The sequence below is a fragment of the Monodelphis domestica genome, chromosome 6 (assembly GCF_027887165.1).
Source record: "Monodelphis domestica isolate mMonDom1 chromosome 6, mMonDom1.pri, whole genome shotgun sequence".
Lineage (NCBI taxonomy): Eukaryota > Metazoa > Chordata > Mammalia > Didelphimorphia > Didelphidae > Monodelphis > Monodelphis domestica.
The window spans coordinates 95,794,743-96,023,747 of record NC_077232.1 but is presented as its reverse complement, the minus strand read 5'-3'; the positions used below and the strand labels follow the sequence as shown (position 1 = coordinate 96,023,747).

Below are 229,005 nucleotides of genomic sequence, written 5' to 3'. Positions count from 1 at the left end.
CTCGCCCTCCAGCCCCTCGGGAAAGTGCATAAGTGTGCCCTCTTTCGGACCTAGAGGCTGAAATGTTTAGGGTCTTGAGAAGTCCGTGACCTAACTACGCCAATAGGCCGTAGGAAAAATGATTACTCCCCATTGTTGTTCCCTACCTCAGGACTCCAAAATTCAGCTCCAAGACCTAGTAAACTTGGCCAAGGGTTACCGTTGGGACGTCTCTGATGGCCTGAGGAAATAGGTTAGTAGGATCAAAAGATTTAGAGCTGAAAGGGACCTTAGAGGGCATCTAGTCCAACCCTCTCTTTTTACCAAGGTAACAGAAGACACAGTAAGAGCCTGCATTTCTATAGCGCTTTGTGGTTTACAAAGGTACTTTCCTCCCAACAACCCTGTGTGGGTGGTCAGTCCCCACAGAGAACTACTTGCATAGCAGCTCCATTTGTTCTGCCTCGTGGAAAGGGGTAAGAAAGAGCCTACTGAAACTGATCTTCTCAGGTCGGGGAAATATTATCATCTCTATTTTCCAGATTGTTGAAGATGATTTATCAGGGATCATATAGCTAGTTAACACCAGATCTGGAGCTAGAGCCCGGGTCTTCCTCAATCCAAGGACGGGATTTTTGTATATCGTGTTCGAATCATTCCTGGTTTTTGTTTTGTTTTGGTGGGGGAAGAAAGGGAGTTATTTATGAGAGTAAACTTGTCTCCTTTAAATATTTATGGGGTGGGGACAGAGATGAACTCAAAGGCCGCCTAACTCCTTGCCCTCCCTATGAAGGTCATTATCAATAGGCCTTTTCTTGCTCCCTTACCGGGGTAGATCAACTTCAGCTCTCTAGCAGACTTTCTTTGCACCAGGACTGACCACCCAGAGGTACTAGGTTTCCCATCCCCCCCCCCTCCCCTCAAGTCCTTCCTATTTTGGAGAGAGAAAGAACCAAGAAAGGGCCAGTCAGAGCAGTGTCTCTGCCGACCACCCTGCACTTGGGAGAGTTAGGTTTTAAAGATTGAAATAATTGAGACGCTTGCGCTCTTCCTTAGATTGAAAGCACGTTTTAAGGAGGGAGGGGGGAACAGGAACTTTTCTCCACTGTTGTTGGCCAGGAAGTGAAGGGTGGTAGATTTGCTATAAATCCAGTTCTAGTAAAGCAGTTCATTTTAATAAGCTTATTAACATTTTTGAATAGCTCTCCTTGTATTTTTCAATGGCCCCTATTTCACAGGGCCAAGTATTATACATATGTATATAATTTATAAATGCATGTGTATATATACTACATATACACATATACGTGTGTGCCCACTGTGTATGCTATATCTGTGGATCTACAGTTGGGATCGGGCAGTCGCCACAGATGTCTATTGTCTCTGCTAAATGACATGCTGTAAACAAAAAGTCTAATGTAGGCAGCAGCTCTTAGCTCCTACCTAAAGCTGAAGGAGGCTTCTGTGCTTACATTTGACTTCAGAGCAAGTAGTTGTTCCAAAGTCTGGATATGGACATTTCTCTCCCTGAAAACTTCAGAGGTCCCTCAGAAGCAAGGTGCCTATTGACCTCATAACATCCATCAAAGCAGTATCAAGCTCTAACAGGAATAGCTAGAAATTACATAAAGCTTTAATGGTTGCACAGCATTTTTACATTTATTATCTCATTTGATGCTCACAACTTTATGGAGTAAATAATATTATTCTGACTTTACAAATGAGGAAACTGAGGCTAAGAGAGGCTAAGTGACTTTCCCTGGGTCCTACAGCTGGTCAGTATATTAAGAATGATGGGACTTAGAATGATAGGACTCTTGTCACCTTTGGGAGCAGGGGTCAATTAGAATCAATTTTGCAAAATAAAATAGCATGGTCCTTTGGTTCTGAGCAATTCCAAGGTAGATAGGAAATTGGTTGGAGGAAGTCTCTGACAACAAGGGATACCTCTCTCTGGGGTGTTTCTGGAGTAAGTGTTTCAGTTCAGTTGGAGAAGAGAAGAAAGAAGAAGAAAGAAGAAAGAAAGAAAAAAATATATGAAAAGGGGGAGAGTTCCTCCATTGGCATAACTTATAGGGAGCTGCATTTAAGGAGGATAGGGGAGGAAAGGTCATTCACTCTATACCTATACACCCCTGACAAAGTGATGCCCTGCCTGGGGCTTCTGGGGGTGGGGGGAGCATTGCCTGTTTAGGTGGGACTGACAAGGGCAGTTTCAAACTTCTCAGCCAAACCAGGGTTTTCATTTTTCCCTTTAGTGGGTGGATTTTCTTATTATCCTTTGGCAGTTATGGTTTTTTCCCTCCCTCCACAGATTTATGTCTTATAAAAAGCTGGCCACTATAAGGTGAGGAATAAACACAGGTCTGAGGGCCAGACTTGCCACTTCAAAAGGTTGGGTTTTACTCCCTGGCACCCAGGCCCACCCAACTTTCATTGAATTGTTCAGTCTTCCATTTTAGTAGAAAAGAAAGTAACAATTATGTGTATATGAGAGAATATTATGTTATAGATTAGCAAATAGAAACCTATGTGGTAACATTATTGAATATTAATAGAATACAATTAAATGTAATAAAGTATACAGTAAACACTGCAGAAATACCTTATATAATATGACATATTGCACATTTATGTGTCACTGGAAAGTAGCAATATAAGTGCTATTATCCCCATTTAATAGTTTATTACTATTTTTATATCTGGGGAGTATTAGAGTACTCTGAGCAAATGAAGTGAAGGACAATAGAAAAGCAGCTACATTTTAGACTTCTATAAGGAAAATGCCTCTAATTTTGAAGGTGAAAGAAATGGAGGAAAAGAAAAAGGAAGGAAAAAAGATGAAAAGAGAAAAGATTAGATCAAAAAGTCGGGGAGGTGATTGAAGGAGGTTTTAGGAAAGCCAAATGGGACCTAAATGTTTTGGGGACCTGGAAACCCAGAGAGCAGAGATTCTGCCCAGACACTGCAGAGCAGTGCTTGATTCCAATTCTGGCCAACCACCCCCAGACACATCTGGGACAGAGATGTGGGGGAGTCCATTAATTTAAATTAGTTGGTGGTTAACAATTCAAGGGGTACTTGGAAAGGAGAGAAAGGCAGCAGTTAAAAGGGAAAGTTGGACTGGATTGCTGTGATTTTCATTTAAAGGAAGATTGGCTTGGGAGATTTCTACTTTATGGTTAATGGGATCTTTTTGCAAAAGCCAAGATTTGACTGGCAGATGAGCTCTTTAGCACACTTGAGGCAGGGAACTAAGAGCTGGTAGACTTCATGGTTTCTCAGAAAGTCCTGTGATTGTGGACACTTCTTCAACGTTGGCAGTAGGCCTTCATTCCCTCAGATAACTGATAAAGATGTGCAGTTTTTAGTTCAGAGTCAACAACCCCCTAAGAGTAAATAAGGTGTCTCCGGAGTTAAACTGATCAGAGAACTTTAATCTTTTTAATATCCATGGAGGAGGCTAAATGGAGTGGTGTGAGGGTAGGCATTGGTTGGGAATCATAGGCCCCAGTACTAAGAAATGGACCTCCTGTAAATGGAAGCAAAGTAAATAAAATCCAAGTTTCCTTCAAAAGAAATATACACATAAGTACACATATAAAATATGTATTTGGATAGATTATTAATATTTTTTTAAGATTTGCCTCAACTATCCTCTAAATAGTAGTCTTCCTATTGGATTTGAAATAGTATCAGTTTGCAAAAATAAAGATAACTAAAAATTACAGATATCCAGCTTTTCAAGAAAAATTTATTAGTTTAAACCAGTCATACATAACTGTATATCCTCTCTCTATCTGTGTGTGTGTGTGTCTGTGTGTGTGTCTCTCTTTCAAACACACACACATACTTCTTGTCATTAAGTTTCAAAAGTAATTATTGACTTTTTGCCATGTGCCCAGCCAGGAATTACTTGTGGTGAAATAGCACCAAATGAATATGGTAATTTTAAAAAATGAAGTTTGTAATCTTATTGAGAAAACAATTGAGTTGAATCAATTAGAGAATTTTAAAAATAAAAATATAAACCTTAGTCTAAATAAGAGGTGAGAGCTAAGAGAGTAATGAGAAGGGAGACGACATCAAGAGAGGATAGGATAGCCTGGAGTAGTTGGGAACCAAGCTCAAAGAATTCAAGAGTAAAAACAGTCCAATAACGTCTTTCTTCTTTCTCTGCCTCTGCCATATAGACCCAGAATATTGTTTGAACCTGATTACTAGGCACAAAAAGCTATAGTAGACCCATTCACTCTTTCCTCTCCTTGTCCTCATTAAGGCCACGCCAAGAATAAGGAAGTGCCAAGAAGAGAGATATGGAATTATCATTAGTACATCTTGAAAGACTTTCCTCCAACAGTTCCCTTTTCCTACTTCTTTTTTCTTAAGTTCAGAAAGGTGTAAGGGTATGCTGTAGAGACATGGAAGGAAGCCCACTAGGAGAAATGAAAAGAAAGGAGTACCTAAAGATCGAGGAGAGATTGAAGCACAGCTGCCCAAAGAGAAAAGTTGAGGCTGAAGCTAGGGCTGGGGTTAGGAGATGGAGAGATGGAGATGAAGGACTCGGGCTTGGGTGGTGGAAGGGGTGTGTACACCTAGAAGAAAAGAGGCCTAAAGACCTTAGTTCTATCTGGAGGCTTGCTGAATTAATTGCAATCGTCTTTTCTTGATTTAAGGAGTCTTTTTACATTTGCAGCTTATTCTGGAGATTTTACCCACTAGTTAAGGAACTGGGGGGGGGGGCTTCTGCAGGGCAAATAAAGGTCATTGCCCCCAAGTTCTCTCTCCAGTGGCTCTAAGAGTCGCAATGATCTGCCCTGATCTTAATAATTTCACTTAGTGAAATGACGGTGTGCCCGTTATTTTTTCCCTGAATTGCTCTGGCAAGAATGAGGGGATAAGAATAGCGGGAAGGGGAACTAAAGAGTTACGTGTAGAGTCTGATTTTTTTCTTCCCTGAAATGTACAGGCGAAAGAGGAAGGAGACAGAACTAGTAAGTTGTATTTTAATTCCAAAACACAAAACTTTAGAGCCGAAAGGGGCTTTAGAATAACGGACATAAAAGCAACAGTTTATATTCTGAATTCGAAAGTTGGAAGGAACCTTAAATCAGAATGTCAGAACTGGGAGTGGGGGAGGATCTCAGCGACGAAGATGAGATTCCGAGAGGCCTTGGGCCTTAGTCTTTAGTCTCAACCCGTCACAGGAGCACAAAACCATAGAGTTGCAAGGGACCCTCCAAGTGACTGGCAATGAACCCTTCGGTCATGATCCCTGAGTCTGTTCTTTCCAAAATCAGGTGAAAAGTTCTTTTGGGTCTCCCTGCCCTTGGGAGGAAGTTGGGGGCCCGGAGAGGGAATCTAAGAATCTCCTGGGAAAGAAGTCGAGTCTTCTCAATTCCACCGAAATTTGCTGAAATTCAGGAGACGCCCTTTTCCTCCCCCACCCATCTCCGCCAAAACGGATTGGCTAAAGCCTCAGAGCTCCGGCCACAGAATGTTCCCCCTCCCCCAGTCTCCAGACTGGGCCCAGGCTTTGTCCTCTTCCCACCCCACCCCTCCCATTCCTCCAGCTGAGAAGTTTAGGAGCAGGGGGAGGGCATTGGGCGGCCCAGGGGACTGCCAGCTGAAGCTGCGGTGGCAGCAGTTATCCAAAGGTGCCAGGTCTCTGGGCTGGGACTGGGGACAGTGAAAAGAAGGAGCAGAGATCTCCAAACACTCAGGAGAGTCTGGCCTTCAGCCTGGAACCCTAGAGTCGCACCTTTAGAGCAACGTTTTTACCATAGAATAAGGGGGCTGGTGGAGACGATCTCGCAAATGCCTACAAAATGATAAGATCCCATGCTTGTCTCAAAATCCGAGGTCTAGAGGTTGTGGCTGTTTGGGGGGTTGGGGGGTGTAGGTGGAGTAGAGGGGAAGAAAGGACCCGAAGGCTGGACAACGGAGCATCTCAACGAGGACCGGAGAAGGAGGGAGCCTCAGGGAGGAAGCCAAAGGAGGAGGAGGAGGAGGAGGAAGGGTGTGTGTGTCTGGGCAGAGGGGAGGTTATTAATGCTCTCTACAGTTTCCTATTAAGAAAATACTGCGATTTTCCACCCCCTCTCGTCTCCCCAAGGCCCCGGTCTCGGTCTCCTGAATGCGAGGCCTGTATATTTGTAGTTTGATTTCGGACGTCAAGGGCAATTTCTTGATACAACTTAATGGACTCCGCTTGACATTCATAATGGTTCCTAATCATTAACATTATTTTTGCTAGCGCGGAGACATGTTCCAGTTGTTGTGATAGATCACATTTCACCTATAATGACGGAAAATTACCATTTCTAATTCTCCGGTTTTTGACACCTAAATCCACAGACCATATGTGGCGGCCCGAAGAGCGTCGGGCTTGCTAGGCTGCTAAGGCGGGAGGGCGGCGCTCCCGGGTCCAGGCCCAGGCCGCCGCCGCCCGCTGGGCCTCCCCGCCTGCCTGCACCTTAGCTCCCCTTGCTCCCCAGCGGGGCCGCAGTCCTAGCTCAGCGCCAGCCAAGTAGGAGCCCCGGCCGGCCAACTGCTTCCTCCTCTGGCTTCGGGGAAAGGTCTCCTACATAGATCTTCTCCCTTTCCTTCCAGGCTCGAATCCCAGGGGACTTGGGGGCGACATGGGGAGGGGAGACTCAAGAAAAAAAACCCTCTATCATTAACACTCAGAGTCTGGAAGTGGGCGTGACCTTAACGATCCTTTAGCTGGTGCTGTGTCCTTTTCTAGTGCATTTATTGGGGGCTGGGGGTGGGATTCTCATGGCGTACCTCTTTCTAGGGGACACGGACTGTCCTTCGTTGATTTTCTGTAGCTCCAGGGCTTGGCGCAGTGACTGCCACACTGAAGGTGCCTAACAAGCTGTTCTTAACTTATCTCTTCCCTCCCCATTTACTTCCACAATCGCTAGGCTGTAAACTCCCAAAGAGCTTAGACTATTCCTTATCTAAACCTCTTTCCTAGGTGCTTTGCACGCAGTAGGTGTTAAGTCCAAGAGGAATGAACGATTCCTTCAAAGCTCACGGAGCAGGTGCCGCCTCCTACCCAGGGATTTCCTGAGTGCACTGCTCCCCACCCTCACCCCCTTCCCTAGTACACACGAATTATTTAGCATTCTCTTCCTCTATGTTAATGTATGTTAATGTATGAAGTTGTGTTTACTTAGCCATTTATATGTGGGATTCCCTCCCCGCGCCCCACCCCCTTAGTAAAAATGTAAGTTTCCTGAGGACAGATACGGTTTTGCCTTTGCACTTTGTAGTAAGAAAATGTTTGTTGAATTGAATAGAATGGAATTATTTCTCAGGTGAGGAAACTAAATAAAACTTCCACAGGTTAAGTGACTTGCCCAAGGTCACATAGTTAATGAATGGCAAAGCAGGAACTTGAAATGACCCCGGACACTCAATTCCCTCTCATATTCCCAAGATCTTTTGTGGCCTTCGATATACATCATGACCCGGACCCCGCAACCCTTAGAAAACAGCTTGGAATTCAGGTGACCTGGCTGTAATTATCTATAAAATTGGAGATATCATCTCTCAGCTTCACAGTTTCCTTTTCTCCAAAATGTTGGGCAGTGAGGTAGGGAACGCGAGAGTTAGTTCCAGTTCTAATGTGTCACAGTTCTCTGATGGAATTTTCCTCCTTTCTAGATTCAGTGAAAGTCTCTCCTTCACTCTCTCTATTAATCTTACATTTAACTCCTTTTTTCCCCACTTTTCTTTATAGCCCCCCACGGGTCCTGCACTCTATTTCTTGTTCCCGTGCCTTTGCCCTAGCAGCCCGCCCCCCAAACCCAGAATGTACTCCCTCCTCGCCTTTCCCTCTCAGAATCTCGTCTTCCTTCAAAACTCAGATCAAGTACCTACTTCTTTTGGAAACCTTCCACTGTCCCTCCCCACCTGCCTAGCTGCTCGGGTATCTCCTTCCTTGGATTAATTGTGTATATATTCAGTATAATTTCACGCCTCCATTGTTTTCTCCCATTAGAATAGAAGCTTATTGAGGGGAGGGACTTTCACTCTTATCTTTGTATCAAGAGTTTAGCACAGTGCTTTGATACTTAAGTACTTATTCAATGCAGGTTGAATGATTGATTACTTGGAATAATAGAAAGGATAAATAAAAGAAATGGAATCAAATGACTTGGTTTCCAGTCGTGGCTTCAGCAACAATTAGCTGTTCCCTTAGAAGAGTAATTTTATTTGTCTGAGGTTCCTCATATGATCATAGAGATGATCAACCTAGCCTATAGGATTGGGAAGAAGGCGCTTTCAAGAGCTATAGATAGGGGAGGTGTGGTCCTTTGTGGGATGTCTTTCAGGAAGAAAGAGGGTCTGGAAGGGACAGTGAAGGATGTCACTGATGGGAGGCCAGAGTGCTCTGCTAACTGGTAAAGGAACCAGAGGGGAACCAGTGGGTTGTAGAAACCCAGATGGAGGACTTGTGGACACAGAGACAACAATTTCACAAGATAAAAAGGCCAGGATCTGCAACAGTGGAGGGCTAGACTTACTCGATTATTTGGGCTTCTGTCTGAAAGAAGTAGCCTAGCCCAAAGCGATTGTCATTTTCCCAGATCAGCATTCTGTCTGGACACCGAAGAAGGCATCGGGAACAGCAGAGGCCAAAGTCTTTCCCTTGGGGATGTCAGTCTAGCCCACCTACCTTTAAAAGATTCCTCTTGGAGCATAGCGCTAGAGCAAAGGTGGCAAATCCCTTCCGGGACCTTTGCTTTGATGGGATTTAGCTCTTTTCCCCCCAGGTACTTTGCAAGCATTTGCTTCCTAGGGCTTCAGTAAGCATAACAGGAGATAGAAAAGATCCTGGTTATGACACTATCATGTAAACACAATTCTCCCAATTGAGAGTTCTATAACATGGGTTGCTGTTAGGCTTAAAGACTTGTGGCTTTTGGTCTCCTTTGAAGTATATGTGTAGAAAGATAAAAGTTTGTAGTCTTAACTCTGGAGGGACTTCCATGTGCTGTTAATGCATTAAGATTTGACCACAAAGATAAAGAAGAAAATGTGTTTTGCATGACTTTATATGTGTATGGGTATTGCATTTCTTGCCTTTTCTCAATGAGTGAGGGAGGGATAGAGGGAGAAAGAGAACTAAATAAGCTAAACTAGAACTAAAATGAAATTTTTAAATATTTAAAATCAAATTTTATTAATTTAATTAAAATTTGGCAAAAAGATGTAGCTACAAAGAATGGATTTTCCTCATTCTTGCCTAGATGGTTTCAGATAAGAATGTCAAAATGTAGAATGCAATCAGGAGGCATTATTATCTTCTCACTTTGTGCCAGGAACTGTGCTAGGTTCTCAAGATGCAAACACTTAAGATCTCTGCTCTCAAGAAGCCCACATATATAAATTTATACAAAATAAATATAAGGAGGTGGAGTGGAAGAACTAACAGCTAGGGGGCAGGGAAGGCTTCATGTAGAATATAAATGAACAGGGAAATATGTATTATATGTAATATATGCACAGACTATATCATATTACCTGTCTTCTTGGGGAGAGGGAGGGATGGGAGAAAACATGGATGGCAAAATGGCAGAAAATACATAATAAAAATTATGTAGATATGTAATCTAGAAAAAAGTAAAAAGAAAAGCAATCAGCAAAATGGATTCATGCCTAGAAAAAATGTGAAAATATCTGTAATATATTTCCTACCTGGAAAACTCCAAACTACTCAATTAGTGGAGGAAAATGTGAATTCACACTCTTCTTTGGGACAAAACTTATTATTTATAATTTTGTAACATTCATTTCCTTTTGTTTGTGTTGTTTGTTCTTTCTGTTTAATTTGTTGTATTCATTGTGTATATTTCCTGGTTCTGCTTATTCCACTTTATTAAACCTTCATCTTATGTCCTAGTATCAATTCTAAAACAGAATAGTAGCAAGGGCTAGGTAATTGGGATTAAGTGATTTGCTCAGGGTCACAAAGTTAGGAAGTGTCTTAGATCACATTTGAACCCAGTTCCTCTGAGCTCCAGTCTTGGCTCTCCATTCACTGTACTTACTTCACTTTCCATCAGTTCATAAATGTTTTTTCCATGCTTTTCTGCATTCATCATATTTGTTGATCCTTACAGCACGGTAATATTTCATTACATTCACGTACCACAATTTGTTTTGCCATGCCTCAATAGATGGATATCTACTTTGTTTCTGCTTCTTTGTTACTACAAAGGTGTTGCTAAAAGAATACTTGTTTATATAGAGAGACTTCCTTTTTATTAGTAACTTCCCAGGAGGTAATATGCCTAGTAGTGGAGTATCTGGGTCAAAAATATGAATATTTTATCACTTTTTGCATAATTCTAAATTACTTTTCAAAATGTTTAAAATAATCTACAGATCTACCAACAATACATTCATGAAGGGAACAGCTAGCTGGCTCAGTGGATTGAGAGTCAGGCCTAGAGATGGGGAAGTCCTAGGTTCATATCTGGCCTCAGACACTTCCTAGCTGTGTTACCGTAGGCAAGTCACTTATTCCCCATTGTCTAGTCCTTACTGTTCTTCTGTCTTGGAACCAATACACAGTTTTGATTCTAAAATGGAAGGTAAGGGTTTTTAAAAAACCCAATACATTCATGTGCCTATTTTTCCCCACAATCCCTCCAAGATTGATTGTTCCCAAAATAAAGCTGTTTAGGACCCATCTCTCCTATTATTAGTGATTTGGAGTGGCTCTCAGTCTTGAAGGAAATTAGGAATTCTCTTAGGTGGAGGTAAGGAGGGAGTGCATTCCAGGCATAGGGAAGAGCCAGTACAAAGATATAGAGATAGGAGATAGAACGTTTTGTGTGAATAGAACAGTTTGGGTCCTAGAATATTAAAGAGGAGTTATGCATAATAAGTTGGGAAAGTTTGGGGTTTGATTCTGAAGGACTTTAAATGCTGGTGAACTCAGTTTTTGATTTGAAGAGTAATAGGCAGCCTTTGGAGTTTACTGCATAGTGGGTAACTGGTTAGACTTTTGCTTTAGAGAAATTACTTGGGCAGTTGTGTAAAGAATGAATTGGATGGGAAGAGATGAATCAGGAAAACCAAGAGACAATTATTACAATAGTCCCACCCAGAGATGCTGAGGGCCTGAACTAGGGTGATAACTCTATGAGATGAATGAAGGGATAGATGGAAAAGATGTAAAGGAAGCAAGAAACTGGCAAGATTTGTTAGTTTGAGAGAGTGAGGAATGCAGACTAATGTTTGGGTTTTCAAATACAGGAGGCTACAATGATGGTGTTACCACTTCATAAATATCAATTAAACTCCAAGTATTACCTTGTACTTTGCTTTTTTTTTAAGTCTCTGTCCTTAAGGAATTTATGCTCCAATGTTGGGATGAGATAGAAGAGAGTAGGGGAAAGAAGGGATAAAACACAGATATTTACGACACGTTAAACCCAGTGGAATTACATGTCAGATATGGGAAGGGGGTGGGAGGAGGGGAGGGAAAGAACATGAATCTTGTAACCATGGAAAATATTCTAAATGATCTAATTAAAATAAAAAAGACATCGATATGTATAGACTACATATAGAAGATATATATATATATATATATATATATACATATATGTATAAAGGTAATGGAGAAAGTCAAAGTGCTAGAAGAAATTTCATTTAGAGGAATCAAGAAAAGCTTAATTGGGAGCCATGGAATTGCAGCTGGACTTAAAAAAAAAAGAAAAATATTTTCAAAAAACAGATTCCACACATACCCTCCCCCCCCTTAGGTTTAACAAGAGTCTTCAACAAAATCTATGGCTACTGTTACTGTACCTTTAAGAAGCAAATGGTCTATTTATTTTGGAAATGGAATTTTAACCATCACTTTGGAGACTCTTCAGTGAGGTGTTTTTTTTTTTTCATTTGAATTAGTTTATTTAGTCAATTTAGAACATTATTCCTTGGTTACAATAATCACATTATTTCCCTACCTCCCCTCCACCCACTCTTCCCCCAAGCCAACATGCAATTTCATTGGGTATTACTTGTGTCCTTGATCAGAACCTATTTCCATGTTGTTGATGTTTGTACTAGGATGTTCATTTAGAGTCGACATCTCCAGTCATATCCCTTAGATCCATGTATTCAAGCAGTTTTTTTTTCCTGTATTTCTACTCCCACAGTGTTTCCTCTGAATGCAGATAGTGTTCTTTCTTGTAGATTCCTCCCAGATGTTCAGGATCACTGCATTGCCACTAATGGAGAAGTCCATTACCTTCAATTGTACCACAGTGTATCAGTCTCTGTGTACAATGTTTTCCTGGTTCTGCTCCTCTCGCTCTGCATCACTTCCTGGAGGTTGTTCCAGTCTCCATGGAATTCCTCCACTTTATTATTCCTTTTAGCACAATAGTATTCCATCACCAACAGATACCACAATTTGTTCAGCCATTCCCCAATTGAAGGGCATCCCCTCATTTTCCAATTTTTTGCCACCACAAAAAGCGTGGCTATAAATATTTTTGTACAAGTCTTTTCCTTATTATCTCTTTGGGGTACAAACCCAGCAGTGCTATGGCTGGATCAAAGGGCAGACATTCTTTTGTCGCCCTTTGGGCATAGTTCCAAATTGCTCCCCAGAATGGTTGGATCAATTCACAACTCACAATTCACAACCACCAGCAATGAATTAAGGTCCCTACTTTGCCACATCCCCTCCAGCATTCATTACTTTCCTTTGCTGTCATGTTAGCCAATCTGCTAGGTGTGAGGTGATACCTCAGAGTTGTTTTGATTTGCATCTCTCTGATTATAAGAGATTTAGAACACTTTTTCATGTGCTTATTAATAGTTTTGATTTCTTTAACTGAAAATTGCCTATTCATGTCCTTTGCCCATTTTTCAATTGGAGAATGGCTTGATTTTTTTGTACAACTGGTTTAGCTCTTTATAAATTTGAGTAATTAGGCCTTTGTCAGAGGTTCTTGTAATCAAGATTGTTTCCCAATTTGTTGCTTCCCTTCTAATTTTGGGTGCATTAGTTTTGTTTGTACAAAAACTTTTTAATTTGAAGTAATCAAAATTATTGACTTTACATTTTGTGATTTTTTTCCTAGCTCTTGCTTGGTTTTAAAGTCTTTCCTTTCCCAAAGATCTAACAAGTATAGTATTCTGTGTTCACCTAATTTGCTTATAGTTTCCGTCTTTATATTCAGGTCATTCACCCATTCTGAGTTTATCTTGGTGCAGGGTGTGAGATGTTGATCCAAACCTAATCTCTTTCATACTGTCTTCCAATTTTCCCAGCAGTTTTTATCAAAAAGTGGGTTTTGGTCCCCAAAACTGGGATCTTTGGGCTTATCATAGACTGCCTTGCTGAGGTCACTTACCCCAAGTCTATTCCACTGATCCTCCTTTCTGTCTCTTAGCCAGTACCAAATTGTTTTGATGACCACTGCTTTATAATAGAGTTTGAGATCTGGGACTGCAAGTCTTCCTTCCTTTGCATTTTTTTTCATGATTTCCCTTTCAGTGATGTCTTGAAAGAAACCAAAGTGACTGATTATCTGTCATGTTTGGAGAGAAGCTGGAGAAGAAAAAAAGGTAGAGAGGCCTTCTTTTTTTAATGCAACTGTTTTCATCCCCACCTTGAGAAGAGGATGAGAAGTCTTGAGGGGAAAATTTGCATGGTATCATTGGTTAACAGATTGATAGGACTGTGCTTTGAGGATTAAGAAGTCTTTTGCAATTACAGCAATGGTTTGAAGTCATTTCAAAGTCAAGATTTTTCTTAAAATGTTAACTATTATAAGTAACCATTCATATCTGTTTCATTGTTTATTACATTGTTAATAAATTGTATTGCTAACAACTTTAATATTTAATCCCAGGAATTTTGACATATCAAGACATATCAACAGTTCTTTTTGGGAAAAGGAGGATTCTCCAATTTAACAATTAAATAATAATTAATAAAATTGGGATAGAGCTCTGTCTGAGCAACTGAATAATAAAGATGTTTCAATTTGATTTGTTAATTTAAAACATACCCAGACAGACATATCCCTAGATCATTCCAGAACTAAGAAAGATGAAAATAAATACAGTATGAGGTGAAGTAGCAGGTTGAGGAATGGCATACTCATGGCCCTGCTGACCTGAGTAACCATGTTAGAGGAGAGCGGGTATCCTTCTGACTTGACACAGGCATGGGAGAGCATGAGCATGAATTAGACAAATATTTATTAAGCCTCTACTGTGTGCTGAGTACTATGCTGCAATAGGGGATACACAACTGATTAAGACAGGGACTCTATCTTCAAGTACTTAATAGAAAATAAGAGCCAAAAAGAGGTAAAAACTGAGGTGAGCATATTCTGCTGTTTGGTTGTTAAGAAAAGTATTTTTTAGCAAATTAATTTAAAAATCAGGTTATAAGGCTATGAGTCAACCTATAAATCAAGGAGTGCCCATGTTATTCTTCTTACTCTCAGTGTGACTTTTTGGGGGATTCTGACTAGCAAACTAGTAATGACCTTCAAAATGACTGTCTTCTTTGGACCTCAGTTCCACAACTTCTAAAACAGGGGACTAAATTATATAATCAAAGATGGTCTGTTGAAGTGGAAAGAATACTAGATTTGAAAGAAAATATGGGTTTGAAAGAAAATATGGCTTCTTACCACTTGTTTGACTATGAGCAGACCATTTTTCCTATTTGAGACTGAGAATCTGTATCTATAAGATGAAAAGATGGAACTAATAGCCACTGTCTAGAGCTTTAAGAGCTTTTTATAAAACTATCTCATATGATCTTCAAAAGAACCCGGGAGGCATATATAGTACTATTGTTCCTATTTCTGAGGCAGATAGAAGCCTTCTAGTGTTATTGACTTGCCCACGTTCACAGAGTAAAGTGTCTGATGATCAATTTGAACTCAGTGATCTGACCTTGAAGTCTAATTCTCTATCCATTTTACCACCTAGCTACCTTTAGAGTAGATTATTCTAAAATCTCTTCCAATTCTAGGGAAGGACACAGGCAACCTCTGGACCTCAGACTCCCTTGACCTTTCAAAACCCACAGAATTGAAGCCTAGTCCACTCCAACTCCATCTCCATCTCCAAAATCCCTTTGCCTCGGGAATGAAAGACTAGAAACAACAGTGGAAGTAACAGCAAGACCAGGTACTCAAGATTTGGTGTCAACCTCAGTGGAGAGAGCAGGCTGCTGGCATGGATTCTCTCTCTCTAGGCAGTGTTACATCATTGTTTGCCTCTTCTCTTGGATGCAGACAGCCAGGAAAGTCAAAGAGAGAGGCTTGATATGGAAAAGCTAGTGAACACCCAAGTCTTGTGCACAAGTGAATCAAAGGTCTTTTTCTTTACCACAAAGTAAACAAATAGAAAACAGTTTTAAGATAACTGCACACACATCATTACATGCTTCCAGAAGCAAGCTCACCAAGCCTCTTCACATTGTTTGGCAGCAGGTAGAACTCACAATTCATGCTTTGAAGATAGCACTCCCATGGTCCAGTCCCCAACTAGTGAATCCACTGATGTATTTCAGTGGATTTATGGTCTCACTGATGTCTGTATTCCTTCTACTGATGCACCATGCATCTTTAAACCAAAATAGTAAAAAGTGGTATCATCTGATCACAAATCTTTTGAATAGCACAAATCTCAAAGGAATCAAAGTTGAGTTTCAGAGTGATTCAGATAACAGCATAGTCAGAAGGAGGCAAAAATGGGCTGCAGCATATTCTCAATAATGTACACACAAAAAGCAGACTTTCAAGATATTAAGAAAATATACAACTGGAAATAGGCCAGTCATGAAGCAAGAGGGAAAGATGATAGATAACTTGCTAGAATTTTCCATAAGCACCTATGAAACATAAAACAGTCTACAGGAAGACCTACGGCATACAAGATCTTTCCTTTGTGAAGTATCTATAATAAAACACAGAAAAAGAATTGCACAGCATGAGAAGGAACAAATGGTTGCCTTTACTTTGTTGAGAAATTGTGTATTATCTTAACCAATGCATGAGACACTTGCTTGGAGGAGAATCTATGAGACTCCATTTCTATTAAGTCAATAAAATTTTTATGTAAGAAAAAAAAATATTGTGCAGGATACTACAAAGGAAGGCTCCCTATACATTAGGAGTACAAGAGTATAATTGAAGATACATCATGATGTATGGTACAGGGTAATCAGCCCTACCTCCATTCCCAAATACTCTGACTAGAACACACAGTACTGAGTTATGTGTAGAGCTGAGCTGGGTTCATCTGGATCCCTCTCAGTCCACATGGGCTTTGATTCAGGACAGAAGGATTGAGCATTTTGGAGTGACCCAAAAATCACTTGACCCCTGTATTAAGAGGAGGAAGAGAAAGAGGAGGAAGAGGAGGAGTTGTGCTGAAGCATTGATGACTGACCCAAGGCTACCCAGCTCAGCTCAACCTCTGTGCCAATGGGATGTACTCTGGCTAGAGCAGATTTGGGGGAACCTGATTACATGCATGCACATGTAGAAACTAAGGATAGACTAAAGATTAGTGTCAGGAACTTAGAAGGAGGAATTAGGATATTCACTAAGAATAGTTCTGCATAAAGTTTTGTTATGAATAACAATTCCCCACCTTCAGCAGGCAACTAACCCTTGATTAGAGCAGAAAATACGTAGATATACTAATTGAACTTCTGTTCTTGATTTGAAATTGAACTCAATGGTGAGCATTAAAACATACTTAATAGGGGGAAGCTGGGTGGCTCAGTGAATTGAAAGCCAGGTCTAGAGATGGGAGGTCCTAGGTTCAAATCTGGCCTCAGACACTTCCCAGCTGTGTGACCCTGGGCAAGTCACTTGACCCCCATTGCCTAGCCCTTACCACTCTTCTGCCTTGGAGCCAATACACTGTATTGACTCCAAGATGGAAGGTAAGGGTTTAAAAAATATATATATATACACATACATACATATATATATATGCACATATATATATATGTACTTAATGATGCCAATGGCAGTAGAAAATCTCCTATCCCAACTCCTTCCCATAAATTACTAGTATTGATAATAGATATCTTATTTAATTTTTTCATAAATTTTCCTGATGAAGACATTAATCATCCTTGTGGACATTAATTGATGCATTTTGTTTTTACATCCTATTCCCCCCACATCTCAATCTGGACTTAAAGAGCTTTTCCTTTTACACATATATTGATATGATATTGATTGATATTAATATGATAGGAAATTCCTTCTTCCTTGACCCCTAGATATTTGTTTTGTGATATGTGATCACATGTGTTAGGGTAACTAGGTGGTGCAATGGAAAGAGTGCCAGGCCTGGAGTCAGGAAGATTCCTCTTTGTAAATTAAAAATCTAACCTTAGATTCTTTCTTGCTGTATAACCCTGGGTAAGTCACTTAACCCCATTTGCATCAGTTCCTCATCTGTAAAATGATCTAGAAAAGAAAATCGCAAACCAATCCAGTATCTTTGCCAAGAAAACCCCAAATGGAATCACTAAGAGTCAGATATGACTGAACAACATCACATGTATTATATCATTATTACAGCCTATTATAGTCAAATCTCATAACAAATGTGATCTTGGACACCATGACTAATAAGACAATGGCTTTGCCCATTGTGAGTTTAAGCAGCATTTGGGAAGATATAACACAAACAGAAAGACACACATGAGGAATAATGGGGAGACACACAGATTTCACACCTTCTAGGATACACAAGTGTCCAAAGCTCTGCCAGAAGTCAAGGTCACATGTAATCAAACATGTTATGAATAAAGTCCAAAGAAGCATCCAAGAACAAATTATGACTCATGCATGACATATGAGTCATATGTCATGAGTCATAATTAAAATGCCCTGTTTCCAAAGGCATTTTAATTTGTTTCTAACTTAGATGCTATAGTTTGTTAGTAACTTAGATTTGGAAAACACAATGGAACCAGATCATAATTTGTATATATGTATTTATATATATATATATATTTTTCATATATATGTATTGCTGTGCATGAAGTTAGAGAGCTGGCCTCAGAATCAAGAAGTCAAGGGTTTAAATCTCTGACACATATCAGCTGTGAGAGCTGGGGCAAGTCACTTAACATCTCAGTACCCCAGGCAACTCCCTTTTTCTTGTCTTATTGCCATAACTAGCATTTCTAGAGCTAACTAGGCATTGTGGATATAGCACTAGACCTGAAGTCAGAGAGATCCAAGTTCAAAACTGACCTCAGACACTTATTTGCTGTGTGTCCCTGGGAAAGACACGTAGCCTCTGCCTTGGTTTGCCTCAGTTTCTTCATCTGAAAGATGAGGATAATAATAACTGCCTCATGGGGTTATTGTGGGGACCAAATAATATAATAGCTATAGAACACTTAAATAGTAAGCACGATATAAATGTTGGTTATAATAATAATAGTAACTATTATTACTATTTTAGTACCATATTAAATAGTAACCATGATAATAGGCATCCTTCAGGAAACTCTTTAAAACTTTAGTTGTAGAGAAGGAGCCGAGCTGTATTGGCAAGAGTTAGTTCATCAGGGATTCCTTACATCAGTGATATCACAGGTTGGGAGGGATGGATAGATAGAGATATATAGATGAAGATACATAGATATAAGTAGATACAGATACACACACACATATATATACATGCAAACATAAATATAGGGCAGCTACTTGGCACAGTGGATGGAGCACTAGGCTTGCTTGGAATCAGGAAGACTCATCATCATGAGTTCTTTTTTGGCTTCAGACATTTGCTACCTATGTGACCCTGGGCAAATCACTTAATTTTATATGCCTCAATTTCCCTATCTGTAAAAAGAATTGGAGAAAGAAATGGAAAACCATTACATGTCTTCATCCAAAACCATACATGTAAACATATATTTACACGTAACTATATAACGTACGATACACATGTATACATACTATGTAGAATTCATATGTGGCAACATATATGGTAATTATATTCATATGTAATAATTTCATATAGGTGTATATATTCACATAAATATAGCCATAAATGACTAGAAAGCATCAGCTTTAAATTAAGGATCTGAACTGGTAGTTTCCAAAACCCACACTGAAGAAATCCTAGATCTAAACTAAAAATATGTTCTCGGACACATATAGACATGGATATGTCTCTGTATGTCTATCTTTGTATCTACATATACAACCACACCAATATATATGCTTTAGCAATCCAAAGGTAGATGATTGGATCAATGAAATCTTTTCCAATCAGAGGACACAGCTTTTGTATACCCTTATAGATGGTCTTTAGGAGTAGTTTATGGTGAAAAAGTGATCACTCAGTGTAGTCTTCTGGTGATGAGGATATCTATAGTTTGTCAGTCTGTCCTCAGATAACAGTCTGTCTCTGGATGTGTATGCGTATCTCTCTCTGTGTGTATATACACATATTATATATATAAATAATTCACACAAACCATATGTTATATATAACAAATTTAGTGACTATTTAAAAACTACAATAATATGCCAAGAGTCTAGCTGTATAGGTAAGATCTTTTTTGAATTTTAAATGAATGATTCATATCATTTCAGCAAGCCTGGGGTCAATTTCCCCTCCTTCAGAATCAAATATTTTCTTCCCCGCCTCAGGTAGAAGATAAAAGGGGAAAACTCTTGAAATGAGGATCCCCACATTCAAGTTCTAGTCCTTGTTGTATTACAAACTGTGTGTCACTTAACTTCTATGAGATTCAGTTTTCTATAAAATAAAGGAATTGAACCCTACAATCATAATGGTCTCTTTCAGCCCTTAAATTCTCTGATTCTGTGAATTTGAACAGGGGAATTTACTTTTCTGAATCTCCATTTCCCTATCTTTAAAAATCAACAAGGTTCATTCTAGCTGTAATATTCTGTGACTGAAGGAAGTATAGAAATTATCCAGTCCAATCCTCTCATTTTGTAGATGAAGAGGTTGAGGCCTGGTAAAAGCAGTTCAACTCACTTATATAGCTCTTCTAATCAGCCTCAGTTTGGGAAAGGAAATTAAAATTGAAGAAGAAAATCTGGTAAATGAAAATGAGAAAGAGGGAGGTATAAAGGAAATAATGCTGATGGTTGAAATAAAGGAATCCTTTCTTCTCTTCAGGACAAAGGTGGAATCTCAGGCTACCACTGTGATCAAAACAAAAAATGCATATTTTACAAATATACATATAAATAAATACATATGTGTATCTAAAATTTGAGGCAGCATTATATAATAAAGTGCTTGGCTTGGAGTCATGAAGACTTCAGTTCAAACCTTGCCTTTGGCACTTATTGGTTCTATAGCCTTTGTAAATCACATAAACTCTCTGTCTCAAGTAACACTCATCTACCAAATCGTGACTACATTGGTGAAGGGATATATATGTGCATATATATGTATATGTATATATACATATATACACACACATGAGTAATAAAATGTTAGAAGTTTAGACCATCTAGGTCAATTATCCTCTTCTACAGATGAGGAAATGGAAATTGGAGCCCAAAGAAATTAAATGACTTGTCCCAGGCAACAGGAATTTCTAGTAAATGGTAAAACATAGATGTTAATTCTGCTTTTGTTTGTTTGTTTGTTTGTTTTTTGGTGGGGGTAGGGGGGTAGGGAAGAGGCTAAAGAAAACACTGCTCAAGGATAGGATAGAAATGAAAAAATGAGATGTGTTTTATTTTGGCCTTAAATTAAAGCTCCAACCAGTACAGAATTCATGCCTCAGTGTTGCTAGGAAAAACAGGAGAGGGTGAATCACTGCTCCAATGTAGTGGAAGCTCCTGAATACAGAGCTTCAGTTCAGAAGGCTAAAGTCATTCCACTCTCCTGCAGTCCCTGTATCTTGGGAGTCAGGGAAATGTTAAAAATGCTGATAAACTGAACAGATAGTTTATTTTTCCTGCTGTTTCCCTCTGCTTTTAGACTCTTTTCCTTACCATGATGTAAATTCTTTACTTTAGAGGTGCTAAGGGTGCCCTTAAGGTTGAATAAACTAAAAGTATAGAGCCTGATGGAAATCACCAATATTCCCATTCATTAAAGATCAGAGGAGGGCCCCTACCTCAGGAACTAATATTTCAGCCACTTTGATTGTCTGATTTGTCTGGAGATGGCAGGAAGAGCTGGGTTTAGAGAAAAGAAGAAAGGTAATGAATGAATCATAGTAAAAGGTTATGTAAAAGATATGAATATATATCACTTTACATTCACTGCCATTTAATCTTTGCATCAACTCCATAAAATGGGGAAACAGAGGGTCAGAGAGACTAAGGGAATTTTCCAAGGTTATACAGCAGGCAAGAAGTAAAAGAGGCAGGTCTAAAATCCATCACTCCAGTTTGGTTTGCTTCCATTGTACCACAGCTGCCTAATCAGGCACATATAAAAGCTATTTGGCAGCTCCTTCCCCGCCTTTCAATTACTACAGCAAAACTAATTCCTCCCCCAATTTCTAGAGGAATAATTGAATAATTCTTGGGATTTTGAGTCTTTAAAAGCTTTTTTGTGGAAGTTTCTTTTCTTTTAGTTCACTGAAATCCTGGAACTCCCTCCTCTAATGATCTCTGACTAGTCAGTCACTCATATAAAGGGAAGAATAATAGCAGATAAGAAGTCAGAGTACCTAGGATAGGATCTTGGCTTTGACACTAGTGGCTGTGTCTGTGACCAATCATCTGACATTTCCCTCAATGGAGGATGAATATGTTAACACATACACAAAACCTACCTCAACAAAACTAAATGCAAAATGGTTTATAAAACTTAAACTACTAGGTAACATCAGAATTTATTATGAGAAGTCCACTTTAAGCATTATAGAAATGTGTGTGATTATTAAGTGGTGGTAACTGACTTCATTACCCACATCAAATGGCTAGTGTGAGGCTTTAAATGAGATAATGGGTATAAAGTGCTTTGGAAACTGTAAAGAATGATATAAATATGAACTATAATTATTATTCCTACTTTTTGCCTCTCTATTTGCCTCACTACTTTATGGGCAACTGACCTCCTTTGGCTCAGTCTCCCACATTTACCATCTTGAGGTTATCTTTAAATTTTCTCCCTCCTTTATGTTTCAGATCTAATCAGTTACCAAAATCCCTTGAATTCTACAAGCATCTCTCACATCTGTTTCCACTTCTCTCTTCCCTCTGCCACCTCTCCAATATGAGCCCTTATTACTCACCACCTGCACTACTGCAATAATCTTCTAACAAGTTATAGGATCACAGAATTAGAGCTAGAAATGACCCTGGGGGCCATCCTGTCCAACTCCTCCATTTAAAATATGAGTAAACTGAGGCCTCAAGTGGTTAAAGTGGTTGCCTAGGGTCACACAGATAATAATTTGGGATGGGATTGGAAACCTGGTTCTGAGTCCAGTGTTCTATGCATTCCATTGCAGCAGTCCCCATTCTCTCTCTCTCTCTCTCTCTCTCTCTCTCTCTCTCTCTCTCTCTCTCTCTCTCTCTCTCTCTCTCTCTCTCTCTCTCTCTCTCTCTCTCTCTCTCTCTCTCTCTCTCTCTCTCTCTCTCTCTCTCTCTCTCTCTCTCTCTCTCTCTCTCTCTCTCTCTCTCTCTCTCTCTCTCTCTCTCTCTCTCTCTCTCTCTCTCTCTCTCTCTCTCAAATTAAAGCTTCATATTGCTGCCAGAATAACCTTTAACCTGCATAAATCTGATCCTCTCTTTCTCCTTTGCTTAGATGTCCTGTGGCTCCCTATTGTCTGTGGAGTAAAATTTAAATTCCTCTTCTTGAAGTTCAAGTCTTTCTGCAACCTGGTAGCACTCTATCTTTTCTACCTTACTTAGTTCAAATTACTCATCTCCACAGATTCAATATTCTAGTCAAATGGAATAATTGTCTCTCTCTGACTACTCCCCCTGGTCTCACATCTGTGTTGTATTTGCTCACCTTCTTCCTTGTGATGGGATTACTCACCCTCCCTATAGTCTTCTCCTGTTGAATCCCTTATTGTTGTTTAGTACTGTCTGCCTCTCTGTGACCCCATTTGTGGCTTTAAATGGAAAAGATACTGGGGTGCCATTTCCTTCTCCAGTTTATTTGACAGATGAGTAAACTGAGACAAAAAAGATTAAGTGATTTTCCCAAGGTCACACAGCTAGTAAATGTCTGAAGCCAACTTTGACTCATGAAGATGAGTCTTTCTGACTCCAGACCTGGCACTCTATGCTTGCCACTGTGCCACCTAGATGCCCATTGAATTCCTACTCATCCTTTCAACCCAACCTTTCTATCCTCTCCTCCAGGAGACCTTCCCTAATCTTTCACGTAACCTAGGATCATAAGAACATAGAATTGTAACTCTAGAGTTGGAAGGAACATGGGGACCATTTAATGAAACTTCTTCAATTGGCAAATGAGGAAACTGAAGCCCAGGGAGTTTAGGTAGATTGCCCAAGGTCACCAAAGATGATAAACTAAAGAGGCAGGATTTGAACCCAACTCTTCTCACTTCAGAGTCAAAGCTCTTTAATCATTAATACTATTTAATAATCACACATACTTCTATACTGCTTAAAGTGGTCTCCTCATAATGAGGGCTGGTATTATAAAGTATTAAGTTTTTAAAAGACCCTTCACATATATTTTTGGAGGTAGTTTTTCTATATGGATATTAGCATACCCATCCTCCAGAGAAGGAAGTTGAGGCTCAGAGATGTTAGCTGATTGTCACAGACCCACAGCCAGTGAGTGTCAGAACCAGGATTGTATCCCAAGCATTTTGACGTTCACAATAAGCCAGTGATCTCTATTGCCATTTCACTTGTGTTTTATCTGTCTTTGTAGCTCCCTGGGCCTATCACAGGGCACTGAACACTGTGGGTGTTTTTAATCAGAGGCAGCTGGAGGTACAGTGGACAGGGCCTGGATTCAGGAAGATCTGTGTTCAAATTTAGCTCCAGCACTTACTAGCTATGTGACACTGGTCAAGGTAATCTCTGTTAACCTCAGTTTCCTCATTTATATAATGGGGATAGTAATAGCACCTATCTTCCAGGGTTTCGAGGATCACATGAGATATTATTTATAAAGTGTTTAGCACAGTGCATGGCATGTAGTAGAGACTACACAAATACTTGTTCCCTTTTCCTTCCCCTAATAAACATTTGCTGAATAGAACTGAACTGCCCCTGAGGAAACTGAGCTTGTAAAATGTAAAGTTCTTGTAAACTGAGAGGGTTGAGATGAATGACTTCTAAGGTCTCTTCTAACTCTGGCATTCTAGGATTCTATGAGTACATGAGGCCAGGAAGTTGTGCTTGAATGTGGGATAGTATATCTGGCCATTGAGAAGAGAAGAGACAGTATGAGTCTTTTTCTCTTCCTATGACAGCAACCTCCACAGAACTCATCTGATTCTTTCCAGCTGAGCTCTTCATGTGATAACTATCTCCTGACTCCTCCAGTCCCAGTACCATTCTTCTGATGCAACTCTCTAATTTTGTAAATGAAGAAACTGAGGCCCAGGAAAGTTGGATGACACCCAATCGATCTGTTTGACTGAAACATCAAACCTATGGAGGAAAGTAAAGTGAACTAAGTAGAGCTGGAAAGATAGAATGATGCCAGATTGTAGAAAGACTTGAGTGCACAAAAGGGGAATTTAAATTTTACTGGATAGACAGTAGGGAGCCACAAAATATCTTCCAGGAAAAGAGCAACAAACTGTCCAGATCTATGCAGATTAAAAGTTATCCTGGGGGGGTAGGAGACTAAGTGGGTAGAGAGGAGATAGGAAGTCTTGGGTTTATATATGACCTCAAACACCTCCTAGCTGTGTGACCCTGGGCAAGTCACTTAACCCCAATTGTCTACCACTTTTCTACCTTGGACCTGATACTTAGTATTGATTCTAAAGCAAAAGATTAGAGTTAAAAAAAAAAAAAGAAAGTTATTCTGCTATCAGTGAGAAGCTTCAGTTATAGGGAGAGTGAATGAAGACTGAAAGTTAGGATGCGTAACACTGAACTTGAAACCCAGAAGTCCTAGCAAAGGCAGGATTTAAAAACAGGTCATTTGGGTTCAGATCCCATGCTCTTTTCACTAATGCATGTTAAAAAATAGTTTGTATGCTTGATCACATGGGTCAATGGGGATATGATTGGGGATTAGACTCTAATCGATCACCCTAATGCAAATATTAATAATATGGAAATAGGTCTTGATCAATGACACAAGTAAAACCCAGGGGAATTGCTCATTGACTGGGGGAGGAGGGGAGGGAAAGAACATGAATCATGAAATCATGGGAAAATATTCTAAATTAATTTATTAAATAAAAATGTTCAAATGAAAAGAAAAAATTAGTTTGGAGTACCACCCTGGAATATACCAGGGCCCTTCTGGAAAATTTGTTCAAGGTTTTCCAGGTCTGGGCTATTAGTTTGTGACCCCAGGCAATGAAAGGTGTTCCCTACAGAAATGGATTCTTAAGACATTATCAAGATAACTCAGGCCAAAAGGGAAAGAAGTAGACACATCCTGGGGCTGTACTTTCTGGATTTTATTGACTAAATTAAACCTTTGGAGTTGGGGAGGGGAGGAGTCTGCAGAAGGATGTCAATTATTTAGGTAATTACTTTAGTTCTTAACCTTGCTTGTCTAAACCTGTCCAAGGTACAAGAAAATGAAAATTCAGAACCCAGGTAAGGGTCTGATCATGTCCCTGTCTTGACCAAGAACTCCCCAGTGGCTTCTTATCATATCTAGGATAAAAAACAAACTACTCAACATGCTTTTAAGGGCCTTCACAATCAGACTCTAGCCTATATTTCCAGTCTTATTTAAGGCTATCCCCTTTCTCCATTCAACATCCAGCTGTACCAAAACTTGTAAAGCAGATTATGTATATTGTTATTGTAATTATATACGTATTCCCCCCACATCTCAGTGGATAGAATCTGGAGACAAGTTCAAATCTGGCCTCAAACACTTGTTATATGAACCTGGGCAAGTCACTTAACCTTGTTTGCCTCAGTTTCCTCATCTGTAAAATGGGGGTAATAATAGCATCTACCTCCCAGAATGGCTGTGAGAATCAAATGAGTACCTATAACATAGCGGTATGTAAATGTTAGCTGCTATCATCACCAACATCATCAGCATCATTATATTCATCAAGAAGTTCCTTGACAGAAAAACTATGACGGTTTTCTTTCTTTTTTTGTTTGTTCCACAGCACACTCACTCTGTTCTCCTCCGCCCCCAACCCCAGTACTTTAGCGCAGGGCCATGCACACAACAGGCACTCTCTAAATATTCCTTAACTTGTATTGGTCCCATCAGGATACTGTAAGGCCAGATTTTAAAATTAACAGCATCTGGACAATTATGGAGAGCACCCTGGGCGTCTGGGTGTCTTGCCAAGAGTAAGAGAGTCGGTGTCTCTCCTTTCCCGGGTTCGATTTCGAGGCAGGGGGAAGATCCACCCTGGTTAAAAAATAAAAATAAACCATGCAGCAATCTGCGGCCAAGTATTGCCAAGGCAATTGACGCTCAACTCAGCAGGCCCAAGAGCAAAAGGGAAAGGGGATAGGGGGGTAAGGGTCAGGGAAGGGGAGGAAGGCGTAACGGGGCGGGGGAGGGACGGGCGGAGAAGAGGGGAGGAAGGGAAACGGAGGAGGAGTCCTCCCTGAGGTCTAAGAAGCTTGACATCGGTGGGCTACTTGTAGAGACAGAAAAACGCATTAGTCCGGAAAGGCCCAAGCTGGGCCTGAGCAGAGGCAGCCCAAGTTCGGCTGGCTGGCTGAGGTGGGTCTGGTGGCAATGTCTGTGGTTCCCGCTAAGGCATTTTGAAAGAAGCCAACCGGCATCGCGTGCGACCTTCCAAAGCGGAGGGAGCTCACGCTACTACCTTCCCTCTCCCCCCTTTCCCCCCCACCCGGGCTAGCTTCTTCCAAACAGTCCGAGACTCGCCCCCAGGGCACAAGACAGATTCTGCGAAGTTAGCCAGATAGTGTCCCCGAGGGCTTCTTTCCCAGGAACCACCATTCCTCCCCACCCGGACTAGGGAAGGAGCAAGGTGTTACGGGGTCGGTTTATTTGTTTGTTTTGGTGGCTAAGCAGTGCGGGCCCCTTTGAAGCTTTTTGTTCTCATAAGATTTCGGGCGCTGTAACCCCAACACCAGCGCCTGAAACATAGTAGGCGCTTAATAAATGTTTACTGCCTTGAGCACTGGATTGGAGTTCAGAAGAAGCCGCGGGCGTGACTTCGGTATCTGTTAAAGAAAGTTGGGATAGGGTTGAGGCTGGAGATGGGATATCTCTTCCAGCTCTAAAACCTACCACCTCATCTTAAAGCAATCGACTTTTTCATCTCGTAGGTGAGGCCCAGAAGGAGAAAATTTCTCCGAGATTATACAAATGAGTACGGGTAAGGTGGGGTGGGATTTTGTCTGGTACTCGGGTTTCTAGACTGCCCATTTGCCCTTTCCCTTTGACCCTTCACCCAAGGACCCTCCTCCCATCCCTGCTGCAGCATCTGCTCCCGTTGGGTTTTTCTTTTCTTTTTCTGCTGTTGCTAACACCTCTCTGACTTGTTAAAAAAACAAAACAAAACAAAAAAGTGTTCTCAATTCGAGAGGGAAAGCAGAGCGACCTTGAGCTCTGCTACTTGTCAGATCGCTGGTGTTGTAGAAATTATGTTTGTACAAAGTGCTTTCCTCAATGACGCACTGAGATAGGGGGTAAAAATTATTTGCACATCCATTTTATAGACGAGGAAACTAAGGCTTAGGGAGGTTGTGACTAGCTCCATGAAACACGGCTTGGATCTGAATCTAGGTCTCTTGGTTCTAAGATTCCACCTTCACCCCAGATGATAATATTTGGCCTTAAAGGCCATTCAATTCAATTAACATATGCAAGTGAGTCGAATGCTGGGGATAAAAAGGGCAAGAAGAAATGATCCCTGTCCTCAAACAGCTTATATTCCATTGGAGGGATATAACATGTAAGGAAAGACGAAGTAATTTGGGAAGGAAATGAACCAAAACCTGAGAGACCCAGAAAAGTATAGGTGATAGCTTTACAAATGGGGAGATAGTGGCCGAGAGAAGGGCTGTGACTTTGCTCTAGAAGCAGAAGGAGGTGGACTCTAGACTTTATTTCTCGGTCCGAAATTTCCTGGTTTAAAAACCCTGGGCCGAAGTCGTTTCCGATTTAGCCCTGACAGCTAAATTCTAGCCAGGATCGGGAGCCTCCCGGGAGCTGGGGCTATGGAACAGGACTGGGCTACTAACCTCTAGGCAAAGAGTGAGCCACACCCCAAGCCCAAAGCCCTGAAGCAGCTCTCGAGCTAGTAGGTCGCAGTTCTTCAAAGTCGTGTAAAAGCCCTGGGGGCAGTGGCGTGTCAACGTTCCCCGAAGCAGGCAACCACGAGGCACCCGATAGTCAGACCTATGCATAACCAGGAATTGTTGCGGAATCACATGATTTCATTCCTCTCTGGAATGCTTTTGGAGCTCTGGGCCTGGGATTCCCTTTCCTTGTTCCATCCCTTTGCCTCCCTGCTCCCTTCTCCCCACTTTCATACAGTCTTTTAGTGAGTCTTAAATCGTGGGATTCTTAACCTGTTTTGTTGTCCTGGACTTCTTTGGCTGTCTAGTGAAACCTAAGGACCCTTTCTCAGAATGACATTAAATGCATAAAATAAAAGATTAAGATAACAAAGGAAACCAATGATGTTGAAATATACTGACCAAGATTATTTCTATATAAATAGTTTTACAGACCCCAGGTTAAGAATCTCGGCTTTACAGGGCCAGTAAGATTCTGGGGTTCTGTTCTTCCAACCATCAATCTTCCTTCCTTTGGGATTAGACATCTTGGGGCACCAGGCATAAATCCCCCGCCTGGAGGGAAAAGTGGCAAGGGGGTTGTACTTTTCAGGCTGCTTCTCCGTGGGTCAAAATAAGGTAGGATGCAGAGACCTTAGATCATAGCTCAGCCACCTCCCCCCCACCCCACCCCCCTACCCCGGGGGCAGCAGTAGCAGCAGCAGCGATGGAACAAGGCAAGCCCAAGTCATGGGGACACAGAGGCAGAGAATAGGAAAACTTCTGCAGGAGAGCTTTGGACAACTAAGAAGCCAGCTTGAGAGGACAAGCCCGGGAAGAGAGCTGGAGTGCCACACCTGTGGCGAGACTTCGGAGTTGGGTTGGGCAGAGCACGACAGAAGAGCACTAGGATCCTGGAATCTTGGAATCCTGGTAACTTCGGGGTTGTACAAGAAATTGTACTTCCTTAAATTAAAACAGAAAGAAAGAAAGAGAGAAAAAGAAAGAAAGAAAGATAGATAGAAAGAGGAGATGAGCATGTAAGAGGTCCACAGATAATCATTGTGTACTGGTTTCAGGTACATTTGCATTAGTATTTTATTGCCAACCAGAAAGAAAATCTTGTCTTCCCAAGGCTGAAAGCAGGAATTGTGTACCAAGGGCGCCCCTAGGAATGGTTATGGGGTATATAACAGTGTAAGTCACTTCAGCTTGGACTAGGATGTCCCCAAAGAGGGTGCCCCGGATTGCCCCAGTGTGGTTATGGCCCAGTATCCTTCCATCTTCCCACTTTTTTTTTAAAGCTTAAAGATGCTTATGAAAAATTGAGGGGAAAATATCTGTAGTTGCCTTTTAGTTCTAGAAAAAACAAATAAACTAACCAAACCCCAAACCTCAGATTTTTATGCTGGTAATAATGAAAACTTTAAAATTCAAGACTTTCCTCTCTTTCCACCCCTTCTCCCCACCTTCCCTTTTAAACTTATAACTCAAAAATGCCTGAATTTGAAAACTCCAATCTGGTATCTGGCTGGTTCTCAATGCTGACTGTTTGATGGATATCTTAAAAATATAAAATACCTGGCAAATTACTGAATTGGATTTGAAATCTTTTATTTTTTCTGCCACCAACATAAAGCATAACCAAGTTGTACTGAGTTTGGTGCTCTTTGACAGTTTCAAGTCCACAGAATTACATTCATCTCTAATTAGAATATTAGATAGGAACCTGAGGATTTTCCTTATTCATATTTTTCCTCACTGTTTTAGAATTGAAATTCTATATAAAAATAAAGGCTCTATTCATATAAAACAGTTTGCAAATTGTTAAACTAACTGAAATACAGAGACTGAAACAATTAAGGAACTCATATAGCAATGTTAATTAGCCCACACTGCACATGCAGATATGTTCTACATGGCATTTTTCATTACTACATGAGCTGTTAAATGTATAAAGTAGGTACATTTGTGGGCACATTAACACACCATGAGAACTTTAACTTTTTCATTTCCTGGCTTTTATGGGCCTGGTTGGGCTGTATTTGTATGCCTTACACAGCCATTGAACTCCCACTGACTTCTTTGGGAGTCCTGCATCTGTTAGGGGTATGCAGAAACTAAAGGATTCAGCATACCTTGTCCAAATTGAAATTTTCCTCATGGACAAACCTGATGTTCTCTCCTACAGTGTCCCTGGCACACAAGAGTGCAGCTAGACACTTGCATTCCACAGTGAATGGCCCTCTAGTTTCTTTTCAACAACCAACGGATATTTTTTTTTCCTGGAACCAGATGGTGATCCCATCAGTCATATCTGGGATATTATATTACTATATTTGCCTAGGTTACTTTAGCTACTTTACAGTACCAATATAAAAACTGAATTGAGGCTGTCTCAATGGATTGCTTAGACTCATAGAATTTCAGGACTGGGAGAGACCTGCTCTCTTTGTCAATTCCAATACAAATATAATTGTAAAAATAATTCCCCAACATACCAAGAGCCACTTATGGCGAGTCCATTAATTTCTATAGTCATTTTTCTCAATAAAATTAAAAATAATAGAATAGACTAATGAAGTGTCTAGAAACATGTCACCTTATGGAAAAGAATAAAAAAACTTAGAAAAAGAACTGAAGAAATCTTAGTTTTTGGTGGTGCCTAGTGTTAAAACATAAACAGATTACCTTGCATTAGTTTGTAAAAGGAACTGCTCTGATATACAGAATGCTTATAATAAGAATACATAATTTTAATTTTATATAATTTTAATAAAATATCAGAATTAAATGTAACAATTCAATATTTTCATCTCTCCAAAATTATATACCATCTATTCTTTTTTAAAATAAATTTTATTTTTTATCTAAAATTAATAAATATGAAAGTAGAATATAAAAGGATTCTATGACAAATTATGGATTCTTTTACATACAGCTAACATTTAAAAAAGTAATAAATTCAAAATGTTACTTTCAACACTGTCCTGTTTGTATGCTTTTCTTTCTAAACTCCCTTCTGTTCCCTTTGCTGCAATTAAAAAAAATGTTTCAATGACCCTCTTTTAAAAAAAAAGTCATATTATTCCAAACTTCCCTCACCTTCTTCAAATTTCTCCTTGAATTTTGGGTGAGGGGTAGAGAGGGAGAAAATTTTTAATCAATAAACATGGCCAATTAAAACAAATTCATACACAGGCTGAAGAAGTATGTCTTGTTTTGTACCTCAAGCTCATCTCTCTGAGGAAGTGCTGAACATGCAATTGTCATTGGTCCTCTGGTGTGATAGTTGTGGCACTGATCTGAATTCCTAAGTCTTTCCAAGTTTTTTGTCCTTACAATATTATTACTTTATACATGGTTCTCTTGATGTCCCTCTGAATCAGTTCATAAAAGTTTTCTCAGATTTCTCTTTTGTAATTTTGCATTCCAGACCCTCTTTTTCAAAATTACCACTAACTGGTATCTAGAGTGATTACAGAACTCCAAACTTGGTCTCTTACTGATTCTTTATAATAATTGGTTTGTGTCTAGCTTTAAGATAAAAAAAAGTAAATTATTCAAATGGATTTGTGAATACCATTAGCTAGTAAAGATTAATACCAATGGATCTGGCAAATGAATTTTTGTATAAAGGGATCCAATGTACTACTGCCATATATAGGAAAACATTAACCTCTCTGGAATATAATGCATCATCTTTTATTTTTGAAGCACTATAGTATGTGCATATATACATATGTGTGATTATATAAGAAACACACATATATATTTATTAGTAGAGGCAAAGAAATGGTCAGGATTTGATTTTATAATTTGAATTAGGAGTATATACAGTCTCTATATACTTTCCCCTCTGTAGATGATTAGAGAAATCAAGTTGGAAGTCAGTTTTAGGATGAATCTTGAAATCCGTATAGAAATGAAACCTATTTTATAACCAAATCACGTAGAGACACATGATTGTTGACAAAAGCAAAATATCTGGACGAGGAGTGGAATGTTTAATTTCAATTTAATTCTACAAGCATTTATCTTAAATGATTACTATGTGCCAAGCCCTGTGCTAGATGCTATGGATATAAAAACAAAATTTGTGCCTCTAGGGAACATACATTCTTCTGGGGAGGAGAGTTCAGTGCTTCACTGTGTGGTTTCCTTTAGCTGCATATCTCCAAATGTACAGATTTGATGGGTAGTGGGTTGGGAGGAATTGGGAAAGACACTGAGTCAATCAGATTTATGATCAGTTACATAAAAGTGATACAGAATAAAAGCATATCCCAATGAGGAATCTTCTCCCTAATTAGAGTAAACTCAATAAAGAAAGCTTCAGTGTTCAGGAATTTATAACTGGTAAATCCATTTCTATTTTTTACCACAGATTTGCTACACACACACACACCAAATATATATATGTTTCAAAATCTTAGATCACTTGGGAAAATATATACAAATACAATGAAGATTTCTTAATCAGCTGAGTGTTTTGATGTGAGATAGAAGCTACAATATACCAACTTATTCCTGAATCAAACAAACATCTCTGAAAACGGGATTTTGATAGGTAGGACTGCTAAGGCCAGTCCAGCAACTGATTTACTCAGTCAGATAGGCCCTTTGACTGGGCTAGTGGCTTGCCTGAACTGAGCCGTTGTACTAGAAGGAAGGCATGGAGAAAAGCAGCTGGTCTTTGTGAAATTAGTCCTACATTGGCCTCATTTGCTGGCTTGAAAATGCTTTACTTCACAATTTCATTTTGAAAGTGATATTCTTTGGGGGCCAAACCAGTGGTAAAGCTTAGAAAAGTATTTGCAAATTATAAAGTCCTAAAATTGAAGCTTTTTGAAAATTTAATTTTTCATTACTTTTAGGAAGATAATGCCTCATTTAGAGGGCCTCCTGTTCTACATATCTGTTTTACACACTTGATCATTCTGATAGTCAGAGTGACATCTGGAGCCTCTTAAAGACTTTAAAAAAAATTTTTATGTTAAAAAAAAAGTGTGACTCCAACAAGCGAATTCCCTGGCTTGTGTACTGAAGATATTCAGAGTTTTGAGACTAAGAGGAACTGTGAATTAATCCCTAAGAAAAATTCCTTCCATTTCCAAGTCTGCCAATGCGGGATTTTCAGAAAGGATAGCTGACCAGGGAAGTTAAATTACCTTTTACCAAGCAGATGGTGAGAGGAGGGGGAAAAAAAAAAGCTCTTGAAAGCAGACCTATAAAATGGAAGAACTTATTCTTTTAGTGGGAAATATTTTTCTGACTATATAGTTAATTTTTGTAAACCAGCCAATTTTAAAAAATGAATTTATCTTCAATGGAAGTTTCAGTTTATAGGTTTTTTGAGTCCTTGTTATGAGGTGATATCAAGCCCAGCAGTGTACCTTGCTAAGTTTCAGGTTTTGTATCTATAAAATGGGGCTAATAATAATAATCTCACAAATCTGGGCCATTAAGAAAATGCTTTGAGAAACAAAGTGAGTTATTGAAACATGAGCTATTGTTCTTATTGATTGTTTATAAATTGACTGTTTATAAATGGGAGTAACTTTGACTATTTAAATGGAAACTGGTGTTTGAATTGAATCCCCTAGAAAAAGTATTTTAAAATATTTTATGGATTTAAAAAATATTTCTGTTACTTCCCAATAGCTGCCTCCCTCATAAAATCCTCCTCCTTTCTATCAAAGAAAATAGTTAAGCAAAGCAAAATATTAACAACACATGCAGCTTCCTGGATCCCTAGTCATTTGTCTGTAGACTACCACCTCTTTACTGAGAGGCTTAATCTCCACATTTAATCTTCTAGAATTCAGGAAAAATATCCTGGAATGGATACATTGGATTTCAAGTTAGGGATCTTATATTTTTTGGTGATTGTTAATATTGTATATGAATCAATTTACTATCCTTCGAATATGGGAGCAATGCTACTGACCACCTTCAGTGGAAAATAAACTAGGATATTTCAAGGGCTAACAAGCATTAGTTTTAAGCACTTGGCCTGAATATAGCTGTGTATGCCTCCCTAACTTGCAGCTCCCACACTTGTAACAGGCAGGAGGGAATAGGGTGAGGTTGGGACATTCAATTACACTCATATCAGTATTACTTTTGATCTTGGAGATAATTTATCTTCAATTCAACAACTCAAACTGATGAAAATGTATAAAATCAGTACAATGAGCCCTCAGACCTGAATATATTCTTTTTAAAAAATATCTTTACCTTCTGTTTTAGAATCATTTCTAAATATTTGCTTCAAGTCAGAAGAACCACAAGGGTTGGGCAGTTGAGGTTGTGACTTGCCCAGGATCACATCTCGAGGAAGTGTCTGATGTCAGGACCTAAATGTATTCTTAAAATCAAATTTTATATCACTATTAATTGCTATGGTTAGCAATAGAAAAGGAGAAAAAATATCTGGGTGGCTCAGTGGATTGAGAGCCAGGCCTAGAGATGGGAGATCCTAAGTCAAATCTGACCTCAGATGCTTCCCAGCTGTGTGACCCTGGGCAAGTCACTTAACCCCCATTGCCCAGCCCTTACCACTCTTCTGCCTTAGAACCTATTACAATGTTGTTTCTAAGATAGAAGGCAAGGGTTTAAAAAAAAGGGGGGGGGGAAACATGGGTAAAGGAAAGGTATAGCAATGAATTTGAATGTCTTATTTTTAAAAATTATTCATTTTAATTATGAATTAATTATCTTTTATGTATTTGAAAGGAAGGTCCATACCTCAAACCCAAAGAATTCTCAAATCTTGCCCAGGCCCCCAAATGGTCCTTAAAAGGTCTCCTCTTCATCTCATGATTTCCTCAACTCCCTTTAAGCTCTAGTTAGCATCCAACCTTCTAAAAGAACCATGTCCTGATCCTCCTTAGTGCTAGTGTATTCCCTCTATTGATTATCTCCAATTTATCTTGTATATGGCTTATTTAGACTTGATGTTTTTGTGTTTCTCTTCCATTAGACTGGGAGTTCCTTGTCTTTCTTTGTATCCTGATGCTTAGCATAGTACCTAGTGCACAGTAAACACTAAATAAATGTACCATTTTGTGTCTTTCATCCCCTCAAAGTAATCTCTAAAATGAGATATTTCTTTAGTGACTATTCCAGTGAGCAAAACTTAAAAATGTGTCCCAAAATGGCTGAAATTGGGTGACAACATAAAATAAATGGAAAGATCACTGAGCTAGAAGCCTACTGTACTATTTAATAGGTATGTGACCTTAGGGAAGTCCCTTCTCTTCTCTGGGCTTAGGAGATGAACTAGTGGGACCAGTGTCCTTCTTGGAACTAGAGATTCATGATAAGATTATGAATAGGTTGTTTTGTTTAGAAAATCAACCACTTCACTCTAGCTGTTTCCATATATAAAATGCATATATTTTTTCTCACCCTCTGAAATTTTATGGCTAATGTCTGTTAAAGGAATTTAATTAACCCACCTTGGCCATAATTAGTATAAAGAATTAATGTAGTGACCAGTATCAGGATCTATGACCAGTATCATAGGCCAGGGCATACACACAATTTTATTTTTCAGGAATAATAGCTAAGAAAGGACTTCACCTACTTGTGTTTTCATTTAGTTCAGTAGCAATATGTAGTTTTACCAGACATATTCATGCCTCACTTTTCATCTTAAAAAACAAAATCTTGGTGTTCTTAAAATTCTTAACATAGGCTGACAATTAAGCATGAGGAGTGAACGATGAGCCAAAAATTGTTGGAAAGGCAGACAAGCCTATTCATTGTCCAATATTAGGGTGTCTTTAATTGACTTAAAATTCCCTGGGGACCTTCAATGAAATAGAAATATTTCTTTTAGAAAAGAACTCAAAATATCAATACAATCATATCAATCAATACAAAATATCAATATAGGTATCAATACAAACTAGTGTGTTTTCTTATGGTCTTCTCTCTCTCTTTCTCTTTCTCTCTCTATGTCACTCTCTCTTTTTCTCTTTTCTCATTTTTTAAGGGGAAAGAATTCAAAGCAAAAGGAAATCTACAGGTGTAGATTTTTGTAGATCTTTGCTAGATTATAGAAATCTTTGGCTCTTCAAAAATTATTTTCTAGTTCCTGAAAAAAAGATGGCATCAGTTCCTCATCCAAGGATGATGGGGAACTCAATTTATATTTGCAAATACAATATTTGCAATGGGGGACCATAAAAATGTTATGATTTGGGGTGTCATTTCTGTTTATTAAATAGTGATAATACCAAACATTTTACAAAAACTCGAGAATTAGTGAGATGTTTAAAATGTGTACAAAGCTAGTAACTTTGTGATATGAAATTTGAAAATTTTAATTAAAAAAATTCAAAGAGACTGATGTAGATGACCAAATAGATTGTACCAGAAGGACTTAATTTTCAGTGAGTACATAATACCCCAAAAGTCTAAATTCATTTTCCATTGGGTTCCTTTAAAAAATCTTATTTGTGTATTAGTTACATCTGTGTTTTTTCAAAAAGTAATTATAAGTTGGCATTCATTTGATGTTTTGGAACATTAAAATAATATCAGTATTAGAATCAAAATTAAGTGATGAAAAATTCCTGAGGCTAATTCGAGAACTCATTATGTTGAATGGGAACAACTCTAAGAACAACAAACAATTTGGGAGGGAAGTGGAGCATTTTCAAGGATGTGTGAATAAATTATATGGAACAGAGTTTCTATTGGTCCTTTTACTTCCACAGAGAATGAGGAAGTGCTTATAATTTATGACTATTAAGGAAGCTTCATGAATAGTCTTTCTTATATTTCCCCCCTGGAAGCCATTAGATAATCTGTTTTTATTATTCAGAGCCAAACATTTGGTTTAATACTATTTCTTAGAACAGACCACAAAATCATAGGGATATTAGCCATCTCATAATTTTTAGGAGTGTCTTAAACCCATGTACATTATTCCCATCCTGAGAGTTTTCTAAAGTTACAATCTTTAATCCTTGTTCTCCCCAATTCTGCCCCACCAAATGTTACCCAAGATACGTGTAAAACAGGCATTAAAGGGGTTTCCTTACCCCATGTTTCTTCATTAGCCATCTACCTTACCACCCACCAGTGTTGTGGATTTAAGAGAGTCGACATAATTGAGTAAGTAAATTAACAAAAACCTAGTCAGCTGCTGCAGAACCCAAGCAATAGATGAGACATTGGCCCTAATGTTCTCAGGTTTGCACATTAAACAAGCAAAGAGGGAGTTCTTAATTGTGCCTTGTTTTATGGGAACACGATAAATTCCTTTTGTTGACCTTCCTGCAAACTCAATGGATTTTTTTGTGCCCACGTTGAATTAATAGATATCAAAAGTCTTAGACTGAAGGATTACTCTGAGTATTTAAGGACCATTGTAAGTAGGTAGTAATGAACCCCCCAACCCCAACCCAACCTGCTGTTCAGTGTTCTAAAGTGCCCGTTATCCAACATTTCAAACTGACAGCTTGTAAATGTAAATTTTATTAAATGTACAGCAATAAAAATTTGTAGGTTTCTGTCACTTTGAATTTTAGAGGCTCAAAATGAGGCCTCTGGCCTTTTAAATCACAGCAGGTACAAGTACAGCTCGAAAGTAGTCAGCATTTAAAAATGGAAGATTTGAAAGATTTCACTATGCATATTCAGTTACATCATGATACCCACCATATTTCCCATTGCTTTGGAGCTTATGTTGCAAAATGTTTCTTTTAAAACCAGAGAAGAGGAAAAAAGGTAAAATAGAGAGTAACAGTATCCTATTGCAAATTACAGTATTCTTCCTGACTACCACAGAGCAACTTCTTTTCCCTGTTATTGTTAAATGATTAAATGTTAATTTAATGATTAGATAATTAAATGATTAAAAAATAAAATAATTAAATGATTAAAAATAAAGTAAATTATCAACAATAAAATAATTAAATGATTAAAAAATAAAATTATTAAAAATTAAATATTAAATGACTGCCATAGATCCAGAACTGAAACTAGGGTCTAGCCTAGAAAGAGGTCTCTGACCAGGGGTATCCGTGAATGCTGGATGCCCATTGGTTTCCTTCTTATTTAGGTCCAGAGAGTTCTGGCTGGTTATCTCCACTGCTCTCATGTTCTCTCACCTAGAGTCCAGTGATCCTCTCCTAGGGAGATTGCACTTGCATTTATTTCATCCTCTATATCTCTCTGGCCAAGGTGGGAGCTTTGGCTTGCTTTCTATCACTCACCTGAGCTTGACTGTTTTCTATTGCTAAGTGAAGGAAGCCCTGGTTTCAGTTTTGAACAGTTCACATTTACATGGCATGGTCGAGAGGAAATAACACAGGTTTTATAGTCAGGAGGGACCTGGATTTTGAATCCTACCTCTAATACTTTATAGGTGTAGGATGATGGTTAAGTCGTTTAGCTTGTCAGTTTCCCCATCTGGGAAGAAGGGATAATAATACATGCTACTTACTCCACAGGGTAAGGAAAACCTAAAATGTTATAGAAATGTGAGTTATCATTACATTATTATTATTTTTTTTAATCATCCTTGCTTTGAGTAGGGTCCTACTCGAAGACTGCTATCTAAGGACTAGCCTAGCTAAGTACACAGGGCTGGTCATTCATTAGGTCATGAAATCTTCAGCGTTGGCACCTCCTAAAATAAGGAGAATCTGATCTATCCCTATTTTAGTTAGGGGAAACTGAGTCCCAGAAAAAAGAAGTGACCTATCTAAGATCATAGCTAGTAAGCCCCAGTTCAGGTGCATGTCTCGACTCCAAATGTAGTATATCTATGTCAGACTGCCTCACTAAGTTGAAGTTACTAAAAAAAAATCCAACAAGTATTAATGGGCAATATTGTGAAAAGAAAGCACAGCACTACATGTTAACATTTATGGGGATTTTCCCAAACACATCCATAGAGTCAGAGTAGTACCTACAAAGCTGGGCCCAGGTCATCGATCCAAAAGTCCATTGATTTTGTCTCTCCTGCTGAATTTAAATAAAATCATAACATGGCTTAGCTTCTGCTATTAAATAGCCAAAAGATTTCATTTCAGTATTTCTTATTCTATGGAGAAGATGCATTAGTGGATAGTTGAAGATTGTTGGGATTTAGAAATGACAATCGAATGCATGATTTGCTGTTTAATATTACTTTAGTTTGCTGAATACTGTTGCTATAAATGAGTGTTTCTGATGAGACTTATGAGTAAGCATCTGGCCACCTGCAGTTGTTAAATATCCCCCTGGCACTTTTCTAAGAGTTGGAGTATTACCCCAGTGTTTTGGCGACATTCCAGTTTGGGTTAATTACATTCTCTGCCTTGCTAAGTTTCCTCTGCAGTTTTAATTGGATATGATCCCTTTCTTCACTTTGAGGCAGGTTTTTTTTTTCCACCTCTCCTCCAGCAAGTGAAGGGATGAATATCTCCCTTTTCTGTGCCAGATTACTGGACGCTTTTGCAACAGTGCCGTGCATTGTCCAAATCTCGGTGGGTCCTCCGAAGCCCTGTGCATGCTCCAATTCTAAGTGTTTTAGGGTTTTTTAAAGGGTGAGTTAGACAATATTACTCAGTGTAAGCATAGCACCTTTCATCAAAAGGCCTCAAAAAATTAAAATGCTTCAAAACACCTTTCTTTCTTTCTTTCTTTCTTTCTTTCTTTCTTTCTTTCTTTCTTTCTTTCTTTCTTTCTTTCTTTCTTTCTTTCTTTCTTTCTTTCTTTCTTTCTTTCTTTCTTTCTTTCTTTCTTTCTTTCTTTCTTTCTTTCTTTCTTTCTTTTTTTCTTTCTTTCTTTCTTTTTTTCTTTCTTTCTTTCCTTCCTTCCTTCCTTCCTTCCTTCCTTCCTTCCTTCCTTCCTTCCTTCCTTCCTTCCTTCCTTCCTTCCTTCCTTCCTTCCTTCCTTCCTTCCTTCCAAAGAAGACACTAAAAGGAGAAGATATAAAAAATGAGACTAAATCAGAGGTGGGTTGGAGTCAATTCAAAGTGCCTCAGGAGAGTCAATTGTTAAATTTTCAGTGCGAGCACTTAATACCTCAGAAATCCTCAAATACTACAAATCAAGGCTTGATTTATCATAATTTTATTGATTGTTTGGACTTAAGAAACTGATGGAGAAAATGTTAATAATAATGCAGATTAACCTTAAAAGTATGACTAGCTGTACATTTCCCTCCCCTCCCTCAAGCTAGCCAACTATTTAACATTTACCAGCATTCTACTGGTACTTTCATAAGATTTAAGCTGTAAAATGATCAAGTTTAATCTGTTCATTTTATAAACAATAAAAGTAGTTACTAGAGAAATAAAGGCCATATAAATGTATTAAGTTAAATAATTGATCTAGGATTTGAACTCAAGTCCTTTGACTTCTAAATCCAATATTTGTCCCCTTCATACATCATGTTTCAGAGCTCAATAAAGTTATTGTTTTAAGTTGTGGAAATGTTGGCCTCATCATAATTTTTATGTTTATGGGGGAACACATTTTCCTTGGGAAGTACATACCTCATTTTGGTACAATGATAATGATATTAGCTTAGCCTGGATTTTGGTTGGATGGATATGTTTGCTGGATGCCTAGTACTGAGTGTGTATCACTATGAGAAAAATAGACCTTGGGAAGATTTGAAAAGGGTCCTTGAAGAGAGAAAAAGAAAAACAACTTCATGTTGAACCAGGGTGTCATCTGACCATTGCTGCTGTGCAGGTGGAAAATTTATCACACCTGAGCTACATTCCCAGCATCCTTTTAAATTACATCCTCATTTTACATAAGGATGCTTGGGATATAAATTTGGCTGAGACCCACGCTGTGGGGCTCTTTTTTCTGGAGCTTGTGCTTTTTGGTAAAGTGCTGCCGGTGTGAGTATTTGTCTCTCTTTGCTCTGTTCACTTGACTGAAAGAACCTTTTTTTCCTTTTCTCTCTCTCTTTTAATTTATTATTGAAATTCCTATATATTTTTCAATACTAGGAATATTTATTTTTGCTCCTACAAAATTTTAGACAACCACGAAGGGATTAAGAATGAGAGGAACCAGATTTCTTCTCCTGCTGTGGTTTTCACTCTCTTCTCTCCACTTTTACTTCTCCCTTCTGAAAACCCTTCAACGCCTTCCCAGGATCATTGCCTACACCTGCCTACCAGGAGAGCCAGGTAGCTGGGTCTCTCCCTTACAGATGCTGTTCCTGCTAACTCCTTCTGCCGTGTCAATTTTTATTGATTGAACTTGAATATACAATTGGTGGTCGTCAGGGATTTAATTTCTAAATCCCAAAATGAATTACTAAAGTAAAATGTAATTTTATGGTATTTTCTTTACAATAGAGGGAAGATATTAAGGAATGAGAGAGAGAGAGAGACAACTCCAGCTTCCTCTGAGCCAGGCAGAAATCTAAGGCCCTAATCAGGGAAAAAAGTCTCAAGATAATGGGCCTTTCTCAGAGTTTTACACCTCCAAGAAAGACAGGGTTACTAAGTCAGCCTTTCATTCACCAATGGTGACTGTCTAAAAGGAAAGCAGGCTGAGGTCTCCTGCAGGAGCTCCTCCAGGGGTTCAGTTCCACAGCCAAGTATCTTCACTCCAAGTCTGAGTGTCTTGTCTTCCAGTCTCTTCTCCGAGTGAGAGTTATTCTATCTAATTTGAATAAAATCGAATATATCTCCTTCTGGCCTCTGGTCCTCTTTTTAAAGATCTTTTTCTCTTGTGTCACCTCCCCTAAATTTCATGTCTACCAATCACAGCAGACACTCCTCTCCAGGACTGCCCACTCTTTAGTTCACACCTTCTTTAGTTAGATTATACCTTTTTTGGTTACTTAACACCTTTTTTTTTTTTGGTTAGTTCACCTTTTGTAGTTAGTTAAAACCTTTTTGTAGTTAAAATGGGTAGATATACTTCAAATACTGTGTTACCACCTTTTTGTAGATTAAAATCTAAAAATAGACTGGATTACAATTCAATCCTCCCAATAAAGGAAGAGCTAAGTATCTTCATTGTTACAATCAGGGGAGAGCTAAATACAATCTTCACAGCTGTCACTGCTGCTTGCTGTTCCTGATACTGGTAAGCTTTAAATTCCCTGCCCCCAAAACCCCAGTCCATTGGAGGGGTATTCATTTTCCCTTTTCAGGGGGGTACTGGTCCTCTCTCCTAGCTAAATCCTAGTCCAAAAAATACCCCACCCAGCTTCCTATACTCTCTCTTAAAAAAAAAACAAAGAAACAACCCCCCCCCAAAATACCCTGAAACTCTTCCCACTCCAGTTAAAAGGAGTCCTCACCCTTAAAACCAGTCCATTATCCCTGATTTAAACCTCCTCACCCCTGCCACTAGAGGCTAATATTGAGCACTGTTTTTGTTTTGCTTTGTTTTTTCCCCCTTTTCTGCTGACCTGTAGTGCTATCTTTCTGCCCCCTAAAGGCAGAACCAGTTAAAAAAATATATATATATATCAACTAAAATAAACAACCAAACAAACAAATAAAAAAAACATCCAATAGAGCCACACTACATCATTGTAGAGAATAAAAACAAAACAACATGATCGCTTCTCTACAAGAAAGCTATTTGGTGTTTGTCAAATTGGAAACCATTAATATTCCCTAATAACTCAGTTTCCTAATTCTGATAGGAGTTCTTTTTTTCCTACTTATTAATATTCAGATGAAAAAGACTGAACATCGAAAATTGCAAGCAAAAATACAAACAGTAGAAATTCAATTGGAAAATTTTAAGCACTCTTCCACATGATCCAGTAGAAAAGGAAGATCCCATTCAAATGTCTAATTCAAATTTTTACAAGCCTGCTCCCAAATTTCAGAGAGGAAAATCCCATTTCTCTTGAAATACAGACAGACTCTTCTCATATGTCTTGGATGGAAAACATCCTCTCTCATTTTGAGCAACTCTTGGCTAAAACTCCCTCTCCTGCTCCTTCTTCTGATGCCCCTTCCTGCCCTTTCCCTTTTCCCACCCCACTACCAATCCCATCCCCAAAAAACCCTCATCCTCCTACCATACAGTTTCCTACTTGTACTACCTCAGCATCCACACAGACACCTCCTAGAAAACCACAAGTATGGACTGATTCCTATGAATATCTTTTCCCCTTAAAGGAAGTGCCCACATTAGCACCAAATGGGTATGTCTTAACATTAAGACTACATAGACTTTTCATACCGCAGAATATTAAAGAATTTAAATGACATGATCCCAGTTATGAAGATGAACCTATCCTTGTCACAAAAATATGGACAATACATTCTTTCATTCTGATCCTTCTTATAAGGATGTTGAACAATTACTCCATGCCTTTTTGACAGAATGTGAGAGGGATAAGATCATCTCTCGTGTTAATAAGGCCCGATGGCTCAATACACCACACTGACCACCTGTAGATCCTCAATAGGACTATAATGATCATGATGAACATATGCAACTACAATGTGCTAGGGATGCCATTTTAAAAGCAATAAGGGATTGTTCAGAAAAACCAGATGGTTGAACTAAATTTGAATACTTGAAATAATCCAATGATGAGACACCCTCCCAATTTATGGATATTGAACGGGGAGGTAGGTACCTAGACCTTGATATTTCTACAGAAAGTGGTATTAGACATATAAAAAGGCATTGTGTAAACAACTGTCCCATAGTACTCCAAGATTATTTTAAAATAAATTGCCCAAAGTGGCTTGAAATGGACATTGATGAGTTAAGGAGAACTGTTGCTTATGTCTTCAAAGGCAATAAAGAAAAAGAATCAAAAATGAATAATCTACTAGAAAAGATCCAGAAACAATTAAGATCTTTAACTGAAAGAATTGATAAATAAGAAAAATGGCATGATATTCAACTAAAGCCACTTGCCCCTCTCCAAGAACCTAATTATCGATCCCTTATCTGCCACTTCTGTGGAAAGAAGGGCCACATAATGATGAATTATAGAAATTTTTTCAAGTAATCAGAAATAATCAATGGAATAATATAGAAATTATAATTGAAATTGTAATTTTAGCACTGATAGCTTTTCTAGAAATTTAAAGAAATAACAGCTATCTCAAATCAAATGACACCACAACAATATCTCTTAAGTGGAGCTTGTCCACAAACTGCTCAGGGTGCTAATGCCCCTCCATGTGGGGCAAAGGTAGTACCCCTTAAACTCTATTGCTTTTGTTGTTTTCTTGCTATTAACCCTTTTCAGTTTTGTCTCCCCTTAAACACAGCAAAGAAGAAGAACCTGTCTACCCCCTTACATTTTTTGTGCCACCTTGTATTTGACCCCCTTATCTTTATTTGTGCCTTTATGGAAGTCTATAATAACTTGAATTTGAAAAAAATTTGTGAATTTTGACTATTTGGTATTTTCTTTGAACCTATATTACCTCACAGAAAAAACTGTATTAGTGACTTGTATTAGTGACCCGTTCTGACTTGATTTGCATTTTGTACTTTTTTCTGTGAAAATTTTGTATCTTTTTCAATGTATTATTGGTTTTATACCTCATTTGCACTCATACTATGGACCATGGCTAAGGTAAGAAAAAATGCATCTAAATTCTTGGATAAGAACCTTTATATTCTAACCCTCCTTAAGTGACACTGATTGTAAGATCATGTGTATACATATACACAATACACACACACACACACACACACACACACACACACATATATATGTTTGATTGTCACTGATTATAGGAGATGTATATTTTTTAATTTTTAGCACATTTTTTATAATCGCATGTGCAATTTAATTTTCCTAAGCACGTCATCTTCATAAATTAAAAAATTTTAGATTATTGAATTAGTGTAGATTTTCTAAGTCCATTAGTTCTAACTGTAACTGCCTGCAGAAAAAGCCTTAGACTACTGAAACTACCATTAGTGTTTAAACATTATGCGTCTTAGTACATATGTCTGATTTGAAGAAATGGTCAATGGACCATAGCTATGCCTCTGTGAAGCTTTCCTTCTTCCATACTGTGAACAACCAATGAAGGTATTCATCTATCTGGGTTTTCCATCTTAAGAAATGATTTTTGCAAACATATTTGCAGATTACTGCTGTGATGCCAAACTATTTGGACTCCAAGTTTCCTGGGTTTGATAACTGTGGTATACTGATAGTACAGTTTTAGGGAGGGCTCTTAAGGGATGGATTTCTAAACGTCTTTTTTACACTTCTTATCTTAGTGTTGAGGTAATAAGAAGGCAGGGAAATAGAAGCTAAAATGACTTACAGTCTACATTTCCTCATTTTCTCATTATTCACTGTGGCATTCTATTATATCTTTTGTGCCACCATATAACTATCCTTATTTTTTCCCCATGCTCTACAAAATAATCCTCTGGTAGTTTTAGTAGTATGAAGCTGAATAAATTAATTTGGATAATAATGTAATTTTTATTATCCAAATTAATTTATCTTATTATGCATATATTGCATATTATGCATATATTATGCATTATCTTATTCAGAAGCAATTAATATTTTCCCAATTATTTAGGTCTTTTTCTGTAAATTTTTTTTCTAATTTTGTTCATATGGTGCTGGGTGTGTCCTGATAGACTCCAAAATGTTGAATGTATTCTGTAGTTTGTTTGTTCTTAAACTCTTACCATTTCCCATAGTATCCATTCTAAGACAGAATAGCAGCAAGGTCTAGGTAATTGTGGTTAAGTGACTTGCCCAGGGTCACACCGCTAAGAAGTGTCCACAATCAGATCTGAACTAGGGTCCTCCTGACTCCAAGTCTAACATTCTATCCACTGTTCTATTTCTTCCTGCTGGGTTTTGTTGATAATATTAAAAAATGCTGCTGTTTTATATGGACTTAGTCTTTATCCTGAAACTTTACTGACAATGCTTCAATTAATTTTTAGTGAACTCTTTAAGTTTTTTAGACCATCATATAATAGAAAAGAGAAATAATTGTTTTTCCTCTTTGACTATGTTTATTCCCTCAATTTCTTTTTCTTGTACTATTTTTGTAGCTCACATTTCAGCCACTCCATCAGTTGACAAGTATTTATTAAACACTTACTCTAAGTCAAGTACTGTGGGAAGCACAAGGATGAAAAGAAAGGCAAAAAAGAAGACCTGACTGTCAAGGAGCTCACAGTTTGTCAAATGTAGTAAAGACAATGAACATCCTTACTTTAACCCTGATTTTATTGGAAAAGTCTCAACTTTTCTCCATTACATATGTTTGTTCTTAGTTTTATATTAAATTTGTCCTAAAAACGATTTTTTGCAGCCCCTATATATTATGGTATTTTATCTCCTTGGCCTTGTCTTTGAAAAAATTTTGGTTAATTCTGTGATTTTTGATCCTCCACTTCTTTATCTTTAGTTATCTGATCTCCAATTAATTTAATTTTTTCAAAAGCCTTTTATTATATATGACTTTTGTTGTATTGTGGTCAGTAAAGGGTATGTTTAGTATTTATGCTTTTCTGCAATTGCTTGTGAGGATTTTATCCCCTAACATAATATATATGGTTAAGTTTTATAAAAGTACAAAGCCCAGCTGAGAAATATATAAGCTCCATTCTGTTCTTATTCAGTAATTGCCAGAGATCTATCATCTCTAAAGTGCTATTCAGGTTCTTAAAGTCTTTCTTATTCATATTCTGGTTAGATTTGTCTATGTACATCAAAGTCCCCACCATTATGGTTTTTCGGTCTATTTTTTCTTGCAATTCTATTAGTTTTTAATATTTAGATGCTGGTTGGCTTGTATATTACACATATATACACATCTGTTTCTCTGTTTTCATTACTTATTGTACCTTTAACCAAAATATAGTCCATATTTATCCTTTTATACTATCTGTTTTTCTTTTATTTGTCTTTCTTATCTGAAATCAGGATTGCTAAACTATGTAGTTTCCATGTTTGTTTTTTTAGATAGAATCTTTTCCCCCCTTTCTATAGCCTCATCTGAAATCATAATTGCTAACCCTGATTTTTTTAGCTTAGCTGAAGTAAAATCAATTCTATTCCAGCTCCTCATTTAAACTCTGGGAATTTTTATTTCAAATATATTTCTTGTAAGTAACAATATTTCCTTCTAGTTTATCCTCTTGTATTTTTTTTCTTTCTTCCTGCCCTCTTTCTCCTACTTTTCTCTCTAGTACGTTCTTCTTTTCTCCCTCTCATTTCCACCTTTTCTTAAGACTGATGAAATGGAACTAAGCTACTTCAGATCCTCTGCATGCTTTATTTAACTTTATATTAGCACCCTTGATGATGTGAGGACACTTGATTCTTTCTCCCCTAGTTTATCACCACATAAATGATCAATGTATTTACATTTATTTGTTTCTTTTGACTACTTCAATTGCATTTCAAAATATTTACTCTTGAATGGTATGGGTAGGCTCTTCTTGGTCCTGAGTATGTGGCTAAGACCAATTTTGACTCAATGTTGCTCTTTTGCCTTGGAACACTAAAATGGAAGGTAAGGGTTGTTGGTTTTTTTAATTTTCAATTTTATAATCAAAATGAATTTTTTACATTGACAACAGAAACACACTAATGTTTTGTGTGGAAAAATATTTTAAAATATGTTTTTGTCTTTTTACATTCTGTATACATATGTACAAGGTTTATGGCATTGTAACCAGAGTTAAATTGAAGGAACAAAGGAAAGGGGAGAATAAAAGGCCATTGCTTTTGTTTTACTTTTTCCGAAGTCCAATCTGGTCACTTTTGTCCTATTTTTCTATTATTAAAAAGTCACCTCTAACTGTTTTTCACATTTAAAACATTTTATGATTGCACAAGAAGCCAGTGAAGGCATATGGCATGATGGTCAAATTCCTAGCTGTTTAGAAGCCCTTTAAACCTAAAGAGGGGAAAAAAAAACAAAAACAAAAACAAAAACAAACAATTTCAGCATAGGAAGCAAACATAATCAACAGTACCTTCTCTCTCCTTAAAAGAGCATGTGAAAGGCTCTTTAGATAATCTAGACTGTCCAGATACTGTCTTTTCACTGATGCCTTCAGCTGGGTTTAGTTTGTGTTTTCCGTATCAACAGCCCTGGCAGAATCAAAGCCTTTTTTGTTTCAATATCTTTAATGCTTAATTTTGACTATGTAATTTTTTTTTTTATTTTAAAGTGCAATTTATTGGGTATTCAGTGAGACTGAATACCGGCTCTGGGATGGTCTGACTAGGAGCTGGTCTAGCCTCATTGCCTGCTATGGCTGTGACTCCAGGGTTACCCTAAATGGGGAGCTTCCCTGATCCTATATCCTATCCTGGGTAAGCTGTGCTTACTTAAAAGTGTTGCCTTCTACTTTCCCTGTCTTGTCTCTGCTCAGAGACTTTGGGCAACCTTTCTGTTTAGTGCTTGATAGAATAGAGGAGTTTATAGACCATTCTCTTTAGTTTTCCCTTTCATTGTTCTTTCTAGTTTATTTTTAGAATGTGGACTCCTCTAGGTCCTACTATACCATTATCTGCCTCAGTATCATAATAGATTAGTACATTCAGGGTCACCTGCAATTGTTGAACTACATCTATCTATAAAGTTCTTAACAGTTGCATGTTTCATCTTCCTTAATAGGAACGTAGAAAGTTTTACTTTATTATTTTCTGTCCTGTTTACCTTTTTATGCTTTTCTTGAGTCTTGTGTTTGAATATTATACTTTCTTTTTAGCTCTGGGATTTTTGTGAGGAGTGCTTGCAAGTTTTATATTTCATTAAATATTAATTTTTCCTTTGAAGGATTACACTCAGTTTTGTTGAGTAGATAATTCTTATTGTAATCCCAACCCCTTTGCCTTCCAGAATATCATATTCTAAACCCTCCACTCTTTTAAGGTGAAAGCCACCAAATCTTTTGTAATTTTGTTCATAGATCTACAATATTTGAATTGTTTCTTTCTGACTTATTGTAGAATTTTCTCTTTGATCTGAGAACTCTGTAACTTGGCTTTAATATTCTTGGGAGTTTTAATTTCAGGACCTCTTTCAGGAAACCATCTGGGCATTCTTTCAATTTCCATTTTACTCTCTGTATCTAAGATATCAGGGCAGTTTTCACTGATCATTTCTTGAAATATTATATCTAAATTCTTTTATTTTTTATCATGATATTCAGATAGTTCAATAATTCTTAAACTGTTTCTCTTTGATCTAATTTCTAGGTTAGTTGTTCTTCCTATGAGACAGTTCATATTTTCTTCTATTTTTTCATTCTTTTGACTTTATGTTAATGTTTCTTAATGTTTCATGGAATCATTAGCTTCCACATGCTCAATTCTAATTTTTCAGTCATTATTTTCTTCAGTGAGATTTTATCTTTTTTTTTTTAACCATTAGGCCAGTTCTGCATTTAAGATGTTATTTTCCTTGGTACTTTTGTGCCTTTTTTTAAAAACAAGTTTTAAATTCTCTTTTCATAATTTTCTTGCATACTTCTCATTTTTTTTCCAAAAATTTCCTCTACTACTCTTTTATCTTTCTTTAATGCTTCTAGGAAGTCTTATTGAGTTTGTGCCCAACTAGCATTTTTCTTTGAGGCTTTTAAAAAAGCTGTTTTCAGTTTTCTTCTGAGTTTCTGTCTTGATCTTCCCTGCCACAATCATAGTTTTTTTGTGATCAAATTCTTTTTTTGGTTGTTTGCTCATTTTCCAATCTATTTCTTTACTGAACTTTATATTAAAGTCGATTTCTGCTCCCTTGGTGGTGAGGAGTGGAAAGGCACTCAAGCTTCTGGCTTTTTTTCTGTTGCTATTTCCAGAAGTATTTCTGTTTTTTTTTAATGTTTCCAAATTGGTGTGATCCTGGGAAAGGTGTGGTCACTGCCTTCTTATTTTGAGTTCTGATCTTTATCCAGGAAGTACTCTTCTCATTTTCTGCGTGTATGTGCAGCTGCATGTACCAGCACTCCTCTTTGCTTTGGTACTGTGACAAGGGTCCCTACTTCCTTGTCACTGACCCCCAATATTCTTCTATTCCCTGAAACTGAGACCCAGAACTCTGTATAGGCAATACGGTCACCAATCAATGCCAGCTATATCCAGCTCCAGCACAGGGTCACCTGTAATCCGTTTTTGACCAGTTATTCAATCCCTCTACTGCCTCTGAGCAAAAAGCTCTAGAACCTGTTACTACTTATCTAGGCTCTGGACAGACATTCACAAGGCCTCCACACCAGTGTCACAAACTTTTCATGATTATTCCTTAATTTTTCTTAGGGTGGAAAAATATCTCACCTCAACTTTTTGTTGGCTCAGTTGTTCCAAAATTTGATTTGATGTGTTATTTTATTTTAAAATTTCTTTATCTAGAATATTTTTCCATGGTTACATGATCCATGATTTTTCCTGCCCCTCTTCCTTGCCCTCTCCCTAAGCTGACAAGCAATTCCACTGGATTATACATGTATCATTGTTCAAAACCTATTTCCATGTTATTCATATGTGTAGTAGAGAGATCTTTTAATGCCCAAACCCTAATCATATCCCCATCAAACCATGTGATCAATCATATGTTTCTCTTCTATGTTTCTGCTCACACAGTTCTCTCTCTGGTTGTGGATAGTATTCTTTCTCTTAAGTTCCTCTGGATTGTCCTGGGTCATTGCATTGCTACTAGTAAAGAAACCTATTCCATTTGATTATCCCACAATGTATCAGTCTCTGTGTATAAGGTTCTCCTGGTTCTGCTCCTTTCACTTTGCATCAATTCCTGGAGGTCATTCCAGTTCCCATGGAATTCCTCCAGTTCATTATTCCTTTGAGCACAATAGTATTCCATCACCATCAGATACTACAATTTGTTCAGCCATTCCCCAATCGAAGGACATCCCCTCATTTCCCAGTTTTTTTGCTACCACAAAGAGCCCAACTATATATTTGTAGAAGTATTTTTCCTTATTATCTCTCTGGGGAACAAACCCAGCAGTGGTATGGCTGGATCAGAGGGAAGACATTCTTTTAAAGCCCTTTGTGCATAGTTCCAAATTGCCTTCCAGAATGGTTGGACCAATTCACAACTCCACCAGTAGTATATTAGTGTCCCAATTTTGCCAACCCCCTCCAACACTTATCACTTTTCTTTGCTGCCATATTGACCAGTCTGCTAGATGTAAGATGGCACCCCAGAGTTGTTTTTATTTGCATTTTTCTAATCAGGAAGGATTTAGAACACTTTTTCATGTGCTTATTGAGAATGTTGATTTCTTCATTTGAAAACTGCCTTTTCATATCCCTTGACCATCTGTCAACTGGAGAATAGCTTGATTTTTTTTGTAAAATTGACTTGGTTCCTTATATATTTGGGAAATTAAACCTTTGTCAGAGAGTTTTGTTATAAAATATTTTTTTCTCAGATTGTTGTTTTCCTTCTAATTTTGGTTGCATTGGTTCTATTTGTACAAACCCTTTTTAATTTGATATGATCAAAATGACTAATTTTACATTTTGCAATGTTCTCTATCTCTTGTTTGGTTGGTCTTAAATTTTTTCCTTTCCCACAGATCTGACAGGTATACTATTCTATGTTCACCTAATTTATTTATGATTTCACTCTTTATATTTAAATCATTTGCCCATTTTGAATTTATCTTGGTATAGGGTATGAGATGTTGATCTAAACCTGATTTTCCCCCATACTGTTTTCCAATTTTCCCAGCAGTTTTTGTCAAATAGTGGGTTCTTGTCCCCAAAGCTGGGATCTTTGGATTTATCAAACACTAGCTTGCTGAGGTAATTTACCCCAAGTTTATTCCACCGATCCACCCTTCTGTCTCTTAGCCAGTACCATATTGTTTTGATGACCACGGCTTTATCATACAATTTAAGATCTGGTACTGCTAGGATTCCATCCTTCACATTTTTTCAAAAAACTATTTCTCTTGATATTCTTGATCTTTTGTTTTTCCACATGAACTTTATGATTTTTTTCTAATCCTATTTTAGAATTTCTAATTCTAAAAAAGTTTTTTGGTAGTTTGATAGATATAGTACTGAATAAGTAAATTAATTTGGGCAGGATTGTAATTTTTGTTATATTAGCTCATCCTACCTATAAGCAATTCATGTTTTTTCCAATTATTTAGATTTAGTTTTAATTGTGTGAAAAGTCTTTTGTAGTTGTCTTAATATAATTTCTGTGTTTGTCTTGGCAGATAGATTCCTAAATATTTTATATTGTTTAGAGTGATTTTAAATGGGGTTTCTCTTTCTAACTCCTGCTGCTGAGTTTTGTTGGAAATATTTAGAAATGCTAATGGTTTCTGTGGATTTATTATGTACCTTGACACTTTGCTAAAGTTGTTAACTATTTCCACAAGATGTTTAGTTGATTTTCTAGGATTCTTTAAGTGATTGTTTAGTTTGCTCATTGCCTACTTAAATCTCCAGTTTCTTGTTCTTCTCTAATTGCTATTGCTAGCATTTCTAGAACAATATTAAATAATAGAAGTGATAATGGGCACCCTTGCTTCACTCCTGATCTTATTGGGAAGTCTTCTAACTTATCCCCATCGCAGATGATACTTGCTGTTGGTTTTAAATATATAGTATTTATTATTTTAAGAAAAGGACCATCTATTCCTATACATATATATGTGTGTGTTTTCAATAGGAATGAGTGTTGTATTTTGTCAAAGGCTTTTTCTGCATCCGTTGAGATAATTATGTGATTTCTGTTTGTTTGGTTGTTGATATGGTCAATTATGTGGAAGGTTTGCCTAATATTAAACCATCCTTGCATTGATGTGTTATTTTAAAGTTGTTTGAAGGGGAATATTGGGAAAGTTCAACTGAGTGGTTGCACTTAATCTGCCATCTTGGCTCTGTACCATAAACTAAGCCTCTTGCCCCAAATTCATTATCTACTCACTTACTTAGTTTCCATGAAGATTCAGCTTAGGAGTCACTTTCCAAGTGAAGCCTTTTCTGATCCTCTTAGTTGTTAATGTTGTCTCTCTCCTTCATGAACTTGAATTTGCCAGCTTGTTTAACGAGCTAAAGGACTGAGATTTCTGATTCCTGTTGACTCCATATGCCTCTGTGCTGTGGGGGCTAGGTGCTTTGAGATGACAGGGTTGTCTTCTCATTGACCACCATAACCCTGAATATTTTAAAAGAAGTGACTTCACTCAAGCGGCCAACAAAGAATGGCTGCTAAAGCACGTATCTTGACTAGGAATAGTCTGACCCTGGGTTGGGGCTGCTGCCTCTTTTGCAAATATTCTTTCCTGATTATAGGTGAACAAGTAGCCAACCCCAGATGGATATGCTTAGGCTTAGAGATTTTGTGAGTTCAAGAGGTCTGTTGGATTTGACTGGTAGACTGTAGAGAATTCCCCAGAAACTACTTCATTGCTCTTTGAGGCATTTAAGACAAAACCTTGGATTGGCTTCCCAGAATTTGTGCCAAATTGTGGAGGGTCTTAAATTCCATATTAAAAAATTGGCTTTTCATTCTATAGGCAAAAGGACTACTACTCTTTTATTCTACAAGCCATTCAAAATTTTTCATCCAGGGAATGACGTGGCCGGCCCTGTTTTTTTAGGAAGATAACTTTGGCAGTTCTTTTTTGGCCAGTGCTGCCATCTACCAGTGTTTTTCCAAAATGTCTAACAAAAAGTCAGAGAAAAGGGATATACCATATGTTCTCTATACCCTGTTCTCTTCTCTTCTCTTCTCTTCTCTTCTCTTCTCTTCTCTTCTCTTCTCTTCTCTTCTCTTCTCTTTTCTTCTCTTCTCTTCTCTTCTCTTCTCTTCTCTTCTCTTCTCTTCTCTCCTCTCTTCCTTTCTAAATCCCATACCTTTTGTCTTGGAATCAATCAGTATTGGTTCCAAGGAAGAAGAATGGTAAGGGCTAGGCAACTGGGACTAATTGATTTGCCCAGGGTCTCACATCTAGGAAGTGTCTGAAGTCAGATTTGAACCCTGGACCTCCTGTATTCAAGCCTGGCTGTACACTTTTTCCCCAACTATTGGGTTCTAGTTATCAAAGGTATGGATACCATTCAGTAAGGAATTCTTAATGAACTCTTATCATGGATGAAGTGCCCATTTCTCAGGATAGTGATTTGGTGACCTGAGCTCAATGAAAAAAAAATAAAAAGAAAGGAGGCAGAAAGGGATTTGAGGTACAATCTCAGGCTTAACCAGGAAATATGTATTCTTGCTGCTATGTGGCTGTGACTGAAATCCCTCTCACATCACTGGATGTAAGTATAAGGGAAAATGTTTGTTTGTTTTTTACCTGTGTCCAAACAAGAGGGCACCTAGAAAGTGTCTAAAACCATTTCTCGTTACTCCTTATAATCCACAGAATAGGTAGCTTTTCCCGGCTCAGCCACCAAATATCTTTGATGTGGCTCTCATTGCAGACACTCAACAACTCAGCATTTTCTCTTGGTTTGACTGGTCAGAGTGCACATGTATCATTTTTTCTTTAAGATGCTTTCATTTGAAGAAATAAAAATGAATTAAATAGATTATTTAAAAAATGTGTTTAAAGATGAGAAAGCAGAGGACCCAAGAGGTTAAGTTCATTGTCCAAAGCCATACAATGAATCAGTGATAAAGGTGGGAAATGGTTAAGGACTCAATAGTGGCTATAAAATTGATCTGTTTCTCTGGAATGATGTGTTTTTCTTCCCTATCAATTTACAAAGATTCTGATGTTGGTTTAATCTCCAGTAGAGGACACTCTCCATACATTCAGATGAGCACGTCTTTCCCTAAGTAACCAGAACATTGACATTTTGGTGATATCTTTAGAGGAAAGAGGCAGGAACTTCTCATTTTTGTATGCCGTGAGGTAGAACACAGAGGCAGACCTTTCTCCCTCAAGTACTTTAGCTGTGACCTGAACTACTGGAGTTCAGCCTCAGCATAATTGCAGCACAGCATGGAGTCCCTTCTGGAAACCAGCTGCTTGATCATGGATTCATTTATCAAGAGGGTTATGACTCCAAACATTTTTCTAGACTGGGGTGGCCATTTACAGAAAAAAAAAAGAGAGGAGTCTGGGGAACTAATTAGGAAGGAGTGGCTCCCCTCAGAGTCTTGACCTTAACCCTACTGGGAAAGTAGGTGATTTACTTGCAAGGAAGGAGTCAAATACTTGGCAAAGATGCTTTTGTGGCATAAATTATAGCAAATACAGTAAAAAAAAAACTGATATAGACAAACAAAACCACGAAATACCTCAATGCTTTTACGACAGAAATGCAAAAATTCTTGCTATGATATAGGCTATTTTACCTCTTTAGGATTAGAGAAATAAAATCTAAGTTAGATAGCTAATTTAGGTGATTGTTTTGAAAGAGTATTCCAGGGAATGGCTAAACAAATGATGGCACACAAATGTAAAGGAATATTACAGGGGTGTAAGAAATGATGACTGTGTTACAGGTAGAGAAGCATGGAAAAAGTCACATGAACTGATGCTGAATGAAATAAGTAGGGCTAAGAAAACAACATGCACAATGACAATATAAATGAAAAGAAAATTGAAAAAATGAATAAGAAATTATAAAGAACAAGCATGTCTTGAAAGAACACATATGGAAAGATGCTCACACACCCTACACCTTGGCAAAGGTGGGAGATCTGCAAACATTGAACATGACACATATTTGTAGATTTTTTTTGATGATTTGATCATTTGTACTGATTTTTTCATTTTTAATATTTAAAAATAATATTTGTCAAATGGGATGGATCTGTGGAAGGAGGAGGGGGAGAGATACTGGGAAAAATTATGGTGCTATAAAAAGGAAAGACACTAATGAAAATTATTTAAAAATAAAATTAAAAGTATTCCATTTAATAATCCAGCATTTCTATAGTTTCTTAAGGTTTGTTAAATATTTTAAAAATAAATTTTAATTTCATCATCATCAAAACCTAATGGGGTAAGTATTATTATTATTATCTCCATTTTACAGATAAGGAAACTGAGACAGGTTCTGTTAATTGCCCAAGGTTACACACCTAGTAAGTGTCAGAGGTAGATTTGAACTCAGGCTTTCTTGACTGCAGGTCCAGTGCTCTATCTATTGTACTAACTAGTGACATTTATTTATTTGTTTTCTAAAATTTATTTACTTATTTTCAATCTCAAACATTGTTTCTTGGTTACAAAAATCATTTTCTATTCCTCCTTCCCCTCCCTCCACCCCTCCCATAGCCGAAGTGCAGTTTCACTGGGTATCACATGTATCCTTGATCAGAACCCCTTTCCACGTTGCTGGTATTTGCACTAGGATATTCATTTAGAGTCTATATCTCCAATCATGTCCCCATCGACCCATGTGATCAAGCAGTTGTTTTTCTCCTGCTTCTACTCCCACAGTTTTTCCTCTGGATGTGGATATAACTAGTGACATTTAAAAAGAAACATTAATGAATTTTTTAATAGAAAAGCTATTCTCCTGGTAAAAAATGGAAGCAAATTAGAAGCATATTTGTTTGTCAGCATGAAAATGCTGAGGTGTTTATTGCCATGACACAATATTTCAATTAATAGAAAAAAAACTTCCTTCAAGTCCATCTATTTTTTCATTAAATGTATTCTTAGGGGAAAATTTACTAGGAAGGTCATGAACTTATTCACTAATTTAGGATGGTCATTTTTCAAAATTATGGAGTGGACATAAAAAAATGGTATGATGTCAAAAGAACAGAGTATATGAAACCTCTCTTGGTGGAGGAGGAAGAGGAGAAGGGAAGGAGGAAGAGAGAGACAGAGACAACTAAAGAGAGAGAGGAAGACAGAGAGAGACAGAGAAACTGAGAGACAGAGATAGAGAAACACACAGAAATTTCAAAACAGATTAATGGTTAAGTCTAGGACAACTATATTTTCCAGAGGTTTCTATCCTCTCTGTCCCCATGCCATTGTCCAAGTTTTTAAAAAGCCCGTATCTTTTGTCTTAGTGTTAATTCCAAGACAGAAAAGCAGTAAAGGCTAGACAATCAAGGTTAAGTGACTTGCCTAGGGTCACAAAGATAGGAAGTGTCTGAGGTCAGATTTGAACCCCCCATCCTCCCAACTGCAGGTTCTATCCCCTGTAGCCACCCCTTTGTTCTATTACTTATAGGAAATATTTCAGGTTAGCAGTGCCCTTCCCTTGTGACCCATCACTGGGCTCCACAATTCTCAGTTCCTGTTGTTCCAATGTTTTCAGTTTTATTTATTCACTAGGTTTCTACCTCCCATGATCCTTCAGTCCTTCAGGCTGGGAAAAATCTACGTTTTCCATCCGCCTTTTACTGATTGGTAGCTACACAAAGGTTTATCTTATTCTACCATATCTTATCTCATTTTGGCCCTCATCGATGTATGGTGTATTTCTATTGATTTCTAACCAATTTCCTGTTACATCGAGCACAGATGCTTTCCCAGATTCGCTTCTGTCCTCATATTCCTAATGATAACCCCCCCTTTTTTTCCAGAAAATATGGGTAAAACAGGAGAAATGTTATCATTAATCTTATAATTCTAGAATCATAGACAAAGTTGGAAAGGACCTTAGAAATCACCTAGTTCAAACTCTTCATTTTACAGATAGAAATGGATGCCAGGAGAAGTGAAATAATTTGACCAAAGGCACACAGGTAGGAAGTGGCAGAGCTGGAATTTGAACCCAGGTCCAGCACTCTTTACATTATATATACTTCTGCTCTAGGTTAGCACTTGGTTTCAATGAGGAACCCTAGATTTTCCTTGAATTGATTTCATGGCTGTCTATATAATAGCAGGCTTTTAACTTGGGGTCTGTGGAAGGGTTTAAAAAATTGTGGTGACTGCATTTCAATACACTTGATTCACTTTGTAATCCTATGTATTTTATTTTATTAATATTAAAACATTGTTCTGAAAAGAGGGATCCATGACAAAAAAAAAAAGGATTAGTAACTCCATTTCTACAGGCTGAAGTAGAATCAGAGAGTAACTGGAATTATAATGATGAGTTGGGAGACTGTGGTGGTATGGGAGATGATGAGAACTTGGATGAAGTCTATGATGGCAGATATGGAGAAGAAAAGAATTCCAAGAGTATTTTAGAGGAAATGTTGACAGGACTTTTTGATGGTGCATTGGATGTGAGTAAAGGAGCAGGGGGGAAGTTTCTGGCTTGATTAGCTTGTGTAATGGAAGCAGGGAAGATGGGAATGGGAGATGGTTTGGTAAGGGAAGATGAATTTATCTTTTTTTAAAATTCAGTTTTATTTTCAGTTCTAAATCCATTTCCTCCTATTCTCCCATTCCTTGCCATTGAGAAAGCAAGAAAAACAAAACTTATTGCAACTATGTATTGTTAAACAAATAAATTTCCACATTAACCATGTTCCACCCCCAACCGTCCTCCAATAATGCAATTTGTGATGAGTCCACTACTTCTCATCTGGAGGTTTAGCATGTTTCCTCCTGGGTTCTCCAGAACTGTGGTTTGTTATTGTGCTGATCAGAGATCCCAAGCAGTTCAAAACTGTCTTTACAATATTGCTTTTATTGAATCAATTGCTCACTTATACTTCTATTCCATTTTTCTTTGGTTCATAGAAGCCTTTCCAGATTTCTTTGAAACTATTCCCTTCATCATTTCTTATAGCAAAATAATGCTCTATAACATTCAAATACCATAATGTGTCCAGTTTTTCTACAATTTTTAGGCATCCCCTCAGTTTCTATTTCATTGCCACCATGAAAAGAGTTGCTATAAATATTTTTGTATCTATGGGTCTTAACTCTCTTTTAAAAAATCTTTTGGGGGCATAGACCTAGTAGTAGTATTGATGGGTCAAAGGGTATGTACTGTTTAATCATTTTTTCATCATAGTTCCAAATTGCTCCCCAGAATGGCTGGCCCAGTTCACAATTCCACTAATAATGCATTAATGTATTTGTTTTCCCACAACCTCTATAGCATTTCTCATTTTACTTTTTTTCTCTTTCAACTTTGCCAATATGATGAATATGAACTGGTCCTCTGAGTTGTTTTAATTTAAATTTCTCTAATTATTAATGATCTAGAACTTTTTTTTTCCAAATCATTATTGGTAATTTGTATTTCTTCTCATGAAAATTGCTTAGCCAGATCCTTTGACCATTTATCAATTGAGGGACAAATCTTAATGAATTAATCTTTAGACATATTGAGTACACAATAAGTTCAAATGACATTGAGATGTCAATGGAGTATGTCCAGGAAATGTTTGAAGATGTAGGAGTGGAGTTTGTGATGGAGATTTCAGAATCAGCTGAGCAGAAGTGACAGCTGGTTTTGTTTCACTACATATTAAGGGGGGATAATAGAGGGGACTTTTGTAAAGGGGGACAGTGAACTAAATGATCTCTGAAATCACTTGCAATTTTAAGATTCTGTGAATCTAATTGTAAGCTCTTTGAGGAAAGAGACTTCCCTTATCTTTGTATTGTCACCATTAAGTGGATTGCCCTGAATAGAGTAGATGCTTAATAAATACATTGTTTCAGAAGTTACCAGAAAGGCACACTTTGAGAGATTTATCACCTTCTTTTTAGTCTAACAAAAAATTCTAGTAAAACAGCAATACGATGCAACCCAAGGCAGAGCAATAACCAGGAGATATTTTCCCATGGCCACAACAGGAAGTGGATTGCTTCCCTGCACCTCTTCATTCTCCTCTGGTTTATGACATGAGGTACATCTGTATCCCTTCTCTGTTCTTGAGGCCTTGATTCTTGTCATACTTGGAAAGGTGTCATCATCATGGTAACTTTTCTCTAGGGACCACTTCCCCTCACTGCTCTATCTTAATTCTTATGCCTTTGCAAAAACTTGTTGAATAGTGAGGGGAGAGGGATGTGGAAGACAACTCTTCCCAGAAAAAGAGATAAGTAAGAGAATGTTGCAAATGTTTCCCTTTAGTCAGAGATTTTTCTATGTAGCCTCTTAGAACATAGTGATTTTTTTTTTTGCCTCTTCGAGGACCACCACCACCACCAACTAGGCAAATAGTGGTTAAGTGACGTGCCTAGGATCACTTAGCTGGTATCTGAGATTACATTTGAACTCAAGTCTTTCTGGCTCCAGACTCCAGCTTTATCCACTGAATCACATAGCTGCCTGATCATCTATTTAGAAAACTTTTTTAGGGTTAGTTATTTCCAAATATCCTCTTTGGTTTAGAATAGAAATGAATTTGTCAGAACAAAGCTATGGAGGAAAAATGATTGCTTTTTATCCACAAATCCTGAATTCTTGTCTTTATCATGAATATATTAGTAGCAAAGCTTGATTGCTTTGGTGCTGCAGGTTAGTGAAAAGCTTCAGTTCCCTTACATCATTGACTATTTTATAAACACACAAAGAAAAGCTTTTTTTTCTAAGTTGAAGAAATCAATAAAACCTCTAACAGAGTTTATGGAAAATAATGACTTTTCTCAATTATTAGTCTTTCCTGTCAGAACTGTATAGGATGAATAAATTATGATCATGCTCTAGGTGGAATTCCCAAAAGATGGTGGCTCTCCCAGCCCCTCAGTTTCCTGCTCCTCAAGTTGTTCTCCATAATTGCCAGCAAATGAATCCCATATTAGTTTGGGCCTGTGCATTGTTACATCTGGTGTGAAGGGGATAAGATGGTCAGGTTGGGTGCTTTTCATTGTGTCCCCCATATCTTCAATAAGCACAATTCACTGGGAATAAAAAGAAAGAGAAATAAGGAAGGGAAAGGAAGAAAAAAAGAGAAGGGAAGGAAGAAATAAAGAAGGAAAGAACATTCTCCATAATGTAAATGTAGGTCCAGTTAAATTGAATATTGATGATACTTCTACTACTGACACTTCTACCACTCTGGTGCAAGCTGTCATCTCATCATTTGTGCTTGAACTTTTGCAATAGTCTTCTGGTTGGCTTCTCTGCCTCAGATCCCTTCTCAGTCTATCTTCTGCTCAGTTGTCAAAGTGATCTTCCTAAAATTCCAGTCTGACCATATCCTCCCTCCATTCAATAAACTCCAGTGGCTTTTTATTTCCTCTAGGATCAAATGTAAAATCCTGTATCCTGCTTTTTAAAAGCCTTTCATCACTTATTCCCTTCCTACAATTCCAGTTTCCTTTACTCTCTTCCATATATTCTGAGCTTCAGTGACACTGGCCTCCTTTCTGTTCCTTACACAAGACACTTTTTCCAAGCTCTGGCTGTTCACCATGCCAGGAATTCTCTTTCTGTTCATCTCTATCTCCTGGATTGCCTGGCTTCTTCCAGTTCCCAGCCTAACTCCCACTTTCTGCAGGAACCCTTTCTTGATGCCCTTTAAGGCTGATTCCTTAGCCCTGAGATTACCCTCAAATTATTTTGTATATATCTTGTTTGTACCTAGTCATTTGTATATGTGTCCTTCATTAGATCGTGAGTTCTTTGAGGGCAGGTACTGTTTTTGCCTTTGTATCCCCAGATCTTAACATAGTGGGCACTTAATAACTTTAATAACTGGTTTCACTTGTCTAGAGATGTGCTGGAGCCAGCTTGGACTGACTCAAGGGGCAGATTGTTAAATTTTAGGGTTGGCTGTTTATACCTTGGAAATAAGCAAATACTACAAATGATGGCTTGATTTGCTGTTTTGTTGACTAGCTTTAGGAAAGTGATAGAAAACATGTTACCAGGGCAGATTAAATTTAAAAGTGTGTTGGTTGGTAGATTTTTTTTTTAGTCATTTGTTAAACATTTAGTGGCACACTTCTGCTTGTGACTCTCACATGGATGTTGATATTGGTGGAGTAGATGGGCAGAGGACTGAATTCTACAGGCCCAGAGGAGTGTACCTCTCATTTAGAAGCACTAGATCTAATCAGCTTTCATGATCCTTAAACTTGCTTTTCTTCTGAGATCTTCCAATAAACCTGCTAGTGCGTGTGTGTGTTTGTGTGTATACATATATATATGTATGTACATATATATATGAATCATGCTTTAGGTTTTTTTAACCTTTTAGTTGTGTGGAGGCAAAATTTACCATATAATTATCCATTTAGAGAGCATTTGCTGATAAATGTTGAGAAATGAATGAGGGAGTTCCTCTCCCACCCATACAGTTAGCCTTATAAACCTAGGAAAAACTAGGAATTTTTGTCACTTATTTAACTACATTCAGAACAGGCCATACAAACTGCACCTTCAATTCAGGAGGGTGGGGGGAGATCTCAACAAACCCAGTCTGCTCCTTGCCAATTTGAACTATTTTTTCAAAAGCATAATTTTTAATACTATCTTTTGTTTTTATATCATTTTCATTTTCTAGGATATTTTCCCCTACTCATTTGCTTGGTGAGCCATTCCTCTTCAAGAACACAAAGAACAAAAGGAGAAAAAAAAGTTTCTTAAAACTAATCATCATGTCAATTTAGTCCATCAGCATATTCAGTGTTCTACACACCTACCTCCTCAAGACAGAGAAGAGATTGGATTGATTGAGATGCACTTCTCTCTTTTGTCTGTCTGTTTCTCTCAATGGGGTCAAGCTTGGTCATCATACTTGCACAGTGCAGTTGTCTTTTTTCCCCTTTTTATATTGTTGTAGACATGTATATCTTTTTTCTGGTTCCATTTACTTAACTAATTCTTTATAATGAGGTGCTAAGTTATGATGCTTCATTGTTCCATCAATATCTTTTCCATTTCTCACCCAAAGCAGATCTCTGGTTAACTAGTCTTTGTTCTAATAGGAAGTTTACAATGTGTGTTAAGTAAACAAATTATATAGAAATAATATAACAGCAGTTCAAGAGGGAGGAAGGGCTAAGAACTGGATTGGGAAAGGTCTTATGTAGGTGACTCATGAGCTAGCTAGGAACTGATTTCAAAGTAATGGAATGTATTCTAGACATGAGGGAACACTTGTGCAAAGACCAAGAAGCATGAGTCAAAGGTGTTATCTCTCATCTGCAATAATTTCCTAATTAATTGTGCTACTTTTAGCCTCTCATTTCTTCTTGTACATAGTTGCAAAAGTAGTTTTTTATTAGGCATTTTCATCCCATCCCTTTTCTGTTCAAGAACTTACAGGGAATCTCTGTTGTTCATTGGGTCAAATCTAGACTCAAGGTCCTAAATTAAGGTTCATCATATTTAAGTCATCAATCCTCATTTCTTGTAACCTGTGGGCTAGGACTAAAGTCCTGGGTTTCACCTTGGGAATTCTTCATATAAATCAGAATGACTAATTTCAGAGCCTAGAGAGGTGGTCAGTGTCTCCTGTTCACTTGCTAACAATTAGCAGTACTTCCCATGTGGATGGCTATGTAGTATCTTCATAGCCTCAGACCCAGGTGGATATTCTCTCTAGATGTGAAATTTATTCTTGGTAGTTTCTCATAATTATCCAAACAACAGCATATATTCAGTAACTTTTGGATTTGCCAATTTTCTCAGTGTAGTCAAAATGCTTAGTGAAGATACTAATAATTATCCTGAAAATTATATTGGAAGAAGCTATTATTATTTTATTTGGGGTAAGGGCTCTGAGGATATCAGAGCAATAAAGCTTCTCATAAGGGGCTAAACTTTAATTTTAATGAACTACCTAATATATTATAAATGGCTATGATCTACTTCAAAGAAAACTAATATGCAAGCAAAAAGGGCTATAATACACAACACTTCATACGTATTTCTTCTATTCGGAAGGGAATGTGAGTTACACTGGTAGTTTCAGTACATATTGAGTAAAAAACAGATTTAAATTCAGGGCAGGGCTTTAGTCTCATTTGACCTTATTTCTCTAGGGAGGAATTCATACATTAGTGGTACCTTGAATCAGAAGGTAGACTGTAGCTGTCACAGGTTCCTGATCAATATAATAAGAGGTTCTGAATTAGCTAAATTATTCAGGCAGTAAGAAAAGCAGAGCTGGAATTCATATGATTTTATTGCAATTAGGGCACTTTTTCCTCTTTACCACATTAATGCAGTCCATTCCATTTTTGGCAACTCTGAATATTAAATGACTAATAAGGACTTAGCACCAACAAAGACACTTTAACTTCTGATACTACACAAGAAAAATACATCAGAGAACTACCGAGTATTTTGTTTGTGGTTCAGTTGTTTTCAGTTGTATCTAACTTTTCAAGCCCACCTTGGGGTATTCTTTGCAAAGATATTGGAATAGTTTGGTATTTCCTTCCCTAGCTCATTTTTATAGTTGAGGAAACTGAGACAAACAGGGTTAAGTGACTTGTCCAGGGCCACCCAGCTACTTCTTGTCCAAGGCCAGATTTGAACTGAGAGAGATAAATGTTTCTGACTCCAGGTCCAGTACTTTGTCCACTGCACCACCTATCTGACCAAACAAGCATTTTAGAGAATGTTGTAAACTGGTTCCAGCCTCCCCTCCTTCTTGTGGTCTTGGGTTCAGCCAAACTGGCTTATCAGATCTTTCCCCACACATGACATTCCATCCTTCCTTTTTTGTCTTTGCATAGATAATTCTCCCTTTTCTGTGGTGCACACCCTCCTCAACTCCTGCTAGAATACCTGATTTGCTCTAGAGCTCAACTCAGACCTTGCCTTCCACTCTTCTTGATGCTCATGGGAGCTATTGCTGCCTTCAACCAGGTTACTGTGTACTCTGAATTCAGTCATGTGTACATGTTGTTTCCATGGAAGGGAGTAAGTTTTTTTGTTTGTCTTTATCAGTGTCTGGCATATAGTAGGCACTTAATGTTTGCTAACTGACTAAAACAAAGTACCATGCAAAGCCCAAGGTGAGATCAGATTTGTAGCTAAATGTGTCCTTAATAGAGAATCTAGTTCAGTGCTCTTCAAAGCGTGGTCCAGGGACTCTTGGGGGTCCTTGACACCCTTTTATAGACCTGAGGTAAAAACTATTTTTTACAATAATATGTTTTAATGTTTAATATGGTAAATATAAACAGATATAGTTTTCATAAACAAAAGCTTTATGGGGAGGATTTCTTAGTAACTTTTAAGAGTTGAAGGAGGCCTCAAGATAAAAAAGTTAGAGAACCACTAATAGTCTAATCATTTTACAGATTAATAATAATTACAACAGACTATTTATATAGTTTTTTAAAACTTATGAGATGCTTTTTTCATAACAATTCCATGGAGTAGAGGTATTGCAAAAGTTATCTTCTTTTTACAGTTGTAGAAATTGTCTGCTGGAAAGGGGAAATGATTTGCCAGGTCATCACTTTTGAAGCTTAAGATGAGAGCCTTAAAGGAACAGTTTGTTTTTCTCATCTGTTAGATGGAGATGATAATACCTGCCTTACCTGATTTATCAGTCTATTCCTGACTCCTGTAATGGAAAGAACACAGAATTTAGATTCTTGAACTCTGAGTTTTAGCTACTTAAATACATACATACATACATACATACATACATATATATATATATATATATAAACTTTGGGCAAGTCATTTCCTCTTTTGAGAACATCAATAATTCAGTTCTGTATAATGAGAAGGGTAGATTTTCGAAGATTCCTAATCTATAAGGCTGTGATGGTTGAATCCAACCATGTGTCCACCAAACACCATCATATTGCTTTTTATTTGGCTTCAATAAGATATGCAATATTCATAAAATCCGTGCTTTCATGTTAACCTAGTTTCATATGTGCCTAATAGGAAAAAAGATGTTAAGTACCTTAAAACCTTTCATAAGCATGTTTTTGGGAAAAGAGTTTCTACACTTTGTTTCTTGGAAATCTAAATCTAGAACTAAGCTGGAATTGAATCCAAGGTTGAAACTTTTCTTCTTTCAAGTAAAAGTAGCAAAGTAGCACCTGCCATCTTATGAAAGGCTTAAATATATGTAAACATTTCCTGCAAAATGACTTCTCAGCATGCTCTTTTTTTTTAAAAACAATTGTATCTAAACATTTCTGTGATTCACAAAATGCGAAAAAAAAGGCATTAATGAATTGCTTTCTGTCTTTACATATTTTCTCAAAAGCCTGATCTTTGTTTTGCCTTAGCATAATTTAAAGCTATTATGTTGGGGAAGGGAGGGCATTTTCTGAGCTTAAAAAGAGAAGTCTTTAAAAAGGTTGAGATCCAATGGATCATATATATATATATATATATATATATATATATATATATATATATATATGTAATAAACCAAACCTTCAGTTTTACTGATAAGCGAACTCCCAGGTAAGGAAAGGAAACTCCCATTATCAGTACAAGTCGGTATTTGCTCACAAATTAGAGTTACCTGGAGCAGGGAAAAGTTAGGACTCCTCAAATTGTAGGTTTCAGAGGCAAACCTTAAACCTAGATCTTCCTTATTCTAGGAAAGACCAATTTCTCCTTTGGTATTGTATCAACAATTTCTCTTTTGACACTCACCATCTTGAGAAATAGGTACTTTAAGCATCATTATACCTATCTTACAGATGGGGATATTAGGTTCAGAGTTGAGAAGGGCTATTAAATCCACTTTCTCATCTTACAAATGGAAAACTGAGGACCAGGCAGGTTCACTGACTTGCCCAAAGCAACATAGGCATCAGAAACAGAATATGAAAACTGATCATTTGACTCGGTAGCAGGGATGCTTTTATCTGATGTCCCAAGAAATTCTCCCGAAGGTCCTCTCTCTTCACTTAAGGAGCGGTCACTTTCCTTCTCGTTCCTCTCCCGCCCCCTTTGGCCCCATCGCCTTCATCTTCTTTAAAGATCATTCTTCACCGCCAGTTCGCTACCTAGCAACCTTAGGGTTTGGTCCCGCCCTCCTTGCCCCTCCCCGTCTCGTCCCGTCCCGTCCCGTTTGGTCCCGTCCCGCCCCACGGGTAAGCAGCGGGCCAGAGACACGCTCCTCCTCTTCGTGTGCCCTTTCACCTCCAGGTTCCTTAGTTACCAGAGCGCGGCATCGGCGTCCTCGTCGTCATCGCCAACCGGCCAAACCATTAGGGTTTGAGACTCCCCAGGGGTGGAAGGGGGATTACGGAAAACTGCACAGCCAGACGCCCCCTCATCTCCTTCCCTTCCACTTCAGGGCTCCTTTTGCCCGGACTTTTTCTCTACAGGACAGGACTACTCTTCTTCGCGCTTCCTTCTCGCCAGCATTGTCACCATCTCCTCCTACGTTCAAACCTTTTTCCCCCTTCAAGGCCTGCGAATGGTTCTTCCCCTCCTGACAGCGGCTCGAGCCGCTAGGGGAGGGGGAGAGGGGGCGGGTGCCGGGGCTTGAGGGGGGGGGCTCAACATGGCGCCCGGCGAGTGATTCGCCCCGGATCCCGCCGGTAGTTGCTGAGCCCCGGGGGGGGCCTCCGCCCCAGAGCCCCCCGCCCCCCGGCAGTCCCCAGCCCGCTCCCCAGCCGGGGGCAAATCTGCTCCCCGGGTCACCATGTCGGATTCGGAAGAAGAATGTCAGGACCGGCAACTCAAAATCGTCCTGCTGGGCGACGGCACCTCTGGAAAGGTCAGTCCTCCCGGCCCAGCCCTCCCGACGCTCCCTCCTTCCCTCTCTCCACGCTGGCCCGACCCAGCTCGCGCTGGGGCCGCCAGTCCTGCTTCCCTATTTCCCAGCTGATGCTCGGCCCCTCCTTAGCCTCTCGGCTGGGCCGCGGGAGCTTGGGGGGTGGAGTGGGTTCGAATCCAGATTCTAGCCCCGGGGCAGAGAAAACTCCTCGGGTCACGGGCTCTCCCACGCGACCTGATCGGCTTAGGCTGGTTGGGCTCAGGGGATCCTCGGGCACAGAAGCCCAGAGCTGAAGATCGCAAACATTGGGAAGACGGTCGTGAAGATCCTCTCGGGGTCCGAACCCTTAATTAAAAAAAAAATTCTTTCATCTTCCGATTGTGGAATGAGCGAAGAAGTTCTCCCTACTACGCGCACACTACCCCCGACTTTCAGACACCTTGGTATTTCCTGTTTTCTTTGGGCCCCTTCTATTTTCATCTCCTTCCTCCTGATCCTTCTTCCCATCCAACCATATCACTTACCCTCTTCATCTCCCTCCTCATTCCCTTCTTCCTTGTCTCTCTTCTCCCCATTCTCATTTTCCCTGTCCTCCCATCCTTATCTCTCCATTCTTGTCTTGCTCCTCCCCTCCCTAATCTCTCTCCTCCTCTTCCTCTTCCCCGTTTACTTTCCTCAATCCCCTCCCCCTTTCTCCTGTTTTCATTTTTCTTATAACGCTCTTTTATGTTTATGCCTGTGGACTAGCAAATCGACACACCGGCTGTAATACCTAGGGTCCACGGCAGGAAGAGACTTTGGAAATAATCTTGTACAACAGACTTGTTTTACAGTTGTGGAAATCGAGGCCCTGAGAGGTCACTTTGGGTAGATAGGAGCTGGTATTCCAACTGACTCCAGCTCCATTGCTCCTTTCCCGATTCTACAGTGCTTCCTTTGAGAGTGTTAGTCCTTTATAATGTTACCAAGCATTCTAAGTCCTTAATACTTCTAAATCCTTTTTGCAAATGTTTTGTGACTTCTTATCTCAGCTATTTATCTTCCCCCCTTATTCTCTGATGATTAATCATAATGACTATCCACCTCCAAGTAAAACCTATATTAATTGTGGGGTTTGAATATTGATTGCTTCTTTGAGAGGAAGTCTTGTATCTATGTGCCTTGAGGTTTCATTTTCACCTCCCCCCACCTCATTCATATAAAACCTTATAAAATCTCCTAATTCCTAGATTACTTTACCAACTCCCTAGGTCATTGGTTTTTAGAATTGAAGTATGGAGATTAATACAACCCTGCTTATGAGAAAGAGTTGTTGGGAAGATGATTTGGAAGACTCTTCTACACTCTTGGTATACCACTGTACCCATTTCTAAGTAAACAGAATTATTCCCTTATTGTTCTCAATTAAATTTTACCTGTGCTATGATCTTGAAATTTCATCATCATTTCTGATTTTCTCCTTCAGTTATCAATTATTTTAATTTCAAAATATTATTTGAAGTTCTGGTTTCTAAGAGATCTGCTTCTAATAATGATAATATTGATTTCTGCATCTCCAACTTAGAATTCTTATTTTCTAGAACTTTACATCTCCCTTTATAGACTATTAGGTTCAACTCATTTTACAGGTAAGGAAGTACAAGTTAAGAAGTGAAGTGACTTTTTTCCTTGTAAATTCAATTCCCTCAATTGCTTTCTTATCCCTGTCTTTCTGGTCATATTCTAAACTCCTTGAGGTAAGAACTCTTTTAGTTTAATTTTTGAGGTTGAAGTGCTCAGCAGAGTACCCTGAACACAGTAGGTACTCAATAAATATTTGATTAGAATTTGTGTCATATTTCATCAAGTGTTTTTTCTCCAAGTCCAATCCAATTCCATGTAATTTATGTAACCCAGTTATACCATAATGTATTTCTTCCATTGGCTTTTTCTTACCTGATATCTTTTTTGGAAACAGACAGAATACAAATAATTGGGAAAAGGTGGTTATTCTTTATCAGCCCCGTCTTCTTATTTTCACCTTTTCTTTTTTGAACACCTTGATTTTTCTGCTTATGTTAGCTACAGTTAAGCATCCTTGTACTGGCAGAAGAGCTATAATTGTAGCTGTTAATTTAAAATTTAAGAGAAATTTAGAAATACATTTAGGAGATAGTGCTAACACTATTGGAAATGTAAACTAGACTTGGATTTAGGAGTATAGTATTGACAGTTATGTACCATCCTATTCTGAGGCTAAACTTATATTTTAACATTTCTTAAAATTAAATTGCCTTGTTTTTAAGTGGCCCCCAGATAAACACAGTATATCCTCTTTTGATTATTATTAGATTTGCCCCACATCTAAAAATGTAAAGTATCTAGTTATCAATTCAAATTTGTTTGAAAAAGATATTTATACCATGTCTACTGTTAGGAAGTTATGGGCTATGAATGGTGGCATGCAGTTGTAGAGGGATAGACATATTCATAGAGATCAATATTGGGAAATTGCCTCCCACTGATACTACCGACTTGTTTTTTAAAGCAAAATAATATTTTGTCTATATTAGTATTTTATGTCCTCCAAAAAGCTTAAGCTTTTGTTGGTTTATGCTTGATCTCAATATAACATATTGGCTATAGTTAACTGCAAAGGTTTGAAGGTAGATTTTAGAGATCAGTAGTCAATCTCTGTGCATAAAGGGAAAAAAAACTTAATAGGGAGTAAAAGCTTTATTTTGCATTTTTCAATATTTTATATTTTTTGACCTGACAGGGGTGCTGTGAGTCTTAATAAATAGCTATCGTGAAGGACTTTGAATGAAAATGATATACTGTAAATAAAATTCTTCTGATACAAAATCAATGATTTTAAAAATTTTTTCAAAAAATTTCAAAAAAATTTTTCTCAGTTTATGTATTGGACTTTGTGAAATTATATGTGTATATATTTATAATGCATTATATGTATTTTAGAAATAATGATTATTTTTTATGGAGTTATTTTACTACTTTTTTTTTGCTGTAAATTAGATAGTTTAATGATATAGTTGTAGGATAGATGAAAACAAGAGATGTATATGTAAGGGATATTTAGCTTAATTCTTTTATTATATACTAACTTCAATTTAAATGTGGTTTTATGATTCAAGGAAGCAAAATATATATTTTGTAGTGAATCCTCTGATACTGAAGGCAGTGATTCTTTTAAAAATCATTGCTTAAATGTTTATAAAACTAGTGATTTCAAGTTTGAGAATATTTTATGCTCAAAGTATTGTAATCTGTCAAGTGGAATTTAAGGTGCTCTTGTTTAAATGTAACTCTGAGTACTGAACTAAACTGGCTAAGTTTTCTTTACCAATGTTGTACTTATGTTGTAATTATCTATAATAAGTTCTATCTTGGATGTTTTAGTTTTCTCTAATCTAAGAGCTGGTGTTTAATTTTAATTTACTTTAAAAGTGTAAAGTGGACTATTTTTTTACTACTCTGGGGAAATGCCTTGTACAGGAACTTATTGAAACATTTCTTCGTTCCCCTTACTTAAATGATGAATTAATTAAATTTTTTTGAGTTGTTCTGATATTAGAAGATTGATTATTAATTCTTCCTGGGTTTATTTTAGAAACATATCTACTAATAGAGATGCCCCAAATTCTTTCAGGCCCTACATTATGTTTTTACTAAGTAAGTATAGTTGTATATATTTTTCTTGTCACACAATTCTGATAGAGGCATTTAGTACAGTGCCCAGAACATAATAAGTGCTATATAAATGTTAGCTAGTATTTTTAATTTGTAGCCTGGGAATGTTATAATCATTGGAATGGAAACCAGGTAAAAAAAGTATTTCATGTTAGATGCTTTATTTTACACTAAATAAATACATTTTCTGAGTGAAATAGTTTTTTAAAGACTTTTTAAAAATAAAATTCAACCTACTTTTGTAGAGCCAATAGTTTTAAGTATATTCAAGCTATTTTAAATTCTGTTCATGTCTTTAATATGTAGATCAAATAAAATGTTTTTTCTTTAAAAACAAAGAAATAAAATATTTAGATTTTTGGAGAATTTCCATAGAAAGATTTTTCTCCTCATTACTTAATATACTTTCTTACTTATAGCCAACCACATCAGTTAAATTCCTGGTGCCTTTAGAAATGGTACTGAGAATCCTTATGGCACTTGCTTTTTTTAGCTGGTACTTAGGTTAAATGAGATTTATATCTCTAATCATATTCTTGTTTCCTCCCTTAATTAAATGTCTAGAATCCTATTTTCCTGCAAAAAGAAATTGGTTATTATCAGGGGACTTTTAGAGATTTAAGAGGCTCAATAGTGTTGTTCCCACTAATGCTGGCAAGTGAAATATACCAGGTGAGAGTTTAAGCTTGCCCTTACCCTCTCTCTGATTAGAGATACTTAAAATTTCTCCTTGACTTAATAGAGGCATAATTATCAAGATTTGAACTGGACCTAGGTCTGGGGTTTGAAAAACATAGAAACTCATTTTGATTTTGTGCATTTACTTTTATTTCTTTGTAGACCTCCTTAGCTACGCGGTTTGCTCAGGAAGCGTTTGGCAAACAGTACAAACAAACTGTAGGACTGGACTTCTTTTTGAAAAGGATAACATTGCCAGGTAAGGGAATATATAGTCTCAATATTGAGAGTGATAGAGATGATAGCATTTGCACAGAAAGGCATAAATCAGAAATGTGTAAGATGAATGATTGGACTACTTCTGCATAAACATTTAAATATAACTAGATTAGTTAGCTTAGGGAAGCATGCTTTCATGAACATTTCTTAGTTTGAAGACAAGTGTGTTGAGCATGATGTTTATGAGGAATTTTTCTTTTCTGTTTCTCTAATATCACGATCATTTTGTATATGTTGCAGGATGAGAGTTTGTCATTTTCAGAAGGTCATAGAACCCCTATATTATTTTTGATAAATACTTAAAGAGTTAAGGAATACAAATTTGCTTGCAGACATTGGGAAAGATGATTTCTTTAAAAATATTTTTTATTTTAGGTAGTCCGTACTTGTATTTTTGGTTGGGGGATGCTGAAGGGGAAGTATAATGTAGCTATGGAACCACTGTGTCCTAATATGTGAATGCTGTTTTATGCAAGGCAGCATGAAATTGCTGGCATTTAATAGACCACTAAAATTTAGGGTCCCTAGGCACTCATAAAAATACAGTTTGAGCATTCAAGATGTTTCAGTTCACGATGCAAAGAAACTATTTAGATGCCAGTTAAGCACACCATGTGGAAAATGCAAAGAAATAATAACAGAGTGGTTTCTGCTTTAATTTTGTTTCTGAACAATTGGATATTTAAAATGAACTATTTGTTTAGTTGTGATGGTTTAGTTGTGCATTTGAAAGTATTCCATTAAAACATTTTATTTTGCTGAGGAAAATGAATCCCATCTCCCTTTGATATATTCATGCTATGGGAAGATTTAAGTAAAGCTTTTGCAAATTTAAGAGCATATTTGCTTCATAGGTGATAGAGTTGATATAGTATATATATATATATATAACAAAGAACTGGTCAATCATCAGTATTCTGTAAATTTTGTTACTGTTAAATCTGCAGTAAAATTTACTACTTGTGAGCAATTTTCCGAGAAAAATAGACTGTCATAGGGGTACAACATGAAAAAGAGAACTCTATTCTTTCAACTTTGGTCTTACTCTGTTATTGTTCTGTAAGAGGTTTAACAAGAATTGTTTGAATATTTTGTTCATATTTAAAAACAGATCTCAAAATGACAATTTTATTTTGTTTTTATTGTTCTCACCCTCATGGAACATAAGTATTATATGTGTAATACTTAACAGTAGTCACTAGTGGAATGCATATACAAATCACACAGTATGCCTGCTGTGAAATGGTATTTTTACAAAAGTGTTTTTTTTTTCTATTTCAGCCGTTGTATTAAGAGCTTCTATATGTAGAGTAAATTTAGCTATTAAACATTCCTGTTGGGATAGAGAATTTCTTAAAGACTATCTTTCTTTGTCATTTTATTACTAATTTCTTGAACTTTAAAAAAAATTTGAGCTGAAAAGAAGTTATCAACTACCTCTAATAAAATGGACTTTTACAGTTTTGTTGGTTTTTCTATTTTCTATATATGTAGACATATATAATTGAAATATGTCATAAATTCTACAGCAAACTAATATTAGAAGCATTTTTTGATAGAAGCAATTTTTTTGTTTCCTTTGATTACTCTGTAAAATAACCTTTGACTACCTATTTGTAGACATAATAGCATGTATTTTGTGTCTTAGTGTATTATCAGAAAGTACTTAAGAGCTAACTTTAGGAAGTGTGCACTCTTAGTGAACATGCATTTTAATTTTCCTGATTAAGGTTTTGTTTTGATGGGCTAAATTCCAAAGGGGGGAAAAATCTTGTGTTGTTTTTTTCAAAGTCAATAAGTTTCATACTATTTAATGGGTATAGATTGTGGTACAGATTTCAGTAGGAAAACGTTTTCAATCTATTTTAGTTTGTGCAATTAAAATGAAAATGAAAATAATAAGAAATTTATAGAAATGATTAAAATTACAGTCATTGTATATTTTTCTAGTTTATTTACCCTAGCAGCATTCAAGTAAAATATTATGGGATGAATGTTTTTATTGTTTTACTAAAAATGTTACATGAGATATAATTGAAAATCATACTATAGGTATAATAATTATGACAAATGCTTTTGACTCTCCACTGTCCAGCAGCCACAGTTCCTCTTCACATAATTTTTTTCAAGTCAGTTACTTTCCAAGTACTGATCTATTTCAGTTTATTTCATGATCCGTTGTGTTGTATAGTCTGGATGCAGCCACTGTGCAGATCTGACTGCTTAAAATAGTGTATCTGTTAGTCGAGTTTCAGCTGATAGAACTGCTTAAGAGCCATAGTCAAAATACTTTCAGGAAGGTTGTGGGTACAGTCCAGTAAACAGGGTTCTACTGTGAAAAAGATTTTTAAGTCTTCAGTACAAGAAGTGGGCAGACTTGTGTTTTCAGTTCCATCTTGATTTCTCAGCACTTTAAGGTTAACCAAGGCACCTTTGACACTGTCACTATTTTATCCTTTTAGGGGTTTTAATTTAAAAGGAAAGAAACCTACCTTTGTTTTGTCATTCATTTTCCCCTTCCCCCAACCCTATACAGATAATTCTTACAGAAAAGAAAGAATGGGATATTTTTATTTTCACTTAAATCTAATTGTTGAAAATTTCACTAAAATTCTTTATTGATTGGCAGTTTCAGATTAAGTGATTAGATTAAATGATTGGCAATTTCAGATTAGGAATTCAAGAACCAAACCACTGAGCTTTAACTGTGTTATTGAATTATTTTAATATTCATTTTGAACTTTGTAGTTTGAAAAATAATCAATCAATAGAGGAATTTGTATGTATGCTACTCAGTGAAAATTAATATTCACCCGAACTTCATTGCTTACATTTGATTTTGACCTCAGAGAAATCAACCCCTTCCTGTTTTTTTAAGTTCTTTTTTGAAATCAGCAAATGATTTAAGAATGTAGAATGATCTGTGAAGTTACATATTCATCTTTTACAGGGAATCAGTTGATTATGAGCTGACTTATCAATAGCTATTCACATTGAATTAATGTAAGATGCCACTTAAATGTTTACAAAAACTCAAGCTTTATTTGAAAAAGCTTTATTTTTTTCTCCACTGTATATGGTATTGGTATGATTTTGATTAGAGAATGGAAATATATACATGAAGATGGTAATCCTAAAGTCACTGATCAATTTGTTCAAAATATTATATGTATGTAATTCCAGTTCTGGTGATTCAGAAAATGCCCTAACATTTTTGGGTGTGGGAAAAAGAATAGGAATTTCTTTCCGTGGGAAAGATGTGACATTGAATATTTGTTAGAGTTCATGTTAAAGTTAAATAAAAGCATCATTAAAATTACTTTTTGATAAAATACTACTTTTCCCTATAAGACTACAAATTATTCTCAACTATTTAATAGCATATCATTGAGAATATTTTATCTAGAGGGCTTCTCAGAAAACTGAGGTTGATTAACACTAGAGATGATTAGTGCTGTTTGATCACTACATTCACATTATCTGTATAGGAGAAAATACTGTTTAAACTTCAAGAAATGAAGACATTTTTGGATTTTTTTAAGGGATCGTTTTGTAGATGGGGCAGTCAGATATTGCCTCAGAGATTCTCAGATTTAGGCAGAATCTTAATAGTATTTGGTTACTATCCTGTGTGTTTGAATGTGTATTGAATATATCTGTATGTGGCAGTGATGAAGGGTGATAAACTTCAGTAGCTCTCATTAATGCTAATGGAAGTTCCTCAAGTAAATCCTCTGCACATTGGCCAGAGAACAGATTTACTATTTCTAAATAATGGAAAGATTGTAATAAAAACCCACAGCACTCATAGTTAAGGCTAAAACTTTGCTTGGGACGCAAATATTTTTCTTCTTTCTGCATTTGTATGAGTTGTCTGAAATTTCCATTGTAAATTTCAATATCATAATTTATATGTTGTTTTACATGAATTCATTTTCTTTATCATCAGATTTATATATAAAAATATAATTTGCATATTCAAATACATTTTTATTCTTGGTTGTCTTGATTTTCATATGGGTCTAAAAGATATATTTGTTGTTGAGACTCATTTTGAGTTTATGATTTGGAATATACCTGATTTTTTGTAGATACTTTGCTCAGTTTTATTAAGCAATACAATTTGGTGACTAGGTAATTCTTAAATGTGTTAGAGAAAAATTGTGATGCCATAAAACTATATATGTACAGCTTTATATACTCAAATTTCCCATCAATTCCTATTGCATTTAAAAATTGCTTTTCAGAACATAAATGTGTTTTTATGGTTGTCCTTAATATAGTGGGACATGTGTATAGTGCAGATGTGACTACTTATATAAGCCTTGTACAGGCTCCATTCCAATTATGTTTCTGAATATGTGATTTGATGATTGGTTTATAAGAAACTTATTGTAATGAGTTTTGTCATAGCAAAGATACTTGAGTGATATTGTCAAATATACTGTTGATCAGATATTCTCAAAATATGTGGACTTTTGACTCAAACTTAAAATTTAAAACTTTATGATTTTTGTATTAGCAAAAATATCATATATCCCATTACTAGTCTTGGAAACTTTTACCCAATAGTTTTTGCAAATATTAATATTAAGTTACCACAGAATTCAGAAAACAGAATATGGTTATCATGTGTATTCTTTTAGAAGTAAGATTTTCTGACAGTTTCTTTTGGTATAATTGATGTATATTACTGGTTTCTTAATGTTACTGAAGATTGAGGAAATAACAATTGTAAAATTGCTATTTTTGTTTTTCTACTTAAGTATATTTTTCATATCATAGAAAATATGCCTTATTGTATTGTTATATTTTTTAGACATTTGCCTTTTTTGTTATTCTTTTTTCCAAATGTCGTAGGCAATTATATTTGATTTTGCCACATTTATGAATTTACTTTTTTCAATAGACATGAAGTTTTGTGTGATATGAAGAATTTCTTAAAGAATTAAAATTTTCTTGATCTTCCCTTCCATTATTTTAAAAGGATTCAGCTTCATTGGATTGGGGCAAAGGTGTAAGCACACAAATCCCTACTATGCTCTGTTATGACAACTTTACTCCAGAGCTCCAGATACCTGACCATATGGGCCTATAGACTGAAGGAAATTTGGTTTAGTGTTTACTGAATATATTTATTATTCTGTTGAAATTTTGTCAATCCAAATGTACATGGCATTTTATTTTTGCTCAATTTTATATTTATTTTTGTTTCAGGAAACCTTAATGCTACTCTACAAGTTTGGGATATAGGAGGGCAAACAATAGGCGGCAAGATGTTGGATAAATATATCTATGGAGCACAGGTACAATAAATAGTGAAACTTAATAACTCAATATATGATAGTGAAACTTTTGGTCTTTAAAAAATTAAGTGATTCTCAAGACCGTTATTTTGGTCATAGAAGAAGATTTTTGTTAAGATGTTTCATTTATATTTTCATTATGTGCAATAAAATCTTTTTATTGTATATGATTAAATAATATTGAAAGTAATCTGTTGGTGTTACATATAGTTAGTATATGTATCTGTCTTTAACAGATTTCATATGCATTTATTTTAAGGCTTTTTTATAAATAGTTGAGGAATAATCATAAATGTTTTTAGGTATTCATGAGTTGTAATGACTATAATCTTCAAGTTCTTCCACTCTCCCTTGCACCCTCCCCTCTCCCCCATAAATACCATGGCTTCCTGTTGTCTTCTCCAGGATCAAATACACAGGCCTCAGTTTGCCATTCAAAGCCCTTAATAACTTAGCCCCTTCTTACCTTTCTTATCTTCTAACTTATTTCCTGACCTGTATTCTTTGATCCAGTGACACTGGCTGGCCGTCCTCCATGCTTAGAATGCCCTCCCTCCTCCATTCTGACTCTTCTCTAGATTCTTTAAAACCCCATCTTCTACAGGAAGCCTTCTCCAACTCCTCTTTATTTCACACCCTTCCTTCTTAGTTATTTCCCATTTATTTTGTATATAGTTTGCTTTATTTTTATTTATTCTATTTACATATTAAATATGTATATATTTGTATATTATTAACATTAGACTGTAAACTCCTTGAAGACAGGGACTATGTTTAGCTTCTTTTTGTATCCCCAATGCTAAGCACTGTACTTGGCAAAAGACAGGCACTTAATAAATGTTTATTGTTTGATTGATTAGAAGAAATTTAGTAAAAGAGGAGAATTAAGAGGGATGCTATGGATTAAATTTAGAAAGTGAATAGAGTTGTGAGAGAAAACAAAAGGAAGCCTCCTCTGAGTCAGTAAGCATTTATCTAGTGCCCGTTCCAGGTTAGGGATGTCATAACACTGAGGCAAAAACTATTTTTTTGTCTTGTCTGACTTGATACAGATAAGATAAAAAAGTATAATAGTGAAGTTCTAGATTATTTAATTGTAATACTTTTATTTTTTGCTTTGAATCTCAAATTTGTGTTTCACTATATGTACTTTGAAAAGTGTTGTCTCATGTACATTTGGGCAAATTGCTGCCAATTTAAATTTTTAGAAATGTGGTCCAGTTCATTTTTGGTTAGCTTTAATCCTTAGGAAGTTTTTTCTGACACCAAACCAATACTTGCTGTTTTGCAACTTATCCTCATTGTTTCTAGTTCTACCTTTTTAGACCAAACAGAGCAAAAATAAGTGTACCACCTATTATTTTATAGTAGTTTCGAACATAGAATAAATAGTCGTTAGCAAAAAATGGTCTTTTTAAAAAATTATTAAGACTACCTTTAGTTATTTGAACATGCTTTTTCCTTTCCCTTTGTTTATTGAGTTTTCTTGAATTTCAATTAGTCATATCTTTTTCAATTCACATAATGTGAAATGAGTTGACAGTTACTTGGGATCTAGCCTTTAATTGCCAGTAATCTCCAATTAATTCTTTATTGAATTTTGCCCTCTACAGAGGGACAATCCTAGTTGGGACTATGAAGAGCATATATGTAATAAACATTCCGTTATCTGAAGTTGGAAGCAATTCTGGATTTCCACATATCAATAAAATTCACAAGTAAATCCAGCATATTGATCTTCACACTTTGAGTACTCATGAAATTCTTAGACATGAGATGAATGTAATTTGCCTTTAAAGCTGTGCTTTAATTTTAAAAATTATTTCTACTCTTGTTATACAGAAGTTATAGAGTATTTATGCATTAGTTATGTTAGTAACTTTTTAAAAGCATCTTTTATTCTATTATCTATTTGGAATTTCACAAACAATCTTTTTCCTATTTTTCTTGAGTAGTTGAGTATTATAGAATATTGGATACTGGTTCCTATATGAAGGAGTTACCTTTCTGAAAAATTTTTTAGCTAAGCTGGATCACACATATCTCACATTGCTATATGGATACCACATCATTATCACCATTACCGAATTTCAGAATTTGAAAGGAATCTTATCAGTCCTATCATTAAGTGCATACTCCCCCAAAAGAACCCCTGCTGTCATATACCCAAGATAATAGAAATACAGTGCTTTGCAAACCTTAAAGAGCTATAGGAATGTTAGTTATTATCATCATTATAATTATTATCTAACAAGTATTATATTTGTATTCCTAGTGCGCCTAGCGCATAGTAGATGCCTAATGAAGCTTGTTGATTGATTGGGTCATTTTATCTGAAAAACTACAATGAGAGGGAATCCTCTAATTTTGAGACAGCCCATTTCATTGTTGGTTAGAATTTTATTAGAAGTTTTTCCTGATTCTTAACCAATACTTGCTGTTTTACAACTGGCACTCATTGTTTCTAGTTCTATCTTCTCAGGCCAAACAGAACAAAAATAATCCCTTGTCCACATAAAAGCTTCTTAGAAGAGAGCTACCATTTCCCTTCTGGGTCTCAGCTTTTGCAGGCTGAACATCTTTCCTGCCTCCAGATAGTGCATGGACTTCCTCTGCTTTGATTGTTCTCTAGCTTTTCAATTTTCTTCCTGAATTGTGACACTGAATGTAGAACTCCAAATATAATATAACAAAGTCTTAGTACAATGGAATTCTCACACCTTACTTTTATGGAAGCTGTGCCTCTTAAGGCAGCTGAAGATCAATTGCATTAACTTTTTTGGTTGCCATCTCCCATTGTTGAAGACTCATTGACCCTAGAGTACCCTAAGACCCTCAGCTCTTTTTCAGTAAATTGCTCTCCAATGTAAAGATTAAAATTAACATCCGAATACTCCAAGTAATTTTTAATATTATTTATTAAAGTCAACTTAGAGCAAAGAGAAATTAAAAAAAACAGAGAAATCTAGCCAGCCAGCAACTCCCTTCCTCCATGCAGGTCCAGCTACAAAGCAGGCTTCAACTATAAGACTGTGCATTTATCCCTATTATTTTTCATTTTATTAGATTTACCTCATTGTTTTTGCCTGTTGGATCTTTTGGGAACCTGATTCTGCCATCCATTATGTTAGCTATCTGCTCAGCTTTGTGCCATCAGCAAATTTGATGCACATGCCATCTATGCCTGCTTTGTCTAGATAATTACACAACACAGGGCCATTACATTTCTACTCCTACCTTTTTACTCTCCTTGGTAATTCCTAGGATACTCAAGTGGAGACTTGCTCAGGTCAAGCAGAGCCATTAATGATGACTCTTTGAATTCAGCCATTCAACTGGGTAAGATTGCTTCTTTACCCACATTTCTTTGTCTTTTCCACAAGAATAACATGGAATTCTTTATCAAACATTTTGCTAAAACCCAGGTTATTGTTAGCTAGCCCCTCAGTGTTTCCTTGATATACTAATTTAGTAACTGTCAAAAATAACAACAAAAAACAAAAATGTTAGGCTTATATGACCTCTTTCTGCTGAAGCCATCATAGCCCTTCATTTTCTAAATATCCACTTTGGTTTTAATAATATATTCTAGAATTTTGAAGGAATTTAAGTCTAGGCACATGTTTATAAGTCTGATGTATGTTCATTCTTTCCTTCCTTTATTCCTTCCTTTTCTAGCTCTGTAGTTATTTCTTTCATTCTGTATTCATTCTATATTTCATTCTATAGCTTTCAGATATCACTAGCATTGATTCATCAATCATTGTCCAGTTAGTTTTTCTTTTAACATTTTAGTTTATTATTTATTTTTAACATTTTTTCTTTTTAATTTTGAGTTTCAAATACTCTCCTTACCTCCTACCCTCTCTTTTCCCCACCCACTGAAAAGACAAGCAATATGATATTAGTAATAGATGTGAAATCATGCAAAACATAGTCCTGTATTAGCTGTATTTTTTTAAAAACAAGAAAATTAAAGAAAGTGAGAAAATTATACTTCAATTTGTACTCACAGTTCATTCATCTCAGGAGGAGGATAGAATTTTTTCATAATGAATCCTTTGGAACTGACTTAGATCATCATTTTGACTAGAGAAGCCAAGTTTACAGTTGATTTTCATTACAATATTACTGTTTCTGTGCAGAATGATAATTTCTTAAAATATGATATTTAGGCTCTTTCTTTGGTCATGGCTTTTACATAGTCCAGTAATCTTAAAATTATTTCTCCTCAATCTGTTTTCTAGGTCTTTTTTTTTCCACTGAGATATTTCACATTTTCTTCAAAATTTTTCATTCTTCTGACTTACAAAAATTGTTTCTTTATACATTATGGAGGCATTAGCTTTCACTTAGATTCTAATTTTCAAGGAATTGTTTTCTTCAGTAAATTTTTGTACCTTTTTTCCATTTGGATTCTTTTAAAGGAGTTTTCAAGTTTTTTTTTTTTTTGTGCCTCTTTTACCAGGGCCTTTGCTCCCTTGTGACAAACCTCCAGCTCCCTCTCTTCCCTGGGACTATGGCCTAGAACTGTGTAATCTCTTCTTTGTTAGTTGTCTGACTCCTAACCCATTTCTGGGCTGAGAGTTCCTGAAGTTGTTGTTGCTGTAGTCACAGCTGCTATTACCAGCACAGCTTGTGTGGGTTCTGGACAGGCCTCCAACCTAGAGTCATAGACATTTAAAAGTTTTCTTAGGCCAGAAAAATGCCTCATTCCAATCTTTTGTTGGCTGTGCTGCTCCAAAGTTTGATTAGAGGTGTTATTTTAAATTTTTTGGAAGGAAATATTGGGAGAGTTCAGCTGCATTAGGGTTATCTTCTTCTAGTTCTTTCAGAAACCTAGGATGAAGTTCATCTTGACTCCATTTAGGGAAGGTAGATTCTTTTTTTACCCCCTTACCTTGGGTAGTAACTTCCTTTGGCCTTTGCCCTTTAGAATGAATGAATTATTATTATTAAAGGATGTAAAGAAGTCCATTGGCTGCTATAATCCCCCTCCCCACCAACTCTTATCCTTTTGACTTAGAATTGATAGTAAATATTAGTTCCGAGACAAAAGAGCTTTAAGGGCTAGGTAATTGGTGTTAAATGACTTGCCCAAGGTCACACAGGTAGGTAGTTTCTGAGACCAGATTTGAACCTACGACCTCCTGTTTCCAGGCCTGACTCTCTACTCACTGAGCCACTTAACTGCTCTGCTGCTCTACTTTTGGCAGAGAGATTTTGATCTGAGTAACTTAAGTTCCTCATCACTATTATAACATACTTTTGTGCTTATAATCAGCTCCTCATCCAATACATTTTTCCATCCAAATGTTCTGTTTTATATTCTGCTGACAAAATGTTTTTAATTTCTTCCATTTCATTGATTTTCATTCAAAAGCTCTCCATAAACATGCTTCCCCTTTTTTATTCTTTGATTTCCCCACTTGAAATATATTTTCCTTGCAAGCGTTGTTACACCTTTTACTTTATTTCTCATGAGTCAGTATATACTTTCCAGAGCCATTTTTCAGGTCCTCCTGGGTCTTATCTCACCAAAACCATAGTCCATGTACATTTTCTTCCTTATCTTCCCTTTATTGAGTCCTTAAAGTTGGTGCATTAACATATAGATATTCAAGACAATGGTCTTTTAATGGTTTTTAAGGTTTTTACTAGTAGCTCCTTTCTCCTATGAACTAATATATGTCTCAAGTTGCTACTTTCTTTCCCTGTTATAGCTATTATTTGTATTATCTAACTGGGTGGATGCATGTTGTTTCTTTTTCTCCCATCCTTTTAAATTTAAAGCTTTTGTTTAATTTACAGAGCATCCAGCAAATAGATTCTTATTGATCTTGGTTAGGCATACTTTATTTATGGTTGGGACCCTCCCTTCCTGTATTTTAAGTGACAGTCCAGAAATCTCAACCTCATTTTCAGAATAGAATTAGTTGCTCACTTTTTCAATGAATTTTTCTTTTTATGTGGCTTTTCCTTTAGTTGATAGCAGTGATGGAAACAGCACCTTGAATACTTTTAGACTTCAGATTCTTGCTCAATATTTTAAAATCTTTGTCAGGGTCTTCTAGAATTGCCTAATCATTGACAAGCATTAATTATATGTTATATTGATCTCTTTTTAAGGTGGATTTCCAATTTTGATTTTCTTTTTAAATTTTTTTCTAAGCTTGATAGTCAAGGTAAATTTAAAGCTAAAGGACAACTGATAGAATTGAGATTTGTGGAAAGCAAGAATTTGTAGAAAGAACACAGGATTGGGAATTAGGAGACCTCCACTTACTTACGCTGTGACATTAGAAAAATCACTTAAGTTCCCTGGGCCTGCATTTCCTCATCTGAAAAATGAGGGAGTTGGGCTAGCTAATTCCCAAGGTCCTTTTCAGCTCAAAAAATATTATTTAATTTGCTTACTTGTCAAAGTCCTTTGTTAGGTGATGAAATTACAGTAAAATTATTTTTGTTATTATTGTGTTAAAAATAAAAGTATTGGTATTAAAAATGAAATTAATCTGTTTTCTGTAGTATTTGCTTATCTTAAAAATTACAACATTTTAATTAGTATAATAAGAAGTACCAGAAATCAGAATAGAGGGTCTATATATCTCTAAATACAAATAATGTTATATGAAAATTAATGGAACTTCAGTACATGTTCTAGAATCCACTTGAAATCATATTTTGAATTGGATTCTATTATATCACTTTAGATAGCATTTTTGGGCTGCATATGGATATATTTATAAAAATTTCCACTTTTAGTGCCTATGAATTCCAAAAGAACTCTGTCATTTTTTGTATCTACAACATATTATGGAGGAAATAAAATAGTCCATTCTTATTCTCTGGATTGTTTCAAAAATAATGATTTTAAAGACTGATGGATTAGAATTAGCACAATTTGTGTCAGAATACTTGATCTACACCACTTAACTATTTGTACAATTTTGGATAAAGAGTGCTGCATTTGGAGTCAGAGTATCTGGTTTAGAAAAACTTCCTATTCTACTTATTACTAATTTGACTTATCCTTTCTGGGACTTATTTTCTTCATCTGTAAAATGAAGGGAATATACTAAATGATCTCTGGGGGCCCTTTTATCTCTAAATTCCATGAATGAATGAATGATTTTCTCTTTTATAGATATAGAATGTACATGTGCTCAAGTGTTTGTGATTCAGAATTTCCAAGATATTACTAATCTATGGAATGCTATTCATCATCATTATATCAGAGCCTCTGGACACTTGAGTTTTGAGTAAACATTATTAGTTTTTGAAAACAGGAATACAGGTTGTCTCAAAAATTTTCATTCAGTTTTCAACTACTAACAGTTAAGTGTTGAGATAAGGAAGTGACATGAGATATTTAATTATTTTTATTAATAATACAACAACGTATCTCCCTGATTTTAAGAAATTCTTATAATAAATATAATTTTAAATATACAGAATACTTTATTTTTCTCCCTGCCCCTTCATCCTGCCTTTTAATTATCATTTTGCAACACGTGTGTGTATATATATATTTGTAATACTACATGTATTGTTTTTCCCTGATTTGTTATTTCACCTCTTCAAATTCTAGTCCTTTACTGCAGCCTCTTAGATGAATTTAATTTCTTTTTTTTCTTTACTTAAAAAAAATCTTACGTTTTGTCCAAAAACAAATACTGTGTATTGGTTCTAGGGTAGAAGAGTGGTAACATCTAGGCAGTGGAGGTTAAGTGACTTGACCAGGGACATACAGCTAGGAAGTATCTAAAGTCAAATTTGAAACCAGTTCTTTCTGTCTCTAGGCCTACCTCTTAACCCATTCAGCCACCACCTGCCCCCAGTGGCCTTAATTTCTAAGTTCACTATTATCAGAAAATAGATTACAGAAATAATATCCCGAGGTAGTTATGCCACTTTAGGGTTATGTTACATAATATTAGTGTATCATAATGAAAGCCTTCTAAAGAGACAAGATCTAAGAGATAATCATCTTAGCCATATTATTTGGAGTATTTTTGAATTATAGTGCAAATGTTTTTAGTGTAGAAATTTTGTGTGAATGCTGCTTTCTACAGTAAGAGGTATATTAGTGAAGTCATAGATCAATCAGTAAGCATTTATTAAGCACTTCTTGTATGCCAATTATTGTGGTTAATATTAGAGATACTAATGGAAAGATCAGACAAAGAAACTTCGATTCTCTTGAGGCAACAAAGATTGCACCATGATTTTCTTTAGGCTGAAATTCTGTCTTGAAAGTGTTTCTTTATATTTGTAAACACAAATGGGTGTTTACACAAATGGGTGAATTTATCTTCAATTCTTTTAAAGTTTTCATGTATTTCTTTATGTTGAGGAAATCACCCAAATTTGTGTATCAAGCAGGTAGTTAACCAGAACATACAGAGAACACTTGTTATTTTCCTTCTTGCAGTTGGAAGAGCACTGAATTTTTAATCAGGGGACATGGGTTTTATTTAGTCCTAGATTTGCCAGTTATGATCTTAGTCAGTTAACCTTTCTGGGCTTGAGTTTCTTCATTTGTAAAATGAGGGGTTGGCTTAGGTAGATTTTAAGTTTCCTTCTCTCTCTAAACATCTGAATCCCAATCATACTTTGTTTCCCCCTTTCCTCTTTATTACACTTTTTGCCCAAAGACATTGAGCTTAAGCAGTTTATCAAACAATTGAGATTCAATTGGCCTAAAATAAAGAAAAAATATATTTTAAGGAAAAGCAGGATTAAAAATTGATGTATTTACTGGTTATATTTCTAGATTTTAGGTTAATTTAAAATTTTCTAAGAGTCTCCAGAAAAATGTTATAGGCTATTTTCCCTAGTGGTTAGGAGCAAATACACAGCCCATAGTGTTTAGTGCTCTGTAACCTGTGGCTAACAGGCTAATAACAAACCTCAGTTGGGATGCTTCATTTTGGGAGTTCTTTCCATCTTGGCATCTAAGTGGTTTGCAAATACTGTCCAACTGAGCTGCCACAAAACTGGTGAAGTAGAGTCATTTGTGAAGTGGAACACAACTGCTGTTGTGTGCCAGTATCCCACACAGATGTATCTGCTGTTTTATCACCAACAAAAGAATTTGGTATTTTTATGGTAGCTGAGGACTAAGTAGAGCCAAAAACCTAGTTTCTAGAGACTCACCTCTCTCTTTTTAATATGTATTTTTTATGTAATTGGTGTTTTGCCTCTTTATAAGTTATGCAATTTTTAAAACCTCATGTAAATATTAGTATTCTTTTTTCTAGGTGCCGTTTATGAACCAAAGTATAACACACACCAGCAAATTGAATATTGTATAAGTACCATATTTTAATTTGCACTTTTACATTAAACAAAGTTAAATTGTTCATGGATTATGGATGGAAAATGTTCTTAGCTTGCTATTTTGGAAAGAATTCTTTGCCATCAACAAAACTAAATATCTAAGGATATATAGTAGTAAAGTTTACAGTTATGTCATGAAGTATCCCATGTAATTCTCAACAGCACTAAAACTTCTAAAACGGAGATAAATTATTTCTGTTATGTAAACCTCAAAATTCCTTAGACTTATAAATGTTGGAAATTTCACCATTGGGATATTTCATACTTGGAAAATTTCTTACTAATAGTCTATTGGAATGGGAACCCCATTGGCATGGGAGGTTCCTTCTCTTCCCTTCTTAAGATTACTTTAGGACAGAAACCTTTTGCTGAACAATGGAAAGGACTTTGACCTAAAGTAAAGTAAAGTAAGTCTAAGGATAAGCATAAGTCTAAGGATAAGCATAGTTGGGTGTTTTTTTTTTTTGTTGTTGGGAAAAAGGCAGAATTACCTCAGTGAACAATAAGTACTTGATAATGAAATGATTGGTTCACATAATCTGCAGTGCTAGGTATTAGAGAGAAATATTTTTAATGTCAGATATTCAGTTTGAGCTTTATGATACTTAAATATATAGCAAGTTTTAGGATTGAGATGGGGACTGGACCTCTAATTTCTTTTTTTTTTATTTTTAAATATTTTATTTTCCTAGCAGACAATTTACATAAAATCCCCCTTTAATTTAGTGTGACAAGTTCCCACAATAAACTACTTAAAAGAGCAGCTTTGGTCAAGAATGGAATGAAACAGCCAATCAAAAAGACATCACTGCTGATTTTTTTTAAACCAATATGATCACCAATTATGTTTAAAAAACAACAATAACAAAACATCTGCAAGGGGTATTTTCTCAGTGTTGGCTTGTGGTAGGGTCTTTCCCATCTTCATGCAAGTGCTCGAGCTGCATTCTGTCAAATGTCTGTCATGCTAGAGAGTGGAAATACAGCTTCACATGATTCGTAGCCCCTGGATCGAAGACTCTAAAGTCTTGAAATCCCAAATTGTCATACTCCATCAATGCCAGTGGTGTAAAATTTGCAGCAGTCTTTCTTGTCCACTTCATAAATAGACACTTGGGTGATACTGTTTTGGTGTAGTGTGTCTAGAGCAGTGTTGCGATCCTCAGTTGTGGCTCTCTTGTCCATGTTGTGGAAGCGTTCCATGACAGAGATGTTGCGCTGAATGCTCTGTTTTGGAATGTCTAATTTGGAGACGAAGGTCAAGGGGCCACGATCATCATAATTAAACAGCATTGGGCAGCAGTCATGGCCAGCAGCCACCACGCTATTCTCAGAGACAAACGACACACTCAGGAGTGGGAGGAACTCTGTTTTCAGCTGTGAAACCATCATGTTTTTAGAGGCATCGGCAAATGATACAGTACTATCATGGCTGACCCAAGCGAGGAGGTTCCCACTGGCAGAGAAACTGACCCCATGGACCCAACCACTACTTCCAGTACCACCAGACTCTGACATCAGTTGACCAAAAGGCATATTGGTACCCCATGTAGTACTGGCTGATTTTTCATCAACTTCTTTAATGTAGGCAGAAAATACTCTGCATTTGAAGTCACAAGATCCAGCAGCCAGCAAAAATTGTTGGGGTGCCAGTCCAAACTAAGGACAGTAGAACAAATTGGCTTTTTTGTGTTTGCTCACCCACCAGTCATTTTCAGACTCAAAGTAGCACACAGAAATCAGTCGAGCTCCACTAGCTACAGCAAATTTATTCTCCAGGGGAGACCATTTCACAAAGGTGGCTGCACGATTAATCCTTGATCACCAAGGTTGGCTTCCAGATTCCATCTTTCTGACCCCAGACATAGGCACTGCGGTCTGCCCCACAAGTTACAATGCGATCGCTCTTGGGAGCCCAGTCAATACCTATGATGTGTCCATTGTGCTTCTTCAGTTCATGGGCTTTCATCCATTGGTTCCCATTCTTCTTGTAGATGTGGACTTCGTGATTATTAGGACTAAGGGCAATCTGGGCATGGTCTCTGTTCCAAGCATGGCAAGTGATTGGCTCTAGTAAAAATTGATGTAAGGAAATTATTCTTAGTGTTTTCAAAAGGGAAAAAGCTGGGCTGGGGAGGGTGTGGATGGGCCCCGGAGCGGAGGATTCGCGGACTCTGGTCAGTCAATGTGAATAAGCTCTGGCGGGCGGCAGGAGGAAGATGGAGGCCAGTGGACTTCTAATTTCTAAATTGTGTGTGTGTGTGTGTGTGTGTGTGTGTGTGCGCGCGCGCGCGCCCAGGTGAATGCAGGTCAGCACCAAGAGGGTAAGTGATTTGCTTGGGATCATACAGTCAAATATGTATGATGATTCCTATATCAACTGAATTGCTTCATGTTGTGGAGATAATTTGTTTTCCAGCTGGCTTAATTATGTTCTCTGTGTTTGTAGGTACCTATATAAAATGAAAGTAAGCCTGTAGTATGTGAATGAACAGTTTGGGTCAGGTAGATGTTTTATTCTGAAAAAAGGATGGAATCCTCCTTCCTTTCTAACAAGTACATAATGCAGCCACAGAAATGTTGGTTGTATAGGCTAGTTGTTTTGTTGATTGTACCCCTCTAAGGTTTCAGGAAATATCTCTAGTCTTTAAATTGTGATCATAATGTACATTTATTGATTTTTTTACTTCCAGGCTTTATTCTAACCAAAAGTTGGTTTTCTGATGGGTAAAAAAACCAATATTGAAGGATTCTGTAACCTCCAAGTATAGTGGGAAGATTATAAATTGTGTATCTAGTCATTACTTACCAGCTAGATTTTTATTGTTAGAAAGTTGTGCCCAAAATGTGGTACCCAGTCATTTAATATTACACATGAGAGTTGAGTTGAAAAGGCTTCTTTGGAGCTCAGACCTGAAGATAATTGTATTTGTTTTCCTGAAAGTTTTATTAATGCCTTTTGTTTTTCAATATCACCACAGATATTCATAGCATCCCCTTCTGCTCACAAAGAAAAGCAGTTAAGCAAAACCAAGTCTATCAGCAAATGCAACAATACTTTGCATCTGTAATCTCCTACCTTTCTATTGAGAGGAAAGTGTGATTTTCATCTTTTTCTGGAACATTGCCTTTAATCTAAGTTTAGCTGCTTTTTAGTGTGCCTTTCATTTCTTTTATTGTAGTTGCTTTATATAAAGATACATACACAGACATCTGTATACACACAGACATACGTATAGTCTTCTGTACTTTCCTTGCCCTAGAGCAGTTCATATACATCTGTTCATGTTTCTCTGCATTATTCATATAGGTTGTTCTTGTGGTATAGTTATATTCTGTTACATTTATATAGAACAAAATTTTCAGCTATTCAGCAAATTAGGTACCTTCTCTCTGTCTCTGTCTATCTCTGTCTCTGTCTCTGTCTCTGTCTTCTCACCCTCTCCTTCTCCCTCTCTCTCCCCTTCTCCCCTAACCTGTTCTTTCCCTACCCATCGTGGAATTTCTTGCTATGAATACTTTATTATATATGGAATCTTTCTTAGATCTCTTTGAAGTAAGTGCTAAGTAGTTTAATTGATGGTTCAGAGGGTATGAATAGTTAACAAATTTTTTTCTTACATAATTTCAAATCATTTTCTAGAACACTTGGACCAAATCATGCAAGAAATGCTTTTCTTACCAGAGCCCTTTAAATGCTATTTATGCCTTTTATTACCTTTACAAATTTCAGTCTAAGAGGAATTTTGGGTTTTAATTTATTTTTCTCTTATTAGTGAATTGGACATTTTTCATTAATGATGAAAATTCCTTTGAAAATGGTTTCCATTGCTCACCTATCTAATAGAAAATAGTTCACAGTTTTGTATATTTGTGCCAATTTTCCTATATGTATTAGATAGTTGATTTTTATCTGTAAATATTATTGTATTGAAAGACTTTTTTCTCCAACTCTACAGTTTCTTACAGCCTAGATTCATTTTTCATTTAATTTGTGTAAAACTTAAAAAAATTTAATATAATCAAAGTTTTCTCTTATCTTTTGTGATAGATTTCTGTTTTTGATTATGAATTCTACTCATAACTTCATATATGCACAGCCACTTTCTTCTCTTCTCATCTAATATTTACAGTTGTAACGTTTTATTTTTAGGCCATTCAACATTTTTTTGTGGCATATTGTCCAAGATGTAGCATGAATATTTTTTCTGTCAAACTGTTTTTTAGTTTTAGTTGTTATAAAATAGGGAGTTATTTTTTTGGGTCTTTTTTTCATTTGCCCATGAACCACTAGGCACATATTAAATGTTTCCATGTGCCAGGAAGTGTGCTAGGCTTAGAGGATACTAAATAAAAAACAAACTAATCTTTGCCTTCAAGGAGCTTATAGTCTCCTGAGGTTATAAGGATGGGGAGTTTACAAATAACTAAATGGAGGTAATGCTTGGAGTTACAGTAAGGCAGCAGGATATAGTAGAAGGAGCTGACTTAAGTTAGAGGACCTCAGTTCAAACCTCACAATTGACATATGGTACCTGTATGACCTTGGGAAAGTCACTTACCCTCCCTGAGCTTCAGTTTCCTTATGGGTAAAATTGAGGGGAGGTGACTGGAGTAGAATGCTTTTGAGGTCCCTTTCCAGCTAATACATAGGGTTCAGAGAGTGCTAGGGGGTCAAAATATCTTATTGAATGAGGATATATCCTTGTGTGCCTATCCTTGAAGGGAGTCAGAAGTTCCAAAGTAAATGAAGCATTCCAGGCAATAGCCAATGTTGGGAACATCTCACAATTGAAAACAGCAAGTAAGCTCCTTAGGCTAGAGCATAGATAATAGAAGAGGAGGTCACATGTATCAACCAGAATATTCGTTCGGAACTTGATTGTGAATCAATCAGAATGTCAACAAGCATTTATTAAGTTCCTACAAAGTGGCAAACTATGGGAATACAAAGTTAAAAATGATCTGGTCTGTGCCCTCATATCACTACATGTACTTTTTATGCAGAATGCATATATTCACATATGCATATACACACAGATGTATAAAATAAATGCAAGTTAACTTTTTTTTAAAATCAAAGGTTTTAGCAGTGAGGGGTATCGAGAAAGACTTTGTGTAGAAGGTGGTACTTTAATTGAGTTTTGAAAGAAACTAGGAATTCTAAGAGGTTGGGGTATGGAGAGAGTTCATCCCAAGCTTAAGGCATGAAAATGGAAAAAGGATCCTGTGTTTGAGGAAGAGAAGGAAGGCTAATTTGTCTGGACTGCACAGTGTGAGAAGTAAACTAATGGATTATAAGGCTTGGAAGGTATATTGGAACTAGGTTATGAAGGTCTTTATATAACATGCAGGGGAGTAGATATGTGATCATTGAGACAATAGCAAGCCCTTGGCATTTATCAAGCAGAGGAGCGATATGGTAAGACTTATGTTTTGGGAAACTCATTTTTGTAGCTTTATAGGCATATAGATACATACACACATATAATATATATATATATATGTAAACTTACAGTTATATGTGTATATGTGTATATATAACATGATGCATAATACATAGACAACATATTTGAATATATGTATATATATATCTATGGATGGATTATAGAAGACATAGAGAAGCCAATTATGAAGCTGGTGGAGTAGTTGGAAGATGTAATAAGGACACGTGTATTGTGAGTAGAGAGAAGGAATAGATACATTAAGGAGGTAGAATCAGTAAGACTTGGCTCTAGACTTTATACGAGGAGTCAAATGAGGAAAAAGATGATTCTTAGGTTGTGAGCCATGGTGAATGGAAGAAAGGTGGTGTTCTTGACAGAAAGAGGAAATTTAGATCAAAGACTGTGCTAAGGAGAAAAGATAAGGAACTCTATTTCAAACATGTTGAGTTTTAGTTATCCATAGTATATCTGGATGTAGATGTCCAAAAAGTAGTTGGAGATGAGGGCTAGATATATAGATTTAGAAATAATATTCATTTAAAAAATAGGTGAACCTTTAGAATTGATAAGAACACCAGTAAAAAGCATGTAGATAAATAAAGCCACATGAAGATAGGTGTGTGTGTGTGTGTGTATGCAAGTGTGTGTGCCTACACATAGAGAGTAAAACATGGGTGATAGTTCTATCAAGAAGATTGAGATGTTCTGGCCCAGATAGCTGCCAGAATAGAAAGACTGCCTAGCTCTTAACTATTTAGTTCAGCAAAAATCTTAAATTGACATAAGATTGAATAATTATCAGAAAATATAAGAAACAACTACAGTAAATGACATCTTTTACTCCCCAACTTTTCCAAAGTCAGCTAGAAGCACGGCAGTAGGAAAGGAAGCCACTAGCAAAGCCAGGGTAGGTAAACAAGTGAGTAGCCTCCCAATGTGACCACAGGTAGACATGGGAACTGCAAAGGACTCTTCCCAAAAAACCCCAAGATAATGGGAAATCCATAGTAGTGACCTTGGGATTCAGTATGAGGGGGGTAGTGACAATTTTAATGTAGCCACACTTGGAGTGATATAGCCCAGGTAACCAAACATCTCTAACATTTCCCTGATATGCCAGAGAAGGCCCCAAAATTATCTTCAAAGATCTTGGAGTAGCATAACCCTGGGAGTGAGAAGTCTTTGCTGGAACCCCGGTGACACAGGATGAGACTCAGAAGAACCCAACATAAAAATGCAGTAATAAGAGGAACCTGGCCTTGGTACCCAATAAAAGAACTAATGTTGTTAGAATATGGCATCATTTTAAGAGATGATTGTAGCTGTGGAGATGCCTCCAAATAACTCTGAAATGCCTATAGGCAGAGAATCAAAGGAAAAGATGAATTTTCTTCAAGGGCTATATGAATGCCTAGTAGAAATGATGCAAGAGAGGAAAAAGGGAATGAAAGCTATGGAGGGAGAAGAATACTTTAGAAAGTGGTAAACAGCTAGGCAGCTAGTGGCTGAGTGGATAGAAAATCAGGCCTAGAGGTGGGAGGTCCTGAGATAAAATCTGATCTCAGATAATTCCTAGTCATGTGACCTTGGGCAAGTCATTCATCCTCCATTGCCTATCCCTTATCACTCTTCTGCTTTGGAACCAGTACATAGTATTGATTCTAAGATGAAAGGAAAAGTTTAAAAAAAAGTGGTAAACCTCACCCAAGTAATACACTCTCTGAAAATTAGACGAGACAAGATAGAAATTGATGACTCCATGAGATAGCAAGAAATGGTATAACAAAATGAAAAGATGGAAAAAACAGAAAAATATGCAAGTTTTCAATATTAGAAATAATTGAACTGGAAAGCAGGTCAAAGAGAAATAACTTAAAAGAATCAACCTGAAAGCCATGGTTAGAAAAAATCCTGGATGCTATATTTCAGGAAATCAAATGAAAACTATCCAGAACTCTTTGTACCAAGGGGCAATGCGAAGATAGAAATAGTCCACTTATTACCTTTTTTTAAAAGAAATCTCAAAAGGAAAAGCCCTAACCAAAATCCCAAACTTCCACATCAAATTAAAATGTTATAGGTATCCAGAAAGAAATACCTCAAGTAACAAGGAATCAAGGTCAGAACTGAAAAAACCCTGACAACTTCAATGAAAACAAGAAGAGATTTTAGAATATAATATTCCAAAAGGCAAAAAAGAGAAATTTATAAACAAGAATAACTTACCCTACAAAGCTGACTACAATCCTAGAGGGGAAAAAATGGATCTTCAGTGGAATAGAGTAAGAAGCCTTTCTCATGAAAATATTAGAGCTGAGTGGGAACTTCTAAATGTAAGCACAATAGTTAAGAAAACATAGAAAGGTATATTTATTTGAGAAATCAGAAGGTATATGATGATGTAGTGCTAGTATTCTATTTGGGGAGCAGAAACAAGTGTCCTTTCAAAACCTTATTGTTTCTGTTCCTGAGATTTCAGAGGGGAAACAGAAGAGAGAGTAAAATGAAGAATATACTTGTATAGAAAGGAGGAAGAAATAGATGAACTTGCTCTTTCTCATAATAGGGATACCAGAGAAGAAAGAGTATGGTAACATAGAGTGAGGAATGAGAGAATGGTCACTCGATGATTCTCACTCTTACCTAAAATGGAGAAAGGAGGGTTCAACATACATATACAAATACTTTGGTGTAGAAATACATCAGATTCACAGGGAAACAAGTGAGGTTCAAGAGAGGGTAAAGTGAGGGGGGGATGATTGATTTTTCACTAGTGGAATTTAGCAGAAGTCAAGCAAGAGTGAAGAAGGCAGATCAGGGAGCAGCCCAGGGCTCAGATTTGGAAAGAATGAGAGGTGATAGGATGGGCAGTTTAGACATTCAGATCTGGTTCAATCAGTATAGCTGAACTGGTGAAATGGAGGATCGAGATTGGAAGTTATGAAAATGAAGCAAAAGTGGGTATCATTGCCTGGTGTGATAATTAAAATGTTTGGGAGCAAGGGAAATATATATATCAATTATGACCGCTGAAATATGTTTTCTACTGTGTCTTGGTTTTATATAAATATAAGATGGTCGCCAGGGAATATATTCCCAATTTATTAATATGCCCAAGCCAACTGGGTTTTATAGAGAAATTTAATTTATAATACACTGATTAATCAATAGAAAAAGAGAGAAAGTAAGAAAGGAATAAGAATGAATAAATCAGTCAGTTGGTTTTATCACTCACCCAAGATCTCTCTAGGTAAGGCTTCTCATGCCAACCTCAGGCTCCACCTTCAAGAGAGCCTCCTTTCGAGAAATGTTTCCAGAGAATTCTCCTCCTTCAGAGCCAGCCTTCTCTCCTGGTCCTCCCACAGAGCAACCTCCTCAGTCCTCCTTCAGAGCCACCTCACTCAGAGCAAAACCTCTTCCTTCTCTCCTCAGACCCCGCTATCTTTAAGGAAACCATCTAAGTCCCCTCCCCTCAGTTCTCACATCTACCAATCACTGTCGATGTCTCTCCTGTGCCAATGGTGGCTCTAGCTTAACCCAGGACCGCCCAGAGTTCTGTTTCCTTTGCACATGTCTGCTCAAATAATTAAATCTTGATCTATGCTACAGCCCTTTCTAAATCCTGTTACTTTGAGTAGGGTGGAGATTGTAAGTTCCAAGACCTGGTTCTGTCATTCCAAGTATCTCTATTGTATCAATTCTAAAATCAATCATGATTCAAAGAACTTCCTGTTCTATGTTTAAGTATAGGTCAAAGCCCTTTCCATTGTTTAGCAAAAAGTTTCTGTCCTAAAGTAGTCTTAAGTAGGGAGGAGAAGGATCCTCCCATGCCAAGGAGTTTCACATTCCAATAGAGTTCTTACTATCAGTAGGAAATTTTTTCCAAGTATGAAATTTCCCAGTGGTGAAATTTCCAACATTCATAAGTCTAAGAAATTTTAAGGTTTACACTGGGCTGTCAAAGAAGCCTAGAGTGATTGGAAGTTGCTGTAAGGAGGAGAGGTTTAGTAGGACAGTGCTTGAAAAAACACTGAGTTTAGCAATAGTGAGTTTAAACTCTATCCTTGACAATTATTACCTTTGTAATCTGGGACAAATCACTTAAACTTCTTGGGCCTCAATTTCCTTATTTCTAAAATGATAGAGCTTAATGAGATGGCCTTGGAAATACTTTACAGTTCTATATCTATGATCCTGTGATCAGAGAAAGGAAACTGAGACATCTTGGTGTTACAGAGTTAAAATACTTGTGGATGATGAGGAGATCAAAGAAATTAATGTCCATTTGTGTGATTGAGAATAGTGCAGGTATAGATCATAGGAGTCAAGAGGATGATGAATTGGAAGAAATCCCCAAATTTATAAAACTGGAATTGGTATGGAGAAGAAAATATAAATATTGCAGGAAAAGAGCCACTGAGTACCAATTATATGACCAGAACATCATTGTAGGCATTTGACCAAAAGTTGGATGGAAATTAGTAATATATCTATTCACACATACATAATGATGCAGTATATTAAGGGGTGTGATAAGCAAAATCCAGGAATTAGATTAGATATTTATTAGAATATTATATCCTTTCTTTTAAAGAGGTTATAGAAAAACCAGAGATGGTTTTGGGATGAAACCCTTGAGGAAAGATGAAGGAAATAAGCTTTCCTTTACTCAGGAAAAATGAAGACTTATCTTCCCATCTATATGAAGTTTTATTGTGAGGAGGAGGCTATTGCTATCAGGTTATTTATCATATACTTAGAGGACCAAACAAAAATTTGCTTGAGTGGCAAAGTAGAAAGTTTAGTTACTGAAATTGAGAGGTTATGGACAATCTAGTCTTGGGAGATATTTTAAAATACCATCAACTGATAGTTTTTTGTTGGGTGGTTTTGACATTTAGTTGTATGAAGTATATAGTCATTTATATTTTTTATATTTATTTAATTTCTTTACTGTAGTCAACTAAACTTTATTGTAGGAACTTTTAAAATGGATAACCTATGTACTTTTAATAAAATCCATAGAAATCATATTTTAATCTATGTATTTATTTTAATTGTCTTCCTTTGTGATCTTGAGAAAGTCACTGAACATCCTTGTGTTTCAGTTTCCTCATCTATAAAATGTGCTAGTTAAGTTCTCTTGTAGCTCTAAATATGTAATCCTAAAGTAAGTCAGCATTATGCAGCAGCTCGTCCTCACTTGACCATATTTAGTTTAAAGTAAGAATGTTTTTCTGTTCTGAGACTTTTGGATGGTGATATCTGAGATTTTGTAGAAGAATAAGAATAGTTTTAATGTATCTTGCTTATGTACTGGCCAGGAGTTGTTTATAAACATGGTATAACTCTTTTGCAACAGGGAATTCTCTTGGTCTATGACATTACAAATTACCAAAGCTTTGAGAATTTAGAAGACTGGTATAACATGGTGAAGAAAGTGAATGAAGAGTCAGAAACACAGCCATTGGTGGCCTTGGTGGGCAATAAAAGTAAGTGGTTTTAATACTAATTAATATTGAATAAAATTTCTTTCCTTAAAATAAATACAACAAGCCTAGTGCTCTTATTTGTGAAAAATAGTTAATATACTTGGATACATTTGTAGAAATAGAGCCTTTATAGAATGCCCAGATTGTGAGAACTGAAAATATCCTTCAATGTGTATAGTTTTTTTTTTTAGTAACTGTTATGATTGGTTAATTATGACATGATTACTGCTTTAAGCAGTTCTCTTAAGGTAAGTGCAATACTGATAGTGTTCACTTAGGCTTCCTGTGTTTTGAACATGCCATTTGGGCTATTAAGATTATCAATAGAGCTGCAGATTTTGTTTCAGTACTTGACCTCTTTGATATTATGCCCCAGAGATTTTTTGGAAAGATGCGATTCCTAAAGTGATTCTGCTTTAGGGAAGTTTAAGGTAATTTCTAATTTATATTCAGCACTAGAGTACTATCATATTCCAGGTAAAACTTGAGAGATTAATGTCTTAAGGGTGAAAACTACCCAATAGAGATTTTCAGTGTTTAATATTCGGACTACAGTGGCCTGTTGCTTACTCTCACTTGAGGTTAGAACCAGAGAAAATTGCAGTGTTGAAGGAATTAGATTTACGTGTAAGGAACTAATTCCTATCAATGAAAGTTGTTAAATATTTTTAATATTTAAAATAAATTACCAAGGGAATTAACATTCTCCAAAGGCCTTTTAAAAAAAGTAAGTTGTTTATAGAATGCTTAAAATGTAGTTTTTCTGAAGACAGAACCCAGGTTTCTTCTTTTATTATTTTGTGGATCTAGATGGCTCTACATGTATAAAATGGGGTGGGAGAAGATAGAGAATTTATTTTGATTCTAGCACAAAGTATTATAATGATTCAGATAAAACTTTGATTATGTTTTATAGAAAGTGATTTTGCCTGTCTTGACATGGTTCAATTTGGGTAGAAAAAAATTTTTATAAAGCTTTAGCCAGTTTTATTTGTAGCATATTGGTTGTGTTTACATTTTTCTATCTACTTCCCGTGGAAACCTGGCTCTCAATCCACCAAGCTACCCAGCTGCCCCCTAGTTCTGTGTTTTCTGAATAATGTTCGATTTAAATTTCAAACGAGTTTATGCTAGAATAAACATATTTTTTCTTCAAAGAAAAATCTATATGTATGTGAAAATGTTGGACTTAAAAGCAGTAGTAACATGGAAAATCATATTAATAGCTTTATTCTGTTTTGATCACTATTGAAATAGAATCATATATTCTAAGCTTGGTTTGTATTTAATTTGTACTATTCTTGGCAACCTAGAAGGTGAGTGTTAAAAACTAATGTAGTTACTAGGAAATACCAGTAATAGTGGGCTGATATTTTTATTCTAAACAAAGGATTACATGGATAAATTAAAGGGAAAAATGGTAGAAGTAGTTTTCTCTAGACAACTGGCTTACTCATTAATTTTCCAAGTTCGCTCATATCTTTCCACTTTTGCTTACATCAGATTCTTTCTACTTGTGTAAATCTTAGCTTTCTTCAAGGCTCACCTTAGGTTCTTTTTTCTCTATGACCTTAATTTCTCTTGACTTCAGTTACTGTTCTCTTCTTTTGACTCTCTGAGCTCTGGTAGCCTATACAACTCTGTTACTTAGCATATGCATCGAATGTTACTTTTTCTGTATATGTCACGTTTCACCAAATAAGATTGTACTGTAGTCCCTTCCAGGGAAAGGATCCTCACTTTGACAAAGATCAAATGAGATGAGTGCTTTCCAGACTATAAAATGCTATACAAGTACTTAAAAAACAATACAATTTAAAATATGTAAAGATTAAAATTTAGGAATATGGGGAGACTGAGGCATGTAGAAATTAGTTTCTCTCTGCAAGGAGTATTATATTTTTTAGAGGTTTATTAAAGATTAAGGATTAAAGAATATACAAGTAAGAAACATGTGCCTAGGCCAGAGGCCTAGACAAAATAACCTCACATCATGGAAGAGATGCCTCTGCTCCAAAACGGAAGTCCAAAAGAAGAAAAGAGAGCCCCAGAAACCTTTGCCACCAGCTTAAATCCTTCCTCGATCTCGCCCACCTCAGAATACCCGTGAGATTACAAAGCATTTTGGGGAAGTGGAGCAAAGGCTTGTGGGGATTGTAGTCCTGTATTTGAGTCTATTTTTTACAAATAATACATGTTGAATATCAACATTGCTTTAAAATAATAATAATCATAATAATGCATCTTTTTATGCCCTGAGGGACTAACATAGTGACCTTACAAATAATAGGTGCTTAATAAATGTCTGATGATGATTTTGATTAAGCAGATGGTTCCTCCAGAAATTGCTTCTCACTTTTTTTAAGTATCCAACTTGGGTAAGTCTTGGTGATTTTGACTTTTGGTCTCATTCTAGGAGCAGTGTACTATCCAGTGCACCACCAGCTAGACAAGTTACTTGAAGGAAAGAGACCATGGTGTACTTTTTTAAATTCCACTTTAAAGGCAATTTGGTAGCACAGATATGTTCCTGGCTTCTAGGAAGATTTAAGTTCAACTCCAGTCACAGGCATATACTTGTGTGACTCTAAGTGAGTCATGTAGTTTGTCAATGCTTTAGATACTCTCTATTACTCTTAAAATGCACAAAAGTTTGTTAGTCTACATCAAGAGAGAGAATTACCTCATCTGGGATTTTCCTATACCAATGAAATCACAGGCCCCTATTCCTCTTCTATGTGCCATATACATTTGTACTCAATAATATTTTGATTTTTTTTGATGACTAAAGGATATTTGTCTTCTTCTGTGGTTAAAATTGGTAGCATTGGCTTTTGGCAAATGCCTGCACGTTCCCTCCCTGCCTCCCAACTCTCTACTAGTCATTGGTAGTAACCAATCAATCATCAAATATTTATTGAGCATCAACTATGTGCCAGACAATATGCTAGGCACTGAGAATATAAAGATGACAATGACTTAGATTCTGTCCTCAAGGAGCTTCTTTTGGAGGAGAGAACATACATAATATACAGAATCAACACAAAAATTGAGTAGCTGATGGATGCAGGAAAATGGCAGTTGCAGAAGGTTAGAAAGGGCTTCATGTGCTATCTTCAGAGATGATAGTATTTAAATTGGTTCTTGAAGGAAATAATGGATTCCACCAGTTAAATTGATGATATGCATTCCAGGTAGAGATAGCCAGTGAAAAGGCCTCCCAACTGGGGAATATAGTGCTGTATGTGAGGATTAAAGAGAAACCCAGTTTGGATGGATTGTACAGGGGAAGAATGATGTGTTGTGAGGCTGGAAAGACAAGTTAGGGCTAGGTGGTGAAAGACTTTCAAAACCAAACTGTAGCATTTACATTTGATTCTAGAGGTAATAGGGAGCCACTGGAGTTTGAGTGGAGGAGCGAAATGTGCTTAAGGAGAAATTCTTTAGCAACTGAGTGGAGGATGGATTGAAGAAGGGAGAGACTTGAGGTTGGGAGTCAGAAATAAGTCCAAATGAGAGGTGATGAGACCCTAAACTAAGAGGGTGACTGAGTGAGTGGGGAGAAAAGAATTCATGTGAGAAATTTTGTGGAGATAGAAACTGCAAGATTTGTCAAGTGGTTAGATATGTAGAATGAATGAGAATAAGTAAGATGAGAGACTGAAAGGATGGTAATAACCTTGACACAAATTGGAAGAAGTTGTTTGAGAGGGCAGATAATGAATTCTGTTTTGTATACTGAGTTTGAGACATGAGTATGGGACATCCACTTTGAAAAGTCCAGTTAGTAGTTGATGATACTGGTCTGAAGCTTAGGAGAAAGAGTGGAACTATGAATAAACACAACCCCAGATTTATATATATGCATATATATATATATAAATATGTATGTGTTTGTATGTATATATGCATGCATATATGTGAATTATTTGCATAGAGGTGATAATTTAACCCCATGGATGCTAATGAAATTTTCTAGAGAAAAAGCAGAGAGACAGAAGAGAAAAGAAGACCAGGACAGAATTTTGGAGTCTACTTACTGGGTGTGTGCTATTGAAGGATGAGTCAGAAAAGGAGGTTGAGAAATGGGCAAACAGGTAGGAGAAGAACCTGATGGAAGTAGTCAAGAAAACTCAGGTAGGAGAAAGAATCCAGGAAGAGACAGTCAGCAATATCAAATGTAGCAGGTTATCTGGGAAAGAAAGGAATGATATAGGACAGTAGCTTGAAGGGATGGTAAGACATCTAATGACTTTTTTTTAATGATGGGAGAAATTTAGTATCTTGGTAGTAAACAGAGGAGTTAGTAGATAGAAAGATATTGATTAGAGGTGAGAGATAATTATTGAAGGGACATTCTGAGGAGGATGGAAGGGGATGGGATTAAGGGCCTTGTCATTATTTTAGACTTGTATAAAGGAGAAGATAAAGGGATAATGTTAAGATGAAGAGAAGGTTGCTGCTTGTCAGCTCTGGGAGAGGGGAGGGAAGAGGGAAAGGAGAGAACAGGAATCATGTAACTATGGAAAAATAGTCTAAAAATAATGTGAAAATTAAAAAAAAGATGAAGGCGAGAAAAGAGAGCTAACATTAAATGAATTTTATTTTCTCAATAAAAATATGATTGCTGATTGGATGAAAGAGGGGTAAGGTGCTACAGCTTTAGGGAAAGATGTTTGGGACAGGTTGTAGGGAGTGAGATCAAGAATCCATAAGGTAGATTTAAAAGATTTTCTTTTTTTTTTCCAATGATGGCCCAGGTGAAGTTAGATAACAAATTTATAATTGATCAATCCATTTGACTCTGCTGCATGAGTTCCTTTAGTTACATTTGATAATGTGAGTAGAAGTGTAAGAAATGAATGGCAGAAATAACCCAGAGTTTGGCATTTGTTAAGGCATGAGCATCAGTAGGACAAGAGGGCAAGGGAATCAAGTACAGAGGACAGTATAGAATTGAACTATTTAGCTATGGGGTCAGGATTAATGAAACTATAGCCAGGGACATGAACTGAGAGAGAGAAGAATTGGGGGTTATGATGAGAACAAAGAATAGATTTAGAAAGGGAATGGCATACAGAGAGATATAAGATAGAATTTGCTAAAGGATTTGCAATTTAGATCATACTGCCTATTACCCCTCTTAAATCTTTTTTTTTTTTTTTGTTCTATTATAATAGGCTCAGTCTTCAAGAATAATGCCAACCAAAAGGTAAGAGTTTATAGTGGCATTTTTCTTGGCGAAAGTTGGCAAAATAACAATAGCCTTAGTTTAAAAAAGACATTTATACATCTGATTATAAAGTTGGTTAGAATTCCTGGTCTAGTCATAAGAAGATTTATAAAAAACCAGAAATACATTTTGACTAAATTTAGTTTGGTACTTAATTACTTCAGTTTTCCACCAGATTTTCCAAAATTAGATAGTTCTTAGTTCCTATCCTATTCAGTAACTAAGAAAAACAAATATAGTTGTATGGCAGTCCCCAGGCTAGAGCAGTAGACAGATTTTATTAATGAGAGGAGGGCCTGGTTTCTTAGAAGGTGGAATGGAGAGGGTGGATAGATACAATATATAGAGAAAGATATGGTAGTAATAGTGAGAGTAATCAGGTCCCTCAGGGTTTATGGAGACACTATGCTTTCTTGAGTTTTTGACATGCTGTAGAGGGGGAGGGAGTAGTAGGAAGGGCCAAGATAGTTGGGTAATATGAGGGTGAATTGGCAGAATGGGTCAACTGCTATTCTTCTGTGCTTTGTGGCAGAGGTTGGGGCTTTGTGGGTGATCTAGCTCTAGTGCATGGATTCAGGATTGGGGTGGGTGGATGGAGACTGTATTGAATGGGAAGGTTGTAATGGTGGGAGCATATGTATTCATGCCCAGGTGTGCAACTATTCATGCAAGAATATACTGGATATGACAACTGTTGGAGGGGATGTGGAAAAGTAGGGATACATGCACCCTTGATGAGTTGTGAACTGGTTAACCATTCTGGAGAACAATATGGAACTATTTCTAGAAGGCTATAAAAACAAAACTGTGCTTTCTTTTGACCCAAAAATATCACTACTATACTCTAAAGAGATCAAAGAAAAAGGAAAAAGGACTATATGTACAAAAATATTTAGAGCAGCTCTTCTTGTGGTGGCAAAGACTTTGAAATTGAGGGGATGTCCATCACTTGGGAAATGTCTGAACAACTTGTCGCATATGATTATGATGGAATATTATTATACTATAAGAAATGATGAGCAGGATACTTTCAGAAAAACCTGGGATGACTTACGTGAACTGATGCAAAGTAAGACGAGCAGAACCAGGAGAACATTGTACATAGTAACACCAATATTACATGATGACCAAATGTGAATGACTTGCTTATTCTTAGCAATACAATGATCCAAGACAATTCCAGAGAACTTACTGATGAAAAATGTTATTTACCTACATAGAAAAAAACTGATGGAGTCTTAATGCAGATTGAAGCATACTTTGAAAAAAAAAGTCTCTATTATTCTTGTTATTTTTGTTTGTGTTTTCTTTTGCAACATGGCTATAGTGGAAATATTTTTCTTGACTGCACATATATATATTAAATTGCCTTCTCAATCAAGGAGAGGGAAAGAGAGAATTCAGAATTCTAAATTTTAAAAAGCAAATGTTGTAAAATTTTTGTTTCTGTGTAACTGGGAAAAAATAAAAGATAAGCAACATAAAAAACTACACTGGCTAGGATTAACATGTGGAAAGAGTGCCAAATATAGAGTTTGATGACTTGGATTTAAATCCTGCTTCTGCTATTTTACTAACTCTGTGACCTTGGTCAAATCACTTCCCCTTCTTGGTGTTATTTTATCCATCTGTAAAATGAAGGAGTTGGCATAATTTTCAATATACCCAAAGACCCCATTTCCTGGAACCATAGACTCACTATTCAGAATCTGTCAACTAGTGGCCATTTATGCATATGTTTTGGCATTTGAATGACTGGAACAACTACATAGTAAACATTTAAAATTTCAATGTAGATTTGTTGGGATAGTAGAGGACTAATATTATATAATGGGGAAAATTTTGTATGCCTTTGTATTCAGTTACAAAAATGTGATTTACAGTGAAATTGTGTATGTCTCTTTAAAACACTAGGACTTTGATATAATAGTGTTTTTTGGGAGTCACCTCTTTTAGGTGAGCTTATCTTATAATAAGATCCTTTTGTCTTTTAGCAATTTATTTGCACAGTTTTACTCCCTTGTTTCTGTTATTTTACTTCAGAATAGGTGAAGTGAAAAGAATGGATGTGAGCATCTGACTTCTGTTTTTAAAGTATTCTCGTCATAGAAAAAAGACCAAAGAGTTGGCTATTCTTTGTGTAATGTGCTAATGTTGTAAGAGAAGAAGAAAGAATGAGATATAATTTAAAGGTAGTATTTTCCTTTTTCTTCCAAAACTTGAGCTTGGGGCTTATGCATCTTTGGACCAAGGGAAGACAGATGAGCTGAAGTGCTACTGTAGCCACAGCTTGTTGCTGCTGTGTCATCTCAGAAGACTGTAGGTGCTTCTGACTGAGACTATGGGTAGTATTTAGGATTCATTCTTTGGTTACTTTTCTAAGCACCTCAGAGTAAATGGGGAGGGAAGAAAGAGATAGAAAAGTGAATTTTCTCTTGGGCTATCCTTCCTTCATCTTAGTTACAAGGTAGCACTATAGATCCTTTTACAGATGGGGAAGAGTAATGACCAGAGTAACTTAATCAAAGCCACAGTTAGAAGTAAGGGACAACTCCTGGAATTGAACCCATATAGTCCTTCCACTCTTCCACTGGCTTTCTCCAGTTTTTTAATGTCCCCCCCCCCTTTTTTGGTAAGGGTAAACCCCTTTTTGCTTTATTAAAAAAAGGAAAAATAAAGAAGCTCAGACCTTGAAAAAAGTGCTTTTTATGTTTATGGAATTTGTTGATAGGTTTTCATAAAATCTCAGAGGTTCTTTTTGCTCTTTTAAAGAAGAAAAAGTGTTCACTTGGTGGGAAAAAGTACAGAAAAAAACATTTCCCCCTATTTTAATTCTCAATATGTTAGTTAAGGGAACATATAAGGAGGCAAAGCAATGTTACTGTATAAAGTAAAATACTTATAAGGACTTCAAAATGAATACATGAACTCTTCAAGGAAGAAACAATTTCATGTTTGTTTTTTGTTTCCCTCAGAGTCTACATGCTAGGCACTTAAGACATGCTTGTTGGTTTGAATGGAATTGTATTGGAACCATCTTATAAACTAAGTTCCAGGCCTATAGATCACAGAATCTCAGAGTTATTTTAAAAGACCAGAGAAATCATCCAGAATGATAATTCTGAGTTCAGGATGAGTTCCTTCTTAAGTAACATTATCATAAAGTTATAGTGATGATCTTGAGAAATATTGCATTGCCATAATTGTAAAGTAGAAGACTAGACCTTGAAAATAGTGGAATGATCTCTTTTTCATGACAACCATTTTGATATTATATTAATTTTAAAAGTAGTCATGGTTTGAGAAGTTTTTTTTTAAGTTCTTATTTACTTTTAAATCCTGTAAAATAATATTCATTCACTTAAATCCTTTTGGAAGCCTTATCATGGTTTGGAAGTAACCCTAGGTTCTTTAAGCTATGCCAGAGTTGGAAAGGCTTATGTATGAATCTTGGAACTTACTGTCTGTTTTTTACCCAGGTACTGGCCTGTGTAAGTTTGGAAAGACTTCTTACCAGGAGGTCATCAGGTGTTTCTCTTTTTCAGTCTCAACAGCTTCTAAAAACTGCCTTAATTAGAAGCACAGAAGATTGTGATTTGCATTGTTAGAGTACTCCCAGATCCTTGAAGTATTGAAGTCAGCATAGTAATATTCATTTTTCCTTCAATATTTTTATCTCATATTTGCAAATGCCTGTTGTCAGGGCCACAATATATAGTTGGATGGACCACTTTTTAAGCCGGCCCATCATTATATATATTTTGAACAGATGCTTCAGATGAATAGTAAACTGGCCCCAAAATTGAATAGGGGAAGAAAACAGTCTGGATTGCATTTGGAAAATTGCACAATATTTTTAATGATGACCTCAAGTGCTTCCTTGAAACAAAACCCCTTCATTTTAACATGACTGATTTTTGCTATTGCTATATGATTGAGAACCACAGAACACTGTGGTCTCCAAAGAACCAATATTTATTGTACATGACCCAAAGGTCAATGGAGAGATTATGGAACCCATAAATAAATTGAAGCATTTTACTAATGATAACTGATGTGTATAAAAATGATATAATTTATGTTATTCAAAAGATGTGTTACTAGAAAAGAAGATAGGTTAATCAGAATTAGAATTATTTTACTGATACCCATGTAATAGTTTTTTTTTTTAAATATATTTTATTTGATCATTTCCAAGCATTATTCGTTAAAGACATAGATCATTTTCTTTTCCTCCCCCCCACCCCCCATAGCCGACGCGTAAGTCCACTGGGCATTAGATGTTTTCTTGATTTGAACCCATTGCTTTGTTGATAGTATTTGCATTAGAGTGTTCATTTAAAGTCTATCCTCTGTCATGTCCCCTCAACCTCTGTATTCAGGCAGTTGCTTTTTCTCGGTGTTTCCACTCCCATAGTTTATCCTTTGCTTATGAATGGTGTTTTTTTTCTCCTGGATCCCTGAAAGTTGTTCAGGGACATTACACCGCCCCTAATGGAGAAGTCCATTACGTTCGATTATACCACAGTGTATTAGTCTCTGTGTACAATGTTCTCCTGGTTCTGCTCCTCTCGCTCTGCATCACTTCCTGGAGGTTGTTCCAGTCTCCATGGAACTTCTCCACTTTATTATTCCTTTGAGCACAATAGTATTCCATCACCAACATATACCACAGTTTGTTCAGCCATTCCCCAATTGATGGGCATCCCCTCGTTTTCCAGTTTTGGGCCACCACAAAGAGCGCAGCTATGAATATTTTTGTACAAGTCTTTGTGTCCATTATCTCTTTGGGGTACAGACCCAGCAGTGCTATGGCTGGGTCAAAGGGTAGATATTCTTTTGTCGCCCTTTGGGCATAGTTCCAAATTGCCCTCCAGAATGGTTGGATCAGTTCACAACTCCACCAGCAATGAATTAATGTCCCTACTTTGCCACATCCCCTCCAGCATTCATTACTTTCCTTTGCTGTTATGTTAGCCAATCTGCTAGGTGTGAGGTGATACCTCAGAGTTGTTTTGATTTGCATCTCTCTGATTATAAGAGATGTAGAACACTTCTTCATGTGCTTGTTAATAGTTTTGATTTCTTTATCTGAGAACTGCCTATCCATTTCCCTTGCCCATTTATCAATTGGAGAATGGCTTGATTTTTTGTACAATTGATTTAGCTCATTATAAATATGAGTAATTAAACCTTTGTCAGAGGTTTCTATGAAGATTTTTTCCCAATTTGTTGTTTCCCTTCTGATTTTAGTTATATTGGTTTTGTTTGTACAAAAGCTTTTTAGTTTGATGTAGTCAAAATTATTTATTTTAGATTTTGTGATTCTTTCTATATCTTGCTTGGTTTTAAAGCCTTTCCCCTCCCAAAGGTCTGACATGTATACTATTCTGTGTTTACCCAATTTACTTATGGTTTCCTTCTTTATGTTTAAGTCACTCACCCATTTTGAATTTATCTTGGTGTAGGGTGTGAGGTGTTGATCTATTCCTAGTCTCTCCCACACTGTCTTCCAATTTTCCCAGCAGTTTTTATCGAATAGTGGATTTTTGTCCCAAAAGCTGGGATCTTTGGGTTTATCGTATACTGTCTTGCTGAGGTCGTTTTCCCCCAGTCTATTCCACTGATCTTCCTTTCTGTTTCTTAGCCAGTACCAAATTGTTTTGATGACTGCTGCTTTGTAATATAGTTTGAGGTCTGGGACTGCAAGGCCCCCATCATATGTGTTTTTTTTCATTATTTCCCTGGATATCCTTGATCTTTTGTTCTTCCAAATGAACTTTGTTATGGTTTTTTCTAAATCAGTGAAGAAGTATTTTGGTAGTTCAATGGGTATGGCACTAAATAGATAAATAAGTTTGGGTAGGATGGTCATTTTTATTATATTGGCTCGTCCTATCCATGAGCAGTTAATGTTTTTCCAATTGTTCAAGTCTAGTTTTAGTTGTGTGGCGAGTGTTTTGTAGTTGTGTTCATATAGTTCCTGTGTTTGTCTTGGGAGATAGATTCCTAGGTATTTTATTTTGTCTAAGGTGATTTTGAATGGGATTTCTCTTTCTAGTTCTTGCTGCTGAGCTGTGTTGGAGATATATAGAAAAGCTGATGATTTATGTGGGTTTATTTTGTATCCTGCAACTTTGCTAAAGTTGTTGATTATTTCAATTAGCTTTTTGGTTGAATCTCTAGGATTCTTTAAGTAGACCATCATGTCATCCGCAAAGAGTGATAACTTGGTCTCCTCCTTGCCTATTCTGATGCCTTCAATTTCTTTATCTTCTCTAATTGCTACTGCTAGTGTTTCTAGTACAATGTCAAATAGTAGAGGTGATAATGGGCATCCTTGTTTCACTCCTGATCTTATTGGGAATGCATCTAGTTTATCCCCATTGCAGATGATATTAGCTGTTGGTTTTAGATATATACTGTTTATTATTTTTAGGAATGACCCTTCTATTCCTATGCTTTCTAGTGTTTTTAATAGGAATGGGTGTTGTATTTTATCAAAGGCTTTTTCTGCATCTATTGAGATAATCATGTGGTTCTTGCTAGTTTGCTTGTTGATGTGGTCAATTATGTGGATGGTTTTCCTAATGTTGAACCAGCCCTGCATCCCTGGTATGAATCCTACTTGATCATGGTGAATGATCCTTCTGATCACTTGCTGGAGTCTTTTTGCTAGTATCCTATTTAAAATTTTTGCATCTATATTCATTAGGGAGATTGGTCTATAGTTTTCTTTCTCTGTTTTTGACCTGCCTGGTTTTGGAATCAGTACCATGTTTGTGTCGTAAAAGGAGTTTGGTAGAACTCCCTCTTTGCTTATTATGTCAAATAGTTTGTATAGTATTGGGGTTAACTGTTCTCTGAATGTTTGATAGAATTCACAGGTGAATCCATCAGGCCCTGGGGATTTTTTCTTAGGAAGTTCTTTGATGGCTTGATGGATTTCAATTTCTGATATGGGATTATTTAAGAATTCTATTTCCTCTTCTGTTAGTCTAGGCAGTTTGTATTTTTGTATATATTCATCCATTTCTCCTAAATTGGTGTATTTATTGCCATATAATTGGGCAAAGTAATTTCTAATGATTGCCTTAATTTCCTCCTCATTGGAGGTGCTGTCCCCCTTTTCATCTTTAATGCTGTGAATTTGCTTTTCTTCCTTCCTTTTTTTAATTAGATTGACCAGTACTTTGTCTATTTTGTTTGTTTTTTCAAAGTACCAGCTTCTTGTCTTATTTATTAAATCAATAGTTCTATCACTTTCGATTTTATTAATTTCTCCCTTAATTTTTAGGATTTCTAATTTGGTTTTCTGCTGGGGGTTTTTAATTTGATCGCTTTCGAGTTTTTTCAATTGCATTTCCAATTGATTGATCTCTGCTCTCCCTTGTTTGTTAATATGAGCTTTCAGGGATATGAATTTGCCTCTGATTACCGCTTTGGCTGCATCCCAAAAGGTTTGAAAGGATGTTTCGCCATTGTCATTTTCCTTGATGAAATTATTAATTGTTTCTATGATTTCTTCTTTAGCTAAACGGTTTTGGAGTATCATATTGTTTAATTTCCAATTGGTTTTAGATTTGGTTTTCCATGTACCATTACTAATCATTATTTTTATTGCCTTGTGATCTGAGAAGGCTGCATTCATTATTTCTGCTTTTTTGCATTTGTGTGCTATGTTTCTGTGACCTAATGTATGGTCAATTTTTGTGAATGTGCCATGTGGTGCTGAGAAGAAGGTGTATTCCTTTTTATCCCTATTTATTTTTCTCCATATGTCTATTAATTCTAATTTTTCTAAGATTTCATTCACTTCTTTTACCTCTTTCTTATTTATTTTTTGATTTGATTTATCTAAATTTGATAATGGTTGGTTTAAGTCTCCCACTAGTATGGTTTTATTGTCTATTTCTTCCTTCAATTCTCCTAGTTTCTCCATTAGAAATTTGGGTGCTATATTATTTGGTGCATACATGTTGATTAATGATATTTCCTCATTGTCTAGAGTCCCTTTTAACAAAATATAATTACCTTCCCTATCCCTTTTGATCAGGTCTATTTTTGCATTGGCTTTATCAGATATCATGATTACCACTCCTGCCTTCTTTCTATCAGTTGAGGCCCAGAAGGTCTTACTCCATCCTTTAATTCTGACCTTGTGGGTGTCAACCCGCCTCATGTGTGTTTCTTGAAGACAACATATGGTAGGGTTTTGGATTCTAATCCATTCTGCTATTCGTCTACGTTTTATGGGTGAGTTCATCCCATTCACGTTCAAAGTTATGATTGTCATTTGTGGACTCCCTGGCATTTTGATTGCCTTCCCTAATTCTAACCTTTTCTTCTTCGGCTCTACCTTTTAGTCCAGTGATTTACTTTGAATCAGTCCCCCTTGTCCCCTCCCTTGATGTTTCCCTTTTTAGTCCCTCCCTTTTTGTTCCCTCCCCCTCCCCCCTCTCTTTCCCTCCCTTTTTGTTCTCCCTCTCCCCCTCCCCCCCTTGGTTTTCCCTTCTCCTTACCCTTGTTGGGTAAGATAGAATTCAAGATCCCAATGGATCTGGATGTTTTTCCCTCTCAGAGTTGATTTCCCTGAGATTGAGGTTTAAGTAAACCCCCCCCCCCCCTCTCTTCCTCTCCTTCTTATAGGAGTTTTCTTCCCCTCCCCTTCCCCTGTGAATCTTTGTGTGAGAACCATTATTCTATTTGGTCTTTCTTTACCCCCTATTTATACATTACATTTTCCCCACATATTAGTATACATAGGTTGATATAAATGTAGTCCTTATAGAAGAGAGTTTGAGTAAAAGAAGATAACATTTTTCCCCTTTCCTTAATATTTACCTTTTCAGGTATTCCTTGCTCTTTGATTTTCGGTATCAAACTTTCCACAGAGCTCTGGTCTTTTCTTTGCAAAAAGTTGGAAGTCTTCTATTTTGTTGAATGCCCATACTTTCCCTTGGAAGTATATAGTCAGTTTTGCTGGGTAGCTGATTCTTGGTTGGAGACCCAGCTCTCTTGCCTTTCTGAAGATCATGTTCCATGCCTTACGATCATTCAGCGTAGAACTTGCAAGGTCTTGTGTGACCCTGATTGGCATTCCTTTATATCTAAATTGTCTTTTTCTGGCTTCCTGTAGGATTTTTTCTTTTGTTTGATAGCTTTGGAATTTGGCAATTACATTCCTGGGAGTTGTCTTTTGGGGGTTTAGTGTAGAAGGTGTTCTGTGAGCTCTGTCAGTGGATGTATTGCCCCCTTGTTCTAGAATCTCTGGGCAATTTTCTTTGATTATGTCTTGTATCACCATGTCCAGTTTGGTGTTTATTTCTGGCTTTTCTGGGAGTCCAATTATTCTTAAATTTTCTCTTCTCCCCCTGTTTTCCAGATCTATCCCCTTGTCGGTGAGATATTTTATGTTCTCTTCTAATTTCTTGGTGTTTTGGCTTTGCTTTATTAGTTCTTGCTTTAAAGCCTGGTTTTCTTTTACAGTTTGGTCAAACTGGTTTTGTAGATGCGTGAGTTTCTTTTGCATCATTTCCCACTTTTCCTCCCAGAGGGCTTCCATCTTTTTGGTCCTTTCTGATTCAAATTCTTCATGGGTTTGTGGAGAGTTTCTATTTCCTTTGAAAGATTTTGGAGAATTTTCTTGTATATCTTCTTCTATCTGCTCTGTATTTTGTATTTTGGCTCCATAGAATGTGTCCAGAGTCGCCCCTTTCTTCTTATTTTTCTTGGTATTTTGGGGCTTCTGTGCTTCTGTGGAGTTTGTCATCTCTGAACGTGGAGGATTGGCTTTTCTTGTCTTTGTCTGGTGATCAGAGGCTTTAGTCCTGGGCAGATGTTGGTTCTATGAGCGTTCCCTGGGTTAAACTGAATATGCCTCACTGGAACTGGAATGGAAGGGTCGGACCACGAGGCCACACTCTCCCCCTGGCTCGATTTCCGGAAGTTGCCTTCAGAATCCCTGGCCGTGAGGCTGTTTCGTCGGCCTGCGGGGGGATGGGCTGCCGCTTCCCCAAGCTCCGAGAGCGCAGACTTTCACTGAGACTTGGATAGCAGGATCCAGCCCGTGAGGCTGTCTTGCCCGCCCTGAGGGTTGCTGTTGTTTTGACCAGCTCTCTGCAGCGGAGGCCCCAGGCATTAACTTTCACCCGGACCGACCAGCTCTTTGCAGCGGAGGCCCCAGGCAGTAACTTTCACCCGGGCTGGGACTTGGGTAGAAGACCCTGAGGGTTGTTGTTCCTCAGACCCTGCTCTCTGAGCCCGGAGCGGCTGCGCTTCCGGGAGCCTTGGACTCTGCGCTCCTACCCCTGAGGTCCGAGGGATCTCGGGTTCTGGCTTTTAAGGGGAGCCGTACCTTTTGAACCGGGTCCAGGTCCAGGAGGAGGGTTCCCAGGGTCTGTGCTGTTGATCGTTTTGAATTTCGGCGCCTTAGGAGCTTCTAGTTTGAGATCGGTCGGGAAGGGTTTTCCAGAGATCTGAACTTCAGCTTTCTCTAAGCCGCCATCTTAACCGGAAGTCCCCCATGTAATAGTTTTGTTAAATGTTAGAGATGGCAAGATACTAGATACCATCTAATCTAAGCGCCTTACTTTTTTGCTTCTTTATCATTTTTTTGTTCTGAAAAAAAAAGCTTAGAAAACACCAATAAAATGAGTATTTCCATATATAAAGGAGAACAGAAAAAGAGGATTATACATGAAGAAATGGATCTGTCATGGGGGGGGATCAAGAAGACAAGAGTTTAATACTATCTGATGTGCCTACCAGCTGTGTAATCCTGGGCAAGTCACTTAACCCTTCTTCCCTCAGTTTCCTCAATTGTAAAATGGAGATAATAATAGCACTACCCCCTCTCAGAGTTGCTGTGAGGATCAAGTGAAATAATAATTGTAAAGTGCTTAGCACAGTGCCTTACTCATAGTGTTATATAAATGTTAACTATTATGTTTATTTTTCTGCACAACACATACGCTCAAAAAACCTTAAAGGAAGGTTTCACATATACCTGTTGGTTTTTTGCATTTAAATATTTTCCTTGGTTTCTGTTTATTTTGTTTGGTCACCTTGGGGAAACCTCTGTTTGAAGATATGTGAACAAGAAAGAGTTCCATAGCAGAAGAAAGCATTGATAGATTATAAATAATCTCACTAGATACTGTACTAGCATCTAGGAAAATCATAGATTCATTTGGATACTGAAGTGTTTGTGAAGTTTTTTTATATGTGTTAAATTAATCAAATATATTTTCACTAGGTTGAAAATTCATAATTATACTTAGGGAGGCATACATATGTTAATCACTTCATAAGTTAATATTAAATAAACATTTGAACATAATATAATTTAACATTATTTGTATTAAAAGGAATCCATTTCTCCAAGTATTTGGCTTTTTAATTTATCTTTTTTTATTTTTATTTTTAACCTATTTTGCCTTTTCGTTATCAAATCCATCAGCCAGCTTTTTCACTGTCAATTCTCAGTGGATGTATTGTAAACAAAAACTAACTGGGGTTGCATGGGAGCTGCACTTTTCTTGATTTATAGACCTCACTGCTGTAGGGGATGTGGTTATCAGTAACTTCTATTGGGTGTAGGTATTATCAGACTCTCCAGTATATAGTGGATGGATGAATGATATCTACTCTTAAAGATATTAACCAGATCCTCTCTTAAATAAAGACTAATAACTCAGATTTTTAAACAGTCTTCATGACAGATGAAGGCAGAGAAGAGAGTGCATCAACACTAATTAATGATGTTGACTGTATATTCGTCTAGGAGTGATTGATTGTTCTTGGTGTGCTATCTCTGCACAGGAAATGATGTTTTATAATGGGAGGTTTAAAGGTTATAGTTTAATGTATTTTCTAAGTTGTATTCCATGAATTCAGTGGTCATGTATTAGTGTAACAGGAAAAACTCCAAATTGGAATTTTTTTTACTACTGTTCTAAGTAAAGTATCTTTTCAGATTTTTAAAGATTATACTTTATTCCTAATAATTGTATGAGTTATTTATATTTTCATCTTGAAAAATGTATTAAAATTCACAAGGTGGTTTTTGAATTTTCAGATATTCTTACTTGATATTGAGAGATATATTGAAAATATGCACTGGATAGTATTTAGCCTTATTTAAAAAAATAAAAAAGTATTATGACACAGCAAGTAATCTCTGACTTTATGTAAATATAGATACATACAAAAACACATCCATATATATGACTGTTATATGTTCTAAAATCAGCTATCTTTATAGCACTCTTCTTTGTGGTGGCGAAGAACTGGATATTGAGGGGATGTGTTTTACTTGGGGAATGGTTAAACAAGTTGTGGCATATGATTATGATGAAATACTACTTACAACATAAAAATGATTAGCTGGTTAATTTAAAAAAAACATGGAAAGAACTACATGAAATTATAAAGAGCAAAACAAGCAGAACCAAGAAAACTGTTGCTATATATAGCAACAGTAATATTGTTTGAAGTATAGCTTTTGTGTGCCCACCTCTAGAGAAAGAATTAATAAATAGAAACATGCAAGACCTAGTTTTATACTCTTTTGTCAAATGATGCCTTCTCTGGTTTGTGGAGGGGAAGGAGGGAGACACTTAGGGACTTTAAATAACAGACAAACACACATATATAACTGTTGTTATGAGAGAAGGGAGGGATACCTCAGAGAACAGAAATAGAGCCACCTTGGTGGTAGTAAGTTCCTTGTCTGGAGGCCTTAATATAGAAGTTGGATGACCATTTTTCAGGAAAGTTTTATTTTAAAAGGATTCATGCTTCAGGTAAGGGTTAGTTTAGATAAACTTTGGGGCTCTTTGAAATGATAACATTTTCTAGTTATCTTAGTATTTATAGCTGAAAAGTGCCAGGATGAAGACGTTAGTGTTACTCATTTAAGTGGTGGGCTCATAATTTTTAAAGTATTTATCCTCACTAGAAGAAATACTTATATGATGTTTGAAGACTTCAAAAAGGTTTCCTTTTATTTAAAGATCACGAATTATTTATTTTCTAGAATTTTCTCCACTGTTACTTTTTTTTGGAGGATGATTCTGTTTTATCCTAGATAATAGAAACTCCAGAATAAGAGTTGGGTCTGTTCAGCTATAGTTGCTATTTCTGTTTTCATGCCTTCTTTATTTGCCTCCAGAATTTTTTCTAATTGAAATGAATGAAAGTTTTTAGCAATAAGTTACTGTTTACTAAACTGTGAGGGATGTGTAGTTAAATGCTGGAGGAAGATGATTATCTTTCTTTGCCCTGTGCAATTGGTTTTATTTTAGAACACTTAATAGTATGGAGCCCCACCTCTCAGAGTTGATGCTTCACACATTTATTCTTATTTTTTATTTTATTCTTTTACATGCCAACATGGAGATCAGCATTGTTGAGTGGATATGTGGGTTTGTATTTTGACTAGCCCAGAAAAGCATGATAGAGTCTCAAGAGATGAAGAAGGGACCTTAGAAGTTTATCACCCTAGATTTTAAAGGGACTGATTACTGTTGGGAAATTGGTTTTTATGCAAATACTTTTTCATAACATTGATCAGAAATTTTTTATAATTGAAAAGTTGTGGCAGTGATCTTATTTGCTACTTCTTAGTTACTTTTTAAATATAACTGTAATAGGCTTTTAAAATAGAAATAGATATTTCCCCTGGAGCCAAAGAAAGGAATGTTTCATTGTTAAGATGTGAATTTTGTCAATAATGATATATACTTTTGTGAATTCTGCCCTCTTTGTTTTTTGAGTTTATTTAAATTGTTATATACATCCACCTCATAGCTCTCAAAAGGATTTATGTGGAATATAGTAAAATATATTTGTGTTGAGCAACAAGTCAGACTGTGAATTATGAGGTCTCTTATGGTTTGAAATTTAATGGAAAGATAGTGATCCCAAAGTAGAATTCCTTGTGAAATTTGAAGATATGATTACTTAGGTATCATATCTGTGCCATTTAATATTCAAAAATATGATTTGAATTTGTATAAATTTAGGGTAGTAGAAAGAACCGAGAACTGGAAGTATGGAAATCACCATTTTATTTCTAGCTCTACCACCAACTAACCTGAATAAATCATCTAACATCCTCTGATACTCAGTTTTGTTATCTGATAAATGAGAGTGTTAGACTAGATGATGTCCTATGACCCTTTTCATTTTACCATTCAATCCGAAATGGTTAATTGTGTGTATTGATTTAATGACCACATGCACATGCATGTTCCTGAGTTTATTGATTTAAATTTTAAAATAGTACTTGCTTTTGCTCTGAAGTCATACCTTTTGAACTCTCATAGCTCTGTCAGCTGATAGAATTTTTAGATTTGTTTTTGTTGTTTAATGTAGTCAGGGCAGTGCGAATCCAGTTCTTACAGATACAGATAAACTCATTTACATAAATTTGGTGTGGGCTGGCGGAGGGTTTATGGTCACTCAGCTTCTATTTAAAGACTTCCAGTAATGGGGAGCTCTCAATAATAGTCCTAATTGTTTGGGAATTTCTTCTTTTGTTGAATTGAAATCTGCCTTTATCTCTTTAACTCACTGGTCCTAATTTGTTACCTGCCAGGGCTAAGCAGGATAAATCTAATCCCTTTTCCATTTGATACACCTATTTTTCATCTGTATCATTACCCTTGGAATGCTAATTTTTGTTTCAGGATTCTTTTCAATTTGGAATTTTGGTAAATTTATTTTTATTTTGTGACGTTTTTCTGTGTCTTCAAATAAAATGTTCTTATTTTTCTGGGGAAAATAAGTAGTTTTCCTCCTTTTTGTCAGATAGTAGTTGACATTTTAAAAGAATTTTTAAGCTTGTAAACACTTTAAATATATGATATGGTTTGCATAACAACTCTGTGAAGCATTATATTCTTTCTACATAATTTTTTTTCATTTTCATTTAACCTTTGCATTTCAGAACTGCATAATTGACAGAAAACTATTGTCTAGCCTAAGAGTTAGTCACTCAGGTGATACGTGTGCTATCAATGTGATTACAGTGTTCGTTGGTTTTGTTGAATTATTATTATTATTATTATTTTGGTTACAAGGGAAGATTCATTTAGTGTGAGTGGATGGAGTATTTCTAGATATAATTAATATAAGATAAAAGACAAATACAATTTGAGTAATAAAATATATGTAGACAAAAGTAAAAGATTTAGAGGGTGGGGTAGACTAGTTAATTATGTTGTATTCTTTCATTTAATACCTTAACATTTTTTCCTACTTAAAGAGTAAAGAAGATGGAATCTGATCTGCAGGGGAATTTTTCTCTAGGATCAATATAAACTCCTCTTGTCATTTAAAGCTCTTCTTAACTTAGTTCCAGACTGCCTTTCTAGCCCTATTATACATTATTCCCCTTTAGAGTCCAACAAAACTAGTCTTTTTGTTCCTCATACATGACACCCCCATTTCCCATTTCCAAACCTTTGCCTTGGTTATCCCAATGGCTGGAACATACTTCTTCTGAATTGCAACTCTTAGAATTCCTAATTTGCCTCAAAGCTGAGCTCAACTGCCTAAAATCTTCTATTCAAGAACTATCTTGATCCCCTAGCTTCTAGTACCACTATCCACTGCAGTACCTTGTGGTTATTTTGTATATTTGCTTGTTGTCTCCCTTTACCATGTAGCTCTTTTCATATTTGTCTTTGTATTCCCACTGCCAAACAGTGCCTGGCATTTACTAGGCACTTCATAAATGCTGTTGATTGATTTACCAGTCATTGAAGAAGTGTCTAGGAAAGAGAACTAAAAATTACCTTTACTCTTTTATATTTTCAAGTATTGCACTTCTAATTAATGTTAGGGGCTTTTTGAAATAGAGTGGCTTTTTCCACTCTGGAGAGAAACTTTCAAGGATTTTCAGGCTCATCCCCCAAATAGAAAATGATGCAATAAAAGAGGAAGTCACTTCACTTTGGCAAGGCAAGGCAATAAAAAGTAGTGGAAAAAGCACTGGATAGGCAGGAGACCCGAATTTGAGGGTTGGTGCCATCATTTACCAGTGGGAAGGTATTCACTTCAGCTCTCTGAGATTCAGCTGTCAAAAAGGAGATAATAATACATGTTGCTCACCTCCTTGTATCTCTCTGAGGAAAGTGCTTTCTACATTAAAAAAGTTCTTTTTGAAGTAAAAATTGTTAATAGTCAGGTATCTGCCTATCTCAGTTAAATCTATATCTTAGATTATTATTTGTAGAGTAACGTTTAAATATGGAATCAGAGGGTCTGGGTTTGAATTATGACTACTACTTACTTGTGTAATTACTTGGTGATCATTGACCTCAACCTCAGCTTCAGTTTCCTCAACTTTAAAATAAGAGGGTTGAACTAGATAACTCTCAAGATCTCTTCCTTCTCCAAATCTGTGATCCTGTTATCTTGATTATTCTTTCATCCTCCATCTCCCTTCAAAAAAATGCTCTTATCACTTTCCTTTTGTCTCTGAAGGAACAGCATTGCTAATTTGACTTTTCTTTTGAAGCAGCTCTCCTAAAACCACCTTTCCCGTCTGGCCCAGTCTGGAAAGCAGGCTGCCTCTGGTCAACCTCCTGAGTGGATTCTTCTCCTTTTCTGAGGCTTGGTAGAATATTGGGCTCATATTCTAGTATGTGGTCATGTCTTATTTTTCTAGTCATGAACCTCCCAGTCAGCTCCTAGCTCTGTACATTCCCTTGTGAACTTTAATGACTTTAATGAGGTCTTACCCCTCCATAGGACATGATCATCAATGCTGTCAAAAAACTAACTTTTAGATGCATCAAACCATTTTCTGTTGCAAAGGGAATGGAGGATTTGTAGTATTACCATTCTTATTTAATGATGAATCTAATTCTCTTCTGTTATGTAATGATGAAATACAAAATGTTACTTAATGTGTGGTGAAATTAAAGGCAACAACTATTATAGTATTCTAGCTGTGAAAGATTATGCATGGTAATGGGGAATAGGGATAAGTGTGGTTAAATGAGATCCACATGTTGGTAGAATCCCAAACCTCAGTATAGTCAATAGTTTCAATCTCCTTTCCATCCTCACCAAACCTTGACAAGAGTAAATAGCAAATGGCAAAATAGCAAATAGAAAAGTTGCCAGATTTTCAGTTTTCCTTCCTTTTCTTTCCCCTTTTCACTTTTGGTGGAGATGTGAGCAAGCAATAAAATGGCCAGAGAGTAAGCACTGGGAGGTGGGAGGATGAAGGATAATGACCTCTTTCATAGCAGAAAGTCAAATATATTTTTGGATTTCTGAGCATCTTAAAAAAATTCTCATGTAGCAGTGAGACATTCAGGGGCAGTTAGTGGCTTTGGGAACTGAATGAGAAAGGACAGTCTTCATATTTCATCACTTAAAGACATACAGGATATTAAGATCTTACAGAATGGACCCCCTCCCCCAAATTGCACCATACAAATGACAAAATATTATCAGATCTTTAATTGAATTGACTATTTGGGATTAGGCATATGAAATGATTTCAAACTTCATAGTAGTCTCCAGGATCATTTTAGAGAGTTATCCTCATCAACCCTCAAAAAGTATCCAAATAGCTAGTCTCTAGTCAGAACTCAGGAAGGGGGTGAAGCCTGACCTGCTTACATGTGTTCTCCAGATTTCAGGGTCTAGCCCCCTCTCTTACTTGACAGGGCTTAGATATACTGTTTAGGAAATCTCTCCTCACACATGGCAGACAGGGGAGTTTGGTACATGGTCCTGAGTATGTGGTTGGGCTGTTAGCCCAGACTGGTTGCTGGGACAAATCTCTTAAGTTGGTGCCTGTAAATTTGAACCATGACCTGGGACACTGGACATATTGACTTCCATTATGAATTCCTCTAGAGCAGAGCATAAGGAGTCAGTATCTTTGGAAAAAGCAACCCTTTTGTCAATATTGAGGAAGCCAAACTTTGGAAAGTATCTAGGAAGTAGCATGGCATGGTAGACAAACCACATTGCTGGATTCTAGCTGTTTTTTTTTTTAACCCTTTTCTTCTATCTTAGAATCAATACTGAGTATAGGTTCCAAGGCAGAAGAATTTTACAGGCTAGGCAATTAGAGTTAAGTGACTTGCCTAGAGTCACACAGCTAGGAAGTGTCTGAGGTCAAATTTGAACTCAGGACCTCTTATCTCTAGGCCTGGCTCTCAATCCACTGAGCTATCCCAGCCACACCTTTTATCTGGTTTTATCCCTCTCACTAGCTATCTAGTATTACCCTTTCTGCATATATTTTCTTTAACTATAAACTTTCTTTAGCAATATCTGCCTATTTCATAGGATTATTATGGGACTTTTTGGTTCAGACATGTGAACTTTTTGGTATAGGGAACTTTGTATGTAGAAACTCCCTCCACTGTAAATAAACAATTTGTTAGCAGTTTATAGTGTTACAGAATTCCCTGGGCTACTGAAAGGTTAAGTTTCTTGTCCGTGGTTGATTGTGGCATTTGTTAGAGGCAGGACTCAAACCTGTTTTACTGACATCAGAGGCCTTGCCTATATCTACCATATTGTATGTCAAAGACCTTTGTAAGGTATTGAACATGATATCTTTGCAAGATATATTTGTTTTGAATTGTTTGTGACAATACAGATAATTTTTTTTCTATTGTTAGAGACAAGTGACAGAAATTGCAGGTAAAATGATATTTCATTTTAATTTGAAGGTTCAAATCATAAATTCATTCAACATTCATTTCTTGAGCTACCATGTACAAAAAAAGTATTTCGCTCATCACATTGGAAGGGAATGAGAAGAATGAGACAGTTTCTGCTCTTGAGGAATTTTTAGTCTTATTTTTTCAGTAATTGTTAAATGAATTGTTTCATGTAAAGCATAATTAAAATTTAGGTGCAATATCTCTTTAGCGGATTCAAGGCACTCAAGAGTGGATTAGCTACAGAAAAGCTGTTAGTCATCATTGAAAAATATTAAAAACAATTCTGTTTTTAAGGGTGGTTTTACATAGTTCTATCTTTCAACAGATTCTTACTAATAATTATTTTCACTTCATTGATCAATTTAATAAATCTTAAAATTATTTTCTTTTTGAACTTCATATTTTTATTGTATTTAATAACTTCTTTTGTTCAAATTAGTTTTATATTATAGAAGATAGTTTTATATATTTTTAAAGTATTCAAGAATTTATTAGAAATAAAATTTTGCTTATAATTATTACTTAGGTGCTAAAATTTATAAAATGTTTGCATATTATTTAAATACAAAAGACAGTGGGAACTTCCAGTTTTATAATGCCCAAATGAAAATGATGAGTGTTCTTGTGTTATTGCCGTGAATGTCTATCTGGTTATTTTGTAATGTAGACATATATCTAATTAAAAAGATGTTGCATAAACCATTATTTATGCTTCGGTTTTTGGTTTCAGTATAAATGTTGTTTCTGGCTGCATCCTTTATACTTAGCTCTTCTTACAACAAATGGAAATTTCTTAATTGTACCCAAGGGAATAGTTAACCTATTGTGGACATGTGGTGGACATAGCTGAATCTAGCAAATAGCAAATGCAAAATCAAATTATAAATAGAGAATTTATGAATGTCTTTAGAGTCTGGCAGCAATGAGAGAGATTGTATGGTGGAATCTTAACTGGTTTGGTATTCTTATATAGTTCTTTTCTTGCTATGTTCATGTATTAGTGGATATATTGAAAAATTTTAATAACTTTCTCATTTGTTTAAAAGACATGCTGTGGAAGCTCACTATATGAATTTATCTTTTTAAAGTTACTGATAACTAGTAAAAATTCAACTTCTAATTAGAAGACTTGGCTTCAGGTCTCATATTTGTTACTACCTGTGTGACCAGGGTAAGCTGTTTTATCCATTCTTGACTTCAGTTTCCTCACTGAAAATGTAAAGTGTCTGGATTAGGAGATCTTCAAGGTTTTTATAATCTGTGATTCAATCTAGTGTGATTGCAACTCCATCAATAGCAAGAAGCTGCTGATATCACATTAAAAAAAATTATTTCACTTTGATTGAGGGCAGCTAATTAGCATTAACCCAGAACAGCTCTTGGGCTTTATAGATTCAAGCATTATATGTGGTTACACTCCTCCAGCAAAAGGTTAAGTATTAATGGAAAATGGTCACAGCCCTTTTACTCAAAGAAAACATGTTACTTGTAAGTTTTCTTTTGATTTTACTTTTACAGTTACATTGAATGTCTTCATTCATTTAGCCATCCATAAAGCAAATATTGTTGCACATGCAGTGGATAATAAGTCTTTTTAGGACTTCTTGTGTGGTATGTCACAGGTCATTAACTGCAAGTAACCACCTGACTGGAGGGAAGTCTGGAAGCATCATTACAGTGAAACACACTTTTATTTCAGTATCACTGCAGCACATTGATTTGTAGGAATGTTTCCAGTAGCTACTATGAAAATAGAGTCTCATATATTATCATTAAAAGGAGTTGATGATAGAGATTAACCTATGTAAAGTGTGAAAAAAATCATTGATATTCCTAGATCCTGGAAATAGTTTAATAAGGACAAATGTTATTGTCTTAGTTATTTTACTTGGTGTTTAAGATGAATGTTTTCAGAATTTATCTGTGAATATCATAAATGAAAACAAATAAAAATACAAATAAAACCTTTTAAGCAACTTAACAGTGCAATAGCAAACTGATTAATTGATGAATTAATTATTCTTCCAATTGACTCCTCCAAGTTTAATAGTACTAGATAGAATGAGTTATACAGGAGACTTAGAAGATACAGTACCTGTCCTCAGTTATTTTTAAATTAAAAACTTTTTTTGACAAGTTTTTTGAAACATACTAGGGAGATCGCGAAAACATTATTCAGTAGTTTATGCTAATTGCACAAGATTCCATTATGCTGATTGTTGAATAGTATATTTTAAAATTTAGATTTCATATCAAGGCCTTTGGCCAAAACAAGTTCATTTAGCACATCTGTCAAAATATAACAACTCAGCTATGCCTCTGAGTTTATTGAAAACGGTGTTTCCTTGTATAAATTAGCCACATGGTATCCATGCAGTGTGCTGAGGCCTTCCTTGTTTTCTCCTGATATGAGGATACCAGTGTATCATGGAGATTTTCACCTAGTTATTCCTTGCTCTTGTCATATGAACAGTCCATCTTTTTTGACTGTGCAATTATTTGATGACATTCTTTAATGATGGTATTAAAAATATGGACCTTTGTTTCTGTGAGAAGTTTGGAGTCCTTAAAGGACCTTTGCAGTTTCCTGAAGGCAGTCAGTTTTGTCTCTTATTTAAAACTATACCCAAATGCAAAAATTAACATTGTCTTTCTATAATGTATAAACCAATGGGTGAGCTATAGAAGTTATTCCTCTGAATGCATGTCATAAGTTGGGCAATAGTTATTCACTTGTATTTTTCTTATGGGGATGATTAGGCCAAAGTTCCTACAGAGCCCTTTGAAGATACTCTTCAATATTTAGAGGCAAACAGCATAATATCATCTGCAAATAAAGCACCTGTAGGATCTCACAGTTCTTTGCCTTGGATTTTGTGTTGTATCTCTTCTATCAAAGTGGTATGTCTCTTCATTTTAAAGCATTCCTGATGTGAATTCTTAGAAGGATCATTGAACTATATTATCTCTGTTATATAGTATTGATATATGGGTAGGAGATACCTTGTTCGAAGAGACCATTTAAGATAGTATTTTGCCTTACTGAATAAAATATTTTTTCCCAAAAGTACAACCAAAAAATTAGAAAATTAACATTAAAAATAATTTCACTAAATTAGATGGCAGAAATTACTGCTTATTAAGGATTCTATTATCTTGTAATTGAGATGTCTCTGTTGAACTAGCAGTTTGTTATAGGAATAGAAAGAGATCAGATTGAGAAGAACCGTACCAATGAAGGACAATGTACCTCTTGGTAAGAGAAAGTTGAGGCCAGTGGATGGGAGCCTGCCTCAGAGACTGATGGTTGAGATCAATCCAGCATCCCCAGAGCAAGGGGATTGACTTTTATGATCCCTTTTTTGACCTTTGGTTTGGGAAACTTCTGGAAAGGGTCTCTCCTCATCTTGATATTGTTAATAGCTTTGATACGTACAGATATCATACACTGGAGAGTTGATATGGATTGATTTCTCAGAAAAATATATGACTGGCTGTTGTAAATGTGATGACTATAGGATAGGTGAACTTGAGTGAATTTCATAAGTTCAAGGGTTGAAATTTTTTTTCTGAAATCACAATTGGTTCCTGCTTTGATTATAGTTCTAAAGTTGTTCAAGGCTGTGTTCCTTCATATTATTATTGCGGTTACCACCAAAAATGTTCTATTTCTATTTATTTCACTTTGCATCAGTACATAATTCTTTACATGTTTCAATATTTCATTTTAATTATTAATCATGTTGCAGCAATGTTTCAGTGCCTTCAAGGTATGATGACTCAATTTCCCAATTTGTTTCTACTTGTTAATTACATAAAATTATGTATATGTACACATATACATACATATATATATATATATATAATATATTTATATTAAAAACTACCTGTGACAGAAGTTCAAGTTTCTTATATAGTACTCTTTCCTGATCCTAGTATGTTAAAGTTTGTTAATAAATTCAGAACAGGGGCAGCTGGATAGTTCAGTGGATTGAGAGCCAGGCCTAGAGACCGGAGGTCCTGGGTTCAAATGTGACCTCAGACACTTCCCAGCTGTGTGACCCTGGACAAGTCACTTAACCCCCATTGCCTAGCCTTTACCAGTCTTCTGTCTTAAAGCCAATACGTAGTATTGATTCTAAGGTGGAAGTTAAGGGTTTAAACAAATTCAGAACACAAAAATAGTTTTAAAAAATTGCTTAAAGAGTTTTGCATGGCTAGATCTGCTTCTTAGGAAGGAATATATGCCTACTGTGCTGTTTTCCTACTTGTCTTGAATACTCAACTCAGGTATATTCAGCTAGTATTTATTAAGCACCTGCTATGTATCATATAGTCAGCTAGGCATTGGGTGTACAAACAAAAATGAAACAGTCTTTGGGTGGCTTGGGGAAACAATGCATACAGCAATAAGCAAATTCAAAATATGTTATTTTGGTCAGGGGTGAACATTAGCAACTGGAGAAATCAGAGAAGCCTCTTCTAGGAGGTGGTAGTTGAGCTGAACGTGGAGGAGAGTCTGGGATTTTAGGATGGAGAACACCAACATAGCCTATATAGATAGAGGAATAAAGTTGGAAAACAAAATGGGGAGTAGGAAGAAGGCTAGTTTGACTGGAAAGGAGAAAAGTAATGTGTGTACAGGAGGGAGATAATAAAACTTTTTACCATCAAGTGGAGAAAGTCAAGGCCTAGTAATCCTAGTTCTAGAGTTCTGATGTTTGAGGCAACCGCCTTTTCTAACCCTTTCACTTACAGAGGAGGAAATTGAGGCCCAGAGGGGTTAAGAAACTTGTCTAAGGTTGGACAAGTAGTATCCAAAGTGTTTGAAATCATACCTCCTGACTCCAGGCATCACTTTTCCCACTGATCTATGCTGCTTCCTTATTGAAAGAGCACTATTATAGATTAAGTATAGATGGAGGAGCTCTGTCCTGGAGGCAGTGCAATTGTGAGAGTGATACACAGTTACTTCTCAAAGTATCTGAAAGGGGAAGATTCCAAAATCATGGGAAAAAATCTCAGGGCTTATTATTGCCCAGAAAATATGATTGACAAGTAATATTAATAATTGCTTAACTCCTATGTCTATTTTTTCATGTCTACAAAATGTTTAGGATAATAACCTGCTCATGTAGAGAATTTCTTGATGAAAGTATGAGGAGGAAACAGGTTGGCTGTCACAAATGTTATTCTCCAGAAGATCCCTTAAGTCACAGTTTACTGAAAGATGTAGAGATTAGATACAAAGTCCTATTTTTTTGTTTGTTAAATATTAAAGAGAATTTGGTATAAAAGTATTTCATTGTTGTATGTTTCCAACATATTTTATTGCTTGCATATGTCAGACAGTACAGCATCTTGAAGGGTTTATCATATATGTCGAGAAGTATATTTTATACCATTCACATTTTTAGAAAATGAGTAATGTATGTATTGAATACATATGTGTGTGTACACTATACACACATACAAAATTTGTCTATATTTTATCAGAATACTTAACCATTTTATGTATGTATATATATGCATATATATGTGTATATGTGAGATGGGCAGTGACATATATCAAAGCTGGAAGTATAGCTTGGGCAAGGTTATGGAAGGTATTGAGAGAGAGTGATGTTGTGGTCTGGTGGATAACAGGTATAGTATTGATTCTCAGGTGGAAGGTAAGGGTTATTTAAAAAAAAACCCTTAAAGACCTCACAAAGACTTCCTCACACAAGTTTAGGCCCTTTTTAAAAGACCTTTGTCACTTCGTGTCCATTCCTCCACTTTACTTTGTCACTTTGTGTCCCTTCCTCCACTTTAGGGGACCAACTGCAGTCTTTAAATTTGCTTAACACTGCCCAGGGGGCAGTCAGTCCCTTCTGGAGGTGTAAACCACTTTAGTAAGTGGTTTGTGAACCTTCCCTACTTAACTTTAAGTAAGAGGATCTTGCTTTTGGTTGATTAAATTAAAAGTAGATAAGGGGAGAGTTAATCCTATCTTCCCATTATGTATAATAAAAAATGAACAGTGGAATCTTCTCTGCACTTTTAGACATAGTTTTAGATGTAGTCTGTTAAAAAATATTGTTTGGAAAGCTTGCTTCCTTTTTGTTGTATTTTTAAAATAAAAATACTCTTTAATACATATTTAAAGTATTAAAAAGCTTGTGTTTTGTAGAAATGAGTCAATTATTGATATTTTCTAGATTGTCTTTTGTCGCAGAAAGTAATGTGTGTCCCCCCACTCCCAAAGCATTTCCCCTCCTTTTAGGTATCTTCAGAATTGATCCTTCAGTTCCCTCAAAATTGTGTTGCCTTTAGCACCAAGTTCCTCCATATATACTTGTTTTGGTCCCATTACTATTTTTATTTCTAGTGATTAGAGTCCATATGTACGGTGGTTCCACTACCATTGAGAAAAGAGTTTATTATAGAAATGTTGACAATTTTTTTTCATTTTTCTTTTCTTTATTATCCTTCTAGTTTCATTCTTTTTGTTCTTGTAATAATCAACCTTGACTGAGTTTCTTTCTAGCTACCTATAAACTTGTTTTCTGTTTTTCTTCTTATTAGAGTGTTATGAGGTGACTTAGCATATAATCTTCCTCTGTTCTCTTTAAGATTTTACAAATGAATTTATGTTTTGTATTCATGCTCTCCTGGTTAGACTCCCTCAATATTCCTATGTTTCTAACCAATTTAAAAATTAACTATTGGAATATCTAACCCATGTGAAAGATTGGTATTGTCTATATTTAATTTCCTTTTGCAAATGGGGAGAACTTGAATCAGCAATGGAAGTTACATTTTAATCATCTTTATTCTCCTTTTAAAATTTTTTCTAGGCAAGGGGTTAAATACTACCTTAATTTGTTTCAATTAAGAAGTGCAAGTCATTCTAGCAAGATGCCATTTAAAAAAATTAGAAATACAGGGTGTTTTAAAAGAGGGGCTAGTTTTTAACAATTTTTAATAAGACCAGACCTTGTAATGCAGTATTCGGTGCATTAGAAATATACTTAAGTTTGTACAGCATATAGTAGAAGCAAGAAAACTAGCATCTGCATAGTAGTGGTGATTTCAAAGTAGTTTAATATTCTTTGGATATCCTTTCATTGTCTGGTCATTCAACAGGAACATTTCCTTTAAAAGAAGTGTTTTCAGGAATTCCACTATTACACAGGCCAATTTATTTATGATTCTACAAAAAAAAAATTTGGAAATACTTTTTTGTGGGACAGTGTATTTTTGGAAAGACATTAAAAAGTTTTAACACTCATAATGTTTAAAAGATATTTGGGTTTTTTATTTCTTCCTTCTCTGTAATCCCATACTTCTTTATAAACAGAACTTAACTCATCTCTATGTGTGATACAGTTATTGATAGTGATCATATTATAGGAATGAAAATAATTTAATGGAAAAGGTTTGAAAAACACTGGTTTGTTTGATAAGCCTGTGCCAACTTGTCTGCCTATACTATTGTACTTATTAGATCCTTTATACAATATACAATAGTTTAATAGTCAAAGAAAAAAGGTATCATGTTTTAAATAATATATACTTTAATAATACATTGCATACTCTGTGTCTTCTAAAACAATGCAAAAATTTCTTTGATATTTTACTTTGATTTTCTAAGTAGAGAGCGAATTTAAACAGTTTTCAGATGATTGAGTTTTCCTAGTTAGTTGCATGTGTTTAATGGTTAAATTATTGAGTAATAAGTTTTTTTAAAAGCATGGCAAGTACTTTTTCCCAACTTCTTTATAGTGATATTTCAAAATGTAATCTGTATAAGCAAATGAGAATCATTCTTTATTAAAACTGACTCATACAGTAAATCAAAAATCTTAACAAATGAAGAAGTACTGCCAAAGCCATCAACTTTTTTTTAAAAGACAACCCAAAAACTAAACATAAGAATTATGTTTTAAAAACAACAGCTGAAGAAAAATTTGATGGTGGCTACATATTAATCTGGAAAGTAATGTAGATTAGATAACTTTAGAGTACCATATGTGAACATCTGGTAGTTTATATGTAGCTTTCTTGTTATTTATTTCGAAATTGTGAAATACTCTCTTTCCTCTATAAGTCATATTTTTTTCAGTTAAAAATTCTATTTAGCCCAATATAAATTGACTTCCCTTTTTATACTGTGATGCATGCCATTAATAATTAAACCAGGAAGCACTATTACTATATAAAGACAGCAATATTCTTATCCAATCTAAAAAAATATTAGTGCCTCCTAATGTGCCATTTCAGGGTTTTCTTTTTCTCAAAATATTTAGTGCAAATGGTGATGGATGTTGTTAGGTAAAGTTGTTTGAAAATGAATGGAATTTACAAAATGAATATGCCTTATAATAATCTGGCATTTCATATTTTTGTATTGTGAGTGTGAATAGCATAATATGTTGGAGACCAATTTTAATTTCTTAAAAATTTCCTTTCATTGACAAGTTCAGAAATTCTCAGTATATTTCGTTTAGAAATATACTTTGTATAGTAGGACAGTTTTAAATGGGATATACCAACATTGTCTCTTCCCGGTGTCCTGTTCAGATCTTTTGATAGTCAACAAATTCATTTCCAGAGATGTTTGTGTACACCAATGAATCAGTTGCTTTTTCATGTCTGATTTGAGGAGCATCAATCATAATGTTTGTGGTATGAATAATATGAGGTGAGATTTAGGAATGAGGATCAAGGAAGACAGGAAAGACTGATGGAGTTGAACTTCATGGCCTTGGCTTTCTTAAGCTTCTTTCTTTCTAGTTATTGGATCTTAAGAGACACAGGTAAGAAAAGAAAAAGAATACTTATGAGTTGGAATAAGTGTCCACAAATGGTTCAGAAAGAAATGCATCTGGCAGCGTTCCTCTGGTGTGAGTAGGATATGACAGTTAAATGACTAGTAGCCAAGACCTTGATACTTGGGTATGATAAGGAAGGAAGGAAGGAAGGAAGGAAGGAAGGAAGGAAGGAAGGAAGGAAGGAAGCATGGAAGGAAGCATGGAAGGAAGGAAGGAAGGAAGGAAGGAAGCATGGAAGGAAGGGAGGGAGGGAGGGAGGGAGGGAGGGAAGGAGGGAAGGAAGAAAGGAAGGAAGGAAGGAAGGGAGGCAGGGAGGGAGGGAGGAAGGACAGATGGAGGTTAAGTGATTTCCATGTGGTCCTACAGGTAGTAAGTAGGTACTAGAGCTGTGATTCAAATTGAGGTAAGGAACCAAGAAATATCAAAGCTGAGTGAGCAGGCACAAATTAAAACAGGGTGAGATATTGAGACAGGAACTTGAAAACTATACAAAACTAGTAATGGAGATAAAGCACAGAAAGTGAAAAGATAGGAACTTATAGGCAGAAATATTTGAAGCTTGATCAGGGAAAATTAAAAAAGATATGGAACTTTTTTCTTTAGTTTCCTTTTGTCAGAGAAATGTAATGTGCCAGCCATATCTATTCTTTTCTTTGTGAAAGAAATGACTAGTTTGTACTGAGGAACCAGATAGCATCAAGACCCATGGCATGAACTTTTTTTGAATTTGTATATTTAAGGCATGGAGAACCCTGATTGCAGTATGGATTTAGGAATCATATTGTAGTAATATCAATAATACTAATGATATTAATGTTTGCAAAGTACAAACATATTATTTCATTATATCTTCATAACAATTCTGGATCTGGGGATGAGAAACATATATAAACACAGTGCCTGAGTCAGAATTTGAACTCAGTTTGTCCTAACTCAGAAAAATTGTTTGAATGATACTGGCTTGACCTCAACTCCTCATCAGCAGAATGAGGGACGTAGATTATGATCTTTCTAAGATTCCTTCCTGCTCTAAAAATCTATGATTCTAAAGACCAGAAAGATCCTGGTATGTTGTATAAAAGTATATCTAATTCTTTTGATTTTGACATTACCTATTTTTTCTTACCGTCTGTACTTAAACTTTGCTTGCTTATATTGTGTCTCAATTAAAAAATATTTTCACTATTCAATAATAACTATCATGGATTATCAATTCGTCTTTCTAAGCATAATGGTGATATTTTATCTTACCATAATTAATGTAATCATAAAAACCCCAGACAAAATAGGTGAAAATAATTCTAGGTGAAAATAAACTTTTCTCCCCCTTAAATCCTTACCTTCCATTGTAGAATCAGTATTGGGTATTGACTCTGAAGCAGAACTGTAAAGGTGAGGCAATGGGGGTTAAGTGACTTGCTCAGGGTCATCATAGCTAGGAAGTGTCTGAGATTAGATTTGAAACCAGAACCTCCCATCTCCTAGACCTAGCTCTCGATCCACTGAGCCACTTCTCTGTCCCCTGAAAGAGGGGTACAAGTCTTAGTCATTTTGAAAGGATTATAGTATTTTTACTGTTGAAAGAAGGAAGATGATGATGATGCACAGGAAACATCTTGAGACTGGCTAAAAAAATCAGATCCATCCCTTTGTATATAAAAATTGTTGTCCATCAAACTGAGAGCTAATCAAATGGTGAACTCTTCTACTGCTAGAAGAACTATAGTTTAGAGGATTCTAGTTTGAGAGTTGGAGCAAAGCCCTTGAGAGGTAATTGCTTTTTGGGAAAGGAAAGGAGAGAATTTCATCTCCCCCTTCTTTTTCCTGCACATATTGATCATATTATTAGAGAAAAATGAATCAGTAAGGGATAACTTATCCATCTGGGATCAGAGTGATCTATTTATGAATTCTACAAAGGAACCAATTCTCAGATTCCAATTGAGAAATATACTTAAGGAGAATATTATGAGGATTCTATAATAATAATTATCATAGTAGCTAGCATTTATATCAGGCTTTATGGTTCATAATATACTTTACATATGTTATTTCATTTGATACAACAAAACTGGGAGATAGGTGCTATCATGAAGGGAGAAAAGAACTTCTAATAACTAAGAGTTGTGAGTCACTTCTTGCCATGTGTATTTGTCCTTTTATGAATTGTCAAGAGACTGAAAAGTTTGTACTTGTCCATTATGCTTAGTTTTTTCCCACTAACCTTTTGTGTATTTGTGGAAAAGTGTGCCCCCAGACTTGATTGTAAATATTTTATTACTCTATGTATTGCTATGCCATCTTAGTAAAGCTAAAATGATAATTAATTTTTTCTGATTATTAGTAGGAAGCACATTAGTGAGAGTTTATGAATGGTAGTACTAGAAGAACTATCCTTTGGTACATTAGCACTTTTACTCCTAGAGTCCTGAGAAGTAGTAATCAGCTGCCTTCTGGGGTTTTGCCTTGATAGTGGAAGTGCAGGAACTGAGGAAATAGCTCTGGAGATGACATTACATATGTTGTTTAGCTTTCTTCTAGTATAGACTCAAGATAAGTAAGAGCCATTTTTGTAATGTTCAAAGATTATATGTTTTTGTTCTCATTTGGGGTTTTCTTGGCAAAGATATTGGGAGTGGTTTGCTATTCCCCTCTCCAGCTCATTATTTAGATAAGGAAACTGAGGAAAAAAGGGATAAATTATTTGCCCAGGGTTAGTTATGTGGCTAGTAAATGTCTGAAATAAGGTTTTTCTGACTCCAGACTTGGTGTTCTATATGCTGTGCCACCTGGTTGCCCTCAGACAGTATATACATAAACTCTCTTTTTACCTTAGCATGTGAAACAATTCAGACATTCACTTTAGTGAGTATTTCTAGAGTTTACATATGTACAAACATTATCATCTTTTTAAACTTTTTTTGGTAAGGAGGAAGTTACCTTTTTCTTTCTCTCTGTCTTCTAGTGTTTCTTAAGCTGTAACTATTTTTTAGTTAATTTTTTTTTACCTTAAGTTATTTATTTTTTCAGTTATATATAGAAACAATTGTTTTCTGAGATTTTAGAATTCAGATTTTTCTCCCCCCCTTCTCCTATGAGGCAGTAAATCGTCTGATACAGGTTATACTAGTGCTTTCATGCAGTATACATTTTCATATTGCTTTTGTCATGATAGAAGACACACAGTTCTCCCCACCATCCCCTGCTCCAGTATAGACAGCAGTCCCCTGATATTTGATTTCTTGCTGTTTCTCAAAATATTCCATCTCCTGACTGGGCATTTTCACAGACTGTGCCTCTCTCCCTTCTCATCTTTGCTTCTTGGCTTCCCTGGCTTCTTTCAAGTTTGAACCAATGGTCTACTTTTTATAAGAAACCCTTCCCAGTCTGTCTTAATATTATCTTCATCTCCTGAGATTAGCTTCAACTTTCTCTCTCTCTCTCTCTCTCTCTCTCTCTCTCTCTCTCTATATATATATATATATATATATATATATATATATATATATATATATATATAATTTGTACATTGTTTTTAACATGTTTTCTTTCCTGTTTGGCTGTAAACTCCTAGAGAGCACAATTTATGTTTTTTACCTTTGCTTGTATCACTGGTCCTTAGCACTGTGCCTGGCAAAATAGCAGGCACTTAATAAATGTGATGAATAAGATGGAGGACTAGACATTTCCCGACCTCTTCCACCTCTCCAAGGCAGAAATTATGCATCAAAGCTAAAGCAACTCTAGATATCTCCATGTTCCAAGATACCAAGAATCCAAGAGAAGGTAAAAACTCCATAAACTAATGTCTCACTCACACTCACTCAGCACCCCTTCTCCTTCTGTCCACCACACTCTTGGCAGCAAGTCTGCACTAGGCACTCAGTTCATGAACTTCCAACAGAATATAGTCCCACATCCCAAATCTTCCTCCTACCTTTCCTCCTTTCTTCTTTTCTGATACTCTGAAGATTCAAACTTTAAATTGCAGAAATTTGCTGAGTACTTACTAGTCAGCTCCATGGCAGTATTGTGTGATTTAACAGAACTCTGTAGGAGAGTGAGGGAGTAGCGGGAATAGGTCAGAACACATTCATGAGCTTGTAATAAAACTCATTTCCACGACCCAGAAATTCAACAAGCATTTATACCCCTCTTCAGAGAACCTCAAAAATTCCAACTCCAAATGACAGAAGTATGGCCAGGCTGCAGTAATACTACTGTGACTATGCTCTTTAATTCTGGGGTAGAGAACTCAGGAATTGAAGGAATGGGAGAGGACTTGATGTGTGTAGAACTATGTGCCACTCCACTAAGTCTGAGGAAAAGATCCCAGCATCCTGTTGGTGCCAGGTTTTTCTCCCCAAAAGTCTCTTGACACTGACCTAGTCTGGAAAATCATGAATATCTTAGTGTAGGATCTGGAAAGCTGACATGCCTTCAGTTGCAGCTATCAGGGAAACCACTATCAGAAGGAAAGAGTCAAAAAGTGAGGAATAGGAGAAAATAAAGGGAAAATAAAGAGAATGTACCAAAGATCTCAAGAGGAAGAAAACTCAAAGACCTTAGGCATAAACAGAAAAACAATCAGAATACATTAACAGCAGAAGGAAATAGGACTTTGCAAGGAGGAAAAGGAAAAAAAAAGGCTTGCAAACAGAACAGACAGGAGAGTTTGCTTGCTGCATGCCACGGAACTATAAGGACCCTATTTTAGAGTGTGGGGAAGATATAAGAGAGACACACTGCTACAGTTGGAGGCTTTTTGGTTCCTGTCCCTGGGAGAACTTGGAGCAGTAACGCCCTGTGGCTTGTTCCTGTCCAAGCCAAGTGGGAGTTTGCCAACCTTTTCCCTGTGGAGCCAAAGCTATCTATCCTGCTGACCTAGTATCCTGTTGTTAAGATCCTACCAACTCTGTCTCCTAATTTTATCATCTAACTGTGTTCCTGAGTCCTGATGGTGTGTCCTGACTGCTATGAAGAGAGACTGCTGGCAAGCCAGTAACTGACTGTGGGAAAGGCCTGAAGCCATCTTGAGCCCAGGGTGAAGAGGGTTCAACTCATCAAGAGTTCAAAGCTACTACTCTGACAAACTATAAACTTATCAAAATGTTAATTAGAGGATAATTAGGTCAGGTAGTGATATAGTTGGGTTTCATAGAGAGTGTAGTAAGTAGGCAGCGGGGAGATTGAAGACTGCCTTTTGCAAGGACTGTAGGAAAGGTGGGAGGAGTATACAGAATTCATGGAATAGGGATACTTTTGTTCCTAGTCCTCCTACATTTGAATAATAATAAACCCTATCTTTGATATTTCTAAACCTTGGTCTAAGAGTTTGATAGCATTCTGGGCCTGGAAGGGCCTGCTGGCCCTATTTCCAATTAGGTGTATCAAATAACCATCAAATCTTGATATACCAAGTCTATAAAATTACCATCAATATTACTCACATATTTCAACTTCCATATTAAGTAGATGAATTCAGGTATCTATGAATTAATACTGTAAAAAAAAGGAAAATGATTTATTACCTGATAAGGCAGATGGACCCTGTGGATTTTGAGGAGACCACAACCAGAAAGAATAGAAAAACTGGAATCTATTGTAGCAAAGCTCAGCAAAGAAAAAGGGACAACAGAAGACAATTGTTTGGGAATGGAAATTCAAGATAAGTGAGAAAAAGAGAAAATGCAGGAAATAATACAAGAAAAATACCTACAACTTTTTAACACAGGAAACAAAGTAACAATTGAAAGAATCCATTGATTGCTTCTGCCAAAAAAGCCAAGGCTCTATGAACTCTAAACACATAGTGGTTAAATTTAACTGTTTCAGGACTTCTGGGTAAACATGGTGGCAGTCTAGATGCAAGACTCTTCCTCTCCTCAGCACCCTTTGATATAGACTACCTCAAAAGACAAAAAACCCAAATTCATAAGAATTTACAGTAGGGTGCAGCATTGAAGGTAAATGGGATTTGGGCATTTCCACACTATACGAGGGGTGAAAAATCTCCCACCAAAACAGGAGTTGATCTATCCTCCTCCACCCCACCTATGGAGCCAGAGTCAGAGCTGGTATGCCCCAAAATCAGAGTGAGCAAGGAGCACCTCTAAAGTGAGTAAGGGGCACCTCTAGGTCCTTGGGAGCTGACTAAGACCACCAAAGACCTACCCGAGAGCAGCTACAACTGAAACCCCAGCAGACTGAAAAGTGCAGACTGTGTGTACTCAAGGGAAGATAGTATAGAGAGGGGAGAGCGAGTACTAAAAGGGAGGGAAAGAGAGGGGGGAGGGAACTTAACAGACCCTAAAAAACACAAGAAGGGAACAAAAAGGGAGGAGCCAGAGAGGGAAGCATATTAAGGGAGGGGATTAGGGGGACTGATTAAAAGTAAACCACAAGTATAAAAGGATATGGCAAAAGAAGAAAGGACAGAACTAGGAGAGGATATCACAATGCTGGGGAATACACAAGTGACAATCATAACTTTGAATGCAAATGGGATGAACTCACCCAATAAAATGAAAACAAATAGGAGAGTGGATTAGAATCCAAAATCCTACCATATGTTGTCTTCAAGAAACACACATGAGGTGGATAGATACTCACAAGGTTAGAATTAAAGGGTGGAGCAAAACCTATTGGGCCTCAACTGACAGAAAGAAGGCAGGAGTTGCAATCATGATATCTGACAAAGCCAAAGTAAAAATAGATCTGATTAAAAGGGATAGGGAAGGTAAATATATCCTGATAAAAGGGATTATAGAAAATGAGGAAATATCACTAATCAACATGTATGCACCAAATGGTATAGCATCCAAATTTCTAAAGGAGAAACTAGTGGAATTGAAGGAGAAAATAGATAGTAAAACTATACTAGTGGTAGACGTGAACTTACCACTAGCAAATTTAGATAAATCAAATGAAAAAATAAATAAGAAAGAGGTAAAAAATGTGAATGATATCTTAGAAAAATTAAAGTTAATAGATATATGGAGAAAAATAAATAGGGACAAAAAAGAAATACACCTTCTTTTCAAGCAGGACATGGTATATTCACAAAGATTGACCATGAATTAGGTCATAAAAACATGGCAAACAAATGCATAAAAGCAGAAATAATAAATGCAACCTTTAATAAAAATAATGATCAGTAAGGGTACATGGAGAGCCAAATCAAAAATTAATTGGAAATTAAATAATATGGTTCTCCAAAATTGGTTAGTTAGAGAATAAATCATAGAAACAATTAATAGTTTCTTTGAAGAAAATGACAATAATGAGACATCCTTTCAAAATCTATGGGATGTAGCCAAAGCAGTACTCAGGGGAAAATTTATATTCTTGAGTTCATATATTAACAAATTAGGGAGGGCAGAGGTAATGAATTGGACATGCAAATCAAAAAAACTTGAAAATGAACAAATTAAAAATTCCCAGAAGAAAACTAAATTAGAGATCCTAAGAATTAAGGGAGAAATTAATAAAATCAAAGAAAGAACTATTGAACTAATAAATAAGACTAGAAGCTGGTATTTTGAAAAAACAAACAAAATAGACAAAGTACTGGTCAATCTAGTAAAAAAAGGAAAGAAGAAAACCAAATTAACAGTATCATAGATGAAAAGGGAGACCTCACCTCCAATGAAGAGGAAATTAAGGCAATCATTAAAAATTATTTTGGGGGGCAGCTGGGTGGCTCAGTGGATTGAGAGTCAGGCCTAGAGATGGGAGGTCCTAGGTTCAAATCTGGCCTCAGACAGTTCCCAGCTGTGTGACCCTGGGCAAGTCACTTGACCCCCATTGCCTAGCCCTTACCACTCTTCTGCCTTGGAGCCAATACACAGTATTGACTCCAAGACGGAAGGTAAGGGTTTTTGAAAAAAAAAAAAAACTATTTTGCCCAATTATATGGCAATAAATATGACAATCTAGGTGATATGGATGAATGTTTACAAAAATATAAATTGCCTAGATTAATAGAAGAAGAAATAGAATTCTTAAAAAATCCCACATCAGAAAAAGAAGTTGAACAAGCCTTCAAAGAACTCTCAAAGAAAAAATCCCCAGGGCCTGATGGATTCATAAGTGAATTCTATCAAACATTCAAAGGACAACTAATCCCAATACTATACAAACTATTTGACATAATAAGCAAAGAGGGAGTTCTACCAAATTCCTTTTATGACACAAATATGGTACTGATTCCAAAGCCAGGCAGGGCAAAAATGGAGAAAGAAAACTATGGACCAATCTCCTTAATGAACATAGACGCAAAAATCTTAAATAGGATACTAGCAAAAAGACTCCAGCAAGTGATCAGGAGGGTTATTCACTATGATCAGGTGGGATTTATACCAAGAATGCAAGGATGGTTTAATATCAGGAAAAACATCCACATAATGAACTATATCAACAAGCAAACCAACAAAAATCAGATGATCATCTCAATAGATACAGAAAAAGCCTTTGACAAAATGCAACACTCATTCCTATTGAAAACACTAGAAAGTATAGGAAAAGAAGGGTCTTAACTAAAAATAATAAATAGTATTTATCTAAAACTATCAGCCAACATCATCTGCAATGGGGATAAACTAGATGCATTCTCAATCAGATTAGGAGTAAAACAAGGATGCCCATTATCACCGCTATTATTTAACATTGTACTAGAAACACTAGCAGTAGCAATTAGAGAAGAAAAAGAAATTGAAGGTATTAAAATTGCAGATGATATGATGGTCTACTTAAAGAATTGTACAGAATCAACTAAAAAGCTAGTCGAAATAATCAACTTTAGCAAAGTTGCAGGATACAAAATAAACCCACATAAGTCATCAGCATTTCTATATATCTCCAACACATCTCAGCAGCAAGAATTAGAAAGAGAAATTCCATTTAAAATTACCCTAGGTGATATAAAATATTTAGGAATCTATCTGCCAAGTGAAATAGAGAAAGTAAACTGAGGAAATTATTTCTTTTGCAATGACTATGCTCTGGCCAGCTGTGACTAGAGAGAGCTACTAAGGGGAACCTGAAACTGCTTGGTTGTAATGGAGGTAGGAATGAGAAATGCTGAGGGATACTATTACAGGGATGCTGCCACCCAGGGGAACTGCTTTGGGGAATGCTCTGGGGTTTGCCTACTGATCCTTATTGATGGCTGATGAATCAGTATATCTTTCTAACCTCCTCCTCCCTTCACTCTCTCTTTTCTCCACCCCTCTCCTTCTTGCCTCCCTCACCTCTCAGTTCTTCTTGAAGCCTTTGGCTTCTTTCCTCCCCCCCTTGAGTAAACTATAAAGATACTCGTTTCTTTTCCTTTTTCAAGTCAAGGGGTTTATTGAGATAACAGGATAGGAAACTGAGATAAGAGGGATGAGGATGTCCCTAATCTAAATGAGGATTATGAGGGCTTGGGAAGTCACAAATGTGACAGAGGGACAGTCAGAGATGGAGGACAACAGTTAAAATCTTCTTTCTTCTTCACAAAGTCAGCAAGGTTTCTCAGCTTAACCCCATAGAGAAACAAAGTTCAAAGTCTCTCCTTCAGCCTGGCTTTCCTCCAACTCTTGATCAGTCAAATCTCAGAGAGAACAGAGTTTTCCCCTTGATCAGACAACCCCCTAAACCAAGTCAGCCCCACAAGGATCTTTCAGCCAGGTTCAACCTCCAGAGAGAGTTACTCCAAGTCCTTTCCCCCTGGTCAGCTCAACTGCCAACTCCTGGGAACATTCCATTTGGAACCTTCCTCTTGATTGACAGACAGGTTAGGTTCCCAGTTTGTTTCTTGCATCTTGGCTTACAAGTCCTCTCTCTCTCCATTCCTCTACCACACAAGACAAACACAGGAACTATATAAACACAACTACAAAACACTCTCCACACATTTAAAACTAGATCTAAACAATTGGAAAAACATTAACTGCTCATGGGTAGGATGAGCTAACATAATAAAAATGACCATCCTACCCAAACTTAATTACTTATATAGTGCCATACCCATCGAACTACCAAAAACATTTTTACTGAATTAGAAAAAAACATAACAAAGTTCATTTGGAAGAACAAAAGATCAAGGATATTCAGGGAAATAATGAAAAAAATGCAAAGGAAGGTGGCCTTGCAGTACCAGATCTCAAACTATACTATAAAGCAGTTGTCATCAAAACAATGTGGTACTAGCTAAGAGTGAAAAAGGAGGATCAGTGGAATAGACTTGGGGTAAGTGACCTCAGTAATGCAATCTATGACAAGCCCAAAGATCCCAGCTTTTGGGACTAAAACCCACTATTTGATAAAATCTGCTGGGAAAATTGGAAGACAATTTGGGAGAGATTAGGTTTGGATCAACACCTCACACCTTACACTAAGATAAACTCAGAATGGGTGAATGACTTGTACATAAAAAAGAAACTATAAGTAAATTATGTGAACACAGAATAGTATAGTATACATGTCAGATCATTGGGAAAGGAAAGATTTTAAAACCAAGCAAGACTTAGAAAAAAATCACAAAATGTAAAATAAATAATTTAGATTACATCCAATTAAAAGTTTTTGTACAAACAAAACCAATGTAACCAAAATTAGAAGGGAAATAACAAATTGGGAAATGATCTTCATAACAAAAACCTTTGACAAAGGTCTAATTCCTCAAATTTACAGAGAGCTAAATCAGTTGTACAAAAAATCAAGCCATTCTCCAATTGAAAAATGGGCAAGGAACATGAATAGGCAATTTCCAGTCAAATAAATCAAAACTATTAATAAGCATATGAAAAAGTGTTCTAAATCTCTTATAATTAGAGAGATGCAAATCAAAAGAACTCTGAGGTATCACCTCACACCTAACAGATAGGCTAACATGACAGCAATGGAAAGTGATGAATGCTGGAGGGGATGTGGCAAAGTTGGGACATTAATTCATTGCTGGTGGAGTTGTGAATTGATCCAACCATTCTGGAGGGCAATTTGGAACTATGCCCAAAGGGCGATAAAAGACTGCCTGCCCTTTGACCCAGCCATAGCACTGCTGGATTTGTACCCCAAAGAGATAATAAGGAAAAACACATGTACAAGAATATTCATAGCTGCACTCTTTGTGGTGGCAAAAAATTGGAAAATAAGGGTTGCCCTTCAATTGGGGAATGGCTGAACACATTGTGGTATCTGTTGGTGATGGAATACTATTGTGCTCAAAGGAATAATAAACTGAAGGGATTCCAAGGGAACTGGAATAGCCTCCAGGAAGTGATGTAGAGCGAAAGGAGCAGAACCAGGAGAACATTGTACACAGAGCCCATACACTGTGGTACAATTGAATGTAATGGACTTCTCCATTAGTGGCAATGCAGTGATCCTGAATAACTTGGAGGGATCTATGAGAAGGAACACTATCCACATTCAGAGGAAAAACTGTGGGAGTTAAAACACAGAAGAAAACAACTACTTGATTACATGATTGGGGATATATACCATAAAGGAATATCCTAGTGTAAACATCAACAGCATGGAAATAGGTTCTGATCAAGGACACATATAATACCCAGTGGAATTGCGCATTGGCAATGGGAGGGATGGGGAGAGGGGAGGGAGGAATATAATATGATTTTTGTAACTAAGTAATAATGTTTGAAATTTCCCAAAGAAAAGAAAAGAAATTTAACTGTTTCATTGAGAAAAAATAAATTCTACAAAGAACCAAATACTTTCAAATATAAAGGAAAGAAAATTTTAATAACAAGACTACTCTGTATCCACCAAAAATACAGGAGAGAATGGAATAATGTGTTTCCTAAGAGTAGTAGAGCATAAGATGCAGTCCTGGGTGATCTTCTCTGCAAATCTAAGCTTAATAATAAATGAAACAGGATGGATATTCAGTATTAAAGAAGCATTTGAAAAATTATAATTAAAGGGAATATCAAATTTGGAAAGATTATTTGCTTTTTGACTAGTTTAGACAATGGAAATGCAAGAGGAAAAATTGGCTGGAATAACCACTGCAATATTATTAGAATGATAAGCAAGAGACCAATTAGAAATTTGTTTTGACGTGTACACAAAGAGATAGGGGTAAAGGCAGAGTTCAGCAATGTCACTAAATAATCTGGTCATTGATAAAGTGGAAAACAAATTACCCAGGAAAGAACACCTTATTTAATTAGAAGGGGGAAAAACTGGGAAAACTAGAAAGAAGAAATTAGGCTTTAAACCTACTTTATGACTTTACTTCAAAATCCCAGTATATTCTAAATGGATATATGACCTTAATATCAAATATTGTACTATAAAAATTAGAATATAAACAGATCATATGAATCTCACAGCTATAGATAGGAAATGTATTCTTAATTAAACACAACATTTACAAAAACCAAAATAGATAATTTAATTACATGAAGTAAAAACTTTTGTACAGATAAAATTAATGCATCTGGGATAAAAAAATGCAGTCTGGGATAATAATTGAATGGGAAAAATCTTTGTATTATATTTCTTTTATAAGGATTTGATAGTTAGACTAAAATTCTCTGAAAACTGTATCTTAATTTTATAATATTAAATAGCATGAAGTGGGCCAGAGAAAGAGAGGAAAGCTTGAGCCTCTGGCTGGCCACCTTCTCCATAAGCAAGCTGAGCCCATTCCAAACCAGACCTTGTCCCCTCCTAAATTCCCTGGTTCCAGGAAAAAAAGAGTGTGACTTCCTTCCCCTCTGTTATTTTACGCTCTTGGTGATATTCCTCTCCTGAACTTCTTTGATTAGAGGATTTTGACTTAAATCAGGACAAGAAGCAGGTCTTCCAGATATCAGGAGAGACCAAATGACACTTAGGATGTCCACACAATGCATGTGCACTTTTCTCCTCATAGCTTTGCCTAGGTTATTTAATGACTGCTACCCAAAAGTCTTGTTTACAAATAAACAAAGAACTTGTCTCCACTCTGCCTTATTTGTGGGGAAGAGGAAAACCAGTTTGTAATTTCAGTCTTAAGATCAAACACCTTTTTTTTTTTTGCTTTAAAATGAAAAGGTGGCTTTAGGGGCCAAAAAAGGTGGTTTTAGGGGTACAGATTAATTTTAATTTTTTACAATATCCAAGATATATAAACAAATAATAAGTATGTGCCTGTGTATATATAACCTTAATTTCTCCCTTGTACTCACTAAGCCCATTTGAATAATTCTCTATTAGATACTGTTACCTAGATTTCTTATAAGCATTTCAAATTCAGTATGTCCAAATGGAACTCATAGCCTTCCTTCAGTGATCTATTTCTTTTGAGAACACTACTCTTCTTCTAGCTCCTGAGGTTTACAAATTTAGAGCTTTATCCTTGACTCTGCCTTCTCTTTCATCCTTAATGTTCAGTCTTTTATCAGGTTTTGCTGGTTATACCTATGTAACCTTTTCTTTCACATCTCTTTTTGCATGACTATCATCTCTGTCCATGCCCACTTTACTTTTTTCCTGGACTAAAACTTTTCTTTGTTCTCCCTATTTTTCTAGGCACAGACCTGGCAATGTCACTGTATCCACAAAAATTTTCCATTGTTCCTGTTTGTATTAGTCTAGTGTTTGAAGCTTTAACCACTTTAAATTTGGTTCCATTCTGTATTTCTAGTCTCACAAACACCTTTCACGTACTCTGTATTCTATTCCAGTTGTTTTACTAGCTATTTCCACAATTTGTTATTCAATTCCTTCCTCTATTTTTGCACAAGTTGTCATTCATTCCTGAAATTCAGTCTCTTCATCCCTGACTCTTAAATCCCCAATTTTCATTCTATGCTCAGTGCAAAAATCATCTATTCTTTGATCCTCTTTGGTTGTTAATTCTTTTTCCAGGTGAATTTTTAATCAAACAAGAAATAAAAGCAATTCCAAAATTTAGAATAGGTTATTTGAAATAAAAAAGCTTTTTCATGAACAAAATTGGTCTGCCAAAGATAAGGGTAAGTAGGAAAGGAATGGATTAGGAAAAAAATCTTTGTATCAAATCTGATACAGCTCTCATATTCAAGATATATGGAAAATTCACAGAAATATATGACCTAAAACCATTTTCTAAATAATAAATTATCAATGAATATGAGCAAAGGCTTCTCAAATGAAGAATTATAAATCATTAACCATATGAAATAATTTTGCTCTAAATCATTAATAATAATTTGAATAAGAGAAATGCAAGTAAAAAAAAACTCTGATGTTTCATTTCATATTCAGTAAATTGCCAAAGATCTGAAAAGTCAATATTTATAGGATTTGGTGAAAAGCAGAGACTTTATTACATTGTTGTTGATACTGTAAATTGGTTTAACTGTTTTAGAAAGAAATTTGGAATTGCTTGAAGAGGATGACTAAAATGCTCATACTTTTTGACTTCTAAGGCATATACACCAAGGAGATTAATTATAAAAGATAGGCTCTATGTACACCTAAATATGTATAGTGTAAAAAAAATGAGCAAACTCTAAAACCGATAGGTAATGGATTGATTATGGGTTATAAACTGATTTTGATACTCTGCTTGCTGTGCTTACAAACTATCTTTAGTTTATATAAGTGAAGTGAAGCTCATAAGTGAACTTCTCTTCAGGACCAGGTGCAAGGATGCTAAAGAAACTATTGTTATAAAAATAAAATATTTATTGAAAATAAAAGGATAAAAAAGGATTTCTAATTCTAACTCCATCCAAATAAAACTCCCTGGTTCCACAAGGAACTGCTTCTCCTGTTTCCACAAGCTACACTGATCATTCCTGATTTGACCAACCCAAATTTTTACTATTCTAAATAAACTAACACTATTTTCCTTATAATTCTTAACTTAATCTCCAAGTTATAAAAATAACAAAGTCTAGCTGGTTGAGCCTCAGCAAGAACCAAGTTGGGACTCTGAACCTTAGTAGACTCAGAGTCCAAACCAAGGCCGGGTCTTTCTTTGGTCTTCTCAGAGTTAAAACAATCTATGAAAAACAGCAATAGATAGTCACCAAGTGTTTCCCAAGTTGGTAAAGGAAAATACTTAACTCCTTCAGGTCTTTTCCCTCCTTTCCTTCTGTCTCAGACAGTGACAGAGAGAGAGAAAGAGAGAGAGAGAGAAGAGAGAGAGAGAGAGAGAGAGAGAGAGAGAGAGAGAGAGAGAGAGAGAGAGAGAGAGAGAGAGAGAGAGAGAGAGGAGAGAGAGAGAGAAAAGAGAGAGAGAGATGTTATCTTCTTCAAGCTCTCAGAGAGAGAGTCTAACTCTGCCAACTGCCAGAGACCAAGAATCACACCCAGACTTGAAATGGACACTGTCTCAGCTCTGTTTGACACTCCAATTCTTTCTTAAGTCAGCTTCTCTTCTTCTTATCTCTAAACTAATATGACAAGACAATTTCTAATATTCTTATAGTAGGTATATATGTGTATGCATGTTTTATAGTTCCAAAGAAGCAAAAACAAAGTAGATGGGGAGTTTGGAAGTGGTTAAACAAATTGTGGTACATGGATATAATGTGGTATGTGGAACATTTCTTTTTTGTAAGAAATGATGAATTAAAAAAATGGGAGAGTTATATGAAGTGATGCAAAATAAAGTAAGCAGAACTAGAAAAACAATATCCACAATAACTCTAACAACAGAGTTTTTTGAAAATCCAACAAAATAATTAAAACCAAATGCTGTAAAGTTATCATGACACTTAAGCTTGGCATCCAAAAAAATTTATGAAAAGATAACTCCTCCCACTTATTTGGAGAGATATGAGACAATGACTTATAAATTGAATATATCACTCTTTTTTAACATATCAATTTTACTGAACTTTTTTCTTTCTCTTTTAAAATTACTTATTTGTGATGGCTAATATGATAGTATGTGGGTGGGGGAAAAGATACAATGGGAAACTTCTGTACAGTGCTTTCTCCTAGGATAGTGATATTTATGTTTGTTTTTCTATTTATAGTACTTGGTCTTTTTAAATATATATCTATGTATATATCTCATTCATCATATATAGGAATATTGAATTCAATGTATAAAAAGGTGCTTTCTGGAAGCTCAAGGAAGAATAAATCGCCTTGCTTTAAAAACATAGGACTTCAGTTGGATATGTGTGGGATGAGATTCAGTGTGGAATTCTCAGAGTAGTATTTGACTTATAACTCCAATTTTCAAGACCCTTAGTATTACTATTCTTTAGATTAAAACCGTGCCTCACCCAAAAACCCCAACAAAAACTTTAGTAAATGTCCTATTTTCAAAAACCTTGAGAAGAGTTTATCTGCATCCTGGGAAGAAAGCCAACTATAAGATAAGCTGAAAGAAGGAAAGTACAGGGATTTTCAAAAGTATCATTATTGTCTCCAGTTTGGGAATCCCATGATAGTCACAGGTTTTTCCTAGAACATGGGGGTCTTTAGGGGTGTGTAATGTTGAAAATCAAGCACTTAAGACTGTAAACATCTCCCCCCCCCCCCCCGGCCCAGGGATTAGGTAGAGGAGAATCTTGTGTCAGGATTATTATAAAAGTCTGGGATTGTATTTAGAAGAAGAGAGGACATTTTTTTTTCCCCAAGCAAGCTGCTTGTGTGGGCAGAATCCCTTTTTCTTCCCTTCCCCTCCCTATTATTCCCCCCCCTCCCCCTTGCCTGTTGTCTGCTGTTTTCTCAGAATAAAGCAGCATTTCTCTGCCAGGATTTTATCAAATCTTCTGTCTGCTCATTAGAGTGATTTCTGGGGGTATGAACTTCCCCAGAATTCCACTGCACACAGATATAAGTGAGAACTTTCAATATCTCACATTCCTCTTTACTGTATGTAGTTAACTTTTGAAGGAGATAGAAAATTTAGATAACACTAAGTCTTTGCTCTTGTACCTTTAATATATTCTGAGAGCACTTGTCAAGGAGATTATATTGCAGTGGTCCACAAGGGAGATTATGGAGTATATATTCCTGGAGGTTCTTAGATAGAAAATATATAATTTAAACATTTACTTGCATGAAGGCAGCAGGGGTTGGGTGGTGGAGGAGAGTGGCTCAGGAGAAGTACATAGATGAGGTAATCTTTTAGGTTCTATGGTGTTAGATGAAGCTTTAGCAAGTCCTGCCTTGGTGGATTCAATTTAAGACTAGGGTTTTTTCAGTCCTTCTTTGTCCTGCTTCTTAACTTTAGCTATGTGGTCCATTGTACTTGACTTGTCCTTCTGAGATCCTTTTTACAGACTTTTCTGTAAGAATATACAAAAGGTTCTTTTTACCTTTTCTAAAGACTTTAATGGCTCTGGGGTGTTTTGAAGTCTTTTCTTAATGTCTGACACCCTGGATGGGAAAGACCTTTTCTTTTCTGACTCCTCTCAAGTTTTAACACCAGATCTTATACTGACCCACTAGTCACTTTCTTCACTTAATTGGGAATCCTGAAGATTTTAGTCTCTTAAAAATTCTTCCTTTAGTTTCTTCTAATTATTTTTCTGGATCAAAAGAAAAAGTAAAGCATTTGATCAAAATTCATTTAGAAATTGGTTAGCACAGTTGGTTTTTCAAATAAGCATAGTTAGATTTCCTCACTTATAATTAACTGGTATCTGGGCCCTATACTATATGTCACATGACCTTTAATCTTCAACTTCCTTTTGTGTACAAAGGCTACCTAACTTTTTGGACCTCCCATCAAATTACTTTTTCCAGTTTCTTTCTGGGCAGAACTGCAATAAGATACCTTGGAACCAATGAACATTCCTTTTTCTGTCAACTCTACCTAATCCTATGGGTTCTCAGCTTCATGATGCATTGCTTGATCTGCTCCCCTCCTACTAGGTGGATTTTTCCCCCCTACAGTCTAGGTTTGCAATAGAAAATGTGCTTTGTATAAAGTAATTAGTAACAGTTCTCCCCCCTCTCCCCCCCAGTAAAGGTCAAGGTGCAGAAATGTCCTTTTAGGATCTCTAGGTCAAAGGAGAATATATGTGTTGAATTAATAAGGAGACAAATGATGAGGCCTCCAGATGGTAGTTTTCTGGAAGAGAAAAGTCATTTTGTGTGTGAATTATGGTATACTTTAAGATTCAAATTTTGAGGAAACAGATGATATCTTGGAAGTTGGAGAAGTATGAATGGAGAGATGTATAAATGGTTTATTGTTTGCATTTCATTGTCTTAAAATACTCTTGTTAGATTTTATAGCTGTTTTTCAATTTGTGTGTCTTATACATACATTAACATTGTACTGACACTCTATTTGGAATAATTTGATTCCATATTTTTATTTCTAATATAATATTTTATTGAGTAGACCTTACAATATGACTTAATTGCAAATATATTTACTTATCAAAAGACATGGCTGCAATCTAGACGCGAATCGCTTCTTCTCCCCAGCACCCAACGAAATACCTCAAAAGAACATAAAAACCATCTTTGGAAGAATGGAGGGACTCTACAGTAGGGCGCAGCAATGAAGGTACATGGGGCTTGAGCATTTCCACACTATAAGAAGGAGAAAAAGCTCACACCCAAACATGATCTGAACTACCCTCCCCCACCTCACCTACAGAACCAGAGTTGGGACCAGCACACTCACCAGAGACAGTGAGTGAGTGAGAGAAGTCTCTATAGTGAGTGGGGAGCACTCCAGGGTCCTTGGGATCTAACTAGGACTGCCAGGGAACTATCCCTCAGAGTGGTTTCACAGGAGACCCCTGCACATTGGAGAGCACAGACCGCGGGTGCTCTTGCAAACTGCGTAGGCTGCGGCAGAACCTGCCTGAGGCAAAAGCCCCACCACATAACTCTACAGAAAACCTGCCCATTTCACTCAGACTTCTGACTAAAAAGGAAAGGGAAAACCACCAAAGGGATGGCTCATAGTGCCCAAGACCAACCCTCCAAGAAGAAAGGGAAAAAAGTGACTATTGAAAACTTTTACAGAGGGAAAACCCAGACTACAGAGGAAAAAGAGGATGAAATTCAAACAAAATCAAAACCTTCCCCCCAAAATGGAAATTGTCCACAAGCTCTGGAAGAACTCAAATTGGATCTTATCCAAAAGATGGAAACCTTCTGGCAAGAAAAATGGGAAGAAATTCAGAGAGAGGTCAACAGTCTGATAGACAAGAATTCCCAATTGGAGAAACAGCTGGAAGCCTCAAACAACAGGGCAGACCAAACTGAAAAGCAAAACCAGTCTTTAAAATCCAGAATTAGGAAACTGGAAGACAGTGATCTTGCAAAACAGCAAGAATTAATAAAGCAAAGTCAAAAATTAATGAATTAGAAGAAAAGATAAAATATCTCACTGACAAGGTGACAGATCAGGAAAACAGAGGAAGGAGAGACAATTTGAGAATAATTGGTATACCTGAAAAACCAGAGATAAACAAAAATCTCGATGCCATATTACAAGAAATAATTGAAGAGAATTGCCCTGATGTTCTCAAACAAGGGGGCAAAATGGAAATTGAAAGGGTTCATAGAACACCCTCTACACTAAATCCCCAAAAGACAACTCTCAGGAATATAATTGCCAAATTCAAGAGCTTCCAAGCTAAGGAGGAAGTCTTACAAGAAGCCAAAAAAGAGAAACTCCAGATACAAAAGAGCACCAATCAGGATTACACAAGACCTGGCAGCAGCTACGCTAAAAGACCACAAAGCCTGGAACATCATATTCAGAAAGGCAAGAGAACTGGGTCTTCAACCAAGAATCAGCTACCCATCAAAACTGACTATATACTTCCAGGAGAAAGTATGGGCATTCAACAAAATAGAAGACTTCCAAGTATTTGTAAAGAAAAGACCAGAACTCAGTGGAAAGTTTGATATCCAAACACTAAGATCAAGAGAAACATGAAAGGTAAATAATAGAGGGAAAAGGGGAAAAAGTTTTTTCATTCAAACTTTCTTCTTTAAGGGCTACAATTAGAACAAATTATATATATTAATATTTTTGGGAAATGTTATGTGTAACTCTCAAAAATTGTATGCATTAATAGAATAATCAGAAGAATCATGCATAGGGAAATATTGGGGCATTAATATGATTTGGAGAAAAAAACAAAAAGAAAGAAAAAGGGAGGGGGGATTCAATGATGATACCAAGATATACTTTAAGAAATAGAAATAAATTAAATAGAATAATCTTTGTCACACAAATATAAACATGGGAAGGAGAGGGGAAGAATTCTCTTATAAGAAGGAGAGGAAGAGAGTGCTAATTGGTATTATTTTAAACCTTTCAATGAAATCAACTCTGAGAGGGAAGAGCATTTAGATCCATTGGGATCTTGAATTCTATCTCATCCAACAGGGTAAGGGAGAAGGGAAAACTAAGGGGAGGTAGAGGGGGTGGGAGTTCAAAAAGGGAGAAAAGGAGGGGGGAAGGGAAATTAGCAGACACCCCCCCCAAAAAAAAACAAAAACAAATACAAGAAGGGAACAAAAAGGGAGGGGCCAGAAAGGGAAGCATAGCAAGGGAGGGGACTAGGGGGACTGATTTAAAGTAAAGCACTGGTTTAAAAGGTTATGGCAAAAGAAGAAAGGTCAGAATTAGGGGAGGATATCAAAATGCTGGGGAATTCACAAATGACATTCATAACTTTGAAACTGAATGGGATGAACTCACCCATAAAACATAGACGCATAGCAGAATGGATTAGAATCCAAAACCCTACCATATGTTGTCTTCAAGAAACACACATGAGGTGGGTAGATACTCATAAGGTCAGAATTAAAGGTTGGAGTAAGACCTATTGGGCCTAAACTGACAGAAAGAAGGCAGGAGTTGCAATCATGATATCTGACAAAGCCAAAGTAAAAATAGATCTGATTAAAAGGGATAGGGAAGGTAAATATATCCTGATAAAAGGGATTATAGAAAATGAGGAAATATCACTAATCAACATGTATACACCAAATGGTATAGCATCCAAATTTCTAAAGGAGAAACTAGTGGAATTGAAGAAGAAAATAGATAGTAAAACTATACTAGTGGGAAATCTGAACCAACCACTATCAAATTTAGATAAATTAAATAAAAAATTAATAAGAAAGAGGTAAAAGAGGTGAATGAAATCTTAGAAAAATTAGAGTTAATAGATATATGGAGAAAAATAAATAGGGACAAAAAGGAATACACCTTCTTTTCAGCAGCACATGGCACATTCCCAAAGATTGACCATACACTAGGTCATAAAAACATGGCATACAAATGCAGAAAAGCAGAAATAATAAATGCAACCTTTTCAGATCATAAGGCAATAAAAATAATGATCAGTAAGGGTACATGGAGAGCAAAATAAAAAAAAAATCAATTGGAAATTAAATAATTAAATAATTAGAAATTAAATAATATGATACTCCAAAATCAGTTATTTAGAGAACAAATCATAGAAACCTTTAATAATTTCATTGAAGAAAATGACAATGGTGAGACATCCTTTCAAACCTTATGGGATGCAGCCAAAGCAATACTTGGAGGAAAACTCATATCCCTGAGTGCATATATTAACAAATTAGGGAGGGCAGAGATCAATAAATTGGACGTGCAAATCAAAAAAACTTGAAAGTGAACAAGTTAAAACCCCAGAAGAAAACCAAATTAGAAATGCTGAAAATTAAGGGAGAAATTAATAAAATCAAAAGTGATAGAACTATTGAACTAATAAATAAGACTAGAAGCTGGTACTTTGAAAAACAAACAAAATTGAAAAAGTACTGGTCAATCTAATTTAAAAAAAGGAAAGAAGAAAAGCAAATTAATAGTATCATAGATGAAAAGGAGGACTTCACCTCCAGTGAAGAGGAAATTTAAGGCAATCATTAAAAACTTCTTTGCCCAATTATATGGCAATAAATATGCCAATCTAGGCGATATGGATGAATATTTACAAAAATAGAAATCACCTAGGCTAACAGAAGAAATAGAATTCTTAAATAATCCCATATCAGAAAAAGAAATCCAATAGGCCATCAAAGAACTGCCTAAGAAAAAATCCCCAGGGCCTGATGGATTCACAAGTGAATTCTATCAAACATTCAAAGAACAGCGAATCCCAATACTATACAAACTATTTGACATAATAAGAAAAGAGGGGGTTCTACCAAATTCCTTTTATGACAGAAATATGGTACTGATTCCAAAGCCAGGTAGGTCAAAACCAGAGGAAAGAAAACTAGAGACCAATCTCCCTAATGAATATAGATGCAAAAATCTCCAACAGGATACTAGCAAAAAGACTCCAGCAAGTCATCAGGAGGGTCATTCACCATGATCAAGTGGGATTTATACCAGGAATGCAGGGCTGGTTCAATATTAGGAAAACCATCCACATAACTGACCATATCAACAAGCAAACCAACAAAAATCATATGATTATCTCAATATACGCAGAAAAACCTTTGCTAAAATACAATACCCATTCCTATTAAAAACACTAGAAAGTTTTTTTCTATTCCTATAGAAGGAATAGAAGGGTCTTTCCTAAAAATAATAAACAGTATATATCTAAAACCATCAGCAAACATCATCTGCAATGGGGATAAACTAGATGCATTCCCAATAAGATCAGGAGTGAAACAAGGATGCCCTATTATCACCTCTATTATTTAACATTGTACTAGAAACACTAGCAGTAGCAATTAGAGAAGAAAAAGAAATTGAAGGCATTTAAATAGGCAGTGAGGAGACCAAGCTGTCACTCTTTGCAGATGATATGATGTTCTACTTCAAAAATCCTAGAGAATCAACAAAAAAGCTAGTGGAAATAATCAACAACTTTAGCAAAGTTGCAGGATACAAAATAAACCCACATAAGTCATCAGCATTTCTATATATCTCCAACACATCTCAGCAGCAAGAATTAGAAAGAGAAATCCCATTGAAAATCAACCTAGACAAAATAAAATACTTAGGAATCTATCTGCCGAGACAAACACAGGAATTATATGAATACAACTACAAAACACTCTCCACACAACTAAAACAAACTTGAGCAATTAGAAAAATATTAACTGCTCATGGGTAGGATGAGCTAATATAATAAAAATGACCATCCTGCCCAAACTTATCTATCTATTTAGTGCCATATCCATTGAACTTCCAAAAATCTTTTTTATTGAATTAGAAAAAACCATAACAAAGTTCATTTGAAAGAACAAAGGATCAAGGTTATCCAGGGAAATAATGAAAAAAAAATACAAAGGAAGGTGGCCTTGCAGTCCCAGATCTCAAACTCTATTATAAAGAAGTGGTAATCAAAACAATTTGGTACTGGCTAAGAGATAGAAAGGAGGATCAGTGGAATAGACTTGGGGTAAGTGACCTCAGCAAGACAGTCTATGACAAACCCAAAGATCCCAGCTTTTGGGACTTAAATCCAGTATTTGATAAAAACTGCTGGGAAAATTGGAAGACAGTGTGGGAGAGATTAGACTTGGATCAACACCTCACACCCTACACCAAGATAAACTCAGAATGGGTGAATGACTTGAACATAAAGAAGGAAAGAATAAGTAAATTAGGTGAAAACAGAATAGTATACATGTCAGATCATTGGGAAAGGAAAGATTTTAAAACCAAGCAAGACTTAGAGTCACAAAATGTAAAATAAATAGTTTTGATTACATCAAATTTAAAAGTTTTTGTACAAACAAAACCAATGTAACCAAAATTAGAAGGGAAGCAACAAATTGGGAAACAATCTTCAGAACAAAAACCTCTGACAAAGGTCTAATTACTCCAATTTACAAAGAGCTAAATCAATTGTACAAAAAATCAAGCCATTCTCCAATTGATAAATGGGCATGGGACATGAATAGGCAGTTTTCAGTTAAAGAAATCAAAACTATTAATAAGCACATGAAAAAGTGCTCTAAATCTCTTATAATCAGAGAGATGCAAATCAAAACAACTCTGAGGTATCACCTCACACCTAGCAGATTGGCTAACATGACATCAAAGGAAAGTAATGAATGCTGGAGGGGATGTGGCAAAGTTGGGACATTAATGCATTGCTGGTGGAGTTGTGAATTGATCCAACCATTCTGGGGGGCAATTTGGAACTATGACCAAAGGGCGATAAAAGACTGTCTGCCCTTTGACCCAGCCATAGCACTGCTGGGTTTGTACCCCAAAGAGATATAATAAGGAAAAAGGCTTGTACAAGAATATTCATAGCTGCACTCTTTGTAGTGGCCAAAAATTGGAAAACGAGGGGATGCCCTTCAATTGGGGAATGGCTGAACAAATTGTGGTATCTGTTGGTGATGGAATACTATTGTGCTCAAAGGAATAATAAAGTGGAGGAATTCCATGGATACTGGAACAACCTCCAGGAAGTGATGCAGAGTGAAAGGAGCAGAACCAGAACATTGTTTTTTTTTTAAACATTATTTTATTTGGTCGTTTTCATACATTATTCACTGGAAACAAAGATCGTTTTCTTTTCCTCCCCTTCCCCCCCCCCCCCCCCCCCCCGCCTTTCCCTCTCCCATAGCGGACGCATGACAGAACCAGAACATTGTACACAGAGACTGATACATTGTGGTTCAATTGAACATAATGGAGTTCTCCATTAGTGTCAGTGCAATACCCCTGAACAATCTGCAGGGATCTAGGAGAAAAAAACACTACCTAGAAGGAGAGAACAAACGGTGGGAGTAAAAACACCGAGGAAAGGCAACTGCTTGACTACAGATGTGGAGGGGATAGGATTGAGGAGAGATTCTAAATGAACACCCTAATGCAAACACCAATGACATGGAAATGAGTTCAGATTGAGGCCACATGTGATACCCAGAGGAATCATGCATCGCTAATGGGTGAGATGGTGGGGGTGGGGGGAGGAAAAGAAAATGATCTTTGTTTCTAATGAATAATGTTTAAATATGACCAAATAAAATAATGTTTAAAAGGAAATAAAAGATTGAATCAATTTGTTCCAGAATTCTCTATTTCATCTCAGTTTTTTCTCTTATTTGCATAAAGTATTTCTTTTAATGGTAAGCTTCATTTTATTTAAAGCACTAACATATCTCTATAACCACTCCATATACATCTACCAGATTTAATTAAAAACAGTTTAGTTTGTAGTAGGTAACTTATCAGCATTTGTAATATGTCAACTGCTATTCTGTTTTGAATAGGCAAGTGTGATTCTCATTGACTAAAAGGTTCATCTCAATGTTCTTTAGTAAGTTTCAAATACTATTACATGGCAGCTAGGTTGTGCAGTGGATACAGTGTTGGATCTGGAGTCAGAAAGATTCATTTCCCTGAGTTCAAATCCAGCCCCAGACACTTAGCTAGCTATGTGATCCTGGACAAGTTATTTAACCCTATTTGTCTCATCCTTATCTGTAAAATGAACTGGAGAAGGAAATGGCAAACTGTTCCAGTATCTTTGCCAAGAAAATTTCAAATGAGGTCATAAAGAGTTGGACAGGACTGAAAATGATTGACAACAACAAAACTATTACCATTACCTTCTCAAAAGCAATTAGGAAGAAATAGAAAAATATCAAATGTAACTTCACTTTAGTGCAAACTCAGAGGCATCTTAATTTGATTTTCATTATTAAAAAAAAAAACCCTGATGCTTGCCATTTTCCTTAGGCTTTCCAGCTTTTATTCTAAGGTATCTTTTTTTCATTCATATTTTTCTTTGGGATATCTAATATGACTCCTGACATATATTTTTCTTCCTTATTTCTTTTGTTAAACTTTTCTATCATGCTGGAGTTAGTTTTGTCCTTTCCATTATCTTTTCTGGGTTTCTAGTTTTTTATTTTATTTTTGAAGATATTCCTCCATTTATTTTATGCTCTCAGTTTTGTTAGCATACAACTGTGTATGATATGTCTAGATGATTTTTATTTCTTTTGTCTTTTCTGTGTGATTTTGCTTTGATCATTTACTGTTTTAAGATTTGATTTTCTGCTCTGTTTTAATCAAATTACCTAAGGGTTTATCAATTTTATTAGTCTCAAAAATTTTTAAATTTTATTTCTATGCTTTTTTTGGTACCTAATTTATCCATTTCCCCACTAATTTTAATATCTTTTTTGTTCCTTTTTTCGGATTCGTTATCTAATTTGTTTTAATGCTTATTTTGTTCAGTAATAGTTTCTTTTTCTGTTTTGTTAACATATTTATAACATGAGTTTTCTTCTAAGTACTACCTTAGCTGAATCCTAGAAATTTTTCTTGATTATTTTTTCATCATAATTTTCTTTTACATAGTAATTAATTTTTACAATTTGTTTTTTTTTTACTGTGTTCAGGATTTTGTTGTAAAGTCTTTACTTAGGTCTATATATTTGTGTGTAGTCTCTGAACCAGTGACTATTTTTTATTGTATTATGATTTATAAAACATACCTGAAATATTTCTTCTTTTTATTTGTAATGTCTTTGTGTCTTAGTATATGGTCAGTTTTTGTAAAATTTCCATGTCGTGTTGACCAATATGTAAGTTCTTTTACTATTCTATTTAGAAGATACCTTAAATCTTTTAACTCTAGTTGCTCCAGAAATTTATTCAGTTCCGTAGTTAACCTTTTGCTTATCTTTCTGTTAGACTTAACAGAAACTGAGAAAGGGATATTGAAATCTTTTATCATTTTTTGTTACTCTGTGTCTCCTTATAGCTCAGATGTTTCCTTTTTGAATTCGTATGCTAAGGCATTTGGAATGTAAATTCTTTTACTAATATTGGCTTGTTTGTGCTTTTTTCCATATAGTATAGCTTCCTTCTTCATTTTGACTTTTTTGATTTTATTTATTTATTTATTTACTTTGTCAGATAGTATGATTATAACTCTTGCTTTTTTTTGGCTTCACTTCAGTCGTAATAAATATTTTCCCCATTCCCCTAGTTTTATTTTGTGTATGTCTTTGCTTTTTAAATGTTTCTTGTAACAGATTGTAGAGTTTTGTTTTCTTATCCAGTTTGTCACTCTTCTTTTGTTTTATTGGGTTGTCTAATCCATTCACATTTAAAATTATTAGAGTTAGGTTCATATTTTCCTCTATCTTTTCCAGTGGTGTTTTTTCCCAAGTTATGATTGTGCAGGGATTGTAAATAGTGATTAGAGAGTCAGCAATTAATGCTAATTGAAGCTCTGGAATGAGAGAGTCAAAGGAAAAGGAGAAGAGAAAGCAGAGAAAAGAGCTGAACTTGGGTTTTCATTTAAACTGAATTGTTTCCATTCCATGTCAAATTTCATAAAGGAAGTAGAAGGAGGAAAAGGAACCAATAAAAGAAAGAATGACCAGACAAGTAGTAGGACAAGAATCATGAAAGTGTCATGCCTTAGAAATTGAGGGAGGGGAGAAGATAAAGAAGAGCATGGTTAGTGATATCCTATGTTACTCAAAGGTCAAAAAGGATAAGTATTGGGGAAAAACCTTTGGATTGGACAATAAGGAGATTTTTGATTGAATAGCTGGCTCTCAAGGATCAGGTAGTGAGATGGAAAATTTCTGATCATGGAAATGATCAAGGAAATACATAGAGACAAATAATTTTGCAATTCATTTGGTTAGAACACCATGTTGCTAAGGAGGCCAAGGTTATGGGTTTGAGCCACCTACAGGTCAAGTTAGCCTTCCCTTGTTCCATGACTACACACTAGACTCGGAAATGTGGATGTGGCCATGGAAATCCATCCTTCCTGCTAGTACATTAATGGCATCATTGTCTTATGTGTAAAGGATAGCTTATTGCATGAGCATTGCACCTTATGTGCCAGACTTACTGCTGATAAAATATAGACTCTTAGAATGTCAGAACTGGAGGGAGATATTAGACATGAGTTAATTCAGAATTAATTCAATTCCCTCATTTTACATGTCAGAAGCTGACAACCAGAGAGATAAAATGATTTTTCCAAAGTTACAGGGTGATTTAGTGGCAGTCATAATTGAGTTCAGAGGGGCATGTAGGTAGTATAGAGGATAGAGTGAAAGGCCTGGAGTTAGGAGGAACTCCATTCAAATCTGACCTCAGATAGATACTTCCATAGGTGTATGACCCTGGGCAAATCACTTAATCCCTGTTTCCTAGTCCTTACTGCTCTTCTGCCTTAGGACTGATATTTAGTATCAATTCTAAGACAGAAGGTAAGGGTTTTTAAAAAAAATTGAACCCAGGTCTTCTGATTGCAAAATTGGTACTCTTTACATTAGCCTATGGTTGCCATGCATTAAGAAAGTAAATAAGAACAGGAAGAGCAAATAAGATGTCTTCCTGAACCAGTTTTCATGGAAAGGAGAAAAGAAATTGCTAGGGAAAAGAATGGGTTCTTTGAAACTCTCCTGTTTCAGATATTATAAGAAACGTCAGTTTTCATGATTTGAGCTCTTCTAAGTGTCTGTCCCCAAACAAGTAAGGCTGGTTTCCAATTTATCTTGATTTCTTATCCTAGTGGTATAGAAATTGATTGGCATACCTATTATTTGTTCAGTGCTTAAATTAGTTGTTTTGTTTTGTTTTTGAAAAATAATAGCTGTCATGTAAACTTGAAAGTTTGCAAATTGGTATCTACAGACCCTAACCCTCACCCGCCCCCCTTCCTTCCTTCCTTCCTTCCTTCCTTCCTTCCTTCCTTCCTTCCTTCCTTCCTTCCTTCCTTCCTTCCTTCCTTCCTTCCTTCCTTCCTTCCTTCCTTCCTTCCTTCCTTCCTTCCTTCCTTCCTTCCTTCCTTCCTTCTGTGTGAGAAAGGAAACTTAATAGAGAAATTAAACTTTAGCTTCATTTTTTGGAAGACCAGTTGATAGATTTGGCTTTATAATAGGATTTATAGACATCTGTTTTAACCTTTGGCAAAGTTTTTGGCATTTATAGGTTTTAGCAGCATTTTTTAAAAATTTAACACATATATAGAGAGAATTGGGGCCTAATGAAAATCTGACAGTTACAGCTAAACCATACTTAGGTGATTATTCTTATAGAATTATCACTAGTTTCTCCTTTTACTCTTTATTCCTTCAAGCCATTTTTCTGCTCTCCTTTTGCCATAGATGTCAACAAAATTTGGAAAGAGAGACTAACAAAAAAAATTTTGATAAATAAGAATGATTTTGATTAAGATTTAGATTGTTAAACTATAATTCACAGATCATGTTAATCAGATTACTATCATATTTGATTTCTCTGAGGATTTAGTAACCTATTCTAATTTTTTGTTAATTCCTTTGAAATAGATCAAATTCTCAATTAAACAATTGTCAAGTGATATGAATAAGCAGTTTTCAAAAGATGAATTGGAAATTATAAACCAACACATGAAAACATGCTTCAAATCATTAGTAGTAAGAGAAATGCAAATTAAAACAACTTTGTTTTCAATTCATTTCATGTAAAATATTAGAGCTTATTAAACATGGGAACATGTTTTGGAGAGTCTTTGGGAAGATAGGCCCGTTCACTGTTGACGAAGCTTTGAATTATGCAAGAAAAGTGACTAATTTGGGAGGGGAAAGGCTTTAAAACCAAGCAAGATATAGAAAGAATCACAAAATGTAAAATAAATAATTTTGACTACATCAAACTAAAAAGCTTTTGTACAAACAAAACCAATATAACTAAAATCAGAAGGGAAACAACAAATTGGGAAAAAATCTTCATAGAAACCTCTGACAAAGGTTTAATTACTCATATTTATAAAGAGCTAAATCAATTGTACACAAAATCAAGCCATTCTCCAATTGATAAATGGGCAAGGGAAATGGATAGGCAGTTCTCAGATAAAGAAATCAAAACTATTAACAAGCACATGAAGAAGTGTTCTACATCTCTTATAATCAGAGAGATGCAAATCAAAACAACTCTGAGGTATCACCTCACACCTAGCAGATTGGCTAACATAACAGCAAAGGAAAGTAATGAATGCTGGAGGGGATGTGGCAAAGTAGGGACATTAATTCATTGCTGGTGGAGCTGTGAACTGATCCAACCATTCTGGAGGGCAATTTGGAACTATGCCCAAAGGGCGACAAAAGAATATCTACCCTTTGACCCAGCCATAGCACTGCTGGGTCTGTACCCCAAAGAGATAATGGACACAAAGACTTGTACAAAAATATTCATAGCTGCGCTCTTTGTGGTGGCCCAAAACTGGAAAATGAGGGGATGCCCATCAATTGGGGAATGGCTGAACAAACTGTGGTATATGTTGGTGATGGAGTACTATTGCGCTAAAAGGAATAATAAAGTGGAGAAGTTCCATGGAGACTGGAACAACCTCCAGGAAGTGATGCAGAGCGAGAGGAGCAGAACCAGGAGAACATTGTACACAGAGACAAACACACTGTGGTATCATCGAACGTAATGGACGTCTCCATTAATGGCGGTGTAATGTCCCTGAACAACTTGCAGGGATCCAGGAGAAAAAAACACCATTCATAAGCAAAGGATAAACTATGGGAGTGGAAACACCGAGAAAAAGCAACTGCCTGAATACAAAGATTGAGGGGACATGACAGAGGATAGACTCTAAATGAACACTCTAATGCAAATACTATCAACAAAGCAATGGGTTCAAATCAAGAAAACATCTAATGCCCAGTGGACTTACGCGTCGGCTATGGGGGGTTGGGGGGGGGAGGAAAAGAAAATGATCTATGTCTTTAACGAATAATGCTTGGAAATGACCAAATAAAATATATTTAAAAAAAAAAAATAAAAAAATAAAAAGATGGGTCTTGACATTAAAGGTCTTGAGACCTTTGAGACCCCCACCGAGTTTCTTAAGGGCAAAAAAAAAAAAAAAAAAAAAAAAAAAAAAAAAAAAAAAGAAAAGTGACTAAACTACTATCCTTTGACCCAGAAATCCTATTGCTAGGCCTGTGTACCCCAAAGAAATCAAAGATGGAAATAAGGTTCCAACATATGCCAAAATCTTCATAGCTTTTTGTCATTGCCAAGAACTGGAAGTAAAGTACCATCATTTGGGGAGTGGTAGAAAAATCTGGTATATGAATATGATTGTGTATTATTATACAATAAGAAATTATGAATATGAGCAGTTTGGAGAAATGGAAAGCTTTATGTCAACTAATTGATAAAGGCCAAAATAAGTAGAACCAAGAGAACAATATAAATAGTTATTATGATATTAAAAAAAAACAACTCTTCCCTTCTATCTTAGAATCAATACTGTGCATTGATTCCAAGACAGAAGAGTGTTAAGGGCGAGGTGGATGGTTAAGTGACTTGCCCAGGGTTACACAGCTAGGAAATGTCTGAGGTCATATTTGAACCTAGGACCTTTGGCCTCCAGGCCTGACTCTCAATCCACTGAGTTGCCCTCAACTACATTTTAAATTAAAAGATCATTACTGAGAAGTTGCAATCATTTCCTGGCTAGTTCTGTGCCATATTACTTGCATTCCAGCTTCCATTTCCAGCTTGATCTCAGGATCCCATTATTTTGATTCTGTACTTGTTAACCTTACCATGTTTTTACAATCATCCTTTTCCTGGCTCTCTAGTTCTGAGAATAGCAGTCAAAAATTACTAGTCCTGGAAAGGACACATCAATCTTTTTTCTTATGGGTTTTATCAAAATTCCCTTCCTAATTCGTGTATATAAAGGTAGCATTTTTTTTTAAACCCTTACCTTCTGTCTTGGAGTCAATACTATGTATTGGCTCTAAGGCAGAAGAGTGGTAAGGGCTAGGCAATGGGGTTAAGTGACTTGCCCAGGGTCACACAGCTGGGAAGTGGCTGAGGCCAGATTTGAACCTAGGACCTCCCGTCTCTAGGACTGGCTCTCAATCCACTGAGCTACCCAGCTGCCCCCAAAGGTAGCATTTTTTAAGGAAGATTCTTTAAGCCCAGTATGGTTCCATTAGTCTTAAATCCATTCTCAGATCTCCTAAAGAGAAATAAGTATGGCTTTCATATTGAGAGAGATCAAACCAAAACATCTTGTTAATCTCTATATGGCTACATCAAAAACATTTAACTGCTCCTTCATCTTATGGACATTTTTTTCAATGATGTTAGCTATCATTTGTACTCAGTAAGTATAAAATTCTTGAAGTACACCAAAAACAATGTTTTGAGCTTGAATCTAGAGATAACATTGAACCAGTAAATATCCAATTAGTCTAGAAAAGGTCACTATAGCCTTTTGACTCAGTGAAATTATATTTGGGCATATATCCAATGAAGTTAAGATAGAAGTGTTATAGGTACAAAATATTAATAATAGCACTTCAGTGATAGCAGAAAAAAAAAAGACTTGACTCCACGTGCCTCACAAAGAAATTTACTTTCTTCCTAGCAGAAAAATGGTAATTTGGAGGACGTAAAATGAGGCATATGTTGTCAGACATGGCCAATATAGGATTTGAGAGTTATAGGAGACTTCTGTGTCTACTATGTGGGTTCTTAACCTGGAGGGTTTGTGAATTAAAAAACCCCCTTTACCTGTATAAACTATTCCATTCCATCCTATATTCTCCAACAGACTGTCTCTAGTGTCATCTAGAACCTATCACTTATCTTCAATAAGCTCCCATGCCTGCCAGTTCTTTCTCTACTGTTTACAAACACATTTCCTTCATCTTCTAAAATCCCTTATTTGATCCCTTCCATCCCCACAAGGGAAGGGATAAAACATCTATCTATCTATCTATCTATCTATCTTTCTATCTATATCTTTTGCTCTGCTAAATTACTTGAAAGGTCATTTATGATAAATGCTTCTATTTCTTTTTTTTTAATTCTCCTTCATCTCTTATAATCCAGATTCTCACTTTAGCATTTCACCCAAACTGTATTCTCCAAAGTTAGTTTTAGTTGTCAAATCCAGTGATCTTTTCTTAGTCTTCTTTCTCCTAAACCTCTGTGCAGCCTTGGACACTGTTGATCATCTTCTTGATACTTCTCCTTAGGCTTAGAAAAGAGTCGGGTATTTTTTGTCTTGTTTTTGTTCTTAATTTTTTCATTTTATTTTGTTCAAAAAACTTTTTTGAGGGGAGGGGCATGCAACTATCATCTCTTTCCCATCTACAAAGGAATAAATTTCTGTTCCAACTCTCAAAAAACCAAAACCAAAAACAAACAACTTGATATTTTTGTCTCTCTACACTGCCTTTTTTTTGGCTCTCTTTTCTATCAGATAGATTCTCCTTAGTTTCTTTTACTGAATTCTCATACCTTTCTAGTCTTCTTACACCTTATTCTCCTTTGTATGTTCTTCAATTCTGTGACTCTGGATTCTTTGATATTCCTCAAACAGGATATTCTATCTCTTGGCTCCAGGAATTTTATTTGGTTCTTCTGCATGGAATAATCTGCCTCCTTATTTCCAATTGTCAACTTCCTGGGCTTCTTTAAGTCTTAATTAAAATCTCATCTTCTACAAGAAGCTGTTCTTACACTCTCTAAGTGCTGTCCCTCTTAATTTTTTTCTTTTTATCTAGTATATGGCTTGTTTGTATTTATTTGTTTGTTTGTTGTCCCCCCATTAGATCATGAGCAAATACTGTTTTTTGCCCTTTTTATATCCCTATTGTGTAGTGTAGTACTTGGCATATAGTATGCACTTAGTGTTCCCTGATTATTAAAGCAAATATTTAGATAACTATTTCAATATAATTGAATTCCTTTATAATCTTATGTATTTTATGCATTTAAAAACTAATGCATCTGTAGGCTTCACCAGACTATCAAAGGAGTCCATGGCATAAAAAAGTTTAGGAAGCCTTGGCCAAAAAACCCATTTTGCCTTGGTTTCTTTATCTATAAAATGAGCTGGAGAAGGAAGTGGCATTGATTAGGATCATAAAAAACTGGAAGCAGTCTGATTGCACAGTATAGGGTTTACTACTTGTGTAACTGAGGTATTTTACTTCCTTGGGCTTTAGTTTCCTTCTCTGTAAAATGAGGAGGCTGGATGACTTAGTTTCTGATTTTGTTTCTACCTTTAGATCGATGATAAAAATTTTCAATTTCCATTTCCCCATTTCTCATGTGTGTGTACACATGTGCACATGTGTGTGATATGAGCATTATAAGAGATACATTTATAATTCAGATTTATAGTAAAATTATGAATGATGTCACTTGAGCTCCTTTACCAAAAGGGTTATAGATTATGCATGAACTTTTGGTTTCTTAGCTGATGTATGCAGGTTGACAGGGTTTTTGTTGTTTCTTATGTGAATAATTCTTTGTGAATAAATTAATGTTTATTGTTTCAGTTGTATAGAACATACTGCACCCATGAGATGGGCTTCTGGTGTTTAATTTTTAGCGAAAAGCATCATATGTTTATTTGAATGCCTTGTAAGTTGAAACATCTTATTTAGTAGTAGTAGTAATAAACTTAGTAAATGCAGGTGCCTTGGATTTTGTCAGATTTACTTTTTTCCTCTTATAAAAGTGTTTTCTTAGTTATGTAAATAGAACTGCTTGCTCCCCAGACTTCAAGTTCATTTTCGTTGGGAGGTAGATATTAGATAACAATATTAAATTTTTTGCAAATAAAGTATAAAATTAAGAATCTTGGGTGGAATATAAGGGTTATCCTACATTTGTATTTTTTTAATTTAATTGTGTCTGAATAATTTTAGGAAATATAAAGGAAGTACTACTATCTTAATGTTCATCATGGATATAAAAAACCTGAAAACATTTTCTGGATTTCTTTCATTTTCTTTGAAGATTCCTTAATTTTCAATTTCTAATTTGAAAGCAGAATTGTCTGTCCATCTTACTTTTTACCACTTTATATATATATATAATATATATATGTATATGTATATGTATATATTTATATATATGTATATATGTAATGTACAATGTATATATACCTAAAGTATTTAAATTTAATATTTTAATGCATTATATTAAATCTTTCTGTTAAAATGAATTACTTTATGACTGTACTTTGTCAAAGTTTATATTCTCTAGCATTGAAATTAAACTATTATATCAGAGTTAATTTGGTCATCAGCATACCCTTCATGCCAATAATTCATCTATTTTTTTTTTACTAATCACCTCAAGCTTATTAACATATCCTTTAATAATACATTTCTCTCTAGTTAAATTTTTGTTGGAACCTGAATATATACCCTCTCCTTGAGTAGCTCCTGACTTGGTGGCCCAAATGAAACCAAGTATTTTTTATGTAGTGCTTTAATAGTTTATGATCATTTCATGACTTCTAATCACATTAGGCTAGCACCATCTCCTGAAGTTTTTCTTTAAATTACAGTTTAATATCATTGTTTAATGGAAATTTAATTATAGAGAAATGATTTTGTATTTGTGGTAGTGCCTGTTACTTGACTAAATTATTTTCCCATAAATGTTAAGTGCATTTGGATAGTAGATAGAAAGAACTAAACATGCTAGTTTTAAAAATTATTTTTATTTAACTATCCACATACTTTGATTATATATTAATTTTCATATGGATCCAAATATATAATCTCTTAATTTAATGAATAGATTATTAAAAAAAATTTACACATACCATATATAATAGTCCCCCATATATGGAATAAGGAAATAAACACTAAATAAAGTCTTCTAAATGTCCAACATAAATATCTTAAAATAAGTCTATATATTAAATACTGTTTTCTTTATTCATAGGAAATCCTTTCTGGCTTTTACTCAGAGCCCATTTATTTTTCTCTTATGCTCAATTTATACAAGTTTGAGTATCTGTTTTCCAAGTCCACCCCAGATTAGAACTAAGCTAAAAGGGGAAAGGATAAAAGAATAATAGATTAAAGCCATAGCATTATAGCATACTTTAGATGCCATTTAGCACAAACCATTTTTTCTTACAGGAAAATGAGGCTCAGAGAAATTAAATTCTTATTAAGCTTCAACACTGCAAGCATTCTAGGTAGGGTTTGAGCCCAGGTTTTACTTTTTCTGAGTATAACATTATACCTCATATTACATGTGTATAATTGAAAATCTGTTACCCTCAAAAAAGAACTGCATTTCCGAGGAGCCCACTGACTTCCTGTTGTTACGTACTTCCTGTAGACAGGGGATATTAGGCAAGGATGTGAAGGGTCTTGCCATTTTTTTTGGCCCTGTCAGGGAGCATGATGGTGTTGAGTGGGGATTTTCAAATGACTAAATAGCCATGGGCATGTGGTCTTTATTTTGTATCCTCTCTATTCCTTTATTTCTAATGATCATTAATAAATCTCCTAAAATATAATATTTTATTATTGAGATCTAATTTAAATTTTTGCATGTCACCCTCGCTAGCAGTGAGATGTGACAATTTCTATTCATAAAAAGGGAAGCATTAAAAAAACAAAACCACAAAAAGGAGATAAAAGAACCCTCAAGGTGCCACTTTATAGAAGCACTTTGTGTAGAGACAAAAACTCTCCAAAAAGTTTTCTTGAGAATATCTACAGAAAGCACAATACAAAAATTGTTATTTTTCTTACTTAATCTTCAAGAAAAGATTAAATTATGTATAAGGAGCCTTTGGAATATGCCCAGATTGCCTAATAGGGAGGCTTGTGGGACCTATATTTACTATACTTTTAAGAAAGCAGGGACACAATAAGTATTAATTAGATTGATTCAGTTAAAAGTTTTGTTTCTAAAGGGTGGTGTTGTACAGTGGACAAAAATCATTGGACTTAAAAGTTAGAATTCCTGAGTTTGAATCTTAGCCTTTATTCAGAGAATCAGTAAATATTTATTAACATGTACTATGTGCCAGGCACTGTTTAAGCTCTGAGATTAGAAAGAAAGGTAGAATATTCCCTCCTCTGTAGGAGCCCACAGCCTAATGTGGGATGACAAAATACAAAAGAACAAGAAAAAGATAGTATAGGGAAGAGGAAGGTACTTGGGTACCCTCTACCACTTTTACTATGTAACCTTAGAAAAATTACTTGGCCTCTCCAAACTCATAATATCTCATTTAGATATCCTTTGAGATCCTTTCCAGCTTTGATTCTGTTATGCTGCATTGTGATTAAATGCTCAGTCATTGAAAATCTTAGCTACCTAGATTCATCCATTATTAGTTGCAGCGAACCTTAGAGGCCATTGATTCCAGTCTGTACCTGATCAGTCTTTTAAGGTACATTAGGAATTCATCTAACCTCTGCTTGACTATCTGCAATGAGAGGAGGAAAAAAGAAAACAATGCTACTTCTGTGACCATCTGTAACACTTTTTTAGAATTTTTCTATCTTATCCAAAATGGACACATAGAGAAGATAAGGAATACTGTAAGTCTAAATTGTTTTTCAGGTAGACAGCTGAATTTAGCTTGAGGGAGTCACTAGCCAGCACTACTTGTCTCTTTTCTCCCCTTTATAATGTAAGCCTTTTTAGGACAAGGTCCTCTATTTTTCCACTTCTCAATCACAGTCTCTCATGTAACATCTTTCAGTGATCAGAAAAATTTACATGGATTTTCCTGAGCATGGGGGGCATCATGCCCCTAACAACCCATGGAGGAGAAGGGGGATATCTTTCTTTGCACATATATAAATGAGTGTGTATGAAAAAGATAGAAATGAAAGAATAGGAGATTATGGTTAGTTTCTTCTTAGATAGCTGCTGAGTTAAATTATACAGGATTAGAGAAGAAAGCAATAAATATGTATGTATAAACACATAATATATGTACCTATATTAATGTGTATTGTGTATTACAGACATTTTATATGTATGTATGTGTGTACACACATAAATATAAATATATATGTATATATATATATATAAATCTATTTTAGTCATCATCATAGATTATGATTAAGCCCATTGGAGCTGAGAAAACTGCCAAAGGATTAAAAGATAGAGGGAGAAGAGGGACCAGAACAGAGCTTTAGGGAATATCTACACAAAAGAAAATTGATATAGATGATGATGAAATTGAGAAGAAATGGTCAGAAAGATGAGAAGAGAATAATGAAAGCGTACTGTTATTGGAACCAAAAGAGAAAAATTCTGAGGGGGAGATTGGGGGGGCATTGGGGGGGGGAAGAGAGAGAGAGAGAGAGAGAGAGAGAGAGAGAGAGAGAGAGAGAGAGAGAGAGAGAGAGAGAGAGAGAGAGTGTTTTATAGAGCCAAATGCATAAGAATGATGAGGATTTAGACTTCATAAGATTTAACAAGTGAGACATAGTTGATGATTTGGAGAAAGCAATTTCTTTTGAATGATGAGTTTAGAAACTAGACTCCAAAGGATTAAAGAATGAATGAGAAAAGGAAGTAGAAGTGAAAGGAATGAATATAGATAGCTTCTTTTAGGAGTATGATAAAAAAAGATTAGAGAGAGCCAAACCCTCTAATTCTAGTCCCTCAGTAAATTATTTCCGGTTTGTCCTGTATATAGTTTGCATGTTGTTTCCTACATTAGATTGTAAGCTTCTTGAGATCAAGGGCTTTTACCTCTATTTTAACAGTACCAGGCAATAGTAAGTGTTCAAAAAATCTTTACTGATTGATTTGAGAGATGTAGAACAATAATTTAAGGAGGTAATAGGATTTAGTGAAGGATATTTTTATAGATGTAATAGGGAAGGAACTATAATAATTATAATAATATAACATAATAATGAGGGATTGAAGGAAATGAATATTAATAGAGAGGTGGAATAATTTGAGAGCAGTTTAGAAGATGTGAAGGGATTGGAATTAAGAGCATATTTAGAAAGACTGGCAAAGAGAAAGGCCACCTCATTAAAGACTGGAAAAAAGGAGAGTGAAAGAGGATTTCAAGGAATTTTGAGATGCAGAGAAAGGGAGAATAAGAAGCCCACAACAAATCCCCTCATTTTTCTCAATAAAGAGGCAAGGTCCTCAGCTGAGAAAGGGTGGCAGATGAGAGGTACGGGAGACTTTCAGAGAGAAGAAAAATTTTGGAATAGTTTTAGTGGGAAGTAATATAGGGAATCAGTTACGGAGGAATAAAAGTAGTTACATAACGTGAAATGTAGGATACATTTAGTAGGATTTTTTTACTTCCTCCAACTCCATTAATAAATTGATAGTAGGACAAGCAGATAGGAATCAAAAAAGACCATAGGATGTGGCACTTAACTGAGATTTGAGGCAAGCTCAGGTTTCTAAGAAGTGGAAGTAAGGATAGAATTCATTTCAGGAACAGGAGACAGTCTGTGCAAAGGCATAAAGATGGAAGATGGATTGTAAGTCCAAATATTAGTCTCCTTGACAGAGATAACAGAAGCAAGATAAGAATTGAAGGCTTCTGTCATTTCTTCTTCATTTATTCATTATTTCATCTAGCCTGAAGTCACACCAGTGTTCTGTACTGGTGAAATTACAGGTTTGGATCAAAGAAAAAAATAAAAGTCATATCATGCATCAGCTCTATAATTCTAAGATAGAATGTTTATTTATCCCTTTCCCCTGAAGTTTCTCATCATTTCTTACATTAGCAATCTATATCTTATTGATCATAATTATGTCCAGAAAAAGCCAAGAATGGATTTTTATGAGGATCAAATGAAATATTTTAAGTGCTTAGCTTAATAATGGGATGTAGTAAGAACAATATAAATACTAGCTATTATTATTATTATTGTTATCATTATATAATGAAAATTATATTTTTGACCATGTTGAATTTATATTAGAAAAGTAATGTTCGTTTAATATTAGGAAAACTATAAATTTAATTTGCTATGTAAGTAAAAAAAGCAAAAATCATATAATATTACACTAGAAGTAGAAAAAGTTTATGAAAACTATGACATTCATTTCTTTTAAAAAAACTCAGAAAATATATGAGTAAATATTTTGTGCTTTCCTTAAAATGATAAAATACTATCTTTTAAAAATTGTTGTTGTCAATATGACTTGCCTGAAGTCACATGATATATTTATTAATATCTTCGCTAATATTTTGTTTAAAAATTTTACAATAATGTTCATTAGAGATATTCATCTATTGTTCTCTTTTAATTCTCCTTGTTTTTTGTATCAAAACACTGTCATTGTATGTAAAAATAGAGATAAACTAGAATCCATTGGGGTAAAACAGTGATGCCTGTTTTTTATCACTTCCATTTGTTATATGATGGAAATGCTGACTAAATCAATAAGACAAAAAATTAGAGAATACACATAAAGAAGAGGCAAAATTATCATGTTTTTGTGGATGATATGGTGATGTATTTAAAGAACCCTGAAAAGTCAACTAAAAATTTATAGAAACAATTAAAACTTTAGTCAGCTTACAGAATACAAAATAAATTCACATAAATCACCAGTAATTTTATATAACACCATTTAAACGAATTAGGAAGGAAAGGAAAGAAATTAAATTTAAAATAACTATAGAATGTATAAAGTACTTGGAGTTTACCTATAAGAACTCTGGGAATACAAGTACAAACCTCCATATATATATATATACAGAAATTGATCAAAATGTTGGCAGACTTTAAACTGCTTGTGGCTAGGACAAGACACCAATTCTCAAAACTTTCCCAAATAAAAATTATGCACAAAAGTTAAAGAAATTGCAGTTTCCCCCTGTAAACCAAGAAGTCTAACAAAGTAACAACTTGGCAAATTAATATCAAAGAATTCTAATATTTATTCCCTATTATGTTCACTCATTTTCCCCCCTCCTCACCCTTTTGCATGCTCTATCATGATATCACAACTGAGTTATCATTTTGCATTCTGTGATCCACAATTTCCTTGTTGCTTCTTCAGGCTCTGGTAGTACAACCTGTCCTTGCCCTCACCCTATTATCCTGTAGGAACAAATATCATACTGTAGTTACTCCATCTATTCACTTCCCCCTCCTCTTCTTGGAAATGAAGTAGAGGGATAGGAAAATGGAAGAAACAGCACTGAACTAGAGAATTACAGAACAGAGAGCCAGTTCTGTCCCACTAAAAGTTGTCATTGACTGAGGCTAAAGAAAAGCGAATTCTCATTGTGTGATGAGGAAGCCAAGTCAACTCTGAGGCTTTAGCACTTAGAATATTCTTTGTCAATGGGTGAAATGGTCAGAAAGTGAGTAATTGAGGAATACTGAGGGAAAAAGTGCAAACCTATCAAACATCCAAGGAGGAAGAAATAAGAATTATGGGAGCTGAATTTTTAACTTGCATTGCAGAAATGATTGACAGAATATGGAAAAGGGGAAAGGAACTAGATTTATTAAGAATTTCTTAGGTATCATGTTGTACTAACTGCTTTACAAATATTTCATTTGATTCTTACAAAAACCCTGGGAGGCAGAAGCTATTATCATCATTTTTTACATTTGAGAAAACTGAGGCAAACAGAAGTTGTGACTTGTCCAGGATCAAGTAGCTGGTAAATGTCCAAGGCTGAATTTGAACTCATCTTCCTGACTCCAGGCCCAGAGTTTTATTCACTTATACTATCTATACCATCCACCTGCTAATTAGAGTGTTAATCCTCAATTTATTTGATGAACATTTACTAGGTATTTGCCATGTTTAAATTTTAGGGGATGGAAACAAAAATATAGTCACTTGGAGTGTTCGGTTTGAAATGAGATTAAGATATAAACACAAATAAGAATAATACAACTATGATAATGACTTAGGAAAAATCTAGATTGCTCTAATCCCACATACTTCATTGCCTCAATTGAAGTATTAATAAATATGCTATTGTATATTATTTGATATGTATTTTTTGTCTTGATTTTTGAGTATTTTAAATTGTGAAGTTGGGAAACTTCTAGTCAACATGAGCATGTTAGTCAGAGGCATTAAGCCCAGTTTCAACTCCAGCAAAAACTTGAATTTTGCACCAGATCAAAATATGAGCAGAAACAACAATAAGAAATTACAGTGAGAGACTTCTTATACCTAGAACTTCACTCCCCCAAATCAGCCAGAAGTCCATGGACAAAAACTGCCAGTTCAGACAAATACTCTTGGGAGTCCTTCAATGGGTTTGAAATCTCATAGTCAACAGGATTCTCTTTTCATGAGAGAACAGGAGGGAAAGATTATTTTTAGAAGGCTTCAGGGAAACTAGAAATCCACAAGGTAGTCAGAAAACCCCTGGGTAAGCATCTTGGAAACCCTGAAAAGCTCCACTGAGCGTTGTGGCATAGAAGTATTTAAATCCAGTGGCTCCAAGGTCCCTAGCATTCTGTACTAATATACCATAGAGGATCCTAAAGTCCTATCTTGAACTTCAGAGATTTGGGGCCAATAGTTACAAGAACTAGGGTAACTCAGGGTAAGACCAAACAGGGACCACTACCCCATCCAAAGTCATAGCAGTGGAAGGAGCCTGGTCTTATCCATTTCAAGAATTAAAGCTAGAGATATGAGTAGAATGAAGATAATGATTAGTCTAAAAAATTATTGCATCTCTAGGAACAAGTAATTTTATAACCTTTGCAGTCATAGATAAGAGTTGAAACCCTTGAGGAAAGAATTAGAATGAGAATAAATTATTTTAAAGAGAAAATGCTCACCTTATCTAAGTGATAGACTCCCAGAAAATTAGAAGATATGAAAGAGAGAAATCAATGACTTCATAAAACTGAAGAAATTTTAGAATACAATCAAAATATTTTTTAAAAGGACATAAGACATCTGATATCAGAAACAACTGATTCAGACAATAGATCAAAGAGATATAATTTAAGAATCATTGGACTCCCTAAAACAATGGAAAAATTTTAGAAAGCCTAAATGGCGTTTCAAGAAGTCATAAGTAAAACTAGCCAGACATATTAAAACTAGTGGGCCAATTAAATAAAGAATTCATCTATCATCTCTTGAAGGAAACCCCCAAAGGAAAAGCCCTAATAATGTTATAGCCAAGATCCAGAGCTCCCCTGGCAATGGTAAAAAAAAAGATTCTGCAAAGCATCCAGAAAGAAACTTAACAAGGAACAAGAAGTCAGAATCACACAAGACTTGGTAGCTTTCTACTAAAATGAAGGGAGATCTTGGAATTCAATATTCCCAACAACAAAAGATAAAGGCCTTTACCCAAGAATAATTTACCTCACAAAGCTGACTGTGATTTTGGAGGGAAATAAAAATGTTTTTTTGATGTAATAGAAGACTTAAAATAGTTTTTATTAAAAACTAGAGCATAAATAGATACTTAAAAATATAATCCTAAAATTTGAGAAATTGAGAAAGGTAATTTTTTTTTTCTGAGTAATTGGAAGGAGCTGCACGACAATGAATTGTTGACTTTCTAGTGGAGGAGGAAAAAACAAGTTTTCCTTCAGAATGTCTTTGGAGGGTTTTGATGGAGTAGAATAAGTTTTTAAAAAGACATGAATGTGTTTTTGCTTTTTCTGAGAATTTTAAGAGATAGAAAAGAAGGAAATGTAAAAAGAAGACTATACTAGTATAGAATAGAGTAAGAAGGAGATGAGATTTGCTATTTCTCATAATTGGAATATATGAGAACAGTATATAGACATGGAGGAAAGGGTGGAAGAAGAGGCAATTATATGAACTTCACTTTTATCTGAAAGAGAAAAAGAAGTTTCAACATATTCACCCACACAGTTGGTATAGAAAATACATAACATTGAACATGGAAACAAGTGGGGCTAGAGGTTGGGTGAGAGGGAAGTTAAGAAGGAGACTAATACAAGGAGAGAAAATAGCTAGGAACAGAATAAACTTTTGACACTGAAGAGATTAAAAGGAGGGAAAATACTCAAAGAACTAGAATCAGAGAGCATGTCTTAGATTGTTAAATGGTTGAAGAATACCTGAACATATTGTGGCATATGAATGTAATGGAATTTTTGCTACAGGATAAAGTGAGCAGAACCAGAACAGTTTATATGAAGGCAGCTACATCAGAACAAAAAAATAATTTTGAAAGGCCCATGATCTGATCAATGCAATGACCAACTATATTTCCAGAGGACATATGATGAATCTTGTTACCAGTCTCCTGACAGAAAGGGCATGGATTCAAAAGAGACATGAATTTGTGAACAGAGGTTTGTGTATGGATTTATTTTGCTTGGTTATAGTTAATTTATTATTCTTTTTCTCTCTATTTTTCTTTTTAATTGGGAGTAGAGGAGGTTTACGCAGTGATTCCAAACAAAAAGTAGATCATTGAAATGTTTATTAAAAAGTTCTCAGAACAGAGGAAAGTTCAGAAGGAAGTACAGTGAAGCAGGAGAATTTTGAAATTTATTTTATAATTAAAAAAAAGCAACCAAATGGTATGAAATAGAGATTCATGGTTTCATATAGATTCCTTTTTTGTGTGTTTGTTGTATAAATATAAATGTCTCTTTTGTAAAAATATTGTAAGAGTAGAAATTGTGTCCTTTCTTCTTTTATATTCTCCATAGTGTTGAATACACATTAGGAAAGGCAATGTGGTATCCATAGAAAAGCATCGAACTTGGAGTTTAAAAACTTTAGTTCAAGTCTCAGTTCTACCACCTATAAAAGCTTTGTGTCTTGAATAGTTTAACAGCCTCCAAACCTCAGTTTTTTCATCTCTAAGTGGAAATAGTAATACTTATACTATTTACTTACCAGGGCTGTTCATTGAAAATTTCCAATGAGATAATGCACAGAGAGAACATTTGCTAATCTTTAAAGCATTATATAGGGCTATTATTACCAAGTGCATTGTGTCATAAAATATTCTGTGATACTCCTAGTGGGCAACAGAGGTAGACCTAAAAAGGAAAATAAATCAGAATCTTATTAAAACATATTTTAAATATACAAGAATAATTGCTATTTTTAGCAATCCAGAGCTAACTTTTGTAATGTCAAATACACATTTATAATTAATATGTTTCATGATTTCTATCTTTATCTTGTTTTTTTTTTTTAATTTGGAATACCTTTAAATGTAAACTTATAATAGATGATATATCTTACCTTAATAATCAGAAATGGAAAAGACATTTAATAAATTTAATTTCTACTGATTTTTTGATAATTCTATTTTTCTGGTAATAAGTTTTTAAAAATTACTTGTAAAATTTCACCTGGATGATAGTATTTATTTGTTTTTGTTTGAAATAGCTTATAGTTTTGTACATGGTTGAAATATAATTTGCAAAGTGCTGAAAGCATTCTTTGAGGAGTTTTCAGAATTCTCTTGACCTAACAGTTCTTCTAATACAGCATAATTTACTAAGTTATCCTAGAAAGCTAGGGTTAGAGTGTGCATGACAGTGTAAAATTAAACACATGCTCACAATCAAATTAATGTAGTTCATCTGTCTTCAACTAATAACAATCTGTCATGCTATCTATCTGAGTAGGGGCATAAACAGTTTATTTTGTGTTTGGAATAACTTCCTGGAGGTAGTTAATGTGACATGTAGTTTGTTTGAAATGAGTATAACCAGATCAACACTCTAGATGTTTTCCTGATAACCTAAAAATTACTGAGAAAATCTGCACTGGAACTATATTTCTATCTCATTTTTAGCTTCCTTAAGGTATAACAATGACATTATTTCCCTTAAAATATTCTTTTCTTGACATAAATACTTGTAGATTTCAGAAGATTATTGAGTTTTAGGTATGTTTGGCAAAACCCCCCGACAGTTTCTATTAATGATTTTTTGAGCAATTATCAACAAATCAATAGTAATATAATTGTTGTAAAATATCATCCTTGTAGAACTTTCCCTCTTTGTTTGTAGGAAGATATTTAGGATCATATGAAAATTTAACATATTCATGTTACGGAATGCTGGTTATCACAGGATGAATTTGTTACAGTCTAAATGTTTGGAAAGATATATAAATCAAAACATCTAATGTAGCCAACATTGTTATTTCTTGACTGTATTAAAGAATTTCATAATTGAACATTTTAATTTCTAATTTTAAATGCTCATAAATCAGGTAATCCAAATGTAAATTGATCTGATTTCAGTCAGTAAATTTGAACATTGTTATACTGAAGTACCTTTTAGGGGAAATGGGTGATTTCTTTGAAGTCTTTTGACCATTGGTACCAGAGATCTATGTAAAAATCAGAATGAAATATGTAGTAAAATAAAGCTACCTATCATTATAGGAAGCAATTATGATTAAAAAATTGTTATATACATGACCCTTTATATTATTATTTAAGTATGTTATAGAAAGGAAAAGGCATATCTAATTTTAGGTACTATCTATCAGATTTTTTAGGCACATATAAATCAAATTTAATAAATTATTAGAAGTACTTTATTTGTGATATCTATGTGTGCTTTTGACATTGATGATCATTTAAATATGGTTCAGTAGTTTCAATTGTGTCTGACTTTTCATAACTTTTGATGACCCCATTTGAGGTTTTCTTGGTAAAGACACCAGCCAGAATGGTTTGCCATTTCCTTCTCCAGCTCATTTTGCAGATGAGGAAACTGAGGAAAAAGCATTAGTAACCTGCCCAGGGTCACAGTGTGTCTAAGGCCAGATTTAAATTCAGGAAGATATCTTCCTGACTGCATGCCCAGCCTTCTATCCACTGCACCACTTAGGTGCCCCACTTTATTTAAACATTATATAATTTTTAAAAAATGTATGAATAGCAAAAATACTTAAAAGGTTTTATATTATTTCAGAGTAGTAAATAGAGAATATATGATTTATTATACTGATTGATATGCTTTAAAAAGTTAACTAATGTATACTTTTTGAACCTAACTAGTAAAAAAGTAGTTTAGTAGAAACTTGTTTAAAATATTACAAATTTTATATCTGTTTTTACTTTTAGTTTAATAAAATAATTCAAACTCTGAATTGAAGTTTTACTTTAAAAATATCTGCTTCATAATACATATTCTTTTTTGTGTAGGTAGACTTACTCTTTTTATTAAGTTTAATTAATTAATTTAGAATATTTTTCCATGGTTACATGATTTATGTTTTTTTCCCCCCTCTCCTCCTTCCACCCCCTTCCCGTAGCCAACAAGCAATTTCACTGGGTTTTAAATGTGTCATTGGTCCAGACCTATTTCCACATTATTAACATTTGTACTAGGGTGATTGTTTAGAGTTATATCCCCAATCATATCCCCAATGAACCATGTGATCAATCATATGTTTTTCTTCTGTGTTTCTACTCCCACACTTCTTTCTCTAGATATGGATAGCTTTCTTTCTCATAAGTCCCTCAAAATTGTCCTGGGTCTTTTCCATTTGATCGTCCCACAATGTATGAGTCTCTGTGTAGGATGTTCTCCTGGTTCTTTTCCTTTCACTCTGCATCAGTTACTGGAAGTCTTTCCAGTTCACATGTAATTCTTCCTGTTCATTATTCCTTTCAGCACAATAATATTATATTATCATCAGATACCACAATTTGTTCAGCCATTACCCCAATTGAAGGGCATCCCCTCATTTCCCAGTATTTTGCTAGCACAAAGAGCTCAGCTATAAATATTTTTGTAGAGGTATTTTTCCTTACTATATCTCTGGGTGGTATGGTTGGATGAAAGGGCAGGCAGTCTTAAAGTCCTTTGTTGTCCTAAATTGCTCTCCAGAATGCTTGGATCAATTCACAAATCCACTCCATGCATTAATGTTCTAATTTTGCCACATCCCTTCCAACATTTATTACTTTTCCTTTCATATTAGCCAATCTGCTAGGTGTGAGTGAAATAGGTGGGTTAAATAAGGGTTCAAAACTATAAATATATAACATAATAATAGATTTTATTTAACTAAAGGGAAAAGGGAAAGGGAATCAGGGAATAACTAATTTTACACCCAAATCAGAGACTAAAACCCTAACAACCTTTTAAACCTATTCTAAACTAACTCCTTAATTAATAATTAATACTGGGGAGGGATTGGTAGGAGCAAGAACAAGGGCCAAATTAAATATTATTCAACTGGAGTTCTCTTTGGGTCTAGCAGAAGTCCCAGTAGGAAGAGTAGCACTGCAGCAATCAGAATCAGAAGGGGAGTGATGGATAATCATACACTGTCCACCAGTGTAATTGTTATCCACTATCTCTACTACTTCCTTAAGATGATTTTGATTGTAGGAAGGTGTGCAGTCTACCGTCAGCTTCAAATTTCCCTCTCTCCTCCAGAAAAGTCAACCAACTCCTCCCAGATGCTGTGTGATCAGTTTCCTCAGCTCCCGAGAGCTCTGGAAAGTTGGCTTGCAGGATCCCCTGCTTTCAGTTTGTTCCCTTACAAAATGAAGTGGTACCTTAGAGTTGTTTTGATTTGCATTTCTCTAATTATAAGAGATTTAGAACACTTTTTTCATGTGCTTATTGATAGTTTTGATTCCTTTATCTGAAAACTGCCTATTCATGTTCCTTGCCCATTTATCATTTGGGGAATGGCTTGATTTTTTTGTAAAATTGATTTACTCCTTATAAATTTGAGTGATTAGACCTTTGTCAGAGGTTTTTGTTACGAAGATTGTTTCCCAATTTTTTGCTTCCCTTCTAATTTTGATTGCATTGGTTTTGTTTGTACAAAATCTTTTTAATTTAATGTAATCAAAATTATTCATTTTATATTTTGTAATCTCTATCTCTTGCTTGGTCTTAAAATCTTTCCTTTCCCATAGATATAACAGGTAAACTATGTTCATCTAATTTACTTATAGTTTCCTTCTTTATATTTAAGCCATTCACCCATTCTGAATTTATTTTGGTGTGCAGGGTGTGAGATGTTGATCTAAACCTAATCTCCCCCATACCGTTTTCCAATTTTCCCAGCAGTTTTTGTCAAATAGTGGGTTTTTGTCCCCAAAGCTGGAATCATTTACCCCAAGTCTATTTCACTGATCCTCCCTTCTGTCTGTTAGCTAGTACCATATTGTTTTGATGCACTGCTTTTTATAGTAGAGTTTAAGATCTGGTACTGCTAGGCACCCATACTTCACATTTTTTTTTCATTATTTCCCTTGATATTCTTGATCTTTTGTTCTTCCATACGAACTTTGTTATATTTTTTTTCTAATTCAGTAAAAAAGGTTTCTTGGTCGTTTGATAGGTATGGCACTGAATAAGTATATTAATTTGGGTTGGATTGTTATTTTTATTATGTTAGCTCTTTGTACCCTTGAGCAATTAATGTTTTCCCAATTGTTTAGATCTAATTTTAATTCTGTGGAAAGTGTTTTGTAGTCTTGTTCATAAAATTCCTGTGTTTGTCTTGGCAAATATATTCCTAAATATTTTTACCATCTAGGGTGATTTCAAATGAAATTTATCTTTCTAACTCCTGCTGCCTGAATGTATTGGAAATATATAGAAATGCTAATGATTTATGTGGGTTTATTTTGTATCCTGCAACTTTGCTAAAGTTGTTGATTATTTCTACTAGCTTTTTAGTGGATTTTTTAGGATTCTTAAGTAGACCATCATATCATCTGCAAAAGAGTGATAGTTTAGTCTACTCATTGCCTATTTTAATACCTTGAATTTCTTTTTCTTCTCTTATTACTACTGCTAGTGTTTCTAGTAAAATGTTAAATAATAGAGGTGATAATGGGCATCCTTGTTTCACTCATGATCTTATTGGGAAGGTTTCTAGTTTATCCCCATTGCTGACGATGCTTGCTGATGGTTTTAGATATATACTGTTTATTATTTTTAGGAAAGGCCCTTCTATTCCTATACTTTCTAGTGTCTTCAATAGTAATGAGTGTTGTATTTTGTCAAGGGTTTTTTCTGCATCTATTGAGATAATCATGTAATTCCTGTTGGTTTGGTTATTGGTATGGTCAATTATGTGGATGGTTTTCCTAATATTAAAACATACTTGCATTCCTGGTATAAATCCCACTTGATCATAGTGAATAATCCTTGTGATCACTTGATGCAGTCCTTTTGCTAGTATTCTATTTAAGATTTTTGCATCTATGTTCATTAAGGAGATTGGTCTGTAGTTTACTTTCTCTGTTATGGGTCTGTCTGGCTTTGGAATCAGTACCATATTTGTGTCATGAAAGGAATTTGGTAGAACTCCTTCTTTGCTTATTTTGTCAAATAGTTTGTATAAGTATTGGGATTAGTTGTTCTTTAAATGTTTGATAGAATTCACTTGTGAATCCATCTGGTCCTGGGAATTATTTTGTATGGAGTTCTTTGATGGCTTGTTCAATTTCTTTTTCTGATATGGTATTATTTAAGTATTCTATTTCTTCTTCTGTTAATCTGGACAATTTATATTTTAGTAAATAATCATCCATATCACCTAGATTGACATATTTATTGCCATATAATTGGGCAAAATAGTTCTTAATAATTAACTTAATTTCCTTTTCATTAGAGTGAGAGTTCTCCCTTTTAATCTTTGATACTATTAATTTGTTTTTCTTGCCTTTTATTTAAATTAGATTAAGTTGTACTTGATGTATTTTATTTGTTTTTTTCAAAGAAACAGCTTCTAGTCTTATTTATTAGTTCAGTAGTTCTTTCATTTTCAATTTTATTAATTTCTCTTTTAATTTTTAGGATTTCTAATTTAAGTTTTATCAGGGGATTTTTAATTTGTTCTCTTTTTTTTTTTAAATTTACATGACCAGTTCACTGACCTCTTCCCTCTTTGATTTGTTAATATATACACTCAGGAGTATGAATTTACCCCTCAGTGCTGCTTTGGCTGCATCCCATAGATTTTGATATGATGTCTCCTCATTGTCATTGTTAATTGTTTCTGTGATTTGCTCTTTAACCAACCAATTTTGGAGAATAATATTATTTAATTTCTAGTTAATTTTTGATTTGCCTCTCTATGTGCCCTTACTAATTATTATATTTATTGCATTATGATCTGAAATGTTTGCATTTATCATTTCTGTTTTTTTGCATTTGGTTGCCATGTAGGTATATTCCTTTTTGTCCCTGTTTATTTTTCTCCATATATATGTCAACTTTAACTTTTCTAAGATTTCATTTACATCTCTTACGTCTTTCTTGTTTATTTTATTTTATTTTATTTTTTTTGGTTTGACTTCTCTAGGTCTGATAGAGGAATGTTCAGATCTCCCACTAGTATAGTTTTACTATCTATTTCTTCCCTAAGCTCTGCATTTGGTGCATACAGGTTGAATACTGATATTTCCTCATTGTCTATATTGCCTTTTATTAGGATGTAATTACCTTCCCTGTCTCTTTTGACTAGATCAATTTTTACTTTGGCTTTGTCAGATAACATGATTGCGACTTCTGCCTGCTTTTTCTCAGTTGATGCCCAATAGATTTGACTCCATTCTCTTACTTTTACCCTATGTGTGTCTACCTTCCTCATGTGTATTTCTTGTAGACAGCATATGGTAGGGTTTTGATTTCTAATCCACTCTGCTATTCACTTTGTGTTTTATGGATGAGTTCATTCCATTCACATTCAGAGTTATGATTACCAGCTGTGTATTTCCCAGCATTTTCATTTCTACTCCTTGTCCGGCCCTTTCTTCTTTCACTATTTCCTTCTACTCCAGTGTTATGTTTTTAATCAGTCCCCCTAATTCTGTAAAATTGAGATTTGAACTCTGGACTTCAATCCCCACAAGCCCTTGCTCCACTTCCCCAAAATGCTTTTTAATCTCATGGGAATTCTGAGGTGGGCCGAGATCGAGGAAGGATTTAAGCTGATTGAAAAGGTTTTTGGCTCTCTTTTGGACTTCCGTTTTGGAGCAGACGTGGCTCTTTCCATAATGTAGGTGAGGTCTTGTCTAGGCCTCTGGCCTAGGCATGTGTTTTTTCTTATCCTGTATTTTCTTTAATCCTTAACTTTAATAAACCTCTAAAAATATAATAGTCCTTGCAGAAACTAATTTCTACCTGCCTCAGTCTCCCCTAAATTTTAATCTTTACAATTCCCACCCTTATTTTACTTCCCTTTTTACCCCCTCCCTTCTTATTTCCCTATTATTTTCTTTACAGTCTTTTTATAGTACCACCTCACCCTCTCCCTCCCTTGTATTGCTTCCCTCCCCCCCAGTCAATTTGTTACCCTTCTACTTCCCTATAGGGCCCAAATCTATTCTCTACCCAAGTGTATTTGATTGTTCTTCCTCTTAAAGTCAATTTCAGTGCATGTAAGAATTTAATATTTCCTATCTCCAACCTCGTTACTCTTCCAGTGTTTTGATGTTCCTCCCCGCAATTCACTTCTTTGTGACATATATACATTTACCCCATTTTGTTTCTTTTTCCATTTCTCTTAGTATTAACCTCTTTTTAAACTCTAGTTGTATATGTATATATATATATATATTTATGCATACATATATCTATATACATATTTATGTATTGGCACATCATCCGATACAGTTTGTCACTGTTCCCTCTAAGTATAATTCTTCTAGCTAGTCTTTATTTATTAAATCAATAGTTCTTTGACTTTCAATTTTATTAATTTCTCCTTTGATTTTTAGAATCCCTAAATTTAGTTTTCATCTGAGGATTTTTATTTTGTTCACTTTCTAGCTTTTTAATTTGCATGTCTAATCCATTGACTTCTTCCCTCCCTAATTTGTTAATATATCAAATCAAGGATATAAATTTCCCCCTGAGTACTGCTTTGGCTGCATCCCATAGGTTTTGAAAGGATGTATTATCATTGTCATTTTCTTCAAAGAAATTATTCAATGTGTCTATGATTTGTTCTTTAACTGATTTTGGAGAATCCTATTGTTTAATTTCCAATTAATTTTTTATTTACCTCTCCATGTACTTTTACAAATTATTATTTTCATTGCATTGTGATATGAGAAGGTTGCATTTATTATTTCTGCTCTTTTGCACTAGTTTGCAATGTTTTTGTGCCCTAGTACATGGTCAATCTTTGTGAATGTACCATGTGCTGCTGAAAAGAAGGTGTAATCCTTTTTGGCCCTATTTATTTTTCACCACATATCTACTAACTAATTTTTATAAGATTTTATTCACTTCTCTTACCTCTTTCTTTTTTTGGTTTGATTTACCTAGTTCTGATAGAGGAAGGTTTTGGTCTCCCACCAATATAGTTTTTCTATCTATTTCATCCCTGAGCTCTACTAGTTTCTCCTTTAGAAATTTGGATGCTATACCATTTGGTGCATACATGTTGATTACTGTTATTTCCTCATTGTCTTTACTGCCTTTTATTAGAATGTAATTACCTTTCCTATATTTTTTAATCAGATCTATTTTTACTTTGGCTTTGTTAGATATCATGATCGCTACTCCTGCTGTGTTTCTTGTACATAACATATGGTAGGGTTTCGGTTTCTAATCCACTCTGCTATTTGCTTCTGTTTTATGGTTGAGTTCATCCCATTCACATTCAGAGTTTGATTACCACCTGTGCATTCCCCATCATTTTGATTTCCTCTCCTAGTCCTGCTCTTTCTTCTTTCTCTATTTCCTTCTATACCAGTGTTTTGCTTTTAATCGGTCCCCCTAATACCCCATATATTACTTTTCCCCCCACCTCACTTCTTATTCTCCTTTTATTTTTCCTCAGACTCTATTAAATTCACTTCCCCTTCTCTTTCCTTCCCTCTTGGTACTTCCCACCCCATCCTCCCCACCTTGGTTTTTCTCTCTCAACTTCCCTTTAGGTTAAGATAGAATTCAAATAGAATTCAATACCCTAATGGATCTAGATGCTCTTCCCTCTTAGAGCTGATTCCACTGAGAGTAAGGTTTAAGTATTACCTATTAGCTCTCTCTTCCTCTCCTTCTTATAATTGTATCCTTCCCCTCCCCCTCCCATGTGCCTCTTTATGTGGTATAATTTATCTTATTTTTCTTATTCCTTCAAGTTTCTCTTGGTACCATTTTCTATCCCCTTTCTTTTTGTACATGTCATCTCAAACCACTTAGTAACCCAACCACTACTTATGAATAATTCTTCTAACTACTATAGAAGTGAACACAGTTTTTGAGAGTTACAAATATCATTTTTCCATATAGGAATATAAACAATTTGACCTTACTAAAGTACTTAAAAGAAATTTTTCTTTTCCCCCTCTTTTTTGTTTACCTTTTCATGTTTCTCTTGAATTTTTTATTTGGACATCAAAATTTCCAGTTAGTTCTGGTATTTTCTTTACAAATACTTGGAAATCATCTGTTTTGTTAAATTCCCATCCTTTCCCCTGGAAGTATATAGTTCATTTTGATGGTTAGGTGATCGTTCTTTGTAGACCCAACTGTTGTGCCTTTATGAATATAATATTCCAAGTCTTGTGGTCCTTTATTGTGGAGGCTGCCAGATCCTTTGTAATCCTGATTGGTACTCCTTGATATCTGAATTGTCTCTTTCTGGCTTACTCTAATATTTTTTTCTTAGCTTGGAAGCTCCAGAATTTTGCAATTACATTCTTGGGGTTGTCTTTTGAGGATTTAATGTAGAGAGTGATCTATGGACTCTTTCAATGTCTATTTTTCTCTCTTGTTGAAGAATATTGGGGCAGTTTTCTTGGAAAATTTCTTGTAGTATGATGTCAACGTTTCTGTTTATTTCTAGGTTTTCAGGTAGGCATATGGTTCTCAAATTGTTTCTCTTGGACCTGTTTTCAAAGGTAGCCATCTTCTCAATGAGATATTTCATCTTTCTTTCTAATTTATCATTCTTTTGGCTTTGCTTTATAAATTCTTGCTGTCTGGTGAGATGGTTAGCTTCTAGTTGCCCACTTTTACTCTTTAAAGACTGGTTTTCAGCATTATCTTTTGATTTTCCTTTTTGGTTCAATCTGTACTGCTTTTCCTGGCTTCCAGCAGGTCAATTCTGGCCTCCAATTTGTATATCATTTCATTTCATTTGATTTCTGGGCTGCTTTTTTCAAGTGGCAGCTTCTGTCTTTTTAACTGCTATTTTCTTTTTGAACTATTTCCCAGTTTTCTTGCCAAGTTTGTTTTATTTTTCTTGGTTGGTTCTCCACCTCCATTCTGATTTTCTGGAGGACTTGTGACCCAATTTTCATTTTTTTTTGAAAGTTTGAATGTGTTTGTTTGTCATACTATGGTGTCTGTGCTGTAGATTGTTGTTTTTCTAAATAATTCGTGGGTGTAATTCTTGGGTGTTGTTGGCCATTGCTGTGTTAATTTTTTCTTACCTTCATAGTCAGAAATCTGAGTGAGGAGGGTAGGCAGGTCATTGTGTATGGAGCTACAGAGCAGTTTTGCCCTGAGGCCATTTTTCAATCTCCTCCACATCTACTGTGGGCATCCCTTCTCTGTACTATCTCTGCAGTCCTTAGCCTCTTGGGGTCCCAAGTCTCACTGCTCTCAGGAGTAAGTCTGTGGTGTCCACAACCAGCCCCTCTGAGAACCTAGTGGTTACCCCGTGCTTGCTCAATAGGTGGAGTGGTGATCAGCTTGTGCTTTGGTAGAGGTAATTTTACCCCCTTATAGTGAAAAAATGCCCAAACCCTGCCTATCTTCAAGGCTACACCCTACAGTAGAGCCTCTTTGCTCATCTGATTTTGATTTTTGTCCTTTTGAGGAGTTTTACATCAGTTGGTGGTGAGGAGAAGACCCTTGCTTCTACTCTGGTCATCTTATCTTGGAAGCCCTTAACAATTCCCCTTTATCTTTTAAAAAAGAATTATTCCAGTTTTTGTTTAAGCTTATTACTAGTTTATAGCTTACAGATAATTTGAATATTGAGATATCCAGATTAAAATTTTTGAACATTGGTATCTTATACTTTCAACTACATTTCAGATATAAACACCACATGCTGATTGTCCAAAATTGAATTTCATCATCTTTTCTCTAAATTTGCTTTTCTTCCAACTACTCATAGGTGGTACCACCATTTTCTCTGGTCATTTCAACTTGATTCCATGTCATTGTCTTTTAACTTTTCACTCTCCCTTGTTCTCTCAGCTGAATCATTTCAGGCTCTACAATATTTTTTCACAACTATCCCTTCTCCCGGCTGCCACAGCTATAATTGAGGCCATCATGAACCTCTTTCTGGGTTTTTGTGAAAAATACCTACAACTTCCCTTGTATAATAACCAAATAAAACAGAGAGAAGGAAGGAAAAGTACAATTCAACAGAATTAATTTTAGCAATTAATTCTTATGTTAGTTGATATGAAGAGTTGTTCATCTTTGCAAAGAAGGGAGGAGAGCTTGATTTTTCCATTTCTTCTTCAGGGCTAAGGTAGATTGTTTTAATTACATAGTGTCTAGTTTCACTATTGTTTTTTTTTTTGCTATTGTACTTTCCTTTTCCATATCAGAGTACCTATTTTCTCGCAGTTGTACATATTTGGCTTTGTTAATTAGTATATATCTTCTCTTATTTCTTGCTATTCTTCATATGTATCATTTTTTGATAGCAAATGGCTAGCAGTTCAATTTTTGGGTCTGAGTTTGGTCATTTCAGTCACTTTCTTAGTACAATTACAAATTTCCTGATTTTTTCCAATTCTTAATTCTACCAATAGGATATTGGTACACATGCACCTTTATACAGTCTCTCCAATACTGTTTTTTCCTTTTATCATCTTTGTCAGTTTGCTGTTTGTGAAATGAGACCTTAGATGTTGTTTTGATTTTCATTTCATCTTATTTTTAGGGAGTTAGAATAATCTTTCATATGTATATTAACAATTTATAGTTCTTTATTTTTAAATTCAATTTTATTTTTCCCTAATTAATAGGCAAAAAAAAATTATAACACTTAAAAAACAATTTTGAGTTTCAACTCTCTTCCTTCCTTCCACTCACTGTTGAGATTGTAAGCAATCTGAAAAAGATTTACCTGTACAACCATGTAGTGCTTTTTTTCCCGTAGTAATCGTTTTGTGGAAGGAAATTTGAACAAAAAAGTACATATAAGGAAAGTGAAAACATTTACTTTGATCTCTATTCAGATTTCATTAATTCTTTCTTAATCTGGAAGCATATGGCTTTTTTTTTGTCATGAGTCCTTTGTGATTGTTTTAGATCATTATATTTCTGAGAATATTGAAATTATTCACAGCATTAATTGTACAGTATTGCTGTCATTATATATGGTGTTTTCCTGGTTCTGCTAACTTCACTCTGCTTCAGTTTGTGTAAGTCTTTTTGACTTTCTTCTACTCCTCATTTCTTATATAACACAGTAGTACTCCATTACAATGGTATACTTTTTCATTTAGCCAGTTCCCAATTGATGGATATCCCTTCACTTTTGTAAAAATAAAAGCGAGAACTGTAAAAATAATATGACAATGAATTAATTATGGGTTATAAACTTACTTTGATACTCTGCTTGCTGTACTTACAAAGTATCTTTAGATTATAGTGGTAGTCTCTCGTTGACCAAGAATGACTATTGTCTTTGTGCAGTTTCATCTACGTGTACCCTCATGTGGCTTTGGAGTCCAAAGACTGAGGCGCAAAGTTTGTGGCACATGGGGCATGGAACTCCAGTTGTTATGGGAGGTGTGGTTGTGGCCTGGTGTTGGCGTTCACGCGCAGCAGCAAGACATTGACGTCGTTCATCTTCAAAGGTGGTGGCGGCATGGTTAATGTGGGTTTGCCAGCTGCTTCTGTCAGAGGCAGTGAGTTCTAGTTGCTTTAGTGTAATGCCAGCCCACTTCAAGTTTGACTTTAGCTGATCCTTGAATCTTTTCTTTGGTCGGCCTTGTTTCCCGAGTCCAGCTGACAGTTCACCATAGAATACCTGTCTTGGTATTCGCTGTGGGTCCATGCAGATGATGTGTCCAGACCATCGTAGCTGGGTTTTGAGGACCATGACTTCGATGCTGGTAGAGTTGGCTCTGTTGAGGACTTCCTGATTGGTGATTCGGTCCTGCCATCGGATCCTCATGATTGACCGGAGGGAGCGTTGGTGGAATTGCTCCAACTGCTTCATGTGCTTCCGGTACAGTGTCCATGTCTCGCAACCGTACAGGAGTGAGCTGAGGACCACTGCATTATACACTTTGAACTTCGTCGCAGTGCTTACACCGCTGTGTTGGAGGACTTTGGAGCTCAGCCACCCGAGTGCCTGGCTGGCCTTTTGGATACTGGCATTAATCTCGTGGTCTAGGGACCGGTCGTTGGTGATGGTGCTGCCCAGGTACTTGAAAGTGTTGATGTTAGAAAGCTGTGTGCCATTGATTGTAATGCATGGCTGGTTAGTTGGCCTCCCTGGTGTAGGTTGGAATAGCACCTCTGTTTTGCTGAGGCTGATAGTCAGGCCAAACAGTTTTGTTGCTGTAGAGAACCTGTACACAATGGTTTGAAGATGATTTTCTTGGTGGGCCATGAGAGCACAGTCATCTGCAAAGAGATCTTCCAGAATGAGTCTCTCTGTTGTCTTTGTTTTTGCAGTCAGGCGGTGAAGGTCGAATAGTGAGCCATCTAGTTGGTATTTGATGTAGACGCTCAGGTCTAGATCCATCACAGCATGTCGTAATACTTGGGTGAAGGAGAGGTTGAATAGTACCGGAGTGAGGACACAGCCTTGTTTCATGCCATTGGAGATGTTGAAGCGATCGGAAGTCTCTCCACCAGATAGGACTTCCCCTGTCATGTCGACATGAAAGAGCTGGATCAGTTTGATGAATTTTGCTGGGCAACCGAGCTTGCTGAGGATCACCCACAATGTGTCCCTGTTCACTGTGTCGAACGCCTTTGTCAGGTCTATAAAGGCAATGTAGAGACTCAGGTTCTGCTCAAGGCATTTTTCCTGCATTTGCCTCACCGTGAAGACCATGTCGATGGTGCTGTGATCTGGTCGGAAGCCACATTGTGATTCAGGCAGGTTCTGCTCTGAAACAGATGACAGGAGTCAGCTCCTACTAGGAGCATGGAACATCAGAACATTACTTGATAGAGAGAATACCCCAAGACCTGAGAGAAGAACAGCTCTAATCGGTAAAGAACTGGCACGATATAACATCAACATCGCATCCTTAAGTGAAACACGCTTACCAGAAGAGGGATCACTCAGTGAACCTACCACTGGATACACCTTCTTCTGGAAAGGTAGAGCCACAAATGATGACAGAGTTCATGGTGTTGGCCTGGCTATTAAGACCAGTTTGCTCAAACAGCTGCCAGACTTGCCTGTGGGCATCAGCAAGAGGCTCATGAAGATCCATTTGCCTCTCAGCAAAGACCTGTATGCCACAATCATCAGCGCATATGCCCCAACACTGACCAGAACAGAGGAGACCATTGAGCAGTTCTACTCTGACCTGAGTGCCGTCCTGCACTCAGTGCCCACAAATGACAAGCTGATACTACTGGGAGACTTCAACGCCCGTGTTGGCCAGGACTATGAAAGATGGAAAGGAGTGCTTGGCAAACACGGCGTGGGCAAAATGAACAACAATGGCCTACTGCTACTCAGCAAATGCTCAGAGTTCGAACTCACCATTACAAACACTGTGTTCAGAATGGTGAACAAATATAAAACAACGTGGATGCACCCACGATCAAAACAGTGGCATCTCATTGACTACATCATTGTAAGCCGGTGAGACATCCATGATGTAAAGATCACCAGAGCCATGAGAGGAGCTGAATGCTGGACAGACCACCGATTGGTTAGAGCGACTCTTCAAATGCACATTGTGCCTCGCCATCCAAAAAGTGCCCAGACAGTTCGTGCATTTTACAACGTGAGTCATCTTAGAGATCCATCTTATTTGCAAACATTCCAGTCCTGCCTGGATGACAAGCTGTCTGCCAAGGGACCACTCACTGGAAGCTCAACAGAGAAATGGAACCAGTTCAGAGAAGCAGTGAAGGAAACATCAAAGGCAATCCTAGGCTCCAAACAACACAATCACCAGGACTGGTTCGACGAGAACAACACTGCTATTGAAGACCTATTGAGCAAAAAGAACAAAGCCTTTATGGAGTGGCAAAATAACCCAAACTCTGCTCCTAAAAAGGACAGATTCAAGTCTCTCCAAACCACAGTGCAGCGTGAGATCAGGGAAGATGCAAGACCGATGGTGGGAAAAAAAGGCAGAAGAAATCCAGCTTTTTGCTGATACGAAAAACTACAAACAATTTTTCAGTGCCCTCAAGACTGTCTATGGGCCATTAAAACCCACCACCACTCCCTTGCTATCCTCTGATGGTGACACTCTCATAAAAGATAAAAAAGGCATCAGCAACAGGTGGAAAGAACACTTCAGTCAGCTTCTCAACCAACCCTCTTCAGTCGACCAAAGCGCCCTTGACCAGATCCCCCAAAACTGCACCATTGAACAACTTGACATCTCTCCTTCAATAGAGGAAGTCCAAAAAGCCATTAAACAAATGAGTGCAGGCAATGCATCCGGTAAAGACGGGATCCCAACCGAGGTGTACAAGGCCTTAAATGGAAAGGCGCTCCAGGCATTCTACATAGTGCTGACCAGCATATGGGAAGAAGAAGACATGCCCCTAGAACTCAGAGATGCCTCCATCGTAGCCCTATACAAGAACAAAGGCTCACGAGCAGCCTGTGACAACTACAGAGCCATCTTACTACTCTCCACTGCTGGAAAGATCCTCGCCTGTGTTATCTATAGATTATATTAATGAAGTAAAGCTCATAAATGAACTTCTATTTTGGGCCAGGTGTAATGATGCTAAGGACACTCTTTTTATATAAAAATAAACTATTTATTGAAAATATAAGGATAAAAAGGATTTCTAACTCTAAGGGATTCTAATTCCACCCAAATAAAACTCCCTGGCTCCACAAGGAACTGTTTCTCCTGTTTCCACAGGCTATACTGATCCTTCTGGATCTGACTAACTCACATTTTTATTATTCTAAATAAACTTAACACTATTATCCTTATAATTCTTAACTTTGTCTCTAAGTTATAAAAATAGCAAAGGCTAGCTGGGTGAATTTCAGCAAGAACCAAGTTAAGACTTTGAGCTGGTCCAAACCAAAGACTAGGTCGTTCTTTGGTCTTCCCATATATAAACCAATTTGTAAAAACAGCAATAGATAATCACTAGAGATTCTCCAGTTGGAAAAGTAAAACAGCTCCTTCAGGTCTTTTCTTCCTTTCCTTCTACCTCAGACCATGTGAGAGAGAGAGAGAGAGAGAGAGAGAGAGAGAGAGAGAGAGAGAGAGAGGCAAAGATGTTACCTCCTCCAAACCCTCAGAGAGAATCTCTGCCAATTACCAGAGACCAACTGCCACAGAAAAACTGTTAGACTTGAAACTGACACTGTTTCAGCTCTGTTTGAAACTCCAAATTCTTTCTCAAGCCAGCTTCTCTACTTCTTATCTCTAAACTAATATAACAAGATTTAATTTCTAATATCATCCTTATACTTTCCAATTCTTTCTTCCCACAAAAAGAGCTGCTTTAAATATTTTTGAACATATAGGTCCTTTCCCTTCTTCCCCTTTTTAAAATCTCTTTGGAATACAAACCTCATAATGATATTGCTAGGTCAAAGAGTATGTACTACTTTATAGCCCTTGGGGCATAGATACAAATTGCTCTCCAGAATGGTTGAATCAGTTCACGACTCCTTCAACAGTGCATTACTGTCTCAATTTTCTTATATTCACTCCAATTTTTGTCATTTTCCTTTCCTGTCATGACAATCTGATAGGTGTGAAGTATGATCTCAGAGTTTTAAATGTGCATTTTTCTAATGACTAGTGATTTAGAGAATTTTTTGCATGACTGCAGAGAACTGCCTGTTTGTGTCCTTTGGCCTTTTATAAATTAAGGAATATCCTTTTTGAGAACTGTTTGCTTAAGCTTTGCCCATTTTTTCATAGGGAAGTGGCTTTTGGTTTTATATTTGTATTAGCTCTCTATTATCTTGGATTTCAGACATAAGTGATATTTGATGCAAAGATCTTTTTTCCCCTATTGACAGCTTTTCTTCTCATCCTGTTTGACTTCATTATTTCAAAAGCTTTTCAGTTTCATGTAATTATTTTTTTTCTTTTGTGATCATTTGTTCATTTAAGGACACATTCTCCATGTCTTAACATGTCTTAATATTTGTGACAGATACTTTAGTTATTCATAGAGTTGGGGACTTAAGAAACAAACAAAAAAGAATATAACAACTTATGTTTCAGACTTATTTTTTGAAGTCAAACCAGATCAACAAAGCCTAATCACCAAAGTTTATTTGATGGGATTCAATCTTTTTTTTAATATTTTATTCATTCTAAACAATTTTACCTGTATTAGTTGGGACATCACAAACACTAACACCTTTCTTCATGTCATATTCTCATTTAGAGTGGATTTTCTTTTTCTTTAGAGTTATAATAAGCTACTATAATATCTTTTGAGCAACAGAACTAGCAAAAAGTAATCTGAGTAAGTAGTAACTTTAATACATTTTGAACAACTTAGAGATTCATATATGAGTATTTGATTATACTTTCTCTTTGCCCTCTCAGGTAAATGAGCATTTAGATTTTATCACCCTCAAAATTTTTTTCTACTTTTAAAATGGTTATTTTTATTAATAGTTCATTTTTCCAGTCAAGTCTTTATTTGTGAATAATAGTGGTAAGATGTAGGCCAGAGAGACTCTGCCAAGATGGCAGAGTAATCTTCAACAGCTCTGCCATCATGATAACCCTCTCTGACTAAGATTAAAATATCTTCACAAAATGAATACAGAAGTGAAAGAACCAACAAGGAGACAGAGTGAATCAACTCTCAAGAAAAGAAAAACCAAAAAGGAAGGCAATGGATATCTGGGGCATTAGGGTGAGAGGAAAGCAGACCCAGCAAGAAACTGTAGCAAGGAGGGAAGAGCAAGCCAAGAGTGAGCCTCTTTCCCCCCCTCCCCCCAGCCATCTGCTGTTTGAGGTCTAGGAACTTATCCCAAGCCAACATCCAGACCCCTGAGACCCTCCCTGAGCAAATAGCAGTACAAGCCAGGACATACCCTTTGAAATTTCAAACCTGTGGAAAAGTCCAGAGCCCCAGCCCAGGGAATTACAGTCTGGGCTTGGGACAAGGACTTGATTCACACTTTCGGGTGGATGATAGTACTAAGTGCTGATCTTTTTGCCTGATTGGATCAAGTATACAGTAAGACCAAAAACTCAGACTAAGCCAGAGGCTAGAATTTAACCAGCCTGTGACCTTATCAAGCTCAGAATGAGATCAAAAGCTTACACCTAAGCCTGAGGCAAGTCTATCAGTGTCTCAGGGGTCAGTTGAATCAGCATGAGGGAGGGGAGTCTCAGAGCTCTCAGCCTTCAGACCATCACATCATTCCCCCCCCAGCCTACCTATAATTAGGAAAAATGAGCCAACAACAAAAATTTGTAGGGAGACAAAGAGCAAGGTACAGATACTGAAGAGGACATTGAAAGCAAAATAAACACACTCAAAATCCAAAAGAAAAATAGGGATTGGACACAGATTCTGGAAGAACTAAAAAAAAGATTTCAAAAACCAATTAAGAGAGGCAGAGGAAAAGTGGGAAAGAGAAATTAAAGTGATGCAAATAGAAATGAAAGTAATGCAAAAAGAAATGGGGGAATTGAAAAAGGAGAACCAAAAACTGACAGAGGAAAATCATGCCTTAAAAATCAGAATTGATCATCTAGAAACTAATGATTTTATGAGAAATCAATTAACAATAAAGCAGAATCAAAGGAATGAAAAAGTAAAGGAAAAAAAGAAATATCTTATTGAAATAAAAAACAACTGACCTAGAAAATAGATCTAGGAGAGACAATTTGAGAATTATTGGACTACCTGAAAGCCCTGGTGACAAAAAAATCTTGGACGTCATGTTACAAGAAATTATCAAATATAACTGCCCAGAGATCCTCAAACAAGAAAATGAAATTGAAATTGAAAGAATTCACAGATCACCTCCAGAAAGAAATCCTCAAATGTCAACTTCCAGGAATATAATAGCTAAATTCAAGGGCCACTAGCCAAGGAAAAAATACTTCAGGTAGCCAGAAAGAAACCATTCCAATACCAGGGAGCTACAATCAGGATCACACAGGACCTAGTGGTTTCTACATTAAAGGATCGTAAGGTCTGGAATATGATATTCAGTAAGGCAAAAGATCTGGATTTACAACCCAGAGTCACGTGTCCAGCAAAACTGAGTATATTGGACATTCAGTAAGATAGGAGATTTCCAAGCCTTCCTGAGGAATAAGCCAGACCTAACAAAAAAATTGAAGTCCAAACACAAACACACAAGAGAAGCCCAAAAAGGCAAATAAGTAAGAGAAAATTTAAGAGATTCATTAAGATCAAAATGTTTATATCTACATGGGAAGAGTACTTCTGTAGTTTTCAAAAATTACTCTTAGTAGTAGAGAAGATAGAAGTAATTTATTCAGAAAGAGGGTAGAGAAGTAAGTTGATTATCATGATATGATATATATGTAAATATGATTATATGGAATGATATGTTTGTATATGATTTGCATGCATAAGAATGAGTAAAAATATCAATCAAGGACTGAAAGAGAGGTTTGCACTGAGAGAAAAGGAAAGGAAGAGATAGAATGTGATAAATTATATAAACATTAATAGGCAATAAAAATCAATACAGAGGGGGTAGGATAAGGGTGTTGACGGGCAATGCTTAAACTTTACTCTCAATGTAAAGGTCTCAGAGAAAGTAAAACAAGTATACTCAGTGGGGGTATAGAATTCTCTTCCTGTACCCGGCGGGGTGTAGAATTCTATCTTGCCCCACAGAAAAGTAGAGAGGATTAAGACAAGGGAAGAAGGAGATAATTGGAGGGAGGAGGAACTGGGGGTGTGTGACAAAAAGCAAAATACTCAAGAGGAAAAGAGAGAAAGGGAAAAGAGCAGGATTTAAAGGGGGATAATATGATGGAGGGCAATACAAAGTTAGTAATCATAATGCTGAATATGAATTGGATGAACTGAAACATTAAATGGAAGTAGATAGTAGAGTGGATTAAAAACCAGAATCCTACTATATATGTTGTTTACTAGAAATACATTTGAGGCAGGATGATACACACAGTTTCAAGGTAAAAGGCTGGAGTGGAATTTATTATGCATCATCAAAAATAAACAGGAGTAGCAATCATGATACCAGACAAAACTAAAGTAGAAATTAATCTGATTAAAAGAGACAAGGAAGGAAATTACATTTTGTTAAAAGGTACTATAAAAATGAAGTAATATTATTACTAAAATTTGTGTACCAAATGGCATAGCATCTAGATTTCTAAAAGAAAAATTAAAGGAACTCAATGAGGAAATAGATAGTAAGACCTATTAGTGGGGATCTCAACCTTCCCCTTTCAGAACTAGATTAATTGAACCAAAAAATAAATAAGAAAGAAGTAAGGGAAGTGAATGAAATACTAGGAAAATTCAAGTTAATAGATATCTGGAGAAAACTGAATAGGAAGAAAAAGGAATATATCTTCTTCTCAGCAGCACATGGTACATATCACAATCAAATGCAGAAAAGCAGAAATAATAAATGCAAAGTTTTCATATCATAATGCAATAAAAGATATACTTAACAAGGGTCCATGAAAAAGCAAATTTAAGATTAATTAGAAACTAAATAATTATTCAGAACTGGTGAGGCAAAAAAGGAATCATAGAAACAATTACAGACTTCATTAAAGAGAATGACGATGAGGAGACATTATATCAAAACCTATGGGGTACAGCCAAAGCAGTACTCAAGGGAAAATTTATATCTCTGAGTGCCTGTAGAACAAAATCGAGAGGGAGGAGTTCAATGAATTGGTCTTACAACTTAAAAAATTAGAAAAAGAACAAATTTAAAATTCCAAGATAAAAACTAAATTGGAAATCCTATAAATTAAAGAAGAAATTAATCAAATTGAAAGAAAAAAAACCTATTAAACTAATAAATAAGACTAAGAGTTGGTACTTTGAAAAAACAAATAAAATAGACAAAGTACTTTAAATCTAATTTAAAAAAAAGAAGAGAATCAAATTAACAGTATCAAAGATGAAAAGGATGATCTCACCTCTAATGAAGAGTAAATTAAGGTAATTATTAAGAAATATTTTGCCCAATTATATGGCAATAAATATGACAATCTAGATGAAACGGGCTAATATTTACAAAAATATAAATTGCTTAGATTGACAAAAGAGGAAATAGAATACTTAAATAATCCTATCTCAGAAAAAGAAATTGAAGAAGCCATCAAGGGACTTCCTAAGAACCCCTGCCCCCACCCCCGTCAGGGCCAGATGGATTCGCAAGTGAATTCTGTCGAACATTTAAAGAACAACTAATCCCAGTACTATACAAATTATTTGACAAAATAAGCAAAGAAGAAGTCTTACCAAATTCTTTTTATGATACAAATATGGTAATGATTCCAAAGTCAGGCAGACCAAAGACAGAAAAAGAAAACTATAGACCATATTAATAATCAAACCAACAAAGATCATGTGATTATTTCAATAGATGCAGAAAAAGCCTTTGACAGAATACAATACTCATTCCTATTGAAAACACTAGAAAGTATAAGAATAGAAGGGCCTTTCCTAAAAATAATAAATGGTATATATCTAAAACAATCAGCAAGGATCATCTGCAATGGGGAAAAGTTAGAAGCTTTTCCAGTAAGATCAGGTATGAAGCAAGGATGTCATTATCACCTTTGCCATTTCATATTGTAGTAGAAACACTAGCAGCAGCAATTAGAGAAGAAAAAGAAATTGAAGGGATTAATGTAAGTAATGAGGAGACTAAAATATAACTCTTTGCAGATGATATCATGGTATAGTAAAAGAATCCTAGAAAATCAATAAAAAGCTAGTGGAAGTAATTAACAACCTTAGCTAAGTGACAAAGTACAAGATAAACTCATATAAGTTATCAGCATTTCTATATATTTCTAACAAAATTCAGCAGCCAGAGTTAGAAAGAAAAACTCCATTTAAAATTGCTCTAGACAATATAAAATACTTAGGCATCTATCTGCCAAGACAAACACAGAAATTATATGAACACAACTACAAAACACTTTTCACAATTAAAACTAGATCTAAATAACTGGAAAAACATTAATTGCTCATTGGTAGGACAAGCTAATGTATTAAAAATGACAGTCCTACCCAAATTAATCTACTTATTCAGTGCCATACATATCAAATGACCAAAAACTAATTTATTCAGTGCTTTACCAATCCAACTACCAAGAATTATTTCATAGAGCTAGAAAAAAATCATAACATTGGTCTAGAAGAACAAAATGTCAAGAATATTAAATGAATTAATGAAAAAAATGTGAAAAAGGTGGCCTAGCCAGACTCTTACAAAATGTCTTAGAAAGCAGTAACCATCAAAATGATCTGGTATTGAATAAGAAATGGAGAGGTGTATCAGTGGAATACATTAGGTATGCAATGTACTGTAGAAAATGACCATACTAATTTAGTATTTAATAAATCCAAAGATCCAGACCTTTGGGACAGGAACTTGCTATGTAATTGCTGCAGTATTTAGGGCAAAAACTAGATGTAGATATCTCCTACTGTCAAAATGGGTACATGATTTAAACATAAAGGGTGCTAACATACAAGCAAATTAAGGGAGCATGTACTAGTGTACCTGTCAGATCTATGAGTAAAAGAATTTCTGACCAAAAAAGAGATAGTATTCCAAGATGTAATAATCCAACCATTCTGGAAATCAATTTGGAGCTAAACCCAAAGGGCTATGAAATTGTGCATATACTTTAATCCAGTAATCCCACTACTAGGTCTATCTATCCCATAGAGATTTTTTTTTTAAAAAGGGAAAAGAACCTATTTGTACAAAATTATTTGTAACAGTTCTTTTTGTTGTGGCAAAGAATTGGAAATTAAGTCCAGTTTTGTGGAATGACTTCACAAGTTGTGATGGTAATAGAATGCTGTTGTGCTGCAAGAACTGTCTTAGCAGGCTGATTTCAGAATAATCTGGAAAGATTTATATGAACTGATTTAGAGTGAAGTGAGCAGAACCAGGAGAACATTTTACACAGAAATAGGAAAGATGTATGATGGTCCATTGTGATGAAAAATGTTATCTACTTCCAGAGAAAATTTGATAAAGTCTGAATGCAGATCACAACACACAGTTTTTTACTTTATTTTCTTGATTTTTTTATGTCTTCCATAATATGACTAATATGGAAATGTGCTTTGCATGTTTGTGGATGTATATCCTATATCAAATTTCTTACTTTTTTCAGGGAGAGAGAAGAGAGGGAGACAATTAGGAACTCAAAATGTAAGAAAATGCAATTGGGAAAAAATAAAATATTGCTGAACTTGGGAAATAAAAGAAACTATCCTGGATTTTTAAAGCACTGCTTCCCTTTCTTTATATTCATCAGTCATCTCTTTAACAAGGGTAGAATTAAGTAAATTATATTCAACAATTACATTGTTTTTTTTTATGAAGACAATTATTGAACAGTTATTATATTGTTTAATATGCTGGGTTGATTTCTTTTGGCATGAGATATGATGTTTGTGTGGTTTTTGGTGGAGAATATTCTAGTAGAAAACCTGACATTGCCTTATATTTAACTAGTTAGTGATTTCATTAGGGATTTTTCCTAGTGACGTTATTTGTTCTTACTTTTGTTGTTGAATTAGAAGTATTTTAGCTTCAATATTATGATAAACTGTAATACAAACATTAGTGCTAATAGCTTAGTATTTTAGGTGTCCACAAATTAATGCCTGTGGTATCTGGGCGTTTTTAGGCCTGTTCTTGTAAACAAGGCCTCAGTGCTGTTTAAGGAACAGCAACATGAGGCCAAAAAATAAAAGCTCCACATTAACCAAGGTAAGCAGTATAAATGGGGTTTAGGAATCCCCTGTTAGACCAAAAATCTCCTAGAGAAAATCTCCAGAGCCTACAAATTAAAGACCTCCAATATCATTTTAAATAAAACCTTTTATGTAGTATGAGAGCATTTTTTCAGTTGATAATCAATTGCCACTATTATGCAGGCTTACTAGATTTGCAAATTTACAAGTTTTTACAAGTCAGTTGGGTCCCTTCCTCAGGAAATCAGTTTAAGTTTTTTTTCCTGTATTGACTCAAAGAACTTAGTTGTCCTTAAATCCTTGTGAATATATTTGCCTTATAATTTGGAGTCATTGAGTCAACACTCGTATTGGTACTGCAATGCAATAAAAAAGAGAAAGTTTTCAATATAGATTCCTGTAACTTCAGGATCAAATTTGGAAAAATTCGAATGTACACGATAAAACCTGTCAAGATTCAAGTTCCATGTTCTGCTTTTAGCACCTAACACTGCTCTGTGAAATGTTGTCTTATTTAAGTGCTTTATTTCCAGAGGGCCTATCGTAAAGAAAATCAATGCATACTGTTCTCAAAAATATATAAAGGAAAGTAACTTTCTAAAGGAACTTTCTTAAGTTTCCTTTTGTGAAAACAAATATTCAACAATAAATTCAACGAATATTTTGATGTTTCTAGACACTAAGCAGATATTTGTCATAATATTAAAATTAGAAAACTCAACAACATTCAAATAATGTCAGATAAAGGGATTATAAAGGGATTTAAATCAAAGTTGAAGGAGGTATGTATTTCATTAACTGTTAATTTATTTTGAATAAATGTTTGTTCTTCAGATTCATTTATACATTTTCTCACTGTTCAACTCTTGTTGGGTATCTAGTATGTATAATAAGGCACAGTGCAGATGATAAGCAGACACCACTGTATTATGATAGAAATAAAAATAGAATATTCTTCTCTGTTTATTAAAATTCTTAAGCAGTCTTATTTATAAAAGTAATGTGTTCAATTTTGTCTTTCTTTGAATGCCTTTCCAGTTGATTTGGAACATATGAGAACAGTAAAACCTGATAAACACCTACGTTTTTGCCAGGAAAATGGCCTCAGTAGTCATTTTGTGTCAGCAAAGACTGGAGATTCTGTAAGTAAAATAAAGTGTCTTTAATATTACTAAAGCCCACTTGAATTATGTGTAGTATCTTTAACCAATTGGTTCCTTTTGCAAACTTGTTAAAGCTATGTATATGTAGAGGGTCTTTGTGTTTGTGTGTGTATGTTTTGGGGGAAATATCTTTTTAATTCCAAAATTCCATAATGTTATGATTTTATAAATGTTTTATTCTAGCACTTGGAAATTCCCTTGCATTGCTCAGAATTGGCTTGCTGAACTATTTTTACATTTCCTATATTTACCAATATTTATGGAGTGTGTGTTCAGTCATTTTTCAGTTGTGTCCAAATTTTCATGACCCCTTTTGGGGTTTTCTTGGCAACGATACTGAAATAGTTGGCCATTTTCTTTTCTAGTTTACCTTATGGATGAGGAAATTGAGGCAAGCAGGGTTAAATGACTTGCTCAGGGTCACACAGCCGGGAAGTGTCTTGAGGCCAGATTTGAACTCAAGAAGATGAGTTTTCCTGGCTCTCAGCTCAGTGCTCTGCCCACTGTGCAACCTAGCTGACTTAATATTCATGGGGGTCCTTGACATTGAGCAATTTTCTCACCTGGGTTTAATTTAGGCTCTAATGATTTTCTCCCTCTCTTTGAAGACCAAGTTAAGTTCTCAATAACAGCTGATTTAAAATGGTTTGTTCTGGAAGAGATGGTTCTTCCCCAAAACATTTTCTAGTCCAAGTGGAGATTTTTGTGATTCCATACTCTTGAATCAAAAACGATTTTGTATTTGATCCTGTTTTAGAAGGATGTGGGAATGGGAACCTTCAGTTCACAACACACTTAGCTGAGGAAGGTAGAATTGTTATATTGAAAGAATATTTCACTTCTCTTTCCCAAAAGGTAAATTGACATGTAAATTGTGTTTTATAAAAGACAGGCAGTAAGTAAGGTCCACAGTGCTGATGTAACTATTCTACAATTTAGTGAACTCTGGATATCTGTTAGTTTCAGGAAAATAAGCAAGAAGGAAAAGCAGAGATGCCAGAGGGATTGGCAAAGCTCTCCCTTTAATTAGGTTTAAAAGACAAGTAAGGTAAATAGACTGCTTGTGGTTGAGGTTGCTGAGAAGCCAAAGTTAAAGACAACTCGACTACAGGATTGTTATTAGAAGCCAGAATATTATGAAGATAATTTAAAATGTCTTTCAAACCTTGAAAATATTAAACCAGAGATAAAGATTAAGCATTATTTTAGATAATACTTAAGGATGAGTGAATAACTTTACTATTTGTGTAGAAGCTTTCCACCTTTTATAGAAAACAATATTTTCCAGTTCATTACTATTTTCATAAGGCTTTTATTTTGATATATAAAAAAGATGACGGAAACACATGACAATGCCTCTCGCTCAATTAAAACTATGGCTTAATTTATAATTAAGGCAGACTCAGGCACTATTTTTCAGCTGGTGGCAATTTACCTTAGTTTGAAAACAAATATACTTCAAGGAACTATGATTTCTCACCAGCACAATTCACATCTCTGCCATAGTAGATACAAGTTTGATAGTCACCGTGGCAAAAAGTTAATTATTGGGTAGCCAGCTTGGTGAGGACCTTTTCAGACCTAAACCTGTTTTTTTTTTTTTTAAACATGGTGGACACAGTCTGACATTGAGCCCATAATGAACCCTTTCTAGGTTGGGTGGATTTGCTAAAATTTGTGCTAGGCTAGGAAAGCCTTTGAGAATCTCAGCTCAACTTCATATCATAGTGAAACATTGGAATAGGGCTTGAGTAGTTTTTCAGAATGCCAAAGAAAAATACAAAACTTGTTAGGTGTTAAACTTATAAACCTGGACACAAAGTCGCAATAAAATATGTATCATATGATCTTAGCAGTTTTTTGGATTTTGAACTTGAAACTAAGCCTGAAAGTGGCAGGGGGTCAAATCACACTCACATGAACAATGATGCCCATATTTTGCTAGAGCAAACTCAGAAAAGTCAGCAACTCTATGTTTCTACCAAGGTCCCAGTTATGGTAGGTTCTGGTCCCCAGGAACTGTTCCTGCTCCATATCTGCTATTGACTCCTAATTAGTCTTCTAGCCTTCAGTTTTTCCACTTTTTAGCCATTTTCCACAGAAGTTAAATTGACATTCCTATAGTACAGACCTAACTGTATTATTCCCCTGCTCAAGAAACTTAAGTGGTTCTCTCTTGACTGTAGAATAAAATATAAACACCTCTGTTTGGCATTTAAAGCCCTTAACATTCTGGCTCCAAACCTATTTTTCCAGACTGATTTCACATTAATCCTACTCATTCACTCTTTTGCAGCCACACTGCCCTACTTGCTATTCTCCATGTATGACATACTATCTCCCTCCTCTATGCTTTTAAATAATCTATAGTCCATGCCCAGAATGCTCTTCCTTTTTACCTTGGCCTTTTGAAACCTCTAAACTTCCTTTTATCTCCATCAAATTCCACTTCCTAAATGACCTTTTTTAATATCTTCCATTAATAGTGTTTTACCCACTGCCTCCAGAAGTGACTTTATGTGTAATTTCTGTACTTACTTATCTGTGTACATGTCATTTCCTCTTTAGGAAAATGTAAGCTTTTTGAGCACAGGGGCATTTTTGTTTGTCTTTGTAGCCCTATCACCAGCACAGTACTTAGTGCATAAAAATGGTCACAAAATGTTTTTTTAAAAATTGAATTCAATTGAATCTCATTTACAGTATGCCCATGGCATGTGAAATCATAAACTCTTGGAGTTGGAAATTATGCTAGAGAACATTTAATTCAATTTTTAGTTTACAAATGAAAATGATCTTTAGAGACATTAAGTAACTTTGCCAAGATTACCCTGCTAGTTTATTGTAGGGCTAGAAGTAGAAGTTCACTGTATGATGCTATATGTATATTTGTTATGTATGTGTTTTTATTTATATGTGTGTATCCTAGTTTGACTTAGTAGCTCAGCTTAGTTTCCTGGGCTAAATCAATAATATGTTTCCATATTAGGATAAAGAACACTTTGCAACATTTCCTCTGCTTTGCTAGCTGGTTTGTCCATGGGTGAACCCAGGGTAGGGAAGAGAACACCGATTTTAGTTGTTTTTATGCACTTTTCCATCTCTGGCCCTTCAGGCATTGATAACTTTTCTCCTAGGTCTAGGATTTAGCTTCATTAGTAAAAAGTTATTTCATTCAGTGGTTTTCTTTATAGCTAAGAGGCTCAAAATAGGTTGTGTACCCATTGCATTAGTCTTGGGCTTATAGATATTTGACTTTTCAAAAAAAAAATCAGATCTAAATAATGTAATATCATGCCCTTTCTTGGTTGCAGGTGACAGCAAATTGTGAAGGGATGATCTACACCTGGGATGATAGTATTAGAATAAAAAAATTCATTTAGAGATATTACAAAAACATCAATAGAAATAGATATTAGGAAGAATATTTAAGTAGAAAGAAAAGCTGTGTAACAGAGTACATTAATACAGTTGGAAAATATGGAAGTCATAATAGACCTGAAATTGATAATGAGTAATCATAATTTTAAAAGTTTTTTAAAAATAAAATTAAGGTGTTTAAAAAGATATATAGTTTGTAGGAATAATTAATACTTCTACTGTACTCTGCAAATAACACTTCTGACTTTAAAAGAGATATGAAAAATCTTTATGTAGCTAGGAGAACCATGGAAGCTATAGAGTTTGGATAATAATTAAACTTGGATGCCTCTTTCAAAATAAGTAAAGGCTTTCTCATGTTATTCAGTTTGATCCTTACAACATTCTTGTGAGGCAGGGAGGGAAGATATTATCCTCATTTGTAAAGATGTGGAAATGATGATAATAATAGCTAACATTTATATAATATTGACTATGGACCAGGCATAAATATTATCTCATTTGATTCTCAACAACCACCCTGGGAAATAGGTGCTATTTTTATACCCATTTTATTGATGAGGAAACTGAGGGAAATAAGAGGTTAAAGTATTTGCCCTGTGTCTTACAACTAGTTGATATATGAGTTAGATTTGAACTCAGGTCTTTCCATTTGTAGGCTTGGTGCTCTGTTCACCACACCACCTAGCTGTCCCTAACTTTAAAATGATCAAATGGATTCACTCCAATGACACAGCCCTTCAGTAGATTTAAGACTTAGTCCTAGGTAATTTTTTGTTTTACACTTATCATAGACAAATGAAAACCAATTTTAAAGAGCCTTTTTCATGGGATGAGAAATGAGAAATTGAAGTTAACAGGTAATAAAACACGGCACATTTTAGGAACTTAGAGATGAAGGGCAGAAAGTAGTTTGTACTAATCCCTTTTCAAACTCTTCAGGGATTTATAAACCACTTTCAAGTTTTACTCTTTATTACTTAAAAAGGCAATAATTTATTCAAATATAATAGCTACAGTCTTATGTTGGAAGCAAGGTTTTGCAGCCCAATTTATTCCTGACTAGTTTGAATAAAGAAATCTGTGATGTGGTTGCATTATTTGAATTTGTATTGCCTACATATTAGGCTCAAATCAGTGACCTTATTTTATATAATTATAACTTTAAATAACACAAATTTAAAAACTTGCAACTATTTCATGAGATTAATTATTCACATTAATCAAGATGTAGCTGTATGTATGACCTTTGAAAACTCTTAAAGGATACATCTACAAGTACATTTTTATAATCCAGAAGGGCACATAGTATTTTTTAAAATTATGATTTAATCATTTTTATATAACAAAATATTTACAGTGACACCATTTTCTAGATAACTTATTTTCAGAATATGTAAGAATGTCATATTTTTGCAGTATTCACTACTTAGAACTAAAGAAAAATTCAATATATTTAAAGGTAACTTCAGGATGCCTGCTTTTAATCACTTTTTCTCTATTGTTATAGGTCTTCCTGTGTTTTCAGAGAGTTGCTGCTGAAATCCTTGGGATCAAATTAAACAAGGCAGAAATTGAACAGTCACAGGTGCTTGTCCTGAATATTAAGATTCAAACATAATCTTAAGAAGGTTTTTTTTTTAGGTCCTTTTCACATTTCTAGTATAATTATCTTAACTATCAGACATACTGTGCATCAGTTTTGTTACTGAGACTAAATCATCCTAGGAAAATAGAAAAGATTTACCTTTATTTGCATCTTTTTTTTTTCATGAAGGCAGATATTAGAACTTGATAATACTTATAGCAAAACCCTTTTGTTATAATTTGTGAAATTTCATTGTGGTTCAATATGAACTTTTTTGTACTATTTTTGGGTTTAAAATAGACCCAATCAGTAATAGAAATACCAAAAGGTGAATATTTAATTTGCTGCAGATAACATACTTTTGAAAATTATTAATTTGAATATGAAATTCCTGTTTTAATTGCAATGAATTTCCTAACATATATTAAAATTCTCCACATCTTCTACTTGGCAGTACTTCATTAGCCCATTGAATATAGTTGAAAGTTGTAAAATTATCTTTCTTTGGGGGAAAAAAGCTTAGTGGATCTAACTTTTGACTAGTTGATATGGGTATTCTGTGTAATTTGTATCAGTGGAGTTTTCCTTTCCCTTCCTTTTTTTTAATGTGTCTGTAAAGTATGTCTTCTATTTTAGTGTTCTGTCTCCATCATTCTTGCACTTATTCATATCTTCATTTCCATACATAAAGAAGCTATAATTTCATTGGTGTAGGTGCTCTTTCCATCAACACAGATTTTAACCCTTCTAAAACTTAGTAGGTAATGTTGGAGTTACGTGGCTATGTAATTTGTAAATCTTTAATTCAGCAGACAGTTTATTAAGCGCCGATCATCTGCAAGGCACTGTGCTAGGAGCTACAAGTACAAAGATACAAACAACAATCTTTGCTCTCAAGTTGCTTAACCATCCTGGTGATAAACTTTCATTCTACTCTGCAGATAGCATACAGGGTTCAACATCAGCCCCAAACTCAGTCTTTCTAGTTTTGTAGGGCTTGCCTGAACTTATGCTCTGCTGCTCTATTTTCCCTCCCAACCTCACAGAACTGTTAATGAGGATCAAATAGGATACCATGAGAAAGCCCTTGATTAATTATCAACTGGTCTTCAAGTTTGAGTTATTAATATTATACAGCCCTTTAATAGCTTTCATGGTTTCTTATCAAACATGCAGATTTTTCATTTCTCTCTTCAAGAACTCAGGGCCACCTACATACTATGGTAAGGCATCAGAGGTAGGATTTTAGTTGAGGGTAATTAATATTGCAAAGGAGAGCTCTGCTAAAATTCATACTTCATAGAAAAGTTGCTGGTTAGCCCTTTAGTGAATTCTTAAGTGTCATATTCTATTAACAAATAAACCAAAGGTATTATTCTTTAAGAAACATGTTCCCCCTTCTACATGAAGCCTTTCCTGATCCCCATAGTTACTTGTTCCTCCCTCCTCAGCTCTATTGCATTTGAATCATTTTATTTGCTTTTAATTTTCTTCATACTTATTATGTATATATATTTTTGTATAAACTTATTTCCTCTGATACAGTATAAATTTTTTGAGAGTATAGATTGTTTTATTATTTGTATTTTTATAGCCTAGCACAATGCCAAGACATAATAGGTGATTAATATGTATTGATTGATTAGGAATCAGAAAGATTTACTATAAATATATTGTGGAATTCTAGGTTCTTTTATATGTCTGAATGAGAGTGTTTCATAATTATATAATCATTTTCCAATGATGTTTGATATTAAGATTCCAAGAAGTAAGTCAAGGCTCCATATCTTTGTCAGGTTGGAGGATGAATTTTTTTAAGCCACCTTCAACTTAAGGAGATAATTTGGTAACAAGAATTTATCTTCACATTGCCAATCCTGTTTAAGGCTTATTTTTTCTAGTTTGGAATACATATTCCAATAAAATATGGCTTAAGACATCTGGAAAATGAAGGAAAAACTTTTTAAAGATAAGACTTTAAACTTAAAAAATTATATCCTTAACACACCAAATGAATTGGATTTTTCATTAAACTATAGGACTATTATGTATAGCTTTTCTCCCCCCTTTTCAAGTATGTAATAAGATCAGCTTATACTTTTCAAAGTTTATCTGTCATTCCTTCTGTTATTTTCTTTGAAAAGAGAGAAATATAAAATAAAGTAGCACTCTTAAAAGAAACTGTTCAAAGTTGATAGGTTCTAATTAAAGGAACTCTGTTCTTGTTCTAATACATATAGTTCATATAAGTCTTTGTGACCTTTTCTTCTTTCCAAATAATTGTTAATAATAATAATAATGTGTTAATAATGCTCATTCAGGTAAAGAAATAGGCATTAAAACTATCTGTTTAGCCCTTATAAATAATGTTGCTATAATAGCAATTTACATATGCTGGCATAAAAATTATAGTAATGGATATATTCTAAAATCTGTATTCTTAAATTAGTTGCTGACAACAGTAAATCAAGTTGTTTTTCCTTAAATTGCATATACAGGGAAGATGAGATGTGCTTCTTTTCCTGCCCCCTACTTCCCACCTCCCATGAAAATTTTCTACTCGCCTTTTCATCTAGTCAACAAACATTTTCAACAATCATAAGTATCTACTATTTGCTAGGTATTATACTAACTTCTGAAGATTATAAACATAAAAAGGACAGTTCCTGTTTTGAAGGAATTTGGACTAGATATGGTATAGCACAGAGAAATATATGAAAGAAAAGATGAAGGAAAAAAGAAATCCAGAGTGCTGTAAGAACCCTGAAGGAGGGAGAGGGTGATCTTGTCTGTGAAATCAGGAAAAGTTTCCCAGAGCAGGTTTTTGCAAAGAGGGAGGACATGATGAAAGGGCACATAGTAGGCACTTACATGCTTATTGATTGTTGGTCATTATTCTAGCATTAGTGTTTTCTGAGAATCATTCTGAAGGAGGAGATTCAAGTCCAGGCACCAGATGAAGTTCACTGCAGTAGTCTAAGACATTAGGGGATAAGGACTACTGAGTTATCTTGGTGGCAGTGGGAATACATAGAAACAGAGAAGAGATCCCCCAAGGAGGAAGAATAAACTGAATTTGATTATTGATTAGTTAAGCAGGCCTTTTGTGAGGAAATGGAGTCCTAGGAGTACTCAGTTGGATGTTGCAGTTTACCAGCAGAAAATATTTTGGCATTTCATTTTATAAGGCAGTTTTATGTCCGAGTCATAAAAAGAGAAGTTTGGTGAACTTAAATTTACTTAAAATATTGAATAAACTAGAGTTTTAGTTGAAGAGCCATATTTCTTTCCTCTGACCTAGTAGGAATTTCATGAGAGATTCAGAGTTTAGCTCCTTGCCAAAATTGAATATGCTAATAAATGGATGTTCATTTTGCATGGAGAGGTCCTTAAAGTTCTGAAAATGTGCTCTTTCCACACCTCCATGCCTTTATAAAGGCTCTTGCCTATGCTGATCTCTCTTTTAGAATATGGAATTTCTTGCATTTCACACATCAAGGCTTACTGGAAGCCTTTCTGAATGACCTAAATTATTAATGCTATGAGCATATAAATACATTCATATTCATACATGCATATCCATACCAGTGTGTATATATGTGTGTGTGTGTGTGTGTGTGTGTGTGTGTGTATACACTCAGAGACAAAAATCACTCTCCACCTTAAAGTACTTTACATTCCATTAGGAGAATACAACACAAACAGGTGAGTCTGTATAGACATTATATGTCTATTGATACATATGTACATGCATATATGTATTATGTCTATCTACTTCTCTGTATGTTGTATTAGATGGATATGTTATACAGAACACATATAACATACAGTGTATGTTGTGTGTTTACATATGTCTAGATTGACGTGTGCATCTATGTATATAGCCACACATAGCCACACATACCTGTTTACAGGTTGTGTCTCTCCAGTGAATGTTCGCCCCTTTAGAGTGGAGCCTGACTTTTGTTGTGTCTTTATCTTCTTCATATATCTTTTGTATGTATGGCTTTATGCAGAACCTAGGGTAATGCTGTGTACATTTTAAGGGCCTACCAAGTGCTGGTTGAATTGCATCGGCTTGTATTGAAAGTGAATGATTGAAGACAATTTTTAAAGTGAATTTACCTAATCAGGAAGTTAGCCTAAAATTGTTTGTTACTTATACGTGACTTGTTTACTAGCGTGTGCCCCTTGAGAATTCATGGAAAAGAATATCTGGGTGATACACAATAGTAATAATGATGATAGCTAATATTTTTAGAGTACTTCCAATGTCCCAGGCACTGTGCTAAGCACTTTACAAGTGTTATCTCATATGATCTTCACAACAACCTTAGGAGGTAGGTGCAATTATTATCCACATTTTACCTGTGATGTTGTCAATTGATGAAGTTTGGAAGAACAACTTGATGATTTTCTCATGGTCATATTCTTAAAATTTATGTAAGTTTAAGGTAAAAAAAGAATTCATTTCACAGTAGACCAGACTTTCCCTCTGGAGGAAGGGGGTTGGAAGCCCCAGTGTTTTGTGTTAGAAAGTAACATTAGTAAGAGCCAGACAAAAGCAGGCCTAGCCCTTTCCTGGAAGGTAGAAAACATGGTACTTTGGACGTAAGCAAGTTGAAACTTCACTCTCTCTTCATACTATCATTGTGAAGTAGAACAAAATAATATTTTTAGCTGAATAATTTTAATGCCTTATAAGAGAGCTAATTAGTGCAGTAGATAGAGTGCTGTACCTGGAGTCAGGAAGACATGAGTTCAAACCTGTCCTCTAATACTAGCCATGGGTTCCTAGGCAAGTCACTAAACGTCTATCAGTTTCCTCATCTGGAGCTTTGAAAAGAAATGAAGATTTTTTTTAAGAGATGTGAGCATAGATAGTTCCAGGCAAAGAGGGTGAGATGTATGACTGTACAGAGGTGGGAGAAGGCAGCATGAGCTCAAGGGATATGAAATGACAGTGTGTTTGAAAGGGAGTGGTTTGAAGTCTAGAATGAGACACTATGCAGGAATCTATATGATATTTTGAAACTTAACTTGCTGTAGCAGAGGACTTTAGTATCTACCCAGCTTCTCTGATTTTACTAATATAATGAACAGACTTAAATTAAATCACCTTGCATTACATTTATACACGCATGCTTTTTAAACTGAGACCTGCTTTTCATCATCTGAGGTGCTCTACTTTACCAGATCTGGTAACCTTGAGCTGTTTGCAAGAGATGGAATAGAAATGATTTTCAATGACAAAAAGTATTTGCTTCCATTTGAGTTATTTTACTTTTTAGAAATCAGTTTGATTTCCTCATTTGTAAAGTGAATGAGTTAGACAAGATGATCATGTTAAATTTCTATGATTCGGTTCTTTTTTCATGCTTTGGACCATAAGCTAGATAGTTAAAACAATCCACAGCTCAGTGCCAGGGACATAGTAAGAGCATTAAATAACTGTTTGATAGCTGCCTTGATAATTAATCCAAGGATGAAAGACCTTTAAAACAAGGGAATGTGATCAAAATGTAAAGTCATGAAGAGAATGGGTAGGATAATAATGACGACTTGGGCCATATGACACAATTTGGTGCTCCATTCAGAGTCCTTTATAACCTAATGCTCCCCCAAACCCCACCTTTCTGGTCTTCCTATAGCTTATAGTCCTCCACATCCAGTGAGTCTGGCCTCATTTCTGTTCCTTAGACTAGATAGTCCTCTTAACTCTGGATATTTTCTCTGGCTGTCCCCTCCATGCCTGGCATGTGCTTCCTCATTTTTGCCTCCGGGTTTCCCTGACTTCTTTCAGATTCTGATTAAAACTCTACCTTCTACAGGAAGTCTTTCCCAGTTTTTAAAAATTCTAATGGCTTTCTGCCATTAATTATTTCTTATTTATCCTCTTTATAGCTTGTTTATTTTACATATTTGTTTTCTTACTCCTCCATTTCTTATTTTCTCCTCAATTTTTCCCATAGATTGTGAGCTCCTTGCCTTTCTTTGTATCCTCATCTCTTGGTACAATTCCTGGCACATAGTAGTCACTTAAGAAAGTTGATTGACTGACTTTTGTGGCCAGAAAAACTCATCAGTTGGCATCTAACTACCTAGTAATGAACTTCAATGAGATTAATATGCTTTCAGTTCTCATTATTTGATTTTTCTCCTTTTGATGCTGTAGATTATTTCTCTTTTGATTTTCCTTTCATCCGTTGGCTTCAGTAGCATTGATTTCTTCTGACTCTCTCCCTACTTGATTGACTACTTGTTTTCCCTTGCTGGATAATCATTCATCTCCCACCATCATAGTTATCAACTTCTCCCTTTTTAAGGCTCACTTAATCTGACCATAACTTTGATCCAAGTCCTTGTTACAGCCATCTGCTTGCTTCTACTTACTTTATATTTTTCACAAGGGATTGAGTATCTGAATCAGTTCTATCCATTGTAATAATTAAAATCATGAGACTGCTAGTAGCTTTATAACTTTGTTAAATTGAAATAGTAATAGTAAAGATAGGGAAAGATAGGAGAGAAGTACAGAGATACTTAGCTTACTAATTGATTGGCTGCCATGATGGATTGAAGTTAACCTCTGACAAGGGTTCCTGAGCTCTCCACAGTCTAGTCAAAAGACCCTGACAGGCTCCTGGGTCTCCCCTTATAAGCTCTTTTCTCCAACCACTAGCTCTCACACGTCACATCTAAGGAACCAACCATAGTTTCTTAATTTGCCTGGACCTCTCAGAGGGACAGTATCTGTGGAATCAGTTTCCTTTCTCATTGGTTCCTTGATTCTTTAACCTCCTTTCTTTGAGGGCTTATCTATACCTGAATTTACTAGAGGCCTTTGACCTCTAGGTCACTGAGAGATGACGTTAAAAAAAGGCAAGGTAATGGAGAGAGAAATTTGCTTCCAGCATCATTATACTCTAACCTCCCCATTCTCCTGTTCAGGAATTTCATTACATATGTTGATATCCTCTTGGAACAGCAAGCCTTCTAGATTACCAGTCTCCTTTCCAATGACCTCTTTCTTCATTTTCCCTTAGCCACTCACAGGGAGGATAATTGCCTCTTTCTCACTCTAGTAATACCTCAACTGTGCTGCTTCCATAATCTTGAGTCCTGAAATTTCCTTCAGAAGTAATAACTTCTTATCTTTCCACTTCTCCATCTGTCTCCTACATTCTGAACTTGCTCTCTACATCTTCATCTTGATTTCCAGGGTCTCTACCCTTTCTTCTTCAAATTTTTCATTATTATTTTGGCCTCACTTTGTACAATTAAATGATTCTTACTTCTATGATTGTCCAGTTAGCTTTATATTGTTTTGCCCATAAGGTCTATTGTAGTTCATATCTTGCCACATTCTAATCCTGATATGTTGAATTGACAAGGTAAAAGTGATGCCTGCAATATGGAGGTATGAAGAGCAACTAGATGAGATTAAATATAAATAGAAGAGTTTTATGTTAGAGATGATAATTTTTTGAGAGTTTTGAGTTATCAATTCTCAAGTTAGCTGAGAAGGAAACTTAACCAAATGCTGGAGGAAATTAATGAAACTTTGTTATTTTTTTATTTTATTTTAATTTTTTTTAAAACCCTTACCTTCAGTCTTGGAGCCAATACTGTGTATTGGCTCCAAGGCAGAAGAGTGGTAAGGGCTAGGCAATGGGGGTCAAGTGACTTGCCCAGGGTCACACAGCTGGGAAGTGTCTGAGGTCAGATTTGAACCTAGGACTTCCCATCTCTAGGCCTGGTTCTCAATTCACTGAGCTATCCAGCTGCCCCTATTTTTGTTATTTTTTAAAAGGCAACAAAGGAAATTTCAGTGACCACCTATCCATATTAATATTTTTTTACCTCTGTAAAATCCTTACAAGAGTAATTTCAACAAAGAACGAAAATATGAGAAAAGGATATATAGGCTAAATATTTATCTCCTTCTACCAAGTGCATTTCTGCAAGCATACACTTCAATAATGGCTTCAAATATAAAAAGGCATCAGAGTTACTTTCAAGTCTTAACTCCAACAAGAAATCACCTGTGCTCATTTAAAGATCAGACAAATTTCCCTTCTATACACTACATTTTAGGTATATTCATTTAACATCAAACAAGACATAAAACAAAGAAACAAATGCTTTCCAAGTGTATTTGTTGTTTAGAGTATCTAGCTGTGCCCCAAAGAGCATGGGATTCCAATCTGTAGGTGATGAGGTTTTTCAGATGTTCCTTTTTGCACTTGGGCTGGTGATGGGAATAGGAACTAGATCTGTGGTTTCATTAGTATAGGGAACTCCTGGGTAAGAAAACACATCTACCAGTAGGGGTCTGCGCTTTCTCCACAAACTGTAATTGTAGAAAACTGCCTAGGACACAGAAAAGTTAAGGAACTTGTCCAGGGAGCCACCCAACCAGGATATTTCATAGTTTGGTCTTGCACTCATGCATTCTTAGTGCTGCCTTTCATCAATTGTGCCTAACATTGATAAAAATGTATTGATAACCTTTTATTTTCATATCAATTAATTTTAAAAAATAGATCCTTCCAAACCCTCTCCCCCAAGCTACCTGATATAATATTTAAATCAAAGAAGAAAAAACAAATTGGTTCTTTAAAACCAGTCAATATGTTGACCGTATCTGATAATAAGTTCAGTTTTCTACAGCCATTGTACCCTGCCTTTTCCAGGAAGGAAACTTGTGTACATGACATTATTATGCTAATTGAACTGAATTTGTAGAAGATTTCTCAACCACTTAAATGAAATAAAAAATATCCTGGAAGAGTTTTGCATAACTATCCAGCCAGGAAGAACTTACTTGAAAAATATAAAGAACTAATCTATTAGTGCATATATTTTGGCACCTCCCATCAGACTGACACTGACCCAGGGCCCCGTATCTAATAGGCAGTAAAAGAGTGGGCAAGATAACTTTAGGGAAATTACAAAGTACTTTCAGTGATCTCAGTCTACCTCCTGAAACAAAATTTCATCCTCGTAAGACTATAATATTTTTCCATTCATATTATGTACCCACAAATCATGTTTTAACCTTAATCTCTCAAGATTCAAAAATTGCAGGCCACTGAGACAGCAATAGAGATATACAATAATAGGCATGTGCTATTTGTTATTCAATTGTTTTCAGTGATATCCCACTCTTTATGACCCCATTTGAGTTCTTTTTGCCAAAGTTACTGGAGTGGTTTGCCTTTTTTTCCCTCCAGATCATTTTACAGATAAGGAAATTGAGGCAGTGTTAAGTGACTCTTTCAGTGTCACAGCAAAACTAGTAAGTACCTAAAGCCTGATTTGAACTCAAAATGGTGTATTATTCTTGATTTCAGGCCCAGCACTTTATCCACTGGGCCACTAGTTGCTCCAGTGTAAATAGAATGAAACACATTATGAATGATGAATAGTTTAAATATTCTCTTTAAAGAGAGATATAGGACTTGAAATGGAACTGTTTTATAGTTAAATGATTGATAATAATTGGTAGCCTACATTCTACAATGGTACACATTTAATATGAAGAGGTCGAGAGAAAGACCTCCCTTAACTTTTTGGGTAGTTCCTCTTTGGAACATTTTATGGAATAGACAGAGAGTTACATGGGAAGTGTTTCATCTTTGTACCATTGAATAAGGATGGAGATCTATAAAATGTATTATGAGGTCAAATGTAGGGAGAAATTCATTTAGACCAGAAAAATCCAAGTTTTTAAAATTACAGGTAATGTTATCAGAATATCAGAGAAGAGTTATTAAAATGCAGTTTTTTTTTAAACCCTTACCTTCCGTCTTGGAGTCAATACCATGTATTAGCTCCAAGGCAGAAGAGTGGTAAGGGCTAGGCAATGGGGATCAAGTGACTTGCCCAGGGTCACACAGCTGGGAAGTGTCTGAGGTCAGATTTGAACCTAGGACCTCCCATCTCTAGGACTGGCTCTCAATCCACTGAGCTACCCAGCTGCCCCCTAAAATGCAGTTTTTAAGTGATACCAAAGTAGTTAAAAACAGTTTAATCCTCATTCATACAGAAATATCGTTACAGCCTTTGCAAATAAATGAATGAATGAAGCTTTTATTTATAGTTACTATTTGCAAAGCATTGTGCTAAGCCTTGGGGATTCAGATAGAAAACTGGGATAGTCTGCTCTCAAGGAACTTACATTCTAATGGATGAGACAACACATGTAGAATGTTTCAGCTGCAAATTAGAGGGAAAAGTTTTATGGTCCTTAAATACAGTAGTAAAACAGGTACTATAACCTTTTAGGGGTAGCTAGATGACTCAGTGGATTGAGATCTGGGAGGTTTGTTATTCGATTATTTTCAGTGATGTCCCACTCTTTGTGACCCCATTTGAGTTCTTTTTGCCAAATCTGGCCTTAGACAGTTTCTTGCTGTGGGACTCTGAATAAGTCCCTTAACCCTAATTGCCTTTACCATTCTTCTGCCTTAGAACCAATACACAATATTGATTCTAAGACAGAAAGATAAAGATTTTTTAAAAAAGATATTAATTAGTGTTTTTTCCTTAATGTAATTATTAATGTCACTATACCAGATTCTCCTGGGTTCAGCATCCTGGGCTGTACCTTCCAGGGTCTGAATGGAGATGACTATCAAGGTTCTAATGGTGGTTTGATCTGCCTGGCACATGCTACCTCCCCCCTTTCCCCAGGGTGTCCTGATGCTGCAACTTATTTTCTACCATGTGTGCTAGTATTTGATCAGTTTTGATCAAGATAAGAATATTTAATAGACTAAACCAGTTTAAGAGTGGTCAGGGTTGTGTCAGTTTTTACTCGAGATTACATCATGTATAATGTCTCTATCTCACTTTCAAAACTAGTTTACTTTTACAAAATCAGATCCACCAAAACATTTCCTAGAATTGCCTCACATAACCAGAAATTTCACATATCCTTTTGGTCTTCAATTTATTTGTGCTTGCCTTACCAAAAGCACCATAATCTGATGAAATCAGATGTACAGACTAGCCTCTTATATTTATTGAGTCTGGCTTTCTATGTGCATATAGTTGCCCAGTTGGAATATAAGATCATTAAGAATAGGATTAAAAATTATTTGTATCTTTAGTGCCTAGTGTATAGAATACTTAATAAATTATTTTAATTATTTTATTTATCAGTCCTGTCCCTATAAGGAATGGAAAAAATAATATCCATTTACGTATGTATAAAAGCTTTACTTGTAAAATGCACCTATGTTATCTCATTTGATCTTTAAAACAAGACAATTCAAGTATTGGATAGGATCTTAGGATTTAGCTCTAGGAAAAATGTTAGTATTTGTCTAGAACTGTGTTGGCGAACCTGTGGCACACATGGCAGCATGTTCTCAAGGGGGCTGCTCCCCTCCCACTTTCTACTGCACCTGAGGACATTTCTCCCATCACCCACCTTTCTGCCCAGTAGCCTCATGGGAATACTTCCTCCCTTCCCTGTCTGGGATAGAGACTCACATGTAGTATGAGGGTTGTAGTTTGGGCACTCAGCCTCTAAAAGGTTCACCAGCACTGGTTTAGACTGATTTTCACCTTTAACAGGTAAGGAAACTAATGCTTAGAGAAGTTGCCTGACTTGATATTAAATTGCAGAACCTGAATTCCAAAATGGGTCTTTTGAACTCCATTACAGTGCTCTTTCCCCTGTTGTACTTTTTCCTCTATGCTTGGTCTCTTTAAGAAAACATTCTCATCTGTATTGCTAAAAATAACTGCTTTCAACATTTTAGAGAAACAGAAATTCAGAATAGTTGTTATAGAAGTTTTTATTTAAAACTAATGGAAAGTTTGCATTTATGAAATTATAACCCATTGTAAACTTTTTAATTAAATAGTCATTTTTGTGATTGGCTCAGAAATGTGATAAGAGATGTCATGAGGACAAAGGGAGGAAAGTAATGAAAAATAAATGGAAATATTTCATGAATAGAAATGCTACTAAATTTAAAAAAATTACATAATGTATATTTACATGTATATACTATTCTTATTAATCCCCAATAGAGAAAGCCTAATAATTCACAATATGGTTTACATATTCTCTATATATTTGATAAAGTAGTCCAAAGAAGTAAACTTCTGTAGCATAGATTTAATATACAGTTCTCCATTTTGGTAACAATAGAATGATAAGGAAAATTTGTTCTTGGATCTTTACTCCTCCTTTCCTTTTTTATGTTTAAATTTTCCTATATCTTTTGCTACATGTTAAATGTTTGTTGATTTTCTTTTTTTTTCTGGAGTGTTCTTTTTTTTTTCAGTTATTGAATCTTCTTTATTCTTCATTCTTCTCTTTGTTTGTCCGTTGTGTACGGGATTTGACAGCGTATTGTCAGGGCAGAAATAGTGAAGTATCCGGAAGAAGATAATCAACACCTCAACTCTACTCAGAGTAAAATCTGTTCTTTACAGTAGTTCAGGTATTACTGGATAAATTATTGCAATTATGGGTGGGAAAGAAGGGTGGTAGAGGTAATTGAACTCCCAAATCTTTTTAATATGTATGACTTATTTCAATATTTTTACCAACAGGAGCCCATATAACTGAGAAAATTTTGCAGATCAATGGCATACTTGTTTTGTTTTAAAACCTTAAAAAACTAGCCCTTTGCAAACGACTCACAAATTAAGTAATAACTTGTGGACAAAATAATAATGTTTCAAAACTATTTGGTTTTATGAATGCTTATTATATGTTAAGTGATGCAGAGAATTGAATCAGCTACCTTATAATTCTGATGTCATTACTTTTTTCTGAAACACCTTGATAATTTGGCTGGTGATAGGTTTTTGGGGTATTTTTATGTTTTCTTTTGGTTTTTTTTTCTGAGTTATCTTCAGATGGATATTTATGTGTATAGACATAAAAAGAAGAGACGAAAACAATTGAGAATGTTTTTGTTGAAGTTATCACTTAAAAGTGACCATCGTGGTATTGCTTTATTAAATTCTTTTTTAAAAGTTGCTTCCTTAAAGGTGTATGTATATTTGTATTATTAACTTTGCCATAACCTACCAGTAAGATAGTATTTGGGAGTGATTTAAGGGATTTTTAAAGAGCTTCTAGATTCTGAGAGTACTTCTCTAAGACCACCATTTATTTGTAAAGCCTTTAATAGTTTACAAAATGCCTTCACTAACTTAAGCCTCCAGACCCTTACTAGTCTACCCCCTGCCTGATACATGAACACTCTACTTTTAAAATGTGGTATTTTAGCCATGGGTTATAATCTTCATTTTACATTTGAACAAACTAAGCTTCAGATAATTTATTTGAGTTCCCCAAGGTGACACAACCAGTGGGTAGCAAAACTGGGAAATGGACCCCAGGATCTTGACCTCAAGTTCAATGCTTTTCCCACTACACTATGTTGCTTCTTAATTCAAAGCACATTAATTGGCACTCAAGGGATTTCCATGCATTAATACCCCAGACCCAGTTTTTGTAGACTAGAGCAGTATCTTTATAAATAATGCCCTAGAGTGTGCTGCCTAATCTTTAGTACTTTCTTCTTTCAGTCCAGGTTTCAGCCCTACCACCCCCCTTAGTAGAGGATTTTATAAATTACTAGGTCCCCCCAAATAAAACAAACCCAACTCATCCCTTTGGCGGTCAACCATTTGCCGAGGTTTTAGTAATAAATACTTCTAAAATATATGAAACCAAGGCTATGTAACTGAGATATAAGCGTACCACAGTGATATGGTTTCGTTAGCTGAAAGGCTTATTTCTAGTCTAATAGTTCTGTAATGGTGACTATGACATCTGTCTTAAAATTAGGAATAGTGCTTCTGGGTCACATAGAAGCCCGACATTGCTCAAATCATTAAGTAAGACCTGTATAGAAGATCCTTTGTGAACCAGAGTGGACTGAATTTCTGGGTCTAGTTAATTTCACCAATTTTGAAGAAATATGACACAACTCAGTGTCTTTTTGGCAAGTTCTGTCTGTATTAACTAATTTATAGCACATGGATCACATTAAGTACATGAAAGAAGGAAAAGGAAATGTGTTAAATATATTTGTATGACTTATTCTAAGTATTTATTCTGTTTAACAAAATAAAATTTGGACCCAGAGTGTTTATGCTTCATATACTCATCATAACAGATTTACATATATATGTATAATAACATGTACATGTTCTAGTTTCTTGCAAATGATTATTGATTGACAACAAAAGTATTGCTATTGAATATGGTTAGTGGTATATATGGCATTTGTCATGTAAATGTATTTTATTTTTTCCACCATTGGAACTTGATGAGCCAAAAACCTTACTCAAAACAATTAATTGCAAATAATTAACTTTAATTTTCTTGCGATAATTTAGTCCTGTTTAGTTTTTTACCAAGCTAGCAGGTTCAATTGGATTATACAAAAATTATAATGCATTCTTCAAATTCATGGAAACATTTGAACCCGAGTCGATACCAGTTGCTTCTGAATTATTTTTTCCATAGTTGACCAATATAGTAGTTGTTTAAGCATTTCTTTGAGTATTGTGATATTAAAATCTCTTTTAAAGACTGATATATATTAATTTAAGGTCGCCAAGGAATTCACTTATGAAATTCCTTAAATGAAACACTCAAGTCAGAATGGAGTTTTATGGTGGTTTAATTACAATGGGAGTAAGAAAGAAGGAGAGGGAGAGAAGGAAAGAAGGGGAAAAGGAAAAAGGTTAACTCAATCTTCTGGCAGAGCCAGAGGGAGTTTAGGCCTGGAAGGCCAAGGTAGAGAAGAGAATCAGTCCCTTGACTCACGTGACCGATCTGAAGGAAAGCTGCCTGTGGGCCTCCTCCTTGCTCGGGCTCCTAGAACGAACTGGCCCCTCGCCCTGTCCACAGGAAGTGACCGAACTCCAGAGGCTGTTCTCTACCTCACTTCCTGTGCCTCACACGTCAATGGTGGCTCAAGCCCAGGTGGGCAGTTAGTTATTTCTGATTTGCCATTGATTAGCACATGCCCGTATAGTGTGGGTGTGCACAATTTTTTGGGTGCTAGATGAAGCAAGATGGAGATTTAAAAATCACAATATTGGTAAGAATACTTCTTCTAAAATGTGTAGTTTCCAAAAGCCAGCAAAGTTCTCAAAATGAAAATACACTAAAGAGTTATTTCTAAATTATGCTTGTTTCTGATTCTCTAATAATAACTTTGTTTTTGTTTTTTTTTATGACAGAGAGTGGTGAAGGCAGATATTGTAAACTACAATCAGGAGCCTGTGTCAAAAACTATTAACCCTCCTAGAAGCTCGATGTGTACAGTTCAGTGAACACATTTTTCTTTGTAATGATCAATTTGGCCAGCTGCACACCTCTTCCATGGATGGGCTCAAGGACTGCTAAGAAGTTTGTTTTAACAGCGGCCATCTCTATAGCACAAAAAGAGAAAGACAAACCACTACACCATTTGTGTTACAAAGTAGCAGGCAAGGATTCTTCCTTTGGATGACACACTGAAATCAAACTTGCGAGTCTGGTTTTTGGAATTATATTGCTTCTATGGATATAGTGAGGCTTATAAGGATCTGTAAGGATGCCTATAGCACTTAAATTAGTTGCATATATTTGAAAACCACCCAAATCCAAGCAAGGTATTTTGCCACAGCATTGTCTGATTCTGTGGTCTAAACTCATATGTAACAAAGTGAAAATCAGATGCTATTGTCAGAGAAAAACAATGAAATGACCAATATATTTTATCCAGAAGTAATTTAGAAGGAATTCCTTTCATATATATATAGAGTGATCAAAACTGTACAAAGCTGTATCTAATTGAAAATGCTTAAAATAAAGCTCTAATAAGAATATTTTTTCATTTTAAAAAAGGTCTTAAATTGTTCATATCGTAGCTAGAAACTCACTGAGTGGTGAATATTTGATATTGTATTTTTCTTACTGTATCATGGTCATTATGTATTGTGTAAAACTCAGGTTAGATTGCTTTATAAATTTTGATCAACATTTACCAGTTGTAACATGAAGTTTTTTCCCCCACAAACTGTTTGCTTAGTTGTATGCTCAGAATGAGTTATGAAGTATTGCTGGGTCAATGTGGATCAGACTATACCTGATGTTCAAATATTCCTTTTCTGTCTCAAATAAATTTATTTAAATCACCTGTATTAGTATGATATTTCAAGTAACCTTTCTTTATCCAAGCAGGGCCCAAAATCTATTTGGATATCATTCTGAAGCCCACTGGGAGAGGCTTTTTGCTAGGTTGACTGAAGGGTCATGGATTTTTCAAACACAGCATCTCTTAAAGATCATCTACTAAGGTATAGGTTAAGGTTGTTATCCATTACCAGTGATGGCAAACCTATGGCATGAGTGCCAAAGATGGCATGCAGAGCTCTCTCTGTGGGAGCTCACCTTCCCCCCCCCTCCAGTTTATTGCTAGAAAGGCAAAGAGACTCCAGTGGATTGCTCCCCTCCCCCTCTCTACTGTACTTCCCCACCCCTTTGCCCAGCAGCCCAATAGGAGTGCACAGTGGGTAAGGTGGGTAGCTTACAAGTGGCAGAACTGAAAGGGAGCAGAGGGCTTGGGCTACACCCCTCCCCCTCTCTACACTCACTAAGGACATTCCTCATATCACCCTCCACCCAGCAGTCCAATGGGAGAGTTTCCTCTCTCCCCTGTGTGGGATAATGGGGGACATGGCACAGCCCTTGGCCTGGGGGTGGGTTGGGGCAAGGCCTGGCACTCCATCTCTAAAAGGTTTGCCATCCCTGTCTTATACCATTAATTTTTCATTCTTGAAAGAACTAACAGAAAAAATTTCTAATCTGAATTGGATTCTTATTGGTAAGGAAAAAACTGATTTCTTAAGTGAAGATGACAGGAACCTTGGGAATAAGTGGCCATTTTAGCCTAGAATATATGATAGAAAAGTAGAAATCATCTGACATGCAACCCAAGATTTATGAAAGTAGATTTCAGAGAAGTTAGAGTATGGCTGTGTAGGATACTAAAATCTATAGGGTAATATGGGGAGTGCTTTAGAAAGAAATCCTAAACCCAAAGAGGAATAATTATGATGAGGAGAAAAAACTATTTGATCAATATGAATGCACAAAGAATTTACCAACCAATTGATATTTGAAAGATGAATATAGAAGATAAATAAAAAAAGGTTGTAAAAGGATAAACAAGTATGGTGCAGTTCTTTAAGAATATTAGGAGAAGGGGCAGTTGGGTGGCTCAGTGGGTTGAGAGCCAGGCCTAGAGATGGGAGGTCCTAGGTTCAAATCTGGCCTCAGATACTTCCTAGCTGTGTGACCCTGGGCAAGTTACTTGACCCCCATTGCCTAGCCCTTACCACTCTTCTGTCTTGTAACCAATACACAGTATTAATTCCAAGGCAAGGTAAAAAAGACTATCTGGAGAACCAAGTTACCTACAAATCAGCCATCAAACCTTTAAGTGACTGCTATATGCATGGTGTGGTTGATAGAAGACAGAATGAAAAGGTCCCTGCTCTGAAGGAGTTTACATTCTATCTGAGAACACAACATGCTCATATATAGGCAGGTGCAAAAACCTACCAAATGGACACATCTTTCTCTGTAGGGTGAAGGGAAAAAACTAGGAGAGGTTTCTGACAGAAAGTGGTGCTTGAATTGTGTCTTGAAGAAATCCAGTTCCAAGAGGCAGAGGTAACAAAAAAGAGCATTTCGGTACGGTAGTCAGCCAGTTCTAAGGCACAACATTGGGAAATGGTATGCCATGTGGAGTGCATGTAGGGGAGAAATATTTAAACCTTTATAGGCTTAAATTAACGAAATTTAAAAAAAATAAAGCCTTTACAGGTAGAAAAAGAGCCAAGCTATAAAGAACTTTAAATGCAAAACAGAGAAGTTTATATTTGATACTAGAAATAATAAGGAAACTAGGTAGTTTATTGAGGGGAAGGTAGTGATGTGATGAAATCTATACTTTAGAAAAATTATTTTGATGGATTGGTGGATTGGCATAGAGACACACTTGAGGGAGGGAGAACAATTGAGAGGCTAAGGGTAGTGACTGAAGTGAAAGAAGGGAAAATTTAGGAAAGATGAGAAGATTGAAATAAGATTTGGTCATGCAGAGTGGGTAAGTGAGGAGTCATCTTGATACCATATTTGTACATTTAGATAACAGTCAAGAAATGCCTTTGCTAAAAAGGGGAAGAAAGTTCAGAGAAAGGGAGAGTTTAGAGGTAAAGATATTACAGACATACCTCAGAGATATTGGGGATTTGGTTCCAGACCACTGCAAGCCTCTCCTGATTTTGCCAAGAGGTAGTTCCTTTGCTATACAGGAAAGGATGTGTCCATTTTGTATGGATTTTTTTTTTACCTACCTATTGCAGTAAAGTGAGTCACAAATTTTTTGGTTTTCCAGTGCATATAAAAGTTATGTTTACCCTATGCTGTAGTCTATTAAGTGTGCAATAAATAGTATTATGTCTAAAAATGTACATGCCTTAATTAAAAAATATTTTATTGCTAAAGAATGCTAACCATCACCCAAACCTTTGGCCTTTTGCTGGTGGAAGAAGGTCTTGTCTCAGTGTTGATAACTGTTGACTGATCTGAGTCGGGGTTCCTGAAGGATGGGGTGGCTATGGCAATTTCTTAAAATAAGACAACTATGAAGTTTGCTTCATCAATGGCTCTTCATTTTGTGAAAGAGTTCCCTGTAGCATTCAGTGCTGTTTGATAACATTTTATGTACACTAGAACTTTTTTGACAGTTGGAGTTAGTCTTCAACTCTGCCATCAACTACATTTATATAATATTAATCAGTTTTACTCTGTCTCAGGGAATAGGGAGGGCTGAGGTGGGGGAATAGCAATGAAATGTTTCACTTTATATTGGCAAGGTTTATCATGCCCCAAAACAGTTACAACAGTAACATCAAAAGTCACCGATACAGATCACCATAAGTTATAATAATAATGAAGTCTGAAATATTGCAAGAATTACCAAAATGTGACACCCACATGATGTGAGCACATGCTGATGAAAAATGGTGCCAGTGCCATTGCTTAATGCATGATTGCCACAGACTTTCAATTTGTAAAAGATTATGCAATATTTGTAGAGCAAAGGACAAATAAATGAAGTATGGCTATAGTTTGGCTTGGACTAATGAGTTTAATGTGTGTTGGGGGACAATCTAGTTTGACATGTTCAGTAGGCATTTGAATAATGTAAGAGTAGACTACAGTAGATAAGCTAGACTTGACCTCTCTCTGCCTCCATATTTCTCCACATATATAGGCATATATTTCTATATAAAATAGATGTAATCTGTATGTATTTATAAAGAATCATCTGCTTAGAAATAGTCATTAAACCCCTGGGAGCTTCACCAAAGGAAAGAGGGTAGAGTAAAAGAAAAGAGGACCAAGAACTGAAAGATATTCTCAGTTACTGAGAATGACATAGATAAAAATGCATCAAAGGAGATGGAGAAGGAGCAGTCAACTGGAAACACCAAGAAAGGTAGTACCATGAAAATCAATAGAGGAGAGAGGATAAAGGAGGAGAGGATTGTCAGTGGTGTTAGATGTTTCAGAGAAATTAAGAAGGATGAGGAGTGAAAAAAAGTCCATTAGATGTGTCAGTTGAGAGCACTGATAACTTTAGAATACTTTTAATTGAGTAATGAGTTCAACAGGTAGAATAAATTTGAGAAAAGAAGTAGAAGCAATGGAAGTAGCTTGTGCTGGAGTTTGAGAAAGGGAGGTTAGATGTAGGATAATAGCTGATAGGGATAGTAGAATCTAGAGAGGGTTTTTAATGATAGATACTTGGGTGTGCTTTGGCAATAGGGAAGGAACTCAGATGTGAGGTTGAATATTCAAGGGAAGGGATGATGGTGAGGAGAGCCTTTTGGAAAAGATGAGGGGATGACATTAAGGACCGTGCATAAGGAGAGCTTGTAGCAAATGAGATAATAGGGGATAATATCAAGGGATCATCACATGAAAAGGGGAAGCCAGGGTTCTCACAGCAAATGGCTTTGGTTTTCTCCAAAGAGTGAGGCGAGACCATCAGCTAGATGGACAATGGAAGACAGAGAGGCAAAGAAAAAGTTTATAAAATTGCCAAGGTGATGTAATTAGACAAGAAGCAAAAAATTACTTTGCTTCAATGAGAGCCCAGATGAGAAGAGACAACAAATTGTTTGTTAGTGGGCTTAATCAGCATGGTTGTGTGACTTTATCTCTGTTCAGCAGCATGCAAGTAGAAGGGGAAGAAGTGGATGTTGTGGGGACAGAGCAATGCAGGGTGAGGGTTTGTTGAGGTATGTGTGGGAATAGGACAAAGAAGAAAGGCATTCAATAGTTGAGGGTAGCATGGAGTTGAATTAAGTTATGAGTAAGGTATGGGGAAAATTATTCAAGAGGAAATTATGATTGGATAAAGAAATTTTTGATTCTACAATTCAAACACTTATAGTGATGACAAGATTGGTTTCTGATATTTGAAGTGGAATGGAGCAGTAAATCATGGGAACTTAGTAGACTGAAAAACTGGGAAAGTAGGATATATAAAGGTATGCCATAGTGAACATCATAGTCATTGAAATAAACTATGCAGGAGTTTGAGTACAGAAGGAGACTACTAGCCAAGATCTAAATTTGGTGAGGAAGAGAGAACATATCCAGGGGCTGCCAGGTCAGAGTTATTAGAATCTGAATGAAGTGAATCTTAAAGAAGGAAATGTTGAGTAAGTTATGGTGGTCTTCAAAGTCTGGAAATGGAAACAAAAGAAAACAAAGACAGTACATCCACAGAAAAACTGTGGGTTGACAAAGTTGGGTTTGAGATGTAATAAGTAATCAGATCATTTCTTGGAGTTGGACAGTGTTAATTAATGATAGAAGGTAGAGCTGCTTATATTTACTTTTTGCTTTTGTCTTTTTTCCCCCCAAGATTAATGATCTTTGGACTAGAAAAGGCAAAACTGAAATTGCTGATTAGGAACTTCTATCCCAAATAAGTAAGGAGATTCTAAGTGAACACCCAGGCCACCAAATCAACTACATCTGGCAAATGTGATTTCTAAACTAGTATTCAGAAAAAAATGGCAATATTAGAAAAGGAAGAATTGATTAAGGGAAAGTGTACAGTTTTTTTTTAAGGGAAGAGATTGGAAATTGTAATCTATAAATGAGTGGTATTGACTTTAATTCCTGATAAAATTATAGACTATATTATTAAAGGAAGTTATTGAACATGTAGGGGGAAAATGTGATCTCAAAGAGCTAGTATGGATTCATTAAGAATGAATGAATTAAAAATGAATTCATTAAGAATTTCATCATGCTAGATAAAAATATTTCTTTTTTTGACATCTTCACCAGACTGATACATCAGAGCAATCAGCATTCAGCAAGCAATTATTAAGTATGTACCAGGCATTGTGCTAGGCACTTGGAGTAAAACTGCAAAGAATAAAAAGTAATCCCTAATCTTGAAGCGCTTTCATTTCTAATGGTGGAGGCAAGAAGTACATATAATGGATACAGGATAAATATTGGCGAAATTTATGCACCAAAACAGTAAACAGTGGTAACATCACCATTATAGTTAATAATGAAACAGCTTTTAATAAATAATGAAATAATTATGAAAAAGTTTGAAATATTTCAAGAATTACCAAAAATGTGACAGAGACACATGATATGCATACCTATTGTTGGGAAAATGGTGCCAATAGACTTGCTTGATGCACGGTTGCCACAAACTTTTAGTTTGTAAAATATTATGCAATATTTTCAAAGCACTATAAAGTGAAATACAAATAAATGAAATATTCCTATAGTTTGGTCTTGGACTGCAGAGTGAGGTGTGTTTTAGAGCAAAGGCCTTAGAAATTGGGCAGAAAGGTGATGATGCTTCAACTACATCTTTTTTTTAAACCCTTAAGGGCTAGGCAATGGGGGTCAAGTGACTTGCCTAGGGATACACAGCTGGGAAGTATCTGAGACCAGATTGGAACCCAGGACCTCCCATCTCTAGGCCTGGCTCTCAATCACTGAGATACTCAGCTGCCCCCTGCTCGAGCTACATCTTGAAGAGAGAGGTTTGAGGTAGAGGTAATGAGGAAATGCATTCTATATTGCAGATGGCCAGTGCAAAGACCAAAATGGAAGGGTTTTTTCTTTTTTTTAAATTAATGAAACTTTGTATAGCTAGAAAGAGAAGACCAATTTGTCTGGATAACAGAGCAGGGATATGATTAAAGTCTAATGAGCTTGAAAAGATTGGTTTACATTTGGCAGCTTTAAAATCAAAGGAGTTTTTAATGTGACATTCGAATCAGTATTTAACTACTTGAGCTTGTTGAGTATGGGCATCACATGGGAAAAATCACCTTGGCAGAAGTGTGCTGGAGAGGTAGGAATAGTGATACTGAAGACATGCATGGAGCCTGATTGGAAGACTCACTAAATGTGTGAGTAGAAAAATAGAGGGAGATATGAGAGTTGTAGAGAAGACAAAAGGAGTTCAACCAATGAACTCCCACATTCATTTAGCAATTTAAAATAAGCTTCCATGATAACTTGAGTGTTTGGTTCCAGAAAATGCCCTTAAACTTTAAGAACAGAATCAAAATATTGGTAATGTCAACAAATCTGTAATAGTTCTCTACGTCACTCAGCAGTTAGTATTTTTTTTTGTGTGTGTATATATATATATATATATCACCATAGCATCTCACTAGAATAACATTGCCTGGTAGGTCACTTAAGTGGGGATTCTATTATCTTGCAAACAAAATATCTTTAATGGTATACCTTCTATAAGTACTTAAGGTAGAAATCCCTGTGTTAGAATTAAGTGGAAATACTCATTTTGAATTGGTTTTTGACTGTGGGCTTAACTTTCATTTTCCTTCTCTTTATCTCCCTCATCTTTCTTACCTTCCTTTCCCAGAAAGTCTCCTTCCATCATGTTCCTTTTTAAGAAGATCATTCAACACTTATTATTCATCTGTAACTAAGTTCTAACCATTTAGTGTTAGCAATATCTGCATCCTTGCATTTCTTTATAGTCCTATGCCCACCAGTCTATTTCATGACCTAATTGCCACTTCTCTTGTAATAGATTTTTTTAGCCTAACATAATTTATGTACTTAGTACACCTTAGTTTTTTTTTGTGAAGTAGGTAATATAGTCAGAGCCACTGGATGGCACAGTAAATAGGGTTCAAAATCCGTAAGACACCTTCCTGAGTTCAAATGTGGCCTCCAATACTAGCTGTGTGGCGTTGGGCAAGTCACTAAACCATATTTGCCTCAGTTCCTCATTTATAAAATGAACTCGAAAAGGAAATGGCAAACCACTCCAG

The 229,005-nt window shown here is 35.8% G+C and overlaps 1 protein-coding gene, 1 long non-coding RNA gene and 1 pseudogene across 3 annotated transcripts; 1 reads left to right on the top strand and 2 right to left on the bottom strand.

The window, feature by feature from the left end:
• Positions 1-62,419: 62,419 nt before the first annotated feature.
• On the bottom strand, positions 62,420-68,436 carry LOC130455040 (uncharacterized). Its single transcript, XR_008912826.1, has 3 exons — positions 68,335-68,436; positions 67,247-68,155; positions 62,420-65,677 (listed from the first exon to the last, which is right to left on the bottom strand). It is a non-coding gene; the product is annotated as an uncharacterized LOC130455040 (long non-coding RNA).
• On the top strand, positions 67,677-221,772 carry RAB28 (RAB28, member RAS oncogene family). 2 transcript variants are annotated; one of them, XM_007496720.3, is made up of 8 exons: positions 67,677-67,810; positions 72,341-72,437; positions 77,675-77,763; positions 97,915-98,044; positions 200,509-200,612; positions 205,525-205,602; positions 217,972-218,066; positions 220,834-220,885. In XM_007496720.3, the coding sequence occupies exons 1-7, from the start codon at positions 67,736-67,738 to the stop codon at positions 218,059-218,061; spliced, it is 663 nt and encodes a 220-aa protein (XP_007496782.1). In that variant the 5' UTR covers positions 67,677-67,735; the 3' UTR covers positions 218,062-218,066; positions 220,834-220,885. The 2 variants fall into 2 exon arrangements, with proteins under 2 accessions (XP_007496782.1, XP_001363631.1); XM_001363594.5 differs by lacking the exon at positions 217,972-218,066 and having other exon boundaries at positions 220,834-221,772.
• Positions 87,768-93,506, bottom strand: LOC103102983 (actin-related protein 2/3 complex subunit 1A-like; annotated as a pseudogene).
• Positions 221,773-229,005: the final 7,233 nt, after the last annotated feature.

Excerpts from the sequence above, each read along its gene's own strand:
- RAB28 (XM_001363594.5), top strand. The coding sequence starts at position 67,736 with ATGTCGGATTCGGAAGAAGAATGTCAGGACCGGCAACTCAAAATCGTC. Across the intron at positions 98,045-200,508 it reads GGCCTTGGTGGGCAATAAAA|TTGATTTGGAACATATGAGA; the intron begins GTAAGTGGTTTT and ends ATGCCTTTCCAG. Across the intron at positions 200,613-205,524 it reads CAGCAAAGACTGGAGATTCT|GTCTTCCTGTGTTTTCAGAG; the intron begins GTAAGTAAAATA and ends CTATTGTTATAG.